This window comes from Monodelphis domestica, chromosome 6 (genome assembly GCF_027887165.1).
Source record: "Monodelphis domestica isolate mMonDom1 chromosome 6, mMonDom1.pri, whole genome shotgun sequence".
NCBI classification, from domain to species: domain Eukaryota; kingdom Metazoa; phylum Chordata; class Mammalia; order Didelphimorphia; family Didelphidae; genus Monodelphis; species Monodelphis domestica.
In genome coordinates, this window is record NC_077232.1 from 143,075,073 (window position 1) to 143,312,858 (window position 237,786).

Here is a 237,786-nt window from a genome sequence, read left to right on the forward strand (position 1 = left end):
AAATAAAGTAAAAGTTGTTTTCAATTACTCTGTTCCTCTTCTCTATAGGCTATAAGAGGCAGGCTTTTACATCTTTTTTTTTTTATCATTACCAGCTGGGCCATAGTAAATGGTGAAATGTAATTCAGCTTCACTCACAAAGCCTGAATTACAAAATAAAACACAATAAACTAGAGTGGTTCCTAGTTTATACACAATATCCACAGATTCTTTATGGTTCCGTGGACCGCTCGCTTCTGGTGAAGCCTATAGATGGACCCCTTCTCAAACTGCTTTTTTTAAACATTTAATTTTTATTTATTTTTTTCTCAATTACATGTCAACAAAAATTTTCAACATTCAATTTTTTTAAAATTTTGAGTTCCAAAATCTTTTCCTCCCTCTCTTTCCCCCTCCCTTTTCCTTGAGAATATTAAAAAACATAAGTTTACTAAGTTATAGTCAAGAAATTTTTTTTAAAAATTATTTGAACTCCATGTTAAGAACCTCTGGGCTAGATTACCATTTTGTTTTTCAGTTGTGGAAAACTTTGGGGTATTAAAGAGTAAACAAATTATAATCTATAGCTCAGTGTTTCCCATACAACACAGCTCCATTGTAAAACAAATTCCCATCATTCTAACTTTTGAGGGTCATTCTTGAAGTTGTAGACATCTATTGAACTCACCTGCCTCCTATACAAGTGTAACTGTTAAACAGTATATACACCAATACAGCAGATGATAAGGGATTTCCTTTCATATTATTATCCTAAGCCACAATCTATTAAGAAAGTTCATTTATAAAAGCATTCTAAAATAAATGAGGGAATTTATTCCTTAAATAAAAGTAGTTTAAAATTCTATAAGAATTTTTTTGGCAAGTATGGTAACTGAAATCTTCTCATGCACAAAACTGAATTTTGTCCTCTGAGTTACCATTAGATAGTTTGGAATAAAATGTTTACAATTCCATTAACATTGCCCTAAGAATTTTTATTAAGCTATTTAATAAAGCTAAAAGGAAAACCTAAGGTTCCTAAGATATTACTTAAGTATAATTAATCTGGAATAGTCAGTAAGTAAAAACACTTTGGTTTTTAAATCTTATAAAGAAAACAAATAATTGACAAAAATGTAAAGGCAAAAAAAAGCATGTGGCAGGATCTGATACTTTAAAAGCTACTTTTAGTGACTCATTCATAAGGCAAATCTAATAAAATTTGTTTTAAGGTCAATTTTACATCCCATATGAAATATACCTCCCTCTTTCCACCCACTGCCCCATGGCACATTCACCATTCCAACTTTACAGGGTAGTCTCCTGTGAGACATGCTGTACAATGACCGTGTTTTTCAAAGTATTTCAGACCATTTCCATTTTCTTGAATTATATTTTCTTGCTTCTCTATTTTCTGCTTCTTCAATTTCATCCCTTTTTGAACAGATGAAATTAAACCTTCCACGGACAGATATACAACACTGTTTGCCCCTGGGGGAAAGGGAAAAGAAAAAGGGTCATAGATAGTATAAAAAGTACAGAGTAGGACTAAAAAAAAATTTTTGTGCCCCATAAAGTAAAAGGTAAGATTTCATTTCACACACACACACACACACACAAATTCTCTAAGTCACAAATTATTGGGTAATAGCTTTTCAAAGGTCAAAGAAACTTGATTTAGTTTGAATACAGATAATTTCAGGAGACAACCACAGAGAACTAAACAAAATGGCAGCAGGTCGCATGCATTTTTCAATGCATGAAAAAAACAGCATGATGAGTTTGGGGAAAAGCTACCAATGGGCCAAAACACAGATAATGTGAAAAGAGGTAAATAAGGGTATAAACATATAGAAGAACTAAATTACAGAGGCTCATAAGACCAACATGAGGGAGAAGCTCTTGAAGGCAGAGAGCACCACAGATGAGCATGGAAGTCATGGTTCATTATCTGGGCAACAGTGTCTAAAGAAGGGAGAAGTCATAAGCAGACTCTGCAGCATTTACAGAAGTCCAAGGAAGAAAATGGAGTAGATGTGAGAAAATCTCCACAGAGAGGATCAGAAAACCCCTGGTTAGGGCAGGGGGAGGCAGCATTGTAAAGGGAAGGATTGATTCTGTGGAGAAGAAGGGGTGATGATGTTCTCCATAGAAATAGGGAAACAGGAGCACAGAAATAAGTTCTATCTTAGATAGGTCTGATCTGAAATGCTGGGTATTGAAATTGGGGCTGAGAAGTAAGAAATGTGGAAGGCAACCCCACTTTAAGTGGGATTATATCAGAGAGAAAAATTCAAGAGTTCCAGTTTAAAACCTCAACTTTTCACCTTGGCCTTTGACACAAACATTTTTTTCTCTAAAACAAACCTAGCTTACTGCCTTACAATTGATACTAAATAGCAATTCTAAAGCCAAAAAGCGGTGAGGGTTAAGTCACTGGGGTTGCGACATGCCCAGGATTGCACAGTTAAAAGTGTCTGAGGTTGGAGTTGAACCAAGGACTGTCAGTTCCAGACCTCGTTCTTTATTCATTGGGCTACCTAGCAGCCCTGACACAGTTTTTTAAAAATTCCATTACAATACATCTGATCCCTTTAAATTTTCAAAAATGAGGGGAGGGGAGAGGAAGGGAGGGGAGTGAAGAACAGCTCATTATCTGGAAGAGGCATGAAGGAGAGGATTTTGCAGGACAAGCCAGGCATGCAGACCAAGGTGAAAGACCTGTCTGTCAATCAAGGTGAAGATTCCAAACGGAATGTTCCCAGGAAGAGGCATTTGGAAGCTGGCCAGGGGGAGGAATTGATATTCTTTTTCTGACCAAGGGAGAAACCTCTTCTCTGGGTTCCTGACCAATAGAGACTGGCTTTTCCTGATCTAAGCAGAAAGAAACAGGGGGGAGGGGAAAAGGGGCAGGGAGGCATGGGTGGAAAGCTGGGAGGTAAAGGATGGCATTCAGAGAGGAAGAGGGTAGGAAATATCTTGATTTATTAGCTATTAGTGATCAATAGGCATCTCCAGAGTAATCCCCTCTAGCAGGATCTCTCATTATCTCTCATTTATCTCCATTATAACTAGGCAGCCTCAGATGTTCCCTAGTACCTCTCTAGTCACAGCAGCCAGAGTATATTCCAACCAGAAATAGTTCCTCACAGATTATCCATTTTATTACAATTATCAGTTTCCCTTATATTCTAGAAGAAAGCTCACTAAATCCTATTACCTCACCGCAAGCTCAGACCTAGAGACCAAAAAAGGGATGAGAGACCTGAGCCAGAACTCCAGGAGAACAAGGGGCTGCCTTTGTTCTGGGTTTCTGGTGTCCCAAGAGGGAGAGCCTCTCTTTCTGGAAATCCTGAGAGAGGCAGAGAGTGGCTGTAGGGAGCCCCACGTGGATGGGCCCCACACACAGGAGAGGCCAAGCTCCAGCACCAGTGGTGGCATTTGGCACTTTGCTGTTTTCACAAAGTATTGATATGACCATGGCGGCAAGCTCCATCCCAGTGGTTTGTAATGAGGCATTTCATAGGATGATACTCCCAATAAATTATGTATACATTAAAAGGTCTTTTAATGTACAATACACAGTATTGACTCCAAGATGGAAGATAAGGGTTTAAAAAAAAATAAGAGGAGGAAAAGGCCTTTGTACAAATCTCTAGAAAAGCTAAGGTAGAAGAGATCACATAATCTTGGGAGTGAGGGAGGAATTATGATACTAAATGGGGAAATATTATGAAATTATTGTAGAATATATCAAACAAACAACCTTTGAACTTCAAGAACCTGAATGAGAGACACTTCCCAGCTGTGTGACCCTGGGCAAGTCACTTAAGCCCCATTGCCTAGACCTTACAACTCTTCTGCTTTGAAACCAATAAACAGTATTGATTCTAAGACAGAAGTTATGGATTAAAAAAAAAAAGAACATTAATGAGATGAACCAATGCCATGCTGTGATTTAGTGCATGTTAGAGACATCTTGCAACAAACTCCCAATCACACAGTCTCTACATAGGCAACATGCCATATAACAAGCCACTACTGACAAGCTTAGAAGAAAATAAATCAAGCTAATGCTCATATCAATGGGAAAACTAGAAATATGAAAGTCTAACTGAAGTCAAAGTGGTACCAATATTTATAGCACTGTGGCACTGCCCATCTAGTACAAATATAAGGAAATTCTATCAGAGCTGGCTTAACAACATGTTAAAATGCTCAATCAAAAGGGTTGTCCCTGAAAATAGTATGGGAGAGATTAGTTTTAGATATACATCTCACACCTTACACCAAGATAAATTCAGAATGGATGAATGACTTAAATATAAAGAAGGAAACTATAAATAAATTAGGTGAACATAGAACAATATGCTTGTCAGATCTATGGGAAAGGAAAGATTTTGAAGACCAAGAGTTAGAAAAATATTACAAAATGTAAAGTAATTAATTTTGATTACATTGAATTAAGAGGTTTTATATAAACAAAACTAATGCAATCAAAATTAGAAGGGAAGCAACAAATTGGGAAAAAATATAACAAAAACCTCTGACAAAGGTCTAATTTCTCAAATTTATAAGGAGCTAAATCAATTTTACAAAAAAGCAAGCCATTCCCCAACTGATAAATGGGCAAGGGACATGAATAGGCAATTTTCAGATAAAGTAACTAAAAATATCAATAAGCACATGAAAAAGTGTTCTAAATCTCTTATAATTAGAGAAATGCAAATCAAAGCATCTCTGAGGTACCACCTCACACCTTGCAGATTGGCTAACATGACATGACAGCAAAGGAAAGTAATAAATGTTGGAGGGGGTATGGCAAAGTTGGGACATTAATGCATTGCTGGTGGAGCTGTGAATTGATCCAACCATTCTGGAAAGCAATTTGGAACTATGCCCAAAGGGCGCAAAAAGACTAAAAACTCCCCTTTTATCCAGCCATACCACTTTTGGGTTTATACCCCAAAGAGATCATAAGGAAAAAGATTTATACAAAAATATTTATAGTCACACTCTTTGTGCTATCACCTCAGAACCATATTTCACATTAAAGAATAAAATAGGACTGCTAGCAAAATGGACATATCCCATTAAAACGATTCAAATCTTGAACTATAATAATAAAAAATTAATTTGTAACATACTAATATAATTATAAAAATACTCAAAGCTAACAAAAAAACAATTCTTTTTCCTATATATTGAGAATGGGAAACAAGTTATTCAAGTAACTGAGTCAGCAAAAGTTACATACCCATAAACAGGATGTCAATAAGTAATTATTAAGGAGATTATGAAATATATTCACAGCTATAGACTAAATAGGTATGAAAGAGGGCAACCAGAGCAAAACTAAATATAGGGTCAATTGAGAAAAATTAGCAGCAGATGGTATAAAGATTTACAAATAATGGTGATGAATGTTTTTACATATGCACTGTGTAGTTCACAGATTAGCTATTCTTAAGGCTATTAAAAAAAATCAGTCCTCTCTGCATTGAGAAAGCTGATTCAAGTCAAGTGCTAAGTGACTAGGCTCATTTACAAATGGTTCAATTTCCACAGAGGATATATATTTATACATATGGCAAGTGACAGTTTCCTTGTGTACATTCTATAAACACATCAAATCATATTTTCCTTGATAAGTAACATGGATTTCTATGGTCTTTTGTAGAAAGATATTTATCCACTTATCTATAGGTAGATACCTATCTATATCATTCATATATTTGCATATATGTTCATATTCTTCACAAAGATCACCTGCCCATCATCAACAAAACTGAGGAAATGTAGAAGACAGTATGCAAAACCCTGAAGAGGCTTGTCCTGAAAGAAATCTTAACTAAAAAATCTGATCTATCAGTTAACCAATAAATATTTATTAAGCACCAACCATGTGCTCAGTACTGTGCTAAGCACTGATATAAAAAAAGAGGCAAAAGAGAGACCCCGCTTTCAAAGAGGAGTTTACAATCTAATGGATCATGCCAAGAATTTTCAATTTAAACAATACAAGAACTACTGCAACATGAAATCCATCTAAACCAGCCTTAGAAAGCACACAGAGGCTTAGCAGTTGAGTGACTTGCCCTTAGTCACACAGTTAATGTTAGAACAGGACTGAATCCTTTGTCTCCAGGTCTAGCAGTCTTTTCACTACATTGTCCCTCTAGAGCATTTCATTATATCCTAAAAAATAACCAAAAAATACAAACAGATGCCAGTGAAAGGCTTTGGATTCAACTAGTAGGGCAAGTTTAATTGGCCCATATGTAGTAGGAAAAGATCCCCTGCCCACAACAGAGTTATGAATTGAACTTCTAATTGATCCAGGGATTGACCAACTCCATATGGCTTATATGTAGTAGTGGCATTGATGCCAATCAATCAACAAGCATGTATTAAGCTCCAACAATAATAGCTAGTATTTACATAGCTTTAAGGTCTGCAAAGCACTTTAAAATTACTTCACTTTATCTGCACAACAATTCTAGGAAGCGAAGCGCTATTATTACCCCACTTTACAGATGAGGAATCTGAGGCCCAGGATGATCTGCCTGGGGTCCAAGGTTGGCAAATGTCTAAAGAGACCTGATACTTGGCCCCGAGCTATCTCTATTGCACAACATCTGTGTAAGTGGGTTGGGTAGAGTCTTATGGGTAAAAAGACAAAATAAAACAATCACTATTCTGACAGAACTTACATTACATAGGAGAATTCAAAATTAAGATTAAGTAGTTAAGAAGGAGTAAATCAGCAATGGCGGGGAAATCCAAAAAGGATTTCTGTATAGAAGGTAATATTTAATCTGTATTTTAAAGGAACAAGGGGCTCTCTAAGGAGGAGGTGATGCGAAAAGACTATGTGGCTATGGGAAAAGGGGAATACAAAGACACAAAAATGGAAGATGGAATGCAAGGAACAAATATTACTTTAAACAAGTAATGAAAATGTTCTTAACAGAAAATGCCAACGTTATATTTATGTGGTCTTTAAATTACAGGGCAGTACAACACAAAAAGCAACTAAATAAGGTTTCTGCTTCACTTTATAACCTTAGACAAATCACGACTTCTTTAAACTTCAGTTTTACCATATTCTTACGGAGGTTATTATTTGCAATATTTAAGTGTTTCATATTTCTTTTTAAATTCAAAGATATTTTATTTTCCCAATTACATGTAGTAACAATTTTCAACATGTTTTCAAAAATTATAAGATCCAAATCGTCTCCCTCCTACACATACATCCCCCTGCTTAAAGACAGTAAACAATTTGATCTGTTATACATGTAAAGCATTTCAGATTTGAAGAAAAACAGGTCTGTAAAAGGTGTATTTTAACTATGAAACATAATATAAATATAAGCCAATATTTTTATTAGTGATAATTACAAATAAAATTTAAATTAAATGCCCACCTATGTATTTTGCAAGATCATCAAATTCAGGTCTGTTGGCAATAAGCTCTTCTTTTGTAGGTATATTTATTCCCATATAGCATGGGAATCTGATTGGTGGTGAAGCTACTCGAATGTGAACCTTGGCAAGGAAATATTTAAAGAAGATAAAATTCTGGTTATTGAGAAAAGGTGAATATTACTTAATAAAAAATGTATTCTCCCAAACATTAAGAACAACAACTTTAGATCGACAGGGGAAAAGCCAATATTTTCTGCATTAACTCAAAGGCACTTTCTTTATCCTACAACATTAAGACTTCAAATTTTCCTGTTTTAAAGAACTACAGAGAAGAGCCTTAATCTTTACATGTAACAAATCTCATCTTCATTTTAGACCATTTAAACTAGTTCTGTCTTATTGGGAAATGGTCATTATTCTTCAAAAAAGAATTTCTCAAATTTTTCTTATCACTTGTTATACTGCCAAAAAACAAAGACATCTTTCTTTCTAGAGGTTGTGAGCAGACTTTTCCCCAACTACCATGAATTTATCAGAGCTCCTCTTAAAAGCTCTTTTCTGTAGGCCACCTGTTCTGGTCAGTTTTCACAGTATCCTTATTCTTCATGAGCTGCTGCTTTTATTGAAGCTTCAACTGATCTTTTCCAAAGATTAAATAATTCAAATTTCTTTATACTCCTAACAAACTTCTTCATACATCTGGTCCACAAAATGAAAAATTTCTTACCTCTTTTGCTCCCGATTCTTTGAGCAACTTAATTATGGGTGAGATGGTATTGCCTCTTACAATGGAATCATCTATTAGAACAATCCGTTTGCCTTTAAAATTATCAGAAAGGACTCCAAATTTTTTTGCCACGCCTAGCTGTCTTAATCGCATATTTGGCTGAATGAAGGTTCTTCCTACATACCGATTTTTACAAAGGACTTCTACATATGGAAGGCCACACTGTGTAAGAAGAGAAAAAATGCATGTATATCTATAAATACATAAAATGGATACACAGTCAGTATTATTAAAGTATTTTATATGTTGACATTTAAAATGATAAAATGTGTTTATAGCACACAAAACTTATTTTTGTTTTGGAATAAGTATTATGAAGCTTTGGCACTGCCTAAAAAAACTCTAAACCAGATAAGAGGGAGGAATTAAGAGAGGATAAACATATGAGAAAAATAATTTTGTTAATTATTATTATGGCTCTCTGAATAAGTATAGCAATTTAACAATTTTAGTTTGAGAATTTCCTGATGTTATGTCTAAACTGGCTTCTTCTTGACTTCTTCCCATTATTCCAGGTTCTGCCACCTGGGCAGCTAGCTAGATGGCCTAGAAGAGAGAGAGCTGGGCCTAGAGTCAGGACATCATAAGTTCAACTATGACTTCAGATATTAGCTCTGTAAATCTTGGTCAATCAATTCATCTGTCTCCTCAATTGTAAAATGAAGATGATGAATAATAACACCTACTTCACAGGGTGGCTATGAGGATCAAATGAGATGTTTGTAAGCACTTAGCTCAGTGTTTGGCACCCATTATGGTCTTCATATATGTTTGTTCTTTTTGCCTCAATCATCCCCCAAACCTGAAGCCCAACAAGAAACTGAATCCCTCCCTAACATGACAACCCTTCAGATATTTAGATACAACTCTCTCACACCACCCACCCCACTCCCCGCCCTCCCCGTTTCTTCTTCCTAGTTTAAATATTCCCAGTTCCTTCAACTAATTCTGATACAGCATAGACTAAATGCTACTCATCATGCTGGTACTTCACCTTTGGACACTGACTTATCAATATCTGACCAAACCATGGTGCCCACAACGGAACATCCTAAGACTAAAATGAGATCTGCTTAGGACACACTACAGTGAGACTCTCATCTTCCACAATCCTAAAAATTATGTCTCTTGTAATTTACAACTAAGAAAATATTAGCTTTTTTAAATGCCACCACACACTGATAACATATTAAGCTTTCAAGTCCACTAAAACAACCAAATCTTCATCATAATTCATTTCTAGTTGTTCTTCCCCAATCTTGTACTTGTGGTTTTTTGTACCAAAGTGTAAATTTGAATATCACTTTATGATATTCAGCACAAATATTCTACCCTGTCAAATCCTTTTCAACCCTATCTCTGGTATCCAAGGCGTTTTAGCTATCACTTCCAAACTTATGCAATTTGCAAATTTGAAGAGCATGTCATCTATGCTTTTATCTAAATCTTTAATTAAAAGACTTGATACCACAGAGTCAATAAGAGAAACTTATGGTACTCCACTACAATACTCCTACCACACTAATACCAAATTGACAATTAAAAGGGTTAATACCAGCTATAAGAAAAACTCAATAAAGAGAATATATAGCATTAGAAACACTGTATCTCTTTAAAATGACAGTCTACAGTAAGTTTGGCAAGTTTGTAATTACTTCTGGAATGAAAAACATTTCATAACCTCCTAAAAAAGCTAATGAGTAAATTAAGGTACCACCCTCACAAACCTCTCCTTCCCTAACTATCCCTAGAATGAAGTATCACTAGCTTAATTTATTCAACTACTACTAGAATCATTAATTAGATTAAAAAAAAAACCTAAGGAAAAATACCTTTCCTGCATAACCAAGTGCTGCTGGTGTGGCTGATTCAGGAACTGTGCTGACCAAATCAGCATCCACAGGGGCTTCAATTGCCAACTGCTGACCACAACGATGTCTAACTGTGTATACCATCTGACCTGATATGATTAAAAGAGAATTATTTATATTACCAATACTGCATGTATCTAATATGGATACTGAACATAATTTCTTATAATGTGTTATGAAAACTAAAGGAAAAATAAACCAGTTTTGGTACACTACTTAAATATAAAGTATCACATCTTTAATGAGAATGTTAAGATCCAAGGAATTCAAATCTTAGAATTAAATGAAAGGGAAAGACAAGGAGCTATGATTATTTTGGTAGCTAGGTGGTACAATGTATGGAGTTGTGAATTTTAGATTTTCTCCACCCTGCTTAGTCTTAGAATTCTAGCAACCAGGAATGTATACATCCCTACTTAAGGATTGATAGTTGGCCTATGACCAACATGTGCTAACAAGTGACAAATAAGAAACAACTGACAGACCCCCTGGGCTGTCCTAAGTCAAGCTTAAGCTACCAATGGTACATGTGAGGTGCAGTAAGTGATGTAAAGAATGGTCTATATAGTTTGTCACTTCCTCTCGCAGGTCTCTTGCTCTTGCTCTGGTATTGGGCTGTTTCAGTGTTGGGAGCTCGTGGCAGGGTTCTTAGAGTGCTTGGTGAGTAGTTTAGGCTGATTCCCCTTTTCATTTACCTCCTAAAGTGCTATCCCTAATTTTACCCTTAACAGAGTGTAGGCCTAAGTCAGAAAGATTCACCTTCCTGTCAGACTTATATGATTCTGGACAAGTCACTTAAGCATTTTTGCCTCAGTTTCCTCATCTGTAAAATGAGCTAGAGAAAGAAACTGCATATCACTCCAGAATCTTTGCTATAAGTAAACCCCCCCAAAACAGGGTCACAGAGTCAGACCTGACCTAAAAAAGGGCACAATTATTTTAAATTATAGGTTTAGACCATAGAATTTTCATCCTTTTATGAAATATCAAGCTACCACAATCTTTAAAATTCCACTTAGAGGGAACAGCTGGGTGGCTCACTGGATTGAGAGCCAGGCCTAGAGATGAGAGGTCCTGGCTTCAAATCTGGCCTCAGACATTTCCTAGCAGTGTGATCCTGAGCAAGTCACTTAACCCCCATTGCTTAGTCTATATTGCTCTTCTGCCTTGAAATCAATACACAGTATTGACTCCAAGGCAAAAGGTAAGAGTTAAAAAAAAAAACAACTCCACTGGGGTTGGAGCTAAAGTGACTTTTGAAACCTACTGATGTGAACTGGTATTGCCATTGTAAAAATAAACTGGGAACTATGCTCCAGAAGTCAACAAAGTGCCCTTTGATTCAGCAATACCACTTCTAGGCCTATGCCTCAAAGAGAAAGAGAATTTATTTATACCAAATTATTTACACCAGCTGTTTTTATAGTGACAAAGAAATGGAAACTAAGACAGTGACTGCTAATTGGGGAATGGACAAATAAATTATCAGTGTAATAGAATATTACTGTACTTAAGAAATGATTAAAGGGACATTTTCAGCAAAATTTGGTAAACTTCTTTAAAGTGAGAATACATAACAATTTATTCAATAAAAACTTTAGAAAGAAAACAACTTTATAAGACTTAAGAATTCTTACCAATACAATAATCAACAACAATTACAGAAGACAGGTGAAGAATGCTAACCACATCCTGATAGTGAGGTTGAACAAACTCAAGATGAAGAGGCAGAAAAGATGAGATAACAAATTTGGCTAAAGATTTCAACAACTTCTGCTGAAAAGAATAAGAAGACCTCTAATAAGATAACTATGTATCCTAAATTAAAATTGAAAGCACAATGTTTCTTGCCTTCAAATATACTATCCGGTCTTGCAAAATAAACATATTCAAAGATACAGAAAGCCACTGGATCTCCTCCAGACCTCGGTACAACATCAAGAGTTTGAACATTATGTCTGGATATTTTCACAATTTCTCCTGGTAAAACTTCACGATAATACCTTAGGGGGAAAAAAAGCAAAATTTTTGAAACAGTCCTAAATGCCAATACTCATTATTCTGAAAATTAACAACACATATCTACATTAGGATAGAATCACTAATACCAAAGTATTAACAGTACCTTTATTAAATTATATTTAACTACTCTAAATGTAAAAAGTACTTTGATTAACTTAATATTTAGGTTCCCCCTTCCCATTAGAATATAAGCTCAATGAGAATTGGGATTTTTGTAATTATATATCCTAGGCTTCCCACAGTGTCTGGCCTATAATAAATGCTTAAAAAAAGTTTGCTGATTGATGAAATCAAAGGGCAATGCTGGCAATGCAAAGATTAAGTATATTTTTTGTAGCAGTCCACACCTATCTATGGTCAAGGGAAATAGTTAAAATGTAAAGATTGTCTTAGGAGAGCGCATGCTCAGTCCTGTGCATGGCAAGTAAAGCCTTTGGACCCTTGATCCCAGCATCCGCCAGGTTTAGGCTCAAAATCAGGTTTCTTGTTTCTTTGTGCTCACATGGCTGAGACAAACCACACCTATACCTTGTCGTAATTTACAATTGAACCAATGGCAATCCATTGTGTAGTCATCAATATGTATTGTGTACATTTGCATCTCAATGAGAATAAATATGAGGGGCCATAGAAAGCCAGCTCTCTTTACCTTATCACCCCTCACCTGTCTCTGTCTTTCCTGGAGCTTGGCCTTTGGCCAAGCTCAACTTTAACTTCCTCCCTCTCTCTCTATCTCTCTCGGAAAGACCTTTTTTCCTTAATCTCCTATCCTCAAATGGTCCCTGCTTAGAGTACCAGCTCTAAGGGACTGGTGATTTCTTTCTTGATCTCCTCTCCTCAAGCCGGACTGATCCGTACCTGCAGCCCAGGCGGTAAGGGATCCTGGCTTTTCTTTCAGTTAAACTCCATGTTCATTGCTTACTCCCATATGTTGATTCGAAGCTACTTAACTGTTTCATGTCCTAGAGAAAGCTAAGTAGCTGAGCTTATTCTGTGGAGCTCGATTGTTAAATATTACGTGTGTGTCTGCCTGCTTCTTATCCATCTCCTTGGCTCCAACACTTCCCCCAAGGTCAACCTTCTATCTTTCCTTTCGTGGGAGGGCTGTGGGCCAGCCCCCCCCCCCACATTTTTTAACTGGTCTCCAAAAGGAAGGCCCTACCAGATAATCATCTGTTAAGTATTCTTAATTTATTTGTGAGGGATATTTTAAAAATTTTAAAGTGTATTTTAATCTAAATCAGATTGCTTACCATCTCAAAAAAGAATGAGGAGGAGAAGGGAGAGCAATATGTAAGGAACAGAATTTATAACTCAAAACATTAAAAAAAAATGTTAAAAATTGTTTTTACATGTAATTGGGGAAAAATAAAATATTTTAAATCATATTTTTAAAAGAACCTATATTGGGAACTAGGAATGTTTTATCATATTAAATTTTTTCCTAAAAATATTTTTATAAATAATTTTCAAATCGCAAGCTACCAAAAGCAACAAAAAAGCACTGAATTTGTACTCAGAATATTTGTGTTCAAATACTATCTTTGTTATTTAGAATTTCTAGGGTCCTGAGCAAATTATTCAACATCTTCTAGGCCTAGGTTTCCTTACCTTTAAAATGAGGGATTTGAACTATTTGACCTTTAATGTCCTTACAACTATAAACCTATGATCCCTAAAGTTCTCATTAGAAATTCAGTTATTATTTTAAAAACTAACATTTAATACATTATAAAGGACTTACACTGCGCCAATAGATAAAAAACTGCAGGATTCAGATGATACTACCCATCCTTCAGTTTCAGAATTATTTTTTCCTATAAAAGGAAAAAAGAAAAGTTATCTTTCCAAGTATAACAAAATTACATTTTAAAGACTATGACTAGTTAATTAATGTACAAACTAAATAATGTGTAATATTTTCATTTCCTTTATCTCTATTTTTATAGTTTCTTATTAGGTTAGGAACAGATGAAAAACTAAATGATCCTTGAGTTCCCTTCTAATACTATGATTTGATAGAATCAATCAACATTTGACAAGAAGAAAAGAAAACAATCACATGATATTTCAGAGCAGGAGAAATGCGACATTCAGAAGTGAAGATTTAGTTTTTCACTTCCTAATCAGAAATGGTAAATAACTACAAGGAAGAAATCCACAGAAGATTGACAGGAGGTGTCCAGGGACAGATATTATTATAAAATCTGTCTTGGTAGAATAAAATGGCATTCTTTACCTTCTAACACTTCAAGGTAACTGCTCTGGATTTCTTTTTTCAATTTTAGACAATTTCTCTTTATTTCACAGAATTTTACCTCTTCCATTTATATCAGATACAGGAATAAGACGTCCAATACACAGGGGACGATTTCCATAAGGATCTCTTACTGCATAAATAACATCTCTGTGCATAATAAGTAATGAATATGATGTTGGGGCTTCCTTCATTAAATTTTTAATCCTGAAATGAGAAAAATTTAAATTATCCATATTTGTAGTTATACCTACGTATATCTACATATGGAAACACATACACAAATAAATAGATCTCAATAACAGATAAATGTTGAAGCAATGTTTTTTAGTCCTATTGATGCATTTTACTTTTAACCTTACCTTGCTACCCAGTCAGGGCTGTCATCTTTTTCATGTGGAGGTGTATAGGCCAGCAACTGAGTAATCATTTCACTGTCAGAACCTGTTGACAATCCAACACCATGTCGCAGAAGCTATTTTAAAAAAGAGGATGAAGAAAAGAAGAAATGAACAATTAGCTAAAACTTTATGGTCTTTTGGGCTTTATGATATTTATGGGAGAACTAACATCAATGCAATATCATAAATTATTTAGAAATATTAACACTTCATTCAAATTTAACTATAGTCAGACTTTGGTCCCAAAGGGAATAGTACAAAATTGACCAGAAATTTTTACTGAGCAGCTTGCAGCCAGTTACAAGGGAATCAACTTATAAAATATAACTATTATTCCAAGAGGCTAATGACATAAACCTGGATTATATGAGAGAGGTATGAAATATTTTAATTGAATAGAATTGGGTTTCTAAATAAGTAGTGCGGAAATGCGGAAATGCATGTGTAGTGTAGCGAGGGAAGTTACAAAATGCAAAGAAGCTACAAAGTAACTGATTGACAGCCTTCAAGCCTCAGAATTCTCCAAGAGATGGCTGGGTGAGAGTTCCAAGCTGTTGAAAGGACAGGTTTCCAACTGTCTATCTGGAGCAGAAGGTCAAGCCTGAAGGGTGTGAATCTGGACAACTTCATCTTGTAAACTGTCTGCTTTCAATTAAGATCAAAAGGATTGAGAAGAAGATCCACATACATTCTGGTGGACAGAGTGATTTGGAGGAGTCTTTCTTTCTCTTTCCTGAAACATCTGAGGAATCAATAGCTGGATTCCTGTTACCTGACCCACCAAGGATTCTGTGTGTGAGATTCTGTGTTCCCTGTTAAGATTTATCCTTAGAAACCTTTAGTTGAGTTAGTTAGACAGGTTAGGAAATTAACTATAGTAGGTTAAATATCTTGGGGCAAATAGTCAGAGGCAAACCCTTTCCCCTTTTCCTTCCCCACCATCCCTTTCTTTGATATTAGACTCATTTATTTAAGTGTGTTATTCCCTTTTGTATAAACCTTTTCCCCTTTCCTATATTTCCCATAACAGTTTGGCAGGGCTAGAATAGGTTAAAACTTAGAAAATTAGGTTTATATAGGAAAAACAGTTAGAAAAGCCAAAGTCAGTTACAGGCTGGGAAGATTACATTTTGCTCTCAGCAGGTGGAACATTCCAAAGGTGGGGGCAATGGAACTCTGGAACTCTAATTGAACTGAGAGAGACATTTAAATTTTAAATCCCCTGGCACATGGACTAGGTGGTCATCTTAGAATTTTTTTTTTACTTTTCCTTTCTTTAATTGTGTATAGATACAAAGGGATCACAGTGGATTACAATACTAATTCTATTGTATATACTGGGTTAGTAATGAATGTAAACATGTCTGGGGACATATTAAAGGATTTTTTTGTTTGTACATTGGGAGTGTGTTGTATACATCCCATACACTGTTTTCATCCCGTTCCCTAAAGTGAGTTACATGTTTTTAGACTACCAATGGATGAAACCCCACATGTCATTGACTGTGCAAACTGTATTGTCCTATGCTCCCATATACTGTGTATTTGTATATGTATTGTGTACAAGTGTAGGGTTGTGTTATTTATTATTGGTAATGGGTTTAAGACTGCAATAGTATGGGTAGCAAAGGATTTAGATCTAAAGCAAATGGTAACATTGATGAAGCAACAACTGGACCAAATGGAAATATACATGAAAGACAAAAGGTTTATAAATAATGAATATAGGTTTGAGGTAAAAGAAAAAGATGGTACATCTAAAAATTTGAATAGACTGCAGAAGGAAGAGGTAGAAGGGTAGGTTACCTTATTCCCTCTGAGAAATCTCTCAGTGGTTTCTAGGGATGAGATCTTTCAAGTAAAAACGCATAAGAGATTTACACCGGAAGACTTAGAGTCCATAAAAAAGAGAACTCCTGCCTTTGTAGATGAACCAAATAAGGTAATCAAAGAAATGAAGAGAGTCATTGGTCTGTTTGATCCAGATTATCATTTTGCCCTACTAATGAAAGAACTTTTGACAAAAAGGGAAAGGAACAAGTTCATAGATGAAACGAGGCAGGATCCCTTATTAACCCCATGGCCACAAGATTACTGGGACAATGACATGAATAACAAGACACAATATTACAGGATGAAAGAAGCCAGACAAGCAACACTAGAGGTGAAGAGTAGATACACAAAAGCTTGAATGCATGGTCTAAGTTTGAGGGAATAAAATAAATGGCTAATGAAACACCTACTACATTCCTTGATTGCATTACTGAAGCAGCTGAAACATAACTGAACATGGATGTTCTGGAAGAGGGGCAATTACACATATAAAAAAGAATCTTTGTGAAAACTACAACCCCTAAAATAGAACTATTTAAAAAAAATAATTATCCAGATTAGGAAGAGATAGAACTAGAGGATATTAGAAGGAAGGTGACATACCTCTATACAGATGCTGAGGACAAATATGAGGAAAGGGATACAGTTATAGAAAATCTAAAAAGAAAATTGAAAGAAGCAGAGGCCAAAGCAAGAGACAGTGAGATTAAAGAAGTTAAGGAAGTAGCAGCATTAAGATCCATGAAACTTAATAACAACTATTACAAGCCTAGGGACAGATCAGGTCCCCAAAGGTGTTTTTTATGCAATAGGGTTGGCTATTTTGTCAGGGAATGCAGATACAGAGGTCAGTTTTCTAGACAACTGAACAGCAATGGAGAATATAACAATAATAATTGGAACAATAATAATAAAAATAATAACTGGAATAACTACTCAAGGAGGAATAATGGTGACATGTGTCAGAATGCTTGTTGTCAGGGAGCTCAAGCACCAGATCTAAACACTTTGCAGGACTGGGTTAAGTCTGGAGCAAAGCCTAAATATAGTCAGGTTGTTAAGGGTGATCAGAACAAAGGGCCTTGTTCCTTATGAAGGTTTACCCAGTGTTCTTCTGTATTTAAATCAAGGGAAATTGTATTGATATTAAATGAAAGTGAGTGTCATGGTAATAAGGTTAATGAAGATATAGATGATGTGATTGAATCAAAGGATAATGTAATTAGTGTTAATAATTGTAAGAAAAAAGAATATGGTAATGTAAAAGTAATAGATAATTTTAATGATTGTAAAATAATGTAAAAAAGTGAAGAATGTAAATTAGATAATGATAATATGATTGCAAATGAGAGCAATGATACCAAGGTGGAGAGTATAAGGACAAAGGAGATTAGTGTAAAAGCTGATGATGGTGTTAAAGATGTTAAATCCTGAGAATATCATGCAGTTCAAGCAGATGTAAACTTGGATGGACAGGAAATGATTAAGCTTTGTTCTGAGGTTACTGTGCTAGCACCAGTAATTGAAACATTTCCACCTCTAAACAGTATGGAACCATATGTGTCTGTTGCTATAGGAGTTTGGATTTATGATCTTCTGGTTTATACTGGAGCCAGTAAATCACTTTTGCAAAGTCTTCCTAAGAATTGTAGAGCGGTTGGTACAATGGAAGTTATAGGAGCTACTTTTAAACCAGAGAGAGTAGCAAAATTACAACCAAAAATATTACTTTAAGTCCTTTACCTATGGAGCATGCATTTCTTTGTATGTCAGACTGTCTCATGAATCTTTTAGGTAGGGATTTATTATGTAAATTACAGGCAACAATCCAATGTACTGATATTGGTGATGTATCATTACATCTACCAGAAGAATCTCTGAAAGCTTTTCCATTGCTGTTCTTGGATTCAGTCAGTGCAGAGAATGAGTTGAATTCCATCTATCCTATTCCCGAGGATACAACAGAATATTTATGGTCAAAGTCTTCCACAATGTAGGTCTATTTAAATTATCTACTCCTGTAAGGGGGAGGACTAAGGAAGGACCAGTTCCTTATGTACCTCAATATCCCTTAACTAAAGAAGCAATAGAGGGTATCAGACCAATCATTGAATCCCTAATCTAACAAGGGATCATAATACCTTGCTTCTCAGAATATAATACACCTATACTTCCAATCAAAAAGCCAAAGCTAGATCAAAATGGCAAAGTGGTATATAGATTCATATGGGATTTAAGAGCTGTAAATGATTATGTAATCAAAACACACCCCATTGTACCAAGTCCAGCTGATATAATTTCTTCCATTCCAAATCAGGCAAGATATTTCATCATGGTTGATTAATGCTCAGTGTTTTTCTCAATTCCAATCCATGAGGATTCTCAAAAGATCTTTGCTTTTACCCGGGGGAAAAAACCCATAGACGTGGACTCATCTTCAACAAGGATTCACGGACTCAATGAGCCAGTTTTCACAAATTTTAAATAGAGATCTAAAAACCATAACATTCAAAGAAAGTAAAATAGTGCATTTTGTGGATGATATTCTCTTTGTATCCCCAAATGCTAGTATGTGTCTCAGAGACAGCATTTTTGATAGAATTATATTTGAATTATAATTGATAGAATTATATAAGCCATAAAATCTCCAAGGCAAAATTACAGTGGGTTTTGCCTTGAGGGCAATATCTTGGATTTGTGTTATCAGAGGATTCCAGAAGTAGCACACAGAAAAGAATGGCAGACATCCAGAAGCTGAGTGCTCCTAAGTCCAAAAAGCAACTCAAAGCTGTTCTTGGAACAACTGGTTTCTGTATGCGATGGATACCTGGATATAGTGAATTAACAAAATGTTTAACAGACTTAACCAGGAATACAGAATCAGAACCTCTGAAACAAAAACTGAACATCTGCAAGCCTTAAGTAAGCTTAAAGAAGCCATTTTATCTGTTCTTGCTTTGGGTATCCCAGACTATACAAAATCATTCCAAATGTTTGTCAATGAAACTAAGGATATTGCATCTGGTGTACTGACACAGACTTTAGGACAAAGTTATCATCTAATTGGATGTTATAATTATGAGTTTGATCCAATAGCTGCTGGTAAAATTCCTTGTCTAAGGAGTGAAGCAGCTATAGCTGTGTTAGTCCAGAAATCAGCAGACTTAGTTTTGAGATATCCATTGACTGTATATTGTTCACATCAAATAGAAGCACTAATGAGGAAATTTCATACTCAAACTTATTCAGATCAATGAATATCTAAGTATGAAATTATTCTCCTAGGGAATGAGAACAAACAGTTAAAGAGGTATAGTGTATATTGAATCCAGTTACACTTCTTCCTGATTTGCCAAAGAATGGTGAACCATTACATGACTGTGTAGAAGTAGGAGATCTACTGGATATGCCTAGGATGGATTTAAAAGACACTCCAATTGAAAATAGACTTGATATTATTCACTGATGGATCTTCATATTTGTCTAATGGAATTAGAGATACAGGTACTGCAGTAGTCACAGAATTTGAGACACTGTGGTATGGCTCATTACCTAGTAACCTTAGTGCTCAAGGGACAGAGTTGGTAGCTATGAAGCAAGCATGTCTTCTAGCTGAGGGTAAAAGTGTAAATATTTATACACTCTCATTAGGCATTTTCTGTATGTCATGCTACAGGAGAGATCTGGAAACAACAAGGTTTTATTACTGCATCAGGAAAACCAGTTGCTCATACAGAAATAATAACTGAGTTGTTGGATGCAATCCTAAAACCTAAACAGCTTGCGGTGATCCACTGTAGAAGTCATACTAATGGCAGAGATTCAGTCTCTAAAGGAAATCATAGAGCTGATATAACTGCTAAATTTGCTGCCAGGAATGCTCCAGGGTATGTAATGAATTCATCAACTATTGATTCTGATGATCTAGAAAAAGCTTATGTACTCAGAAATTCAAAAGTGGAAGGAGAAATTTGGAGCAAGAAAAGAAAATGGAATATGCGTTGCAGATACTGGAAAGCCTCTGTTACTCAAAGATTTGTATACATATTTGTGTCAAGCCATCCATACAAGAGGTCATTTTGGTACTCAATCTGTACTAGACTCTGTAAAAAGGCAATGGGTAGCACCAGAATAAGTACTGTAGCAAATAAGATCTGTACAAGCTATTTTATTTGCCAAAAATTCAACTGAGGGGCATTCAGACAGAAAGGTTTAGGTGGTAGACCTTTAGCACATTGTCCATTTGAGAGTCTGCAAATTGATTACATCAGCATGCCCAAAGCTGGAAGATACCAGAATGCTTTGTAATATCACTGAATTCTCACCTGGGCTGAGATCGAGATGGAATATTTAACCTGATTGGAAAGGCTTCTGGGCCTCTCTTCTCTTCCTGTCTCCGCTGGCAAGCAGACGCGTCTCATGATGTGAGTGAAAATTAAATTGGGCCTCTCGGCCTACCTAGCACATGTGCTTTCTTATTCTGTATTTTCTTTAATCCTTAACCTTTAATAAACCTCATAAAAATATAATACTTCTTGCAGAGAGAAACTAATTTCTACCTGCCTCAGTTTAACCCCCCAAATTTAATCTTTACAGTGGGGAAAATCTGTGCTGAAATTCATCTAAAATGACCAGATATTCTTCCCATAACTTTGTTTTACCTACATATAAGACCAAGAGCAGATTTACATATATCATCCTATGAAATGCTCTTTGGACATGCTCCACTGCAGGCAAAAACTTGTAAGACACTCTATACTTCTCTCTTAGGAGGAGATTGTCAACTTGCTTCATACTTAAGTGCTTTACAACATCTTAAAGAACTACATGATATGGGAGTATTGATCCAATCTGGTCATTGGATTATTCTCTACATAATTTCAAATCAGGAGATAAGGTAGATGTCAGAAATTTTGCTAAAACAGCAACACAAGAGAGTTGGGCAAGTCCTTACAGAACTGTGTTAGTTTCTCCATCTTCAGTAAAAGTTTTAGGTAGAAATTCATGGTATCATTATTCATACATAAAATTAGCACATGGTATTAATAATGAAAATATATAAATTATTGAGGAAGAAAATGAAGAAGAGATTGTGGAAAGTGAGAATCATTAGTCAAATTGAGTCTGCAGTCTGAAAGATCAGTAAGGAGAGAACCATTCCAGTGGAAGAGGGCATTTGGATAGAAGAGGACAATGCAAATGAAGATGAGAATTCAGAAATTAATGGACTTTGTGAAAGACTGAAAAGACGTTGAGGAAATTTGCAATGAAGAGGATCAAGTAATTAATGGACTACTGTATTAAAATTCTGGGTAATGTACTAGTAACACAAAAACAACATAACATGTATTCATAAACATTCATAACTATATTTACTACCATAGAGTTGGAGAGGAAGGAATCTTCAATCCTGATGAGATAAAAAGAGAAGGGAAGTCTGAAAATTGAGTAAGTATATTACATGCAACAGTAACATAACACTAACATAACAGTAACACTGAAATAACAATAGCAAAACAATGTAACATAGCAAAAAATAACAAAAACATGAACATGGTTAAGTTACATTGATTTACTATTTGAATGAGTGAAACAATATATAGCTAGGGTACTAACAGTGTTATAATTAGCTATAAATTAGTTACTAACAAAAATAGTTACTTAGTTTAGTATAGAAATAAAGGTAGATTTTACAAATAGGGCTTTAGTTAGATAAGATTAAAATTTCAGAAAGATAATAGAAGGTAAGATATTAAACTATATTACAAAGGACAAAAGACATATAATATCACATATCACACAAAATTATAAATACAAATATATATGGTGTGTATAACAGGATCATAAAATTAACTGTATTCATGTGCAAAACATGTAACATGTGTGTAAGTGCAAGATATAGGTGTACAACATATATGTATGTTGTGTGTGTTTTGTATGTGCGTGTAGAGTTTATATAAATAGATCACTTGTTTAATTTTATCTTTTATTACATGTATTTGCATCAGTGAATTTAATGTTTTATTTTAATTTTCTTTGTAAAACTTAGGCAATGTTGTGTTTATTGTAATTTTCAAAAAAATTTTCTCTAATTTTGATGTTAATGCATTATAATAGTAGTAGGAAGATTAGTATTTATGAGTTTAATGTTTTGCATGAATGTGTTTATTTTTTGCTTTTCATGTTATTTGCTTGTTATGCTTTTGCATATGTTTGATCAGTGTTTGAAATCTGTAAGTTCGTTATTTAATTCCCTTTTTCCTTTCCTTGATTAAATCCCTAGAATAGGATAGTATTAGATAGGCTAAGATAGTCAAGTGTAGATTGTTTGTTATTTGGGGTAGATATTTTAGTTTAAGTAATATGTAAGTAAGTTAGTGTACAAATGCCAAAATAGTGTTTTCAACACAATTTAGGCTATGTGCAAAGGGAGGACTGTAGGAAGGGAAGTTACAAAGTACAAAGAAGCTACAAAGTAACTGATTGACAGCCCTCAAGCCTCAGAATTCTCCAAGAGTTGGCTGAGTGAGAGTTCCAAGCTGTTGAAGGGACAGGTTTCCAACTGTCTATCTGGAGCAGAAGGTCAAGCCTGAAGGGTGTGAATCTGAACTCTCTCTGGACAACCTCATCTTGTAAGCTGTCTGCTTTCAATTAAGATCAAAAGGATTCAGAAGAAGATCCACATACATTCTGGTGGACTGAGTGATTTGGAGGAGTCTTTCTCTCTCTTTCCTGGAACATATGAGGACTCTACAGCTGGATTCCTGTTTCCTGACCCACCAAGGATTCTGTGTGTGAGATTCTGGGTTCCCTGTTAGATTTATCCTTAGAAATCTTTAGTTGAGTTAGTTAGACAGGTTAATCTTAGGAAATTAACTATAGTAGGTTAAATATCTTGGGTCAAATAGAGACAAACCCTTTCCCTTTTTCCTTCACCATCATCCCTTTCTTTGTTAATAAACTCATTTCTTTAAGTATGTTATTCAAACCAAGAAATAATGTTTGAAATCAACCAAATTAAAAAAAATTTTTTTTAAGTATGTTATTCACTTTTGTATAAACCTTTCCTCCTTTCCCCCTGTTATTTCCCATAACAATAGTATAGCATTTTTAGGAACATTAGCATAGGCTAATTAGTACAGAAGACTTCCAGGGAGATGTGAGGCTTAAAAATAACTTGGTTCCTACCTTAAACCCATCAAAGATATAGAAAAAAAAATTTGTCCCTATAGGAGGGATTTTAGGAGGATGGGCACACAAAGTGCAGTGCTGAGTGAACAAACTCTGGTAGATGAATGTAATGGAATAGTATTGGGCCATGGGAGATTTAAAAAAATGAGAGACTACACAGGAAACTTGTGTAAAATGAGTAAAATCCAAAAACAATTTACTTAATGGCAACAATTAAAAAAAATTAAAAAACAACTGGGAAAGATGCTAGATCTCTGATCCAAGCTATGTATGATAATGACTTTGATAAAATGAAGATGATGCATGCTTCCTCACCTCTAAGGAGCAGTAAGGAGTCACAAAACAATACAGGGACACATGCTTAGACATGTTTGATATATTGATTTTTTACATGAGAGTGCTTCCTTTAGGATGTTGGCATTAGTGGGTAATGAGAAAGATACCCCCCCAAAAGGGGGGGGGGGCGCTTGATGCATCAACTCAACTTATTTTTAAATGCAGAAGGAAATAAGAGTGCAGGTAGGGACGAAAACCAAGAAATCAGTTACTGCTATTTTATTGAATGTGTAGGATTATAGCTTGAAGGGACATCTAAAAGCAATCTAAACTAACCTCCACATTTTATGATGAAGGAAAGTGAGACCTAAGGAGAAGTAGTTTGCCTAAGGTAAATATCTGAAACTACTATATTACTTCTTAGTCAGTGCTTTTCCACTGTACCAAAAGCAAACTTTATGTAACAGAAATTAAAATTTTCTTCTACAATACTCTTGTTCTTTGCCTACTAAAATGCACATGTTTCTTCACTGTTCAATTCACCAAAGTTTTTAATATACAAGAATTGCAAAGGACTCATGACATGATAGCACATGTATGTGACCTGTATCAAATTGTTTACACTCTTAGGGAGGGAGGAGGGGAAAGAAGAAGACATAATTTGGAACGCAAAATGTGAGAAAACTAATGTTAAAAATTGTTTCTATGTGTAATTAGGGCAGCAAGGATTACAGAATTTTTTTTAATGGGGCTTCAAACAGGAATGATTAAAACACACAGAATGGAAGAAATTATTCTAGACATTATGAGAACATGAATAAATAAGGTGCAGCCAGAGTAATGGCAGAGCCTGAGCTCTCACAAATTTCCATTCAAACAACTTTAATAACTCAAAATGAATTCTAAAGAGGCAGAACCAAAAAGAGGAAAGAGTCAAGCAATTTTCTAGCCAAGGCAACCTAGAAGGTCAACAAAGCTAAGAGTGTATCACTAGGGTAAGAGCAAAGTGAAGCACTGCCTAGTCATGACAAGCTTTGGAAATTCAAATACAAAGGGGCAACTGAACTGACAGCAGCAACTTCCAGAGTTCTTAGTCAGACTGTAAGGGGGCTGGACAAATGTCCATAAGGAGATAACCAGAGACCCTTTGCTGGCCCTGGGTGTAGGACTCAGTTGCATCCTCCATATACAATCTGAGTGCTAGTCTCAGGGTGAGAAACAGCACTAGCCCACCATTATGAAGCCACAGGAGAGCACTGACCTCCTGGATCACAATTCTGGAACAGAAAAGAATACTGGCAATTGCTCACAGACCAGAATACAGGTCAAGAGAGTAGTGATCATACCACCTTGGAAGAACTGAAAACTCATAGACTCTCAAAATTATCAGTGTAAACAGCAGCACAAAAAGCCCAAAACCTGGAAGAGTGTTCATTCCACCACAGAAGCAGAACCCAATTTTAACAAAGTTAAAAGTAAAGAAATAGGCTGAAAAAAAATGAATGACAACAACAAAAAACCCCTAACCAATAAAAATTACTATGGTGATAGGAAAGATCAAAACACAAACTGAGAAATGGACAACAATGTCAAAATTACTACAAGCAAAACAAAGAATTTCTGAAAAAACTCAAAAAGGAGTCTAAAATTCAAATAAAAGAACTAAAGGGAAAACTGGGCAAAGAAATGAGCATGATGCAAGAGAATCATTTAAAAAAGCCAATAACTTGGTAAAAGAAGCACAAAAAAATGGAAAAAGATATATAAAAATTCACTGATGAAAACAAGTCAAAAATAGAAATGGCTAAATAGAAAGGAGATACAAAAGCTTACTAAAGAAAATAAAGTCTTGAAAATATCAGCAGGTAACAAATGGAAACTAATGACTATGAAACATCAAGAAACAACAAAAATAAAGGAAAAAATAGAAGAAGATGTGAAATATTTCATTGGAAAAACAAATGACCTGGAAAATAGATAAAGGAGAGATAATTTAAGAATTACTGAACTAGCTAAAAACTATGATCAAAAACTGAGTCTAAACATCATTTTTCAAAAAATTAAGAAAACTGCCCTGATGTCATAGAACCAGAGGGCTCCAGAAGAAGTTCTCAAAATGAAAACTCCCAGAAATATAGCTAAATTCCAGAACACCTAAGTAAAAAAAAAATTTTTTTTTACACACACACACATATAACGAGTAGCCAAAAAGAAATAATTCAAATAATATAGAGCCACCATCAGTCTACCACAAGATTTTGGCAGCTTTTACAACATGAGATCAGAAGGTTTTCAATGGCATTCTGAAAGGCAAAGGAGTTAGGATTACAACCAAGAATCTCCTACCCAGCAAAACTGAGTATAATCCTTCAGGAGGAAAAAGTGGATATTGAATCAAATAGAGGAATTTTAAGCATTCATGAGGAAAAAAAACAGAGCTGAACAAAAAATACATATTTCACATACAAGACTCAAAAGAAACAAAAAAAGGTTACCAGAAAAATCTCAAGTGATTCAATAATATTAAGCAAAAGATAACTTAAACTCCTAAGAACTTTATCATTATTAGGACAAGTTAGGAGTCTACATAGAGAGCATAGGTGTGAGTATGATAGGATGATATCCAAAAATATAAAATTAAGAGGTGAGAAAGAGGGATGCACTAGAACAGTGATGGCAAACTTTTTAAGAGATGGAGTGCCAGGAGCCACCCCAACCCCCTAGACCAAGTGCCATGCCCCTCACCAGAGTCTGAGTGCCATGTCACACCCCACCACAGCCCTTATGCCAAACAGGGGAGGGAGAAAGAGCTCCCACTGGGCTGGTAGGCAGAGGGACGAGGATGTGAAAAATATCATCAGGCAAGGTGGAGAGAGGGAGGGGAGCAGCTCCACCCAAGTCTCTCTGCCTTTCTAGTAACAAACTCAAAGGAAGGGTGGCCCATGTGCCCACAGAGAGCACTCTGCCTGCCATCTTTGGCAGCCATGCTATAGGTTCACCATCACTGCACAAGAAAAAACAGAGGAAAGCAGAGGTATTATCACCCATAAAAGAGGCAAAGATATCAAAGGTAAGTTCAATATTTTTAAGCCTGAGTGATTAAGGGAAAGAGTGATAAAAGGTATAGCAATTAAAAGAAATAAGTCAACTGAAAATAGAAACTAGATTTGTCTTTAAACAGTTACACTCTGAAAATGTTTTTAAGTATAAAAAATTTTTTAAACATTTTAAAAATTAAAAAAAAAAAGAAAGAAAATGTTTAAGTGTGAGATTTGAGTTGGCACCATGGATCCAACAAATAATTCCCTAGCAAACAATGAAGATCTCATCCTGATATTTGGGTGAAAAGTTTGAACGAAAGATACAAATCTGGGTGCCATCTGTGTAGTGAGAATAGCCAAAATTTTAACAATAAATTTAGCAGTGAGTACATGAAGAAGGAGAGCAGAGAAACTAAGACTTGAGGGAGCCTCCAAGATTCTGTAATAATGACAAGGTACCAAAAGAAATTATCTTTCTTTTTACCTATGTTCTCAGGACACATGTCTTAACAGCCTAATAATGTTTTTTTATTTCTTAACTTTATATTTTATTTTCTACTTTATGCCCTGAGTATGGAAATTATATAGAGAGGGAAAGAAGAAAGTTGGTCAGGAGTCCTTCATATCCTAGAAAGTTCCTCTCTAATCATATGATCCAAATAAAGAACATTCCTCATCAAACTATCCTTAATATACACTAAGCATACTGGGTTATCTAATATTATGACAATACACTTTCCCAACTTAGTCATAAAAATCTACCATTAACTCCTCAGAAAAAAGCACTTAGAACTCTCACCTTTCTCCTCAGATGAACAGAGTTTATTAATTCTCCATTGTGTGCCACGGCAATCTTTCCATGGAGTGTTTCAACAACAAAGGGTTGACAATTCTCTAATTCACAGTTTCCAGTGGTAGCATACCTTGTGTGACCAATTCCAAGATTTGAAACATACAGCTTCTTCAAATTATCTTCAGTAAACACATGGTTTACGAGTCCCATTCCCTTATAAAATAAAAGTAAATTGATTAACCTAAAGGGAAACAGACTGTTAAGAGAGTTATTAATTCACACCAATGAGCATTTAAGTGTGATTTATTCACATTAATAACCCAAGGGACTGTGCTAGGGATAAAATGATAAAAACAAAAATAGTTCTTGACCTCCGTTAAGCAATAGGAAAAGTACTCAAGAGTGAAAAATCTCAATTCTAACTCAGCATTTTTTTATTTCTTATTCTTATTTTTGTTTGCCAAATATACTGAAAAAGTTGCTTGTTTTTTTAGTGGAACCCAAAAGGGCACTGAATACTGTTAAAAATTACTAGTTGAGCAAACTCTTAGTTTAAATAAAAGCCATATATTCTTCTCATAGTAAACCACAACTATCCCATGGATATTTTATAAATTAAAACTATTTTGATTATCTTTGCCCACTTCCAGAGAACAAGTTCTTGTACATCCATAGGCAAAAGTAAGTTCTATAGGAGGCAGCTAGATATAGTAGAAACAACAGTGCCAAATGGAGTCAAAGGAACTGAGAATTCTATCTCTGCTATTCACTCACCTATGTGACCTCAAACAAGTCATTAAACCTGTCTGGTCTTGAAGAAGTTTAAGGACAACCTCTAACTCCATCTATGATGCTAGATTCTGAGTGTTAACCAACTACTTGTCAAATAATTTATTATACAAAAACAATCAAAACTTTGCTATTAATAAAAGGACAGAAAATGCTCATCACACTTATGTATGAACTTGTATTTCCAGATAAGCAGATAAGAAATAGGGATCAAATTCTTAAGCTTCATATGGGTATGATTTCTTCCCCTTCCCACCCCACAACAATTAAGTAAGAAAGAATTGGACAACTGAAACATTAATAAACATTGAGTCTCTTTGAAGGAAATATAATAATTTAGGCTCTAATTCACTTTGGGCCTATGTAGCCAATGAAGGAGAATTCCTATGCCTAATAAATATTAATTTCTTAAAGGTCTACCTCCTCACTTTGAGGCAGATATGACAAAGCAGACCTTTACATTAAAAAAAATGGCACTAGTTCCCAAAATTATTGAGCACTTGCTGCTCCTATGAATATCAGTGCATAAAGATAAAAAGGAAATGGTAACATTAAAATCCCATCACTTCTTATTATATGCTTTTAAAGATATTTTTCTATAAACAGATAGTTGTGCTTTTAATAAAATTATGATCAACTTGTTTTTAAGGACAACCAGGCAACATAAACATGAAAGAGCATGACATTACCTTGTGTGTTCGAATTGTTGGCATTAAACCATATCCATCACTTGTTACAATCCCAGCACTCTCCTGTCCCCTGTGAACACAGAAAGGTATCACTTTCAAACTATCTACCTGATAAACATTGCTGAAGAACATAATTAGACTATATATATAAGATTTATACCACTTTACTGCCCTGCTCAAAAACCTTAAGGACTTTCTACTGCCTAAAAAATAGACTAGAGATGCCTTAAGCCCAGCCTGGTTCAGTTCCTTGAATCCAGGCTTATGTTTCCAACCTTATTTCATATCCATCTTCCTGTTCTATGCCTGCCAGCCCAACTTGATTAACTAGCTGTTATTTCCAAGTCTCCACCTGAAATTTCTCTTCTGTTTATATTTCTAGGGACTAAGTCTGTAATGTATACCAAATGTCCTTTAAAATCTCAATCTCTCTCTCTCTCTCTTTCTCTCTCTCTCTCTCTCTCTCTCTCTCTCTCTCTCTCTCTCTCTCTCTCTCTCTCTCTCTCTCTCTCTCTCTCTCTCTCTCTCTCTCTCTCTCTCTCTTCATTTTAAGCTAAGAACAAGTGTGTCACCTCTATTTTCCTAGAGCACTTTCTCTAAAATTCTCTTTGACCCTATTAGATTTCCCTATAAGTCATAGACAGCCATTCTGGAATCTCCCTGATACCCCGAGAGTCTAGTCTTTCATCTGTATTCTCAGTGCCCATATAAGGTCTGTAATTACACAATACCTTATACACAGTAGCATATTAAGAAATATTTATTGAACTGAAACCTAAAAGTGACAACAGAATAAGGTGACCATATAAAACCAAATTGCCTCTTCTGACTGTGTCAATTCAGTCTGACAGAAGGTTCAACTTACTGAAAAATTAAGTTGATTGATTAGCAATAAGATCTAAGTTTATTTTCCAAATATATATAAACCAATTATTTCTTGTTAAACATTACCTAATAAATATGTCCCACCAGCTTTTTAAGAACACATCAATATTTTTTTCTTTTTTTATATTTCCCACCAACTATCTTAAGCAACTGCTTCCTTAACTATAATTAATCTTAAAATTATCAACTGTACTTGCTATCATGGAATGGAGAATTTAAAGACTTGTGGCTTAAGATAGATGTGGGGTTGTGGATGAGTCATTTTATTGTCTATGACACTCAATTTCCTTCTAAATGTCAATACTGGGATAACATGGAATAGCCATGTATCACAATGGATAGAGAGCCAGGCCTGGAATCAGAAGACTCTGGATTCAAATCTGATCTCAAACACTTCCTAGTTGTGTAACCCTGGGCAAGTCACTTAACTCCCCTTGCCTAGCCTGTACCTCTTTTCTGCTTCAGAACTGATACTTAGTATTGATTCTAAGACAAGAAAGTATGAGTTAAAAATAAAGAATAAGAAAATATCTACACTATCTCACAGGGTTGTGAGAAACCATTTTATAAATTATACAGCACTATACAAATGCACATACTTATCCTTAGTGTGTCAATTACAGAAAATTAGTATGTTAAAGTCATTAGGTCAAACTGGTTATCACTGGCATCAGTAAAGCTGTCTTTTAGTTCACCTTTTATGGTTTTAATAAATTTTGGGGGGTAAAACTATAATTATTTAAGAAAAAATTAAAAAATGATTTCTTAAATGCTGAATTATGCTCTTCTTTTTAATAAAGTGTAGTTTACTATTCTTGCAGATACCCAGAAGACTAATGATCATTTTAGGTCTTCGTTCCTTTAATAACAAAGCCTGCTTATTTGGCAGTTTCTCAAGTTACACCCTTCAGGCAGCTTGAACCAGTTAAACTAGATCCTTTCAGTTCTGTGGAGCTTATTGACAACCAGTCGTCTGGTTTCCAAGGAAACAAAATCTTGGCTAGAAATAGTGAATCATTTCCAGGTCACTTTCAACATGGAGAGTGGAGCTGGGAAGCATTGGACTGAAGAGGAGGTTAAAGCTTTGCTAAGTATCTGGTCAGAAAAAAACATAAGGAAACAACTTTACGGAACACTAAGAAATAAAGGAATATTCATCTACATTGCCAAAAGGCTTCAGGAAAAAGGCATTTTCAGAGGCTGGAAACAGTGTCGGGCAAAGTATAAAAATCTGAAGTATGAATACAGGACAGTCAAATATGCCCACAACTCTGGAGATGTCTCTAAAACTATGAAGTTCTTTCATGAGCTGGATGTGATATTACAATATGAACCGGTCTCACAATTAACAGAAGATGAAGACAGCAGGTACCTGGCAACTGAGACCCAGCTGGACATAAATACAGCTCCAGGGAACACCAAAGGTAAAATATAAATAAATAAAAGTATTCTTCTTATGTTTTATTTCTAGTAATGAAATATTAGCATGAAAGGCCTTAAGTACATTAATACATGCATAACTTGGAAGCAAAAGTTTAAAAAAAACACCTAATTTATGCTCCAAATATAAAAAGCATCATTGCAAAAACAGCACAACTTCATTAAAATGACACTAACTACTAAGTGCCAAATGCTCCCTGAGTATTTGTTAGAAATGTCTATCATTTAAAATCTGGATTGAACCCTGAATTAGTCACAGCAATTTTTTCTAGCTTATCAAAAACCTACAAAAAATTACTAAATTATGTTTTTCTACAACTCAAAATTAGGCATTTATTTTCCAAAAAATATAAAGCATGAAGTTTCTGTTTGATCCCTAGTTTAATTATCTATAAAATTAGAGATGAGGTTACTCCTGATTTTAGATTTTTCTAGGGTCTTTTCCAACTGAAGTAATGCATTATTCTTATTTCTGCTCTAATTTAAGATTTTTATCTAACTGGACTTAAGTTCAGCAATAAAAACCAACCTGAAACTACATTATTCAAAATTAATTGTAAATTCCACTATTTATTATAATGCTGAAAATGACGGTGATTTAGAAATAACACACACACACAAAATAACAGGATAAAACGAAAAATATTTGTCTTGCAGTATCTGATATGCTGGCATATTATATCTCTCCCAATACAATATGACTTCCAGGGTCTGTTCAAGGCACATTTGTGTATAAGTACATTAACCATTAGCATCATGTTATGAGGAAGGTGGCAACATTTATAGAGTATTTGTTTTATTTATATATAATGTCTCTGTTGATATTGATAAATCAATATAGGTAGAGCTACAAGTGTAAAACTATATACCTTCCTTCCCATCCCTACATTTTTTAAAGTTTTTCATAACTCAACAATGTTCACTGCTTCAATTTCTGTGAAGATGAACAAAGTTTGATTCACATGAATGACATCTTCAAAACAATTGCATTTTTAAAGAAATCTTTTTTGACAAGGATATACTATTACTAAGCACCATCTTGTACCTCACACATTTGATTGCACAAGCCTTTCACAGGGCCACAGTTTGTTACTGTCAAAGGATATTTTCCCCTCTCCAAGTTTTTTTTCCTCTTTGCCACTATACTTCAATTAGATCCTAAGAACCTGAGAAAGAAGGGAAAAATAATAAAGGGTGGAGAAGAACTGGTGCTCTACAGAGGATATAGTCTTTCTATGAGGGGGAAAATGTGCCAAGGGTAGTATCACTAAGAAAATTATTTGGGACACTTAGATCAAATTAGTTTTTCAGCTTCCCACTGTTGGGAAACATTATGCCAGGGAGAAAGTTACCAAATTATACTTCATAAAATATATTTCTAAAAGGCTGCTTAACAGTACAGAATACTTGGTAATACTATTTTTACATTGTTAAATTAGAAAACTAACACTATTACCTAAATTAAATTCTATCTGCAATAAACATGACCATATTTTGCATTTCAGTTAGTAATCAAAAACAAAAAGGTAATTAACCATTTAAGTCTTCCACCATCCTATAATACCATTCCCAAATAGAAATGCCATTCAGTAGCTGTCTAATGTCATAAACAAATTTAGGTCACACCAAGTGATTACTGTTATTAAACAATTTTATCTCTACACTGCTATTATACTAAATTGGCAATGTTAGCTTCCTAACATGATATGGTCAATCATGTCAAACAGTCATTCAGTCATTTAATTTTTTTCCAGGAACCTAGCAGTGAAAATGCTTACTGAATAGTATCTGCAATATGGATATTATAATTTAAATATCTGGTGAAATAAATAAATGAAAATAAATGTCCCACTTTTAGGTTCTGAGATACACTGGCTAGTCACTTAACTTCTTTGCACCTCAGTAACTCTTAAGTTGCAGAGTTACTTATGATTTGCATTAACAGAAGGACTTCCTCACCAGTGTCCTCCATCAATGAAATCACAGGAACATTAAAAAAAAACAAAACACCAAATACCTCACAGCATTTATGATTCAACTTCAAATGCCAATTTAATGAAACCTCTAGAATTGTTGAGTCCTCAAAATCAAAGTTTTTCCTGAATTTTGCTTTGCTGATGGACTATCACCCAAAAAATTCGATACATCTGTACTTTATAAAAATCCAAAGGGCACTGAAAATAAAACCTTTGCAAAGTCTGATACACTACAAGACAATAAATAAATAAATAAATAAATGAATAAATAAATGAATAAATAAATGAATGAATGAATAAATAAATAATTTAAAAACAATTTTTTAAAAAAAGGATCTTTCCTTTGCACTGAAGGATACAATCATCAGAATGACACAAGTTAAAATTAAAACATTGATGGAAGGCAACTAATAAATTTCTCTATTAGATGTCAATAATTGATTACATTTAGTCAAATTTATTATACTATACTATTGCATTAGTAAAACATATGTTAAAAATGACAATAGCATATAGCAGCTATTAACTTAGCTCAAATCACAAAAAATCATCTAGTTTCATCACTATCTAGACACAGATATAATACATTCAAATGTACTAGCCTTTTTTACTCTTTGCTTATTGCCAAATGGAAATTTTGTTCTCCCTTCAGGTGAAATACCAGTTGCACTAGAAGATGATGAGGATATCTCAAGGGATCCTTTACTTTTTATTTCCCATATCAGACCAATGGAACTAGGTATAGTATGGTGGAACAAAACAAATACACACACACACACACACACACACACACACACACACAAAGTCCATGGGAAAGTGAGACAACTTAAGTCTAAAAATGGGATAAAGGTGCAGGAATTTCTAACCAGAAGTAGAGAACTCTTCTCTCTTTCCATTATTAAAGCTAAAAACTAGAAAGATCACCTTTTCTCTCCTTAGAACAAAGACTAAAGATATCTATGATGGTAATTCTGACCTACATTCTCTTTCCTTTACCTTGACCATAAAACAGGAAGCAGCATTCCAAAACAATTGATTCTTTAACTTTTATTAAATATTAATCATCTGGAATTGAAATCATTTTCAAATGACAATTCCTTTTTCAATAACTTTTTTAAGCCATTTTCTGAATAAGCAAGGCATAATTGTTTTAATGAGCAGAAGTAGGGAAGGAAAGGGGAAAAAGAAAACATTCATTTTTATAACCTTATAAAAGAAAGAACCTACATTTTTCCACATGGTAAAAACAAAAAAACAAACAAACAAACAAAAACAGGGTGTCAAATCCTTATGGAACTTCCATGGTTTTCCAAAGGTGTAAAAACCTCCAAGGAGAATGTCAGAAGAAATGGGTGGAGAATTGATTAGGTTGGATCACTTCTTTAAGCAATTATATAAACATTTTCCTGTAAGTAACATGTTGCAAAGATGTGTATTCATCTTCTCCAGAAAGGCAGTGAGTCTCGGTCATAAATGTTGGACATCATCTTCAAATGTGTTAATAAATTCAGACAGTGACATGATAAGGAACAGTTTTGCCAGTTAATGTTTTGCTTTCTCCTTATTGGGGGGTGGGATGTGTGATTAAGTTATTCTACATTCAAATAAGAATATTTTTCTTACAGAATTTCTCCCTCCTTCCCTTTGTTTATCCTACCTAATATAGGTAAACCAACTTCAATACTGGATTCTTCAAATAATCCAACATTTATTCCAAGTGTAGCAAATGAAGGAGGAAAACACTGGACTATAAACGAAGTCAGGGCTCTAATAGGCATTTGGTCAGAAAAAAACATTCAAAAACAACTAGAGGGAACCATGAGAAATAAAAGAATATTTGAACAAATTGCTGCCAGACTTCAAAAATTTGGTATAGACAGAGATTGGAAGCAGTGTAGAACAAAATATAAAAACTTGAAACATGAATACAAGATTGTAAAAAATTCTCAAGACTTGGGAACAACAAAAAGTATGAAATTTTTCGCTGAGTTGGATGCTATTCTGGGACATACTACAGAACAATCACAGAAACTAGAAAACGAAGGAAGACAAAGACCTATAAAACAGACAGATATAAAAATGGAAAAGGACAATATGGGTAAGTATTAAAGCATGTTAATATTTTGTTTTATGCAAAGTAAAAATCATGCAAGATGCATAAAAGAAACAGTGAAATAATTGGTTTTGTAAATAGTGTAATTCATCAAGGAAATCAGAACATAAGGAAGGTAAAATTGTTTTTGAAATGGAAAATCCCTTTAAGCCAGATGCTAGTATTTAAAGGTATCTGGCACAGTAGATTCATATTGAACAACTGAGAGGAAGATGTTCAACACACAGGAAAGAGTATCAATTGGTGCTGTTGCTATTGCTGCTGAAGAGAATAGAATTCCAGACTTTGCCATGATACAGTTGTGTGATTTATAAACAAATCACCTAATTTCTCTGAGATCAGCTTCCTCATTTATAAAACAATATACTCTAAAGAGATATTTTATTGTCCCTATTGACAGATAAGAACAGTGAGGTTCACAGGCTTAAATGACTTGCTCACTCAGTTTCTATTGGTACTGGTATAGGAATGTTGACCTAAGAAGATAAGTGTTCTTTCAGGTGTCTGTATCAAGACACTCACAGTGAGGTATGTATCATCTTTCAGTTCCATTCAGCATCAAAATTCTATGAATCTATGAGCTTAGGTCTAAACTGGGAAAAGTAGAAACTGAATGAAGGAGATATGAGAGAGAAATTTGGGAAACAATTTATTATGGGGTGAAAATAAAGAGATTGCAATTAGTTCTTGGAAAATTGGCATGCAGAAAGGGTCATCTCCCTATGCTTCAAAAGGCCTAGAGGAGTTGTAATACCTTTAAAAAACACCAATGAGTTTTGGATCAAATAGCATACAAATATAAGTAAGGCAGGCATTCTAACCATCCTTCTGATGGAGCTAATGAAGATGAAGAATGAAACATCTTTTGGACATCAACAATATGGGAATTTGTTTTACCTGATGACTCTATATACTTATTATTATAATTGATTTTCTTTTTTTTTCCTTTAAATTGGGGAAGTGGAAGGAATTTGTTAATTTTTTTAAAGATGACATGAAAGTTATTTTTAAAAATCTGTAAGGTGATGTCCCAACCCCTTCCAAGGGAACATTAACTGAAATAATTGTCAGCAATAATTACAATATTTGATATCAAACACACTCTAAAGGGAAAAAACGAGACTTTTAGAAAGCATTGTTCTTTAAGATATATAAACAATATATAAATATTATGTTTATATAGTAATTTCTGAAGATGTAGTTGAAGGTTCAATTAGCAACATATCTGAAGACCTAGGAGAAACAGCTGTAAAAGAAAATCATCATACAGGTAAATGAATTTTTTTTCCTTCAAGTATAAATTTGTCATATATTTTAAAAAACAAAACTCTAAAAGAAAAATTACAAGTAAGGTGTCACATTCATGTTGGATAATAAATCTAGTTCAATCTTCTCGTTTAACATATAAGGAAATTCTGAAGTCCAGAGACCTTTAAGTGGCTTGTTTAAAATTATATATACATGTGATGATTTGCAGGGGTAGAATTAGAACCTAGGTCACAGAGTACAAAATCATCTGTTCCCCCTCCCCCCCTTTCATAATGCTTCTAGAACTACAAATACATAAATGAAACAATATTAACAGCTTAGGTATCTATTTTAGAAATAATTTTTTGCAAATCTGTAGCAAGATCATTATTTTGTTATCAGAAGGTTTGGGTTCAAATCCCAGCACAATCACTTAACTTCATGTGGTCAAATCTCTTAACCTGGGGGGTCCCCAGAGGTAACATAATGGAAACTGGGCAGAGGGAAAGAAGGCAGAAAGACTAATAGAAAGAAATCAGGAGAGAATCATCAACTAAAAACAGCAGTATAGGAGAATTCATCAACAGGTTAAAGCTATCCATATTTTATAAAAAAAATTTACTATATCCACTAATCTAGTAAGAAAAAAAGTTTAATGATGTTCAACATATTCTTTCATAAAGCAGGAGCTCAACAGTTAAGCTATCAAGAACTGGTTTTTTTAATATTTTAAATATTTTTTATATACATTCATCAAATAAACTAATTAGACAGTTAAATCTCAACTATTTGGAAATTTCACCTAAGGAAATCCTTCATTCTCCAATAAATGTTAATAAAAGAATTACAAATGTACACTAAAAAGGGCTTAGAAACCATTTAATCCAACTCTCTCCATTTCACAGATAAGGAAAATAATCCCAGAGAGATTGTGTCTCACAAGATCTCATAGGTAGTGGCAGAATTAAGATCCTAGTCCACATAAATGAAATCTACTTTTACAGATTACCTTCCACTCAAAATTCAAGAGTGGAAAAATCAGGTAGTTGGTTAACATTTATATGCTATTGCTTTATAGCAATAACAGATTCTACTACACTTAGTTGTTTACAGTTTAACCCTCTATTAGACATATATAGCAGAATGGATTTTAAATTCCAATTTTACAAAAAAGAGCACAAAGGAGCATCCTACCTATTCACACCTTCTATATATCTTGCTTAGGCCTTTTTCGTCATAGGCCCCTTTGGAGCTCTTCTCAGAGTAATGTTTTTAAATGAAAAAAATATATAGGTTTAGAAAGGAAATTGACTATATTTAAAGTTACAAAATATACTTTTTTAAAAAGTTCTCCTAGCTAGTTGTGTTACCCTGGAAAGTTTCCTAACCCCCAACTGCCTAGCCCTTACTATTCGCCTTGGAACCAATATACAGTATTAATTCCAAGGCAAAAGGTAACCATTTAAAAAAAAAAAGTTCATGGAGCCCTTGCTCTATATGGTCACTTCATGTGATATTAAGATATTGTAAGGAAAGAAAAAAGGAGTGTCCTCTCCTGACAAATGGTACCAAGAGTATTGTTGTTTGTAAAACAACAACAAAGGTAGAAACCTCTCTTCCCAAATAGGAGGAAGGGTAAAGCACCCCAACTCCCCATGGCACTGCAGAGGTTCAATCTGGCATAGTGGATAAACAGCCTGCATTTGAGCCTAGAGGACCTGGATTAGATGCACATACTAGCTATAGATTATACAAATCACCTATGTTCTCAGTTCTAAGATTATAGGAAAAGGGGGAGGGATGCTGGATTTGAAATCATAGAATCTGAGTTCAAATATCATCTGACACTACCTCAATGACACTGGTCAAAACCTCCCTTGATATGGTTCCTAAGTTGCAAAACTAGAGGACTATACTAGATGACCTTGATGATCCCTTCTATTTATGGCCTAAATTCTAAGAAAATTATTCTGCACTAATAGAAGGAATTTCCGTAATAGAAATTTCTTATATCAATGAAACCACTGAAGTAAACAAAAAACAAAGAAAACTAGGTATAAACAAAAAGACATCTGTCTTGGGGTTATAAGAATAGCCTTAGTCTTAAAAAGGTTATTTACTCCAACATTACTGCTAGGAAGAGTTCTATGTTCTCTACTTATAAAATTGGTTTACAAAGGAATTCATCTACATCACGGACTTGTTCCTGCCTTATTCTCCTCCAGACTCACCTGGATTTGGCTCACCGCATGTGTGGCATTACTAACTACTGTCAACTATTACTATTCTTAATACTATTATTTTAATAAATAATGTAATAATAAATTCTTGTTTAGTTAGTGCTTCAACCAAACTCAACTACCTATTTACTCTAACTTCACCTTCCAACTTTCTTTCTCATGGTTTTGGTTCTAAAGTCTTGAGTTCCCTCCCTTTTATTAAATAGGTTTTTCAAAATTTAACACCTCTTATCAGTTTAGTAAGAAACACTAAGATATGGCAAGCAGAGGACACTAAAGTTCCAACCCTACTACATAACAATCAATGGACAAAAAAAAACTATCTTGTAAAATTTACTATTTATTTATATGAAATCAACTATCTTTTCTAGCATCATGGGACCAAAATAACAGTCAATAAATTAATTTGTTTTCATGCCAGAATGAAAATAATTTCATTTTCTTTAAAATTGAAGAATTTTTGCCTAAGTTCTGCTCCACATTAAGTTTTAAATGAAGTGACCATTATTTTAATAAAACATTATATTACATTTGGAATATCAAGGACTAATAATTAATTATATCATATAATCTGACAACACTGATTTTATTTTTACCTAGTTCAAGATCCAGATAAAGAAGTTGTAACAGTTGAAGACCCAAAAGTTTTACACATAAAAAGAGAAAGTTTAGACATGGGTAAGTTGAGAAATTTAATGACAGGCAAGAATTTTTAATGCTAAAAATCATTTTTTATTTTTTAAATTTTAATTTAGAATATTTTCTCATGGTTACATGATTCATTATCTCCCCCTCCCTCTGCTATTTCCTCCCTCTCTTGAAGCCAACAAGCAGTTCCACTGAGTTATACATGTATCATCATTCAAAACCCATTTCCATGTTATTCACATTTGTGATAGAATGATTCTTTCACATCAAAACCTTAAAAACCTATCGCACTACGTGATCAATCATATATTTTTCTTCTGCGTTTCTGCTCCCACAGTATCTCTGGATGTGGATAGAGTTCGTTCTCATAAATTCCTCTGGATTGTCCTGGGTCATTGAATTGCTGCTGGTAGAAAAGTCCTTTACATTTGACTGTGCCACAGTCTATCAGTCTCTGTGTACAGCATTCTCCTGGTTCTTCTCCTTTCGCTCTGCATCAATTCCTGGAGGTCATTCCAGTTCACATGGAATTCCTCCATTAGAAACAATTTTTTAAACAATTATCCAGAATCATATAAACTAATTTAATTTTTTCATCCTTGATTTCACCTGTTTCCAATCACTTTCCTCTCTTATATTCATAGGTAGGAGATAGTCTGCTCTTCTGTTCCTTCATTCTTACGCTGTATTAGAATTTCAGTAGTTCCTTCCTACTTGTTAATCAATGTATGCTCTTAACAGTGGAATTGCTCTGTTGCAGATTTTTTTTTCTTTTTACTTTTACTACATGTCAAGATTGTTCTAGAGAAAAGTTTCAGAAAGGAAGGGAATAAACATTTATACAGTGCCTATATTGCAGGCACTGTTCTAAGGGCTTTGCAAATCATATATCCAGGACTTTCCTCCTGAATGCATTTTTTTTAAATTTTCTATTTTTCCCAGCAGTTTTTGTTAAAGAGTGAGTTCTTAATACATAAGCTGCTTGGGCTTACCAAACATAAGATTGCTAAGGTCATTTAGCCCTGTATATTTTATGGACTTTTATATGAATGAAGCCATTGCCAAATTAACTATACTAATAGCACTTCTCAGAGTGAATCCATGCATGACTCGTGAGATAAGCTTTGAGGGTTAATCACTGATCATATATCTATGCTTTTACCCCAGGTGGATTTTGTGATGTATACAAAAATTTGTTTCACATCTAAATTCTTTATTACATTTATTACATTATATAGTTCCTCCCCTCAATACATGCTCCAATGTTCACATCTGATTTATCTTTGAATTCTCCTCACAACAAATGTATAAATAGCATTTCTTTACTTAATTCTCCCTTTCATACCTAGAGAAACCTGAAATATATGTTCTTTTCCATATTGTTCATTTATCCATTTTCTCCTCTATATGGGTCCCCTAGAATTAGCAATGAGTTGACTTTTTCTAACAAATAGTTTTTACAGAAGAGTGGGATGGAAAGCAAAGATGTCATCAAAGAGGGGAATTTTTAAAAAAATGAAATAAATGGTCACCAAAAATGAGCTAATCACATAGTGAAAGAAATGAGTAACTTATAAACAATCATTATATTATAATAATTATCAGAAGGGAGGCCTTCTTTTGCATAGGTGAACCCCCTATGGCAAATTTATTAGAGGACACGAACAAGTTTGTGATCTGAATCATTAGATCAAACACCTAAACTGATGAAAAAGTTAATCTGAAGTACTGAAATATCATTTCCAAATAATCACTTTTCCCATCATTTTTCATTTCCTTATCTACTGCTTCTACAGATCTCTTTAGTCATAGATTTTTGTTAACAAATTATTTCAGGTCTTTTTTCTCTTAGAAGTAAATGTTTCTGTTTTCAAAAAATCATCTATTTGCCAGGAATACAATTTAGAAATCTAATTTCCTTATTGAAGAGACTTCATGTTTGTTCGGTTTTGACTTTGTCTCATTGAGATAGTTACATTTGGGACATTGTTTGATTTATTGCTTTTCTTTGTTTTCTTTTAATTTAAAACCTATGATTGGGTTAATAATAATATACATTGAAGAATTGAGCCTTATTTGGTTTCAGAATGATATGAGACTGAGATTTCCCAAACTTTAGGTGTATTGTTGCTTTTTGTAGTGCTAGGTATAGGTTAAAGTGGGATTTCTGTCTTTTAGTGAAGTCTTCATGTTTGTTTGGATTTGACTTTGTTTCATCAAGATGGTTACATTTGGGACAAAGATTGAGATCTTGGTCCAATTTGTTTTCTATTAGTTTAAAACCTATGATTGAGGTTAATTTGAATATACATTGAGGAATCGAGTCTTATTCGGTTTCAGCATTATGTGGGACTGAGATTAGATTTCCCAAGCTTCAGGTATACATTGTAGGTATTTGTAGTGCAGGGAATGGATAAAGTGTGATTTATGTCTTTTATTGAAGTATCTTCATGTTTATTCAGATTGGACATTGTTTCATTGAGATAGTTCCATTTGGTACAGAGATTAAGTTCTTGGTCCTATTTGCTTTCTATTAGTTTAAAACCTATGATTGAGGTTAATTTGAATATACATTGAGGAATCGAGTCTTATTCGGTTTCAGCATTATGTGGGACTGAGATTTCCCAAGTTTTAGGTGTATTGTAGCTTTCTCTAGTGCTAGGGATATATTAAAGTGTGATTTCTGCCTTTAACTGAAGAGTGCTCATGTTTGTTTGGAATATGAGTTTGTCTTATTGAGATAGTTACATTTGGGAAAGAGATAGCGCGATTGCTCCAATTTGCTATCTATTAGATTAAAACCTGTGATTGAAGTTAATATTAATATACATTGACTAATTAGGTCTTATATTGGTTTTAGAATGATATGGGACTAAGATTTCTGTATATTCTGTCCAATATTAGTATTTTTTCTTTGTAGTTGTTTTAAGATCTCTTGCTAATCAGCCTGGGATCGTCCCTCTGGGCCTTGAGGCTCTAGAAGAGCATCTAAGGAAGGCAGGCAGACAAATGGGGAAAAATCTATCCTGCCAATCCCCAAAAAAGAGGGAGGTACATTGCTGGTGGAGTTGTGAATTGATCCAACCATTCTGGAGGGCAATTTGGAACTATGCTAAAAGACTATCTGCCCTTTGATCCAGTCATAGCACTGCTGTGTTTGTACCCCAAAGAGATAAAAAGGAAAAAGACATGTACAAGAATATTCATAGCTGTGCTCTTTGTGGTGGCAAAAAATTGGAAAATGAGAGGATGCCCTTCAATTGAGGAATGGCTAAACAAATTGTGGTATATGTTGGTGATGGAATACTATTGTGCTCAAAGGAATAACAAAGTGGAAGAATTCCATGGGAACTGGAATGACCTCCAAGAACTTATGCAGAGTGAAAGGAGCAGAACCAGGAGAACATTATACAGAGACTGATACACTGTAGTACAATCGAATGTAATGGACTTCTCCATTAGTGGCAATGCATTGATCCTGAACAACTTGGAGGAACCTACGAGAAAAACCACTATCCACATTCAGAGGAAAAACTGTAGGAGTAAAAACACCAAGAAAAACAACCGCTTGATTACATGGGTCGTGGGGGACACAGTTGGGAATGTAGACCCTAAATGAACATCCTAGTGTAAACACCAACAACATGGAAATAGGTTCTGATCAAGGACACATGTAAAACCCAGTGGAATTGCGCATCAGCTATAGGAAGGGGTTGGGGGAAGGGGGAAGAATGTGACTCTTGTTAATGTTCTAAATTGACTAAATAAATTTTTCAAAAATTAAAATAAAAAAAAAATTTTTTAAGGGAGGTAAGGGTAAATGGTCTTTAGAGTATTCATTAAGTCTTTATTGGAAGAGGGTAAAAAACCACACAATCTTCCCTTTTCCTAATTTCCCCAAGTTTTTCCCCCCTCCCTTTTTAGTCACAAAAGGAATTTGGGTAGTTACTTTTAGCAGAGCTGTCTTCACTGGCTTCTAATGATTCCCTTATCTCATAGAAAATTCTGGAACAAGTATTATTTTCCATCAGATTTTAACATCCTAGATGCCCTATTTTAAAAAAAAGGGAAATGAGGAGTTGAAAGCCAATCTACTTTTAAAGATATCATTTAATTTAGCACACTCTTTGAAGCAGAATATTTGGATTCTGAAAGGAAGAAATGAAATATCACGAATGTGAATAGTCATTGTTCATTGTTTTCTTGCAGATGAGGACTCCTTAAGTACTGCTTCAGAAGACCTGGGTGGCCCAGTAGAAACAGATGAAGTAAATGGGCCAGGTATAAGATCTGCTTTCATTAAATTATTAATAAGAACATTATCTTGACAATGGAAAAAGGAAGCATAAATCTAACAATTAATAAATATTTATTAAGGGCCTAACTGCCAGGTACTGTGCTAAGTGCTAACAATATAAAAAGAGACAAAGAGTACCTGCCATCAAGGAGCTAACAAAATAATAGAGGAGACATTAAAGAAAATAAACACACAGAGCAAGCTACATATAAATGTAAATATAAATAGGAAATAATTAATAAAGAGAAAGCACTAGAATTATGAGGTGTTAAAGGCTTCCTACAAAAGATAGGGTTCTGGTTGGGCCTTAAAGAAAGTCAGTAAGTCGATAGGTGGAGGAAGGAGGAAGAGCATTCCAAGTATAGGGGAGAGTCAGAAAAAATCTCCAAAGTCAGAAGACCTGTATCACTACATCATAGGGTTCATGTTTGGGAGTAATGTGTAAGAAGCCTCAAATGGTAGGAGGGGGCTAGGTTATAATGGGTTTTGAATGTCAAACAGCATTTTATATTTGATCCTGAAGGAAAGAGGAAGCCAATGGAGTTTATTCAGTAAGGGAATGGCCTACACTTTAGAAAAAATCACTTTATGGCTGAATAAAGAATGAATTACAGTAGGGAGAGGTTTGAGGCAGTTAGACCCAACCAACAGCAGGCTATTGCAATAATCAAGGCCTAAGGTGATGAAAGTGATAAGGTGATGATTATGCCACTACCAGAGTAGTGGCAATGTCAGGAGAGAAAGAAGAATATATAGGAAAGATGTTGTAGAGGTTGAAATCAATAGGCCCTGACAACAGTGTGGATGTGGAGGGTAAGAGATAGTGAGAATTCAAAAACAAAGCCTAAGTTGAGAATGAGAAACTGGGAGCATGGTGTCTTCTCTAGTAATAGGAAACAAAGGAGGCTGGGGGGAAGAGGTGATAATGACATTCGAACATGCAAGGGGTAGATAAATTCTCTATTGTCGTCAATTTCCAAAAATGTTTCCTTAATATACTCTAGCATAAGCAAAACCTTTCCAAAAGAATTATCTATTCTAGTTTCTAACCAGAATCAAGTAAGATGGGTTTTAACATTGTTCAGACCTTCTCTGGAACAAGAGAAGTGATTAGGTATTAAGAGTTTAAAAATGCTGAAACAAATGAAAAAAAAAAGTGTGATGCCAGAATTAAGCAGACCAAATGATAGGGAATAGAAGTAATTACTACAAATTAAAAATTTCCTAAAACCAAATACTAGAAATCTGACAGTTTTTTCTCAGCCTATTCAAATATGTGAGAAAAGTATAAGTCCTTGAAAACCTGGGAGAAATTATGAAAAACATTATGTTTAATATAATATAATGTGCTGATATATTAATTTATAGAATTAATGTTTTATTTTGTGTAAAAACATTTATAAGTAGCATGTAAAGGCAATAAAGTTCAATTAACTAAAACATGGAGGTAAAAAACACTTGGTCTTACTAGAGAACATAGATTTAGAGGTACAAAGAAATTTAGCATAATCCTATTCAATCTCAGATAAGTGACTGAATTATACAAAGTCTCACAGGTAATGAGCTGGGATTTAAACTCAGGAGTCCTAAAACAACGAATAAATTCTCTTTTTATTGAATCACATTTCTTCTCCGTGTCAAGAGAACACTCTAGTTGTATGTAAGAAAATGAATATAGGAAACTAATGAAAGTAAAAGGTTCCCCACCCCCATCCTTTCTGGTTATACCTTAAAAAGATTAGTGAGGGGAGAGGGAATAAATATTATTATCATCAGTAGGATAATATGATTATAGAAATAAAAGATATCTAGCTAATCCCAAAGGTTTCAATTAACAATAAAAACTAAAGAAAGCCCTCAATTCCAAATTGATATGGATGTCAAATTAATATGAACAATGAAGAAATACTTTTAAATAATTTATAAATATATATTTATTTCAATAATCTAATATACTTTAAATAATATATATTTAAATATAATATATGGTACTATCTTCTTAGTGTGAACTACATCATGAGAGAAACAAAAAAACATGAGAGACAGAAATGAAGTCAGAAGCAAAGACTAAACTCTCGGCCAAATTCTTCATCTGTAAAATAAAGGAGTTGAATTTGATGTTCTTTAAGGTACCCTACCACACTCAAGATTCTAGAGTTATAAATAAGCAAAATAGCAAAAAGGTCATTCAGATAAAATGGATAGTAAATGAATGTGTTTTTCTAGTTTTACACTGAAAAAATAAAATTTTTTTTGGATATCATAATGTACATGGTACCCTCAAATTTCTTTCTAGAAAATTAAAGGATTCTTATTCTCTGCCATATTTAAGTTTGTGATGGGTTAGAGATAGTTGATACCCAACAGGAAACCAGTGTGGTATGAAGTTATAGTGTCAGTCATGTGGACTTCAAGAAGTCTTGCTATTTATTTGCAATAATAACTCACACATATTTAACCTCTTGAGATTTATAAGGCACTTTATTCTTGCAAGGTAAATAGTATAGAGGATAACATTCCCATTTTTCAGATGAGGAAAATAGAGATAATACCCATAACAACTATCTCACAAGACTCCATAACAACTATCTCACAAGACTCCCTAAGGAGTAAGTAATATGATATAAAGCACATAGGAAACCATAAAGCAATATATAAAAGTTAGCAATTATAGATTCACAAAATCATAGAATTTCAGAGTTGGAAAGGAGTCTTAGTCATAGCCTTCCACACATCAGACAAATGGTTATCCAGCCTTTTTTTGAATAGCTCTTTGAAAATGCTCAAAGGTAAAAGGGAATCTACTACCTTTTGAGGCAGCCATATTCCATTTTTAGAAATGGACATTTTCCTCTTTACCATGCTTACATGATTCTTAATACCCTCTGAGGCCAAACAGAACAAGTTTAACCCCTTTGCCACCAGTTAAATCATAAACTACTTAAAAAATAGCTGACCATACTCTCTTCATTCCATTTTATTTCCATTGGCCAAGTCAGCCACTGTAAATGCCAAAACTGTAAGGATAATTTTAGTGTTTTAACTTAAAATCTAAGTAAGTGGTCGCCATGGGAAATTCCCAAATACGAAAATACCCAAGTCAGCTGGGATTTATGGAGATTTTAATTAATAAAGAAAGAAGGAATTAAGGGAAGGAGAGAGAGAGAGAGAGAGAGAGAGAGAGAGAGAGAGAGAGAGAGAGAGAGAGAGAGAGAGAGAGAGAGAATTAAAAAGAATTAATTTAAACTGCTCTGGCTCAGGCTGAGCCAAGCAGTAGAAAAAGGCCTAGGCCATTTGAGCCTAAGGGAGAGTGAGTCAGTCTTTATTACTCACCACAAGACTGTCTCCAAGCTGGGTTCTTTCACTCCCAACTGAAATTACTCTCCAAACTGAATTCAATTGTCTCCTGACTTTTTACCCCTTCCTTTTAAAGAAATTTTCACATCTACCAATCACAGTAGATGCTTTTGGAAAGTTCATTGTAATAGAACTTTATAAAAATTACAAAGCTAATTTTGGAATAGGTTCTTAGCAGTTAATGTATTCCAAAATACTGAGTTCATGGTTGAGTCATAATTTTAACCAATTCAAACTGCTTTAGAAATACCACTGAAACTAATTTGACCATGATTTAATCATGTCACAACAAAACAAAAATCTAGGTGCCTACAGTGCATACAGGAGCCATTACATAAGAGAAGACCTGTATATTGAGATGTATTTGTCTTTTTTTAACATGTTTTCAATCATTTATATTTCTTTGATATACAGATAATTACATCCCTTTGGAAGATGCTCATAATCACTTAAAGATCATCACAGTTAGTGATGCTGAGGCTGGAAAACACTGGTGTGACAATGAAGTCAGAGCACTAATACACATATGGTCAGATGAAAAAATTAGGCAAATGTTGGAAGGGGCAACAAGAAACAAAGAAATATTCAAGGAAATTGCTAGAAGACTACTGCAGTTTGGAATAGATCGAGACTGGAAGCAATGCCGTACAAAATATAAAAATTTAAAATATGAGTATCGAGTGCTACAAAAGAAGACTAATAACCTTGGGAGTAACCCTGGAAGGAAAATGAGGTTTTATGAAGAAATTGATTGCATCCTAAGACAACAGAATCTTGGAAAACACAGCTGGAAAAATAGCTCTAGTCTTATATCAGGTACTAAAATGTTGGTGACTAAACTCTTTGTTTTTTGTGTAACTACAATTTTGTTTTTAATCTTAGTAAGGAATAAATTAGACACAATTGTTATTTCATGTTCAAAAAATTTAATAATTAGTTCTTAAATTTAATTCATCTGAATCTATTTCAAATTCACCACTTAACCTTTCTCCTAGAGTTGTATGAAAATCACATCATTTTCATTTATTTTCCCTAACCCTCCTTTATTTCTAGTGGAAATATAAGAAATTAAATGACAAAACATAGGCAACAGGAAATGACAAAAACTCTTGGTCCATAAAGTAAATTAACTGTATTACACTAACTGTACAGTACAAACTGTACAATAAGATGTCAGGGTCTAATTCAAATACACTAACAGTAGAAACAAAATTTCAACTACCAGAGAAAGGAGGGGAAATGAAGGCTAACTAGTAGCAAACAAATTTTGGTTAGTATTTCCATGGTTTCACAATAATACTGAGTTTCTAATAGTATCTAATACCCTCAATGACTTATCTTACTTCATTTAAACAATTTACCCTAACACTTTCTAGGCTTTCCTCTTTAGGGTCCTACTTTAATTCCTACACCCATTTTTATGTCTATTAAGCAACTTCCCCCTTATTTCTTATCCCACTCATTGCAGAATACTACCATATACATCAATGTTGTGTGTATATTACACATATGCACACATACATCAAATGAGAAAATATTTTGCTACCCCTGGGCTTTCTGTAAAGATCACCCCAAAAAACCACTTTATGCTGATTTACATGTTAGAGTCACTCTACAAGCATTAGCTCAGCCTTCATTTGCAGTCATTGGAAAGTAAACTTGCTAGATAAAAGCATTCTGGATAGTCTGTCATAAAGCACTTATTTCTCTTCCCTTTCCCCACCCTGCTTTTCTTTTTAAAGAATCAGGTGAAGGTCATGTCATGACTGCAAGATCTTTGAACAAGAGAAAAGCATATGAAAATGGTAAGAGCTTTAGAAAGACTAAATTTTACATATGTTTTAGATTCAAATATAGCAATTTCCATGTTTTTGTTAAAATTGAGATATTTGAAAAATGAGACAATGTACTATTTCCAAACTTAGCATAAAGCAATTGGCACTGCTAAGAAATATTCATTAAGAATGAAGAGCAATGTTTGTAATAGGAACATTTTGAGGCTCAGAAGACAAATAATTTTCCATAAGATCATACTATCAACATCAACAGCCCTTGCACTACTTGAACAATACAGCAACAAACAAGGGTTCTGAACTTTGCTTGCTCACCTACAAGTTACATATTTCAGTGGATCTTGATTTCATTAACTTGGTTCATAGATTTGAAACAACTAAATTAATAGTAGCAATTCGCTTACATTGGGCTTTGTAAGTGTTTGGCAAATAAATACCCATAAAATAGATAGTGTTAGGATTAATCTTATTTTATAAATTAGGGGCCTGAAGTTGAAAGTTGAAATGACTCACCAAAGGTCAAACTACCATTAAACAGAATTACTATAGGCCAGAAATGTTCAAATCCAAAGGAATCAAACTGGAATTAAAATAAGATGATACTAGGATGATATAAAAATCATAGAGATCTGAAAAAAAAATTACAACTAAACAGCTTAAAGTCTACTAGGTTTACTAATTTTATAGAACTGGCACCATAAAGGAGTTCATGCTCAGAATAGCATAATATCAGGTGTAGTATACATTCTAGTCTTATAACATTTCTTCCTTTGGGAAAGGGGAGAGATCTACAGATTTTGAGAGCAGAAACCTCAGTCTGACTGAATATAACAGACAATGGTTGTATTATAACAAATGAGAATCCGATATTCAAAAGTGCAAATAGGATATGGAAAGTTATTTGTGAAAGGTCTTTTCCCCTGAAATTAGGATTATATTATTAGGAAATTATATAAAATACATCTAAGCCACTGTAGTACCCTGTATATCTCAGCTGTTCTCCAGTCAGTGGCCCTTTAAATAGAATATAGATAGTAAACTAAGAATAGTTTAACTTAAAATTATTTAAGTTTACTATACTTGTGGGGCTGTGTCGAGGAAGGGGGGAGTGGTAACTATGTGGCTCAGTGGATAGAGAGCCAAGCCTGGAGACAGGAGATCCTGGGTTCAAATCTGACCTCTGATACTTCCTAACTGTGTGACCCTGGGCAAGTCTCTTAACCCCCATTACCTAACCTTTACTGCTCTTTTGCCTTCAAACTGATATTCAGCATCAATTCTAAGGTAAGGGTTTTTAAAAAAAATAAATAATGAAGAAATTATTTTAATACTATCAAGAAGATATATAGAATGACTCAGCTTCACAAAACATCAAAGAGACAAAACAAACATGCAAAAAGCATGGCATGAGCCCCAGTTAAACCAAAGCATTACAAAAATATACATAATAAATTCAACCAAAAGAAAAAGAAAGCAGATAAAAATAGAATAGATTTTTAGTATGTTTTATAACTATCTGTTTTCTTCGTTGAAGACAATGAAATCACCACATTCTGAATCAAATATTTCATGTGCCATATAGGAATTAAGAAAAATATTTTCAAGATATCTGAAAGAGCATAAAGATACTAAATGACTGGGATATACTTACCAATTTGGGGTGTGTGACAGAAATCATAGAGCAGTGATGGCAAACCTTTTAGAGACCTTAGAGACTGAATGCCCAAACTGCAGCCCAATGAGGACAGGTCATGTAACAAATGTCTTCAGGCCTGTGTGGAAAGGGGGCAGCCCCCTGCTGCATGCTCCCACATGAGTGCCATAGGTTCACCAACACAGTCATAGAATATCATCGATACATAACATAGTACAGAAAGTGCTTAACAATTCCACTATTAGGTCTCTATGTCTCAAGAGGATTAAAGAAAGGGAAAAGACCCATTTGTACAAAAATAAGTATAGCAGCTATTTTTTGTAATAGTAGAGAACTAGAAATCAATGGGGTGCCCATCATTTGGAGAATAACTGAACAAATTATGGCATACTCTTGTGCAGTAAGAAATGACAGAAAAATCTAGAATTTTATGAATTAATCCACAGTTAAGTTAGCAGAATCTGAACTTAAATAACACTGTAAATAAATATAACTTTGAAAGACCTAAGAAATATGAGTAATGTAATAACTAACCATAATTACAGAAGACAGATAAGAATGTAATACATTTTAGAATATTTTGCTGTATTATATACATTGAAAATTTGGGGGTTTTATTTTTTCAGTGAGTGGGAAAAGATAGAGGATGAAAAAATACTATTGTAATTTTTAGAAAAATTAATTTTTGTGGATTTTTTTAAGGTGCTGAAAATTAGGAAGGCTTTGAATTAAAATCCTACTTATGACTAGCTATGTGACCATAACAAATCTCTCTGGTTAGAATGTAGACTCCCTGAGGTCAGGGAATGGTTTTTGCCCTTTATATACTCAGTACTTAGTGAAGTGCCTGGCACAAAATCCCCACTTAATAAATGCTTGCTGACTGACTAAATCTCAATTTCAGTTTCATCATCTATCAAATGGGGATAATTAGTTATATGTCTAGAGTACCTAAAAGGACTACAGTGAGACACAAAGAAGAATATATATATATATATATATATATATATATATATATATATATATATATATATAAAATGCCTACAAACTTTAAAGCATTATAAATCTTATTGAGCTCTTTAGTGTTATGATTTATTGTTGTTTAGGGAACTCCCAGCCAGAAATCTCTCTCCAAAAATCAAATCCACACTTGCTCTTAACCAGTCTTAGCCTCTTAATACAATCAATCCTCTAAGTGACTAGCTCAGTCAGTGTCAGAAATGGAACTACACCCAAGTGATGCTTCATGCTGCCTCTCAGCACGTTCATTTTAAAATGGCAATGACACCTATCTCATAGGGTTGTTGTGATTCAAAAAACCTTTAGTGTTTACTATTTGTATACCATTAGTACTCCCACAAAAGGAGATCAGGAAGTTATACTTAATAAACATGAGAGGAAACAATTTTTCACAAATTACATTTCCAATCAGACAATTTAAAGGCACAAAGAATGTATTTCCTATTTTTTTTTGTTATAACAAATTTTATGCTAAAACAACAAAATGTATCCTTAAATATGCCTACAAAGTGGTTTCTAAGAATGTTACAATCATGCATTTCCTCAAAAGTTACATCCAAAGAAGTAATTTTGTTTAAGAACTCTGATTATCAGGGGGCAGCTAGGTAGCTCAGTGGATTGAGAGCCAGGCCTAGAGATGGGAGGTCCTAGGTTCAAAGAACCCTGATTATCAGAGATAAACTAGGTGGTTCAGGGGGATTGAGAGCCAGGACTAGAGATGGAAGGTGCCAGGTTCAAATTTGACTAAGACACTTCCTAGCTGTGTGACCCTAGGCAAGTCATTTAGCCTTCATTTTCTAGTCTTTACCATTCTTCTGCCTTGGGCTCAATAAACAGTATTGATTCTAAGACACAAGATAAGGGTTTATTTAAAAAAAAAACCTGATAGTATCAATACTTCAGGGATCTAATTTTGTCATTATGGGTAATCCTCTACTATCAGAGATCACATTCTCTCTATAACTTGAGGGATGATCTTCAAGAGTCATTGTGGCCAAACACTGTCAGTGTCCCCCCGCCCCTTACAATCAAGCCCACAGAAGGTAAGACAGGTTGCCCTAAGGCATCTACTGTACCATTCATCTGTCCTGTAACTGAAGCTTTTTCAGTTTGGTATGATGTAGAAGAGTTTGCAGCCTGCTGGGGGCAATAGAAGCACCTCCACTCAAAAGGTAGATAAGAGGAGAACATTAACCAGAGTAATATCAAAAAAAGGCATAAAAAGACCACATGGGGAGCAAACCCAAGAGGTATTCCCTACAGAGGACAAGATTTGTCTCCCTGTCTTTGGATGACATGGTGTGGGATTCTGAACTTCAGAATATTGCAAAAGGCCTATTTTAAAAAAAGATACAAGCCCACACAAGATTTTTCAAACAATCCAAAGGGGGGAAACTAAATGGAAAATGGAGATAATTTATGCCATGCAGTTGGATGGCCAAATCATTGAGCTAATCAATCTATCAGTTCGTATAACTTGGTTATTCAGTGCAGATGGACAATAAAGCTGAGCCCAAAAGAAAATGGGAGAGTGAAAATAGGTAGGCTTGAATTTTGACAACTGTTCCAAGCTAAGTTTTGTTTGTTTTGGAGGGCCCTATATTTTAATAACAACCAGAATCATTTGAGATGAGTGTCTCATAATAGATTGAGAGGAGGAAGAGTAAGTTTTCTAACCATAAGCAAAAATCTCTTTAATGCCAGAATTCTTCCAGCAATACTATATATCTATGAAACACGGAACATTCCAATGTTCAAAGAATGAAAATTCTGAGTGACTTAAAAGGGCAATGGAGGTATAAGTAGGCTTTAACACATTAGCAATAATGACTTGCATGCAAGAAATGAAAGGATATTATTCAAAAAATGAACTAGTAGAAAATAAGAAGTCAATTCTGTAGCAAGTTTTGTAACTAAGAAATCTTAAAAGAACTATAGATCTATGAAACATTGGGTAAGTCCCTTGTGGATATTTATGGACAAAAGGTACCTGGAATATGAGATACCAACACTGATGACAAGAACCAATACTGAGTGGGGGAGAGATGAAAAACAACTGAACAATGACAACAAAAATTGAAATGTGTTTCTTTAATTTCAACTAGAATACACTGAGTTAAAAATGAGGTTTACCTCTAAGTCCTTCTAAGCTATTTCTTTATATAATGGGCTATATATCATAACATACTTGGAAGAATACAATTGTTTAATGAAGTAGCAGGATCATAATCCATAATACAGAATTACTCAACAATCATTCCAAAAGGCACATTTAATAAACCACATATCCATAACTCACTCAACTGCCTGGAGTCAAACTGGAAGGCAAAGGAGTAGGGAATCTTGAAAGATCCACCCAGGGATGTCTGTATCCCCAAAGAGACAAATCTCCTTGAAGCCAGAGGTAATAGATGAATATTTCTTTGAAATATCATGAACAAAAAGCAGCAATGACAGTCTGATGGGGGTGCTACCACTCCAAGGGTTCTTGGACCTTTCTGCCTGTTGGTAACAGGTAGTCAGCAGTTGTTGCTGGGATGATAAGGAAGGATAAGGAGGGCCCCTCTTTCATGAGGATTTCTCCCTTCTATAATAAGTCATTGGAACAAGACTGGGCAGAAGCACAAACCTCCTCCAATCTCTGTACTACCTTTTCTGCACTGATCAATATAAATATCAAGCCACCAAAGGTCTGGGTAGAAATTAAAATAAATATATCTTAATAAATTAAAAGAATCAGAAATAGCAAGCTTAAAAAATTTTAGAGTTAATAAGATTTAAGTATAACAAACAGCATTAAAATAGGTAGCCTCTAGAACCAAAAAAAAAAGTTAGAGATAACATGTTTAAGGAAAATAAATATTAAAAATTTGCCCTTATACATATAGACTATGATAGATATATAGGTGAAGCACATGATTAATCTTAAAGAGCTACATATAAATATTGGGACTTGGGTTTTTTTTGTCCAAACCATGGTTTAGGGAATTCCAGGTAAATAAGCTGTTTCTATCAATGCAGATCATTAACTGTACTATAGCTTATAAAGCTGTATATATTATAATACTGTTAGTAGGTCAATGAGAAGTTGACTTGTCTAGAGTCACATAGCTGGTATGTGGCACATATAGGATTTGAACTACAACTACTATTACTCTTCTTCCTCTCAATCTATTATGAGACACTCATCTCAAATGATTCTGGTTGTTATTAAAATATAGCGCCCGCCAAAACAAACAAAACTTTATCAGATCTACCCCATCTTCCCTCCTAATATAATGAAAGCAGGTTAGGGCATAAATATTTACTAACATCAGGAGAAATCATTCCATGAACATTTATCATGCCTAGATTCAAATCAGAACTCACGTTTAACAGCTGTGTATCCCTTGGAAAGCCAATTCTCTTCCCTAGGCTTCACCTACTAGTCTATAAAATTAGGAAATTGGACTAGATTAGTGGTGTTGGACTCAAATAAATTTACTTATTGACTCAGAAAAATAACAAATTAATATTACCTATATTATATGGTATTTTTATTTATTTGTTAAATGTTTCCCAATTACATTTGTCTGATTCAGGAGCACAGAGTTTTGCAGGCTTCAAGTGGCCAAGATTTGACACTTCTAGATGAGATGATCTCTAAGAACCCTTCCAATTCTAATATCCTATTAATCTAGATCTCAAACTGTCCTTCTGATAAATATACTATGTTCTGTCTCTAGAACTGGTCCCTCTCCCTCTAAAAAGGAGTGCTTCTGACACCACTATGCATCAATTCCACCAGAGTATAACAGAACAAAAAAATTCTACAGATAATCTCTGTAGACAGGAAACAAAGCAAGTTAGCCTGCCTCAGTCTGCCAACCAGGTAAGCTCCCTAATTTCATCACATGAAAGACTATTTTTGTGTACAATTAATTCATCAGACTACCAAATTTTTGTTAGTCCTCCTTTGATTGTTCATTACTTTTCAGACATTGGGAAGATTCACAGCCTAACAATATTGAGGTCTTATAACTGCACTGAAAGGTATAATTTCTAGAATGAATTAAGTTACCTACTTCAAGTATATCAAACCCTATCTGTAATACTATGTTTAGTTCTGGACACCTTATTTCAGGAAGGAGATTGACATTGATGCATCTGCATATGAGAGTGATCAGGACAGTAAAGAGTTCTAAGAACCATGTCATTTAAAGATCTACTGAAAGAACTGGAGATATTTAGAGAAAACTTACATGGGATGCCACAACTGTCTTCCTAGTTTAAGATCTAACATGGAGAAGACTAGATGGTTCATTTGGTCACAGAGGAGAGAATTATGAGAGCTAAGTAAAAATGTACAGGCAAATTTAGGTGTGGATTAAAGGAAGCATTCCTAACGCTTAGAATGATCTGCAAGGGAAGGGGATTTCTCTAGATGTAGGTTTCTCCTTCTCTCTTCAAGGAAATGCTGGATGATACTCATAGAGATGCTAAGGAGGAGGTTCCTGCAGAGGTAGATGGACTTTAAGTTCTTTCCAACTGAGAGTCTTTCATTGTGAATTGCATAATTTTAAAATTGCTGCTTAAAGATGGTGGGGGGGGGGGGTTAGGGGGGTGGAAGGTGGCTCAGGCCTAATATACTGAGTTGCTTATGGTACTTAAATACCTGTGCAATTGTTTCCGAATTGTAGTTCTCTAACCTGAGGAGCCAGGATAGTTGCAAACAGCTAAGAACTGCTCTATGTCCTGAGCAACAGAATTCTCTCTTCCCCAAGGAGAGGAGATTCTAAACTTCAGTAAGTAATAAATCAAACAACTTACTTAGCTACAGAATCTAAAACATTCTTATATGAAATAAATCTGTGAAATCTGATGATTCCTCACAAAGAATGAATCAGAAAACATTCAGTAAGTACCTATATGCCAAGCTTTATACCAGGAGCTGTGGAGACACATAGACAAAACTCAAAACATCTCCTGCCCTGAAAAGGAGGCTTAAATTTTATCAGGAGAGATTACATGTACCCACATAAACACAAAATAAATGCAAGGTAATTTGAGGGAAGAGGTGCTAACAAGTGCTAACTTCCACAAAGTCTTTATGGAGAAGATGGCATTCCTAAATGCTAAAACCAATAAGCCTCTAAAAAATGAGGCAGCATTTTATCTTGAAATATGTGTTCTATGGTATGTTTGGCAAAAAAAAAACTTGAAAGAGGAGGAAAATCTGTTTTGTTCACAAATCTCTTTGCATACCAGTATATAAGGTGATGTCCTATACCACTATCTAAAAAAATAAAACTCTGTCACATAAAAGGACACAACTTGTTATATTATAAAATGTTAGTCTCACACTTCATTTGACAGGAAGCCAAACTACCCAACAAATCTGCAAGTGGACAGAATGTCTGCTAAAAATAAGGGCCAATAAATGACCCTACCATGGATTAAGTAACCAAGAGCAAACTCCATTTGCTTTTATATGAAGTTTTTCTATTACTACTAGAAATTCTGGAGTTCTCCCTAAATATTGAGTTTTCAATTTTAGGGCAGAGTTCCTGAGCTCAGCTGCCTAGAACATGCCCAAAATAAGACAGAACCAAGCATATCACTAATGAAAGCTTTAATAAATCTGTCCTTGGTTCCTATATTTAGGAAGGAAATAAGTCAAACCTTTAAACTTTTTAACCACAGATAAACGAATAGACTAGTCAGGAAAACCTAATAGGACTTGTTTAACTCTACAGGAAGATATGTCTCTCTTCTAGCCCTTGCTCACATGTATGGGCCTCACTGGTAAAGTGAGTGGAGTGCTAAGAAAGGTCTGGCTTTCTGAATGTAGTCCCTTATTAGAACTAAGGGAGTTAAACTCTAGTCCAATCAGAATCAGTTCTCCAAAAGAGAGAACACCACTCCTCTTTATACCCTTGCTAGGTCAGGTTAACATCTTGTTTATGGCAGATTATAACCTTAACGGGCTTAGCAAGTTAATGGTTCCCTATTTTCACTGGGGAATTCATAAAGAGGCAACTTATTTCCATTAATTCATTTGTTCACCCCAGAAAAGGCTAGCCTCTGAAAACTGTTAATTTCTGACACAAGTCTCTGCTAACAAGTTTCCAACTTTTAAAATACAGTTGAATCTTGTTCTAGACTAGTATATAATGGAATCACATTTTTATTTCCTGTTGGTGTTGTAGCTAATCCTCCATTAGGCAAGGAGTTCTTTTCAATATAAAAACCAACAGCTGAATCTAAGGCTTTGTAATAAGTTGAATCTAGCCAAATTTTTTTCAATTTTTTTCTTAAAAGAGTTTTTAGAAACTCCAGAGGCACATTTATAAATCCAGTAATGAAGTGGAGGAAGAGGGAGTTAAAGGAAAGGAGCTATGCAACAGGTTTAACTTTTGTTTACCCATTTATAAAACACCAGGTTCAAAAGCAAAGCTTTTATTGTCTTTTCATGAAGCATTCTTGTTAACTGTCCAAAGTATTGAGTCTCCCTAAAGTGCTCTTATGAGCCAAACATAAGCAGTAGCCATAGGAACACTCTCCTAAAATGAATACTGGAGATCCATTTTTATAATTATGACAATAAGATTCAGTAAGTTTCCCCTCAATATAGCCAATTAATGCAAACTTGGAGAAAGTAAATAAAAAATAAAGCTTATAATTGAATCCCTTCTCTTCCTATATGACCATTTTTGAGGAAAAGAGAGGAATTTTAGCCAATTTTAGCCACAAAGCTAAAATTTACCAGCAAAATTAGAAATTCAAGGTCAACTCTTGGTCCTATGGTCAGAATGCAAAACTCAGGATAAGTCTGGCTTTTCCAGTAGGTGGCGAGCCTGATGGTAGATAGTATTATTCAATACTAACTTACAAAACTTACTGTACTATCACAGGACATAAGGTCAAGTGAGCTGTCTTATGATTACCACTAAATTAAAAGATAGTTAACTTCAGGTAGACAATTCAAGGATTAGTCAAAGATGGCATAATTCATACTCGATCTACTAAACTATGTAGGTGCCTTTCTGAAGGGTGGGGGTGAGGGGGTGGATCAGTTTGCTCAGTAACACAAAACAGAAAAACTCGACCTTTTTCCAAGAACCCCTAGTTCCCAAAACTGTTGACAGACAAAGTCAAAGGCAGAAACGAAAGACTAATCTGTTTTAAATTCATTTGTACGTGTAATATCAAGGTCCTATCTTTTCAAGTAAATTATTAATGTCATATTGCCTAAAATTTTAAATTGGCTTTTAATGGTAATCAATGCCTCATTCCTTCTAACTTAAAAGGAAAATCTATGTTAACAATTCTTATTATTTAGGATAAATCAGGTGGCAAGACAGGTATAAATAACATATAGCAAAGCACTTTGTTCAGCACAAGCCTGACTTAATAGTACAAATGTTAGCCTCCATTTTACACACACAAAAAACTGAAGCTTTGCGTCTCAGATAACTTGTGCAAAGATTAAGTGCTTTAGGAAGATTCAAATACAAGTTTCACTACAAGAGTTAAGTTAAGCATTTATTAAGCTCCTGTTATGTGCTAGGCTAAGCGCTGAAGCTACAGAGACTCAAAAATATACTTGCCATGCAAACAACGGAAGGTAAACAAGAGATCAATTTAGAGAAAATCGAGAGGAAAGGCACTAGACTAGCACTAATAGCTTCTCAGAGAAAGTGGGATTTTAGCTGGGACTTGAAAGAAACCAGGAGATGAGAAACTTTCCACTATTCCACGGTCTTTTCTCAATTGTTTTCAACCATAATTTCCTCCTATAACTTAAGAATAGAAATTTACCAAAATAGTAGGTAGATTATAAACTAATTTTTTACAGTTAATTCTAAGCATCTGATCAACAGCTAACATTTAAACCCAAGCACTTGATCGCTGCTCCTCTATTAAGTTACTCTTGTTTGGTAAAGTGCTTGGTTTGTCATCACATTTCTTTTCAAATCTCCAATTCCCAAATCCCATAATAACGGTGTTCCCCTGAATGTTGGTGTCCAAAGCTTCCGCCGGCTAGAACCCCAGTAAGCACACTTCTGGGTGCCTAGAGACCTGGGGTGCATTCAAATCCCACACGGCAGGATCACGAGAACAGCTCCAGAGGATTAGGGAGGGTAACCGATGCCCTAAAATCATGGGGAGGGTCAAGTTCAAGTGGCCAGGGTGCAAGCTCGGACCCCCAAAAGGAGCAAAGGAATCTGCAGCCTCGGTAACCAATATCCCGACTTGCAGAGCCCACTGAAGACCTCCCGCGCAGGGCTGGGGCTCCCCCTCAACCTCGCCTGGGGCTGGGGTACTCGAGCACGTGGTGGTCCACACTGCCCCAGTTTTGGGGCGTGGGAGAGGGACGATTTCGGTCATAGCACCCCAAACCCGGCCTCCAGACCCATGTATGCTTCCCTAGCCCAAGATGGGCCCCCACCCATCTTGGGTGTGCTTACCGGTGTTGAAGCCCCACGAGCCCCAGGGTGATCACATGGGGCACATCCAGCTGCGTGGGCCACTCTCCAGAGGAGATGCAGCCAAACACGCCGCACTCCTCCCGGATGCCGCTTTCCTCTAGCTCCATATCTTCACCAAAAAGCACGTGGACGTGTACGGGGCCGCGGTCCCGCGTGAACCCGCTGCCCCTCCTCTCGCCCGCTCAGCACGCTTCCTTAGCCCTCGGTCACTTCCCTCGCTCGCGTAGCTTCCTTCACTACAGCGGCGGCGCGTGGCACCCCCAGGCCCCTACCCAGCCCGAGCTTGAGGCGGTCAGCCCGCGTCAACTCCACCCGAGCCCGAGGCGTCTGTTTCTCTAGACTAGCGGGGCAGGAGGGAGGAGCCGAGGAGGAGGGGGTGGGGCGACCCAGACTCCTTTCCCTAGGGACCGCGCCGCAATTTCTTGGGGCTCAGCGGAGAAAGCGCAGAACTGCTCATTGACTTTAGCCTAAAGGCTCCCGCACAGGCCCCAGTCCTCCACACCTTTCCACCAAGCTCAGTACAAGTCCACACTAGAACTTCCCAGGACCTAAGGAGAGTGAGTGCGTGCGACTGTTAGAGGAGGAGGTGCCAAATCTTTCCGGAATAGAGACCTAAAGAGGAGAGGGACCAGAGGAGGCGAAGTGGATTGTAGGGGCCCCGAGGCTCAAATTCTGGACTGTGCGCGTGCGCGGCGGGAAGCCGCGGCTTATCATCCCGCCCCCTGAATCTCTCTGGGAGGGGGCAGGTCTCTTTTCTTGCCGCAGGGTGCGGGCCCGGGTTGGCGAGACAGCGGGGCGCGTGGTTGCTGGGGAGAAGCTTCCGCTGCCTAACCCCTCTGGTCAACCAACTATCCTGCTATCCCTAACATCCTTCTTCTTCTCTCCAGGTTTCTTCGGTCCTTACGTTATCTGCCGCCTCTCGCTGCACAGCCAAGGAAATGGCTACCGCAGAAGGTGAGCGATCCCTTCCAGGGCCACTTGCGCCCCGGCGCCGAACTCGGGAGAGCCTTGCACGCGGGCAGGGGTGCGCGAGGCCATCTTACGGCGAGGTTGGGGTAGAGGAAGGACCAGCGGCGTCCCGGGGACTCGCGGGATCCGCCGCAAACACGTGGTGAGGCCCTATCCCCACGGGGCTCGGCTTGAGACCGGGGATCTCAGCCACCCAAAGTGATATCTCTGATCCCAGCCACGCCGTAGGAAGAACAGGTTCCCGGCGCATCTCAAGTTTGCTGCGCCCGCGAAGAGTGCCGGCTCTTGGGGCAACAGCCATACAGTGCAAGCTATATACGGGTTGGTCTAGAAGCATTTCGGGGGGAGGAAGCCCCAGTGTTAACGGGGGATGGAAAGACAACTTCAGGAAACTTGGGGAGAGGGGAGAAGCGAAATTAGCCAGTGGACAGCTCCAAAAACTTTTCATCACAGTGAAGACTACCAGTGTCCCGATCAGTCTTGGGTTTTTTTTTGTTTTGTTTTGTTTTTACGTTATTTAGAACCAGGCCATTTTCTGAGAAGCCCAAGCATTCTCATATGGATGGTTTTGTTTCCCTTTTGTTTTGTGACCCATCAGTAAATCGAAGATCTAAAATTACTGAGTTATTTAGTGTGGAGATGAAACCCCACCTTTTCTGGGGCTCAGCTCTAACCTCTGGGATTACACTAATTAAGAAACACCGCTTTAGAAATTCAAATGCTACGTGTGTTTGTGTCTATCTTTGTGACACCTTGGAATTCGAAGTCGCCCAAAAATATTACCCAGAAACTCCTGCTGCATTGGTCTGTGTACCCCCAGGAACTTCAAAAAGTGGGGCTCAGGTTAGTTTATGAATTCTGGAAAGGGTCGAAAAAAGTTTACTATGGAAAAGCTACTCAGTTGCCAGAGGCAACAGAATCAATGTCACATTCTCAGGAGCTGAAGGGAATTAAATAATTTAACCAATTCTTGATTTATATCTTATAAAGGACTTTAAGGTTTTATTGAGCACTTTATACATACTCAACCATACATAGTCAATTCATCTCAACAATCAAGGAACCCTAGTTGGGAAGAGACTAGAGCATGAGAATTATACTTTACTAGTTCAAGTTTGGGGAAGGAAAAGAAAAATGCTGTAGTATACATCTGGGGTTCTAAAATTGTTAGGAATTAGATGAAACCTATGGACTCCTCAGAATGATGTTTGTAAATGCATAAAGTAAAATATACAGCACACAGTTAACAAATTTTTTAAAGTCCCAAGTAAATTGATTTTAACTTTAGAGAATGGCTGTAACCTGGAAAAAGAAAGTAGGATGGACTTGGAAGAAAGATAAAGATTAGAGAATGTTTTGGTCTAATCTTTGTCTTCTCAGTCAACCCTCCTGTACCTTTTTTCCTAAATCTATCTTGGTATCCCTTAATCTTATTACCACCAAAAGAAAAAGAGATGATGAGGTTAATTTCACCTTGGTACTTTGAGCTATTGTTCACTTGTACAACAGCAGCCTTTATGTTGACTTGAACTAGTTAGACAAGAGTAGTTTTCAATCATATAGGTCTAATGTCTCTGTAATAAAATTATCCAAGAGAAATTAGTCACAGAAAGAAAAGCTGAGTCACAGACAGATATAGATTTTTTAAAAGAAAGTAAAAAATATAACTCATATTGACATAAGTGCTAGACACGGGTTGGACATAGGCCTGCCTCAACCACTGCAAGCTACACTGTCCATGGACTAGTCCATGGAACAAACATTAAGTACCTAGTATGCCCCAGGCACTATGCTAAACTCTCTTGGTCTTCACCACTGCCCAGAGAGATAGATAACATTATTCCCATTTTACAGTTGAGGAAACCAGAGCCAAGTGAGGTTGATTTATTAAGGATCATCCAAAAGTGACAGCATAGATCTGAACGCAGGTCCTCCTGTCTGGAAGCACAGCCCTTGTATCTTATCCACTGTGCCTCCACCTGCATGGGGATGATGATGTATGCCTATAGTGCTTGCTGCACTAAGAGAATGAAATGACAATATATATAAAGTTCTCTCTAAACATTTTGGCACTGATTCATGGGCTCTTAAGAATAAAATAAGATAGAAACTGTAAAGTGCTTAGCACAAAGTACCTGACATAAAATATATATATATATATATATTTTTTTTTAACATATAAATGCTAGTAGCTATGTGCTTGTTGTAGACTCCTTTGATTTTTCCGGTGAAGCCCGTGGGCACAGTCTCAATATTTTTAAATTCACAAAGCAAAATTCATAGGATTACAAAAGAAACCAATTATAACAAAATAAATATATATTTTAAATTTTAAAACAATTTAGCAGAACTCCAGATTAAAATGCTCTAACTTATATTTAATAAGCAACCTTGTGTAGGCTTTCAAATTCCTCACTTGAAAAATGAGTTAATTGAGATTCAGGTAAGTTATGGTATTTATATAAAATCATAAAATTAGTAGTGGCTGGAACTAGAGCAGTTCTGTTGATTCTAGCCCAACACTTTCTGGATAACTAGTCATGTAGAATCTGAAGTTGTATTGGACCCTAGAGATGCTAAGAGATTTATGATATTTTTTGCTAAATAGATTGGAATGCTTACAATCTTTTAAGTTACCTTCCCCTCTGGAAGGTGCTGGAAAAACAAATAATTCTACTCTCTTATCTAGCACGAAGATATAGGATCCTTACCTTGTTCAAAAACTGTCCATGGCTCTTCAGTACCTATAATCTCAGCTAACATTTTTATTGAGTCTAAGACTTCCAAAGCATTTTACTTATATTATTCCATTTGATGTTCATAACTCTTCTGTGAGGTTGGTGCTACCAACAGCCTAATTTAAGCTAGTAAATATCTGAAGTAGACTTCTAACTTCCTGACTCCTAACTTGTCTGGTGACTCTCCCAATCTTATTCTGATCTCTCATGGTACTCTTTACCTCCCCCAACTTAAGGGAGTGATGGAATTGTGTCACCCAAATTGACTCCATGTTATGGCTCAATTTTAAATCTAAATCCTTGCCTTTCTATGCAGTTATGGATCTAATCCAGTTTAATTAACCCTGTGTGCTGGGAAGCCGACCTACCTCTGCCTGTTAAGGGCCCAAATCAGGAATCCCCAAACTATGGCCTGTGAGCCACATGCGGGGGGGGGGGGGGGGGGGGGGGGGGGGGGGGCCAAGGCCATTTATCCACACTTCTAGATGGGGCTCCTCTTTCATTGGTGGTGAGTGAGAGAAGCACTGTATGTGGTAGTGCACAGCATCACTCACCTACAGTACTACTTCCAGTGACATAATCCTTTGCATGGTGCCTTTTCTGAGAGTAACTGAATGTGAACGAGGTGCCGGGCAAAGGATTATGTGGCTGCACAGTGGAAGACGTCAGTATGGTGAGCAGTGATCTGGGGAGGTATGAATCTTAAAATTTCTCAGACTTGTGAATGTTAAAAATTCTCACTCTACTTTAGAACATTTGGTTAAGACCATTCCACATTTTAAACAATGAAGGTACTTGATCAGGAATGTGAGAACTCTAAAATCACTCCATCCATACTTAGGCATACCTTTAGGGGAAGATAAAGTTGTAAACTCCTTTACTCAACAATGGAAAGGTACCCAGCCCAATCTTAAAGTAAAGCTGAAACCCTTAAGCTAGGTCTATTACAATAGATCTGATACAAAAGGGTGCTAAGTACCTGTAAAGGTCAAATTAAGCACTAAAAGTTCAAGCAAACTTAACAAGAGGTGTGAGGTTTTAGTCTACCCAGAGAAGGTGATAACAAGGTGTGAATTAAGAATTAAGAAGAAAAAAAAAATAAGGTCAGTCCTGTGAAAATGCCTACTGTGATTAGTAGATGTGAAAACTTAGGGGAGGTCACAGAGGAGAAAATTCTCCTTAAAAGGAGGTCTCTCAGGCCTCTGAAAAAATTCAGCTATGGAGCTGAATTGGAGGCTGGTCTCTCTCTCTGTGGCTGAAATTAGTGCAGCTTTGGTAGCTGAGTTGGAGCTCAGACTAGTTGAAGTAGCTGGATCTCTCTGAACACTAGAATCTTGCTTGGGACAAATCTTGTGATGAATGGATTAAAGACTGACTGGTCTCTCTTAAAGCTCAGGATTGGTCTAGGCCCCTTTCCCATTATTTCCTCTTACTCTTTCCCTTTCTTTAATTTCTTCATTTGTATTAATTAAAATCTCCATAAAACCCAGCTGACTTGGGTATTTCATATTTGTGAATTTTTCCCATGGCGACCACTTTATTTTTAATATAAAATCAAGACACTAAAAATTATCTTTACCAGTGTGGCCACAACCTTACAGTTTGGCTATTTACACATTTTCTCGGTCACCGTTTATGGCAACCACTCTTTTAACTGTAACAGTTGGGATTCCATACTTTGTATACTGCTGCCTGGTGTAGTTGTGGCAGTGATGGGCCTGTGCAAGGTGTGACAGGCCCATCACAGTCAGTGCTGCAGCCTCCGCTATCTCAACAGCTGGGATACAGATTTGTTCATAGGTTTTTTAGAGTCCGACCCTCCAACCGACTGAGGGACAGTGAACTGGCCCTCTGTGTGAAAGGTTTGGGGACCCCTGGCTTAGGTAATACAGACCAGAAACCTAATGAGACCCAAAGATTGCAGCATGGAGTTTTCTCATAATCTTATATCTCTAGTAACCTATATGTCTTATACAAAAACTGGGTCCTACTGGTCAACCATTTACTGTTCCCTTATTATTTCAATTGAATTCAGACACTTATGGAGCAATAGGACATTTTTTCTGATTTCAGGGAATTGCACCTGTTTTCTCTCCCCCTTATTTTTTCCTCCAATTAGAAAGTAGATTACCTAATCTTGAATCCTGTTGTATAGACTGTTTTCTTTTGACCCATAAAGATTAAGACTCCCCCCAGTATTCAGAGTCCATGGAGAATATGAGGAGGCTTGGTCCTGATTTCTTATGTAATTAACATACATTGCTTAATAAATCAGTGTGTGCTGAGGTTTGAACCTTTGCTTTCCTCCATTATTTCAGATTTCAACCCCTTAAGAGGACAATGTCTGAAAAGACTTAAAATCTCAGACCTATTTTTAGATTATCAGATAAATCAAAACCAATTTCTTTGTCATCTTTCCCTATTCTTATTCTTCTATTCCATACTAAGGCAGAGCTGAGGAGTAACCCTTATCCTTGAGTTTCATTCAACAGTAGTTATATTTTCTTTGATCTTTGCTTGGCTTTCTCTTTGTCCTTCACAGGGTTCACTTTTGAGTCTTCTCTTTTCATGCTCCATCTGTCCTGTATGCAATGTGGACCCTTCTCACCTAAATTCTCTGAAAGTTCTAGTTGAGGTTGTGTCTTTTCCATCAGTAGCTCTGCTTGGCCTCCCCTCAGTCTCCTACCTCACCCAGAATGAACTGATTGCCAGAAATCTCTGCCCTCTGATTGGATGACTGGACAGTATTATTTATCCCCAGCACTTGGCTGTCACACAAGAGGTGTTTAATAAATGTTTATTGGTTTGGTGGGGCAAAGGCTAGAGCAGGAAAGGAACTAAGAATAGGACTTATATTTGTTATAGAGGTTTGCCCGTATATCCCCATTCCCAGTGAATTGCCAGTACATAAAAATCTAGCTAACTTTTCTTAGTCTGACAAATGGCAGGTAGAAAAGGAAATCAAAATAATTGCCTAATGCATATTGTGAACATGAAAGTGCTATAGATAAAATTAAGATGGAGGAGAAGGAAATACTGTTTAGATGGCAGTCAGATATATGGGGAAAGTGTTAATAGACTTTACATTGGTTAAGGAAAATTCCTATTTTAACCACTAGTCCTTGGCTGAAATCCATTGTCTAGAACCAGCAACTAAAATAGCCCTGCTTGCTCAGTGACTGGTTAGCAAATAAAAGTTACTATTAGTCCTGAGGATTTTAGGAGTAGAACAGTTTAAAAATGTATGCATCATACCCTACTTCATTGCAGAGGTAGATAGCGACAAATGTTGCCTGTTGTACGTGTTTTCAGACACTTTCTGATATGTTGATTTTCCTTTTTTAAACAAATCTTTTTCTTTTAAAAAAATGTTGTTTTTTAAATAGTTGTGTTACAGGAGGAGTCTAGCAGGGGAAAGGAAACTGGGAGGAAGTACAGTGTTGGGGAAAAAAAACAAGAAATAATTTTTTTAAAATGTCAATAAATGTATTATACAAATGTATTACCCTTCCACATCAAGAGACCATAGAGACTCAAGCTAAACTGTTCTGTGTAGATAAATTGGATAGGAAGTAAAAGAATATCTATATATACAAGAATATAGAACAAGAAAACAAAAGTTGGATATGCTTTTTTAGAGACTAGGGAACATTTTGAGATAAATTATAAAGACAAAAGACTGAAAAACTCTTATCAACACAGTAACCAACCATGATTCCAGAGAACTTAGGATGAAATGTACTACTGACTTTTTTTTTTAACATTATTTTATTTGGTCATTTCCAAACATTATTCATTGGAAACAAAGATCATTTTCTTTTCCTTCCCCCCCCCCCCCCCCACCTCTCCCATAGCCAACGTGTGATTCCACTGGGTATCACATGTGTCCTTGATTTGAACCCATTTCCGTGGTTGTTGGTATTTGTATTAGAGTGTTCATTTAGAGTCTCTACTCAGTCATATCCCCTCAACTCCTGTAGTCAAGCAGTTGCTTTTCATCTGTGTTGTACTACCGACTTTTTGACAGGTGATAGACTTATTTGTTTTTTTTTTCTTTTCACAATGCAGGGAGGTGGGCAAGTAGGAGAAAGAGAAGGTAAATTTTTGTGGGGGGGAGGGGTGTTAAAAGATGCTTTTTAAAAGGGTAGAAATCCGGAGGAGGAACCACATTCCAGGCATGAGAATAGCCTATACAAAAGCAAAAAGATGGAAAACAGAATAATTATTTATATTAAGTAAAGAATAAGTATAGAAGGATATTTCATTCTCTGCAACTTTGAATTTACCTGTATGGTTACAAGACTATAAATATGATTCACTATGAATTATGTTATTAAAGCTGCTTATTCTCATATATGAAAGTTACACAGAATGTTTCTATTTCCATAAAGAATGTATAAAATGGTGAGTAGGTAGATGGGTTGGTGGTCATTGTTATTTTCTTGACTGACTCTTTTGGTAATAATAGAGTGCTTGCATATTTTTTAGTCATGTCAGACTCTTCTGACACCATTTCAGATTTTCTTGGCAAAAATACTGAAATAGTTAGCCATTTCTTTCTCCAGTTCATTTTACAGATAAGAAACTAGGGTTAAGTGTCAAAGGTCACATAGTATCTGGGGCCAGATTTGGACTCAGAAAGATAGTCTTACTAGTGCCAGGCCTCTTATTAGCTGTACCATCTAGCTGCATATTTATACATAAAATACAACAGCTCTTGAGCTTGGTTATCTAATTGGGAACACAGTACAGAAATATAAATTGATAAATGGTTATTATAAAAACATGAGGTGGGAAGATTGAAACTTCATCTTTAAGGAAGTTTCCTAGAGTTGGTTGCTATAAAGTATGTGGTGATTAGCAGGAGAGACTTTCTGCATCTTTTTGTAATTTGGGATCATGTGATAAGAAATCACATGCTTGAAGGTTACCAACTGAGTTCAACAAATATTTACATGAAACTAGTTTTCCTGAAAAAAAATGATATGGGATAAATTTAATTTTTAAAATTAATCAACATAAAATTACTAGTCCTGGTGTTATTGATCTAGTAAACAAATCTGTTCCTTTAGTAGCATTTCTGCCACTTTCATACAAGTCCTGTTCTCTTCCAGTTGATGGTTAAATTGAATTTTTGATTATGTGCCAGAGCACATTCTTATAATCATTACCTTGTTGAGCTATCTGTAGAGTTGAATTGTTCAGAAGTTGTTCTAGTCCAGTAATTTGGCTTTAACGAAAACACAAACATTATAAAGTAGGATTTTATTATTCTTTCCTAGGGTCTCAAATTAAATAATTTAAGCAGCGCAGTCTAAATGAAAACAAAGTCTGGTGAGTCCTACCAACCCTAAAAGGCTTTAATTATTGGCACAGATATTGACCATGTTTCTCAAATGTACAAAGTAATCCGAATTTAGGGAAGTTTGTCTCTAAGAAGAATGGCTTTTTCATGATGAGTTTTAAAAAACAAATACCATCTGCTTAGGCACATAGAAATTCTGATAAGCCTCAACAGAGGGAGTACCTATATCAGAGAAAAGTCATCCTTTAAAGTATTCAGATAAATTTTTTAGTTCATGTTAGCTGCTGTAAGTTTACTGAAATAACTTTTGTTCTTTGCAACTTCCTATTTAAAAAAAAAAAGTCTTTGTAGTATTTACTATGTATATCATGTATGCTCCTAGGCCGCAATATATGTATCACGTCACCAAAATTTAGGAAACACATTTTTCTATTTAATGTAATCAAATATTCTCTCTTTTTTTTTTTTAACCCTTACCTTCCATCTTAGAATCAATACTATGTATTGGTTCCAAGGCAGGAGAGTGGTAAGGGGCTAAGCAATGGGGTTTAAGTGACTTGCCCAGGGTCACACAGCTGGGAAGTGTCTGAGGACAGATTTGAACCTAGGACCTCCCATCTCCAGGCCTGGCTCTCAATCCACTGAACCACCCAGCTATCCTCCTGTTCAAGTATTCTTAAACATTTCTGTTTTATTTCTCTAGTGATGAATATTGGTAAGAAACTCTATGAAGGTAAAACAAAAGAAGTCTATGAATTGTTGGATAGTCCTGGAAAAGTCCTCTTGCAGTCTAAAGACCAGATTACTGCAGGCAACGCAGCTAGAAAAAATCACTTGGAAGGAAAAGCTGCAATCTCAAACAAAATTACCAGCTGTATTTTCGAGTTGTTACAGGAAGCAGGTAAATTCCCCCTCCCAGCCCCTTATTTTTTTCTCTCTTTGTTTTTTCCAGTGTGGATATTAATCTCTTGAGTGACCTAGGATCTAATTGAAGAGGCCCTCTAGTATTCTTTGACTTGATGCAATCAATTCTAGCACTGTATGCAACTGAATGACCTCACCATTGAAATGCTGCTTCCATTTGTAATTAGTCCAAGACATCATCCATACCAGGAGTGAACATTTTTCTTGAGTTTATATATCCCATTTTATATCTTACTTGGTATTAATAAAAAGATCATTGAGGGGCAGCTGGGTAGCTCAGTGGATTGAGAGCCAGGCCTAAAGAACAAGAGAACCTATGTTCAAATCTGGCCTCAGACACGTCCTAGCTATGTGACCCTAGGCAAGTCACTTAACCACCATTGCCTAGCCCTTATCACTCTTCTGCCTGGGAACCAATACACAGTATTGATTCTAAGATGGAAGGTAAGAGTTTAAAACAAACAAAAAAAGATCATTGAACAAAGTTTTCTTTGAGCTTATATTGTGAAAACACATTAAAAATATATTAAAACCATTTTCAGTATTTCTAGAAATATTAAGAAACAATATTTCTTTAATCAAAAAAGCCCTTGCCACTCTCGCTATTTGAAGTTCAAGGACAAAAGACCTTTCTTTTGGAAACTGGTAGGGTGATAAAAATTTAATTCTAGAAACTATGTATTAATCCTATTTGTTATACTTTAAAATCTTAATAACTTTAAAATTTTCAATCTTGGTATTTTTTATTCTTTTAATGTATCAAAATATACTTATTTTAATTTCTGCTTAGACCTTTAGTTTATTGACCAGTGCAGGAAAGTAATACAATAACTTATGCACAAAAAGTGACAGAAATACATTTTGAGGAAATAAGTGATTTGAAAAAGAAGTTGTTTATTCATGTAAGCTATGAAATGCTGAGTGATTTTTTGGCTCTCCATTTCCTAGATTCCATTCAGACCACCACCTTCTTTTATGACATAACCTCAAATGAGTGATTAAATTCAAGGAAGTTGGGGAGGGTTGTTTGTTTTAGTTTTCACATAGGTTACATACAGCCTGGGATGCAGTTGAATCTTCTTTATTGAGTTTTATTGACTTGTCTTGAGTGGATGACAAATTATCCATCATCTAAATGCTGCATGTAAAAAGAGTTTTACCTCAGTAACCCATTCACACATTCCTCAAGGAAAAGTGATTTTTTAAAAAAATTCTTACCTTCTGTCTAGAATTAATGCTGTGTATCAGTTCTAAGGCAGAAGAGGCTTAAATGAGTTGCCCAGGGTCACACAGCAAGGAAGTGTCCGAGACCACATTGGCTAGGACCTCCCATCTGTAGTTCACTGAACTACCTAGCTGCTCCCCCAGAAGAGAGCTCTTTTAGAGCTTTACCTTCAGTGTACTCTCTTGTATAGACTAGGCTTAGAGCCCCCACATACCAGGGGGCTTTTGAAACCAGGCTTGACATTGTCTCTTCAGTGACCATTCTCATATCATCAGGTTCCCATGTTTTTACTGAGGACTTGTTCATTTGGTCATACTCTCATCCCCCTCACCTTATTTTTGGAAAATTGAGTATTTGTAGCTATATATAGGATTTGACAATTATTTAGCTTTGGCCCTTCATTCTAGCCTGTCAAAATGAATCAATAATAGAGCATTCATTAAGTGCTCCCTTACTATGCCAAGTGCTGGAGATGCAAGTCCCTTCCCTTAAGGAGTTTCCCTTCTAGAGGGGTAAGACAGTCTGGAAAGAGTGGGAGAAGGAGGCATCTGAAATGACTGGGAAATGAAAGGATAATTTGCCCTGGTTCCAGGCCATGAAATGTGAGGGTTTATCTATTAGATCAGATCATCCCCCTCAAAAATGGGTCCTCTGCAAATCTAGCTTATTCATCGGTCCACTATTTACCAGGCCCTGAAAGACTGAAACAATCCCTCATGTCAGAGATGCCGTCATTGTTCCTAGAAAGGACAGACCCCTTGGTAGGATTCTGTGGCTCCCTCCCCATTCCAGTGACTCCCAAACCAACCCCCTCATGTGTTGTCTTCCCCTCCTAGGAGAGAAGCTCCTTAAAAAGCAGAATGGTCTTTAATGGTCTTGGGTTTTGTGTTTATAAACCCCCAAGTTTCACACTGTTTCTCCATTTAGCAAATGTCTTTAATCCATGCATTCATCAAAATTATTCATTAAAAATACTAACAGAGGCACTAATCTTTGAGGCAATCCACTTGGCAGCTCAGTCCCAGATGACATCAGTGAATTAATAATGACTGTTCAAGATCTAGTCATTCAACTGGTTCCAAATCCACCTCGTGATGCTCTTAGCTAGCCCACTCCCTGCTAGCACCTTTTCCATGAGGATAGCAGGAAAGACTGTAAACGACTAAACAGGAAGCTGGGTGGCTCTGTGGATTGAAGGCCAGGCCTAGAGATGGAAGATGTCCTGGGTTCAAATCTGGCCTCAGACACTTCCTAGCTGTGTGACACTGGGCAAGTAACTGAACCCCTGTTGCCTAGCCCTTACCACTCTAATGCCATTCTGTTGTTGGACCCTTAAATGGCTCCTGGTAACTATAAATAATGTTTCCATAAAAATCTTTGAACAGGTGGTTCCTTTATTGTGTTTTTGATAACATTTCCAGGGTATTGCCCTTCCCTTTGCAAATGAGTACACAGAGGCCCAGAGAAGAGAGCTGATTTGTACAAATTCTCCCTCTGGTTTGCTCAGACCCCGCCAGACAGACAAAACTGCTTCTTCCCATCTTTGGAACATCACACACCTGCACTTTTTTAAAGTCCCCTTTTCTTTTTTATAAGAGAAAGCTCAATTCTGGGTAGCTGAGACAGAGCGAGCATCTCCAAAAGTGACAGCAAATAGAAAAAAACAAGGCATCCCTAACACTTGGTGGTTTTTTGTTTTGTTTTTAAACCCTTACCTTCTGACTTAGAATTGATTAAAAAAAAAAACATGTCTGTTGAAGGCCATCTTCTTAGATGCTTAATCCTTGAGTATGGGTGCAGACAGTATGGGTGCAATGACCTTGTTAAACTAAGTAGGGTGGAGAAATGTAGAGTTCCCAAGACTTGATTCTGTTAGACCAAGTATCTCCATTGTTACTAATCAGGAAATAGCTAAATCAGATCTTCTAAAGTATGGTCTGAGGAGGGTGGAGTAGTTTTAAAATTCACAATACCTTTGCCTCCTTCATAGAGAAAATATAAATTATAGTTGTAGTATCATAAGTATAGACTGCTAGGCAGGGTAGATATTGCAATTAGGCTTTGCCATTTTCCTTTGTTACAAGAGAAGAATTCTTTAGAGGTTGGAAGATTTGTTAGGCACTGACAATGATAAATTCATTAAAATATTTATAAAACATTACTAGTTATCGAGTTTTACTTAAGGACAATTTGTTTTTGGTTTAAACAAATATTCTTGGAATAAATGTCAACTAGAAGTCTGAAACTACTTTTTCTTTATTCCCAGGTATCAAAACTGCTTTCACCAAAAAATGTGGTGAGACAGCTTTTATTGCACCTCAGTGTGAAATGATTCCAATTGAATGGGTATGTAGAAGAATTGCAACTGGTTCTTTTCTTAAAAGAAATCCTGGTGTCAAAGAAGGATACAAGTTCTACCCACCTAAAGTAGAGTTGTTTTTCAAGGTAATTATTATCTTCTTTGCCCCTATAAAAAAGTCTGGTTTTTTTATAAACTTGTACTGAATTGAGTCAAAAAATTTTAATTTTACTTGCTTTGGATGGTATTAACAAGTTAATTTAAATTAAAAGTCTGTCATTGGTCAGAGTAATGCACATACAGCCAAAAGAAGGAAAAATGGCAACATTTCCATTACCTATTCTGGACAAAATTGATTTCATGGATGTCCTGGGAATTAGTTTTCTTTGAAATTTTCCATTTTTCTTTTATTTTAGCTTTTATATTGCCTCGTTATTGCCTTTTAATAAATGTTTGATTTTTTTCTAGAGGAATTATAGCCATTAATTTATAATATCATAACTGTAAATATCCATTTTCTGAGATGCTTAAAAACAAGGTTATCATGAAGGAGGTTGATTTAGTACTTGTGTAAATGCAGTCTATAAAGTTGTTGATTGTATTTCTCTTTAAATTTGTTAGGCCAAATGAAGCCTGGAGGGCTTGGAATCTCTTTGAAGTTGTCTAGGCTTCTGTGAAATTTTTTTTTGTTTGTTTTTGGAAATTTTATTTAATTCCATGGTTACAAGATTCATGTTCTTTCCCTTTCCTTCTCCCACCCCCTCCCATAGCTGATGCACAGTTCCACTGGGTTTCAGGTAAACTGTAGTTGTATTGCTTTCTGAAAATGTGGTTAATTAGCCCAAAGTACTTTGGTCCACCCTGCTGTTTGTGCATTACAGGTAAAAGCAAAAACACGTAGTTCAATTGAATTTAGTTTAATAAGTAGTTTATTAAGTCTTACTGGGTGCTGGGCCCTAATAATAGGCTCTTGGGACAGTTAAAAAGAATATATTTGGTGGTGACAGGGTGGTGGGTTAGAAGACCAAATAGAAGACAGTTTGTAAAATAGATAAATAAATACAAGATAATCTTTTTTTTTAGGTCAAAGAACACTAAAAACTGGAAGATCAGGAAAGGCTTTGTATAAGGTTGCACCTGAGCTAGGCCTTGAATGAAGGGAGCAGAGAACTTGAGGTCTGTACTGTAAAAATAATATGGCGAGTTTTAAAGAAATAAAATATTTAGATGGAAAAACTGTTCCAATAGAGGTTCAAAACTGTTCAAAATATTTAACTCGCCAATCAGGTTCAAACTGTTTGGATACTTTTGATAGATGTAATAAAAAGTATCCTCAGTGAAGAAGTAAAGCTCAAATGTGAACTTCCCTTCAGGGCCAGGTGCAAGGATGTTAAAGAGACTCTTATAACAATAAAATGTTTATTGAAATATATAAGGATAAATAAAGGATTTATAATTCTATGGTATTCTAAATCCACCCAAATACAATCCCTGGTTCTGCAAGGAACCACTTCTCCTGTGTTTCACAGGCTACACTATTCCTGATCTGACTAACCCAAATTTATACTATCTAAATAAAAACTATCACTATTATCCTTATAAATCTTAACTTCACCTTCAAATTATAAAATAGCAAAGGCTAGCTGGTTGAGTCTCAAGAAGAATCAAGTTAGGACTCTGAGTCTTCATAGACTCAGAGTCTAAATCAAAGACCAGGTTTTTCTTTGGTCTTCTCAGAGTTAAACAATCGATAAAAACCACACTAGATATTCAATAGTGTTTCCCAAGTTGGGAAAGGAAAACACTGAACTCCTTCAGGTCTATCCCTCAGACAGAGAGAGAGTAACTGACATAGAAAAATGGTTATAACTATCACATCTGAAATCAACATGCTCTCTCAGCTCTGATTCAAACTCCAGTTCTTTTCTCAAGCAGCCACTTTACTTCTTATCTCTAAACTAATAAAACAATACTTATTTTCTAATATCATACTTACAGTACAGACAGGAGGAGCAGGAATGTGTGCACAGCCTGACAAGCAGCGGGGATGGGGGGAAGCTGGGATCAAGGAATGGCAAACAGTCCCTAGAATGATAGGAAAGAAACCTGCAAAGGAAGGCTGGGGCCATCTTTAGAGCTGCTTTCAGGGTCATGGCAGGGACTCTGCATCGGGTGCTAGTAGCAGTGGAGGACCAGAGGAGTAGTGGGGTCATACCTGTGCTTTGGAGATGTTCTCAGGCAGCATATGGATGGATGGTGGATTGGTGATGGGGGAAGACAGGCTTTTGTCCTGATTCCCATGAGAGGGGAGAAAAGAATGCCTCTCTGGTGGCTGGGGGAGTACAGGGAGAATCCATGAGCCTCGGCAGATTGTTGAGATTTGTGTTGTGAGAGAATGAGTAGTGACATAACTGTTTTCTAATAGATATAACTTGTAGGTAACTGGGTTAACTTGTTAGAAAACAGTTATATCAGTAGTCAGGGATGATTCCAAAGTTTTGAATCTAGATGACCCCAAGCTTTTGTCTTGGCCTCTTTCCCTCCGTCCTGTTGCATTTGGTGACCTCCTTAGCTCCCATGAATTTTGGGATCATTTCTGTGCAAATGACTCAGATCTCCATCTCTAGCTGCCATCCCATAAGCAGCTTAAAACTCAGCACCTCTGGAACTGAACATTAGTCTCTTCAAACAAGTACTGTCAAGGGTACGACCAGTTAGCCAGCAGCGGCATGGGGTCAGCCTTGGTTCTTTACTCTCACCACCATATCCTATTTGTTATCAGGGCTTTCAGCTCTCCCTTCAAAATATCTCATTTATCTCCCCTGATACTGCCAGTATCCTAATGCAAGCTCTTAACTCCTTGACCCCTGGATTGTTGCAGTAAACTACTGGTTGGTCTCCCTGTTTCATCTCCACCCAAGAGTCTGATCCTATCACTCATCTGTTAAATAACTACAAAAGCCTCTGACAGTCAGAGCCCTTCATAACATCCTTCACTGACCTTTCTACCTTTCTCTTCAGTTTTCTCAAATTTTACACCCCTCATAGATTTTGTAATCTACTGATACAGGCCTTGTTCTTGGAGCAAGATATGCCATCTCCCACCTCCAGGCATGCCTCACATTCATGGAACCCTCAGCCCTCCTAATCTTGGTTTCTTGGCTTCCCAGACTTCCTTCTAAGTTTTAACGAAAGTCTTACCTTCTACAGGAAACTTCTTCTAGTCCCCATTAATTCCAGTGCCTTCTCTTTGGTGATAATTTCCAGTTTATCCTGTTCCTTGCTTCTTAGTACACAATTGTTTGCATATTGTCTCTCACATTAGACTATGAGTTCCTAGTAAAGCATTGTTTGTTTGTTTTTATTCCTGTACTTAGAGCACAATGCTTGACACATAATAGTAAATGCCTTTATAAATGTTTGTTGAACTGATGAAATGAAAAGATGGTGATACTCTCCATAGAAAGAAGGAAAGGAGGCGGAGCTAATGTAATAAAATTTACTGTCTAAGTTAGTCATATGTTTCATAAGGGGTGCTAACAGACTATTCATTTTTCAAACCTAACTTGTTTATTTTTAAATTCCTACAGAAAGCAGCATTAAAAAGTATAAATTTGGAAAAGATATAAATTTGTACTTTAAAAAAGTTAGCAAAAGGGAAAATAAATTATTTCTATATTGTAATTTAATTTTATATTCATTTAAAATTTTAGTAAATAAGAATTTTAAAGAATTAAGTCTTCCATCAGATTTTATTGAGATTTCAGGAAAATTCATATTTAAATCCTTCATAGATCTGTCCTTCATTCACAGGATGATGCCAACAATGATCCACAGTGGTCTGAAGAACAGCTTATTGCTGCAAAATGGTGTTTTGCTGGACTTAGCATAGGTCAGACTGAAGTGGATATCATGAGTCATTCCACACAGGCTATTTTTGAAATACTGGAAAAGTCCTGGTTGCCTCAGAACTGTACATTGGTTGACATGAAGGTAAAAACAAATGGAGATTTTAAATAAAATAAGTAATGAGAAATCATCTTTAGTTTTCCAAATGATTTCTCTCTTTTTCTCTATAGATTGAATTTGGTGTTGATGTAACTACAAAAGAAATTGTACTCGCTGATGTTATTGATAATGATTCCTGGAGACTCTGGCCATCTGGTGATCGAGCCCAACAGAAAGACAAACAGGTGGTGTTTGGGATTTTATCCTTTCTTAGAATCTTGTTAGGGGGAGATACAGTAGAAATAGAGAAACTAGTACAACCAAAAGAATAATTGGATTAAAATTTCTTGGTAGATGATAGTTTTTAATCTGAAAAATAAGTAATTTCATTCATAAATGAATGGTTTTGACAAATTCCTCTCTTTCTCTCCCCTCATGAACCTATACTGTAATTGCTTAACAAAAATATGTATGGAAATGTAAAAATTCAAATAAAAACAGCAAACTCCAGCTACATTGTTGGGGTTGTTCCTTCTGAAAAGTTAAGGAAGCTTTTCATGGGGGAAATGATACTAAACTTTCTGGATCTATATTTCTAGTCATACCGGGACCTTAAGGAAGTGACTCCTGAAGGCCTCCAGATGGTGAAGAGAAACTTTGAATGGGTTGCAGAAAGAGTGGAGGTACTTTTTTTAATATAATAGGCCACAAATTTTGTGTTTTCTTTCTACACGTTTCTCTTGGATTTTTAAAAAAATTCTCTTGAGAATTTTGAGGAACTTAGGGGAGGAGGTCTCCTAAAGTTTGACCTTTTTATATAAGCAATCTATGACTATCCATATGTCCTTTCTATAAGAAGATATCACCCATATGTCATGTGTTCTGATATACTTCCATGCCTTAGGAAGTACAATATACCAGAATTGATTACTGGCTTAAAATCTCAAAAGTATCTCAATTTATTGTTATGGTCAGTTTTCATTGTACCATCTTGACAGTGTAGAAACTATAAATTTTACAGATTGGTTTGGATTCCTAATGATCCTGAGATTTATCCTGGAAATTGCTTTTTTCTCCCCCATAAATTTATTTAGATAGCTTTCTTGACATTTGCTTCTGAATCTTAAAAATAGACTACCAAAAGATGAAAAAATTAATTGAATATTTTGTATACTTTAAATTATCACTCTTTAATGATTATGCTATTTTTATGAATACCTATTAGCTTGTATCCTATTATGCTCTCACATCCATAATTTTCTCTTTAGTTACTTCAGAAAGTAGAAAGTTCATGCAGAGTTGTTGTATTGATGGGCTCTACTTCTGACCTTGGTCATTGTGAAAAAATTAAAAAGGCTTGTGGAAACTATGGAATTCCCTGTGAACTCCGAGTAACATCTGCCCATAAAGGGCCAGATGAAACTCTAAAGATTAAAGCAGAATATGAAGGTAAACTTCAAATGACTTATTACATAAAACTACAAATTCTAAAGTAGTGTGCATATTATTCATCACTTTGTCATCAAATTACCTTTTCTACCAATAATGTTTAAGAGTTTTACTATTTTGTGCCGGACATACAAAGGTATGTGGTATATAGGGGGAATTTGGTGAACCTCTATAGCCATGTTGGCAAGCCTATTGCATATCTGCCCCAGGGGAGGGTTCCCCCACCCCTTCCCTGCCCAGCCCAAAGGAAGCGCTTCCTCCCCTGTCTAGGGTGGGGGGTTGGCTCATGTATAGCATGAGGTTGCCACTTGGGCACTCAGTCTCTAAAAGGTTTACCAGCACTGCTCTATAGTATTCTTAAAGTTAAGGTTTTCAAATTAAAGGACAAGAGTGAAGGTGGAATGTAAAGGGAAAGTATAAGTAAAATTGATATATGGATTAAGTAGAACATAGGCATTTCAGACTTTAAAAGGTCAGTGAAAAACCCTTCAGCTTTATTTTGTCATCTGTTTTAGCAAAACAGGCCCCACTTTATATTTTGACAACAGATGAAACATTATGTCTTAAATCCCCTCCCTTATTAGCCTTTTATGAAAGGCAAGCAAACTTTTTCAAGGAAGAAAGTGTAGGGAGTAAAGAGAGAGTGGGGATGCCTAGCTTATGAAGGAAATCCTTAAATACAGTGGGGCCCCAGGATATCTCCCAAGTATGCCCTGTATGACTGAAACTGCAGATATAAACGAACACCTGCTTGTTAACTAAATCACCAGAATGGGGGGCTGGGAGGGCTATAAGGGAGCACACCTCACAACTGCACTAGAAGCATCTTTACTTTTATGATCTGGGGCCATTATTCCAATAATTAAGAGCTTTCTTAAACAAAGGCACTGCAAGTTCTAAGGGGGATCCTTGAGAACAGTAGAGGAGTGTGGGTATGTAGATTAGATGTGAAAGTCCTCAGAGAAAGGCTTTGGAGGGCAAGATCCAGCAACCAGGAGAGTTAAGTTCCTTTCCAGAAGCTAGGGAAGTAGTCGGAATATCAGGCTTCAGGTGAAACCGTTTTTTTTTTTTTAATAATCTTTTTTCTAAATTGCTCCCTACAATCCTCAGGCAAGTCAAAACTTTGGGGGTTGGGCAAAGTCAGCTCTTAGTCAACAAGACAAAGGGAGATGAGTCACATCCTGGGCTGGCACATTTGACCATGTTACAACCTGTACTCCCTTGGTGAGCAATGTAAAATTTAGAAACCATTTCTTTTTTTATTTTCTGGGATTTTTCTTTTCTTTTTTTTCCCCTACCTATGGTTAAACCATGTAACTAGATTAACATACACTGAATCAGCAAATTGGGTGGGGAGGTAGTGCTCAGATGTGCACAACTGTATCTCCTTTGGGATAAATGTTTCCATTTTTTAAATTGCTTCCTGCCAAATAGAACCAATTTGGTATGATCAAATCCTCTTCTCAACTCAGCCATGATTTCTTCTAGAGGAATGTGTTCCTTGTGAATAGTTGTAGAAAACAAAAGAAGTTAAGGATTTAACTAGAGAATATCTGCAGAAAATTGTAAGAAGTTATAGACATAAATAATATCCAAGGTTACTAATACTTTTGACACAACTAAATCAGTTATCAAACTTGCCTTCAAGAAATATCCTTAGTCTCTGACAGTATTTCACCTATTAAATCTTCTCTCTGTTTGTATTTCACTGAAGTGAGCTACTCGATTCAAATGGTAGTATGTCCCTTGTGAACTAAGGATACATAAACCCTGAGCACCAGTGGTACCATGGCTAACAAATCTCCATGTTTCCCATAATATTAAAGATAGCTCAAATGTAATGAAAATTCAACCCTGAGGCATTGATACTTTGGAGTGGTTTCTGTGGAGCTTTTCTGTCTGTGATTGTGAGCTCTAATTTCATCTAGGCGATGGTGTTCCTACTGTATTTGTGGCTGTAGCTGGCAGGAGCAATGGTTTGGGACCTGTGATGTCTGGTAACACTGCATATCCAGTAGTCAACTGTCCTCCGCTTACACCTGATTGGGGAGCTCAAGATGTATGGTCCTCACTTCGAATGCCTAGTGGTAAGTACTTCAATTTTTATATTAGTCACTTTTAATTTTAAAAAGCAGATCTTGTTATTATATTAAGCATATCCTACCATTATGATATTCAGTCATTATTTGTTGACATAACTACTATTAAGTCTTTTTAAAATCACATTAAGGTCACAAAATTCATTTGTTTATAACATTTTAAAATAAGATTGGTAAAAACCAATTGTTGACAAAATCGTTAAGAACTAGAATTAATTAGGAATCTGTGAAAATTAGTTATGTGGTATGAACACATTAAGTAGAGTTGATTTACTAAGTAGATTATATAAAGATATCATTTACTTTTGAGACCTGAATTCTCCAACCCTGAAAGGATAAAGTCTTTCAGAATCTCAAGCTTTAGAAGGAACAGCAAGCCGTCTAGTACAATCCATATCTGCATGTTAATTCTTTCTTAAGACATTCCTGGAAGGTAGCCCAAATGATGTTGTACATTCTCTTCCAAGTCTGGAATTGCTTTCTACAATTCTCAAGCAAGTCAAAGCTTTGGGGGTTGGGCAAGGTGGTTTGTTTTTTGAAGAACAAGATTCCAGATTTGAGATTTCTACTAAGTATGGGAATTCTAGCTTTTAATACTATATAGTTAGACAAAATGATTCATCAAAATAACATTGAGGTTTCAAATGGCCAAGTTCTAGTCATCTTTGATATTTTTGTTACAACATTTAGTTTCTCTTAAGGCTAAAGCTAAACTTTACATACCTACCCTACCAAATTAAAGTAGATATGTCTCCCATATATCCTGCCATTGAAAAAGTTGGTGAGTTGTAAAATAGCCTATTATTTTAGTTCTATTGATAACATGGCTAATAGGAGATCTATATTAAATTTCTTTAGAGGAAAAAAGTAATTTCTGAGAAAAAAAAAACCTTTCAAGTTTCTCTGATGAAGGCCTCTTTTCTCAAATATATAGAGAACTGAGTCAAATTTATAATAATACAAGGCATTCCTCAGTTAATAAAGCATCAAAAGATATGAACAGGTAGTTTTCAGAAAAAGAAATCAAACTAAATAGTGATTTAGTAGAGAAAAGGAAATTAAAACAACTCTGAGGAACCACCTCATACCTATCAGACTAATATGACAAAAAAATGATAGATGCTGACCTGGGTATGGGGGAAAGCACTGTGGAGCAAGCAGAATGGGGACACTATGGCAAATTTTCCACCTGCACAATATACTTTATATGTAAAATAAAGATAGTATTTGCTCTACCTTCCCAAAGTTATTGTAAAAATGCTCTATATAAACTTTGCCACTTCAATGGGGAAAAAAAGAATGGAGACACTAATGCACTGTTGGTAGAGTTGAGAACCAATCCAATAACTCTGGAGAACCGTATCCAAAGGGCAATAAAACATATATTAGTTATTGGGTTATAGATAGCTCAGTTCTCTTGACTTATTTTTTTTAATATCCCTACAGGTCTTGGCTGTTCAACTATACTTTCTCCTGAGGGAGCAGCTCAGTTTGCAGCCCAGATATTTGGATTAAATAACCATTTGGTATGGGCTAAACTTCGAGGAAGCATATTAAACACCTGGGTTTCTTTGAAGCAAGCAGATAAGAAAATCAGAGAATGCAGTTTATAAGAAAATGCAATGCATTTTAAAGATTGGAAAACAAAAAATTCTAATTTAGCTACAAAGAATATTACAGATCAGGAGAGAGAAAAGATGATTATAAACAAATCATAGAAAACTACTAATAAAATTTCTTGGTTTTATATCTTAAGTTCACAGTGAGGGGTTGGGGAGAGAGAATGTGTGTGTGTTTTTTATCTTTAGTATGTACATTCCTTTATAGGAAAACTTTGTAATCCTGGCTGGAAAATGTTTTTATGATCCATTACCCAGTATTCACTTAATAGTTAGTCAGTCATGTTGGGTCTCAGAGATAAATGCAATTATTAATTTCCTACTTTAGAGCTAGCTCTCTAAAATTACTACCAGACAACCTGCAAACACCCTAAATTTAGAAGATTAAAACAGAGATATAGCTGGAAATAATAGTAAGAGCCATGATTTTTATCTCCTGTTTGCATTGTAGTCAATTAAAACCTCATGTTCATAATTCCATGTGTTTTCCAGTTACTTGCTTTGCCATGCATCTGTCATAGAAAACTTGATATAAGGGAATTGGAGAGGAATACAATTATATGATATGATATTTTCATTATATTTTTGGTTATATAGTTTTTCTAATGCATTTTACTTTAATTCTCCCTCACCCATTCCCCTTCATGATTTTTTTTTTCACTGCTGGCTTCAAAATTTTGCCATTTGCTTCAAAACCAATCACTAAGCATTTATTAAGCAATTACTATGTGCTATGCACATGGCCTAGGTGCTAGGGCTACAAAAATTTTTTTTTAACGGCCTTCCTCTCAAAAGGAGTTTTTATTCTATGAGGGAAGATATACACCTGGATAAGTTTATATAGAGTAACAGTATATTCACATTATAACAGTACAACATTTGGGCAAGTATAACTTTTCTTCTGTGGCTATTGTTGCCATCTATAGTTTACAATCTGGCCTATCTCCCACTCTAGGCCAATGATTTAACCTTCTGTTTTACTTAGGATATCGCCTTTCTATCCTACCCTATCCTTTCTGCTTTAAACTAACCCCCTCTCCCTGTAGGAAATCCTTTATGCCTCTTGGGAGGCTACTTTTCAGCATCTTCAATCTCTTTTCCCCTCTCTAGCTTCTGTCCCTCCACCAGAAGTCTTATTTTGGGGGGTCCTACACTTTAACCCAGATTGTGCCCCTGATAACATTCCTTCCTATTTCTCTTCTTCCTTTCTGAGCCAAATTTCTCAAGGGATTGAGCAGGGCATTGGGTTTTAAATTAAAGGGGACCTTAGAGATATTCCAGTTCATCCTCTGTTTTATCTGTATCTTTGTATGGTATTTGACCCTTTTTTAAAAATTTCCCTTTCTAGATAGCCTCCCTTTTATCTGCACCTCACCAAGAGTATCACCTTCTAGGGGGATAATACAGGCCACTGATCCCAAATTCCCCTTTATATGCCTTAGAAAAACTAAAGGTGTTTGACATCTGGCCAGATATGCCTTAGGCTTTCTTGCCTTTGTGTGTTTGCTATCTGTACATGCTCCTTATCTTGAATATCCTTCCTTCCCTACCCTGGGGCATACCTCCTCCAAGGCAAATCTGAAATTGCAGAGCTCTGCTGGGAACTACTCTTCCCATAGAACTTATCTTACTTTGCTTGATAGCATAATTACTGTGTATAATTCTGTCCTTATCTCCACACATAGATAAAGCTGGGTAAACATCAAGTGTCTTTTTATTGCTTTGAACCTAGTAGGCCTTTAATCACAGTTTAAGACTTTATGGGATAGTAGCCTGGGGTGAGGCTTCCAGTTCTAACATCACTATAGTGGAACTGTGACCATAGGGGACTCATGACTTCTTAGAGCCTCAGCTTCCTCATGAGAAATGACCCAAAGGGCTGAGAGGAAAGTGTTTTCCAAACTGTAAACTGCTATATAAATGTGATATTCACTTTGCAATCATTCTACTCTGATGTATTTCACTAGAAATGTCATTTTTTTCTCCAAAAGTATTGAGAGGTTTTCTAGACAAAAATCTTTTAGATCCTTTTAGAAAAAATAAATAGGGGAGATAGATTCATGGACAAACTGCACGATAAATATAATTTCGAAATTATATTGTAAATATTTTGAAAATGTCTCATCTGGATGAGATTCATGTAATTTGAGAATTGGCTATAACTCACTGTTATAGTGATCCTTGGCCCTACATGGATGATACTTGTCATATGTCCTCAGCAGCTTTATCCTTAAGGAAATCTGTTCAAATATCATTTCCTTTTCAGGTAGGTTGGGGATCACATAGTTTATAAATTTAATTTCACTGGTATCTTATTAGATAGAATTCTAGGCCTGAATTCAAATCCTGCCTCAGATATTATCTTGGTAGTACTCTCTTGGTAACTGAGGATGATGATTGTCTTTGTGCGTTTTCAACTATGGTGTATAGACGAGTGTGCACAAAGACACTTATGTGTGAATGAGATTTAAGTGGAAAAGTCCATGCACAGAGACAGTCCCACTTTCTCGGCATTGGAAACCTGGGTCCAATGGCACAAAAAATCATTACACCTGGAGACTTCCTCAACTGCATTGGATGGCCGTGTTGTCTTTTGTGCTCCAACACGCCCTCAGCACTCCACAGTGCTTTGCTGCATCGCCATCTCAGCTGTTGAACCTTTTTATTGGTTTCTTCCGCCTGTTTGGCCAAAGCAGTCTTCACATGCTGGGTGAGCAAAGCCCTGGTTCACCAGGGGTCGACGTTGACCCGATGGCTACCCTCACAAGGTTTAGCCGGCCTGTCAAAGCTGTTGCCCGGGGTGTGGCCGCTGCCGCATGCTAGCAGCTACTGGGAGCCACAAGTGAGAGCTGGGTGTCAGGTGGGGGTCAGAGGCTGGAGAGCTGCCCTAGGAGGGCATGACAAGCCCTCCATACCAGAGATACTACTCCTCCCTGAGCACCCCATACACCCCTATTATCTTGGACAAGTAACTTAATCTACCCTTGCCTCAGTTTCTTCAACTACAAAATGGATATAATAATAGTACCTACTTCCCACCTTTGTTGTGAGGATTAAAAATTATTTGTGAAGTGTTTACATGACATAATAGGCACTTAAATTCTTCCTCCCTTCCTTTCTGTTTTCCTCTCTTCTCTCCCACCTTTTTCATTCCTGCCTTCTTTTTCTAAGAAATGTTATTGTCAAAGAGCCCATCAACAAAAACATGCCAACTTTGTGTAAGTCACTATCAAAAGATTCACCCGTTCTTGCTGCCTAAAAAGGTTGCAGGATGTGACTTGTTTCTTCTAAAATGGAAACAATATTTCTAAGTTTGCTGGATATTGGAAATGACCTTAACCAAATCTTCACAGACCTAAATGAAGCACAAAGGAAACTAGCCCCAGACAGGGAAGGTAAATGCCATTCACTTGCATTTGATCTAAGAGATGCCACAACTGTGTCCCCTGGAAGTATAAATTATTCTAATGGAAAATAGGGGGCAGCTGGGTGTCTCAGTGGATTCAGAGGTCCTGGGTTCAAATTTGGCCTCAGACACTCCTAGATGTATGACTCTAGGCAAGTCACTTAACCCCCATTGCCTAGCCCTTATCACTATTCTTCCTTGGAACCAATACACATATGGATTCTAAGACAGAAGATAAGGGTTTAAAAAAAAAAAGAAAGAGGATATCCAAGAGAATCTGTCCCAAGGACTGCTTACCAGATACTGCATTTCCCCTCACAGACTTAAGATAGCAGCTCTGCCACTTGCTGGGTTTTTTATACACATAATAACTTAGGGAAACTAATTTAAATTATTTCACTGATTCCCAAGTGATTATGCTCTAAATCAGGAGTTCTTAACCTTTTTTGTGCTGTAGACCCCTTTAGCATTCTGCTAAAGCCCTCAATAAAACCATTTATCTTGAAATAATTTATCCTGGCATGAAGGCCGGCAGTATTAAGAAGCACAAGATGGTTTTTATATCTAATTTCTAAGTTACAGAAAGTCTGATTTGCTCAGATTTGAGTCAAAGGAATTCATGAGCTTTATCCTCAAAGTTCTTTTTTTCACTGCAACCTAAGCAGAGGGATATACAAATTAAATAATCAAGAAGGAAACAAACATTAAGGGCCTACTATGTTCCAGGCATTGTGCTAAATCCTTTGCAGATCTTAATCTTCACAATAATCCTGGGAGAAAGATGCTATTATGCCTTTTACAATTGAGGAAACTGAAGCAGACAGAGTAAGTGACTTGTCTGTTTAGGGTCCAGAAGCCAGTAAGTGTCTGAGACTGGATTTGACTCCAGGTCTAGAGTTCTATACACTGTGTGTCCCGGCTACCTCTAGAGAAGGAAAAACAAAGCTTTGGATTTTCATGTTGTCTTTTCCTCATCTGTGAGGGACTAGTTAACCCACTTTGACTTTTATTTTTCTTAGATTTCCTAATGTTTTTGCTGGCTAGTATCTAGTTTCCATTGCAGGCTTTTTAGTTTCACTTCCTTTAATTGGCTTTGGTCCAGTAGAACTGAAAATAAGGAGAGATAATTATGGATTGAATGATTACCTAAAATATTTATACAAATCTGCCATTATCTCTGCATGGAGCTACCATTTGGTATTATTGCAGGAACAACTGGTGCTATGTCAAAAATAATGAATAAATCACAATTGTTGCTTTGGGGTCCATTATCTTAAAAGCAAGGATTAGAATAAATGATCTTCAGTCAACTATTAAACTTTAACATTTTGCTTATTTAAGAGGACTAGAGTCTACTGTGGGGCTGAGAGGTCCTAGAGGAATACTAAGGACCTTTGGTCCTGGGAACTAGGAAACCTGTTCAGTCCCCTCCTGCCACTTTACTAGCTGTGATCTTGGACAGTACTTCATATAACAGTTCAGAATTGGACAAGGCCACAGAAAAATGGTCCCCTTCCCCCCAACTCCAAACTTTTGGACTTGGCAGGAAAGGCTTAATTCAACACAGCAATGGAGTCAGTAACTGAATTCTAACCATTTTGTGAAGCTCCCCACATGTTTCTATTATGCTTAATGACAGATGCAGTAACAATTTGGACAATGCAGTTGGATGTATCAAAGTTCTGTGTTTTCAAGCTATCACCATTCTATAGAAATACTGCTTTTAAGTAGTTTTGGTTTCTTAACAATGATTTGAAAACCTAAATATTAAGTGGCTTTATGTCAAACCTAAGATGGGAAAAGGAAGCAACTTATGTGTCACTAGCCTTAGGGCAAGAGTCCTTGACCTAGTGTCCATAGACTCCTAAATGATCTTTGAATTTGGCCAAGGGGAAAGAGCTCTATGTTTATTGTCACTAAACTCTAACCAAAATGTTAAGTAGCCTTCAGTTATTTAAGAACATTTGGGGGGAGGGGTTAAAAGAGTAATAGCATGGAGTAATATGATTTGTGTCTAGCCCTAGATCTAACTCTAACCTCAGTCTGTGCTTATCATCCTCTCTGAACTTAAGGTTCTTCATCTGTAAAATGGGACAAACTAAATTATCTCAGTCAAGATTTGACTTCTAAGTTTCCCTTGCTGAAAAAGCGATTTCTGAGAGAACAATCAATCTTAAACTTGCAGCAATTAGAAGTGTCTACAACAAGCCTTTTGCTTTCTGTCATCCTTAATCTAAAATGAGGATTCTTCTGGTAAAAATTTTTACACTAAAATTCCCACTGGCCAAAATACCTTGGTCTAACTTAGAATCATAAAATTTTAGAGCTAATCTAACCCACTCATTTTACATGAAGAAACTCAAAGGGCACAAAGTTGTCATTTCTGAAACCTATACTGGTAATACCCTTAAGCAAAGACTGTTGGTGAACCAGAATGGTTTTTACATTTTTAAATATAAAACTTAACACAAAAACTTTAAATATAAAACTTTTAAAATTGTAAAGATTAAAATTTAGGGGAGATGGGGAGACTGAGGCAGGTGAAGGCAGGTAGAAATTAGTTTCTCTCTGCAAGGAGTATTATATTTTTTTGAGGTTTATTAAAGGCTAAAGATTAAAGAATATACAAGTAAGAAACATGTGCCTAGGCCAGAGGCCTAGACAAAATAACCTCACATCACGCAAGAGATGAGCCTGCTCCAAAATGGAAGTCCAAAAAGAGCCAAGAGACCCTCAAAAGCCTTTGAATCAGCTTAAATACCTTCTCGATCTCGGCCCAGGTGAGATTACAAGGCATTCTGGGGAAGTGGAGCAAAGGCTCATGGGGATTGTAGTCCTGTATTGAGTCTATTTTTTACATTCCCCCCCTTTGATTGTTTGCAAAAAAATTAATTTTTTTTCCAAAGGATCATGAAAACATAATCAATTTAAAGATTACAATAATTTGAGGATAAGAGAAAGAAAAGAATAAAACCAATAATTACTGGACGCATTGACAGAAAGCCAGTTAGGGGGCAGTCCCCTTTGGCATGAAAGTATGCATGCAAATAAATGTTCGTTAACCACACCCAAAATTCATTTTTGTGCAGTTCGTGGTCTGGAGGCTTCTTCATGATGGCTTCTCCAACAGTTCAGTTTCTGAATTCAGGGAAGTAGCATCTTCTTTACCTAAAATTCTTCTCAAAAGGAATTTAAACTTTGCAATTTAAATAATGATATTTTTTTACATTCCCTCGTTAAGAGGGTGATATAAAAAAAAAGGGATCACTTAGGGATGCATGGCTGAGGTATGAGGTATATGAATCAATTGGCAAGAGATATTAAAAAGACATCAGAAAAATCAAAAGGAAAGAAAAATTTCTGGATGAAAATATAGACTATCAAAGTCTTATGTGTAAAAATTTCAAGTAGAAGAAAAATAAATCTATAACAGGTACTTCAATCAGGGCCCAATCAAAATGATCTAAGTAATGATGCATTTACCCAGTCATTGCCAGGACTACAGAAAGGTACCACACTATGAGAGGCAGAAAAGGGACCAGATTATAGAAGCCAAGTAGGAGCCAAGGTTTTGGGGATACTCGTCTATGAGTATCTTCAGGGTGAGTGTGGATACAAGGAAAGCCTATGTCTTAACACATGTTAAACATAGTAACCTCGAGTCTTCACACTAGGTTCAAGACCTTTGTATTGGCCTAGAAGTGCATCAATCCATCCTAGATTGGCCTTTCTTTGGCCCTATGAAATGGCTCTTGTGTGTATCTCTTGTCCTGGAATAAAACAGAATCATTAAGCAAAGTCCCATAATTTATTTAAATAATTAGTGGCATCATTTTTATAGTCACAAGCCTTTTAGGGCATGTATTAGCAAATGTATCTTAAACTTAAAAATCAAAAGGTTAAAGAAAATCTTAATACTGGTGACATGTGCTTCAAATATAAAAAGGAGAGAAAAAATAATAAAAAAACTGAAAAAGTATATTGCACATGCAAGAAATATATATTAATAAAAGAGCTTTTAAAAATTCAAAAATATAGCTTATAACCATTGACAGTTAAGAAAATATAAAATACAAGGCTTTCTCACCAAAAAATGAGATCCATTTCCTCTTTGTATCTGGCCATGATCACTGTGAGTAGAAGGCAAATGAATTGAACAAGGTTAACAATTTTTCATTTTTAAAAACAGTAGTACAAATATGTAGATATCAAAATCCCCAAAATTCTCAATAGCCCAATTAATTACAATAGCAAACAAACACACTTTCATATTTCATATAAGTTGCTGTATGACATTTTTTAAAACCTATGAATTGATGGACATTTGTCACAATTTTTACAAACATAGCAATCCTTCAACCTTGGTAATAAACATATTTTTTAAAACAAAGTAAAACTCATCTTGGGTTTAGAAGATAATCAATAAATCTATATATCATTCTGGTAGAAGTAAAATGGTGAGCTGAAGAGCATAAATAAAGGGGTGCTCCTTTTTCTTGGAGGCTTATATATAGGGATACAAATGCCCTGAGATTAACTGCCCAACTTCCATTCACATATTTAGAAATGCGGGAAGGTTGGGGGTTATAAAATGTATTTCACTTCAGCTACTGGAATGGGCCTTACATCGTGATAGGGGCAGGCAAAAATAACCAGATTGTTAAAAAAAATTCCAAAAATCACATTTAAAAAACCCTTAAAATCAAATCATTTGAGGTATTTAGCACATTAAAATTCCAAAGGTTGTTAATACAATTATAATCAGTTCTGAAGTCCATCTATCCTCAGCAAAATAGAAAAAAGGCTGTTTTTTTCATATATGGGCTTATTCACAATAATATTTGTTCAACACAATTATAGGGGGAAAACAACAGAATTTTAAAACTCAGTACATTCAAAATAAATTCAATCAACCTTCAGTTCAAGCAGAATAATATTGAATCCAGTAATATATGAACTTAAAATCACAAAGTTATATCTTAAACAAAACAATGCTATAGAATACAGAGATTTTTTTATAAACCATTGGAATCTGAAGTGCCTTAGAATATAGCCTTTAGTCTCTTCAAAGTTCCTTGGGTTTTTTTGTTTGTTTGTTTGTTTGTTTTTAATTATCCATTTAAATGTCTATTGTCCGAAGGTAGAGTAGTAAAGGCTAGGCTATGGGGTTCAAGGGATCCGTCCAGGGCCCCATAGCTGGGAAGCATGGGAGGCCAGATTTTAACTAGAGACCTCCTGTCTCTGGGCCTGGCTTCCAGTTCGCTGGGCCACCCATTTTCCTCCCCAAAGTTAAAGTTGAATCTTTGGGCTGAGTCTGCTCCCTGACAGGCAGGTAAAATCAATGAAATTGCCAGAAGAGTCAAAAATCCTTTTAAACAGCCCATTGCTTTTTAGGTTTCTGTTTGAAAAGTCTGTTTCTTCTCTCTAGTCTTTTCTGTCTTTCCCCTCTCTGATCCCCCTGTGGCCAATACCCCCAGCCACGTGGAGGCTTAGCCTAAGGGAAAATTGCCCGGTCTCTTTTCCCTCTCTTCTCTCCCCTCCACCCACGTGGCCAATACTGTTACCAGCTGGTCGAAATGAGTCCTCAGCAATCTGCTCCAAGGATCTGGGTGATGAGCCGGCTGGGTCGGAGGCCAGATGGGTGAGAGACAGACCACCAGGGTGGGTCGGGCTGGGAGCTGGAGCACAGCTCAGGCACCAGGTGAGAGGCCAGGAGCAGAAGCAGGAGCTGGAGAGGGCCGCAGGCAGGAGCTGATCAAGATGGTTTTCTAAAGAGCATCTCGGAGAACCTTGGCTTTAAAAAAAAATTCTCTAGGCTAAAAAAATTTTGAGAAGTTCTCATCCAATCTAGTGGTTGCCTTTTTATCCTTGGCAATTATACAAGCTTGTTTTAGAGCTATGAGTTCTGCTCCTTGAGCGCTAATGTTAGAAGGTAGTGAAGCTGACCATTCAGTGGCAAATTCTGAGACTCCAGTCTCAGCTCCAGTGTAACGTATGCCATCCCTCATAAAAGAGGAACCATCGGTAAATAAAATCAGATCTGCATTGTCTAAGGGAGTGTCCAAGAGATTATCTCGAGGCTTTTCTGCCATGGACACTAATGTTTCACAGTTATGTAATGGTTCTCCTGAAGTAGGTAAATCTGGAAGCAAGGTGGCAGGGTTAAGAGTTGAACATCGTTTCAAGGTAATATTTTCACTATTTAATAAGGTTATTTCATACCTTGTAATTCTCTGATCCGAGAATGCCTGTGTTCTATGTTTTATCAATAATGCTTCTATCTCATGTGGGCACATTATTGTTAATGGACATCCCAATACTAAATCAATGGTTTTTGTTACTAGTAAGGCTGTAGCAGCTACTCCTCTAAGGCATGGTGGTGCTCCTGCTGCTACTGCGTCTAGTTGGGCAGAATAATTGCGCCTAGCAAACATTGGTTTTGCTTTCTTTTCTTTTCTATTTCCTCTCTCACTATTCTAATTTCTCTTAGAAAATTGAATATTGTGTATATTTTTAGTTAGAAGTGAATTTAGAACTACAAAATGATCATGTTAAATGATCAATGGGGAGACTAGTCTCCTAATGATCATCAGGGGGGATTGTAAACCTTAAAATTTCTTAGACTTATAAATGTTGGAAATTTCACCATTGGGAAATTTCATACTTGAAAAATTTCCTATTGATAGTGGGAACTCTATTGGAATGTGAACCCCACTGGCATGGGAGGTTCCTCCTCCTCCCTTCTTAAGATTACTTTAGGACAGAAACCTTTTGCTGAACAATGGAAAGGGCTTTGACCTATGCTTAAGCATAGAACAGGAAGTTCTTTGAGTCATGATTGATTTTAGAATTGATACAATAGAGATACTTGGAATGACAGAACCAGGTCTTGGAAAATACAATTTCCACCCCACTCAGTCCCAACAGGATTTAGGAAGGGCTGCAGCAAAGGATCAAGATTTAATTATTTGAGAATATGACCTTCAACAGACATGTGCAAAGCCACAGACCTCTGGGCGGTCCTGGGTTAAGCTAGAGCCACCATTGGCACAGGGAAGTGGAGCAAAGGCTCATGGGGATTGTAGTCCTGTATTCGAGTCTATTTTTTACATTATGTAAAAAAAATTATTAGCTCAAGGGACATAAGCTAATAATTTTAGCCATTGTAAAGCACCAGCTTTACAATTTACCCAGATAATCCTGTCTTGAACTTCTCATTCCCTTGTAGCCATTGTAAAGCCAATCAATCATACTTCCCTGTCCTCAGTTCAACAGAAGGTATATATGTTCCCCAAATTCTATTGTGCTTCAGACGATGATCTAACACTGTGATCCTTCCAGGGATACATTCCCAGAGTCCCCAGGCCCTGTGTAGTCTTTTCCACTGGGCTCTGTGTTGCGGCCAGTTATTGAACCTATCCCTCTCCTGATTAAAGACTTGGCTTTTTCTGACTAATTTGATAGTTCTGTGTTTTTTCCAAGTTAATGGGTAAAGATCCCAGAATGTTTTATCATTTTGATTGCAAAACCATGTTCTAGATTCAACAGGCACTCTTTGGGGTACCCTTTTCCCTAGCCCTAGCCCTAGGAAGCATTACAAGAATAAATACAGGATATGAGATGCCCCAAAAGAAAGAAAATCCAATGGTTGCTTCCCTTAACACCTAAGAAGAACAGCTGTAACAAAAGACTGTGGCACTGAACAATCCACTTACTGTGAACTAAGGACCTGGGTCATCACTTGAACTCAATAGGATTCTGTGGCTAAAAACAAGCATTATTTCACCTTGCTGAATATAGTGTAGAAAGATCCTATGGTATTCAGTTGAAGAATGGTCCCAAGTTTCTCCTTTTGTCTCGGCAACCTGACCAAGTCACTTGGACTACTATGTTCCCATTAGATTTTTTTTTTTTTGGTATACTGAGATTTTCAGAGTTTTATTTGTAACTACTAGCTAGATAAAAAGCACACATATTGTGTCTGTTGTACAGTAAATACAATTGCAATTTTTTCTACTTAAATTCTTTATACAAAGTCATTGCCAATTAATATGGGCATTGATGGCATAGGGCTTAGAATAACCAAAAGGTATAAAAAACAAGTTTTCAGTCTTGCCCCAAGATACAAAAACTGAATTTCAAACAATGTCATAAAATACATGATTTAAACTGTTATACGAAAAGTCATACATCAAATCAAGTACAAAAATAGTTAAACTACCCATTATGAACAATTGTAATGTTTCCGTTATTCTGCATGGTATTTAACACGGATTTTAGCCATTTCCAAAATAGAAGTTATTCATTATTTAGTTTAAGTATCATCAGCGTAGCAGAACAGTGGGATAGTTAAGTGGAGTGATAATACTCCTTTTAGTGTTTTAAAATATACAAAAGTTTTCCCTGTGAATTAATGAAGGAAAGCAATTCCTGTCCCAGGCTTTTTAGTAACCAGACCCAATGCCCAGAAATTTAGAAAGATAAAACTACTATTCTTCAACAGGGCAGAGAAATACCTCTTCTCGATTGTTATATGTTATATGAGATGCAGGGCCATGTCTTCTGGTACAAAATAGCATCCATTTCTCTCTCCCCTCCAGACCGCACTTCTAATCTGGGTTCTGAAGGACAAAAGGGGAAATGCAAGAATTATAATACAATAATGCCCAATATTGCATCTTCATTTTCAAGTATATGTTTTCAAATAAAAGCATAAGTAGAGAAAATTATCACTGTCAACTGTATTTCTAGAAAACCCAAGTTTGCCCCTGACCCTTGGTTACTTGCTTTAAGGGAAGACCTTTATTTGGGAAATCATTTTTGGTGGTGAGTTTCCCAGAGACACTGTCCCCAGAGTCTCAGAGCTTTGACTCTTTGTGGTCTTTAGTGCTGGGTTCTGTGTGGTGACTAAATATTGAGGACTTGTCTCTTATTCTGAATAAAGATTTGGTTTTTCTGACTACTTTAGTAGTTCTGTGTTTTTCCAAGTTGACAGCACATAAGATGAAGCCCCAAAATGGCATTGCAAGTGTATATGAAACAAAAACCTACTGTTTGTTCACCCTACTCCCAAAGGGTATGTAAGTTGACTTAAACATAATAGAATTTGCATGCAAAATACCTTGACCTAGCAGACTTCTCAAACTGTTATCATCCATTTATAAAAAGACTTAGGGAGCAAATTTCCTTATTTCTACAAATCACACTACTAGGCAGATAAGCTAGAGAAATCAAAGCAGTAGTTTTGTAGGTTTTTAAAAATCTTTACCTTCTACTTAGCATTGGTACTATGCATCAGTAACAAGGCAGAAGAAGAGCAGTAATGACTAGGCAGTTGAGGTTAAATGATTTCCCCAAGGTCACATAGCTAGGAAATATCTCTGGTCAAATTTGAACTCAATTTCTTCTGTCTCCGGGCGTGACAATCCACTGAGCTACTTGGCTGTCCCTGGATAGTTCAGTGGATTGAGAGTCAGGCCTAGAGATAGGAGGTCCTAGGTTCAAATCTGGCCTCAGACACTTCCTAGCTGTGTAATCCTGGGCAAGTCACTCATCCCACATTGCCTAGCCCTTACCACTCTTCTGCCTTGGAACCAATATACAGTATATACAGTATTGATCCCAAGATGGAAGATAAGGGTTTTAAAAAATAATAATAAAAAGTAAAAATAAATAAGAATTTAACAGAAATCTCCCCTACCTTCTATCACATTGGGAAAGGGAAAAAAAAGAAAAATGAATTTCTTATAAGAAATATGCATGGAATGAGGTTAGGCAGAAGTGAGGGATGTTTGTTATCTGACTGGGGCTAGAGTAATGTTTTATGTCCCAAAGACAGGGGGTGACACAGTCTTTGGAAAGTGATAATGGTACACAAAAAGCAAGAATAGAAAATCAATAAAACAATTTTAAAAGAAAAATAAGGGATTTATACTATGGTGACCTCATTTTCAAAGAATCCTATTCCTAGCTCTCCCAGTGTTAGAACAAAGAACTCTCAATTAACCGTGAATCAGTGAATAGTCCCAGAAAAGACTCCTCTGCAGGAAGACTATGTTAGAAAGAAGACAATCAAATTTGAAAAACCAGAAACCCACTCCCAGTCCCCTTAGTCTCTGGCTATTGCAACTTTCCCAAGTTTTTGCGAACTCAAGAGACATAGTGTTTGTCCATTCCTTGTTTTCAGAGACTATTTAATCCCTCCTTTTCTGTATTTAAGCAGAAATCCTACTATGGAGATTCTGTGTGACTTCCCAGATTATATTCTGTCTGCCTTGTTCAAGTCAACAAATGGGGAAAATGTTTAAGGGGCTATATGAATATGTGCTACTATTACAAAATTAAGTAGTTGGATTAGATATTCTCCAAGATCTCTTATAGCTCCATAATTTTGAGTCTTTACTATATGAGTGGGGGAATTTCAACTTGGAAAAACAGAACCATTAAAGAAGTCAACAAGTCCAAATCTTTAATCAAGACAAGATAGTGCTCAATATTCAGCTACACAGAATCAAACCCTAAATATTACACAGGGCTAAAGGTCTGGGACTCTGGGAATAGTATCTCTGCGAAATTTACTGCCAAAGATGATTTCCCAAAGAATAATAGAACATAGAGGTTTTATATTCTTTTGGGGGAACTAAGGACAGGGAAAGTATGATTGATTGGCTTTATAATGGCTACAAAGAAATGAGAAGTTCAGAGCTGGATTATCAGGGAGAGACTGATGGTACTTTAATGTTTCTGTTGTTTTTCCAAGTTGATACTTCTTACTTTTTATACCACATTTACTTCTGGTAATGGTCTAACCTGCACCCATCCCCAATTTATCCTTGGAATCAGGAAATTTGATATCTTAAAAATTCAGATTCTTGCTTCCAACTCCCTGCCTCAAATCTCAATAGATAAAAATAATCAAAATTTTCCTATTTTTGATGACCTACTTAAAGAAATTCTGTATCCTTTGATTTATGCACAAAAAAATCTGTATTAAAAGCCAAGGCTGGTCTGACATAGCAGATAGACTGGTGGCCTTGGAGTCAGAAAAACCTGGTTTAAGTCTCTCTTCTACTTTTTGGTCTCAAAGCTCCAGGAAAATCTCTTTTTTTTTTAATTTAAAATTTTTTTTATTTAGGATATTTTCTCCTGGTTACATGATTCATAATCCCCCCTCTCCCATTCTCTCCTCCCCCTCCCAAAGCCAACAAGTAGTTCCACTGTGTTATAGATGTATCATTGTTCAAAACATATTTCTATGTTATTCATATTTGCAGTAGAGTGATCCTTTAACATCAAAACCCTAATCAGATCCCTATCACACTACGTGATCAAGCATATATTTTTCTGATGCATTTCTGTTTCCATAGTTCTTTCTCTGGATGTGAGTAGCATTCTTTCTCACAAGTTCCTCTGGATTGTCAATGGCATTGCTGCTGGTAGAAAAGTCTATTACATTCAATTGTCCAGGCAAATCTATTAAACAAGAAGTTGCAGATTTGGTGTCAATTTGCATTCAGAGGGGAAGTTCATTCCCCAGAGTTTCCTATACACATCCAGCCAGCCTAAAAGATATCCCCCCCAAATACCTTCCTGTCCTTCTATCACGATTCTGCAATAAGATCATACTTGAGACTTTCAGTAAATGACTCCATCAGAAGAACAGTTCTGATTCTGAATTTTAGAGCTGGAACAGTCTTATAGGTCCTGGTCTGATTCCTTTGCTTTACAAATTAGGTAACAGGCCCAGAAGAGACTTAACAAGACTAGAATCCAATGTTATAGTTACCAATTCTATGTTCTGTTGAAATTGTTCAGTTATGTCTGACTCTTGGGAGACCCTGTTGGGGGTTTTCTTGACAAAGATACTGGAATTTGACGTTTGCTTCTCCAGCTTACTTTATAGATGAGGAAACTGAGGGTAAACCTTAAAATTCCTTAGACTTATAAATGTTGCAAATTTCACCATTGGGAAATTTCATACTTGGAAAATTTCATACTGATAGTGGGAACTCTATTGGAATGTGAACCCCATTGGCAAGGGAGGTTCCTCCTCCTCCCTTCTTAAGATTACTTTAGGACAGAAATCTTTTGCTGACAATGGAAAGGGCTGCAGCATAGATCAAAATTTAATTATTCCAATCTCCACCCTACTCAGGGTAACAGGATTTAGGAAGGGCTGCAGCATAGATCAAAATTTAATTATTCCAATCTCCACCCTACTCAGGGTAACAGGATTTAGGAAGGGCTGCAGCAAAGGATCAAGATTTAATTATTTGAGAATATGACCTTCAACAGACATGTGCAATGCCACAGACCTCTGGACGGTCCTGGGTTAAGGTAGAGCCACCATTGGCACAGGGAAGACATGGACAGTGACTGGTAGATGTGAGAACTGAGGGGAGGGAACTTGGATGGTTTCCTTAAAGATAGTGGGGTCTGAAGACGGGTGGGGGGTTGGAGAGGTTTTGCTCTGAGAGGTTGTGCTCTGAGAAGCTTGCTCTGAAGGAAGCTGGAGGTGGAGGCCCCTGAGACTGTTTCTCCATTTTGGTCACGTGAGTGATAGGGACTGATCTCTTTTCTTTGCCTCAGCTATCTAAGGGCTTGGGCCTTTTGGCCCAGCCTAAACAGAAGGGGTATTTAAGCCCTATTCCCTTCTTTTTCCTTTCTCTCTCCCTCTCTTTCTCTATCTCTAATTCCTTTCTTCCTCCTGTTTGTAATTAAACTCCATAAAAGGTTGACTGCTGACTTGAGTTTTCATTTAGGAATTACATAGATGAATTCCTTGGCGACCTTAAATTAATATATATCAGTCTTTTAAAGTGATTTCCTTGTCACATGAGGCAAACAGGGTGAAGTGACTTGCCTAGGGTGACACAGCTGGTAAGTGTCTAAGACAATTTGATTTGAGAACTTCCTGACTCCAGATCCAGTATTCCATCCATGTCATCATAAAATTCTTTCTGAATAATTCTGTCCAGAAAAACCTGGATATTTACCAGCACCTTATCCTATCTCTTTCATTAGACAAGACTAGACGTTCCTCAAATCCTTGTGGAAAATTAATATTGAATTGTGAAATAATCTCTCTAGCCCCTCCAAGAATAGCCTGATTCTAAAGTCAGGCTAAAACAGTTTCTCTCTCTGGCTATGAAACTGGGTTGGATACTCCCCCCCCCTTTTTTTTTTTGTTTAGATCTTTGTTTAAAGGATTAAAAATGGGAGGTCTGAGCAGCCACCACTGAACCCTTAACCTTGATTAAGAGAATACTCCACAGCTACTTCGAAAGTACAGTGGTCCAGCTAAGTGGTGGGGAGGAAGGGGCTTGTTAGCATCCGTAAAATTTACTTCTTCCTGTGATGAAGTAATAAGGGAGGAGTTGGGGTTTCTAAATCTGTCTTAGTGACTTTACCAACCTGAGATGTTTTGGAGTGTCCAGAGAAGGGACTGAGAAGTAGGGTCACAAGGGGTATATATTAGCATGCCTGGGAAGTTCCAGGTCTCTCTCTCTCTCTTTTTTTTTTTTTGGTCACATGGACTCTTTTACCCAGCTCTTCCTTTTGCTGCCCTCTTTTTTGCTTTAGTCATGCTCTTTGACATTCATTTGGACTGTGGAAGGAGTCTACTGACTAATTTAGATTACCTTGGGAAGCTGATTAATAAATTAACTTAATCATTATAGCATCATGGCAGCACCTGTCTTCTTTTCTCTACGCATCTTCTACTTCTTGACAAAGGACTTGGTAGAGCTCAGGATAGGGCAATAATTGGTTTGCCTGTTCTAGAGGCCTCATTTGTACCTCCCTGACTGAATCACTCTGCTAAAGATAATTTCCTCCAGTATATGCTGAACTTCTCATATACTGCTTTTTGGACCTTCAAATTATTTTTCACCTGGAATACTTTTGTGTTCAAAGGAATAATGAAGTGGAGGAATTTCATGTGAACTAGAATGACCTCCAGGAACTGATGCAGAGTGAAAGTAGCAGAACCAGGAGAACATTGTACACAGAGACTGATACACTGTGGTACAATCGAAGGTAATGGACTTCTCCATTAGTGGCAATGACTGCATTGCCGGAGGGATCTACAAGAAAGAACAGTATCCACATTCAGAGGAAAAACTGTGGGAATATAAACACTGAAGAAAAACAATTGCTTGAATACATGGGTTGAAGGGATATGGTTGGGGATGTAGACTCTAAATGAACATTCTAATGCAAACACCAACAACATGGAAATAGGTTCTGATCAAGGACACATGTAATACCCAGTGGAATTGTGTGTGGGCTATGGGAAGGGTGGGTGGAGGGGAGGGAGGAATAGAATATGATTCTTGTAACCAAGGAATAATGTTTTAAATTGAGGAAATAAAGTTTAAAATAAATAAATGAAAATAAAACGCAAAAAAAAAATTCTTTTTCACCAAATTCAGGCAACCTACTGCTAATAAAGAGTATTGGATTTAGAATCTGGGGCTATTGGTTCATATATATCCTTGCTCCAGCACTTACTTCCTATAAGACCTCAGTAAGATTGCTTCATCTCTCTGGGCCTTAGTTTCCTCATGCATAGAAAGACTCAGTTTCCTCATGCATAGAAGGAATAGATGACCCTGTAGGTCTTTTACAGCTCTACATCTATGATCCTGTAATATGAGACTTAGACAGCAGGGGACTCAATACCTGTCAGTCATGGATATGATTAGCATTTGTTCATTTGTTCAAAGGAACTAAATGGACTTAGAATGTCTTCTAGAAGAATAGGACCTACAAAACAGAAGGGCACTTAATCAGGTAGGGGCAGTAGATCACTCTTCTTTTCACTAATGTCACTATTATCAATTTTTCAGCTGTTATTCAGCATGAGACCAGCCATAGCTTAGTAACTGCCGCATTTAACCAGTTAACTGAAATCATTTTTATATTATGAATAGAAATGAAATGTAGTAGGTATTTTATACAAATATAGGTGATTTTTTTTTAATAAGTGGGCATGAAAGGTGCTGGAATATTTAATGTTTTGATGATAACTCACCTCAGCAGAAGTCTTGGGTGATGTCTGGTTTCCAGAACAAGTTGGAAAGGAGGGGTAAAACACCTATTATGATGCCCTTGTAACAAATAGAGCCCAAGATCAGTCTCTGTAAGGAAGAGAATATCAGTGATTAACATAAGGCACAATAGTGTTAAAAAATAGAGCATTATTCTACCAAATTGGCTTAAGGGAGAGAGGAGGGAATTGGAGGAATAGTTCAGACCAGGAGAAGTGAAAACCAATAAATCAATGAGCAAGTAGATATTAATCAATCATTCTGTGTACAACACTATGCTAAGTATCTTCTTATATTATGGGGAAATTACGAGAAAAGCCTTCAAAGTTGCAATTAGATGTTTCTTGTTTTAATATATATATATATATATGTTTAATATATAATTTCAGAACTTCTGCTGAGAGGGAAGAGTATAGATTAGGGATGTTGTAAGTTACTCAAAGGGAGAAGAGAAGCTGAGGAACCATGTTACACCTATCAGATTGACCAATATGACAGTAAAGAAAAATTATAAATGTTGGAGGGGCTGTGGCAAAATTGTGACACATTGCTGGTGGGACAGATCCAACCATTTTGAAACTGTAACCAAAAGGCTATAAAAACAGTGCATACCCTTTGATCCAGTAATACCAACACTAGATTTATATTCCAAAGATATTTTTTAAAGCGGGAAAGGACCTGCCAGCACAAAAATATTGGTAGTTTTTCTTTTTGTGGTGGCAAAGAATTGGAAACTAAAGGGATGCCCCTCAATTGGGGAATGGTTGAACAAATTGTGGTATATGTTAATGATGGAATACTATTATGCTGTAAGGAATGATTGAACAGGATGAAATCAGAAAGAGCTAGAAAGACCTACATGAACTGATACAGAGTGAAAAAAGTAGAACCAGGGAAACATTGTACACAGTAACTGCAATATTGTGGAATGATCAAATGTGATACTTAGATACTCTCAGCAATACAGTGATCCAGAAAAATTCTGAGGGATTTAGGAAAATACTATCCACCTCCAGAAAAAGAACTGTTGGATTCAGAACACAGATGAAAGCTTATGGTTTTTCACTTATTTATTTGGGTATATGTTTTGATTTTATAAGATTATTCTTTTTTTTTTTAAACCCTTATCTTCCATCTTGGAGTCAGTGCTGTGTATTGACTCCAAGGCAGAAGAGTGGTAAGGGCTAGGCAATGGGGGTCAAGTGACTTGCCCAGGGTCATACAACTGGGAAGTGTCTGAGGTCATATTTGAACCTAAGACCTCCCGTCTCTAGGCCTGGCTCTCAATCCACTGAGCTACCCAGCTACCCCCTATAAGATTATTCTTGAATATAAATGAATATTAAAAATGAATGATAGGGAAATGTTTTGTGTGATAATACATGTATAACCCAGATTTAATTGATTGTCAACTCTGAGAGGGGGAAAAAAAGAAGGGAGACAATATGGATCATAAAACTTCAGAAAACATATGAAAATTTGTTAATACATGTAATTGGAAAAAAAAGAAATAAAGTAACCTGAAAAAAAGAGAAAGTTTTGAAGAGATACTTTGTGGATAGATGATTACCCAGTTGAGCTCTAACACAAAGTAACATGAATTTGTTGTAAATCGAGGCAACATGGTTGTATAACTGTTTTGAACAACATTCAGTTGCATTCACATAGGAGTGGCGAGGGTAGAGAATGCAGTATCACAGAATTGGAGTTTGTAAAAGCATGAGTGGTGACAGAATTGGGGGGAACAGGATTCAAGCTAAGTATAAAGATTACCTGTTTAACTCTATTGTGGAGGCTGTGAAGGGAAGAAAATTATCCCAGAGTAGGGGGATAGAATGGAAAAGTAGGGAGGAATAGAGTGACTTGGTCACAATGAGTATTCACTCCAACCAATGAAAAGGCAAGGCCTGCCAGCAGAACCCTGGATCAGGCAGGGTAGGGAATACTGGAAGATGGAAGAGTGCCGGCCATATAGTTGCGGCAGTAGTGATGAGAATGTGGCTGCCTGGCAAATAAACAGGGAAAAGGAGAGGAGAAAAGAGGGGCAAAAAGCAGAGGAATTAGAAAAGGATGAAGAGGAGGACTCTTACCTTACTTTGGAGGTTCTGGATGTGTTTAAGAAGCTTGTTGACATAAAATGTCCCTTCCTTGAAGGTCTTCATATTACTGAACTGAAAACAAAAAAACAGTTGCTATGTAGCCCCTCAATGTACCGTTTAACCATTCTGGAATGGTTGTTTGTGAGACTGTATCCACCCTCTGAAGAATTATTTGCCACTTTTAAGGACTATGAAGCTGAAGAGAAAATATTAGAACTGGTGAGACTAGGTCATGAATTGATGTTGTGTGGACCAGATGATCAGAATCTCATAAAAGGTTATAGCAATGTCAAAGAACAACTCTGTTTCTTTAAACAGTTACTGCATTTGGTCAGCAATCTGGATGCTGGACATGCCGACTTCTTCTCAAGTGCAGAGAACTTCCACAACTTAGTGATGAACAATGAGATGCTGCTACATAAGTTGTTCAGTTCAAATGTCCAGCAGATCTTAAACCCCAAACTCAGCGCTTTCCCTTTGGACATAGAGTGCCACTTTAAGATAAAGAAAAAAGTTAAGTCAAGCAAGAACAAGGTGAAAGAACTTTCTCAGAAATTGAATGAATTCACTGAAATGCTTGAGGAACTCAAAGAATATGCAGTCCTCCAAGTGAAAATGCCCAGCAAAGGCAGCAATAACTTAAGTCAGGCTTTCCGTGTAACTCTCTCTGATCTCCACCAGCTGATTGTTGCCTTTTTCCACGTCAATGAAATTGAATGGCGGGAACATAGTAACCGCCCAGCCCCTAATATCAACCCATGTGGCCCACAATTTCACTCTGTGTGTGAGATACTCACTCTCTACAATCAGGAGCTGAAAGCTGTCAGTGAAGTCATTAATACCTCTAAGAATGTAGAGAAAATTGTAAAAGGACAGAAACCAGAGAAAGTTTATGTGGCTAGAGAGAACTACATGACGACTTTGGCCTCAAAAATGGAAAAACTGAGACAAAAACACAAGCTCTTCCAAGATCCTCTACAGAAATCCAGTGAAAGCTAAGGCACCATTCCTTAGGGCTCAGCTGCTGCTCCTGGCGGAAAAGAGGCTTCCCAGAAGCTTCTGGAGAAGGAGATTTTCCAAGGTGCCATTAAAAGAAGATAAGTGTTGCTGACCAAAACCTCTTCCTCAGAAAAATGAGAGGCTAGTGTTGGGGAATCTAGTGTTCTTCTAAGCCATTTTCCTCTTTACTTCACTGGTAACCTTTTGATTATGAGTTTACAAACACAATTTAACATTTATTTGTCTTCTATTCTACATGATTTCATATCTTTACTTCCAAATTCTATTGTCTACTCCTTCAAGCCAAATAAATAAATAAACAAATAAAGTCTCCTTCTATATCTTCCCTAGGTCTTATTATGAATTTATAAAAATCTTAAGGGGTTTCCCATTGTCGGGGGAGTGGGAGAACAGTTTAGAAAGAGTGAGGCAAAAGTAAGAGACAAAAATATGAGAGATTATGATCTGGGAGCCAGTTATACAGCTCAGTAGATAGAGAGCCAGGCCTAGCCATGAGAAGTCCTGTGTTCAAGTCTGTCACTTCCTATCTGGGTGACCCTGGGCAAATCACAACTCCAACTGCCTAGCCTTTACTGTTCTTCTGCCCTAGAATAGACTAGTATCTTATCAATTCTAAGACAGAAGGTTAAGAGTTTTTTATTTGTTTGTTTTTTTAAAGAGAAAGATTAATGATCTGAGCAGGGAATTTGAGAGTTTGAGATCCAGGAAAAATAATTCTAGATAATGGTAAGAAGGATATGACCATCTCAGTATGTAGCTAAAGTCGAATGAGAATTTAGACCTTAGGAGTGCAGCTAGGTGGCTCAGTGGATATAGTGCCTGGCTTGGAGTCAGGAAGATTCATTTTTCCAAGTTCAAATTTGTCTCATATACTTACTGTGTGACCCTGTACAGTCACTTAACCCTATTTGTTTCAGTTTCCTCATCTGAAAAATGAGCTAGAGAAGGAAATGGCAAACCACTCCAGTATCTTTGCCTAGAAAACCTCAAATGGGGTCACAGTCAGACACAACTGAAACAACTGAACCCAAACCAAAAGTCGAAGTTGATGAACTGGTAGCCTAGAGTGTATGAGTGGGCAAATAGGAGAGCATTAGCTAAGGAAAAGAAGACTGAGGTTGACATAACTCCTTGAGAAAAGGAGAATCACTGGCTTCTGGGGTTAATCTAGGTTTCTATGAGTTCAAGATGGAAAGAATATCATGAGAAGAGGTCTAATACGGATAATCTGTTAACAGCAGAACACATGTTCCAAAGGATTGGAAAGGGGAGGTATAAGGACTGAAGTAGCTTGGGGATAAGGTGAACAGGAAATGTATCAGAGGGAAAAGAAATTTTTTACCTAGGTGGCCTTTAGCTCTAAATCACCTCTAGGGAAGAAAACTTGCTATTCATAACATAATAAACTGTCATAATTAGGAACTTCTATCTTAAGCCCTGCTTTTAATTTTGAGTGTAAACTGCTCTAAGTATCTTCTAATTCTGATGACTGATGATATAGCCTTAACCAATTCTATCTATCATTCAGTAGTTTCAGTTGTGTCCAACTATGTGACACCTCTTTTGGGGTTTTTTTGGCAAAGATACTGGAGTAGTTTGTGATTTCCTTTTCCAGCTCATATTAGAGATGAGAAAACTGAGGCAAACAAGGTCAAGTGACTTGCCCAGTATCACACAGCTAGTAAGTTTCTGAGACTAGATTTGAACTCACTAAGGTGTGCTTTTCTGACTTCAGGTCCAGCAATTCTATCCACTGTCTCTTATCCAAGAGCCTCCTCATGGGAAAAGCACTAAAGAAGAGGGAAGACCAAGTAAATCTGGAACCAATGTGTCAGGGTGAAAGGATGAGTGGATTTGTAATGTAACATAGGCTCTTTAGTGCTATTAAATTAGAGAATCATAAAATTCTATTTAACATTAATTACAATTTTACATGTTTGATTTACATCTTAAAAGTTTTAAAATTTGGTTACAAATGGAGCTATGGTTTGCTGAATTTAAGAGATCTACTCTTAATTTTCTCTGCAAATTTCTAATAGCTCAGGTGCAGAAGAAATCATTAAGATACTAGTATACTAAAGGAATGTAAATGTAATACTGCTACAAGACACAATTCTGTCTTGAGGATTTTTCAGTAATCAAACTCTAGCTCATCCTCCCACCAAGATTTTCTTTAAGGAACACAAATAGGCTGGGTTTTATTTCACCTATTTGAAAACAAAAAGATTCATCCATGAGTCTGTAGTCAATCCAACTAAATTTCCCCAACTGTCTTAAATAGACCCATTGTATGGGTCAGAAATGTAAGGGGTTAATATAAAAGGTTGGACTGGATTATTTAAGAGAAGGGTCACCAGGAATTTTAATCAAATTATTTTTAAAGGCAATTTATTTATTTATTATGTATTTATTATTTTGGTCCCAAAAGCTGGGATCTTTGGGTTTATCATAGACTATCTTGCTGAAGTCACTTACCCCAAGTCTATTCCACTGATCCTCCTTTCTGTCTCTTATCCAGTACCATATTGTTTTTATTTTTAAACTATATTTTATTTGATCATTTCCAAACATTATTCATTGGAGACAAAGATCATTTTCTTCACCCCCCCCCCTTCACCTCTCCCATAGCTGACGCGCGATTCCACTGGGTATCACATGTGTTCTTAATTCGAACCCATTTCCATGTTGTTGGTATTTGCATTAGAGTGTTCATTTAGAGTCTCTCCTCAGACATGTCCCCTCAATCCCTGTAGTCAAGCAGTTGCTTTTCCTCGGTGTTTTTACTGCCACAGTTTGTCCTCTGCTTGTGGATAGTGTTTTTCTCCTAGATCCCTGCAGATTGTTCAGGGATCTAGGAGAACAATGAACATTGTTCATTGCATTGACACTAATGGAGAAGTCCATTACGTTTGATTGTACCACAATGTATCAGTCTCTGTGTACAATGTTTTCCTGGTTCTGCTCCTCTCACTCTGCATCATTTCCTGGAGGTTGTTCCAGTCTCCATGGAATTCCTCTACTTTATTATTCCTTTTAGCACAATAGTATTCCATCACCAATATACACCACAATTTGTTCAGCCATTCCTCAATTGAAGGGCATCCCCTCATTTTCCAATTTTTGGCCACCACAAAGAGCGCAGCTATGAATATTCGTGTACAAGTCTTTTTCCTTATTATCTCTTTGGGGTACAAACCCAGCAGTGCTATGACTGGATCAAAGGGCAGTCTTTTATCGCCCTTTGGGCATAGTTCCAAATTGCCCTCCAGAATGATTAGATCAATTCACAACTCCACCAACAATGAATTAATGTCCCTACTTTGCCACATCCCCTCCAGCATTCACTACTTTCCTCTGCTGTCATGTTAGCCAATCTGCTAGGTGTGAGGTGATACCTCAGAGTTGTTTTGATTTGCATCTCTCTGATTATAAGAGATTTAGGACACTTTTTCATGTGCTTATTAAGAGTTTTGATTTCTTTATCTGAAAACTGCCTATTCATGTCCCTTGCCCATTTTTCAATTGGAGAATGGCTTGATTTTTTGTACAATTGATTTAGCTCTTTGTAAATTTGAGTAATTAAATCTTTGTCAGAGGTTTTTATGAAGATTGTTTCCCAATTTGTTGCTTCCCTTCTGATTTTGGTTACATTGGTTTTGTTTGTACAAAAACTTTTTAATTTGATGTAGTCCAAATTATTTATTTTACATTTTGTGACTCTTTCTAAGTCTTGCTTGGTTTTGAAGTCTTTCCCTTCCCAAAGATCTAACATGTATACTATTCTGTGTTTGCCTAATTTTCTTATAGTTTCCTTCTTTATGTTCAAGTCATTCACCCATTTTGAATTAATCTTGGTGTAGGGTGCGAGGTGTTCATCCAAACCTAATCTCTCTCACACTGTCTTCCAATTTTCCCAGCAGTTTTTATTGAATAGTGGATTTTTGTCCCAAAAATTGGGATCTTTGGGTTTATCATATACTGTCTTGCTAAGGTCACTTGCCCCAAATCTATTCCACTGATCCTCCTTTCTGTCTCTTAGCCAGTACCAAATTGTTTTGCTGACCACTGCTTTATAGTATAGTTTGAAATCTGGTACTGCAAGGCCACCTTCCTTCACATTTTTTTTTCACTATTTCCCAGGATATCCTTGATCTTTTGTTCTTCCAAATGAACTTTGTTACTTTTTTTTCTAATTCAGTAAAAAAGTTTTTTTGGTAGTTCAATGGGTATGGTACTAAATAAGTAAATAAGTTTGAGTAGGATGGTCATTTTTATTATGTTAGCTTGTCCTACCCATGAGCAGTTAATGATTTTCCAATTGTTTAAATCTAGTTTTAATTGTGTGGAAAGTGTTTTATAGTTGAGTTCATATAGTTTCTGTGTTTGTCTGGACAGATAGATTCCTAAGTATTTTATATTGTCTAGGATGGTTTTAAATGGAATTTCTCTTTCTAATTCTTGCTGCTGAGATGTGTTGGAGATATATAGAAATGCTGATGACTTATGTGGGTTTATTTTGTATCTTGCAACTTTGCTAAAGTTGTTGATTCTCTAGGATTCTTTAAGTAGACCATCATATCATCCGAAAAGAATGATAGCTTGGTCTCCTCATTGCCAATTTTAATACCTTCAATTTCTTTTTCTTCTCTACTTGCTATGACTAGTGTTTCTAGTACAATGTTAAAATAATAGCAGTGATAATGGGCATCCTTGTTTCGCTCCTGATCTTATTGGGAATGCATCTAGTTTATCCCCATTGCAGATCATGTTGGCTGATTGTTTTAGATAAATACTGTTCATAATTTTTAGGAAAGGCCCTTCTATTCCCATACTTTTTAGTGTTTTCAATAAGAATGGGTGTTGTATTTTGTCAAAGGCTCTTTCTGCATCTATTGAGATAATCATGTGATTTTTATTGGTTTCCTTGTTGATATGGTCAATTAGGTGGATGGTTTTCCTAATATTGAACCATCCTTGCATTCCTGGTAAAAATCCCACCTGATCATAGTGAATAACCCTTGTGATGACTTGCTGGAATCTTTTTGCTAGTATCCTATTTAAGATTTTTGCATCTATGTTCATTAAGGAGATTGGTCTATAGTTTTCTTTTTCTGTTTTTGACCTGCCTAGCTTTGGAATCAGTACCATATTTGTGTCATAAAAGGAATTTGGTAGAACTCCCTCTTTGCTTATTATATCAATTAGTTTGTATAGTATTGAGATTAGCTGCTCTTGGAAGTTTGATAGAATTCACTTGTGAATCCATCAGGTCCTGGGGATTTTTTCTTAGGGAGTTCTTTGATGGCTTATTTCTTTTCCTGATATGGGGTTGTTTAGAATTCTATTTCTTCTTCTGTTAATCTAGGCAATTTATATTTTTGTAAATATTCATCCATATCACCTAGATTGGCAAATTTATTGCCATATAATTGGGCAAAATAGTTTTTAATGATTGTCTTAATTTCCTCTTCATTGGAGGTGAGGTCTCCCTTTTCATCTATGATATTGTTAATTTGGTTTTCTTCTTTCCTTTTTTTTATTAGATTGACTAGTACTTTGTCTATTTTGTTTTTTTTCCTCCAAAATACCAGCTACTAGTCTTATTTATTAGTTCAGTAGTTTCATGGCTTATTAAGTAGGGTAGTTCAGTAAGTGAGAGAATCCTACATGACGCTGGAATCCTGAGTCGAGTCTTTTATTGCACTGTCTATAGACTGGTATAAATTTTGAAGCATGAGCCAAAGCTTATAAGAAGAGATCACCACTTTTGGGGGAGTGCCAGATAGTGGGAACTAGGGAGAGGTATCAAGTCAGATAAATGAACTATCATTTGAGTGTGTATCCCCAGGCCCTGCATGTCAGGAGGGTGCCTCCAATAAAAGGGTTATACATATCTAATCCTATGAATCGATTCTTACTTAATGCCATGAGTATGAGTTGGCATAGGCCTACCTACCTCACTATTCTGTTCAAGAAGCTTCGAGAGTTCCCTTTTTCTATCTAGATAAAATAAAAACTCTTCAGTTTGGCATTAAAAGTCTTTTACAGTGTGACTCCAGCCTACTTTTCCAATTTTACATTACTCCTTTTCACACATTATATTCTAGTCTAACCTGCCTTCTTGGTTCTGATATAGTATCCTTTCTCCTACCTTTCATCAGGTTGTTCCACATGCCTGGAATGCACTTAACCTCCAATTGTTAGACTTCTCAGTTTCATTAGAGTTTCACATCAGGTGTCATTTCCTACTTGAAACTTTTCCTGATCCCCAAAGTTCTTTGTGTACTTTCTTTACTAGTGTGTTCCAAATTTTACAGATGAGGAACACGGGGGGGGGGGGGGGGGGGGGTTTAATGATTTGCCCCCCAGCTAAATGTCACCCAGCTAGCTGTTTGAGGTAAGATTTGATTTCAGATCTTCCTGAATCCAGGCTATAAGGTCCTCAAGGAAAGAGAGTATTTCACTTTTATTTTGTACCCCTAGCACCTAGAACATTGACTACATAGAGGTTATTTAATAAAAGTTTGCTGAATTGAATTCCATTCCCCCAATATCCTCTGAATTTTCTGAAATATTGAACTTGTATTTAAAAAAAGAGCATTTTAATATCTAAAGAGCAAAACAAAATTTTATATGAAGCAATGAATGTCTCAAATTGTTTGCTTTTTGCAAAAAAATTATATAATAAATTCTATAGATGACTTAAAAAACTTATCTGAGCTTTCTTCTCAGTTCTCTTTTGTGCATTAAAAAAAGTTTCACCGACCTTGGGGAGAGAATTAGTATTGCTAATGATTCCATCCCAAACCCCTTTAACCCACTTAAAAAATAAAACCTTTGTTACAACTAAACAAAACCAGGGAAAACAAATCTACCCAGTAGACATGTACAAACATCTTGGCTCTGCTTACTTCACTCTGCATCAGTTCATCCTCTCTAAGATTCCTCAAAATAATCTTTTGTAATTTCTTACAATAACATTTCATTGTATTCATTTATCAAATTTGTTGAGCTATTCTCCAACTAAAGAATCTAGTTCTGGTCTTTTTTTTAAATTCCCCCTTCAAGATTTGGAAGTTTGTTCTGCTTTCAAGTATTCCCATTCCGGATTTAGCTTTTCTCTTAATCATGCGCTCTCCCTCATATTTGAGTCCTTCCATGTTGAGAGTGATATAGTTCTTCACCAAATTTTAAATGTGTGTGTGTTTATACAACTTTCCTTTGTATAGTTCAGATAAGAGTAAGGTTCATTTGATGCTTTCTACTCCCACTCTTTTCTCCATAATTTTATACTTATTCTCTCACACACTCATTATGAGAAATTATAAGTTCTACCCCTTCTTTGTTAGTGTATTCCTTTTTACTATACCCACCCCCCAAATCTTTAGAATAAAACCAAACTACCTTAGGGTCTTGTTTTTCTTAATTAACTCCTTCAGTACCCTCTGAAGACATTTAGGTTCTGAAGGTATATGTTTATTCTCCCCTGCCTTCCAAATGCTCAAATAAATTGACCTTTCTAGGATTCTCTGTCCTTTTCCATTTCTAGTTCAAAATTCCCATTCAGCTCTGGTCTTTTCATCAGAAATGTGTGAAAGTCCTCTATTCTATTAAAGATCTATTTTCCTTCTGTAGGATCATACTATTTTCCAGGAGAAATTACTTTTAGTTATAAGCCTATTCACTTTTGGAATATTAGATGCCAAGATGCGCTTTATAGCAAAAGCTTCGAGGTCATATATGATCCTGACTAAAGTTTCTTGGTACTTGGATCAGATTCTTTCTAGGTGCTTCTGTAATTTTTTTCTTTAATGTAGTGGTTCTAGATTTCGATTGTGATGTTGCTGGGACTTTGGGGAGTTGCTTTCACTGGGTGATATACTTAAAAACATTTTTTTAAACCCTTACCTTCGGTCTTAAAATCAAGACTGGGTATTGGTTTTAAGACAGAAGAATGGTAAGGGTTAGGCAATAGGGGTTAAGTGACTTGCCCAGGGTCACACAGCTGGGAAGTGTCTGAGGTCACATTTGAACCCAGGACCTCCAGTCTCTGGATCTGGTTCTCAATCCACTGAGCCACCCAGCTATCCCTAACATATTCTTTTTATTTTTATTATGCCCTCTGGTTCCAATAGATCTGGGCAGTTCTCATTTATGATACCTTGAAATAGAGAGTTCAGGTTTTTTTCTTAATAATGGTTTTCAAGATATCCAATGTTTCTTTAAATTATTTCTCCTTAACCTTGTTTTTTAAATATTGGATATTTTTTATTCTTTCTCCCAATCTTTTTACTTATATTTTTTGCTTTCAAATGGAGTGTTGAGGAGGATGGCCTATGACAGATATGTGCTAGCAAATGACAAATCAGAAACTGACAGATCCCCTGTGTAGCATCCCAAGCATATTCACATCTATGAAATATAAATGACTGTATGATTACTGTGTCTCCAAGCATAAGGTTATACCAATGAGGTTTGTGAATGTAACCTTGAACTGGCCATGTGGCCCTTGGCTAAGACAAACTCATTAACATGCTCCGACTCAATTCCCCCGGAAAGCCCGGTTTGCAATCTACACGCCCAAAGGTGTTCCCTCTACCTTGCCACCCAATCTTAATTGTCTATACTTTGTGATGTGGTTACTACGTCCTTGGGAGTACCGCCCAAGCAGGACAGGAATAAATTCAGAGGCAATCCCATGAATTTCCTCTTGACCTTTCTCCCTTTCATGGAGCTCCACTGGGCTCCACAATGACTCTCTCTCTCTCTCCTCTTGACCTTCTCCTGTCCCGAGGCTGTAACCATCTCGGCCTGCATTTCCTACCTTAATCTCCTCCTCCACCTCGTGTTCCTTTGTACTCATACTCTCCTATCAAAGGGAGTATCATAGGGATTGCCTGCCCTATCCAACCACTGACTTGTCCTTGTCTTTCATTTCCACCCTGGTTCTCGGTTCCTACCTCTCCTCGGGTCCCATCACAAAGGTAAGCCCCTTCCCTTGTGGGACCCTGCTGGTCAGGGAAGTCCATTAAGGAAAACCCCACACCCCTGGGCTGTCCAAAGTCAAGCTTAAGCTACCATTTCTACATGTGAGACCTAGGAAGTGATTTTTTAAAAAGTCTATATATTAGCGTCACTTTATCTTGCCAGTCTCTCTTTGACGGCGGAGGCATTGAGCTCTGGGTCTCTCTCTGGTTTTCTCAGAGATGTGGCTCTGGCTCTTTGTGCTGGGTGGCATTTTGGTGTTTTGGTGTCTTGGCATGGGTCAGGTGAAGGTCTTCTTCCCTGAGCTCTCTCGGAGAGTAGGCTGATTCCTTTTTTTCTTCCTTTACCTTCCAAAAACACTATCCTCTTAGGAAGCTGAGCTAGTTTTTTATCTTCTGAGGGGGCCTCATACCTGAGTTCTCTGAACTCCCCTTGGTTTAGGCTAGGCCCAAGAAATCTTATACCCCTTTCCCTCTCTCTTCTTCTAAATTCCTTCCCTCTATATTGATTAAACCACCATAAAATTTTTAAAAAACTGACTTGAGTATTTTTATTGGGATTGAATTAAATCCTTGGCGACCATTAGTATAATATATTAGTCAAAATCCCTAAATTTACCCCTTACAACTGGAAGGGGGAAATTAAGAAATAGAGGAAGAAAAATAATCAGAACCTAAGGAAGTATTTTAAATTGCCTCTTAGACAAATGAAGAATAACGGAGCAAATTGGGGAATATGACTGAAGGAATATTTTTGCACTGTAAGAAATGACTAAAGACCTGATTTCTAGGTAAATCTTGTATAATTATATGAAATGAGGAAGACTGAAATAAGAAGAATCAGAACAGTTTATAACAGAGCAGAAACATTGTACCAAAAAACAAGGAGAGATTTAGGAACTCTGATTAATGCAGTGACCAACAATGTCTTGAGAACATCTATGATGTAGGATGCTACTACCTATTTGCTGATAAGAGAAATGATGTGTTTTAAGGTTCAGAGAAGGTTTTAAGTTTTTAAGGTTTTAAGTTCATTTTACAAATGACTACTGTGCAGATTTATTTTGCTTGATTATGCTTATTTCATTTCTTTTCTTTTTCATAGTTTCTAATGGGAAAAGGAGTAAGCTATAATAATGGGGTGGGGAAGCATATATTGTAACATTTTTTAAAATACACAGAAATGAACAGAAGTTCAGAAGGAAAACTAAAACAGGGCAGTTTTGAAAAGTAACAAAAAAAAATTTTTTTTTAAGCAAATGGTAGGACTGCTAGATTGCTCAGTGGGTAGAACACCAGGTCTGGAAATGGGAGATCCTGGGTTCAAATCTGACCTCAGACTCTCACTAGCTGTGTGACCCTGGGCAAGTCACTTAACTCTACTTGCCCAGCCTTTACTATTGATTCTAAGACAGAAGGTAAGAGTTAAAAACAAAAACAAAACCAATGTTAAGAAATGGAGATTCAGAGTTTCATCAGAAACTTTTTTTGTGGTTTGCTATGTCTATGGAAATACCTTCTTTGCTGTTTTTCAGAATAAAATCTTTTTTTTTTAAATCTGGTTTTATTGCTTATTGCCTGTGTGACATTGGACAAGTCACAACTTCTCCAAGTCTAAATTTTGAAATTCAGATTACCTGTAAGGGCCCTTATTCTCTGTAAATGATATGCTACTATATTTAGTGTTGCCTGTAGGGTACAAATTGATGTTTTAGGATCTTGGGTCCTAAATTTGGGAGGGATCAGATAGCTAGCTGTTTATACAGATAGCAATAAAACCATATTTCTTAAAAAGTTTTTTTTCTTCTGAAAAACACCATGATATACTAGAAAAAGTGTGGATTTATAGTTAGAAAACTACACCTAGGTCTAATCTTTATAATTTGGCTAATTTCTATACTATTTTATCTCATCTTCCTTTTTTGTTAACTAGTTTTATTCTTTTTTTAGAAAATTAATTTAAAAATATTTTTCCATGTTTACATAATTCATTTTCTTTCTCTCTCTGCCTCCCAGAGCCAAGAAGCAATTTCACTGGGTTGTACAAATGTTATCACTTGATACCTATTTCCATAGTATCCATTTTTGCCAGAGCTATTTTTTAAAGCCTAAATTCCAAATCACATACTCATATATATATGTGATAAGTGATAAATCATGTTTTGCTCTCTCAATGTGGGTAGCATTTTTTCCCACAAGTCCTTCAGGAGGCTTGTTGCATTGCTGCTAGTTCAGCTTCCTTTTTTTGTAAAAAAGAGCAGGCTAGGCTAGATTATCTAACAGGCCCTTTCCTGATCTAAATGCATACTATGATTCTTTGAATTGCTCAATTGACTCATGCAGCCAAGATGAGAAATGTCATACTTCTAGTAACTGTTAACACATATATATACCGTCCCGCCCAACCCCCCAACTTACTGAATTGAGATATTTCTACAGGTCCAGTCAGCACTTACCTCCCTCTACTCTTCAAAGCCAAAGAGGTAACCGCCTACAGAAGAGAGTGAGCTGCTCCTGGAGCCAGGAAGAAGTGGTTTCAAGTCTTGCCCTTTATACACACTAGCTCTTCCTCCCACACAACTCTAAGGCTGTAAATTACAGAACAGGTACAAATATATTGATAAAGGGAGTTTCCCTTATTTGGGATTCCCTACACTAACGAAACACATTTTTTCCTTTACAGTTCTATTTATGTTGTTAGTGATAAAGATGTATATGTTTTGTATATATATACACACACACACATATATATATATAGCAGGCATATATATGTATATATACATTATGTTTCTGGACTTGAAATGGAATTCTCATCCTCCTGCTTCCAACATTCCCATTTTAACAACAACAACAAAAATAACTCCATCCATTCAATTTTCCCTTTCCCAAACCTCTCTAAATGTTATGCCAGCAAGTCAAAAATGAAATGCTATGGGATAAAGAGTTAAAACTATCTAGACGGTCTTGGAGATAGTCTTTGAAGAGCTGTAGTTCTTTAAGTTCTACCATAAACAAAACAACTCTTCAAAGTAACTGGTATAGGGGGGCAGTTGGGTGTCTCAGTGGATTGAGAGCCAGGCCTAGAGGCAGGACGTCCTAGGTTCAAATCTGGCCTCAGACACTTCCCAGATGTGTGATTCTGGACAAGTCCCTTGACCCCCATTGCCTAGCCCTTACCACTCTTCTGCCTTGGAGCCAATACACAGTACTGACTCCAAGACAGAAGGTAAGGGTTTAAAAAAAAAAAGTAACAAGTATACAACACCTGGGCTGTATGTCTGATGGATAAAGCCCTCTCCTAACTCTATACACACACTAATTGGACTCCATGTACTTTTGTGACAGCTATTGTTTTTGCCTCCTTGGTTGCCCTCTGTTTTTCTTCTAATCTAATTTTGTCTTTATAAACATTTTGTTTTTTTGGTTGGGGAATTGGGCAGGCCCCTCAGTGAGAGGCAGCCAGCTTATTTTCCCATTGAAAGCATATCCACAGCCTCTATCATTGTAAGGAGCACAGAGTTTGTTACTTCAATCATATCCAGTATCCTTTGGAATGATAAAAGAATTTTTAGAGAGCAAGGATCTCAATCTGCAGTCTGTGGAGTTTTAATAAAATATTTTGACAGCTACTTTTATCCTTTTTTATCCTAAGACAATCCTAGGAGCGGTTTTGACAATCAGGGTTAGGTGACTTGCTCTGGATCACACAGCTAGTTTTAGGTCATATCTGAACCCAACTCTTCTTGATTCCTGGCCCAGCTCTCTATCCACTATGCTACCTAGCTGCCCCAATAGCTATTTTAATGTTACTGGTTTCTTTTGGAATCCTACATATTTTACTATATTAATTTTAAAATATGATTCTGAGAAGGTTTCACCAGACTGCCACAGAAAGGATAAAGAACCTCTGCTTTCAAAGTTTGCAGCATAGGCCAGAATAGAAGGGCAGCCTTGGCTCAAGGACCTTTCCATCCAGGCGGTTTTCCCTACGGGCTGAACTAGTCGAGCCGGGAATGATTTGGAGTGGGTTCGGGTAGGGGATGTAAAGGATGCTTCCTCTGCTCGGATCTCTTACCACATTCTGTCACCCCTGGAAGAAAGTTTTTAAGGGCATGAAAGAGGGTGGTGCATCCCTCCTCGAGAAAGGACGCAATGAGCCCGGTTGTTCTTAGCAACGGCCCGGGGTTACTTCCTGTTCCCGCCTCTCCCCACTCCCTTGCCAGAATCCGTTTCCGGAACCAGAGGTCGTCCCCGCCCACCTCCGCGTTTCCTCCAAAATGGCGAGCGGCGGCGGCGGGGGGGCGTCGGTTGCTGCCCTCTGGAGCGAAGTGAATCGTAACGGCCAGAATGGAGACTTCACGCGCGCCCTCAAGACCGTGGACAAGAGTGAGTGCCGCGCCGCTCGCGGTCGTCCTGTCGGCACGTGCTGCCCTGGCCCCGGGAGACCCTCGCCGCCGTGGGGAGACGTGGCCTCTCTTTCCGGCGCGCGCCCGGCAGGAGGGGAGGGGAGGAGGGAGGCGGAGACTGCGGAGAGACCCCGGCCGCTAACTCTCTAGCCAGCTTGCGCGATCGGTGCTAGGTGCTAAGCTGGGCCTCTTGGCCAGGGAGAAGACCCACTTTCAGGCAGCAGCTGCGTTCCCGCGCTGGGCACGGTCCGCAGTGAACCGCCCCACCCCAGGCTGACTTGGGTTCCTCTACCCCTTAGAGTAGAGCCACGTGTACTTTGCCTCTCTTCCATCACCCGGGCCCAGAGGAATCTGGGGAGGGGGGAGCATTTAAAGGACCCGCAGCCTCAATTCTTTTCTCCCGAGAAATTGCCTTCTCACCTGGCTCCTCCCTCCCTCTCTTTCCTCTGGAGATTCGGGTTTTCTATCTCGGGGAGTCCGCTCCAGGAACTTTGCGGGGGGCTGTCAGCTGGCCGAACTGCCAGTTCTGTATTTACTAATCACAAATGCAATCGTTTCCTTTTATGTAGGTCTTGAGGGTTGTTTGAAGCACGTTTGTAAGAGTCTTATTAAACCCATTTCACATGTGAGAAATAAGTCACTTAAAAGCACTTGTCAGTTTGACACAGTTGACAGGCTGGTACCACCTCAGACTCCCAGTCCAGCCTTTTCCCATTATGTCAGGCAGTTATTCGGAACTCGCTGTCCAGCTGGAGAGTATTTTGTAAACAAGTTCATGTTGGAGGGATTTGGAGAGCTGAGAGGAATAAAGAACTGAGCTGTTTGTTTTTAATGTGTTCTAATCAGGCTTAGTGATTTCAAATTGTATTCCATGGTAAAAGTTTTCAAATACTTATTCTATATCTTTATTTTTAAAATCTTAAGTCATATCTAATACCAATACTGTCATTTTTACTATCTAAATTTATATTACATATAACAACTTCTTACAACTAAGCATAAAAATAAAAGCGTTAATTCACAGTGCATAAATTCATTTCCCTTTCCTTTAAACTTTTAATCTAAATTCCCATTCCATTAAACTTAATGCTTAATGATTTTCATCTAGTAATAAAATTTTGCTCAAAATTCTGTAAGTATTAAGTATTAAAATTGAGATTTGAATTCTCTGCAAATCCAGTGCTCTTTCCACTGTACCTCTCTTTAATGAGCTTTAATGTCATAATGTGATGCATTCCTTATGTTATGTCTAAGCTTCACAGAAAATGCTACTTGGAAGTAGATGTTTGGATTCTTTGATAAATGGGAATGAAGGAGGTATATATGTTAGTAGTACAATAGCAGTATTAGTATTACATAACATCTTTTCTATAAACTAGGTATCCTGGAGGCATCTCAATCTCATGGTCAAAACTACTAATTCTCCCTCCTCCCCTACTCATCCCTAATCCACCCTTCTTTTGAATTTCCCTATTTTTCTTTAGGCATCACTATCCTTCTAGTCACCTGGGTTTGTAGCTTTGGGAAATCTTTGTCTCACTACTCCTCGTTACCTATTTTATTTCTAGAACGTTTCTTAAATTCATCCATCTGTTTCCTTACCTCCATTTTATACCACATCCACCTTACTTATGCTCTTATTACTTCTCAAATTAACTACTGTGATAACTTTCTACTTCATCTCTGTGCAAATCTCTCTCCTCTCAATTCCAATGGGATTTGAGGCAGCTGGGTTTCTGAGTAGGTAGCCTGGAGTTAGGGACACCTGGGTTTAAATCCAGCCTTAGTCACTAATTTAGCCATGTGGTCAAGTTATTTAACTTCTATTTTCCACAGTTTCCTCAACTGTAAAATGTAAGTGACATCACATACCTATAAGGGTTGTTATTAGGATCAAAAGAAATAGTATTTGTAAAGTGCTTAATACAGTGTCTGGCACATAGACCTGTATAAATGCCTATTCTCTTCTGCCTTCTAATCCTCCCCATAGCTATCAAAATGATATTCTTCAAAGGCAAGTCTGACAATGTTGTACCCTTGGTTAGTAACTTATAGTGGTTCCCTGTAATCACTAGGAACAAATACAGATACCTCTCTGGCTTTCAAAGCCCTTTACACATACCTTCCGAGTACCATTCCAGGCTTATTGTATAGTAATCCCTCTTCATATATTTTTCAGTTCCATCATTTTAGTTGCCTTTGTTTCAGCATGATAAAATGTTCTTCCAATATTTTGTCTGTTCCCTATCCCTGGAATTTTCCTCACTTCAACCTATTAAAATCTCTTGATTCTTTAAGCATCATTTCTCTATATAAGACCTTTCATGATAAGAGCTGTTAGACACCCCCCACCACTATCCCCAAATTACCTTGTATTTTTCATGTATATAACTTAGGAGTACATTGTATTCCATTTCAAATATAATTTTCACTAGGGCAGAAACTGTTTTGATTTTGCTTTATATCTTCGAAGTCTTGAGCATAGAGGTACTCATATTTTCTTAATTGTTTTGCAAGGTAAATTTGTGTGAACAACTTTTGCTCAACTATATTAAGATGAAAATTAATGATCTTATATATATGCAAAGCACTTTGGGTTATTTCAGACGAGGAAAGTAACCATTAATTTTAATTGTTAGCATCTCTAATTTGGTTTAAATTAATGGGAATTAGATTTTTGGGTAATTATGAGACTATGAAAGCAGGGGATGAATACAAATGTTTTTGGTTGCATTTTAATCCTATTTTTTTTTAATGCAATGACTTATTTCCCAGACTCTGGCATCTGTTACCTTTCCTTATAACAAATAAAAAGTAAAATCAACCTGAGTTGTATGCAGTAGTCTGTATTCATAGTTCACCACTATTCACCCAAGAGGAGTGAACTGTTTTATCATTGTCCCTCTGAAACCAAGATTGGTCATTCATGCAATGTTTTAAAAGAGAGGGTTTTTTTTTTTTTTAACCTATTTGCATCACAGGAAATTAGCTATCTAGCTATCTTTATTTTCTTGATCAGTGAAAATTATGGTGGTCTTTAGATTGAAGGATTAAGAGTTCTACATAATGACAACAATTCTACAGCAAGTCTCCATGATTCTCCTAAGGTTAGTTATTGGTACTGATGTCATACCTTTGTTATATCAAACTATCCATTTGGGCTTTTTTCTTTCAAGTTGTCTTTTTTCAGGATCCTATGATAATGAGAATGAAAGTAAAGCCCTGAATGGCTTTTTGATGAAATTACTAGCGAAATAAATTATGAATTTTTTTTTTAATTTTTGTGCAAGTGTATACTTGTTTGGTCCAAGTGTACCCAACAAGGCAAAGTCGCAAGAAGGAAAGTTTGGAGAACTACTAGAATAGTTTTAACTTTTAATTGCATATATATTTAAATCCTTACCATCTGTCTTATAATTGATATGAAATATCTGTTCCAAGGCAGAAGAACAGTAAGGGGTAGCCATTTGGAGTTACATGACTGAATCACACAGCATGGAAATGTCTGGGACCAGATTTGACCCCAGGACCTCCTGTTTCGAGAACTGGCTCTCTATTCTCTGAATCACCTAACTTCCACTTCTTTGCTTATATTCTTGTAAAAAAAAAAATTGTTTTTGACCCAGGATAAGTGAATTTTGGTGTCTTGAGGAAAAACCTATTGGGTAAATTTCTCTCATTTGTTACTTAACTTTGCAGGTTAAAAATGAAGAAAAGTCATTTTTTCGTTGACTGTACTGAATGATTCCCGACTGAAAGGAGGAGGGGAACTCTATCAACCACACTCAGTATTAGAAAGGAAAAGCACAAGAGATAATGGAGCTAAAAAAATTCTCTTTATTTAGTATTACAGATCAGCAAGGATGATATAACTGCGCTGCATTGTAAAGTGGTGTGCCTTATCCAAAATGGTAATTTCAAGGAAGCTTTGAGTGTCATCAATTCTCACACCAAAGTGTTGACTGGGTAAGTGACTCAGGCTTAATGATATTGGAAGTTCTGAGTGAACCATCAGTTTCAAGATAGAAATATTTTTGCATATTGATTTCTAGCTTCCACTGATTTGTAGTATAATTTATTCCCTGTACCCACTCACCCAAATTGTGCTTCTGAAAATAGAGGGGTCAGAATTCTAAAAAATCTGTATTACATTTGACAGTCTTAACAAAAACTGCTAAGAAAGTAATTTGGCCTCCTCTTCCACTCCTGTTCTCTAGTCTCCTTGCTGCCTTTAAGAAACTGAAGAAGACAGCGCTGGGCTTTTTTTGGTTTGGATTTTGTTTTTTGGTGGTTTTATGTGGGGCACATAAGGGATGATGAAAGTCCTCAAAGGACATTCAAGGTTTGGGATAAACTATTATATAAAAATAAAGAGATGATTTTATTGGTCTGTAATTTAATTGATACTATGAACTTATGGCAGGCAAGAAACTTCTCTTGACCAGTGCAGAGTGGGAGCTTTTCTGTGAATTAGCATCTTAATAGGTTCCATGGGGCACTTACTTAGCCACACAAGTAATGTATTTTCAGGTGATTTTCTCAATTCCCAGAACAGATCTCTAACTACCAGATCTCATTACTTTTTAGAGAGAAGGGCAAAGGTTATAAAATAAGTTTATGGAGAAAAATATGCTAATATTATTTAAGTACAAGTTTAAATTGTGTATTGGGATCTCCTTTGAATGTTGAAATAATTTCTTTCAGTACTATGCCAAACTGTTCAGGTGATTTTCACCATCATCTCATTGGTTTTTTTTTTTGACCATTTTAATAATAGAAGAGATAGTCCTTTAATTTTGTTGAAGTTATTTTTTTCCATTCTTTCCTTGTCCCTTTCCCTCATCTTTTTCTCCTCCTCAATCCAACATTCCAAAGATGCACAAGTCTATAAGGAATTTGGAGCAGTGGGCATGTTGATTATGTCTACAATTAAAAAATATTTTTAACTACAGTTAGAAGTATATGTCCTTTTAAATTTAAAAGGATACTATTTTTCATCATTTGACTGTGTTGAATGTGAAATAAGTTTGTATAGGAAGTTTTAGCTAGCTGAAATCAGGATAATATTAGAAGCATTGTAGCACAGTAACATGTCTTGACTTAGGGAGTCCTGGAACCTGGGTGTGAATCTCAGCTTTATCCCTCCTTGGCTATCTGACCTTAGGGAAGTTGTTTAACCTCTCTGGTCTCAGTCTCCTCATTGTAAATGAGGGGGGGGGTAGATTAACCTCTGGAGTTCCTTCTAGTTCTAAATCTAAGATCATATGATATTTTGTAATAGAAGCTAATACAAAGAAACATGTTTCCTTTTATTTTAAGAAAAACCTGTTTTTCTTAAGATTTATTGTTGTAATCCTCAGAAAACTTTGTTGTTTTAATATAGGTACAGTTTGCAGACTATACATATTGACAGTATTTCTCTGATTTTTGTGTACTTGTGTACAATAAATGAATTGCCTAATTACATGTTCTTATTGTCTTTTCATAGTTCCATTCATTTTTTTCTTGCTTATGGTTGATTGTTAACTTTTTTTAGCTTAAAAGAAAAAAAGGGTTTTTAGAATTTTTTAAAATTTAAAACATACAATAAAAATACAGTGATCCCTCACTTATTGTGGGAGTTACATTCCAGAGACCCTCGCTATAGGTGAAAATCCTTGAAATGGTGGTGTTATATTTATTTATATTTTAAGGCTTTAATATCCCTTCCCACTCTCCTATAAACTTTTTCTACACACTAAATACCCTATACTCACTAAGCCAGTCAGCACCGAGGATACAGAACACAGCACTATGGTTGGTCGCCTTTCATTTCATCAACCCACAATGTGCCGCAATAAAGAATTAGATAATATATTTTTTTAAAACCTGTGATACAGTGAAGCTGAGATAAGTGAACTATGATATAGGGAGGAATGACTTTAATTCTTTTTATTGTCTTTGGAGCAAGGAAAACTTGGTATCCTGCTGATTGATAATTTCCTTTATGAAATTAAATAAGTGTAGTATATCTAATAGATTTGTTTCAGATGGGCATAGGAATGTCTTAAGAGGCTAGATGTCATTTCACTATTTCCCTTAATCATATGCTGATTGGTTGCTTTTGCAGTGATTCTGTTTCATTTGAGAAGGCATACTGTGAATACAGGCTGAATCGAATTGAGAATGCCTTGAAAACAATAGAAAGTGCCAGCCATCAGACTGACAAACTAAAGGAACTTTATGGACAAGTGGTAATTACTATTTTAAAATACCTTTTGATGATCCAATTTCTGTCTTTAGTAGGAACCAGGAATGAGAACTCTAGCCAACTCTGATTGCCCAAGAAATAGACTGCCAAGTCTGCTCTTTGAGATTTAGTTAAGTTTATTCATCCTTAGCTAGGATAGATCTGGTAGACTTAACTAGTCTTCACAAAAACAGCTGAATAGTATGTTGTATGAACATGCATAAGCTACTTGAATATTGTACACAATACTGTATAGTCCTCCTAAGGGAAATTAGTGATGAAAAGATAAAAAAAACTGTTAAGAGGAAAAAGGGGAAAAGAAGGGAAAGGGGGAGTTGGAAACTGTTTGGGGAAAAAAAGCTGAGGAGATATATGGTTAAAATTTGAAAATAAGAACAATGAAATTTGAAATGAAGTTTAAAATAAAAACACTGATCACCAAATCTTTGCTTCTTTAGGCTTCATATACCACCTATTTCCAAATAGATTAATATCTCATGTAAAAAATAGTTAAGGATAAAATAGAACATTCTTTGAAGCTTAAAAGACATACATTTAGAACAAATAAATCCTACAAATACTTTATATAGAAGTTTGTGAACTTAAGAATTTGTTAACCCCATGAGGAGGTAGTATAAGCTAAAAATATAAATAACATCTGAAAAGATTTAGTTAAGTTCATGGGAAATACCCCAGTAATGTGGAACCTTTCCTGATTTCCGCAGCTGAAAACAATCTCTTCAGATTTTCCTGTAGTTCTCTTGCTGAGATATATTTTTTCCCCTTATCTTATTCTTTGTCATAGTTACCTATACACATAATGCTAACTCCCATTACATTATAAAGTCTTTGAGGATAGAGATTGGGTTGTGATTGCTGGCATCTAGCAAAATATTTTGCATAGAGAAGGTGCTTGTATATAGAAAGGTGTTTGCAGGATTAAATTACAGATTGTATATCCTTCATCTTTCGATGTTAATATTGTGAAGGATAAAAGTTGCTTTTCTCTAACATGTTTGACTTTCATGGGATAAGCTTGATCTTATGTGCCAATTTTTAGTTTCTTTGTAAAACATTCTTATGAAGTTAGTGGAAATTGTAAATGCTATTTGCATGCACTGGGAAATTTGTTTTAGTCAGAAAATTGATGGCTAAAAGAAAAAGCAAAATGGAAAGGATAAAAAGCAAGATGGAAAAAAAAAGATTGAAAGCAGGGCAAATAAGTCTCATTAGAAAGGACTACTACTTTTGTTAAGTCTGATAGTTTTAATTAGTGAAGGCTTAGCAGGCCTTTTGTATGGAAGTCTTGTTCTATAATTTTATTTGCTTAATGACTTAGGAGCATATGATAAGACTTTCTTGACCTTTTCCACAAACTTTTCCTCCAACTTTAGAAAAGAAGATAATGAAAATTATTTGAATCATAATTAAGTGATTTACTTAGATGGCATATCATGCCTTAAAAGGAAGATATGAGGGCAGCTGGGTGACTCAGTGGATTGAGAGCCAGACTCAGAGACAGGAGGTCCTGGGTTCTTTAATGGTTCAATTGGGATTTTGACTAAATAAGAGAGTTATAAAAAAGTAGTCACTAATTACTATCCCTTAAGTCAGGAAAATTATTAGCAGCTTTTAACAATTAAGGATAAGTTTAATGGGAATATTAGTAAAAAGAGGGAAATGTGGAAGGAAAAGAGGTAAAAAAAAGACTGCCTACCCCTACCCTAAATGCTGATCTGGTGAAATGAAACTCGCTCCCCAACAAGAGTTTCAGTCTCCACCTGGGAATCCTAGTCACTCACTAGCAAGCTGGGCAGGATCCAGGCAAGGTCCCAATGCAGAAAAACCCTCTTGTGCTAAACTCACCAAGGCAACAGTGAATCCAACAAGAAACTCCCACACTTCAAGAAGCTCCAAAGTTGAAAGTCGAAGTCTAAAAGCCCCAAGGAGCTGTCCTCCAAAGAAGTCCAAAGGAGCAGAGACTCCAAAGAACTCCAAAGGAGAAGTTCCTTGCATAGGAAGTTTAGGACTCTTTATAGTCCTTTTTCTATGTCACTTCCTATCTCTTCCCCACCTTATGGGAACTAATCGCAGTATTTCAGTTTGCTTAGCACTGCCCAGGGGTGGGGCATTGGCCTCTGGAATTGTCACCCCCTCTAGCAAGTGATTTGTGAACTCTCATACTTAGTGACTGGTAAGGTACTAAGTAGGAAAACTTAAGTTTTTGATTAACTTCAAAGTTGCTGATTGATAGACAAAAGAGAGTTTGATTCACTCTTCACAGTTCAAATCTGGCCTCAGACACTTCCTAGCTGTGTGACCCTGGGCAAGTCACTTGACCCCCATTGCCTGGCCCTTCCCACTCTTCTGCCTTAGAAGGAATGCACAGTATTGATTCTAAGATGGAAGGTAAGGGTTTTAAAAAAAAGATGAATTTATAATATTGAAAAGTTGTAAACATTTGTTGAAAATTGCATTGCATAAACTGCTTGAATATTGTACACAATATTGTTCAGTCCTCCTAAAGGAAATTAGTGATGAAAAGATTTAAAACTGCTAAGAGGAAAAAGGGGAAAAGAAGGGAAAGGGGTAGGTGGAAACTATTTACAAAGAAAGAAAATGTCCAAGGGTAAGGTAAGGTGGCACAGTGAATAGAGTCAGGAGGATCTGGGTTCAAATTTGAACCTAGACACTTCCCAGCTGTGTGTCCCTGGGCAAGATACTTAACCCCATTTGCCTAACCCTTGCTTAAAATGGATACTAAATAGAAGGTAAGGGTTTAAAAAAAAATTTAAGTAGAAGAAAATGTCTTAAGAGAGTAAACTACTGACCATTCTTTGTGAACTGAAATTTTCCTTTTTTTAGAACTCTAAGAAGGTATTAGTTTACAAATACCACCAATGTGTATACTTGACTAACATCATGTTTTGTTTACTGTCTTTCTCTTCAGTTGTATAGGTTGGAACGTTATGATGACTGCTTAGCTGTATACCGAGATCTCATCCGAAATTCTCAAGATGATTATGAAGAAGAAAGGAAAACAAACCTTTCAGCAGTGGTTGCTGCCCAAAGTAACTGGGAAAGAGTAGTACCAGTGAGTTTCCTAATATACTTAATAAGCCATGAAATCATGTTTTGTTCTAGTAATTGACTTGGTAATTTGCTCCATGACAGGAAAACTTAGGCCTTCAGGAAGGTACTTATGAACTATGCTACAATACTGCATGTGCACTAATTGGACAAGGCCAGTTGAATGAGGCACTGAAAATCCTACGAAGAGCAGAAGGTAAAAAGGTTCTTAGAATTATATATAATTTAACAGTTGTACAACTGTGCAAAATGCCTGTCAAAAAAAAATATGAGCTTTGTGCATTTCTACCTGGAATTTAATGTTGAAGAATGGGGATTGAATTTCTAGTCTGAGGGTACCATATATATTAAGTGCCCAAAAAAAGAGATTTCTCTTTTCTTTTGTACAGTAACATGAATCTGTGAACACATTTATATGATGAAAAAATGTATTCATCTTATAGAAGAGAAGACTTAGAACTTAATAATTATCTTCTAACATTGGCAAGATTGACTTGTAGAAGAGAAATTACCCTTATTCCCAAAGCTCCAAGCTTCAGAGGACCAAACTAAGAATAATGGGTGCAAGTTTTGGGGAAGCATTACTGATATGGAGAAGGAAATCATGTTTTGTTTTTTTTAAACCCTTGCCTTCCATCTTAGAATTAATACTAAGTATTGGTTCCAAGACAGAAGAGAGGTAAGGGCTAGGCATTTGGGGTTAATGACTTGCCCAGGGTCACACAGCTAGAAAGTTTCTATGGACAGATGTGAACCTAGGATTTCCTGTCTCCAGATCTGGCTTGTCGTCTACTGCCCCAGAGATAATGTTCTGATAGCTGTATTTGAAAATGGAGTGGTCTGCTTCTTAGGTTGTAGACAATGAAGGATACCATAAATGACCATTTACTGAGGATGTTGTAAGATGGATTTATACTTAATTAGATTACATTATCTTTTAAGTTCCTTCTGGAAATATACTCTCATGTGTAGGGCAGTATGGTATAAAGTGCTGACTGAAGAGTGGAAAATCTTTGTTCAAAATTCCATCTCTGATATATGCTTGCTGTATATCCATGGGACAATTCATATAACCTCTTAATAACTGGGCATCTCTTTAAAAGTTACAGATGTTGACCTACATTAGTGGCAGAATTTTCCATGTCAGTTAACCAGAAATCTAGACACACATCCCCAACCCCAAATTAAAAAATGATTTTTAATATGGTTCCTTGCCAAACTTACTATTTATCCTATTCCCTGAGGCATCCCACTTAGACTCATATCAATACTTCCAAATCATTTTAATGCTAGCAGACTTCCTTTTTGTTTTGGACAAATTCTAGGAGATGTCTGATCTTGAGAACTAAACAGATATCAACATTAACAACATCTCAGCCTATTTAATATTTTCATAAATATTAATATTCACAAAGTTGATTCTGTGTACCTTTTAAATTCTTGGCAAGGATAAGAAATAGAATATTTGATTAGAAAATGCTTGGTTCCTTTAAAAAATCTAGTATGAATAATATACTGTCATCTTGGGATTCCTGAAACACTCATGCCTTTTCTTTTTTTTGACATATTTTTCCCCACAGTAAACATAAATTTTAGATGGCTGAGAACTTAGTAGGTGGAGGAACTAAAGAGAAGAATGATGGACAGAGGTAGAAATAGCATGTCCTATAGATTTGACAGGTAGTTAGAGTAAAGGAGAAGACTAAATATTCATAAGATGCAATTCAGTGAAACTGGTAAGCAGAAGAAAGAGACAAGAGAGTTGGAATTAATCAGATTGTAATAGTTGTCTATAATGTATTTGATATTCTCAGTAAATCTTGATTTGGCAAGATTATTAAAAAATCTTTACTCCTAAAATCCTCTTCAAGGACTTTATACCCAGCTATGTGAAATATAGAGAAGATTTAGCCCTAAGTAATTATCTTAAACATTTTATTTCCTATAGATCTTTGCCGTCAATCTCTCTCAGAAGACTCTGTAAGTATGCCATTGTTGCTACATCATATTTTAGGCATTTGGGATCCAATAAATGTTAAGATTTAGCAATTTATTGACTTTCTGAAGTATGTGATGGCTTACTGATTGAATTAATTAAATTATTGAAGTTCTGTATGCATTCATCAGTAAGTGTGAATTGAAAGTTGGGTAAAATTGAAACTTGGGTAACTTCAATTTTTTTTTGAGAAAAATATGTTCTCTTATATTTAATATATGCCTAATAAAAGCCATACGAGAACTTTATACATCTCTACTTTTGCTCCTGTTTTTTATATGACAAACTAAGTATTCTGAGTTTTCCTTACAAAGGTTTTCTTTGTTTTCTCTTTAAATTTACTACTTTCAACCCATATAATCATTTCAACCTGGGTATTATAATGAATCATTGAGTTATAGAACTTGAAAGGGATGTTAGAGGCCAACTTATAAAATTCATTCCTCAGTAAATATCTTTTTTTTTTTTTGGTGACACTCCAGAAATGGTCATACAGACTTTGCTTGAAGATTTCCTGTGAGGAACAATTCATTACCTCCCGAGGCAGCCCATTTTAGTCTTGGGACTGTGTCCTTTTTATGTATGTTATTTCAGTTTAAAACCCTATCATATTTTCTTACCTAGGATGTGACTGAGGAAGACATACAAGCAGAACTAGCAATCATTCATGGTCAGATGGCATATATTCTCCAACTTCAGGGTCATACAGAAGAGGCATTGCAGCTTTATAATCAAATAATCAAATTGAAGTAAGGGATTTATGAAAGTGGCATGTTGTATTCTTTCATGAGAACTTGGTTTATTTTTAATGGCTTTCGCATTTTAACTGTCATTTGTTTTCTACAGGCCAACAGATGTGGGATTGCTTGCTGTAATTGCAAATAACATCATTACAATTAATAAGGTATGGAAAGATCTAAATTTTTTGACAAAGCCATCATTATCTCTATACTGTCTAGGAATTTCTAGGAATTCTCTTTCTAATAGCAAACAAGAAAAATTTTATTAGATCAGAATCAAAGGGTAATTGTTCTGGTACTCAATTTTATGTTATTGTGAAAATTAAGCTTCCTTTGAGAAGAAAATTCAGATTATGGCTCAAAGGTTTAAGATTCTTTTCCTTTCATTTTAAGTAAACTATGTAAAAATATTTGTTTTGTGCATGAATTGGTTAGATTCCTCTCTCCGTCTTAGGTATTTTTGCAGTCTATTTTTAGACTTTTTATTTGAGGAAGGTTATAGTTTCAGGAGCGTGTGTGGTGCTATTTTTTCTCCATGAGTGTATGTGGATACATCTCCCTCCCTCTGCAAATAATTGAAGAGGTGATATATCATCAGTGTTGGTATACTTCATTGATTTCAGTGCAGCTACAACTTATATGTTGTTCATGATTTAGATAATCAAAATGTTTCATTATCTAATTAGCCAGACTTCTTACGAATCATTTGAGACTGATCTCTGCCTGATAGATACACAGCTTGTCGAGTTTATACACATAGTTGTTAAATTTAAATTTAATTTTTTTATTTTAATAATAAATTTCCACATACGTTTTCTGAAGTTACATGATCCAAATTGTCTCCTTCCCCCCACCAGAGCTGGCAAGCATTTCAATCTGGATTATACATATTATATATACATATACATACATGAAACAACTTTGTTTTAGAACTCTCCAAAGTACTATTGAAAGCAAATTCCCTTAATCTGAACAGAGTTTATTGAGATGGAGGGGAAAGAGAGGAGGACCTTGCTAAATACTGAATAATATTTTTTAAAACCCTGCTATAATTTTATATAAATAGCTCTTAGTTCATTTGAATATCCCTTCAAGTTCTATGTATCTTGCACTGTGCAAACAGTCAGAAAACATTAAACTATGTAGGGTTGATTTTTAAGTACAATATGGATTTGGAGAAGGGAGAAATCATTACAGGTTTGAAACAGTTAAAAAAGACTTCATGGAAAGAAATGAAATTTGAACAGGGATTTATATAGGTGAAGGGGAAAAGAGACATTCTGGAAGCCATTTGAGTGCACAAGGTGGGAATGAGCATATCATGTTAAGAAAAGGGAGGTTGACAGGATCAGCTGAGTAGCTCAGTGGATTGAGAGCCAGGCCTAGAGATGGGAGGTCCTAGGTTCAAATCTGGCCTCAGACGCTTCCTAGCTGTGTGACCCTAGGCAAGTCACTTAACCTCCATTGCCTAGCCCTTACCACTCTTCTGACTTGGAACCAGTACACAATATTGATTCTAAGACAGAAGGTTAGGGTTTAAAGAAAAGAAAAGGGAGATTGAACTGACCAGATTATAGAAGACAGTGAAAGGCAGGGATAGAAGTATTTATATTGATTTATGATTTATATTTATAATTAAGAAATGCTTAATAACTCCAACTTTTTATTTCAAGGTCCTATAGATAAATGGTGTTTGTAACCTAAATGGTGTTAATAAGCTAGATCTAGTGGTGTCTAGTTGCTGAGTCTTCTAAAACAGTCAAACTAGAAGCCTTAAGAGACTAAAAAATTGGAAGACTACATGTCATTAATTCTTATGGATTTTTTTTTTAAATAGGACCAAAATGTTTTTGATTCCAAGAAAAAAGTAAAACTAACTAATGCAGATGGAGTAGAGCACAAGCTTTCCAAGAAACAGCTGCAGGCCATAGAATTTAACAAAGCTTTACTTGCAATGTATACAAACCAGGTAGGTTATATTCTAAGTGTTGTTAAGAAAATGCAGCATGCCACTTCTCTTTTTTATTATTTATTTAATTTTTTTTGTTAAGATTATTTAGGCCATAGCTGTTCAAATCTATTTGTGTTATTTTTTTAACTTCATGAAACTACATACCATTTTATTTCTATCTTGACTAAATATCAATATATCTAAGATATATGATCTGTTTATTGTATAATTTCATAATTTCTACAACAATGATGGTGAACCTTTTAGGGGAGTGCCAGGCCTCTGCCCCCCACCCTACTCACTGGACTGAGTGCCATGCCCATGTGGGCCTCCCCCCACCAAGTGTCAGGTTCCCCCCTATCTACTCCCCTTACTCCACACAGGGAAGGGAGAAAATGCCAGGCAGAAGAAAGGGTGAAGTGAAGAATGTCCTCAGCAAGTGTAGAGATGGGAAGGGAGTAGCAGGACCTCTCCACTTCCCTCCAGCTTTGCCTCCTGTGTGCTCCTGTTGGGCAGAGGGGCAGGGGATGTGAAAAAATGTCAGGCATGATGGAGAGGGGGAAGGGGAGGGGAAGTAGCTCTGCCCAAGTCCATCTGCCTTTCTAATAGTGGACTCTGATGGTGGATGGGGCAGCTTCATGCCCACATAGCACTCTGTGTACCATAGGTTCACCATCACTGCCCTAGAATATGCAAGAGGCATGAGTTTTTAGAAGGCAAGAATAACATTCATAACTTGTTAATTTTGATAAATTCTCTTCCATTGTTCTGTGTCTAATCATTCTCCGTTTTCATTTTAGTTCTATAGATATATAGACAGTGAATTATTAATGTAAATATGATCGATGATCTTAACTTTCCCTATTCCTAAGATTCACATTAAATTCTAATTTAACTTTGGAGTGTAGAATTCAGATTTTATAAGTTATTTTCCTTTGGAGCTGACTGAATGATTTCTTAAATTTTTAAGTAGTAATTATCATGTTGAGTTTAAAATATTTAGATAAGGTAGTTTTTTAAAAGCAGATCCTTATACAAAATGTGACTAAACTAATGAGATTTTATTATAAATGTGCTAAACATCCAAATACATATTTACTTACTTGAAAAACATCACTGTTGAAAGCTAGACATCTATTGAAAAGAATATTGACATTCAGATAATTTTTTGGCACCCTTTTTTGACTTTGTCTTTATACCTGTGACATATTTCTTGGTATTAAGTTTCCATTCTTTGAGGATAGGTTTGACTTTATGAATCTGTGGGAAATTATGAACAAGCATATCCTATGAATAAAAGGATTGTTCATGTTGCTATTAGTAATTTTTTGGTCCAAAAAGGAATTCAACTATAAGGTGAGGTGTTTTTCTTTTGTGATTCATAAATTTATTATGAAGACAGTTTCATAAGATGACTATACATTTTTTCATTGAATATACATTTACTAAATTACTATGTGCTATGAAATACGAGGGATGGGGAGGGAGAATACAATGACATTTTAAAAAATCCTAATTGTTTTCCTTTGTAGTACTCCTAAGGCATCATTATGAAGGAGAAAATTTTTTATTCAGAGATTCAAATTCTGGTTTACATGTTATGGCCAATCTTATTATTTTATAGTCACATTTGTATTATGTTTACTAAATTGTACTTGTGAAATACAGCTTATTCTCAAGGATAAAATAAGTGTAAGATTCTAACAACCCTTCCAGTTCTAATTTCTGTGACTGAAGTAGTAGCAAGAATTGATATTTCTCTAATGCAAACAGCAACAATGTGCAGAACAGTTTTACTCTTGGTGGATTACCCTACAAGATCCTATTCAGATCCCCAAAGCTTTGAGAAGAGCAGCTGAAGAGTAGTGAATAATAAATAGTATATTCATGAAGGCAAAATAACATATACTTTTGAATTGTTTGGGGGAGGGAAACATATAACACAATGAATTAAATGCTTTTAGTGCTAAACTTACTCTATGTAATTAAAATAAAATTGCTGTATCTTATTTCACCTGCTTTTATCTCTTTTTATTCATTATGATTGTTAAAATTTACTTATTTACATGAAAAAATGTAATCTTATCTACCTAGGCAGATCAGTGCCGTAAAATATCAACCAGCTTACAGTCCCAAAGCCCTGAGCATCTCTTGCCTGTGTTAATCCAAGCTGCACAGCTCTGCCGAGAAAAGCAACACGCAAAGGCAATAGACCTCCTTCAGGTGATTGAATATTTTATTTTAAAATGAGGCCCCAGAGAGTTGTAACCCATTGGGTCATTTTCATCATGATTCAACGGCTATTAAAACTTGTATAGAGAAAAGATGGTAAGGGATATGGGATAAGGGATATGATTTGGTAAATCATAATTTTCTTTTAGTTCATTTTAAGATTATACCATTATTAGATTGTGTTTTCCTTCTGGAATTCTTTCTGGTACAGACACATTGAGTGCCTTACCTCATTTAGAGATTTATTTTATATTAGTTCCAAATTGTTTTCATCAGGACATGCTATCTGTGCTATCAGGAATGATCAAACAGGCCATGGAATACTACCCTTTCTTCCACATCTGATTTCTAGATTATTCTTAGCCCAGATTTATGAGTTTTTGAAGCTAAACTCTGGCTTCAGATTTTACCGATAATTTATTTGTTTGGAATTGGGTGAAGGGCAAGCAAAAACCAACTCCAATTATTGGAAGAATGTGCCTCAAATTTATTTGTTACATTGTGTGAAATAACAGAAATATTTTCCAGGAAACCTGGTATTTTTGAGCTTTATCCAGAGAGTAAAAGTATAAGGTATAAGAATTGAAGTAATAGTGTCTATACCTTTTTTAAATGCACTTATTCAGAACCATAATATTCATAATAATCAACTTTCTATATTTGTAAAGCATGATAAACTAGTCAGCATTCATGTAAGCCTTACATTGTAAGGCTTCAAGTTTTACAAAGTACTTAACATCTGATATCTCAACCCTATGAGTTAGGTACTTTAGTTGCTATTCTCATTTTAGAAATAGGAAAGCTAAGGCTCAGAGGTTGAGGATTTGCCCACAGACACATAGCTAAATGTTGGAGGTGGGATTTGAAATCATGTCTTTGCAGGCTCCAAATCCAACTGTCTTTCTAATATGTTTCTGTTGTTTCTCAATTTCCACAGCATACCTTTGTGCAGAAATGTGTTGAGATGATTATACTTAAACTTATTATTAAGAGCTGTTTAAAAGGTTATTTGAAAGATCAAGAGGTGAATTAAATAAAATGTATGTAAGTCTCTATTTTTTTCTTCCAAAACTACTTAGGAATTTTCGGAACAGCATCCAGCCAGTGCAGCAGAAATTAAAATGACCATGGCTCAGCTGAAAATTGCTCAAGGTACAGATATGGTTAATAGTTTGGGAATGTTATTTTGTTTTTAATGGGATGAGGGATAATTTTGAGTAATCCTGAAATAATTTTGGCTTCACATGAGGTAGAATGTGGGAAGAACCATTTTGGAATCCAAGAATTTTAGCACTGAATTGATCTTTTGGTGAGATCTTTATAGGTCTCTTCTCAAACTACTTATTTAGCATCTTTATAATCTTTACTTTGGAGAAAAATATTAAACTTTATTTTTAACCCTTACCTTCTGTCTTAGAATCAATACTAAGTATCAGTTCAAAGGCAGAAGAATGATAAGGGTTAGGCAGTTGGGATTAAATTACTTGCTTACAGTCAGGCAGATGGGAAATATGAGGCCAGATTTGAACCTAGGATCTCCCTGCTCCAGCCTCGTGCTCTAGCCACTGAACTGCCTAGCTTTCCAGAACTGTCTTGATAGTTTAAAAGTTGAAGGTAAAAGTATGCTTATACAATTATAGTACTGAAAATAATTTTGAAATCATTTAGGTTCATTCTCTCATGTAACAGATGAGGAACCTGAGCCCTAGAATTTGCCCAGGATTAGCATAGTTAGTAACTTAAACCCAGGTCTCTCCCTCAGCTGTCCCTTCCTCAAATTGTGAAACATAGTTTAAGGCTGTTAACTACAAAACTACAGAAAAGGCTGTTAAGTAGATTTTCTGTGTATATGTTTTGTTTACATATTTGAATAATTATTTGTCAAATAGTAGAATTGGATATATTTAGAAAAGGAAACTTGCTTTCTGAGTTTGTTTCATGGAACCATTTCATGGTTCATTTTTCACTCTACTGATCACTCTCAAATCCTCTTGTCTGACCCTAACCTCTCTATGCTAACTTCTAATCTCCTTAAACTACTTATTTAACATCTTACTTAAAAGGGATATTCTTAAGTCTTTTTACCCAAAGAAACAAATAATCCAATATTTATACACTTGTAAACAAAGAATTGTTGGAGAAGTATTATCTTTTGTACTTTTTTTTTTGAGAAACTAGTAAACTGGAAATTAAAGGATTAAGTTAATGTAAATCATTGACTTTAATTTCCTTGCTGTGGATACAAAAGGAAGAAGGGGGAAAAAATAAAGTAAAATTCTTATGTTATAATTTTTCATAAAATACTGTTTCTGTTTTATCCTTCAGGTAATATTACCAAAGCCTGTCTAATCTTGAGAAGTATAGGAGAGTTAAAGCATAAACCAGGCATGGTGAGTTATAACTAACATATACAAGATGGAAAAAGGACATGATATAGGAGTTTATTGGTGATTGGCCTTGTTTATTTTATATTGCTGAAGAATTGACCCAGAGCACTATAATTTCAGCTCAGGGCATTTTTATTTCCAGTATAAGAGTAGAGCCCAGCCAATAGATACATTGAGTGCTATGGCCAAATTCTTTATCAGAGTGAGTTCAAAGAGACAGTTTTTGATATTCTGAAAATATATATATTTAAATCAAATGAAGGTGATATAAAATTATTGGGAGATGGAGTTATAGATTTAGGAAATTGTGGAGGCATGGAGTAATACTCAGCATCTAAATGACATTGCTTTATATTCATGTACCACAATCACTAATCAGTGATGGTGACACCTTTTGAAGATGGAGTGCCATGCCTGCCTTTTCTCCCCACTCCCCCTTCCCCTCCAAACCTTGTGTCCTGCCCCTTCCCACCACCCAGTGCTAGGTACACCCCACCCTTCCCACACAGGGAAAGGAGGAAATGCTCCCATTGGGCTGCTAGGGGGGGGTGAAGTGAGGAATGTCCTCAGTGAGTATAGAGAGGGGGAGGAGAATGCCTCAAGTGTTTTTCTCCCCTCCAGCTCTGTTGCTTGTGAGCCACCTACCTTCCCCCTTGTGCACTCCCATTGGGTGGCTGGGCAGAGGGGTGGGGGATGTGAAAAAATGTCATCGGCCTTTGGAGAGGGAGAAGGGAGCAGCTCCACTCAAGTTCCTCTGCCTTTCTAGTAAAGCTCTTTCTAGCTCTGGTGGGAGTGGGGGTGGGGGCTGTGGTGGCTGGGAGGAGTTCCCACAGAGAGTGCTCTGCATGCCATCTTTGGTACCCATGACATTGTTTGCCATCACTGCTCTAGATAGTGGATATCTACTTTGTTCCTAGTGGTTTGCCTTTCACAAAGTTTTTCTTTAAGAATTTTGGTGTATATAGAGCCTTTCTTTTTGTCATTGACCTCCTTAGGATATATATTTAGAAGTAGAATCCTGGGTCAAAGGGTATGGATATTTTAATCACTTTATTTTCGTAATTTGAACTTACTTTTCAGAAAGTTCTACCACTTTACAGTTTCACCCACAGTGCATTAGTATTGCTGTGAAAGATAGAATATTAATAAATAATTTATAGAGCAAATGCTTTCAGTTGCCTGCCTAGAAGCTTCAAAGCTTCTATAAGAAAATTCCACACATTCTCTCAGTGTAGTAATGTCTAGTACTACCTATGGTCTTTTGCAGTAGTCAGAAACTTTTGAGGAACAACAAAATGAGACAGCCTTGGAATCCTGATTCTATAATATTTGGCTTAAGTTATGAAACCATGTGTCCAGGTGTAATTTCTTGATAGCTAGGACAGTTTAATGATATTTGGTTTAACTATTTTCATTAGCTTATTATTAATGCTGGTTTAAATGGAATGTTTATGTTGACCTTGACTTTAAAAAGTATACCTACATCTATGACAGTGTTGCTATCTGAGGGGTTGTCATTAGGTTGTCATAGTGTTTTATGAGTTGGAAATTGCATTTTTGCAACTCTATGCCTTATTTTAATCAACAAATTGTGACTTACTTGGGAATAAAAAATTTTTTCTGTTATTTTATCTTGTTGAATTAGAAGAAATAGATTATGGCCAATATTTGTACAATATACAAATTTCATTGAGATTTCAATTATTTAGGATAATAATTCAATTAATTTCTACAAAGTACCAATGTTTTATTTTTCAATAAATAGGAAGTCAAATGGGGACCCACTCAGAAATAAAATTCTAAATTTCCACCCTATCACAAATTCTTGAAAATCAGAAGACTTTACCAAATACTTCGGGAGTCATTTCCCCAGATAGAAATTTGTCATGAAATGTAATACTTGGCTGGCTTTTATGCTTTATAAAGAGGATGGACAGTTAAAAGGCCTGGTCCTTGTAGCTAGGAATGTAATTATCAGCACACTTTAGACCTGTGCTTGTAAGTAAACTGCATCTTGGCTTCCTTGGAATAAGAGATTCCCTGGAGCTGACCTACAATAAATAATAGAATGTCTGTAATGCAAGAAGAATTATATGTGTGTGTGTGTGTGTGTGTGTGTGTGTGTGTATGTATATATGTGTGTGTATATATATATGTATATATATATATGAATATGAAATAGAGATCATTATCCATGCCTGAGTATACAGTCTTCATGAGTTATGACTGAAATATTTTGCTCCCTGAGAACTAGTTTTCTAGTGAGGGCAAGTCCTTGGGTTTCAGTTATTGGAAGAAAGGCCTTTCCTCAAAACTTCTAGCTTTCCTACCACAGAAACATAGCCATGGCAATATTAACTCGTGTTATAGTATTGAATTTGGAGGTTCCCAAATCCCCTTCCTTAAAATAGCCTTGCAAGGTAGATATTGTCAGCATTATCCCAATTTTACAAATAAGGATAATAATGTCTGGGGAAGTTGTGTGTGTGTTTTTTTTATTGCCACAAAGCTAGTAAGTGCTGATTTTAAATGACTAATCACTGTAGAAATAAAAACTTGCTTATGTTTTAGTTGAGTGGTGTAATAAATATTTAAACATATAATTTTACTATTTGTAGGACACTCAACAGTTTTAAAAAATTTCCTCACAATTCTTTCTTTTGGGAAGAAAGTACTTTAGTTAGCTCCTAATATAGTATTATGATACACATGAAATAGTCAGCTTACTCTGGTTTCTTTGTCAACAACTATCTCCTCCTTAATGTTCTTGATTTTAGAAAATTCATGATTAATTTTATTGTAGATTAATTTTAATTTATGTATAGGTATCTGCATTAGTAACAATGTACAGTCATGAAGAAGATATCGATAGTGCCATTGAGGTTTTTACACAAGCTATCCAGTGGTACCAAAATCACCAGGTGAGTAAATTTCATTGGGAATTTTTTATAATTATAAACTTTAAATTGTATAATTTAAAGGATTTAACTAGAAGATTTCTGAGGTCATTGACAATTCTAGACTGGTGAACCCTTTTTTCCCTGAATTTTATTTGAATTTTTCAAGTTAGTAAACAGGTAAAATTCCTCTCTTTCCCCAAGTAGTAGCACCATTCAAGAAGCTTAAAAAGTGATTTTTTTTTAATGACATAGTTTACTTATAAATAATACTACTTTCTCCCTCCTTTCTTGGGTTATTAATTAGCTCTTTTTGCAGAGTAGGACTGCTTCCATTAAGGCAAGTAAATTTGTATAAAAATACTATATTCAGTATTTGTAATGACAAAAAAATACAGTCAAACTCTGAACAGTGATTTGGGGATGTTTTGCCAATAGTGTTTTTAGATGTCTTGTTTTCTAGGGTTCTAGTTTTGAAATCTTAAGTTATTTGTGAAAACAAAACCCCAAAACACAGTCAGATAAAGCTATTGTCAATTTTGCCCGTGGGGGAAGGGGGGGCCAATTATTGTATCACATCACATCCTTAAACAAAAAGAATCAATAGTCAATTAAGCATGAAGAGAGGCAGTGCAACATAGTGAATAGAGAGTTGGTCCTGGAGCCAAGTAGTCCTTGATTTAAGGCCCTCCTCCAATGGGGACATTCTTGTGGCCATGGGCAAGTTCCTAAAATCTCAGCTCCCCATGACAGTTCTCAAGATTAAAGGGCTGTTGGTAAGGTATTGTAGAGGATGTTTTTTCTTCCAGGTTTTTTTTTTTTAAGAATATATGCCTAGTGTTAAAATTTTTCTGATTTGGACTGAATATTTAATTTGTGGTCACCAGGGATTTAATTTCTAAATCCCAAAATGAATTACTTAAGTAAATGGAATTTTCTAGTAGTTTAATTTTACAATAGAGGGAAGATATTAAGGAAGAGAGAAAAGGGGAGAAAGAAAGCTCTGGCTTCCTCAGAGCTCAGGTAGAAATTCTAAGCCCCAGTCAGGGGAAAGGAGTCTCAAGATGATGGGCCTTTACATGATTGGAATCAGGGGAAGGCTACAGACAGCATTTGCAGCTGTGTTTTATGCTGTCCCTCAAATGTAACATTTTTGAAGAAAGCAATCTTGATACTACATTATTACTTCAAAAACTACAGAGAGGGGGCATCTGGGTAGCTCAGTGGATTGAGCCAGGCCTAGAGATGGGAGGTGCTAGGTTCAAATCTGGCCTCAGATACTTCTCAGCTGTGTGACCCTGGGCAAGTCACTTGACCCCCATTGCCTCGCCTTTACCACTCTTCTGCCTTGGAACCAATACACAGTATTGATTCTAAGATGAAAGGTAAGGGTTTAAAAAAAAAAAAGTACAGGGAGGTCATTTTGTCATTTTTGGGTCACGAATGTTTAGACTTCCTTTTCCACCTACGTCATTATCCATCCCATAGATCATGTAGATATTAATTCACTATCTCAAAAGATCTTTGATGGTCTCCTTAACATAGCAGATCATTTGCATGAGTTGTTATGTCCATAGTGTTGTCTTTGCCTAGGCTTCCAGTCATGAGCTTCTTCCAGTTCAGCTAGGTTGGCATGAACTACAATATGTTGGTAGGTCTATACTTGCTTTCTCTCTAAATGAGGCATCAGATTTAGTGGAGGGTTCTGATAAATACGTACTGAGTAAAAAATGGTGCAAATGGAGACCACATTGTCCTCTAAAAGGTCAGTTCTGCCAGGACTATTCCATTTAATTTCAATAACAGATTTTAGTTTGATTTTAATATGAACTGTCTTCAACTTATAAACTCTCAAAAAACCCTGTTACTTAGGAATGTCAAGGAGACTTGGAGCTCCTGACCTTTACATTGAAGGGAATTCATGGGACCTTCTCTTTACCCTCAAAAATGTTGAGATGGCCCAAAGCATAGAATCCAGGGTTTAGAGTCAAGAAGATTTGAATTCATGTCTGGCCTCAAGACATTTAACTAGTATGACACTTGGCAACTCACTATTTCTGTTTGCCTCAGTTTCCTCAACTATCATAAGGGGATAATAATATCAACTAATTCCCTGACTAATGAGATACTATTTATAAAGCAATCAGCATAGTACTTGGCATATTCCCTTCCTCTTCCCATACCTGAAGGCCAAAGAGAGAAACAGAAAAGGTCTGTGTTCCTAGACTTTAGTCCTGACAGTAGAATTGGAATGAGTTTATACATAAAAACAATAGAAGTAGTAGTTTCTTCAGCCTTTTTAGTAATGTAGTTCAGTTATATAATAGCTTTACTTTTTGTGTTGGGTGGAGGGGTTATTTTGGTAACCTAACCTTTGTGGAACACTATTTTTATGGAAAAATGGACTCAATTTCAAACAGTATCTTTAAAAGTGAATAGAATATCCACAAGCGGAGGATAAACTGTGGGAGTAAAAACACTGAGGAAAAGAAACTGCTTGACTACAGGGGTGGAGGGGATATGACTGAGGAGAGACTCTAAATGAACACTCTCATGCAAATACCAACAACACGGAAATAGGTTCGAATCAAGAACACGTGATACCCAGTGGAATCATGCGTCGGCTATGGGAGAGGTGGTGGTAGGGGAGTGGGAAGGAAAAGAAAATGATCTTTGTTTCCAATGAATAATGTTTGGAAATGACCAAATAAAATAATGTTTAAAAAAAAAAGAAGTGAATAGAATACAACTTATTTTTTAAGTTGGATATTGCTTTTATTCTCTTGCTGAGTTTATAGTTTCATTTTTCTATTGTTTAAATGTTCAAATAATTGAGGTCTTCAATGAAAGCTAAGATAGAGGAATTAATGAAAAAACAAACTTCTGTGAGTCCAAACAGTTGTCACTTAAATTTTGCTTAACATTTTCCTTTTTTAATGTCCTTGTAGCCAAAGTCTTCTGTTCATTTGTCCTTGATAAGAGAAGCTGCCAACTTCAAACTCAAATATGGCAGGAAGAAGGATGCAATTAGTGACCTGGAGCAACTATGGAAGTAAATTCTTATGGGTAGAAGGGTGGACATCTAAATTGCTTTGCCATCATTTTACATCCATGGACTTTTGCTGTTATTAATATTATTATTTGCCTTCTTCATCTGACACATGGGCTTTCTTAAGAGATGCTTTTGATTAATTCATACATTTGAAATTTTTGTTTTTAACTTTTTCAATTTTCTCTTAGGCAAAACCCAAAAGATGTCCACACTTTGGCACAGCTTATCTCTGCTTATTCTCTGGTAGATCCCGAGAAAGCAAAAGTGTATCCTTTTTTTTTTTCTGGTCAGATCTGAATCAATACATCTGATCAAATCCATTACCTTCAATCTGTATTTTGTAAGATTGGTGGGTGTTTTAGAATGCTGTATTCATTATACAGTGCTGTTAGGATTCTAATGTGCTTATGAGCTGAAGAAGAGATACAGCCCTTCTCCTATGCTACATTAATAAATACGTTGCATAAATGTGTCTGATAATTTGCTGATGATATTATATTCTTTAAATTTCTATTCTATTTGAAATTTAAGGACTTTATTTGCTAATGCCAAAAATGAGACTGTCTTATGTTAATTTTGTTTTCCTGAACATTTACTCTCATCACAGTCTTAGTAAACACTTACCCTCATCAGATAGTATGTCTCTGAAAGTAGATGTAGAAGCACTTGAAAATTCCCACGGTGCTACATACATTCGGAAGAAAGGGGGGAAGCTTACTGGAGAGAACCCACTGAAAGAACAAGGGTAATGATTTTCATTGTTAATACTTATAAAGACCTTTTTAAAAACACCAGTAAATAACAAAAAATGTGTGGTATTTCAAAACCATGATGGGGTAAAATGGGGAGTTAGATGATTCTTATGGTATGAAATTTTTTTCCCTTTCTGTTAACTTGTAGAATAATTCAGGTATTGATGATTAATCAAAATAACTACTTTTTTGCAGCCTTGATATTCCATAAATAGTATAATAAGCAAAACAATTTGGAGATCATTTGATACTTTTTAGTCTTTCAGTTTTCCTTGGAATCTTAAAATATTTTCCATCACAACTTAAAGGTACAATCAATGAGATTTAGTGGCTGACATTATACCATTCTCATTTAATTTTCTTCCCTTTTAATTTTTTTTTCTTGTCAGGGAGACCACAATTTTACATCCTAGATCAAGAGCTCTAAAATCTCATTAGTAAAGTTCAAGTCAGATTTTGTTGGGATTTTTCTGATGCTTCTTTTTCATAGTTTTTAAGTGTGTGTGTGTGTGTGTGTGTGTGTGTGTGTATACATTCACTTTCTAATACTTTACCATCCCAATTTAAAAATCTGTTGTATAGTAGCTTTTAAGCTCTTTTTTATAACTCGCACCATAAATGTTTCTGTAGGAATATCAGGAATTATACCCAAGTCTTAGCCTAGTGTAGTGTTGTACCAAATTGTTGTATTTGGTATCAGATCTGAATTTGAATCTGATCAGCTATTTATAGTGTGAAGTTTTCTGGACAATACATTTCTTACCTGTAAAATTAGGGAGTTGGTCTAAATGATTTCTGAAATTTCTTTTAGCTCTTAAGTTTCTCATCCTTTAATATTTTGTCTTTATGATCAATTTTGGAATGGAAACTCTGAATCAAAGCAGGTTCCTTCTTCCATTTTCTAGTTTCATTTGATGTTTTATGAAACTTTATTAACCTGATAAAATGAATTTCTGGCAAGAAATACCTGGAGGTATATTGGTACTTTGGGCTGGGAGCTAAGAGATCTGACTTTTAGTTTCTTCTCTGAGAATAACTAGTTCTGTGACTTTGGATGAGTCACTTAATTTCTCTGGGTTTATTTCCTCATACCAACTACAAGGATTAGACCTGATTATCTTTAAGGTTCATTTAAACTCTAATAATTATACTCTACCTGTTTATTCAATAAATGTTCTTTGTTTATGAATATTTAAACCTCCTGAAGTGATCACTTAGTTTTGTTATCCCTCATAACTGGTGTTTATTAGCTTCTCTTATTGGTTTTGAAATGTTTATTTAATCTCTTTTACCCTTCAAAATGGGCTGTCTTCCTCACATTTGAAGATGTTTAATTTCTTTTTCTGTATTATTGTCAAGCATAGCAGGTTACATAGTAGAAAAACCAATAGATTTGGAATCAGAGAAATTGGGTTCAAATTCAAGTCCTGACTTAAAATGTTGCTTAACTGAGTCTTTTCTTTGCTCGTAAATTTGAGGTGCTAGGTTCAATTATGTCATATCCTCTGAGCCTGTTTCTTCTGTTTTTAGTTTTGTCTCTTTAGATTTTAATTTTTATGGTGTGTAAGATCTTATGTTTGAGAATGTGTGTGAAATATTTTCTAAATAAAAATATTTACAAGTGGTCATTTCTTCTGTTCTTTAAAGTGTGGTCTTTGTGCCATGCATGCAAATATTGATAATTTTGTTAATTTTTTACTTACTTCACTAGGTCATAAGTTTTACAGGGTAAACTCCATAGTTTGTTTTTTGTTTCTCAAAAATCTTGCAAACAATAAGTACTCCATAAATATTTGATGTTTTTGTTGTTTTTCTAGGCAAGGAGACATAAAGAAAAAGAAGAAGAAAAAGAAAGGTAAATTCATTTTATATATTCCAGTCAATTTCCATTAGATAAAACTTAAGGGTTTTTTTCCCCATCTTTTTGTAAAAACCCTCTGGAAAATAATATTGTTTTTCCTTTTATTTTCTTATAACTAGAACTGTGTTTTTTCATGCTTTACTATATATTTTTCATCTAAGTTTGCTCTGTGATATTTACAGATCCCATTCTTATATTTTTTGAGTAGAAATAAGTATTCTTCAGATCGTGGGTGAAGTTGTGGCCTGGCAAAACTGAGTTGACTGAACTTAGTACGAGATGTACTGTTAATTAAGATACTCATTTCTTCCCCCATAATAAATGCAGATCACAAAAATGACTTGCTCATACTATCATATGTATTTAAAGCTCTGGTTGTACTTAAATTCTTATGTGTGTATATATCATGAAAAAAAAAGAAATGAAACTCATAAAAATTATCACTTGAAAGAAGGCTGACACTAAATATTGACTCATTTAATTAGGTTTTTTTAGTTAGAAAATATCCTCAAACTAAGAATTTTTATAAAGATCAGTCATAGAATTTTAGAGCTAAAAGGGATGTTATCAGCTTTTTAGTCTAACCTATACATGAAGAATATTTTGTTGTATAATATACTTAGCAAAATGAGTTTTATGGCTTAATTTTTTATTAGGTCTATTTAATGATTGCTACTCCTTTTTTTTTTTTAATTCTTACCTTTGATCTTAGAATCAATAGTGAATATCAGTTCCAAGGCAGAAGAGCAATAAAGGCTAGGTAATGGAGGTTAAGTGATTTGACCAAGGTCACCACTGTAAGGGGTAAAAGGGGTTATGTTTTAAAAGGGTTGGATTTTATATTTTAAGAGTGTGGTCACCTGGAATTTAATTAATTCCAAAGAGATTTTATTTACAATTTATTTACAAAATGTAGAAAGAGTGAAGCAAGATATCAGAGAGAGGATAAGGTAAGATCTCTAGCCTGACCACTAAGTAATTTACTCATGTTTCCCTCCGGGCAGGGAGAATTAGTTTCAGAAGACCTCAGCAAAGCTGAGGAACTGGAAAGTTTCTCAAGAGGATAGGTCTTTCCTGAGGCCAGTCTCTTCAGAGAAAAGCCAGCAGTTAAGCGTCAGTTTTTTCACTCACCATATGTCAGTCTAATCAGCAGATTCTTCCCCTCTTCACCAGCCTCAGCTCGAAAGCATGAAGATTTGCCTCCTGTCTCCACTTCCAAAAATGAAAAACTGTCCTCTCACAGGAAGTGACAGCCCCTTTTAAAGACATTTTCTCTTATGTCACTTCCTGTGACTTCCCCTAATTTTACATCTACCAATCATAGTTGACATTCTGCTCTAGGACTGCCCAGAAGGCAATCAGTCGATTACGATTCGTCACCCACTATTGCACATGTGGGTCATAGACCTCCCACTTCATGTTTTAAGTGGAATATTTGCACTTTTGGTGATTAGATCTAAATGGGCAGATCTTCATAGTTAACTTTTAAGTACTGTGTTCTAAAAATAGACAGGGCTTACAATTTAATCTTCACGATCAGGGGAGAGTTAAGTATTTTCATTGTTATAATTGGGGGGGGGGGGTGTTAAATTTAATCTTCACATCACACACCTAGGCTTGAGGCTGGATTTGGACCCAGGACCTCCTTTCCAGGTCTGGCTCTAACCATTAGGCAACATAGCTGGCTTTTCCCTTGCTCTTTTTACTTCCACTGAAGCATAATAGATTCTGCTTTAGCACTTTATTTTTACTCTGTGTGACTCACTGTTTCAGATGTTTCTTATAAACAAATATTATTGGATTATGGTTTTAAATCCATTTTACTGTCTTTTGTTTTGCTTGTGAGTTCATCCCATTCACAGTCACAGTTGTAATTAATAACTGAATATTTCCTTTCATCCAGTGTCCTCCCCCTCACACCCCTCCTCAAAAGTCTGTTTTGCTTTTGAGCACTTCCTCCCTTAATCCGCCCTCCCTTCTACCCGCTTCCTCCCATTATTTTCCCCTATTATTTCCCTGTAGTAAGGTAGATTTTTATATCAAATTGAATCTGTATATTATTCCTTCTTTGAGCCAGGTCCGATGAGAATAACATACAAGCATTGCATGCCATTTCCCCCCACACCCCATTTCCCTTTCTGCTGTAAAAGCTTTTATTTACTGTGTACCTCTTTTATTTGAGATAATTTCCCCCATTTTTCCTTCTCCCAGTGTATCCTTATTTTCATCCCTTAATTTTCTTTTTTTGGATATCATCCCATCATAGTCGGCTCACACCCCTGCCTGCTGCCTATGTTGACTCTTTCTAACTGTTGTAAGTTCTTCCCTTTAATCTTATTGAATCTCTTTTGGAAAAACAAATGTCTCCCTCTGAACTTTTTTTAGCAGTGCTGCTCCAAAATTGATTCAAGGCATCATTTTAAAGTCATATGGAGGAAATGTTGGAAAAATCAACCTGGATCCTGGCCTATATGCTACCATCTTGGTTTTTATTTCTATTATCTCCTTATTCTTAGAAGTTTCACATCTTATTAACTTTTTTGATTGCCATATTACACACTAGCTTTTTATTACACTTTCAGTCTAGTAATTCCTCCAGATCTTTTCCAGACTAGTTATTAACTATGCCTTCCTAACATGTACTTGTAAAATATTTTTTGTTATCTCTATAGAATTTCATCTTATTAGATGCATCCTAATAAATGTCAACCATCTCTTAGTGCTAAAGTCCATTTGGATCCTGATTCTCTCATTTAATATGTCATCTCTCCCTCTTTGCCACATGTCCTTTGCATATTAAGTAAATTACTATGCCTGTGTTTATAAATAGAAGAACCAAGCATGAATACCTAGAATACTTCACTGTAGACCTTAGAGGGTCACAGATTAGATCTGGAAGGGAATTCAAATCATTTAGATTATAGTACCTTCATAAGTGTAACTGCAGTCCAGAGGTAATTGACTTAGTAAAAGCTACATTGGTTGCAGGTATCAGAGCTGAGATGCAAGTCCATGGCCTTGGATACTGCTTTAGTGTTTTTTCCATGGGACATTCTGACATCTGACTGACTATAATTAATGCCTACTCTTTCAGTCTGGCCATTTACCCAGTTTTGGATGGACCTACTTATTTACATCTACATTTTTCCATCCTTTCTATAAAGATAGACTGAGAAAAAGATGCTTAGCTAAAATTTTGATACCTATATCATTATACTGATTACCAGCTGAATAACCCAGTCAGAAAAGGAAACAAGCTTAACCTGGCTTGATGTTTTTTCTGGCTCTTTGTGATTACTTCTTCAAGATCGAGGATTTTTCACCTGTGGTTCATGAACTTTTTTTTGTTTGTTTTAAACCCTTATCTTCTGTTATAGAATTAATACTAAGTATTGGTTCCAAGGCAGAAGAGCAATAAGGGTTAGATAATTGGGGTTAGGTGATTGGCCCCAGGATCCACAGCTATGAAATGTCTGAGGCCAGATTTAAATCCAGAACCTTCTGTTTCCAGACCTGGCTACCTATTTTCTGAGCCACTTACTTACCCCTATGAACTTGTTTTTAAAAATACTTTCATAACTGTATTCCAATAGGACTGGTTTTCTTTATAAACTTGGATTTTAGTTTTTATTTATTATTCATTTAAAATTTATTTATTAATTTAAATTTATTTTTATTTTTATTTAATAAATTTAAATTTATTCATTTTATTATTATTAAAATTATTATTAAAAATTATTAAAGTGTCCATGGCACAAAAAAAGTTAAGAATCTCTGCTCTAGATGCTCCCTATCCACTGTTCACTCACTATCTCTTTCCTGATTTGTTCTAGAATTTCCCCAAGAATTGAAGTGAAGCTCACTGGCTTATAGTTTGCATATTTGCATACTTTTTGTCTTTTTGCTCTTTCTGAAAATCAGAATATATACCCTTATCCAAGCTGGCAAAATTTTTCCTGTTTTTTTTCATAATCTTTGAGCTGTCACATCCCAACAGCTTTTCTAGTATCCAGTTCATCTGGATCAAATGACTTGAATTCATCAAGGACACTTAGGTGTACTCTTACTATCCTTCTTAATTATTTCTAGTATCAACTTCCTATTAGAAATATTTAAAAAGAAGAAAAATAAAAATCTAATAGCTCAGGATTCTTTCCCTTATCAGTTGTTGTTGCCGCATCTACTCCAAGCTATAGCTCTGTCCATTCATTGATCTTTTGCTTTCTCCTAACTGGCAAAATACCAATTAACAAAAGTCTCCTTTTTGTTGTTTGTAGTTTCCCTATTTGGCTTCTGCCCACTCTGAGCTTGAACACTCCTGACAATTTTTACATGATGGTATCTTGTTTTTGTTCCTCCTATTACCTATCCTTGCTTCTATCATCTTGTTCACATTTATTGAGGATCTAAATGGGTTGATGATTTCTCTGAGCATCCATATTGGTCTCGTTTTCCCTCCTTATAGAATTGTTTGTGTCTTCAAAATTGTATTAAATCATTCCATCTCTCTTGAGCTGATTTCTTTTTGTTTTGAACCTGTTGAGATCTATTCTCCCCAGTGTGCTTGTTACCTACTTTGCTTGACTTTCTTTTTCTCTGTCATGGTTGCTTTTCTCTAAGCTTCTCATCATTTCTACCAATTTTTCACTGTTCATTAGATTCATAACCATAACTGAATTTCCCTTTATTGGTTTTGAAGGATGAAATTATCATTAAGGCAAGTCAAGAAGTTATTAGTTGTACTACTATTTTTGCCAGAGAGAGAGCTCTAGCAGGTGCCAGAAAATCAAAATTCTGTACCCCACCCAATTCTATTCTGTCTGTGCTGAGCCCATGTTTTCTTTCACAAAATTCCTCTTCTGTGTTCGGCATATTGTGTCATAATTGTTTCCATTTCTCCCTCTATTGACTTTCATCCAAATGTCCATTTTCCACAGGAAGCTACCCTTTAAAGTACATACATGTACTTTCTTAATATATATTATCATATCTCTATCCCCACTTCCCTTTTCAATTCTCTCCTTTACTTTTTCTGTTTCTTTTGAATTACGAATACACATTCTAGGGCCATATTCTAGGAATGGAATTTGAGAGATAATGTCACATTTTCTTCTTCCTTGTGTTAGGACCTATAGTTGGATCTCTTAGCTTGTTGCCTAAATTTTGATGCATTTGTGTAGTGACATTTTTAGCCTTAGGTTTTACTGTTGGTTCCCTTCCTGTATTTTTTTTTCCTGTGAAATTGTAGATTTCCCAACTGTTATTCTCCTTAGAGCTATTTTCTATATTAGCTGCTTGGTAGTTCTAAATAAGCAGTTTTCTCTCTCCTGAACTCTTTACATATATTGGTAAAACATTTAGCAAGAACATGCTAACCATTCTTTGTGAGATGTACTCTATATCTGTATAGCATTCTCTCCGTCCTGCATTTTTAGCTACAGTGTTAAACTGTCAGATAGTAAACTTGATTTAAAAAAATAAACAAATCCCCCAAACTGTTTTTCTGAATGGCCATCATTGGGTATAATCTCCACTGACACTCTTTTCTGATACCTTAATTTGTATAGAATGCACGTGTTTCACAAATACTATGCTAGTGATAATTTCTGCCATTTTGGAAAGACTTTGAATATGTTCTTTACCAATGGACCAGCTGAGGATCAAGTCTAGTTGTGTTTTCATTAGGTTAGCTAGCTGAGGGTGGTATTATTTGACCATAGTAACCAATGAAGGCATAAAGGATATGGATCATTGGTATATGAAGTTAATATCAGAAATAAGGAGATGTTCAACTCCTAAGTAATTCTAAACTGGTTTGCTAATCATCCCTATTCAAGAAAAGATGGAAAAAATTAACATTATTTAATTTTTTGCTGAAATTTAATTCTTATTACAGTCTTGAGCGTGTATGAGTGCAATAAATATTTGATTTAATTGAGTTTATTCACTAAGCATTTATTAAGTCACCTGCAATGTGCCAAGTACTTTGCTAGGTTCTGGAGATAGCAAGACAAAATGAAAACCTGTTACCATCTTCATGGAGCTTTCTCCAAGATGCTAGGACTTGTTTTGCTAGGAATATTTGCATAGATAAGTAAGTGTATGATAATGTGAGAGGGGAGAAAGTATTAATTCTGGAGATCAGGAAAGACTTCCTCTAGGAGATAGTGTGCTGAGTTTTTTTTGTTTTTATTTTTATTTTTTATAACCCTTACCTTCCCACTTAGAGTCAATACTGTATATTGGCTCCAAGTCAGAAGAGCGGTAAGGGCTAGGCAATGGAAGTTAAGTGACTTGCCCAGGGTCACACAGCTGGGATGTATCTTGGTTAGGATTTGAACCCAGGACCTCCTGTCTCTAGGCCTGACTCTCAATCCACTTAGCCACCCAGCTGCCCCCAGCACCTGAGTCTTGAAAGACACAAGTACTTATACTAGTTAAAGATAAATAGAAAGTGCATTCTAGGCACATCCCTAGGGGGCTTATTCACAGAGATCAAGGAGGGAGGTGGAATGCTAACTTTGAGAAATAGCCAATTGACTAGTTTGACTGAAATATGTTGGAATATGTAGAGGAGAATTATGGGAATTTGTTTGGAAAGGTAAGCTGGAGCCAGACTGACTTTTAAATACCAACTTGATGAATTTCTGTTTTGTCTTAGAGACAATATTATACAGTCACATTATGGTGCAGTCTGATGGAAGTAGTAGGTATTAGTAATCCAATTATTTGGAATTTTGCAACATTTTCCAGCTTTTACTCAATAATTGCTTATGGCTTGATTCTCCCCTCCTTGAGTTTTGGCTTTATTTCAGAACTTGTGTGTCTGTGAACATAATAATTTTATTGAATGTATTTAAAATCATAAATATAGACTCTTTCATTATTAATTCTTCTTAAACAGGGAAACTACCTAAGAATTATGATCCTAAAGTTACCCCAGATCCAGAGCGATGGCTTCCAATGCGAGAACGTTCTTACTACAGGGGAAGAAAGAAGGGTAAAAAGAAGGATTTGATAGGGAAAGGGACACAAGGAACAGCTTCATCAGCATCATCTGAATTGTAAGTGATAATTATTTTCTCTGTGCTATCAATCTCAAAAGCCTTATCAGTTTACTGCTTGAAGGGTATTTAATGCTTTATGTTGTCACTGGCCCTCAAACATTTTTATCACAAACACTGATTGATTAAAAAAAATCAAGCACATTCCACCTAATATGTATATATTTACTTATTTATAAGTTACCAAAATGTCCTACTGTACTAACTACATGTTTAAAAATTATACAAAAATATAAATTATACAAGGATAAGATAAAGATGAAAAATATTTAATCTATGAGTTAATAGGGTAGCCACTGGAATTTATTGAGCAGGGTTTCACTGTCAGATTCTTGTTTAGGAAGAATTTTGGCTGCTGTGTGCTGTGATTTAGGGGAGAGACTCAGTCAGGAAATCCAGTAAAGAGCCTATTGGCAGTAGTTCAGTCAAGAGGTGATAAAAACATGACCTCTCATGTTGCCTCTATGCATACAGAAAAGGAAAGGGAGACCCAAGATGTACTGGAGGTAAACTTTGAAGACTTGGCAGTTGATTGGATACAGAGATACAGAGAATAAGGGATCACAGGTAACTCAATTAGAGAAGCTGATTGAGTGTAAGGAGGCTAGTGCTTTTGGTACTAATAGGAAAGTTCAGAAGAAGAATGACAAAAGATTCTGTAATGGGATCTGTGGTGAAGGGCACATCATCTATCTCTGCCTCCTGTGTGCCTGACTAACTGCCTCAAAATGAAAATGGGAGAAGTGAGACTCCCAAAAGTCACTGTGACCAAGTGGACAGCCTGCCCTTGGAGAAGTTCTTGCCAAAGCCATAGATGATCTGAGATGCAGAGGGTGGTCATATACTTGGGATAACGAGACATTTCCCCAGAGGGGACTTTCCCAGTGATTCTTTTATATGTGGATCACTAGGGGAGCAATTAGATTATAACTGCTCTGCATGGCTTAAACAAGTTCTGAAGGGGGCAGTTTGGGACATTACACAGCTGAGTAAGAGGTGGAGAGAGGAGAGTTGGAGGCATGTCTTATGGATGCCCTCTGCAGAAATAGATGTAGCCCATTTGCCCCTCCTCTTCAACTAGTTGAGCCCTGTGGAGTCTGGCTGCAATCCCCATTTTGGAAAACATTGTTTTATATAAAGCTTTTACCACTTAACAGGTCTTTCACTTACATTATCATAGACAATAACTCTGTAATGTCAATACATTACATTATTAATACATTATTGATAATAAGTAATGGTCTCTATAATGTTAGTATTCCTCACATTTTTTCTAATAAGGAAAATAAATCTCAAACACCTTGTGGCTAGTGACAGAGAAAGGAGTGTTCCCAGACAGAGCACTACTGTTGTCTCAGCTGGATGACCAGTACTGGCCTCATGGACTTAGGAAGCCTGGTTCTATATGCTGCCTAATCTTCAGTTTGCCTTTTTTTCCTCATCACTGCCAATTTTCTCATCACTGAAGTGGTTGGTAAAAACTCCAGACTTGAACTCTTTTGTGCTTTTAGGAATTATGTAACTTACAGTCTTACAAAATTTCAAATTTATTGCATAGTTTTGTTCTAGACTAATATAACCTCTTGATTAATCTAATTACTGCATAGTGAATACTTAAATTTTTGTTTATAATGTTCTCCAAATTAAAATTATCTCTAATTGAAGGAAAAATGGTTTTGTTTATTTCCCAAAGAAATGGCAATCTTCTATTTTACTTTGTTTTTTAAAAAATTCTTCTGTCTTAGGATTGATACAGCTATCAGTTCCAAGGCAGAAGAGTAGTAAGGACTAGGCAACTGGGGTTAAGTGACTTACCCTGGGTCACGCAACTAAGGAGTGCCTTGAGGTCAGATTTTAACTAGGCCCTCCCATCTTCAGGTTTGGTGGCACTCTATTCATGAGTCTCCTAGCTGCCTCTTGAATCCCTTATTTTAATAAAGTTAATGATGAAAGAGCTCGGTTCTTTTTTGGTTGTTCTATGGTTGTTCTATCTACATAGACACATTTCCTCCAAAAATACATATTGCAACCCTACACACTGCATACCTGCCCTTTCTTTGAGACTTTTGTTTATTTCTTTCTGTAAGTCTACCACCAGGGGTTAGAGACCTCACTCACTTCCTCTTGACATAATGAGTTTAGTTAAATGTAAATAATGACTGTGTTTAAAGTTAGAAGTTTATTGCTTAATGGAATTTTATAAGAAGCTCATATTTCAGGAAAGTTGTAAGGGTCTAGAAATTAACTTTTTATTTGCTTTTCCTTTGTCAAATAAATTAATTAAAAAGTCTTATCTCTGGGCTATTGCAGGGATGCTAGTAAAACTGTGTCTAGTCCACCTACTTCCCCTCGGCCTGGGAGTGCTTCAGCTGTATCTGCCTCAACAAGTAACATAATACCACCACGACACCAGAAGCCTGCAGGGGCCCCTGCCACAAAGAAGAAGCAGCAACAGAAAAAGAAGAAAGGGGGGAAAGGAGGCTGGTGATTTAGACAGTCATGTCACAGTCCATTTTTTAAACTCTCCACTGTAAGGCACCAGGAACATAATAAAGGTCGAACAGCAACAAGCACAGGGCTTTTTTATTCCCCTCTGAAATTGACTTGAGTTTGAAATTCTCTAAGTTTTTTGTGCTCTCCGCGTCCAGGAGACACAAGCGTCATGTCCTTCAGCTCCCTGCTGGCCCAACCCCTCTCCTCTTCATGCCCCGTACCTTTGTGCAGAATGAGAGAACGCAGAGCCATTGAGTATTTGCTGTTCCCTGCCCTTCCCAACTTCACAAATAAGGCATCTTCTCCAAGTTCTGTCTGGCTTGGGTTCAAACTGGACATTTCTTACACTAGTTCCAGCTGATTCTGAAGACCCACTTGTAGTGTTCACTTTCCATTTAATAAAGCATGATTTACTAGCATAAGAGGCTGAAAATGGAGTTTTCCAAGTACCTTAGCTACTTGCGTGGAAGTGTCACTCCATGAAAAGGATATCTGGACTGTCCCTGGTTTCTTCACAGCTAAGTGACTACAGGACATTTTTTTCTGCAATTGTAGTCACTTTCCTTTGTTACATAATGTTAGGGGAGTAGGTGGTTCACACTAAGTTATTATTTTTAGAAATATGCAGCCTTTCTGTGTCTCAGATACAGTGACATACTGTATTGACCTAGCGTACTCAGCTCACAAAAGAAATGGACATATCAGTACGGTGAGAGGTTTACTCCTGTCAAGCACTCTGGCAAAAGAATTGGTTTCAACCTGTTTTATACAGAAAGAGGTACCCAACTAGGTACATGGGCCTTTTTTTTTAATATCCTAAAAGTTGTTGAGAGAGAATTCACACAGCAGCTCAGTATTAGCAGGGGCAGTGTTGAGACCTACCTAGGAATTGTGTGCCGGTGATAGGTGCTATCCTTCAAGTAAGCAGCTACAACTTTCTAGTTGTGGGTTTCCAATACTCGCATCCCCCACAGACTCATGAAGTATTCTCTTATCCTGAGCTTGCTATTTGAAAGCATTGTCTATGCCTTTCCAGCTCCCAAGCACTGTGTCTAAACAAAAAAGTTCTTTCTTGTTCAGTTGTTTAGCAGGATGTGCGTAGGGATGCTGCTGCTTCTTTATATCCTGGAAACATTCCCTTGTGATTACTTTTCTTCATCCTTGTTAATAAAATAAGGCTACCCTGAAGTCCCAACTTTGCTACTCAAACTTCTTCACCAGACTTTTTCAGGACTTTGCTTGTTACGGAGTGAGAGAAACATAGGGAAAACTTCTTGGCATTTCCTTTTGAGATTTTAAAAGAGGAGTTAGTAATGGTGATGTACACTTGAGACATTTTGGACTCAGCCAGAATGGTGTTATTTCTGTTATGAGTAACAAACATTTATTTCTTCTGAGTACGTCATATATGTTACAGAAATAATTATTAGCAAATGTACTTACTAGGCCTGTTTGTAGTTCTCTGGTAAAGGCTAATCATTTGTTAGCTTAAGTAAGCCATAAAATCTTGGTAAGATCTCTTTCTGTGAAAATTTTGACCAAGGTATATCCCACACATATTCGTGAAATTCAGGCAAACTTCATAGTTGTCATTATTGCTGGGCATAGCCTGCCATAAGCTGACCTCAGTTTAAACAAATGATTATAATTAACAGTTAGAAGTGTTAATAGGACTCTAATTTTGCTAATAATTGTTCCCCGTTGTGAACAGGGCTTTTGCCAGTGACACATTTTGTATAAAATTGTGACTGTATGTATGTGTGTCTGTATACATACATATATATATATATATATTTAAAATGAATGTGGATTTTTCAGTTCACTGTGACATTTTAAAATAAAACATTCGAGCAGTGACTGTGAATGAGAATGTCCCAAGGGTCAGGATTTTCATGGAGGACTTGAGAACATTGAAAGTTGGGTTCCTTTTATTTCATTCCATTTCAGGATGAATTTTTTTAAGAAATGTCCTCTCCTTGCACTCACCAAAATCTTAATTACAGACTGCTATCCTGAGAGGCCACATAGTTTAAACTTTTGGAACCTCACCATGATTTTTTAATCTATTCTAGCCTTTAGAAATATGCATGTGGGCCTGTAATCCCTTCTAACAGAGTTTTGGGAACACCTGTGGCTTGATTAGAAGAGCAGCTAGAATTGGAGTGGAGGCCTGAGTTCTGATTTGAGTTCCTGGATTACTTAACCCTGTGACCTCAGAGCCTGTTTTCCTACCTCATTGATAAAATGGGGTTTAAAATGCTTGCACTTCCTACCTCACAGGGCTGTTGTGAGGATCAAATGAGAAAACGAATGTAAAGTACTTTGTTAACTGTAAAAGGCTATATATAAAATGCTGGTTATTATTATTGACCAAGAGGTGATTAATAAACATTTGCAAAGGAGGTGGATTTTTTCAGCAAGCCTTAGTAGTGATTTTATACGGCCTATTTGGAAGACTTTGTTATATTAACCTGCATTTTTATCCACTTATTCTTTAATCTTTCTCACACCATGATTGCCTCAAAATCCTACGGGATTTATTTGTCTAAAATGAAAGTTTCCTGGGTAGCAAAAGGATAAAGCATCAATCTGATGGAGGCAAGGCTGGTGCAGCTTTATATGTAAACCATTAGGTAGGAGTAGAGACGGATTTACTCCCTTCAGTGGAAGCAGTTTTAAAATAAGCATTGCTTGGTTTTTCTGATCTGGTTTGGCCATGCAATGTACAATAAGGATTCTTAACAAGAACAGATTTGTCCAGATCTGGGCTCCCAAACTTGGGCCCTTGATTTATAGGGCTGAGGAATCCAAGGCAAAAAAGGAGGGATCGGATTTGATGACCGCAGTGGTCATCTCTAAATCGTCCTGGCTGCTGTAAAATACTGTGTGACTCAAGTTAGCAAGCTTCTTGACTTGCTAACTAGAAGCGGCTCTGTTTATGTTGCTTAAGAAAAGGAAGCTAGATTTTCCTTTCAAACTGGCAAATTGAGGAGCGGGTGCTTTGGGCTGAAGCCTCATGGCTGGTATTTATTAAGTTCTGGATTTTTTTGCCCCTGGGCAAGCTGAATGGGCTTGGAAGAGGTCAGCCACTGTAGACCAAACGGGGCGGGCTCAGCTGACAGCTGGGTTTGCCGGAGGGTGGACCCTTGGGACAGTCCCTGCCCCGCTAGCTGTGCATGCGCCCCTGGGGAGAACAGAGGGCGGGACTGCGGGAGCTCAGAGCTCCCACCTCCCTCCCAAGGCAGGAGGCTCCCTTAGATCCTCTCGCCCTTAGGCTCTGCTCTGTCGCTGGCGCTCTTGTCACTAAGTCCGGCTCGTACTCGTCGGCGCGGCAGCGGCGTGAATAGCCTCCGTGGCCAGGGCCTATGGCCGGCCGTGGCGTGAGGATGGTGGGGCTTGCGGCCGCGGCAGCAGCGATGACAGCGGGAGTGTTCTATGCCGTGTGGAGCTACGTGTCCTCCCCACGCACCGCTCCCGAGCCAGAGTTGCCCGGAACACATCAGGGAGAGCCTCGGACTGCTTCTCCTCCGCAAATGGGGAGGAAAGAGAAAAAAGAAGTGCTTGTGGTGGGGGGAAAGAAGGACGAGAGTAGCACCTCGGTTGTTCCAACCCAGAAGCAGTCACAGGTAGGGGGTCGGAGGAGGCGGGAGGTGGACTCCTCCCTTGCGGGCCGTAGGACCAGGGCTAAGCAAAAGAAGGCCGGGGGGGGGGGGGGGGGGGCGGCTGAGGGGAGGGGGGAGGGGCGTGTTGTGGTGAAGGATGCTCTGTGGCTCGCTGGGCCCCGCCGACTCGACCTGCTGCGTGACGGTATCTGTTATTTAGCATTCTGACTCTTGGGGTCACCGCAGCAGTTGTTTACCGATTACAAGCGGCTGTCCAAAAGTCAACTTTTCGCTGAATGGAGCGATCTCAGAGGGTCGGTGTTGCTTGAGGCAGAATTGCTTTCATCTCTGGATCTGGGAAGAGCTTGGCCTCCGGGAGGTGTTTGCTGTTCGAAAGCAATGAACAGTTTCAGCTCTGTTAGGTGGCTATCCATCTGGGGATTAGATTTTTCTAGCATTGTCATGTGCACAACAGGCCGCTAGAGGACGCAGTGAATAGACCTCGGTCACTTAGGAGCTGCGGGACTCTGGACGAGCCACTTACACCTGTTTGTCTTGGTTTCCTCATCGGTAAAATGAACCGAGAAGGAAATAGCGAACCACTGCAGCCGCTTGGCCAAGAAATTCCCAAGTGAAGTCGGGAAGGGTTTGACTGATCGAAACGACTCAACAACCCTGTGCGCTACACATTTGTGAGTCTTTGGAAAGAACATGGAAGTTTACATGGGGAAGTAAATTGGCACCATTTTTATTTAATAGATCATTATCAAGAAGAGAAGGTATTTCAATATTCTCAGAAATACCAATGAAGAGGCATATATATTCTTTTGCACTTCTTTGAATATGCAGGGTGTCCCAAAAGTCTGAGTGCAGTTTTAAGTTTAGAGTTTAAAGTTATTTCAGCTTAAAAGCACCAAGCCCTTTGGATCGCCCTGTATTACCTGATACAAGTAGGTATGGAAACAAAATCACAGTTTAAGACTCTTAAACATGTGTCACCAAGAGGTCGTGGACTTAAATGAGGATTAGCTGAATGAAATCTGAAAAGCAGTTTGACTTTTATTGGCATCTGTAAACCCCCTTTTTCCAGGGTTGGGTTTATTGGGCAGAATAAGTTGGAGAAGATTGAATTGCTCGCCAGCTCCAGGAGTGGGGAGGGATGGAGGAAGCGAGACAATTTGGATCATATAACTTCGGGAAATTTATGTGGAAATTTATTACATGTAATTGGCAAAAAAAGAAAAAGAAAAAAGAAAATGAAAGGGAAAGGGAAAGGGAAAGAAAAAAAAGAATAAATTGGAGTCATAGGAGGGGAGAAATGAGATAGCAATGCTATTCAATTGATAGGTATGAACCCTCTAAGGTGTAGAAGGCCACATTCTTGTCATCCACTGAGTATTTAAAAAATGCAACTTGACAAGGTGGTTTGGCCCCACCAAAGGCTTCAGAGACTGTTTTTATTGGTAGAGGAGAGAGAAGGCAAACTTGAAGCAAAAGAACAAGATGCCCTTTTCTCTTTCCCTCTTCCTACACTCCACTCTGCCAGATAATTGGAAAGAGATCTAGCAAGCAATTAAAGTCTCTTTAAAGAAGGGATTTTAAACCTGGGATCTGTAAATTTTTTAAAAAATCTTAACTATATTTTAATATAAGTGGTTTCCTTAGTAACCCTATGTATTCTTTTCCCCGCTACATATTTTTTTTACATTTTGTTTTGTTTCCATTTTAAAACATCTGAGAAACGGTTCATAGATTTCACCAGACTGGCAAAGGGGGCCATGACATTAAAAAAAAAATGGTTGAGAACCTGCCTTCAAGGGAGAAAGCCCAAAATGGAGCATAACAAACTAGAGAAAGTTTGGGCAATATCCTTATTTGGAGTAAATGAAAAGTAAGAAATTCTGGATTATCCTGAGAATAAAAAATAATAGGCTTTATTAGTTCTGATCCTCAATATAATGTCTTTATTAATATTTTATTTCTTATATCATCATCATTTTTCCAAGTATCCCTCCTCCATCTGATATCTTCTTTTTATTTTAAAGAAAAATATCAGCACAACTGATTGAAAAAATCTGAAAACACACATAATTGATAACATTTCTGAGCCTCCCACATTCACAAAGAGATAGTGTGGGGTTATCCTCAGCTATCTCTTTATTCTACTTGATCTTTAGAATTTTGTTATATGTATTTTTTGGCACACAGATGATTGTAGTTACTAAATATATATTGCTTCTTGACTCTGCTTTTACTTCATTCTCCATTAGTTCATGTCAATCTTTCCAAGTTTCTCTGTACTCATCACATCCATTTCTTATAAACAATAATATTCAATCTTACATACCAAAATTTTTTTAGCTATTCCCTAATTTTAGGGCATCTACTTTGTTTCTAATTATTCACTATCACCCCCCAAAAAAAACCCCACTATAAATATTTTACTATCTATTAGACTTTCTTCTTATGGATGACCTCCTTCTGGCATAAACCCAGAAATGGAGTCTCTGGGTCAAAGTATATGGACATTTTCATCACTTCATTTACATAATTTCAGATTTATTTCCAAAATGCTGTGCCATTCCACAGCTCTACTAACAATATATTATTGTGCCTTTCTTTCCACAATTCCTCCAATATTAACTATTGCATTTTTGGTCATTTTTGCCAATTTGCAATGAGAGTTGTTTTGATGTGCACATTTCTTTTATTAGTGATTTGTAGCATTCTTTTATGTGGTTGTGAAAACTTGCAGTTCTTTTGAGAAATATGTATTCAGATTAATATGGAAAGCTGTTTTACATGATTGCACATGTAAAATTTCTATGAGATTGCTTACTCAAGGGGGATGGAGTAGGATTGGGGGAGAAGAGAAAGAATTCTAGGTTCAATATTCTTTGGAAAATATTGGAAACTGTTTTTACATGTAATGGGGGGGTTAAATTAAAAAATAGAGAAATATATATTCATATCCTGTTGGGAAATTATTATTAGTCTCATTCATTCATTTCTTGTTTCTAAATCTTGGATACCAAACGTTTATCAGAGAACTTTAATACAAAGATTATTTTTCCCCCATTGAACCACTTCCCTTCTTATCCTAAGTATATTAATTTTGTCTCTGCAGAAGCTTTTCAGTTTCATGTGATCAGTTATACTATCTTTTGTAATTGCCTCCCTCTCATGTAGTTTAGATCTCCTCTCTATAGTTAGGAGAGGTGTATGATCTGCTTCTCTTTTTAGTATGATCTTTAGTATTAAGATCACATATCCATTTAGAATGCTTTGTGGAGTGTGGTTTAAGGTTCTGGTCTAAACCTAATTACTACCAAACTGCTTTCTTGATTTCCCAAGGGCTTTTTATCAAATAAAGAGGTTTCCCCCCCATAAGTAATTTATGTTTTTCACTTTAACAAACATAGGTTTATTGAGTTCCATCATTTCCAATTCTCTTTTGTCTATTCTGTTCATTGATCTCTCTCTTTCTCTCTCTCTCTCGCAATCTCTCTCTCAATACCAGACAGCTTTGATGACTGATTCTTTATAATATAGTTTAATGTCTGGGAAGAAGCACTATTCATCTCTACTTTTTTATCATTTACCTTGAAATTCTAAATTATTTATTTTTCCAAATGAATTGTTATTACTTTCATAAGGTTCTATAAATTATCCCCTTGGTAATTTGATTAATATATTAAAATGATACTTAATTTTTGTATTATTGTTGTTTTATTATATTGGGATGGCCTAGCTATCACAATATTCTTACGCATTTTTTATTTGAGTCAATTCAGGTCTTTTTGTATGCTTTCGAAGGTCAATCTCCAGAGATTTTATGCATTTTATAGTTATTTGGAATGGGATTTCCCTGTCTAGTATTGCCTCTTGAGTTTTGTTATTATATAGAAATCACAATGATTTTTGAGGGTTTATTTTATAGACTAAAAATTGTTAAAGTTAACTGTTTCCCATCATTGCATTCCTGGTATAAATCCCACTTGGTCATAATGAATGCTGTGGTCTTTAATAACATTTTATTTAAAATTTGGGATCAATATTAATGATATTGGGATATAGTTTTCCTAATGTGTTTTATTTTTCCTTGATTTAAGAATTAGGATTATATTTGACTCATAAAAGGATTCTGATAAGGTGCTTTCTTTTTAATTTTTGAGAATAATTTGTGAAGCATAGATACTAATTCTTCTTTAAAAGTCTTATAGAATTCTCCTATGAATCTCTCAGGACCAGGAGTTTTTTCCTTTGGTAGTTCCATTATGTTAGATCTATTCCCTATTCCCTTTTCTAAGATTGGGTAATTTAAGATCTCATCTGTTTTATTTAGATTCTGAATATTTTATATTTTTCAAAGATATTCTTTTGTTTTCAGTTTTGTTAGCTGAATATTGAATAATAGCTGAATATATTGAATAATAGCTGAATATATTATATTCAGATATCTTTTATTTCTTCTAGTTTTGTAGTGAATTTACTTTGCTAATTTGCTATTTTATTTTCTGATCTCTCAATCAGATTATCTAAATTTTTCAATTTTTTATTAGTTTTTTAAAAAAACTACCTGTTCATTTTATTTATTATTTCAATGAAGGGTTTTTTTGTTTCCAATTTTTCTTTTACCTCCAATTGCTAATATCTCTTCATTTATGCTTATTTTAGATTTATTTGTTGGCTTTCTAATTTTTAAGTGAAGATTCAATTCATTGACCTTTTTTTCTATTATTGTTAATATGATTTCCCCATTGAAGATTGCTTTAGCTGCATCTCAGAAATTTTGCTATGTTGTTTCATCATTTTCACTCTTTTATATAATTATTAATTTTTTGTGATTTATTCTTTGACTCATTCATTATTTAAGATTACTTTATTAAATCTCCATTTGGGTCTATATCTTTTGTTGGGTTCCCTGAACCAATTATTATTTTTATTGCTTTATGATCTCTAAAAGATGTATCAACTATTTTCACCTTGTTACCTTTGTTTGCAACATCTCTGCTTCCTAGTACATATCAATTTTTGTTAAAGTTCTGTGAGGTAATGAGAAATTTGCATATTTTTGGTAGTCCCCTTTAGTAAATACCATAAATAAATACCATAGTTCTCTAGCAAATTGTTCCGTTCCATATTTATCCTTTTGTTTATATTTTTGTTAGTTTTATCCAGAATTGAGAGGAATGTTGAAATTTCCTGAAACTATTGTGTTATTGTCTGTCTTCTTGTAGCTCAGATGTTTACTTTATTTCATATCAAGGTATTTTGAGTGAATAAATTTATTATTGATAATGGTTTATCGTCTGTGGTTCCTTTCAGCATAATGTAGTTCCCTCGTTTATCCCTTTAAATATTTGAGTTTTTAAATATTTAAATGCCTTTCCTCCCTCTCCTCACTTATTTTTTACTATTTTCCCTTGGTGTTTTGCTCATTAGATCCTTTTTCTGTCCTGCATCTGATTGGATACTTCTTACCCTCTTTTCCCCCCTCTCTCTTAGTAAAGTAGGTTCCTCCTTCCTCTTCTTTCCATAAGGAGGGAAAATGATTCCCCTTTGGTCCCGTTTATTATTTTTTTAAAATAACATTTTTGTACCTCTTTCCAGAGAGGGTTTCTCTCACTTTCTTCATCATCTATACTTTCTTTCTGTCTAATTTAGACCTTCATTCTCTGATTCGTGATACCTATAATTATCTAGTCTTTTTCTCTTTATTCCTTATATAATCAAAACTTACAAGGTGTACTTTCTGGGCTCTTCCCTCTTGGCAATTTTTGCCACACTGTGTTAAAAAACTTGCCCAGTGGGTCCTCTTTTCTATTGTGCCAATTCTTGCAGCTCTCAAAGAGAACACTGCTTTATAAGTCCCTCCCCTCATACCCTGATTATGTAGCCCACTATGGATCTCTCCTCTCCTCTGGTTATCTTTCCCCCCCATTTGCCTCAAGGTCTCTTCCATAGAATGATGCTTTCCTAAATTCCCCTAGGAGCCAATCACTCCTAGGAGTTCCAACTCCTCTGGTCCCAAGATAGGACAAGTGATCTTTTCAATCATGAAATCCTCTGCCCACATCCAGTCCAACATCTTCATCTCCCTTCATAAAACATCTCTCTTTAATGTACCTATATAGGAACATTCATCAATGGAACCCCCTCCTAAAACAAGGTTTCCTTCTTTCCTCTCTCCACTTTTTAATCCTATTTGCTTTCTCCTCACTCATTCTCCCATGGTCTTTTCTCTACCTGGGACCACAGGGCATCAACTTCCCCTTGTTACTCAATTTGACCCAGGTACCACACTCATTTCCTTTGCTTCCTCTTCTCCTCCCCTTTCGTGTACCTGCCCATTAGTCCCACAAAAAAAAACATTGTCTTACCTGTAGACAGTGTCTCCGGGTTCTGCCCATAATAACCCTTGGCCATCTTGTCACTGTTATCTCCACCAGACTTAGACCCTCATCCCATCTCATTGTGCACATTAAAAAAAACAAAACACAGGATTTTCTATCTTAGTAACAACTCTAAGACAGGACAGAAGGGCAAGGGCTTGGCAAATGAGGGTAAGTGACTTGCCTAGGATAACACAACCAGGAAGTGTCTGAGGCCAGATTTGAAACCAATAAGCTTGGCTTTCCATCTATTGAGCCACCTACATGCACTCCCCTTGTATAATTTATTTATTTATTTTAAGCCCTTATCTTCCATCTTGGAATCAATACTGTGTATTAGTTCCAAGGCAGAGGAGTGGTAAGGGCTAGGCAATGGGGGTTAAGTAACTTGCCCAGAGTCACAAGCTAGGAAGTGTCTGAGGTCAGATTTGAACCCAGGACCTCCAATCTCTGGGCCTGACTCTCATTCCACTGAGTTACCCAGCTTCCCCCACTTTGTATAATTTAAAAAGAATTACTGGTCTCTGTATTCACTCTGTTGCTCTTATGCTCTTGGCTCCTATATTCCCACTTCCTGCATTCCTTTTGTTCACTTTCTGACTCTCTCTCTTTTAATGATGGTTTTCCTGGAGGCTGTATCTTAAATGTTTGGTAGTCCCACTCAGCTATGTGCCCCAGCTAACTTTTGAGTGGACAGAACTGCCCCTGGCTAGATGCTAAACCCTTCCTCAGGGCTGGAAGACTGGCACCCAGCCCCATTCCTGGTGCTCTGTGTTGGTGTCCTGTCCCCCTCTCTCTGTCCCTCAGTTCTATGGCTCACCACCAGTGGTCCATGCAGACTTCTGCAGTTGGAGCCTCCAAGAGTCTAGGAGGAGGAATGTGTGATGTTAGACTATCTGAGCCCAGATACCATCTTAATCCTTCCCCTCTGGCTGTCTGGTTCTGCCCCTAGAGTAGTACCAGAGTCCAGTCATTGCCCCAGCAAACTTCCCTGGCTTGGAGCCACAATTCACAGCTTTCTGTGAAAGAGGAGTGGGTGTGGTCTTCGGTCTTTGGGTCCCCTGGTGCAGCCATATTGCCAGTAGTGCCGGACATTGGAGACAGGATCGGGGTAGGTGTTAATTCGTGGTTTTTTTAACCTTCTTTTGGATTCTGAGTGTCCTAGACCATGGAGATAGTGGACGTTGCTTTCTCTTTGGCACATAATTTCTGTTTTAGAGAGGTCTGAGAGGTTGTGAGGAACAGAGAAGACATCTAGTACTTCATTTTATCCCCAGATGGTAACATATCTCCAAATACATCAGCTCCTTTATAATTGTGGTTTTTCAGATCATGTCAGAATTGGGATTTTCTTGGCAAAGATTCTGGAGTGGTTTGCCATTTCCTTCACTGATTCGTTTTACAGATAAGAAAACGGAGGCAAATCAGGTTAAATGACTTGCTGATCACAACAACTAAGTCCAGGGAGGCTGGATTTGAACTCAGGTCTTCCTGACTCCAGACCCTGAGCTTGAGACACCTAGCTTCCCTTTATAATTAGATAGGGTCACACTAAAATTTGAAAGCTTCAGTGCCTCCTTATTACCTCTAGCCTTTAAAGTCCTTTCCAATCTGGCCCCAGCCTACCTGACCCCACCTTTTGGAAACTGCTCCCCCTCTCAAACTCTACACTCCAGACAAATCAGCCTGCTCGCTATTCCCCATCGGCACAATTCCATTTAGCTTCTCCATCCTTTTGCCCCGGCTTTCCCTCCTGCCTGGAAGCCCTCCCTCTTCCCCTCCATCTTGGAATCCCCGGCTTCCTCCCAAGTTTAGCTCCCGAGCCCCCTCCTGCGCCAGGGCCTCCCAGAAATCACCTTCTCCCCCTACGTCCACATTTTGCCTTTAGTTGTACATATCCACGGTGTTCCCCAAATCCGACGTAAGCAGCCGGAAGGCAGCGATTGCCGGTGGTCGCTTCAGTCTCATCGACTAAACAGAAGGTCCCTTGCTGCCCAGGGGAGCACAGACGTCACCTAAGACTCATTTTCTGTTTCACAGGACAAAGTCCCAAATAAGCAAGTCCTCGTGCTGGGCTTGGATGGAGCAGGAAAGACCAGCGTCCTTCACACCCTCACCACCAACAAAGTCCAGCATAGCAGCGCTCCCACGCAGGGCTTCAATGCAGTTTGCATCCACACTGGCGACGTGCAAGTGGAGTTCCTGGAGAGTAAGCCATCGTTAAGCCCCACCCACACCTACTCTACGGGACTAGCACCCCAGTCTCCACCCCATCAATACACTCTTTGGGGATTTTGTTCTGAGATATGGCAAGAGACCCATAAAGGCAACTCAACTTTGGCAATCAACGGCGGGAGATTCTGAGCTGTGGGGGGCGCTGTGGGGGCAGAGGGACGGGGAGGAATTCACAAGAGGAGATTTGTGGAGGGAGAGTTCAGAGAGAGCCCCTGGCAACAGGTTTGTCCATGGAGAATGGAGGAAGAAGAGTTGAGGAGAATTCTCAGGTTTCAGACCTGATTGGTTTGAAAAGGAAAGATGGGGGAAGTTCAGAAGAAGCAGAAGAAGTGGGGTGGTTCCCCCCCCCAAAAAAAAAACTTTATTTTTTTAGAAAATTGTTTTCATGGTTACATGATTCATGTTCTCTCCCTCCCCTCTTCCCGGAGCTAATAATTCCACTGGGTTACACATGTATTATCACTCACAACTATTTCCATATTATTTATTGTTGTAATAGTGCAATCTTAAAACCCAAACTCCCCATCCTATACCCATATAAACACGTGATCAAGCATATGTTTTTCTTCTGCATTTCTGCTCCCACAGTTCTTTCTCAGGATGTGGATAGCATTCTTTGTCATAAGTCCCTTAGAATTGTCCTGGATCATTCATTGCATTGCTGCTAGTAGAGAAGTCCATTACACTCGATTGTACCACAATGTATCAGTCTCTGTGTACAATGTTCTCCTGGTTCTGCTCCTCTCGCTCTGCATCACTTCCTGGAGGTCGTTCCAGTTTCCATGGAATTCCTCCACTTTACTATTCCTTTTAGCACAATAGTATTCCATCACCAACAGACACCACAATTTGTTCAGCCATTCCCCAATTGAAGGGCATCCCCTCATTTTCCAATTTTTTTTTTTGCCACCACAAAGAGCGCAGCTATGAATATTTTTATACAAACATTTTTCATCATTAAAGAGCCTGTTGAGAAGGGAAGATAATTGGTTTTATAGATGTTGGATTTGAGATGCTAATGAGGAGCCAGAGTGAACACTTCTAACAGAAAGCTAGTGATCAGAAGGACCCCTGCTCATCGAAGCACTTCACTCTGCCTGGTCTCTGGCATCAGAGGGGGTCTGGATAGCTGTAGAGACCCAGGAGTTGTCTGCAGGGCTATGATCACTGGCCTCATGAGAAGAGAGAAGAGGGCTCAGGACAGAGTTTTGGGGATAGGCTACCCACAGGGATCTTCATTTGTAAAAGATAGTAACACCTAAAGGACATATCTCATGGGATTTTTAGGATCAAATGAAATGATGCATATCAACTCTTTTGCAAACCTAAAGGTCAGGTTTATATCTTCAGATGATTGAGAGAGAATAAAGTACCCACTATGTGCTGGGAGTTATACTAAGCGATTTATAAATAGCATCTCATTTAATCCTGACGACAACCCTGTGTCAAATTAGGATCCCCATTTTATAGATAGGAAAAACAAAACTGACATAGGTTAAGTGACTTATTTTTTCTATTTTATTAAAAAAATTTTCACGTTTACATGGTTCATTTTCTTTTCCTCCCGTTTTCTGTCTCCCCTCCCAGAGCGGACAAGCAGTTCCACTGGGTTGTACAAATATTGTCACTCGATACCTAAGGTTAATTAACTTTTTTACATTTTAATTTTTAAATATTTTTCCATGCTTACATGATTTATTTTCTTTCCTTCCCCTCTTCCCTCCCCACTTCGAGATCCAACAAGTAATTCCCCTGGGTTGGGGTTACTTGAACTATGAGGGTCATACAGCCAGTGAGTGTCTGAGCCTGGACTTGATCTCAGGTCTATATGACTCTAGGTCCAGCCCTCTATCCACTGAGCCACTTGGCTTAACAGTACCAAGACCTGACATGTATATAGCATAGTAAAGCTTATAAAGGGCAGCTGGATGGTGTATTAGATAGAATGCTGATTGTGGAGTCAGGAAGACTCCTCTACCTGAGTTCAAATCTGGCCTCAGCACTTCTTAGCTGTGCGTCCCTGGGCAAGTCACTCAGTCCTGTTTGCCTCAGTTTCTTCATATGTAAAGTGAGCTGGAGAAGGAAATTGCAATCCATTCTAGTATCTTTGCTAAGAAACCCCAAAAGGAGTCAAAAGTGAAATGATTGAAGAACAGTAACAAAAGTTTTTAAAGTGGTTTATATATTATCTCAGTTAAATCACACAAAAACCTTGTGAGATATTGCAGGCATTAGTTTTCTCATTCTACATGAGTGAAACTTGGGCTCTAAAAGTTGCCAGTGGTTTGACCCTGACTTGTCCAAGCTCAAACAACTATCAGAGGACCAATTTGAACCCAGAGTATTCTGGCTCTAGGCTCATCAATCTATCCATTATATGCCATGCTGCCTCTCCAACTTCTATTTTACTAACTCGTGTCCTAAATGGTTTTTACTCCTTTGTTCAGTCATTTTTAGTCATGCCCAACTTTTTGTGAGCCCATTTGGGGTTTTCTTGGTAGAGATACCAGAATGGTTTGCCATTTTCTTCTCCAGATCGTTTGACAGATGAGGAAACTGAGGCAAACAGGGAAAATGAATTGCTCAGGGTCACCTACCTAGTAAGTGTCTGAAGCTTGACTTGAACTCAGAAAGATGAATCTTCCTGATTTCAGGCCTGGTGCCAGGTACACTGCGCCCACCTACCTACCTGCCTTTTTAAACATTTAGAACCAGAAATTCTCAACTCAGCAAAGTAGGAAGGCAAAAATAGAACATGATTTCTTCAAAAGGAAAAACAACAAAAATGGAATAAAATTTAGCGAGTGAAATGCTTTACATCAGAATAACTGATTCTTCGATGGGTCAGGACAAATGAGCTATGTTCCAGGAGACAATCTTTCCTGTCCTTCGAGGCGAGATGACTCTCTGGGTCTCCTTTGAGCCAAACACAATCTGGGAGACAATGACGGCAACATGACTCCTGTGTATGTGACACTTTATGGCTTACGAAGCACTTTCCCACATGATCTAGTCACGGCACAAGTATGACCCCACAGCTGGGTGTTCTACATCAATTATTCCTCTGAGCTTCACACGTGTGTGTTTCTACCACAATCCAGGTATCTCTGCCTCCATGTCACATCCACACGAGACCAAAGACATTTTTTCCCTTTTCTTCCTCTAATCAGGTTTCTACTTTTGATTTCACTGTGAGCTCTTTCTGGGGGGATTAAAGAGACATGGGGAAAGACCCACTGGGGGAAGCATTCAGGGAAAAGGATCGGAAGAATATGAGCTCCCTGAAGGCAGAGGATGGTTCATTTTTAGTTTTGTAGCCTGGTGCCAGGCACAGTGCTAATCAATAGTAATTATTAATCATTGCTTTTTGAATTGATAAATTTTGGAAACATTACTTTAACATTTAATTAAAAAATTTTTGTGTGTTATCTAGGGGGGGGGGGAAAGCCTTCTGGAATCATGTATTTAAGGTTTATTGATTAGACTTCCCTCCACTGTTCTCTGCAGTTGGTGGCAGTGAGCCTTTCCGTTCTTATTGGAAGATGTATCTCTCCAAGGTGCTGGTCTTAATCTTTGTGGTGGATTCAGCAGATCACAGAAGATTACCTGATGCCAAGCAGCATCTTCATCAATTGATCCAAAAAGACCCAGCCCTTCCTCTAGTCGTTTTTGCAAATAAACAGGTAAAAAAAAAACCCTACATGAATGCCTCCCACTAAGTGGTGGGATTTTTTAAAACATAGAAACAATTTTTCCCTAACTTTTCAAATAATTAATTTTAGGCTCTGCTTTCAGGATTAGAAATGGAAAACAGATTTAGCTCTTTTTTCCTACTTGGGCCCAGTGGACAGAATTAGGCTCATTGGGAAGAAGCTAAAATGAGACAAATTTAGGCTTTAAGTAAGGAAAAACTTCTTAATAATTAGAATTATCTGAAATAATTAGATAATAGAATAATTAGAATTATCTGAAAGTGGAATGAGATGCTTCTGAGGAGGTGGTAAGCTCCTTTGCACTGTAGACTTATGGCAAAGCACAGTGATTTTCACATGGTAAACACTAAGGAAATTCTTTATTTACTCACAGGGTATCACTCTCTGTGTACAATGTTCTCCTGGTTCTGCTCCTTTCACTCTGCATCAATTCCTGGAGGTAACAACAGTTCCTCAGTGGAAAATCCAGCTCTCTCTCTTTTTTTTTAAACAACTGGAATCAACGAGATCTTGGTTACTACCAATAAAGAAAAAGCACAAACTATGGAGGACTCCCCCCAAACTCTTTATCTGTTAGACAGATTCTTTACTGGTTACTTTTTAGCTTCCATTAATTTTTTCAAGGTTGTTCTCTATACTGCAAACAGCAAACACTTTAGGTTTCCATTTTATTAACAATACAAGATACGGCATGTACCAACTTGTCCTTTTCAGAGAAGCCAGAACCATGGCTAAAAGCACAAAAGACCAGATCAGAAAGCCAAAGTGAGGTTTTGCCAAGTTTTTTCTTCTTTTTTTTAACCAAATCTGAGGATGAATGAAAGTGTTCCAGGTCAGAGTCATAAATCTCTAAATCCCAGGCTTTATCTCTATTCTTTCTGTTTCCTTTATCTTTTCCAGTTTTATCCTGTAGAGAAATCAATAGGCAGAGACTACCTCCCACAGAAAGGACAAAGTAAAAGAATATCCTCCTATTGTTATCACAGAATTTTTGAGAATCATATCCCCATCAACCCATATGATCAAGCAGTTGTTTTCTTATGTGTTTCTACTCCCACAATTTTTCCTCTGAATGTGGATAGTGTTCTTACTTGTAAATTCCTCCCAGTTGTTCAGGATCACTGCATTGCCACTAATGGAGAAGTCCATTACCTTCGATTGTGCCACAGTGTATCAGTCTCTGTGTACAGTGTTTTCCTGGTTCTGCTCCTTTCGCTCTGCATCACTTCCTGGAGGTTGTTCCAGTCTCCATGGAATTCCTCCACTTTATTATTCCTTTTAGCACAATAGTATTCCATCACCAACATATACCACAATTTGTTCAGCCATTCTCCAATTGAAGGGCATCCCCTCATTTCCCAATTTTTTTGCCACCACAAAGAGCGCAGCTATGAATATTCTTGTACATGTCTTTTTCCTTATTATCTCTTTGGGGTACAAACCCAGCAGTTTGGAGATAGGTTAGTTCAAAGCTAAGAGGTGAAATCCAACCCCCAAAGCAATTCTCCTCAGGGAAATGTATGGTTAAAAAAATTACCTGAACCCCGCCTTTGAGAGTTCATTGATGAGAATGGTCCTTGGGGTCAGGTCTAAAACTCCAACTCCTGCCTGACTCACCCACTGTCTAGATAAATGTGATAATGAGAAACAGAGGCACAAAAGGTCTAAACTCAATCTAGTTATTGGCAAGGCTGGCAGTTAACTAATAAATAGTAATAAATGGTTCCTCAGTACCCAAAGACCTCTCATAAAATCAAAGCAGCTTTTAAATACAGTTTAATAGTTACATAAGGTCCCTTGATGCAGACTTAACTAAGATGGTGATTGATTCTTAGTTATGCTCTCTGGCAAAAAGGGTCTTCAGTGATCATAACAACAGGAAAACACAAAGTCAGTGAACATTCTCCAGAACTGCATCAATCTGCTCTAAAGGCTCTTCCAGAGTCGATGGTAAAAGCAGAATGCTAGGAAAACATCCAGTGAATCATCCTTCATCTTTCTTTCTTCTGCAAGTGCCCTGCGTGCCTTACTTATGGGGATGCTCTGAATCTAAGCTGTAAAACTTGGTTACAATGGATAATGCTATGATGAATAAAACTCATTAATCAGGAATCAGTTTCACATAATTTCACATGGAGGCATGGAACTTGCTGCTGATCTAACAACACGTAGAACCTAGAGAACTTGGAGGAACGGCTAGTAGGACTGTCTCTAGATATCACGTCTCAAAGTCAACTTTTGCCAGGTGATTTTGGAAAGTTATCAGATCCCAAGACTTTCATGAATTTCCAAACAGCTGTCCTAAAGACTGACACTGGGCTTTTGAATGCAGTCACTAGAAGACAGTTAATAAAATTGTTGGGAACATATTAGTGCTTAGCTTGTTAATGGATAATTCCTAGACATTCTTTTCTTTATAGAATTCCCCATTGGAATAAAGCCTCCACAAACAGCAAAAAGAAGAATCTATGATTTTAGCTGTTATTTTTGCCATGAAAATGTTAAAGCTTCAAAGACTGACAAAAAAACCAGAATAACTGAGTATATATGTATATATATATATTTGTTTTCCTCCCTAGAATCATAGAGTTTTATACCTGAAAGTAATGGAGCTTGGAGATAATCTAGTCCAAAAACCAATGCCTGGAAAAATATTCATGCTCCCACCAACATACAAAGTAATCATTTTTTTTTCTTTTTGTTTTCTGGGCCCAGGATCTTGAAGATGCATATTGTATCACAGACATTCATGAGGCTTTGGGATTATCTGAGATTGGAGATGATAGAAAGCTGTTCCTTTTTGGAACCCACATAACCAAGAATGGCTCAGACATCCCTTCCAGCATGCAGGATGCACGAGAACTGATTACACAGCTGGTCTTGGAAGCTCAGTGAGCAGTGCTCTCTAAAGTGTCTGTTGGTCCTTATAACTCAAGAATGTCGTGTTGCAAGCTTGAAGCCAAAAAGGTTTTTATTTTTAAATAGAAGACAAACCTTATCCTATTTTCTTCTCAGTACATGGAACTTAGATGAATAAGATGTTAATTTATTTAAAGCATCTATTTTATTTAGATACTGACATATACTATGAATTTATATTTTTGAAACTATGTTTTTAGAAACCTTGGGTTTTTGTTCAGCAGAATTAAAACATAAGTGAAAAAATGAATTTTCTGCCTATTTGAGAAGTACTTCAGGAATCTACAATTTTGTGGGCTGCATTGCACCATCTAACTTAAAAGACAGTTTTTAAAGTGTTGACATGTCCAAAAATTGAATTGCCTGTGGTCAGCCTGGTGATGAGTCCCTTTTGCATCCTGCTGAATCACTGGACCTTTACTTAAAGCTTTTCCAGCTGGGTGGGATTTGCCTGACTTTGCCCTCTATTGGTAGAACTTTCAAGAATCCAGCATCACCTCAATGCCATGAATGGGGCATCATAATAAAATTTTAATGAAATAAATTTTAAAGTAATAATGAAGAGAAAATAGTACCAAGCAAGTAAAATAGAAAAATGAACATGAATCTTTTTTAGGTTTATTTTTTTTTAGCTAACAAGCATTTTTCTCTCCCTCTACTCCCCACAACCCATTATAAAAAACAGAACCCTTGTAACAATTTTTTTTTAATTTTGAAAAGTTTATGTAATTAATTTAGAATATTTTTCCATGATTACAAGATTCCTATTCTTTCCTGCCCCTCTTCCCCTTATCCCTCCCTTCCATAGCTGACTCACAATTCCACTGGGTTTTACATATGTCATTGATCAAGACCCATTTCCATATTATTGATATTTGCACTAGGGTGATCACTTAGAGTCTGTATTCCCAATCCCTTGTAACAAATATAATCAAACAAAACAAATTTTCAATTTGTTCATGTCCCAAAATTAAACGTTCTCTGAGTTAAGAGTTTGAAATTTAAAAGAAATAATTTGTAAGATGGAGATGGATAAGAAAAAGTATGGAATTTATTTTGCAATTTTATTTTCAATTTTCATATCTTCCCTTTTATATTACATTTGTTGTTGGCTTTGTTTAGAAAACACTGCAAGAAAATATATTATGAGATTGATCATCTACACAAACAATTGTATAAAATCAAGCCTTTAACCTTAGTTGCTTGTCTGACTACTATTTCCCCCCTTTCTTTTACAGATTTGAAAAGTGATTTATGACTCTTAACATGGAGATACTGATACAGAATTTTTCCTTCTATAATTTGAGACCTGTGGTAGAACATGAAATCCAAAGATAATGAAAACAGTTAAATCCTCTCAACTTTAGATTATATCCTTCTCCTGTTTTCCCTTTTTTAGTTTTATTCAATGTTTTATTGATGCTTTTTGGTTTTTACATATCATTTGCTACTTCCATCTACAGTAACCTTTCCTTTGTAACAAGGAAATAGTTAAGCAAAACCAACCCACCCAATGACCATGTCTGATAATAGCCTACATTTTCTTTTTTCCCCTTGTTTTAGCTTCAAATATTTATGGAGGAGGGGGGTATTTTTAATTATTACTACTATTTTTTTAGTTATTACTAAATTGAATTTTTGGTCATGTCATTGCTTGTATGTTTCCATGAGTGCCATCTGGGATTTCTAGAAGGGCCAACCATAGAAAGCTGGATGCATATTATATATTCTCCCTTAAGGCAGAGTTAAGATGTAAGGAACCAATCCTACCTCCTAAGATAGAGGTTACTTTCATGGCACGTTTTCTTAACAGTTAGAGACTAAAGAGCAGACCCAAGAAATGGGAGGCTTGATAACTAGAAGAATAACTGTGGCTGAACTGATGTGGTGTATGTGTGTACCAGTGGAGTCTTTGGACAATGAGTTTCACAGCTCCCCCCCACTCCAAAGAGTGGCATTCTCCATCTACACTCAGTATTCCAGACTGCCAGAGTGAAGACTGTATAAATAAACTTGTGCTTGCCGTGAAATCCATTCCATCTGTAGAACTCTCTAGTACTCCGAGATCTCTCCATCCCAGAGCCTCAAACCCTGCCCATAAAACAAATGGAGCTCAGAAGAAATGGACAGGATTTTCTTGAAGGAGCAGCTTTGCTAAAATGTTTCCCTCCTCTCCTCCCTGCCCCCTCCCATAGCCAATGAGCCATTTTATCCACTTGTTATGTAGAATTCTAACTTAGAAAGCATAGATTGAGAACAAGAAAACCATGGCAAAGAGACGTGTGACTCCAAAATTCCAATTCACAAAAAAGGGACACTGAGGCAGATTCCAAAGTTTCAGTTTATTAAGGAAACTGATGAAACCTAAGAAATTGGATCTAAAGCTCACCTTTGTAGTAAAAGACTGCTTGAAGGAAAAAAAAATTCTTTTATAGTGTTTGAGGGAATTCTAAAAATAGAATGGATACTAAGAATAGAATTCTTCCATTGGCCAATTCCAGAAGGTGCAAGCAGATTGAGGTTAGGTCACAAGATTTGTAGGGGGCACTGATTATGCCAACTATAGGGTGGCATACTTCCCAGAGAACACTGAGGGGTCCATGCCAACTTGGTTACTAATGGGTTTAGATTTTCTTAGGATTAATTAGGTTCACTGAGTTCACTGAGGGAGCTTACAAGAGGCTAGTTTTCAGGGGCAGCAGGACAAAATAACATGGTAGATTTGATCATCACCAACTCCAGGCCAGCTCAGACATTACATAAAAACAGAATAAAGAAGGCATGCAAATAGGGGTTAAGTGACTTTGTCCAGGGTCACATGGCTAGGAAGTGTTTGATACAAGATTTGAACCCAGGATCCTCCTGGCTCTAGGTCTGGCTCTCAATCCACTGAGCTACCTAGCTACCCCCCAATATCCATTTAGAAATTTCATCTTGGATCTCAGATGTTCCATGTTCCCTGGAAACATTTTATCTTGGGACATTCTGGGATAGTTCTCTTTTTTAGTATATATGCTTCTCTGGTTCCAAGTTTTGTAGAATCTTCTTGGATGTTCCTTAAAATCCTTTACAAAACAGATCTTAGCACAAATTAGTACAGCCTCTCAAATTTTACTTTATCCACTTAATTTCAACTCTTTTAGGAGGATTAGATGCTATTATAGGATCAAATTCTACATATGAAAACATAGATGACAATATTCTTTGCAGGTAGATGCTTCCAATCTCTAGATGCAATGATTCTAGAAATAAATTTACTTCCAAGAGAGACTGACTTTACTCCAACTGTAACAAAAGACTTGGAAAGGAATGTGTGGAGCCACTTAAATAATTCATTCCCAATTAGAACATGTTCAGTTATTAACTATATCCAAATGGAATAGATTTTACACAAACATTACTCTCCACTAAGAAGACTTATAATGAAATTCTATTCCTTAAAATGAAACAGAAAAGGTTTCTGACTTTAACCTTACAAATGAATAGATAGTTATTCCCATAGCCTTCTCAAAGAATGAGATATTTCAGAGACTTAATTTTATACAAGACTATATAACGATTAGCAAGCAGATGACAAGCCCGAAGACTAATCCCACTGGTTGTTTGGGACATCGAATAACTATACATTCAGATCAGAAACAGTAAGATCTTACATACTTACATCGTGCTCACATCTTCATTGGCTTCTTGCTCTGTTTACAATCAGTTTTCTCCCTCCCAGCAAACAAAACTAAAGACGGGGATTTCTAACTTCTCATTCAAGTTTCTCCCCCAATTGCCTCACTTTCCTCTCAGTTCCTGATTTCAGGATTCGGTTGCCCTATTTTCAAAACATATCTTTTTTCATGGAACAGCACCATTTATACTAAACTTTCAGTGACGTTAGTAGAATGATAATTAACTAGAATCTCTACAGGAAAAATATAGTCTAACTAAATAGATGGTTGTTTTTTTATTTTTATTTAGAATATTTTTCCATGGTTACATGATTCATGACCCCCCCCTTTTTGGCTCCCCCCTCCCAAAGCTGAAAAGCAATTCCACTGGGTTATACAAGTATCATTGTTCAAAACCCATTTCCATGTTATTCATATTTGCAGTAAAGTGATCCTTTAACATAAAAATCCCAATCACCTCCCTATCACACTACATGATCAATCATATATTTTTCTAATGCATCTCTGGTTCCACAGTTCTTCCTCTCAATGTGGATAATGTTCTTTCTCGAGTCCCTCAGAATTGTCCTGGATCACTGCATTGCCACTAATGGAGAAGTCCATTACATTCGATTATACCACAGTGTGTCAGTCTCTGTGTGCAATGTTTTCCTGGTTCTGCTCCTTTCGCTCTGCATCACTTCCTGGAGGTCGTTCCAGTCTCCATGGAATTCCTCCACTTTATTATTCCTTTTAGCACAATAGTATTCCATCACCAACAGATACCACAGTTTGTTCAGCCATTCTCCAATTGATGGGCATCCCCTCGTTTTCCAATTTTTTTGCCACCACAAAGAGCGCAGCTATGAATATTCTTGTACAAGTCTTTTTCCTTATTGTCTCTTTGGGGTACAAACACAGCAGTGCTATGGCTGGACTAAAGGGCAGACAGTCTTTTAGGGCCCTTTGGGCATAGTTCCAAAATGCCCTCTTGAATGAAGATATTGGGTTTTTTAAGTGGATTAGGTACATCTAGCAAAGACAAAGGTGCAAATGGCCCAACAAAAGAAATAATTACTGTCTCACTTGTAGCATGCTCTGCCTTGCATTAAAGGAAAAATTAATTAAGGGTCAGAAGTGTGTTAATAAAATGACAAATCCAACACCCAGAGAGAGTCCTATAGCCTTGGCATGATGGAGTTTTACAATGATTCAAAATCCACTCATTTTTAGATGAAGAAACAATTTCCTGTGATGGCCCTGAAAAATTTCCCACATAAGTATGCTGTTGTCCCTTGCTGTATGGGGTTCCTCTACCTCAGCTTCACAGTATTGCTGGTTAAAAAAAAAAAAAACATAACCTATACCAAGGAGTTACACTTATCATAGCACATGATTGGCTGATGGAATTAAAGGCGACAACCACAGCGCTGTGTTCTGTATTCTTGGCGCTGATTGGCTCAGTGACTGTTGGGTAATAAGAGCGTGGGAAAGGTTTATAGGAGAGTGGGAAGGATATAGAAAGCATATATATATATATATATATATATATATATATATATATATATATATATATATATATATAAAACATAATGCCACTACTGCACGGATTTTCATGGAGGGGGTCTCTGGAATGGAACTCCCCCATAGGCGAGGGATCACAGTAATTGGTCCAAGAAAATATTCCTGCCTCAGATCTAAAGTTCAACCACCAAACAATTCCTGTCTTATGACTGATGCTTTGGATACTGTCAGAGGTTTTCAGTCTTTTTCTTATACCTAAACAGAAAAAGCCTCCAGCATTCTTTGGGGCACAAGTACATATATGAGAGAGTTTTAAAAAATCTGTTCTGCAATGACTTCTTCACCATCACCATCATCCATTTCTTGCTTTCTCCTAAATTCAGGGCTAATTTCCTCTTTGTGGTTAAGTCTTATAGCATTCAAATCACATGTATGTTACAAGTCACCATTTACATTGCAAGCCACCTTTTGGGGTGCGGGTAGATATTTATCACCCCACTAGGCAATGATAGAAAAAAGTTTTTGAGCTTATAGGAGGGTGATTTTTGTACATTTTGCACTTATAGGAAAGTGTCCAAAAAGCAGCATTTCATAAATTGGAAAAATATGTAGCATAATATGTACATATCATATAGTATAATATATGTAACATGTATATGCAGTATGTGGATAGTGTAATCTATTTAATTCCCTCCTTGGTCTGCTATGGGGATAAAACAAGTCAAAAGGGAGAATGTCAGGCCATTTCAAAGGCTATGTTTCCAACAAGACTCAGGCTCCTTAGTTATAGGCTCAGCTTGGCCAGCACTCTGAGGATGGAATGGGGAGTGGAACTTAAGATTAGAATACACTTGAGAATGTGCAGAACTTGTGACATGAGACCCTCTCTCAGAGTCAGGGTAGGTGAGCCAGAGTAGGCACAATTGCTTTGAGAGGAATTTTAGTAACAAGGGAAGTTGTGATTTTAGAATTAGGGAATGCTTCAAGCCAATGACTTGCCTTGGCACATTAATAAAAGTCTACCTGTAAGTGTCCAAAAAGAATGTAAGCTAAAGGGCAGCAACCAAAATTTAAGACCCCAAAATGCATGCTGATTTAAAGTCTGGTGAGTTAGATCAGTGGCTGTTATGTGAACTACCATTCAGGGGATGCCTGGAGCAACCCATCCTTGTTTAATTGAATCTGTTATCTCTTGTTTGTCACAATGATCCCCTTAGGAACAAAAAAGGGCATACCTGGTAATAGAAACTCCAGGAGAAGAGCAGCTTGCCTTCCTCAGTCACTTAGACCCCAGAGTCCTGTTTAGCCTTGTCTTGTTGTTGCCACTTCTCCACTGCAGCATCATTGTAGGGAACAAATGCCATTGTTTGATACAGGAATGGCCAGAGAGGAGGGAGTGGCCAGCACTGAGATGAATCAGGTGCACAGAGTCAGTATAAATGAGAGCCCTCTTGTCAGCAGGAAGGTGACAGGCTTGGTTGGAGGGCAATGAAGGTGCCCAAACTGTGCAATGGTTAAAGACCACAAGAAAGCCCAGTGTAGATAGGTAGGTCTGGGAGGAGTGTTGCAAGAGTAGAACAACATTTTAAACTGATTTTCTCTTTCCCTAGCAAGTCTTGATCAGAAAAAGGCTTGGATACAGTGGTGTAGCAATAGACTCTTGACTTCATGGAGACACTATACCACTAGGGAACTTTATAGAACAAAATCACATGCTTTCTCCACTAAGAAGGTGGTGGCTGCTACTGCCCAAAGGCAATGTAGAGCACCTGGGGCTACACTATACAATTGAGCTGAACAAAAAGCCACAGGACACAGTGTGGTCCCTAATGGTTGAATTGGGACCCATAAAGCCACCCCTCCCTCTTTGCTTATGTACCAAAAGAATGAAAGGTTTATGGTCATCTGGAAGTCCTAGGTCAGGAGAAGACAATAATGCTTCTTTAAGGTTACTGAGGGCAGCAAGTAATCTTGTTCAGGATCGAGCTGCAGAGGTTCAGCAACCTGATCTTTAGTCAAAGCAATGAGAGGCATAATTTCCCCCCAAAATGGAGTCCACTAGTGACAATATCCTGCTGCTCCAAAGATGGCATGTATCTGCTTCTTGGGCTCAGGTGGGCACCACTGAACCTTTGATCTAGAGATCTTATGGCATCTTCTTTGAAGAAGTAGATGGTTGCTCTCTTCCTGACAAATTCCAACTTTAAGCAATGCTAGCAAGAAATCCTTATCATATAGGACGAGTGCAAAGTCCTTAAAAACAATTGAAGCTAGGTTCTGCTGTTAAATTTGGGAGAACAAGGTTGGATTCTTGTCACACCCTTGAAAGAAATAGGTGCATGCCTACTTATGATTATTCCAGGTAAAAGCAAACAGGTATTGAGAATTGGGATGAATGGGATAATTATACAAATTTACAGCCTAAATCTCTTATAATAAGCAGATTGCCTCACAAGGAGTAGAAAAAAAATTGTAGCAAGGTTAGGTGTTATGGTGTGTCCAGGTGTGAACATAAGAATGAATAATACTTAAATCACATACAAAGCAATAAACAGATCTACCATCATGTCCCAAGTCTAATATAGTAAAATATACAAGTTTTCCAGGTAATAAAATTACTCTAGTAGCCTACTCCCAATATCCTTTTAATATTCATTTGAGTTTCAGATGTCTCAAGTGATTCATGTGCTTCTCATGGCCCTAATTTGGAATGGGTCTCAGTTGGGTATAGTTTTGAAGGTGGGTTTTCATACAATGATGATCACTTGCAGAGGTTCCTAAATATTTCTGCTATAACCCTTTTTCTAAAACATCTTGAGAAGTAATTAATTGAAATGATGAATAAATTATAAAACATCAAACCACAAACCTAGACTTGAAACTTCAAGGAACATGAGGTCTTCATAAAAATAGATTAATATATATTTTATGAAAGTCATATATATTGTTGCTTTTTGAAATTGTGTATTTCATTTAATTTTTAAAATTTCAAAAAATTTCACATTAATGTTCATTCATCTTTAGCTATCTTTATGTAACTCTGATTCCACTTCATCTAAATCTCATTCCACTTCAGGACCTTGCAGGAGGATATTGTGATTTTATTAGCATAATGAAAGGATGTAGTAGTATCAATCCCCTATAGACCTTATCAACTGTAGGCACATACATAAAAATACTGAATTTAAAAAATTTGATGGTACTTCAAAGGAATAGGAAATAAAAAAAAAAGATTTTTCCAAGATTGCAATTTCCAATAATACTAGATGTTAATTTAAGGAATTCAATGAGCTCTACTGAATATAGGGGAATGTGAGCTATAAACCTTTTGTGTCTAGACTTTACCTGGCCTCATTTTTCTCTCATTCCCCATAAATTATCCCTGTTGCCTTTTCTGTTGAGATAACTTCAAAATGCTATGCGTTTTCCAGAATTACTATCAATAAGGTTATTTGGGATAAGACTCACTTTAAGTAGGAAAGTTTCTTTTCTCTGTAAACTCAGAATTTTATTTTTTGTTAAATAAAACTTTAGATGTAAAACTCATGCTCTATTATTTGTAATCCATATGATGATTTTAAATTTGATTCCTAACTATAATATTACTATAATAGCATGTAAATAATCCGTGATAGAACTCACTCCTTCTAGCATTGGCTAAATTTCTATATTTCCCTATTTTTGGTTGGGAGAGGTCCTGATAATATCTTAAGACCTAGTTCAAGTAGAAAGTTCAAAGGGACTTCACAGACAAGGATCTTCTAAAAGGATGTTGCCACCCTCTTCTAACAGTGAGTTATTGTTATTATTGCTATTTTTCAATTTAAAGCAAAAGATGCCTTATTAAACATTGACCGTTTGTAAATAGCTTAACCCCGTTTTTTCAACATTTTATATAGTGTTTACTACTTGTATTTTAAGAGTTTCAGAGCCTGCCTTCTCTAGTGCCTTACAATATTTAGATTTTGATTTTTCAGTTATTAGTCTCACTTTCTGACTTCACAGGGAATTTATAAATAATAAGACTGAAATATTTTCCCTTGAGGTTAACTTAGAGGAAAATGACCCATTGAATATTTAATAGTTCTTAAATAATTTTATCTCTTATTACAGCTCTATTTGGGGAGGGTCCTCAATTGTTATTGTGGTAGTTCAATCCTTTTAGTCATGTCTGACTTGCAGTGATCCCATTCTTAGTTTTCTTTGCAAAGATACTAGAGTAGTTTGCAATTTCCTTCTGTAGCTCTTTCTAAAATAAGCAAACTGAGGCAAACAGAGTTAAGTGACTTGCCCAGGGTCACCTAGCTAGGAAGTATCTGAGGTCATATTTGAGTCCAGGTCCTGTGTACTGAGCCACTTTAACTGCCCTCCTCAAGTGGATTTTGACTAACACCCTTCCTAACTGCCCCTTAATATTATGTTTTATTGTTTAATATATTTTATTTTCCCCTGGCAGAAGGTAACAATTTTCAACATATGTTTTCCAAAATTATAAGATCCAAATTGTCTCCTTTCTCCTGTCTCCCCCAATACTGGAGATGGTAAACAATTTGATTTGGATTATACATGTACTATCATCTAAAACATATCTCCATATTGGTCATTGTTATAAGAGAATATTCATATAAAACCAAGACCCCTTGATCTGCATTGACTCTCAGTTTTTTCTCTGGAGTTGGATAGCATTCTTTGTCATAAGTCTTTCAGAATTGTCCCAGATCATTGCATTGCTGAGACTAGCCAAGTTTTCATAGTTGATCATCGTACAATATTGCTGTTACTGTGTACAGTGTTCTCCTGGTTCTGCTCATTTCACTCTGCATCAGTTCATGCAGTTCTTTCCAGTTCTTCTTCAATCTTGTTCTTCATTCCTTACATCACAATAGTATTCCATCACCATCATATACCACAATTTGTTCAGTCATTCTCCAATTAATGGACACTCCCTCAATTTCTAATTTTTTGCCACCACAAAAAGAGCTTCTGTAAATATTTTTGTACTAGTAGGTCCTTTCCCCTTTAAAAAATCTCTTTGGGATTCAGACCTAGTATTAGCAAATCAAAGGGTAGACACAATTTTATAGCCCTTTGTACATAGTTCCAAATTGCCCTCCAGAATGGTGAGATCAGTTTACAACTTTGCCAACACTATCTTGCCACATCCCCTCCAACATTTATCATTTTCCTTTACTGTCATATTGGCCAATCTGAGAAATGTCAGGTGGTACCTAAGAATTGTTTTAATTTGCATTTCTCTAATCAAAAGTAATTTAGAATCACATGATTATTTATAGTATTGATTTCTTCATCTGAAAATGCTGGTTCATATTCTTTGACCATTTATCAATTGGGGAATGATGTATTTTTATAAATTTGACTCAGTTCTGATTATATTTAAGAAATGAGACCATTGTCAGAAATTTGTTGTAAATGTTTTCTTCCCAGTTTGTTGTTTACCTTCTAATCTTGGTTTCCTTGGCTTTGTTTATACAAAACCTTTTAATATAATAAAAATTATTCATTTTATGTTTCATAATGTTCTCTGTCTCTTGTTTGGTCATAAATTCTTCCCTTCTCCATAGTTCTAAAAGGCAAACTATTCCAAGCTCCCCTAATTTGCTAATACAATCATTTTATGTCTAAATCATTGACCTTTTCTTGGTATAGAGTGTAAGATACTGGTCTATACCTAGTTTCTGCCATGCTGTTTTTTGCTTGTTTTTTTTTTTTTTTGTCAAATAGTGAGTGAGCTCTTATCCCAAAGGCTGGGATCTTTGGGCTTATCAAACACTATATTGCTAAGGTCATTTACTTCTGTGTTTTGTGTCTCCCATCTACTCAATTGATTTACCATTCTATTTCTTAGCCAGCACCATATTGTTTTGATGATTACTGCTTTATATATTCATTATTTTATTATTCTTTTTTAAATTAATGCATTACCAGTTTAAGATCTGGTTCTGCTAGGCCATCTTCTGTCACTCTTTTTTTCCACTAATCCCTTAATATTCTTGACCTTTCATTTTTCCAGATGAACTTTGTATTATTTTTTCTACTTCTATAAAATAATTTTTGTTAGTTTGATATGGCACTGAATAAGTAAATTAATTTAGGTAGAATAGCCATTTTTATTATATTAACTTAGCCTGCCTGAGAGCAATTAATATTTTTCAATTGTTTATTTGTTTGAAAAGTATTTTGTAATTGTGTTCATATAATTCCTGTGTTTGTCTTGGCAAGTAGACTACCAGGTATTTTAAAATGTCTAGAGTTATTTTAAATGGAATTCTCTTTCTATCTCTTGCTGCTGAACTTTGTTGGTAATATGTGAAAATATTGATGATTTATGTAGATTTGTTTTATATCCTGCAACTCTGCTAAAACTATTTATTTCAATTACATTTTAGTTGATTCTCTGAATATACCATCATATCATCTGCATCTCATTGCCTACTTTAATTCTTTCAATTTCTTTTCCTTCTCCAATTGCTACAGTTAGCATTTCTAGCACAATATTAAATAATAGAGGTAACAATGGACATCCTTGCTTCACTCCTGATCTTATTGGGAATGCATCTAGTTTATCCCCATTGCAGATGATGTTTGATGATGGTTTTAGATATATACTGTTTATTATTTTTAGGAACGACCCTTCTATTCCTATGCTTTCTAGTGTTTTTAATAGGAATGGGTGTTGTATTTTATCAAAGGCTTTTTCTGCGTCTATTGAGATAATCATGTGGTTCTTGTTGGCTTGCTTTTTGATGTGGTCAATTATGTGGATGGTTTTCCTAATATTGAACCAGCCCTGCATCCCTGGTATGAATCCTACTTGATCATGGTGAATGACTCTTCTGATCACTTGCTGGAGTCTTTTTGCTCGTATCCTATTTAAGGTTTTTGCATCTATATTCATTAGGGAGATTGGTCTATAGTTTTCTTTCTCTGTTTTTGACCTGCCTGGTTTTGGAATCAGTACCATGTTTGTGTCATAAAAGGAATTTGGTTGAATTCCCTCTTTGCTTATTATGTCAAATAGTTTGTATAGTATTGGGATTAACTCCTCTGTCTTAATGATTGCCTACAGACTTACTCTTAATTCTAGTCAATTTTCTGGTACAATTTAGTATATGTTTATAAATATTCCAGTTCTTTTGAGGCTTTTTCTTGGGGGGGGATTTGAAACTAATTACCATCATATAATTTTCATAAGTAATAATCAATAAACCAAAATACAACTCAGTCGGCACAATTTCAAAGTTTTCAGGTCCCTCCTAGTTCCTCATTGTAAAGTGTCATACATCTTCTCAAAGTTAAATTTTATGCTAGAGAACTACCTATACACCTATTTCACAAAGGAGTTTATTTTGGCAATGACCAGGGGGATTGATCAGGTGCAGGGATGCCACAAATACTGGCAGCCCGAGGAGTCTCTACTACTCTTTATTACTACCTAATTATGGATTCTAAATCAAACATTTGACAACTTTCTTCACATTTTAATTGTTTTCTTAAAGTTTGTGGCATCTTTCTGTAAGTATGTTATTAAGTTATTATATTTTTTAAGGGTTTTAGGTTTGCTTCTCAAAAAGTAGAAGTTTCCTACTGATTGTAGGTGAATAGAAATCCTTATTACACTGATTTAATTTTTATATTCAACCAAATCAACAATAGTTGTGTGATTACTAATTTTAACAAAAACTGCCAGGATTTCAAGTTTCAGCAACCATTGTTATTCATCGATTTATGCTATTGTACTTAAACAATCTCTTCAGGTTTTTAAAAAAGATTTATAGTCTTGATATAGCCTTCCTTAATGGCTTTATGCCACTTTCAGCAGATCATTATCTTTGTGATTTATAAAATGTACTTTATTGTCATATGGCCAACTACGATTTGTATTAGAAGTATTAATTTGTAGCCCAGTGAAAGTATCTGCCTTTATTAAAAGCATTAACAGGAATATTGATTAGAGCTAACTCTAATCTCTCTATTACTAAAAAATGATATCTGATGGAGTTTATAATTTTCTGATGCTCAAAGATGTAACCTTTTTACTTCTTTTCAAATCACCGAAAGGCTAAATTCATTCCTTCTGGGTTTTTGCCTTTACAATTTTATTGGAAAATATTAACTTTCACTTACTTTTTAGTTGCTTCCTGGTTCTGAAGCAAAGTTTTTGTTGTTGTTTTTGTTTGTTTGTTTGTTTTTTAAATCTCTAGGTTCACTTTGGGATTCACCTTCTGTCTTATAGCCACAGTGTTGGACCAATAATAGGGCTTGCTTAGTGTCCTCAGGTTGATCGTTTAAAAGCAGTAAGCAACAGAAGGGCAAGTAAATTCCAGCTTGACTTGCTTTTATATAATTCTTTGGGAAATGAGGGTGCTCTAAAATTTCCTTTTTATGCCTTATAATAAAGGAAGCACACTTCCACCTTGCAATAATCTGTCATTGCTCTTAAGTCCAGTTTTTAAAATATATCTTTTAAAGAATTTTCACTCGACAATAAAGTCAAAGTCATTTCCATAGAAAGGTATACAAAGACTTCAGACTCAGGGACTAACAAAGTATCTTGGAATTGTTTGAAATAAAACAGTACTTAAAATCTCAAACCATTTAAAAATTCCTCTTATAAAGTAAATTGGTGGATCTGGCCATTTTTATTTTCATTAAGCTTTTCAAAGTTTTATTTCTAAACAGTCTCTATAAACTGGTATCCTAAAAACTCATCAAAGTACTCATAAAAAAGATGATTTAGACATTTTCAGTAGAGGAATTAATGATTCTTTCCCACAAATTTAGTTTCTAATTAGTTTATGTGTCAGCGGTCCCAAAAATCTATTACTGTTTTGCTCTTGTGGTTTGGTGAGGTTATCACAGAACCTTTGGTTTTTGTTCTCGTTTTTTCTTTAATCACTTTCAAAAAGATGTCCCTTTTCATGACAATAAGAGCACTCTTGCATTTCACACTTTTTTTTTTTTTTGAGAACTGAAAGGGCCTGTGACCTGAACATGGGTTAGAATGGTTTGGGTTTTTGGCTTGGGTCTCTCTTTCCTGCCAGTCTCTATGTCTCTTCCTTCATAAAAATACTGTGCTATAGTCTTTGGCTCACCTATATTCTTTTTATGCCATCCAGGACAGTTCTTTTTGAAGTTGATCCTTGACAGAGATCAACTGAAAAATTCAGCTTTAATAATACTTGCATCCTGGATATTATAGGATCTAACACATGGAAAAACTGTTTCTATTAAGGCAATTCTTTCTCCTGGGGAGAACAAAATTTCTAAAAGTCAGTTGCATCTCTCACCAGGTGGGATTACAACTTTTAAATATGGCCTGAAATTGAGCTCTAACAAGTATAAGCTCTTTAGCAAATTCATAGATATATTTTCTTCAAATGGAGAGGTCAGAGGGGCTGAAAGAGTGATGTCTTCTCACGAGAGTTAGGACCCTCTGTCCAGCCCAGTAATCTTTTCTCCAAGAGGGAACATGCCAGCAGGCTGCTCCTCATTTGTAGTAGTGGCAGAAGGAAGAAAGTAAGACTTGTGAGGAAAATAAGCCAATAAAGCAGGATAAAGAGTGAAGGATTGGTTGGCAAATGAGGGGCTTACCTCAGATAGAATTTCCAGCAATGCCAATAATTCATTTGATCTACATCAGGGATTGGAGACTGATCAATAAAAAGCCTTAACTTCCTAAATGTAGAATAATTAAAAACTCCAAATACTGGCCAAAACAAATCATCTGAGTTCTTAGCAATTTCAGACCAAGTCTTACATAGCCAAATCGCTCTTTAAAATTTTATTTATTTAATTAATTAATTTAGAATAATTTTCCATGATTACAGGATTCATGTTCTTTCCCTCCCCTCCTCCTATTCTCCTTTCCATAGCCAATGAGCAATTCCACAGGGTTTTACATGAGTCATTGATCATGACCTATTTCCATATTAATATTTGCACTAGAGTGATCATTTAGAGTCTACATCCCCATTCATGTCCCCATCAACCCATGTGATTAAGCAATTGTTTTTCTTTTATGTTTCTGCTCCCACAGTTCTTTCTCTGGATGTAGATAGCATTCTTTCTCATAAGTCCCTCAGAATTGTCCTGGATCATTGCATTGCTGCTGGTAGAGAAGTCCATTACATTGAATTAGACCACAGTGTATCAGTCTCTGTGTACAATGTTTTTCTGGTTCTGCTCCTTTCACTCTGCATCACTTCCTGGAGGTCATTCCAGTTTGCATGGAATTCTTCCACTTTATTATTCCTTTGAGCACAATAGTATTCCATCACCAACATATATCACAATTTGTTCAACCATTCTCCAATCGAAGGGCATCCCCTCATTTTCCAATTTTTTGCTACCATGAAGAGCTCAGCTACGAATATTTTTGTACAAGTCTTTTTTCCTTATGATCTCCTTGGGTAAACAAAGGCAGACAGTCTTTTAAATCCTTTTGGGCATAGTTCCAAATTTCAAATGGCTCTTTTCTTTGTCATCCCTGGCTGGATAGAGAGGTTACCCTGCTCCCATGACTTAAGAAATTTACCTTAGGTGATCCTGTAGGAATGCTCCCACTTGACCCCATTATATCCCTTCCTAGGTGTCTCTAGTGAAGTAAAGTATCTTTTTCCTGGAACTCTAAAAGAATTTCTCTAAGAATACTCTTGCTAGGGATTCCAGAAGCCTCTGAGAAGTTTCAATAAAGCCCTAATGTGAGTCCTTTCCTACAGTTAACACTCAATTAGTCAGAGACTTGTTTAAGCTCTAATTTCCTGAAAATTTTCAGATTGGGTAATTCAGCCTAATTAGTATAGTATTGGTCTAGTTCTCAAAGTTCTGTCTAAATAGAAGAGGTATTACTTCTCTTCCAAGAGAGATTCTCTCAGTTGTAACAGAGCTCTTTCTTTGTCTAAACAGAGCAATTCTGCTTGCACTAGTTTTCCCCCTGGTTGTCTAAGGGTTTGTGTTCTGCATGAAACAAAAATTTTTCTCCTAGCTTTAGCGGCTCTTCCATTTAAAAGATGCCAGAGCTGCTTTAGGAGATTTAATTTTTGGTGCTCTGGAAATTCTCAGTAAAGCCCCCAAACCTCATTTGGAATGATATCTGGGGCTTCAGAGGTTAGAAGTCCTTGCTGAGGAGTCATAGAGTTCAAATTCCTTTGGTCTTTGTTCCCCACCATAGTCCTGCTGACCTAATGTATATGGTAACTACTATCCCTTGTGGCCAGATCAGTTTCGCAAATGGCAGAGATAATCCAGACATTTGAATCACAAGTTCTGGCTCATTAGCTCATGGATCTGAAGAAGTTAAAACAAGCAGTTTTAACAGATGACTCTGAGAGCTCAAGGTGATCCATTTAGGCTGCCACCAACCTTAATTTCTGAGCACATTGATTTATAGATCTCTGGAGATACCAAAGGGGGACACAGGCTTTCTTCTGAGTCTAATTTAATTAATCTGTTGCATTCTCAATTTTTCTCCTCTATAACCAGCATCAGATTGTTTTAGTCCTTTTTTTTACTTTATAGTATAGCTGGAGATGCAGTAGTGCTAGATTCTCTTCATTTGTACTTGCTTTCATTGTAGCCCTTGAAATTTTTGACTTTAGATAAATTTTGTTCTTGCTTTGCCTGGATCCAAAAAACACCCTCTTAGGAGTTTGATTGGTATGGCACTAAATCTGTACACAGATATCTCTAACAAAATGATACCATTATAAAGGAAACTGTTATAACTTACTTAATATACATAGTTAAATTTTTTTAAACACACACTTTCTATAGCTTCCCGAACCCACGAGAAGCTACAAGGTAGGAAGATAGAAAAAGGATAGAAGTTTTGGATACCGCGAAGGATGTGTTGGAGCCAAGTTCAAGATGTCAGAAATGAGTCAGAGATCAGGTCTTATTAATATCATAGAGCCGCAGCCAAGCCCCAATCATTGGACATCTCTGAAAGGCCTATTCCCCTCCAAAGATCCCAATTTAACACCTCACTGGTCAGAGGATGATATAGCTCAGCTAGGAGAATGAATTTAGAGAATAATAGGAGGAATTAGAGAGTATTAGGTATTAGCATTGGAAAAGAAAGAGACACCTGGCCAAAGGCCAGGTTTCAGGTAGAGATAGAGAGGAGAGAGAAAGGTGGAAAGACAGTGTTAAGCAATCCTGTCAGATCTCTGAGAGAAGGATCCAGATGGCTGTGGGCTCCCTTTTTATATGCAAATGTTCTCAATACATATTGATAAGTTACATAGTGTATTGCCATTGGATAATTGCAAATTACGACAAGGTGAAGGTGGGGTTTTATCCCAGGTGAGTAAGACAAAGGGGAAGCAAGGTTTCGCGCCCTAACCTTAGCCATGCTGGGAACAGAGTTCATTGCCATGCGCAGAATGGCCATGTGCCCACACATAATCCTTGCCTCTTCATTATACATATGAGCTGGACTGCTACATTCTTCTTAAAGAAAGAAGAAAAGAAAAAAATCTCATACACCTTTAAATGTTCACAGTTTTTTTTTTACCAGTTTGTCATTTTTTCTAATTTGAAAATTCACTTGGCTATGCACCTAAAACCTTTCTACCTAAAAAATCGAATACAGAAATAATCATTTTAATTTGGAAATAGCTGCCAATCCCTTTTCTAAGTCAGATTAGGCACCCCTTTGAAAAGGGAAGTTAAAAGGCCATAAATTTAGAAATAAATGTAAACTCACCACCTCCAGTTTGGACAGGCTTCCCATCAGTTGGAGAACTTGGGTGGATAAGATCAAGGAGAGTCTATCCTTCCAGGGCCATCTTCCTCAGAGAGTCAGTGAAAATTCCATTGGGGATTCCTTGGGAAGGACAGCCTAAACGGGCCTGAGGTCTGCACCTTGAATACCACCAGAGTCACCAAGAATGTGACCCCTAAATTCCAATCTGCAACAAAGGGACACTGAAGCAATCTTTAGGTTTTAATTTATTAGGGAAACCAGTGATTCCCTAAGAAATTAAATCCAAGACTTACCTGAACTTGATGAGGAAATTCTTTTAGTATTTGAAGGAGTTCTAAAAACAGAATGAAGTGGCACAATTCTTCCATTGGTCAGTTCCAGAAAAGGGAAGCATACATGACTGGTCAAGAATTGGAAATGGAACTTTCATATTTTGGCAACATTTGGCCAAAGGAGACGCTCTACAGCACCAAAGTTAGGCAGAGACCAGGTAATGGGACTCTGGGACTTTCCACAAGCACATATACAATGTAACGAACATTAAGCACAACAGAAAAAGATGAAACTTTGGGGATTCTGGAACATAGAAGCTCTCAGAGCACAATCATAGGAGTGGGATTTGGGGGTAGTACAGCAAGTCTCTATCTCTACCACAGGACAATACTGGCCTAAACAACAAAATATAATTCTATTTATTATAAATCTACCTTCTAAATCAACTAAAAGCAATGTTATCATTAATACATAGTGGATTAATTCATTTTAACCTACATATCTTTCCTAAGGCATCACTCATACCCATTAATCACAATGAACTGAGTAAATAAGTATTGACATATTTGACTAGAGATAGCAAAATGATCTTTACAGATACATTAAGAGTCTTCTTGAACGTAACGTCCTTTGAGAGACAAACATTTCTCAATTTCTTTCCTCTTTGTCTTATTTTTTAAAAACCTTCATAGTCCCAACTTTTAGCAAACTCATCACTCTGCCACAAAATCATGCCACCGCAGGATGGACTGAACCATTACTCCTCAGTATTTAGCAGGAAACCAGCTGAAATCAAGCACAGTTTGGGGAAGCCTTGAGCACTGGATTTGGAGTCAAATGCTTTGGTTTTGAATCCATAACTTCAAGATAACTCTCCTCTGTAAACTGAGGCAATAACCCTACAGAATTTAGGTCTCGGATCTTCCTTTTTTTCTCCACAAGGGGAAGCAAATATACTGGAACACTGAAACCTCTAGAGACCTGTCTCTTTTTCCCAGAACAATAAAATAAATGAGAGATAATATACCTTTAAAAATCAAGATAATATTTATTAAACAAGGACATACATGCACACGGGAGCAAACTGGTAATACCAAAAAGCACTCAAAGTACAGCTGGCCCTTGGAGAAGGGAGGTAGGAAAGGGGCTGGAAGGAGTCACTATAGGGAGAGATCTGGGGTGGTATGGGAAGAGAGTTCTCAGAAAAGGGGCAATGGATTCCCTGGTGTAAGGGGAAACAAAAACATCTCCTGTATGTAGTTTTAGCATAAGACAGAAAAATTTGAATATGACGTGACTCAGTCTCAAGGTTTCAGCAGTACAATAACCCATTGAGTCTTAGGGCCAGATGTCCTATAGTTGAGGTCAAGTGGTAAACTCCATCAAAGATAGAGAGTCTGGGATCAGGGGTAGAAGCTCTGGAACCAGAGATACCACATCTGGAAGCAGACATGTTTACACAAAAGGACAAAGACTTTTGGCTAACTTATCCTGAAGAGACTGTGAGAAGTGATATGGAGTGAGCCAGCGGCAGGTAAAAACCAAACTCAGTCTAGTGTCCAGGCTAAGAGATCTGATTTCCAAGGTTATCTTAGCCAGGCTGTAATCTTATCTTCTCTGACCCTTATCTTCCTCTTAGAATCAATACTGCATTTTGCTTCCAAAGAGAAAGATCAGTTAGAGCTAGGCAAAGAGGAGGGAGAGGTGGGGTAAGTGACTTGCCTTGCTCACATAGCTAGGAAGGATCTGAGTTCACATCTGAACCCAGGATCTCCCATCTCCAGATCTGGCTCTCAATCCACTGAGCTACCTAGCTTTCCCTGAGGCTGTAATTTTCAAAAACAGTTGGTTACTTCAAGTTATTCTGGATCCTAAAGACAATTAGTTTCTTCAAATCACTCTGAGTCCCAGTTAAATAATCATTCTTCTGTATTTTCATCACACATAGGACACCTCTAGCACATCAAAACAGCATATCAAAATCATCAAAGATAATTTACATACATCATCTGTTGAATAAGAGGTACTTTACTAGATTCTAATAGTCAACATTTATATAGTGCTTCTAAGGTTTGCAAAACTCACATTTGCTCCTCAAAGTAGATACTACAGGTTTTATTCATGTTTTGCAGATGAAGGAATTTATGCTTCGAGGGGTTAAATAACTTGCCTTGCTTGGTGATAGGATAATGAGACAAGTAATAAAGAACCTACTATGTGTCAGCCATTAGGTTAACTGCTGGGGATACAATGGAAAGTAACATTATTGTCCTGTCCAAAATTCAAATTCTCAAAGGAAAGCTATCATGTAGGTATACATAAGATATAGAGAGTAGAGGGACAGGGCAACAGAGAGATTAAGGACTATGAAAGACCTGCAGAAGGTGAGATTTGAGCTGAGAATTGAAGGAAGCTAAGAGGTAGAGGTGAGGAGGATTGGCATTCCAGGCATGGGAGATAGCCAGTGCAAAGGTGGGGAGTTGGGGAAACGGAGTGTCATATTCTTGCAAGTAGGTTAATGTACCTGCATTGCAGAGTTTGTGTAGGGAGTAAAATACAAGAAAGCTGGAAAAGTAGGAAGAGGTCAGGTTTTGAAGGGCTGTAAATATTTTTCTTCAATTTATTTTAAAATATTTTTCCATGTTTACATGATTCTTGTTCTCTCCCTCCCTTCTTCCCTACTCACTTCCAGAGCTGATAAGCAATTCCACATCTTATTACACAAAACTTATTTTGATATTATTCATTTTTATAAAGGTCTTTTAAAACCAAAAGCCCAAATCATATACCTGTACAAACAATTGATAAATCATATGTTTTTCTTCTACAGTTCCACTCTCTGGATGTGGATAGTATTCTTTCTCATAAGTCCCTCGGGATTGTCCTGGATCATTGTTATTAGTAACAAAGTCCATTACATTTGACTGTGCTACATATGTCACTTTCTGTGTACAATGTTCTCCTTGTTCTGGTCATTTCGCTCTGAGTCAATTCATGGAGGTTTTCCCAGTTTTTATAGAAATCCAGCAGTTCATCATTTCTTAAACCACAATTTTCAGTCATTCCCCAATTGATGAACACTCTCATTTCCCAATTTTTTTGCCACCACAAAGAGTGAGGCTATGAATATTTTTGTACAATCATTTTTTATTATTTCTTTGGGATATAAACCCTAGGAGTGGCATGGCTGGGCCAAAGGGCATTCATTCTTTTAAAACCCTTTGGGCAAAATTCCAAGTTGCCTTCCAGAATGGTTGGGTCAATTCACAGCTCCACCAGTAATATATTAGTGTCCCAATTTTGAAGGGCTGTAAATATTAAAAGACATTATTGTGATCCTGGAGATAACAGGGAGACATTGGAATTTATTGAGTTAAATGGGAGGGAGAGAGAAGAATGGTCAGATCTTCCCTTTAGGAAAATCATTTTGACAGCAGAGTGGAGGATGAGTGGGAGTTAAGAGAGAAATGAAGCAGGGAGACTAGTTAGAAGGGTATTGCAGTAGTCCAAATGAGAGGTAATACGAGTTGATAGAAAAGAGGATATAGGAGACATATCATGAAAACAGAATTGGTAGGATTTGGCAGTATGGAGGATAAATGCATGTGAGGAGTCAAGGATGACCATCCTGAGTGCTTTTAAGGATAATGGTACCCTTAATAGGTATAGGGAATATAGAGGAGATAGTGGGGGATGATAACTGAGTGATGTGTGAAGAGAGGTAAGGGAAAGAGGGGACTACTGATGAATGGACTCAATTTTTTCATTGAAGTTTGAAGGGAGAGGTCCTCATCTGAGAGGCTGGTGGGAAGGGACCAGGTAACAGGCATGAGGACAAGGAAAAGTTTTGGAATATAAACACTTTAGTTAAGGTCTGGTATTGGTTGGAGAGATGTGAAAGGATTGCTTTGCTTCAGTGAGGACCCAGTTGAAATTATGCAACATAACTTTGTTGTGAACCCAGTTAACTTGGTTTCTTGATTTTGTCTAGCTCCGTTGTAGCAACGTGAATATGAGTAATGATGATAGGTGTAATCCAAGACTGAGATTTGGCAAGTCATGATTGGTGATAGGACAATAGGACAATGGAATTGAGAGAAGAAGATAGAGTTCACGTTTTTCATCAGTCAACTATCTAGAGATGCGGACAAAAGAGGATTTGGCTTCTAGTCATAGTAACCCAAAGCAGAGACTTTCTGTGTTGCCCTGAGGAAAGTGGAAAGAGCACTGGATTTGGAGTCAGAGAACTTGGCTTCATATCTCAGTTCTGCTACTTAACTATCTGGGTGATCTTGGGAAAATTACAACCTATCTGGAGCTCAGTTTTCTCATCTGTAAAATGAAAGGGCTTTATTACTCTCTAAGGTATCTTCTGGCACTAAATTGATGATATTATGATTCTATGGATATAGGTTCCTTTTTTTGCACAATCTTTCCAGGGCTTCTGGATCCGTGAAGCTTGGTATTGCATGCCTTAGAGACCCTGACAGATGATGACTAGTAATAGGTTACAGAGGGATAATCTGAAGTTACACTCAGTGCCTCAAGATGAGTGGGGGTGAGACAAATCCAGAAAATCCTTGAACATGTGGAACAGCCATTTTGATTTCAAATTTCTCCATTCTTAGAACTCTCACACAGACCCTCTCATACATTTGGTACCTTGAGGTTTATACTTTCTGGTAGAAGTTAAGTTCCACTCCAAGTAGACTTACTATATTCATTAGATGGTGTAGAGGTGATTTTTTATGAATATGTTTAATTAGATAGAGGCAGCCTCATGTCATGAAAGGAGCACCAGATTGGAACCCAGAAGACCTGAGCTTGAATCCTGGATCTGATATTTACTTCCTTTATTATCTTGAGGGAATTACTGAGAATATCTGGGATTCAGGTACCTCACTTTATAAAACAAAGGGATTTGGACTAGATGATTTAACAAAAAAAAATTACAACATTTGCCTTCTATCTTAGAATTGGTTCCAAGGAAGATAGACAGTAAGGGCTAGCCAACTGGGGCTGTGATTTGCTTAGGGCAGGGGTCCCTAAACTACGACCTGTGGGCCACATGGGGCCCCCTGAGGCCATTTATCTGGCCCCCACCACACTTCTGGAAGGGGCACCTCTTTCATTGGTGGTCAGTGAGAGGAGTATTGTATGTGGTGGCACCACAAAGCACGGCATTGCTCACATACAGTACTACTTCTGGTGATATAATCCTTTGCATGACTCCTTTTTCTGAGAGTAACTGAACAAGAACGAGGAGCCATGCAAAGGATTATGTGGCTGCACAATGGAAGACGTCAGCATGGTGAGTGGTGATCTGGGGGAGGGGATTCTGCACTGTGTATACTGCTACCTGGTATGGTGATGGCAGTGATGGGTCTGTGCAAGGAGTGACAGGTCCATCACAGCCAGCACTGCAGCCTCCGCTATCCCAACAGCAGTATACAGATTTGTTCATAGCTTTTTTTTTTAGGGTCCGGCCCTCCAATGGTCTGAGGGACAGTGAACTGGCCCTCTGTGTAAACATTTTGGGAACCCCAGACCTAGGGAGATACAGCTAGGAAGTGTTTGAGGCCAGATTTGAAACCAGGACTTCCCATTTCCAGGCTTCATTCTCTATCTATTGAGCTGCCTTGCTGCCTGTAGACGAGATGATTTTTAAGATCTTTTCCAGTCCTATGATCTGATGACATAGCTGGTAAGTGTCAGAGGAAGGATTCAAACTCAACTATATCCCTGCTCCTCTAACACTTTTTTAAATACACTGCTCTCCCTCACTGTTATACCCAATGTATGTTTTATGGAGCAATGTGGTGTAGTAGTTAGAAAATGGACTTTGAAATCCAGATCTCTGCCTCTGATTCTTACTGGGTGTGTAACCCTTGGCGAATTACTTAACCCTTCACTTGAGGCAACAGAATAAGACTTTAAGTTACAGAGAAGGTGGCAACCATGCTGGCAAAGGGTGTTCCTAGCCTAGGAGTTTCCTCTTCCCATGAAACCATAGGTGTTTATCCCCCATATGCCCTCATTCAGCTCCCATCCCCATACATAGTGATTGTTGTATATTTTTGTCTTTGTATCCCCAGGGTTTAGCACAGTGTCAGAAGTTAATTAATTTTTGTTGATTGGTTATGTGTCATATTTTCCCTAGTTGAATACCAAGATCCTTTGCAGCTGTAAATCCTATGATATTGATGTGGGAGAATCACATCCAAGTTTGTAGCAGGGTCTTGCCCCAAGAATGGGAGACTCAAACTCCGTTCAATCCAGAAGCAAGACAAGAATTTTATTTGAAGAAGAAGAGGTCTTTGTTTTGCCTCATGGCCTAATAGCAGGTGGAATAATCTGGGGGCTAATCAGGTAGCCATAGGGCTGATGGATAATCAGAGATGCTAGTAGAGTAGCCTCTTTGGAGCTGATAGTATGGAGTAACAGTTCTGCGGGAGAGTGGCAACTTCCATATCCTGAGGCTCAGGGTTGGCATATTTGTTAGGATCTGGTGGCTTAACACCTCCCTTTCCAAACTCATGTTTTAGGATTTGTTGCCATAGGGAATAAGGAGCATTCTCAAGACTAGGGGATTCTTCTAGAATGCCAGAGTCCCCAGTGCAGGTTCCACGTTCCCCCATTGTCTACCTTGTCATCATTCGTCAACATGGGAGAGGTCTCCCTGCCCTTCTAGAATGAGAACATGGGGGGGGGGTTGTGACACAATGGAGGACCACTAATAGGTAATTATTTCTAAGGACATTATAAGTAATTAATAGAACAGATTAGGCACAAAGCTGATGCCCAGTATAGAATATTCCAGATCCAGTACACAGAGTGGGAAACTGAACAAGCTGCAATTCATGTTTGGCTAATGCTGAAACTACAGATTTTGTAGTTGATGTTTATCTAGTGCTAACTAGGGAGAAATGCAAGATTTCAGAGTATGAGGATCCGTTCCTATTACTAACCCTTACTGCCCACTGTCAGCCCACATCAATATGAGCCAACCACATGAATATAGCCAACTGGAAAGACCTCTGTGATTGCAGAACCTAGGTTCAAAGTCTGACTGCAGGACTTTAGATAAATCATTCATTTTCTTTAGCTGTGAAATGAAAGGAAGTTATTTTAGATACCTTCTAAGGTCCTTCCCAGTTCTACACTAAGGTACATTAGATACTGGCAGCTAAGTGGTATGGATAGTCACAAACAGTGGTATGGATAGTCACTCTGAGTCAGACAGACCTGAGTTCAAATTTTGCCTCAGCCATTTAGAAGGAAAATCATGCAGCCTCGGTGTCCTCATCTGTAAAATGCGAATAATAATGGCATCCAGAGATTACACATGTAAAGCATTTTGCAAACCTTAAAGTGCTACATAAATGTTAGTCATTGTCGTACAGTTTGTGGAGTGGTAGAACATCGAGGATAGGGTGCTGGGCTTTGGAGTCAGGAAGATCAGTCTTCCTGAATTCAGATCCAGCCACAGACACTTCCTAGCTGTGTGACCCAGGGCAAGTCACTTAACCTCGTTTGTCTCAGTGCCATTTTTGTAAAATGAGCTGCAGAAGAAATGGCAAGCCTTTCCAGTATCTTTGCCAAGAAAACCGCGAATGGGATCACAAAGAGTCAGATACGACTGAACACAAAGTAAGGGTATGCTAGACGCTACTGCAACGGTAAGTTAGACCCGGCACCCTCTGCTCAGTCACCGCCTCTGCAGCCCAGGAAATGCAGCGTCACACCCTAGTGCTCCCACAGCAACGATTAGCACGAGAAAAGGCTGCCAGCTTCCCGGAGGAGCCACGGAGTACCTAGCCGATCGCCAAGCCCGTGCTCACTTCTACAGTTCTCCCCTTGTGCTAGAGACTCGGGCTTCATCTGTGCAACCCTGAAGTCTTGGAGGGGAAAAGAAGTTCCAAGGGCGGAGCGAGCTCAGTTTGGGGTAGTAGGGTCAGAGGAGAGGCCTGAACGCGTGCACACACACACACAACACACACACACACACACACACACACACACACACACACACACACGAGTGTGTGGGTTCCCTTGGCAACCTGACAACAGTAGTACCAAGGAGAGCGCGATCCAGGGCTCGGGAAACACCAGACACATCAGCAGCACCCACCACCCCGGCGGCCCTGGCAGAAAGAGCGGCTGCTGCCACCCGTGGCGGAGACAGTGCCTCGGAACAGCTAGAATCTCCAGGAATGCATGGAATGCATACCAGTACGGTTTTGTTCAGTTTATAAGTTTAAAGTTAGCAACTATGATACGTGGCTGGTGCAGGCCGGGCAGGTTGGGGCGGTCTGGGCAGCTGCGTCCCATTGGCTGAACGAGGAGACTGAGGGTGCTGTGTGTGTGTGTGTGTGTGTGTGTGTGTGTGTGTGTGTGTGTGTGTGTGTGGCGTCCCTCATCAAAGACCTCTCTGCGATCCCAGGGATGTATTTGGAGGATGTAGAACACTTGCTTCGAGACAAGTGGGAGAGTAGGAAAAGCACGGGCTGGTGGGTTGGCTTCCGGAGGATTGGGGTTCCATTGCCGGCCCTGCCATTGACTATTTGTGAGGCTTTAACTTAACCTCATATAGACTTAGTTTCCTCCTCTATAAAATGATAGGGCTAGACTAAGAGGCCTTCGAGGTCTTGAATCTTGGTAGAGTGCTCCAGGAACTCCACTTTATCTTGCTAGAAAGTTGAGACCCTGGTTGTAGACGCTGATTTATTTTTTCTTCATTCCCAGCCTTGCAAACTGTCTTATTAACTAAAAAGGCAATCTGCTGACATGTTAGTCTTTTGTTCATTTCCTCCTGGCTTCTTTCTTCTGTGTAACACAATCTCTCTGGAGGTCAAGTTACAAGAGTTCTACAGTTTCACCTTTTACTTGTTGAGAAATTACTACTATCTGTTTTCTTACCTAGATCCAGTTCTGTGCCTGGCTAACTTGGTTGGAATAGTTAATAGAGGTTGTGCTTTGTTGTTTTTGTTGTTCAGTTGAGTCTGACTCTGTCATTGCATTTTGGGGTTTCCTTGGCAAAGATACTGGAATGGTTTGCCATTTCCTTCTCCCAATCATTTGACAGATAAAGAACAGAGGCAGATAGAGTTAAGTGACTCGTCTGAAGTAGTATTTGAACTCATCTTCCTGACTCCATCCCCACCCAGCACATTATCCACTGGTGCTCCCTAGCTGCCCATAGAGGTTGTGATCAATCCTAATATAGTCCAATTAGTTTAGTTTGCTCTGTATCTCAAACAATTCTCCTCCTCCTCTTCCTCCTCCTTCTTCCTCCTCCTTTTTTCCCCACCTAGATGCCCCCAAACTTTTTAATTTTTAATGATTGCCTTTTGTTTTTGTTACATTCATTATTTCTCTCCCCCTTTAAAAAGAAGAAAAAATAGTTCAGTAAAAATAACCAACATACCAACAGTACATGCAATGTTTTGCACTCATGGTCTTTCACATATACAGTGAAGGTAGGGATGCACCTTAAACTTCTGTTATGAGTTGAGGAAGAAGGAGTGTTGAAGGTGAAGGACATTCAGATAAGAGAGTGCAATTGAGCCAGTGAAAATTCTGGGTTTTGCTACTGCTATTAAATACATCATATAATAAATAGTTGTATGTGTACACTATCCCTGATCTATGGTTGTAGGACTCTCCAGAAAACATAACAATATCTCATTTAATAGTTGCTAAATAGTAAGGAATAGACCAGGTCATATTAATTACTAGTTATAATGCTAGGAATTAATTTCAGACATTGGGAAAAAGAAAAATCAGAAGTCTGAGAGAGAATTATAGGAACCCATGGAACTAATTATATACCAACTCAGACTATGGCCAATTCAAGGATCAGAGTGTCTAGATCTGATAAGCATTCTCTGGGGAAAGTCAGTTCAGCTATTCTCCCTAAAGCAGAGTCACTGAGGTCTAGCCTCAACACTCTTGATAATTAAAGTTAAGAAGTAAAAAATTGCTTAAGATATCATTCTATGAAAAGCTTGAGAGAAAACTAAGCAAAGCAAGAAAAAACATTGACTGTCATTTAAAAAAAAGCCAACAAATGCCAACAATCTTTGCATGTTATAATGAATAAGATACACATTAAAATAAGCATCTGACACCCCCAAATACACACATGCACACACACACATATAAATATACACACAAATACACACACAGACTGAGGCAGAGAGTGCATGTTCTACTGACTAGGTGAATGGCATTAACCCCATCTACAAAAGTATGAACTTGGGTAAAAGATCAGTTGATAAATATATTGAGCATCTCCTGTGTAAAATAAACCATAGTTGGATGCTGTGGTACAAATAAATAGGTTCAGAGATTTAAACATGGAAAAGACCTCAGAGGCTATTTAGTTCAACTTCTTCATTTAATAAAGGAGGAAACTCAAGTGCAGGGATTAAATGACTCAACCAAGGTAGGACAGATAATTAAAGTGTTGGAAACCTTTTTCCATTGTTTCATGCTGCCTTTAAGACCAGATTTCTCCCTTTATGTATCTTATAATCTAAAGGGAGAGAAAAGATACATACATATAAAAATACATATAGTATATATATATGAAATATGCTCAAATACATGACATACATATGAAATGTATTTAAATGAATAATATGGATAATTATTATATGAGTTATAAGGAGGAAGAAAATCAAGCAAGTGGAACTTAATGCCATTCAAGTTTTTGAGTCTTTATCTTGTACTTGCCTTCCTTGGCAATCATGATGTGGAAATGATTCTGGATTCTTGAGAGTTATGCTAAGTGAAAGACCAGTTCTAGGAAGAAAGTCCTACCAAGTTGAAAAGGCCTCAAGTATAGATCAATGTATTTGTCAGTTGTCTGAGGACTGGGCCAGCTAAGTTCATAGAGATTTCTCTTTAGTTTGGCTTGACTCGATTAAAATATGATAAAGAGAAACTGAGTGGCCTCAGATGCTTCCTAGCTGTGTGACCCTGGGCAAGTCACTTAATCCCAGTTGCCTATCCCCTTACCACTCTTTTGCCTTGGAACTAATACTTGGTATCAATTCTAAAATGGAAGTTAAGGGTTAAAAAAAAGTATATTTCACCATTAATGGCAATAATGATATTGGCTTTCTAACTACCTTTTTAGAAAAGATTTGTGGGAAATGTTATGAATAACTGAAACAGCATAAGGCAAAGTTGGTTAAAGTACCTAATTGGAGTATTTTAAGAGCAAGAATAAAGTTTTATTTAATCTTCATATCTCCTACATTGACTAATTTTTTAGTTTTTTTAATTTTTTTAATTTTAAATTAAAATTAGTTTTTAAAAAAGTTTTAATTTTTTTAATTTTTAAAAATTAGTTTTAAAAAAAGTTAAAATTTTTAAAATTTTAACCATACTTTTTGATTGTTATACAAGTGAAATCAGATTATAATGAACATTAGGGGAATTTTTGAAGATGAAAATACCTAGGGGAAACCTAGGGGAAACTTTTTTTTGTGCAGCCTGGCAATGCGGTAGGCATTTCAAAAATGTTTCTTTTGAATCAAATTAAATTGAATAGGGAAAGGGTGTGAAAGGGGCAGTTAAATCTTTAGTTTTGATAACAGTATACATATGACTTCTATAGGCATTTAGAGGAGCTATCTTCCATTTAATTTCATACCTTTTCGGCTACCTAATATGCTATGAGTCCTCTTAAAGAGTGTATATATGTATATGTGTATATATGTATATACATATATATGTATATATATACATATATATGTATAGAAGCAGTTAGCTCAGCTCCAACCCTGGAGTGGTTCAAATCTGGCTTCAGACACTTCCTGGCTATGTGACTCTGGGCAAGTCACTTAATCCCAATTGCTTAACCCTTACCATTCTGTCTTAGAATCAATAGTTAGTAATTAATCTGACAGAAGGTAAATGTTATTTTTTAAATTACATATTGTTTTGGGGGGAAAGGAGGAAAGGACAGTGGATAAGAGCAGTACAAGACAAATGGATCATACCCTTCCTTAAGGATAAATTCTGATGCTGGATATAATACTTTTTGAAATAATTGTTATTTTAATGTGGCAAAATGTAAAGGAGTTGAGAAATAACATTTGAAAAGTAGCAGGTCAAGACCAAACTTTTCTTTATTTAAAATGGGGTGAGTGTTCCATCTGTTATTCCAGTAGATGGCAACCTTCTCAATCAAATGGCAGAGTGGGAACCCACATGCAGTCCATTTGTAGAATAGAATCAAGTTTGATTGGCATTTTAAATGTTTAAATTTTAAAGAAATTATTTTAGTGACTTATGGCTGAGTCACTTTTATTTTTTATTTTTATCTTTATTTTATTTTAATAACAAATTTACACATAAGCTTTCCAAAGTTATGTGATTCATGTTGTCTCTTTCCCTTCTTCCCTCCCCACTCCTGGAGGTGACAAGCAATTCAATCTGGAGCTTACTTATATTATCACTCAAAACCTGTTTCCATATTATTTATTTTTATAAGTGAAAAATCTTATAAAACCAAAACCCCAAATGAGTCACTTTTAATAGAAATATATGTTACTAAACATCAAGTTTAAAAACTATTTGAATGTATATTATTTATAATAGTCTAGAAGCCCAATTAACTGGAAATTTTAATGTTTTCCCTGGAATTCTTAGCAGCCAAGGATCATTTTGTTGGAGTTTCAGTTTGAGAAAATATTTGACATAATAGCTACTGTTTTTGGCATAGGAAGGCTCTTGATTCTTCTTTCTCCAAATCTGTTAACCCAGTTCTGCTTTCACTTTCCTCTCTTAGTCTTTATCCTGGGGTCAGCTAAATCAATAGAGTTCCTTTCCCTCCTTCACCTTTAAGTCTCTTACTCCCTTGACCTTTTGCCTTTTTGGCCCTGCTGACCTTCAGGGCTGGCTAACTTCTACTTTCCTCCCTGACTACTGCTGATACCTTTAGTACTCTCTCTGCTTTCCATTAAGCTATCGTTTGGTTTCTCTCCCCAGCTTTATTGAATGCCTAAAAGAATAATCCTTGATACTTCTACTTTCTTGTCACTACTCACTCCTTAATCTTATGTAATCTTGCATTCATCCCTACTACTGTGCTGAAGGGCTCTTGCCACAGTCATTAAGTACCTCCATATCTCCAAGTCTAGTTGTCTCCCCATCCTCCTTGAACCCTTTTGTGGTGTTGAACACTGTGGACCACCCCTTTCTATTTAACTGCCACAACATGGTACTCTTCTACTTTTCTTACCTCTCTGGATATTACTATTTGTTTTATTGGCTGCTTTTCTTCCAAATTATTAAAGGTCAATATTACTCAAGGTTCTGTTCTAGGTCTTTTTTTCTCCTCTAAAATTCTCTCCTTTAGTCATCTTATCCTCTTTTTGATGGCTTCAATTATCACCTCTATATAGAAGATTCACTACTCTATATACCTATTTCCAACCTTTCTCTCAGACCTCCAGTTCACTTTTCTTAATTATCTATGAGATATATGTCCTAATAACATGTTAAACTCTTCATGTTTAAAATTGGATTTACCCTAAAACAATATATATGGAGTGAGAGGACGTGGTACTTAATCTTGGCTTTGCTGCTCACTGCTTGTATGACCTTAAGTAAATTACTTCCCTACATCTCAATTTCCTTATCTGTAAAATGATGAGATTAGTCTGGATGTTTTCTTAGGTCCATCCAAGATGCAAATTCTTTGATTCTATTATCAGAGACCTAAAGTTGGAGGGACTTCCGAAGTCATTGAGCATAATCTTGTTTTATAAATGCAGTGCTATCCTAAACTCTATCCATCCTCTAATCTCTGTTTTTGCTAGTGGTACTGCCATCTCCTTAGGCACATAGACTTGATCTGTTAGTAAATCTTTCACTCATCCCTTTTCCTCAGCTGTTTCCAAATCTTGTTGTTCTTCCCTCTGCAATGTCTGTTGCATCTAGTTCTTTTTCAACTCCTACTGCCATCTTTTCTTTGCTCTCTCTGTCTGGGTGATCTTTCCTGCTCTCCTGACTTCCATTATCCAAAATCAGGACTCCATCTCTTCTCAGCTAAACTATTATAATTGGTATTCCTTTTTCTAATGTCTCTTTCCATATCTTTTACCCTGTTGCCTAAGTGGTCTTCCTAACACATGGCTAAGATTATGCTCCACTAGCATTGGCACAATAACAACTATACTGTATGATGTTTATCTGTGAAAATTTGGCTACTCTCAGCAATGCATTGATTTGGGACAATCCTGAAAGACTAATGACAGAGAAAGCGATCCACCTCTAGAAAAGAAACTGTTGGAGTCATTTTTCACATCAGTGTATTTTTGGTTTTATTTGGGGTTTTGGTTATGTAAGAATTTGCTCTTAAAACTGATGAATATGGAAGTGTATTTTGCATGACAATAAAAATAAAATTTTAAAAAGATTATGCTCCACTTCTCAATCCCTTAGGTAGCTCTTGATTATTTAATAAAATATAAACTCCTTGACCTGGCATTTAAAATCTTCCTGTATAGACTTACCTTAATTGAATCTTTTTCATATAGATTCATATAAATTGATTAGATTCCACAATGTAATCAAACTTGATTGCCATCTATTTTCTTTTTTTCTTCTTTTTTTTTAATCCTTACCTTCCTTCTTAGAATCAATACTGTACACAGTATTGGTTCCAAGGCAGAAGAGTGGCAAGAGCTAGGCAATGGGGGTCAAGTGACTTGCCCAGGGTCACACAGCTGGGAAGTGTCTGAGGTCAGATTTGAAGGACCTCCTATCTCTAGGCCTGGCTCTCAATCCACTGAGCCACCCAGCTGCCCCCTGCCCTCTTTTTTTTTTCAGTTTCATTCTTACCTTTATAGTTTTAGTGCTATGGTTTCTGTCTTCCCCCCAGCTTGTAAAAAATTCCACTCCTCGCTTTCCGGGATCTAATGAAGTTTCTCCCTTCTTTCAAGGCCCACCTCATAAAGTCTGACCAAATGTACCAAATATGCCCTGTGAAAGTGATCTTTCTCCTCAAATTTCCCACACCATTTTGCCTAGATCTTTCCTTTGCCCTTATCTTTTGATGTTGTTGTTGTTGATTCATTTTTTCCAATCATGTCTGACTCCTCATGACCCCATTTGGAGTTTTCTTGGCAAAGATACTGGAGTGGTTTGCCATTTCCTACTCCAGATCATTTTACAGATGAGGAACTAAGGCAAACAGGGTCAAGTGATATCCCTATGATCATACAGTGAGTAAGTGATTGAGGCTGGTCTTGATGTCAGGTCTGGTGTTTTATCCACTGCACTATGTAGCTGTTCCAACCTTATCTTACTTTCCTTTAAATTATAATTATTTCTATATGTGGACTTCCAAATTTCTCATTAGGTTTCTTAAATTTTTTTTAAATTTTCAATCAACAAACATCTATATTTTCTTCTTCCTATCTTCCTCCCTTTGATTAAAAAAAAAAAATCTTTGTAAGAAATATGCATAGTCAACCAAAACAAATGTCTTCTTTGGCCATGGCCAGAGTATATGTCTCATTCCACATCTTGAGTTTATGCTCTGTCTCTCCATCTACCTCTCTGGAATTGTGTTTTGTCACCATATTGATCAGAGATCTCAGGCAATGATAGATCAACAGTGTTGTTGTTATTATAAAAATTGTTCTTCAGTTTCTGTTCATTTCATTCTTCATTAGTTCATGCAAATCTTCCCAGGTTTTGTGGAAAGCATCCCTTTCTTTATTTCTTAGGGCACAATAATATTCTGCTACATTTATATATATAACATAGTAACAATATTCTGTTACATTTATAGAACATAGTTTGATTAGGTATTCCATGATTCCTGGACAGTCTCTAAGCTTCTAGTTCTTTTTCATTATGAAAAAGTTGCTATCAATATTTTTGCATCGATGGGTTCTTTTCCCCTTAAAAAAATCTCTTTGGGATAAGGCCTAGTAGAAGTATCACTTGGGTTAAAGGGTTACAGTTTGGTGGCTTTGGTGACAAATTTCCAGTTGCTTTCTAGAATGGCTGTATAATTCTCAGTTCCACTAATATTGTATAGATGTTTCCCACAGTTCCTCTAAATTAGTTATTTTCCTGTCTTTGCCAGTCTGATAGGTGTGGGGTAAAACCTCAGAATTGCTTTAATGTATATTTCTCTAATTATTAATCATTTGGAGCATCTTTTTTCCATAAGGCTGTTCATAGGTTGGATTTCTTTCTTTGAAACTGCCTGTTCTTATCCTTTGACCATCATTTCCCTCCATTAGATTTTAAGTTTCTTGAGAGCAGGGTCTATGTCATATTTATCCTCATTCTCCTAGAGGATAGTGCAAAGTCTTACAGATAGAATTCATTTAAAATACTTTTTACATTGAATTAAAGGAATGAAGACTTTTTTAAAACTATTATAAAAAATGTGCCTTATGAAACACGCATCTTAAGACAAACTACATGCTAATGTCAGAAAGATTTTATCAAAGACAAGATCAATAAACACAGTTTGGAAATTACAATTCTATTCACCTTTCTGCTGTAAGCTTTTATAATTTATGTTCTATCTTCATTAATTCCATCAGTACTTATTAAAAAATAAAAGTATATAGGAATTTCAACAAATGTTTTAATTTTAAAGATTTTGTTTTCCTTAGTAGCAACATAGGATCATAGACTTTCAAGTGCTTGAAACCATCAGTCAACAACAATGACCTCATTTAAATTCACTTATTGTCCTTCAGAACAGAATTATAATCATGATTCTAATTTATTAATTATAATGATTTTTCAGCTTTGGACACTGATAACTGATGTTGGTTGCTTATGCAGAGTGTCAAAAGCCCCATTCTTTAAAAAAGGAAAAATTATATAGACAAGAAAATTATGTGAGAAGACAATGGGTGAACATTTTAGTCATATTGGCTATTTTTTCTCACCTTCTAGGAGAATTCTGCATTTAGAGATGGAAAAATAAGCATTATAAATATCTAAAATAAGATGTAGATAAAAAATGCTATAACTTTCACAACTTGACAACTGACTAAACACAAATGGAAGTGAGATCTTATCCTATTATTTTTTACTTTCTCACAGTTATGGAATTTGAGTCCCAGTAACCAGAAATCAAATACATCTACCTTTTCCTTACTTAGCTTGCTTAATAGCCTGTCAGGCAGAAATTGTTTTCCACTGTGTTTTATATTATGTGTTGGTTTTTTAGAGAAATAGTTTCTTAGAACTGATAGAATTAGAATTGTGTAGGGTGGCAAAACATCCAGATATGGTCCCACTGTAAGGAGAGGTTACTAACTGTGATGCTGAAGAAACAGGAGGTCTATACTAGCTTGATAGTAGTTGTTTTTCTTTTTAACCCTTACCTTCTGTCTTAGAATCAATATGGTGTATTGGTTCCAAGAGCAATAAGGACTAGGCAGTGGGGGGTTAAGTGTCTTGTCCAGGGCCACACAGCTAGAAACTATCTGAGATCATATTTGAACTCAGGACCGTCCATCTCTAGACCTGGCTCTTAATTCGGTGAGCCACCTAGCTTCTCCCATAAATACGTTTTATTGGGGGAGTTTACTTATGAGACTAGTCATGGACAGCAGCAGGACAATGATAGATCTCCTTATCACACTTAAGTCTAGTCAGATGTTATATAGGGACAGAAAAAGGAAGTTCAAAAGATGGCCCATGGTCACATGCAAGCTATCCTATGGAATGGAGCTGTTTTTCTGTTTATAATAACTGGGATATCTGAGGTCATGTTCCCACACTCTTGGTCCCATATTGATTTTCTTATTTAATCTCTACCTGAAGTGTGGAATCTATTGACATCAATTAAAGTGACCCCTCTGAAGAAATAGCTTAGTAAACAATGTTCCTGAAGGGAGTGAAAGTCCTTATGAGATTTTTAGGGCTGCCTGGGATCTCAAGGAAAAGAATGTCTTTCAAGATCTGTCCCCACAAATAATAATGTGGTGGAATGAATAATGGCTTATTATGGGAATGAATATATAGGATTTAAAATTATGTTTCCAGAATATTCCAGCTGTATACAACATTTATCTGATGGAATTTGGGAACTTCAGTCCTAAGGCAGGAGATTGAGAAGTGTGTAATTAGAATTTTGTACCCCAGGACTCTGTTTCTCAGAATCCCACTTTCATCCTCACTTTATGTCCTTACTTTTGGAGATAACGTTTCTGTAACCCCTCACCCTCTTTGTTCCTTTCTTGCTAACCCGGTTGGGAAAACTTCTCTTTACTGGTGTTTACTCTTGTCTTTTTATTTCCTCTACTTTAAGTGATTATTAATAAATCTTATAAAATATAATACTTGGAGTTATTGGATATTTATTTTAATCTTACAGGAGAGAGAATAAACATTTTTATAGTGCCTTCAATGTGCTAGGAACTTTGCACACACTCATTTGTCCTGTGATAGTTACTGTTATTATTCCCATTTTTCAGTTGAGGAAACCAAGACAAACAGGGTAAGTGCCTTGCCTATGATCATATAACAAGTGTGTGTGAGGCTAGATTTACACTCAAGTCTTTCTAGCCCTAGGGTCAGCACTCTATTCACTGTGCTACCTAGGTGCTTCAAGGCTGCCACATTACAAAGGATTTGCAACTGGAGACGGAAGGAGTTCTGTTGATTCTTATTAGAGCTTTAGGAGCAAAAATGTAATCTATTGATATGCATTCAATGATTTAATGTTTGTATCTTTTTTCTAAGTAACTGAAGAGGCAAGCATAATCTAATCTTTGCCAAGAAAATGCCACTTTCTGCTTTTTAGCATTTGTCTGATCTCCTAATCCTCACCTCTGGTCTAAATTTTTATTTATTCTATGGTAGTTGGTTTTAAAAAAAATACCAACTGCATAGGAATTCTTGCATGTAGTAAAAGCAGATAACAAGAGAGAATAAACACTTCTCCCTCTTCTCACTCAAAATTAGAGAATATTTTTTATTTCTGATCATTTTAACTCTTGACTATTACAGTTCAAAGAAAAACATTCCCCCATTTTGTTACCTAAAATTATTATATTAACAGTGGAATAGGAGCATTATCCTGTACAATCTTGGTTTAGGTAGACATGAAAAGGAGCAAAAATATAATAAGGCTATTAAGGTGAAATGTAGGGCAGTGCTGGAATTGCACTATGGTTTTCTTTGATGATGATTGAGTGCATGTTATTATAAGAATAGAACTTCAGTGATTGAATTGGAATTCTATTTTTTTCTCCTTTTCAAAAATTTGTTCTGTTTCTTCATGGAATATTGTTTCATGTAGATGACTTAATATACTCATTTACCAAGCAGTAAAACCTTATTCCAGGTGACTGTGAGTTTTAAAACACAATCCTCAAACTCTAACAAATGGATGAGAAAAAAATCAATAGTATATTAATAACAAAATTGACTGAATGCAATTTGTGAGTGACCTGCTAAAAGGAAAATGTGATGGTTATCTTTTTTTAATCCTTACCTTCTGTCTTAGAACCAATACAATGTAGGTTCTAATGCAGAAGAGTGATAAGAGTTAGGCAGTGGGGGTTAAGTAACTTGTCCAGGGTCACACATCAAGGAAGTGTTTGAGGCCAGATTTGAACTGAGGACTTCCTGTCTCTAGCCACCTAGCTGTCACCATGATGGTTATTTTATTTTATTTGATCATTTCCAAACATTATTCATTGGAAACAAAGATCATTTTCTTTTCTTCCCTTCCCCCCCCCCCCCCACCGCCTCTCCCATAGCCGAAGCGCGATTTCACTGGGTATCACATGTGTTCTTGACTCGAACCCATTTCCCTGTTGTTGGAATTTGCATTGTAGTGTTCATTTAGAGTCTCTCCTCAGTCATATCCCCTCCAACCCTGTAGTCAAGCAGTTGCTTTTCATCGGTGTTTTTACTCCCACAGTTTATCCTCTGCTTGTGGATAGTGTTTTATAGATCCCTGCAGATTGTTCAAGGTCACTGCATTGACACCAATGGAGAAGTCCATTACCTTCGATTGTACCACAGTGTATCAGTCTCTGTGTACAATGTTTTCCTGGTTCTGCTCCTTTTGCTCTGGTTATTTTTTTAAATTTTATTATCATGCAAAACATATTTCCATATTGGTCACTGTTGTAAGAGCAAAGTCATACGTAACCCAAACCCCCAAATAAAACCATAAATATACTGATGTGAAAGATTTCTCCAACAGTTCTTCCTGTGGAGGTGGATAGCCTTCCCCATCATAAGTCTTTCAAGATTGTCCTAAATCATTGCATTGCTGAGAGTAGCCAAGTTTTCATAGGTAATCATTGTGCAATATTGCTGTTATTGTGTACAATGCTCTCCCAGTTCTGCTTATTTTGCTTTGTATCAGTTCCTGCAGATCTTTCTAGCTTTTTCTGAAGTCATCTTGCTTATAATTTCTTATAGTACAATAGTATTCTATCACCAACATGTAACACAATTTGTTTAGTCTTTTCCCAATTGATGGACATTCCCTCAATTTCTAATTTTTTTGTCATTACAAAAAGAGCTGCTATAAACATTTTTGTACAAACAGATCTTTCCCCCTTTTTTGATATCTCTTTGGAAAACAGACCCCCCAGAAGTGGTATTACCAGATCAAAGGATACACACAGTTTTATAGTCCTGTAGGCATAGTTTCAAATTGCCCTCAAGAATGGTTGGATCAATTCATAACTCTACTAACAATGCATCAGTATCCCAATTTTGCCAGATCCCCTCCAACATTAACCACTTTCCTTTACTGCCATATTGGCCAATCTGATAGGTATGAGGTGGCACTTCAGTGTTTTTTTAATTTGCATTTCTCTCTCTAATCAAGAGTAATTTAGAAAATTTTTTCATATGATTATTGATGGCTTTTATTTCTTCATCTGAAAATTGCTTGTTTATATCCTTTGACTGTTTGTCAACTGGGTAATGGCTTGTGTTCTTATAAATTTGGCTTAGTTCTCTAATCTACTCTATTGATCTACTATTCTATTTCTTAACTAGTACCAAATTGTTTTGATGATTGTTGCTTTATAGTATAGTTTGAGATCTGATACTGCTAGACTATCTTCCTTCACATTTTTTCCTTACTTCCCTTGATGTTCTTGACCTTTTGTTCTTCCAAATGAATTTTATTATCTTTTCTAGGTCTACAAAATAATAATTTGGGAGTTTGATTAGCATGGCACTGAATAAATAGATTAATTTAGATAGAACTGCCATTTTATTATATTATCTAACCCTATCCATGAGCAATTATTTTTTCCAATTGTTTTGCTTTAATTTCTTCTTCATGGGTAGTCAGTTCACCATTTTCATTTTGATATTGATAATTTGATTTTTTGCTTTTTTTAATCAAATTAATTGATGCTCTATTTTATTTGTTTTTCATAAAACTAACTTCTAGTTCTCCTACTTTCTATTTTATTAATTTCTTCTTTAATTTTTAGGCTTTCCAAATTAATCTTTAAATGAGGATTTTTCATTTGTTCTTATTCTAGTTTTTTTTTAGTTGCATGCCCAATTGATTGATCTTCACTTTTTCTATTTTATTTATCTAAGCATTTAGAGATAGAAATTTTCCCCTAAGTACTATTTGGCTGTATCCCATAAATTTTGATATTATGTTTCCTCATTGTCATTCTCATTAACAAAATTATTCATTTTTTCTATAATTTGTTCTTTGACCCATCCATTTTTTAGCATTAGGTTACTTAGTTTCCAAATAATTTTTTATTTGACTTCCCATGGAGCTTTATTGAGTATACTTTTTATTGTGTTATGATCTGAAAAGGATGTACTTATTGTTTCTGCTTTTCTGCATTTGACTGTGAAGTTCTTAATGCTGTAATACATGGTCAGTTTTGTGTAGGAGCTTTGTACTGCTGGAAAAAAGGTATATTCCTTTCTTTTCCCATTCAATTCTCTACAAAAATCTATCCATTCTAAATTTTCTAAGATTTCAATCACTTCCTTTATTTCTTTCTTGTTTATTTTTTGCTTTGACTTAGCTAAATCTGAAATGGGGAAGCTGAAGGCCCCCCCCCACTAGTATAGCTTTATTGTTTGTTCATTTTGAAGTTCATATTGAAGTTCATTTAATTTCTCCTTTAAAAATCTAGAGGCTGTGCCTCTAGGTACATATATGTTCAGCACTGATATTACTTCATTGTTTATAGTACCTTTTATCAAAATGAAATTTCCTTCCTTATCTCTTTTAATCAGATTTATTTTTGCTTTAGCTTTGTCTAAGATCATGATTTCTAATTCTGTTTTTTTTACTTCAGATGATACACAATAAATTTTCTTTCAGCCCCTTACCTTTACTCTTTATGTATTACCCTGCCTCAAATGTGTTTCTTGTAAACAACATACAATAGGATTCTGGTTTTTAATCCACTCTTCTATCTATGTCCATTTTATGGGTGAGTTTATCCTATTCACATTCACAGTTATGATTACCAACTGTGCATTGCTCTTCATCTTAGTTTCACCTTTTGATCCTGCTCTTTTTCCTTTCACTCTGTCCTTCCTCACAGTATTTTATTTTTCATTTATTCATTTACAAATTTTCACATAAGTTTTTTGGAATTATATGATCCAATTGCTTCCATTCCTTCCTTCCTTCCCCACTCAAACAATCTGATTTGAGTTATCCATATATTATCATGTAAAATATATTTCCATTTTGTTCATTTTTGTAAGAAAATAATATAACTCCCCTCCCTCCAAACAAGCTAAAGTGAAAAAATAGTGTGCTTTGTTCTGCGTTCTGATTCCAATAGTTTTTTCTCTGGAGGTGGATAGCATTCTTTATCATAAGTCCCTCAGAATTGTCCAACATTAGCATGATTTTTAATCTAAAGTTTTCCTTTTCCTTTTGCAGGATGTCGTCCCAATGCAAAATCAGAGACAAGGTAAGGCCATAGATAAAACAGCTACTACCCTCACTGATCATATGGGTATCTCTAGCCTGCCAGGATTTAGCATGGAAAGAGGAGAACTTAGTTTAAATAGGGCATTTGGAACAGTGAGCTCTACCATGTTAGTGAACCCTGGGAGTTTTATCTTAGAAACTTTCAGGGAGATAAAGAGAGTGGATGAGTTTCTGAGGTAGATCATAGACTGATTCAGAAGTCATTAGTGCTTATTCTGTGCCAGACACTGTGCTGTGTATAGGAACACACAGAAAAGTAAAGACAGTTTCTGTCCTGAAAGAGCATACTTTCTTTAAAAAACAAACAAACAACTTTATATTCTATCTTAGAATCAAACTTGTGCATTGGTTCCAAGGCAGAAGAGTGGTAAGGGCTAGCGGTTAAGTGACTTGTCCAAGGTCACACAGCTAGGCAAAACTTGAACCCAGTACCTCCCATTTCTATGGCTGGCATATCTATGAGCCACTTAGCTTCTTCCAAGAGCACATATTTTAATGAGGGAGACACTATGGAAATAACTCAGTACCTACAAGTTGTATAAAGAGTAGGTGGGATGTTATCTGAGAGGAAAGCACTAGTAATAGGGGGACCTGGAAAAGCCTTTTGAAACAGGATATTCAAGTTGTCTTGAAGGTAGCTAGAGAAACTAAGAGGCATATGTAAGAGTGGGAAGTATTCTGGGCATTGAGGGCAGGCTAAACAAAGGTGAAGAGTCAGGAGATAAGAGTGTCTTGTATGAGGAACTGTAAGTAGCTAGATCATAGAATGCATGGAGGAGACATAAAGTGTAAAAAGACTGACTGTAAAGGGGAGGGGCATCCAGGTAGTTCAGTGGATAGAGAGCCTAACCTAAGGATGGGAGGTCCTGGGTTCAAATCTGACCCCAGACATTTCCTAGCTATGTGATTCTAGGCAAGTTATTTAACCCCCATCTACCTTGCAACCAATACACAGTATTAATTATAAGACAGAAGGTAAGGGTTTTAAAAAACAAACAAACTGAAAAGGTAGAAAGGATCCAGGTGGCAGCGATGGTAGACTAACTATCCAGACATTTGCTGGGAGTTTTACTCTAGTTAAAGCAAAGCATCTATTTATTATATGTCTAGCTTGATTTAGCAAGACATTTGACAAAAGTCTATTCTTATGGATGAGATAGACAACTATAGCACAGTTAGTTGGTTTCATAACTAGTAGCATAGAAAAATTCAGAGAATCCTGATTAATGAATTGATGTTAAAGCTCAAAGAGAGGTCTAAAGAGACATTCCACAGAACTCTGAACCTCATTCTGCTCAACATTTGTATTACTGACTTGGAAAAGGTCATTTATGGCATCCTTATCAGATTTTTGAAGAATGTAAAATGCAGAAGAATAGCTATTTTGATGGGAAAAATTTTAATGTGTAATAGATTTGAACAGTGATGGTGAACCTATGGCATGGGTACCAAAAATGGCACACAAAGCACTCTCTGTGGACATGTGGCTACCACCCCGCCTAGTTCATTACTAGAAAGGCAGAGGGACTTGGGTCAAGATGCTCCCCTTCCCCTCTCCATGAGTCTGAGGACACTCCTCACTTCACCCACCCCTCTGCCCAGCAGCCCAGTGGGAGCACACAGGGGGCAAGGGAGGGTGGCACATGAGTGGCAGAACTGGAAGGGCATTCTCCCCCTCTCTACACTCACTGAGGACATCCCTCACTTCACCGACCCTTTCACCTAGCAGCCCATTGGGAACTCTTTCTCCTTCCCCTGGAGGGGCAGGGTGCACCCAATGCTTACTGGGGGGAGGAGCACTGTGTGCCATCTTGAGGATGGGTGGGATGGGGGCAGAGCCTGACACTCTGTCTCTAAAAGGTTTGCCATTGCTGGACTAGAACAATGGACTGAACTTAGGGTAGAAGTTAATAGATTAAAATGTAAAATCCTGCACCTAGGTTTAAAAAGTTGTTGTATAGCCTTAAATGGGGAAAATTTGGTTAGGCATGGTACATATTTTTCTTAAAAGAGTATATCTTACAGTGACCTTTGATAATTAATTTAACTTCTCTGGATCTTATTTTCATGTAAGAGGATGGAGCTGGACTTGTTTATCTTTAAGGCCTCTCCCAGGTCCACATCCTAGGGCTGATTTGTTTGAAGGGAAGAGAAGGAAACAAAGATTTAAATAAAGGTGGTAGACTAGATTGGGCTGTAGGCTGGCTGTAGTTTGAAAATCTCTGGTTTAATAGATTGGATTTATGAAATTCCTCCACAGCTTGCCATATCCCATGACCAGCTGGCCCATGGGGCAGTTTGATCCCACCTTTTGAATGGAGCCCTAATCAAATAGTGACAGTCTCTAGCTGTAGCCACCTTGTTAGAGGGATGTCGTGAGGAGGACTAGGGCATTAGATATGGGATACTTAATATTTGTGTGTCATTGGGTAAGTTACTTAACCTCTCTGGGTCTCAGTTTTATGATATAATGAACTACATCATTTAAAATATATTCAAAGGTACCTTTACTCAAGATTCTATGACCTTACAAAGTTCCTGATAATTCTAAGATTTTGTTATTCTTCCCTTTGCCAACAGAAAGTCCTCCTCCTTAAGAAAATGAGGGTAGGAAGAAAGAAAGTGAAGAAAGGGGGCAACAAGGTAGTACAGTGGTTAGAGCATCAATACCAGGGTTGGAAGAACCTGGGTTCAAATCTTGTTGCATGACCCTGGGCAGGTCACTTGACCCCAATTACCTAGCTCTTACCATTCTTCTGCCTTAGAATAAATAGCCAGAAGGTAAAGGTTTTTTAAAAACTAAAGAAAGAATAAGGGAAGGAAAAGAAGGACAAAAGGGGAGAAAAGAAGTTAGAGATATGGCAGGACTCCTCTAACAGTATCTCCTGATGTATTAGTGTGTATGGGCTTTATATGTATTCATACCTACCTGCCCCCTGATTGTTTTTTAATAAATAGAATGGACTGTATCTTGGCAGGTTTTCAAATGGGTAACTTCATGTGTAGGGATTTGGTAGAGGGGATTTTTCTTTGATTATTGATTGGATGAGCTGACTTCTAAGGCCCCTTCCAACTTAGAGATCCTTACTGTGATTCAGTCTAGATTTGACTTTGGGGAAAACAGCTCATTCTTTCCATTTTCTACCTCATAGGAGCCTTGCTTTGACTTACACATGTTCAGTGTTCCAAAATAGTGGTGAAAAAAAAAAGTGTAAGTAGGGAAGGGCTGTTAAATGAAGAAGAACATTCTGACTGAATGAGAGAATTATTTAGAATGCCCCACCCCCTCAGATCTAGAAATATCCCCAAAGCAATTAGCCTGTAACAAGGCTAAAGATTTCAGACATTTTCCCAGCTATAGATAAACAACAAAAAGCTAACCTTTTTAAAAGGCTCAGGGTCATGTATTTGTAATTTCATAATCTGTGCACAAGAAGAAAAACCCTACAGTAGGCTGTTTTTCTTCCCTAAAGGGATAATGGATAATCTTAAAAAAAAAACAAAAAACCTTGTGAGGTAATGCAATTACTAGGAGAAAGCAAGCAAGCAAATGTTCCAGATGATTATCTTTATTATACTCAGCCTGACATAATGCATGATCATTGAGTGAGAAGAGGAAAGACATTAATTAAGCCTCTGCAAAGAAGCTAAACAGACATTAATGAGGTGACTTCAAATTAAAATAACTTAATTTAAACATCTTTTTGTGATAAACCATGAGACTGTGAAAGTATAAAATGTAATGTTTTCTTTTTAAATGGTACCTTTTTATTTTAAAATGTTAAAAAAAATATATGCTGATACTTAAGAAAAATCACCTAGGGAAAGATCTTTGATGAAATGGTAATTGATGCAATCATAGGTGAACTTCATTGCAAAGATTAGGATGGAGTTTTTTTTTGTTTCTTTGATGTAGTTCATCTGGGAATCTGTTTTGCTGGACTATGTGTATTAATTATTTGAGTTTTCTTTTTTTAAATTGTTCAATTTAAGTAAAATAAATAAGAACAGATTGGCATATAATCAAACATTTTTTTTTCATGAACTAGTTTCTTACCTGATCTTCCATGAACTCCTCCTCTCCTCTAGGGAATTATATGGCCCCAGAATACATGATACATTGGGCCTGGCACAGTATTGTATTTTAAAGGATTTTAAATGATGTAGGTTAATTAGATCATAAAAGTGAGACCCAGAGAGGTTAAGCGACTTACCCAATGTCACACGAGTATTAAATATCCTGTCTAGCTCATAACCTAATGCCCTAGTCTTCTTCATGATATCCTTCTAACAATATGGCAGGCATATTCAGCAAGGCGGTCTAGTGGATAGAGCCCTGGACTTGAAGTCAGAAAGATCCCAATTCAAGTCCAGCCCCAGATACTGATAACTTCAAACAACTGTATATGCTAGGCAAGGAATTTAATCTCATCTGCCTCCATTTCTTCATCTAAAAAAAGAGGATAAACAGCATCTCCCTTGTGGGGTTATGATGAAGACGAAATGGGATACTTGTAAAGCACGTTGCAAGCTTTAAATCCTCCTCCTCCTCCTCCTCCTCCTCCCCCTGAGGATGTAGGAATACTCTTTAGAGAGTCATGTGCTCACCCTGTCCCCTCTCACTCACACATGGGCTCGTGCACGCAGTCACCCATCTCGATGAAAGAACTGGACCAATTTCATTTTATACATGTATTGTGAACAAGTTAATCCATGGCGAGACGGGAAATGGTTGAAATCTCTTCCCCATTTTTTGTATGCCTCCTCTAGGGGTTTAATAATCCCTCCCTAGCTCACTGCCCTCATGTTTCTTCTTCCGTCTAGAACTTAATGTTGTGAAATAGGACTGTCCTTAGGCATAGCTGGAGTAAGTGGTCATTGACAAGGCATGCTTTGAAGTTACACCCAAATGGTACCCTGCCCCAAAGTACCCATCACTGCTAACTGGTCACAGATCCAAAGCCCCTGCTTCAAAACTGCCCCGTCTGAGGGGAGGGAGCTCCGGATGACTGTGGGGAAACAGGATGGAAGTAGGTACCTAGTATCGGGCCAAATGATGCCAAAAGACAGTGGGAGGTAAAAAGGGGATGAGGAGGGAATGGTGCTGCTCAAAGGAAGCTCAGACGTCTGTGAAGAAACACTTCTTATGTAAAGTAATAGGGAGTCAACATGGTTTCAGTGGACACTAGAAGTTTTCGAGCCCGAGGTTCGAATATAGACTTTGCCACCCACTCTTTGTGTGACTGCCAGCAAGTTTTTAGACCTTTCCTGTGCCTTGGCTCCTCATCTGTAAAATGAGGGAGTTGGATGAAGTGACCTCCAAGAATCCTTCCATCCCCAAACTTATGATTCTGCAGCACTTCAGAGTTTTGCCCTGGGTCGTCCATGTTGCCCTGCTTCCCCTCTGGTGAAATTTAATCATTCCTGCTACCATTACTTTAATATCCAAGATGTGGTATATCTAATCTGTGAATACATTTTCTTTAAAATAAGAAAGACCAAAAAGGCTTATTTAAACAGACAAAAAATGTGCATTTTAATTGGAACCTTCTGGAGATAACATTCCTGCTTTGTTGTTTTGATCAGCTGATAGCTCTACCAGTAGAACTTTCGGATCCAGACCAGGGGGACTTTTTTGGAATGGTTATAGTTTGTGGAGTGTCTTTTGCTGTCAGGACTTGAGAACTACAACCCATCCAATATAATTAAATATTTTTAAATTGTCTCCATAAATTAATCAGTTTTGCCTTATTCAAAGTTCTTTTTGTGGAGATAAGAAACTGGGAACATTCAATAAGGAATGGTTGAACAAATTATGGCATATGAATATAAATGAATACTATTATGCTATAAGAAATTGATGAAAGAGATGGTTTCAAAGAAATCTAGCTAGACTTGTATGAGTTGATTCAGAGTAAATAAGCAAAGCCAAGATAATAATTTATTCATCAACATTATAAAGGTAAACAACTTTAAAGGACTTAAGTCCTTTATTGATTATTGATTATTATATATTGATCATTATTATATGCATTTGACTGTGCATATTTATTACAAAGATTTTGTTTTTTATTTGAAGGGAGGAGTTAGGAAAGAGAAAAAATAGATTTTTCTGAATTGAAAAAATAGAATTAATTTGGATATATATTATATATATATATATATATTTATTTGTTTTCTTTTCATTTTCTAGAAAACCAGTAAGAGATCTTTCTACACCTAAAAAAGTATGGGGGCTCCCAGATAGGTATGCTTATACATTCTTGTTCGTTGCATTTATTTCTACTATCTATAAAGGCAAATGCCCTTTCACCCGCATATCACCACTATACTATCCATCCATTTGTTTGCTTACCTGACATTTCTGAATCTAAATCAGTATCTTCAGTCAGTGGAACTCACCTATATTCAACCCATACATTCAATCCCAGGGATTTTCACTATGCTCCCCTATAATGTCTGCAGCCATCCCCAAGTACTTTTGCACCTTGAATTTTGGTCTCTGCCTATACTTGGCGCTTCTGTGCTGTTAGAAAGATGTACTTCTTCCACACAGCTATACTTCTGTCACTACTTAGCCACTGCCATTTCTCAGTAGTTATGCCCTTTTCCTTTTATAAGCCATTAGTAAACTTCAGATTTTATCTAAATAATTTATTTTTATATCTCCTTCTTCTAATATATTCCTTTTCCTTCCTGTTTCCAAAAAGCCACCCTTAAGAACAAAGAATTAAAAAAAGAGGAAAAAAATTAGCAAAAGCAGCCAAGTCTAACATTCTTTTTGTTAGTATTCTACACCCATTGTTTTCTACAAGAGAGGGAGACATATTGTCATCTCTCATTATTGAAGCCAAGTTCAATCATTAACATTTCACAGTGTTCAGGTTGGTTTGTTTTGTTGCTGTTCCTTATGTATACATTGTTATAATCATTGTATATATTGTTTTCTTGACTCCACTATTTACCTGGCCAACTATTGAGTGATTACTAAAATCTTGTCCAGCTGTCTGAATCTGATATTTTGTGATATCAATGGTATTACCTTATTCTCAGATTTCTTGGCTTCTAAGTTCAAGATCATTATAAAAATTTTAAAACCTTACATTCTGTCTTAGAATCAATACTCAGTATCTTTTCCAAGGCAGAAGAATGGTAAGAGTTAGGCAACTGGGGTTAGTTGACTTGCCCAGAGTCACACAGCTAAGAAGTATCTGAGGCAAGATTTGAATCCAGGACCTCCTGTCTTTAGGTCTGGCTCTCACTCCACTAAGCCACCTAGCTGCTTCCCTCGTTCATCTTTTAGTAACCATCATCATAGTCTAGGACCTCATCACCTTATATAGAACTACCATAGTAACTCCATAATTGAACTCTCTGCCTTCTCACTTTACTGATCTACCTGTTATTAATTGGCATTATTATCTTCCTCAACTGTCTTTTTTTAAATCAAGTTATTTCCTACTCCTGAGAATGCCAGATAAATGAATCATTTCTATATTATTTTATCAAATTCACACACTTCTGAGAAGCCTTCAAGATCTTCCCAGTTTATCACACCCAGAGGAAAGACCCAGGCTTCAGGTCTCAGAGGATCTGAGTTCATATTCTGCCTCTGTTACTACCCTTCTGGTTATAGGCAAATTAATCTCTCTTTCGGATTCTGTTTCCTTTTCTAGATGGTCTCAGGGATCCCTTCTTATTCTAAATTATAATCATATGGTCCCATCTAACATTTAGCTATATTTCTAAATGATTTTTTTTTATCCCAGTAGGAAAAGAATATGTAGGTTGCTTATACCTTTGTTCAATATAAGATTTCTTCCCTCTTTTTTGTCAGTTCCTCACTCCTTACACCTGGCTCCAAACATTTTCTCAGTGAGTGTTTCTTTGTTGTTGTTGTTGAAAATTTTATTTAATGATTTATTTTAGAATATTTTTCCATGGTAACAAGATTCATGTTCTTTCCCTCCCTTCCTCCTGCCCGTAGCTGATGAACAATTCCACTGAGTTTTACATGTGTCATTGATCAAAACCTATTAGTGAGTGTTTCTTGATTAATCTCAAGTCAGTTCTTTAATTTTTCATCTCTTTATGATCTCCTTCACTATTCATTTCAATCACTTGATTGTTGTTTTTGTATTTTTTATTATTTCTTCATGATTGTATGTTAAAATTCTGAGTTATATTATATACCCCTTAAAGGCAGAGACTGGGTTTTTTACTATTTTATATTCAACTCTTAGTTTTCTTTTAAAAAAATTCTAGTTTTAAATTTTATTTATTTTCAGCATTCTTTTCTTTTTTAAATTTCGAATTCCAGATTATCTTCTTCCCACCCCTGAAAAGGCAAGCAATATGAAAACAACTAATTACACATGTGAAAATACATTTCCATATTAGTCACATATTTTTTAAAAGCAAGAAAAATAAAGTGAGAATATTTTGCTTCAGTTTGCATTCAAGAGTTTATCAGTTCTCTCTCTGGTTACCTCTAGTTACACCTTATAATATAATTCTAATTCTAATTGGAAATTACATATCTGGTACAAGGTTTATAACATTTAGTAAAACCTGATAATTGTTATTGATAGAAATATTCTCTCTCTTTCCTTAGTTTAAACCTAAATGAATTGTAGATTATCCTTTTAAAATATATATATATAATGGGGGGCAGCTGGGTGGCTCAGTAAATTGACGGCTAAGCCTAGAGGTGGGAAGTCCTGGGTTCAAATATGGCCTCAGACACTTCCTAGCTACGTGACCTTGGGCGAGTCACTTAACCCCCATTGCCTAGCCCTTACCATTCTTCTGCCTTGGAACCAAAACACAGTACTGATTCTAAAATGGAAGGAAAGGGTTTAAAAATATATGATGATAAAAATGTTTTTTTTTTACATTTTTCTATTTTTTCTAAATTCTTTTTTGCATCATATATCAAGAAACAGGATTAAATATGTACTTAATTCATCTTTATAAATATTCTCTTTCTCAACAACTATATTTATAAAGCACTTATATGTAGACATTTTAAAGAAAGGGGCAAATTGGCATACATGGAGGTATCTGCGTATAATTTCTAAGGTAAGGGTATTTATTTCATAATGGTTAACATAATCTTTTGTTTTTCTCTTTTTAACAGAAGATTGATTTGGGGAAATCAAGTACCTATCAGACCTTTAACCTTGTGTGCGTTGTCTGCAAAACAAACAAAGAGAATTGACCAACTTGCAGAGCCCAAGAAGGTTAACAAATGCTATGTACCTAACAGGTTTGGCTCATGTACTATTTGTTTGTGTCATTACAAGAGCACAGAGCACATGAACAGAGCCCAGCCAGAGACAGTGTGACTAGTCTTAATGTTCTAAGGATGAGGGTGGCGTCTGGTCTCCAGTCTAATGACAGTAAAACCTCTTTACCAGCAGCCTTTATACATTGCCTCCTACATAGTACAGGAAATGTTTGTAAGTATTTGTTGCCTAAGTTAGGAGATAAGACACACTGGCTGTCTATTTCATTTTTGAGGCAATTGTTATATTTTGGGGAACACAATTAGGCATGTAACATATACCATCTCTTTTTTTGTGTCTTTATCAACAAGCACTTATTAAGCTACAAAGAAAAGGGATTGTTTAAAAAAACTGCAAACTTCTCTTATTTACAATTTTTTAAATTAAGTTTGGGACAGTGAGGTGGCTCAATGGACAAGAGCACTGGGCTTGGAAATTCAAAAACCCATCTTCAAATCTGGCCTCAGACACTTAACTAGCTAGGTGACCCTGGGCAAGTCACTTAACACTATTAGGCTCAGTTTCCTTATCTGTAAAATGAGCTGGAGAAGGAAATGGCAAAACACTCAAGTATCTTTGCCAAGAAAACCCCAAAATGGGTCACAAAGAGTTGAACAGACTTGAAACTACTATTGAACAACAAAATCTATTGTTTAAGAACGTGGTAAGAAAATTGTTCTACTCTTTCCCCCTTTCTCCCCATTTTTTCTGTGCATGTGAAATGTTTGATTGATGCTCTTTTAAGATTTCTATTGTGTCCATTAACCCATCCTTCCTCTTAGTAGAAGCCCTCCTTTGAAACAAATATACATAGTCAAGCAAAACAAATCAGTACATTAATGATGTGTGAGAATTTATGTTTGATTCTGTACCTCTGATCTATCCCTCTCTGCCAAGACCCAGAAGGTGTTTTCATCATCAGTCTTTTGAAGTCATAATTGGATGCTATTATGATCAGAATTCTAAAGTCTGTCAAAATTGTTTCCCTTCATATTACTTTTGTGGTCATCCCATAAGTGTTTTCCTTGCTCTACTATTTCATTCTTCATTAATTCATACATATCTTTCCATATTTCTCTTAATTTGTCCTTTTCATTCATCCTTATAGTGCTAAAAAAATCCATTCAATTTGTATATCACAATCTGTTTAGCTATCCCCAATTGATGGAATAAAGAAAGTATTCATTACTTTCATTATTCATTACATGTCTGAAGCACTGTGCTAAGTGGGAAATATAAACAGATGAGAATAAAAATAAAAAGTCAGGTGGTCCCCATTTTCAAAGAGCTCACATTCTAATGGGAGAGAATAAATAAAAGTCAAATGGAAAAGTCCCATGGTCCTTAGGGTGCTATAGCAAAGCAGACACTAATGCCTCTTCTTTTCCCCTCCAGTCATTCTAATTCCTTTTAAAATTGTTTCTTTTATTTAAAAATTAATTTAAAATATTTTTCCATGTTTACATGATTCATTTTCTTTCCCTCCTCTCTTTCTGCCCTCCTCTCAAAGCTGACAAACAAGTCCATTGGGTTATACAAATGTTATCACTTGATACCTATCTCCATATTATTCATTTTTGGTACAGAGCAATTTTTTAAAAGCCTAAACACCAAATCACATCCCCACATATACATGTGATAAATGATAAGTCATATATTTGGCTTTTGCATTTCTGCTCCCATAGTTCTTTCTCTCAATGTGGATAGCATTCTTTTACGTAAGTCCTTCAAGAGTGTCCTGGCTTGTTGCCCTGCTACTAGTAGCAAAGTCCATTACATTGTATTGTTCCACAGTGTTTTACTTTATGTGTCCGATGTCCTCCTGGTTCTCTCCTTTCACTCTGCATCAATTCCTGGAGGTCGTTCCAGTTCACATGGAATTTCTCCAGTTCATCATTCCTTTTAGCACAATAGTTTTCCATTGTGGTAAAGGTATGGAGAGATATAATATTAATATAATATTACATAATATAATATAATCACCATCAGATACCACAATTTGTTCAGCCATTCCCCAATCAAGGGACACTCCTTTATTTTCCAATTTTTTGCTGCTACAAAGAGTGCAAATGCTGCTTCTTTAATGTTGTTTCTCTTGATAAAATTACTTTGGTTTCTGAGGTCAAACAATTTGACAATACAAAACCTTACTGACAAGAATTTCTTTTGCTGGGTCTTGTCTAAATATGACTATAATATCTGAAGAAACAGTTGTCAGGTTATGTATTCAGAGGCATTTCTTCCCAGTATGCTCTCTGTGGCCACTGAATATAACTTAACCATTTCCATGGCTTTTGCATTTAAAGTCCTGAGCTGTCTCCATTGGAGTCTGAGGGGACATGGTGGTCAAGGTGGTTTGATTTGCCTGGCATATGCTGCTCCCTCCCTTTCTCTTAGGGTGCCATGCTGCTTCACCTCACAGGCTTGCCTCCCCTGCGGAGCCACAGTTGATGGACACCTGTTTTATTTCCAGTTCTTTGCTAAAGCTGAAAGTGCTATTATAAATATTTTTGTACATATAAGCCCTTTCCAACTCTTGGACTTTCTTGAGGCACAAATTTAAGAGAGTTTTATATAGTTTAGTGAATCTTTGTATACAATTTTAAATTGTTTCACGGAATAGTTTCTACCAATTCACAGCACTATCAACTGTGCATTTATATGTTTGTCTTTCCCATAACCCCTGCAAAAATCACTGTTTTTCTCTGTTGTCATCATTGCCAGACTGATAGGTATGATGGTAGAATCTCAGAGTCACTTTACTAGTCATTATTTTTTCATATGATTCTATATAGCATTTCTTCATGTGAGAATTGCCTGTTCATATCCTTTGACCAATTATCTATTAGAAGAAATTTTTCTTTTTCTTTTTCTTACATTTTTATATTAATTTTTATATATTGTGACAAGCAGACCTTCATCAGAGATATTTTTTATGAATATTTTTCCAATTAATTATTTCCCTTCTGATTCTAAATGCATTTATTTTGCTTATATAGGAACTTTTCAATTTTATATAAAGTTCTCCGTTTTAGCTTCTGTAATCTTCTCTATTCTTTGTATAAATAAGAATTCCTTCCTACCTATAGCTATGAATGGTATCTTCTTTTTGTATTCTAATTTTTTATTAAATGATTTTATATTTCGACTATATAGCCATTGGAGTTTATTTTGGTATATGGCATAAGATGTTGGTCTTAACCTAATTTCTCTAGAGTTCTTCCTAATATTTCTGGTAGTTTTGTCAGTTTGGGAGTTTTGCTCTACAAATTGGCATTCTTGAGTTAATTGACCATGATTATAATATGTTTATTGCTTCTGAGTCTAATTTAATTAATCTGTTGCATTCTCAATTTTTCTCCTCTATAACCAGCATCAGATTGTTTTAGTCCTTTTTTTAACTTTATAGTATAGCTGGAGATGCAGTAGTGCTAGATTCTCTTCATATGTACTTGCTTTCATTGTAGCCCTTGAAATTTTTGACTTTAGATAAATTTTGTTCTTGCTTTGCCTGGATCCAAAAAACACCCTCTTAGGAGTTTGATTGGTAAGGAACTAAATCTGTACACAGATATCTCTAACAAAATGATACCATTATAAAGGAAACTGTTATAACTTACTTAATATATATAGTTAAATTTTTTTAAACACACACTTTCTATAGCTTCCCAAACTCACAAGAAGCTACAAGGTAGGAAGATAGAAAAAGGATAGAAGTTTTGGATACTGCGAAGGGCATGTTGGAGCCGAGTTCAAGATGTCAGAAATGAGTCAGAGATCAGGTCTTATTAATATCATAAAGCCGCAGCCAAGCCCCAATCATTGGATGTCACTGAAAGGCCAATTCCCGTCCAAAGATCCCAATTTAACACTTCACTGGTCAGAGGATGCTATAGCTCAGCTAGGAGAATGAATAGAGGATAATAGGAGGAATTAGAGAGTACTAGGTATTAGCATTGGAAAAGAAAGAGACACCTGGTCGAAGACCAGGTTTTAGGTAGAGATAGAGAGGAAAGAGAAAGGTAGAAAGACAGTGCTCAGCAATTCTGAGATCTTGTCCAAGAGAGAGATCGAGATGGCTGCGGCTCCCTTTTTAATCTCTTTGATACACAAATGTACTCAATACATATTGATAAGTTACATAGTGTATTGCCATTGGATAATTGCAAATTATGACAAGGTGAAGGTGGGGTTTTATCCCAGGTGAGTAAGACAAAGGGGAAGCAAGGTTTCATGCCCTAACTCTAGCCACGCTGGAAACAGAGTTCATTGCCATGCGCAGAATGGCCATGTGCCCACACATAATCCTTGCCTCTTAATTATACATATGGGCTGGACTGCTACACTTTCTGTCTTAGTTAAACTCTAAATAAGAAAAGCAAGGGTTATGCAATTAGGGTTAAGTAACTTGCCCAAGATCATATAGCTAGGAAATGTTTGAGGAACAGATTTGAACTTAGGACCTTTCGTCTCCAGGTCTCTACTGAGTCACCTAGTGCTCCAGATCCCTCTATAATTTTTAAATTTTTTCCAGATTTCATGTCGATATAATTTTTTAATAATTTTCTGACATTTTGCAACCTATGTTCTCTCCTTTCCTCCCATCCATTCCCACTCCCCAAGGTAATATGATATAAATTATACATATACATACAATATATGTTTCCATGTTTGCCATTTCTTGAAGCAAGACACATATTGCTTACACTAAAGACAAATTCATGAAGGAACTAAAGTGAAGAATGGTATGTTTCAATTTGCATTCAAACTCTGCTGGTTCCTTCCATAGCAGCAGATATCCTTTTTTGTCATGAGTCCATTAGAGTTGTCCTGGATCCTTGCCTTCTTGATAGTAAAGTCATTCACAGTTGATTGCTGAAGGGGGAGACAGGGATTAATATATTTACTTAATTATAGACTTTGATGCTTCCAGTAGAATAAAAATTAGCTGCTGTTGTCAAGGGCGACATTTCGTATTACTTGTTTTTTTTATTAAACTTATTTCAAAAGGTAATTTTTTTGCTAAAGACATAGGTGATCAGAAAAAGAAAGAGACTAGTTATCTAGCAGAGGAAAGGATAACAAATTTAGAGTTTATGAGAGGACACGGATGAGTGTTACATAGACTAAGAGGGCATGGATGCATCTTTTGAGATCACTTATTCATTGTAGTTTTGAAGAATGTCAAAAGATTAAATTATCTTCAAGATTTGTTATTTAATCATTAGCAGTTATTTTACATAGCATTAGATCCATACCTATGTGTGGGCCTATTTCCATTTTTCCCTTGATGCAAAGTTCAGGGAAGGTCCAGGTATTTAGAAATCTAGAGCCATTTCACCATAAACAAGGAACAAATGATCAGAGAAAATCCCAAGAATAATGTTGCCTATAAGGCAAGAAAAAGAAAGCCCTTTCTGAGTCAGTCCAACTGAGCACAGCTCTTATTTGTCAAATGATGCCTTTGTTTAGTCTGGAGGAAGAAGCATCATTTCATTATAAACTTTTCCTCTTTATAAGAATAGTCCCTGCTGAAGTTCTGTTCCTGGGATTCGTCACGGCATCTACTTTGGAGGAAGGAATGGAAGGGAAAAAGGGCCATGATTGGAGAGGTAGGCATGAAGACAATGGGACTATAATTATTTTTTCATAGATTAATTTTCATGATCTTTAAACTGATTATTATTCTTTATATTTTTCCATGAATTACTACTCAATGGAATAAAGGAGATTTATTAGGTCCATGGAAGAAAGATTAATACTAGAAAATAAACTGGTGGGGAATTAGGTATGTAAGAGAGTATAGATGCAGAGAATCCACCATGGGGAATTGCAGAGCCACTGAATCTGAGTAAGAAGAGTCATTAGTTTACTTTAGACTGTAGTTATTGTTTTTTATTTCTTTTTTTTTGAGTCAGAATAATTGGAGTTGAGAGGGGTGGGGAGAAAAAAGTGAAAGAGAGAGAGAAACAGAAAAGAGAAAGAGAGACAGAGAGAGAGAGAGAGAGAAAGAGAGAGAGAGAGAGAGAGAGAGAGAGAGAAAGAAAGAGAGAGAGAGAGTAGAGAGAGAGAGAGAAAGAGAGAAGTTCATTTTAAATGTTTCAGAGTGTAATTATTTTGTTCTTTAGTGGACACCCTTTTTTTAGAAATAGTTTTCTGTTTCTGGGGATACTTTTTTTAACATTATTTTATTTCTGGGGATACTTTTTACTACTTAAACTCTTGTCTGCTTTTTAGGTCAGTTGTATTCTGCAGTCCCTTTGAGAGAGAAAGAATGAAGTTGAAACTAATCTAAAAAACTTTATTTTTGCTTTGGAGACTTATTAACCTCAATGTATACTTGTGGAAGGAAGAATTTTTCTAAGGAAAATGCATTTTGAAACACATTGATCATTTTCAGGGGCCATGTTAGCCATCTCCACTTTAGAAAAATAGGCAATTTGCAAGTTTTTGAAGATCTGAGGATGTTCTTTATTTTTTTTCCCAAAAAGTATTTTGAGTTCTTGAATCAGTTCCTTTCTAAATTGCTTTGTAAATTTCAATGTAAATGTGAACTATTATTCATGTTGTGTCAATGAGGAGTCTTATTTGTGGAATTCTTTGTAAAATTCTTTACTTACTTTAGATACCTAAAATTGTTCTTTCTTATTTGTTATAGGCCAGAATTTTTATGGAAAGTGGGGAGGTATGAACCGATCTTTGCTCTCGCCCTTCCCCCTCCTACCATACCAACCTGGAACTTTTACAAAAATTTATCCCTTTATTCCACCACTCCCCAATTGATTGATTGATTTGGGAACTACCTGGGGGGAGGGGCTTTGGGCAAGAAGAGTATAGTTTTTGAGATCCACACCTTGGAAATCACCTTGCTTTTAACCACAGCTAAACTGCTTTTAACCACTACCAGCAGCTCCCAGTACTTCTTCATCAGTTCTTATTTGCTTTTTTTTTTGGACTTCTTTTTAACCATCTTGAAAACTGCCTCTACTGAAAGCACTGGAATATGATTTAAATAAAAGATTGTTTATATCCTCTGGTTCTGACCACTTGATTGCACCAGATGCAGGGTAATGACTCCAATAACATTTAAAAAATTATTTGTTCATTCAAAGGGTCTTAATTTTTGACTATGCTTCAAGCCTTGTATGAGACACTGTAGGTATGTCTACACGGTCTGTAAACACAAACAAGATTTGTGACACAATCCTTGCCTTTAAGGAGTTCTTCCTTTCTCTGTGGGCTAAAGGAACTCCTTAAGGACAAGGAAATTAAAAGAAGGATTCTTAAGGTACAGATTGATGGATAGAGTGTGAGGTGGATTGGACTAGATGGAGTCTTCAACCCTGAAATTCTTTGATTCTGTAGAGGAAGAATCTGACCTGCTCTTGGAAGCATATGAAAAGTCAAAATGAAAGGTGTTCTACTAGGCAGGAAAAATGCTCCTGAGATGAACTGAGGAAGCATTTTCAGGAGCAAATATGACAACCTGACTGAGGTAGGGGATTTGTGGTGGCCACACTTGGTGAGATCCTTTCTAAGATGTTCTTTTCTCTTTGTAACCTTACTCTGGTCAGCCCCTCCTAGCCCGGCCTAGATGGAACTCTCCTCTAGACTACCATAGCACACTGTCATTTTTGCTTATTTGACATCTGATTGCAGGTCTGAGCAACTGAAGGCATTTTTATCTCAGGCAGGGACCAGCCTTCTTTTTCATTTGGTAGTTTTTCCTCCCTCTCCCCCTGCATCCTTGATACAATTGCAAACAATTGAAATTTATTTTGTTTGCCTTCTACTTCCATTTCTAAATTTCTGTCACTTCAATCCATCAATCAAAAAGCATTTATTAATTACCTGCCGTGTGCCAAGTGATGGGGATACAAAGACAAAAACAAAAGTCTCTACTCTCAAAGAGATTGCATGCATGCAGATAAATATTTATATGCAAAGCATATGCCAAATCAATACAAGATACTTTTTAGAGAGCAGTTACCAGAAGCTGAGAGTTTCAAGAAAGGCTCCATGGAGAAGGAATATTTGAATCAAGTCTGAAGGAAACAAGATCGTGAGAGATGGAGGTGAAGAGGGAGTGCATTCTTTTTTTAAAGTTTATTTAATTAATTAATTTAGAATATTTTTCCATGGTTACATGATTCATGTTCTTTCCCTCCCCTCCTCCCACCCCCTCTCTTGTAGCTTACGAGCAATTCCGCCAGGCTTTACATGAATCATTGATCAAGACCTATTTCCATGTTATTAATATTTGCAATAGAGTAATCGTTTATAGAGTCTACATTCCCAATCATATCCCCATCGACCCATGTATTGAAGCAGTTGTTTTTCTTCTGCATTTCTACTCCCATAGTTCTTTCTCTGGATGTGGATAGTGCTCTTTCTCATGAGTCCCTCAGAATTGTCCTGGATCATTGCATTGCTGCTAGTAGAGAAGTCTATTTTATTCAATTGTGCCACAGCATATCTGTAAGAGGGAGTGCATTCTAAGCATGGAGAATATTCAAGGCAAAAAGCCTGGAGTCTGGAGATGGAGTGTCATGGGTGAGGAAGAGTAAAAAGCATAGTCTGGATAGACTGTGGAGGGAGGTGATGAAATGGTTTGTCATAATAAGATGGAGGCTGATTGTATAGGACTGTAAATACCCCAGAGGATTTTGTATTTTATCCTCAAGGCCACAGGTAACCATTGAGGTTTTTTGAGAGAGCTGACATGGTTAGATCTGCACGTCAGGAAAATCACTTTGGCAGCTACATGGAGGACAGATGAGAGAAGGGAGAGACTTGAAGTAGAGACCAGTCAGGAAACCACTAGGATGGTCTAAGTAAGAAGTGATTAGAGTTTGATAAGTTCCAGTCCAATGATGAAGGTAACCCAAAGTCCTCTACTTGCACACCCACCCTAACGCACCCCAGCCTTCACACTTACTCCTCACTCCAACACTGCAATTCCCATTTCTCCAATGATAAGCTGGGCTTTGCCACTAGCCCTCCATATAAAGCATCTATTTCAACCAGGTGGGTCTAGTTACTGAGCATTCTCTACTCATTCTTACTTCAGGTCAATTCTTCATCTCCTTTCTTCCCCTCTGTCCGCTGAGTGTTAGGAATTCAACAAGCTGATTTTTTCATTACAGTATCTTACACTAAGGTTGTTAGCTCTCTCGGTCATTCTGTGCATTTTTCCCCCAAAGATTTGGGACTTAAGCAACTTTTAAAAGTATTAATGGCCATTAAGCTCTGCGTTACTTCAAATCGTTTTTGCCTTTTTTGTTAATTTTCATTTAAACATTTTTACGTAATCTTTTTTTGTGTGTGTTGACTACCATTGTATTCTGCTCTGGTTATCTTCTTCCATTATTTCCCATAAATATTTCCAGGTAGTAACACAATCCATATAGTCATCATTTCTCCACAGTTATATAGAATTTCATCACATCACTTTATTAAACTATAGTTTGTCCTGTTGGGACTGAATGATTTCCAGGGTTCTGATATTATAATTCCCATAATTTGTAGTGATACTGTGAATATTTCAAAGTACAAATGATATTTCTTCTGCTTATTTCTGTTAGATATATCTCCCCAAATGGGCCAACAGAACTAGCACTATTATTGGAGGCCTTGTTACATGTGGCCAGATTGTTTTTCAGAAAGACTGAATTGAATTATAGCATTACTAGCTAAGCAGGTCTAATTCCCTGTGACTTGAACAATGTTTATCTTTCGATTTTACATGTATTTTCACCAGTTTCACTAGTGAATGATGATAGTTTAAAGCTATTTTAACTTACATTTCTCAGGTTGTCAGGAATGTTGTGTGTTTTTTCACCTGATATCTTCCTGTCTACTCTGATGCTTCCTTAGGGAATGGAGGTGATAGCGCATTCTCAAAGTTTATGGCAGTGGAGTATAAGCTCTGATAATTCTCACCAGGTTCAAAGGTTTGGAAAAGAACTGCAATCAAAGGACAAGCTTAGTTAAATTAAAAAAGATTCCTCACCAGAAAATTGGCTGCTGAATGATAAATTTGGGGGCCATAGTAGCTCACAAAAGACAGTATACGAAGACATATAAATCTTCTGCAATGTTAAAGCCCCAAAGATTTACTATCTGTGTTTCTTTTTCTGTAAACTGCCTATTAATATTTCCTTTATTAATTAGAATATGTCTATGTGTTTATGTACACACAGACACAGGGATGTGTTGGTAAATGTTTAACAACTAGCTGCCCTGGGGAAAAATTGTGTATATGACACATATTGTATACTTATTTTACAATACTGCATTATTAACGGGGGTTTTCCCATTACTGTCTTAAGTCTAGACAGTCATCAAAATAAATCAAACCTTGATTTGTAGTATTTGGCAATTCTGAGGTATAAAAAGTGATGTAGTGGTTACAGTACAGAACTTGGGGTCAGGAGGATATGAGTTCAAATCCAGCCTCAGATATTTATTAGCTGTGTAACCCTGAGTAAGTTATTTAATCTCTGTTTGCCTCAGTTTCCTCACCTGTGAAATGAGGATAATAATATCTACCTCTCAGAGCTGTTGTGAGGATCAAGTGATATAATAATTTGTAAAGCTCTTATATAAGTGCTATATAAACATTAGTTATTTTTATTATTATTAATCTGGAAATGATAAAAGGAAATAAGGAGCAGACTGATACTCCCTCTGGCCACTGTGACAGGGGCATAAGAGAAGGAGACTGAGCTGAAAAGGATTGCCGGGGATTCCAAAGCTTCTAGAGAGAACTAGGTTTCTGTGAGCACCATAAAATAGAAAGAATATGACAAAAAGTTCTAGAATGAAGGGGAGCTTATGATAGAGACTGTATTCTAAAGCACAGATCATCAAGGAAGACAGAGAAAGAAATGGATCATAAAAAGGTAGGCTTGAAATGAAATGAAAACCTTAGAAATAAATACAGGTTGTGACTGGAGTATCACCTCTGTAGATGACATTTTTGAATAACGGGGAGAAGGGGAGTCAGATGTAGCATTTTGCCTACCATAGTCTGACAGAGAAGCAGTGTAAGGGGGGAGCCGGGGCTCTAAGGTGGAAGGGAATTCTAGTTGAGCACCTGAGGCAGTCAGAAAATGCCTAGAGATCGGAGGCTGAACTCACCTTGGTGCCATGGAAGTGGGAGAGGCACATCCAGAAGTAACCCCTTATGGAAGTCCATGGAAGCCGCTGGCTCTTTAGTATCTAGTGTCCTTAACCTGAGAAGGGCTATTTTATCTCTCAATCTGGTCCTAATTTATTTCCTGGTTAGCCATCGGTATGACCTAGAGTCCCCCTCAAGGCGTTGGCAAGTGGGTTCACCCCCCCCCCCTCCCTTAAGTTAATTTTGTGATTTTAAAAGAGGTCCTTTTTTAACTCAGAGAAATAGCTAATTAATATGTTGAGGGCATTTCTTCCTGAGCAGAGGGATCTTTGCAGGTCCTGAGTTCATGATCTGCTTCTTCCCTATCACCATCACCTTTTCCCTCAAAAGACTTGAAATCAGTCTAGGCTTTCCCCGCCTAAAAAGTTGTCATCGAGGCACGTAGCTTTCCAGATTATGGGGTGCATTTTCTGGGTGGGGAATGAGTTTAAAGCAATGGCTACAATGACTGGATATTTTCGACAGCACAATCGTCGGTGCCGAAATAGAGGTAACTTGAGGAGAAGACATAGGAAGAAGCGCAGTCACCGCCATAGGCGTCATGGAGATGAGCGCCTGGACTCCGCGTCTGCTTTATCCGGGAGCCTTCTTGTTTCACAAAGTCTAGCTCAGAACGCCGCCTTCTTGGAACGGCCCGTAGAAAGGCGACGAAAAACTTTAAAGACCCGACGTCGTCTTGACCCAACTGCATCACTGCGGAGGAAGAGAAAGAAAGCAAAAAAGCATCCTCTAAGATGTCGTCAACGACGACGACGAAAGCGACGTGACAAACGGAAGATAGTACTACTGGCCTGGGAAGGGGCCCCACAGGAGGACTTGAAGAAATGGTGCCACACCCAGAAAAGCCAACTTAAGAAAGCCCAACCGAAGACCGAGGAGGGACAAACATGGGGAAAGCTCGGGTAGGTAAACCAGGCACCCAAAGGGAGGGGTAGCAAAGCGCAAAGCAATTCCAGGCAGCCTGGACTAAAGGGAACTGTGGGAGTGGGGTATCAATGAATGCAGGAAAAAAAAAAAAGATGGCCTGTGTGCTCAGAGGAAGATGGAGAGCCTTTTGGGAGAGTAGGAGTAGAGGTTAGAAATCTTGAGGGGAAATTATATACATTTGGAGAGATTTTGGAGAAGTACTTCTGGAGACCCAAAGAGAGTGCATAGGCAGGGATGTGCTGATAAATGTTTAACAACTTCCTCTCATATATCTCACATACATATATATGTGTATACATATATATATGCAAAAAGCATGGATATACTACTCTAAAACAACTGATTTTCTTTCCCTAAAGAGCCACAAATTAAATACAAGTATATCTTTGTATTCTATTTGTATTTCTTCTTGATTATATATATATATATATATATATATATATATATATATATATTGGAGGGCACACTGAAATTTGATTTCCATTGTTAACATTGTTTCTATTAATACTTTATAAAGTCAAAATAATCAACAAAACAGTAAAACAAGTCCTGATTTGTAGCATTTGCCAATTTACAAGGTCTAAATGCTCACACTGAAAATTTAAGTATTGGTTTGTCTGTATTTGTCATGCCATTTTGAATGGGAGAAACAGACTAGGACAGTGTACTATGGGACTATCTATCAGCTGACTAGGCATGGAAGGATGCTGTGTAGTACATTGGGGAAAGCCCATACCTTTGGTGATAGCCCCTCTCATATGGGGTCAAAGCATAAGGCATGGATATATTACTCTGAAACATGCTGATTTTCTCCTGCTAAAGAACCACACCTCATCCAGTGAAGAGTGTGGAAATTAAAAGAAATTACCATAGAGATAAGCAAATTTATATTACAACAAAAATTTCCTCTTGAAATTTAAGTATTTATTGGATTATTTGGGGGAAATGGAATGCTCAATATAAATCCCTGCAAGGTCCTTAACTTTTTACTCTGTATCCAGAAATACTGTATCTACATTGATGAAAAAATTTAGAACTATGAATAAGTTTTCAAAATACTATTGTGGATGTTTCCTAAATTTAAATATAATTTCCAACACATGATTGGAAAATATCTATTTATTAATTACTTGACCAGTTTTCAAAAGTAATTCTCATTTTGTTTTTATAGCTAAATATTTCTAAATATGAATGGATAATAAACCTAAATTAAAAAATAAATCTAAATAAGGGCTTTGAAGTCTTTGCTATTCACTAGCCCCTTGATTTTAGGCAATTCAATTAAATTCTATGTTTTTTCATGTTCTCATGTATAAAATGTGAAAAATAATCCTTTCAGTGAAATTGTGAGGAACGTACTTTGTAAACTTTCCTTCTATAACCCAATATTCTACTATATCTCCAATCTCATTGGCATAGGTACTCCCAACAGTGATGCAGATTACAACTCATTTATACCTGCCCAGCCTGTGCAATACTTGTCCATGACTTCACAGAAATTAATCACAGGCCGTTTTCCTTGAGTTCTGTGTTGGAGGCTTTCCTCATGTTCTGACAGTGCCAGAACTATAACAAAACATGTGAGCTCTCCATTGGTTTTTCC

The 237,786-nt window shown here is 36.6% G+C and overlaps 6 protein-coding genes and 1 long non-coding RNA gene across 18 annotated transcripts in view; 5 read left to right on the forward strand and 2 right to left on the reverse strand.

Moving 5' to 3' along the window:
- Positions 1-273: 273 nt before the first annotated feature.
- Positions 274-60,613, reverse strand: PPAT (phosphoribosyl pyrophosphate amidotransferase). The gene is made up of 11 exons (XM_016423235.2): positions 60,482-60,613; positions 29,361-29,430; positions 27,889-28,095; positions 14,710-14,822; positions 14,409-14,554; positions 13,835-13,907; positions 11,920-12,071; positions 10,030-10,157; positions 8,138-8,359; positions 7,410-7,530; positions 274-1,470 (listed from the first exon to the last, which is right to left on the reverse strand). Exons 1-11 carry the CDS (start codon positions 60,607-60,609, stop codon positions 1,274-1,276), a joined length of 1,557 nt encoding a protein of 518 aa, XP_016278721.1. The 5' UTR covers positions 60,610-60,613; the 3' UTR covers positions 274-1,273.
- PAICS (phosphoribosylaminoimidazole carboxylase and phosphoribosylaminoimidazolesuccinocarboxamide synthase) lies at positions 31,267-83,552 on the forward strand. Of its 5 annotated transcripts, XM_056802653.1 has the most exons (18): positions 31,267-31,669; positions 34,314-34,400; positions 35,328-35,759; positions 36,958-37,044; positions 39,863-39,940; positions 44,120-44,191; positions 47,979-48,380; positions 49,307-49,369; positions 55,757-55,902; positions 61,390-61,456; positions 70,218-70,415; positions 73,930-74,108; positions 77,776-77,955; positions 78,042-78,155; positions 78,510-78,593; positions 79,179-79,359; positions 81,288-81,446; positions 82,905-83,552. In XM_056802653.1, the coding sequence occupies exons 1-18, from the start codon at positions 31,282-31,284 to the stop codon at positions 83,069-83,071; spliced, it is 3,084 nt and encodes a 1,027-aa protein (XP_056658631.1). In that variant the 5' UTR covers positions 31,267-31,281; the 3' UTR covers positions 83,072-83,552. The 5 variants fall into 5 exon arrangements, with proteins under 5 accessions (XP_056658631.1, XP_056658632.1, XP_056658633.1 ...); XM_056802654.1 differs by lacking the exon at positions 70,218-70,415; XM_056802655.1 differs by lacking the exons at positions 31,267-31,669; positions 34,314-34,400; positions 35,328-35,759; ... (4 more) ...; positions 49,307-49,369; positions 55,757-55,902 and adding an exon at positions 60,932-61,059.
- A 4,596-nt stretch (positions 83,553-88,148) lies between these two features.
- On the reverse strand, positions 88,149-118,030 carry LOC103094409 (uncharacterized). Of its 2 annotated transcripts, none has more exons than XR_008912875.1 (4): positions 117,896-118,030; positions 116,093-116,224; positions 101,518-101,623; positions 88,149-95,104 (listed from the first exon to the last, which is right to left on the reverse strand). It is a non-coding gene; the product is annotated as an uncharacterized LOC103094409 (long non-coding RNA). The 2 variants fall into 2 exon arrangements; XR_468936.2 differs by lacking the exon at positions 117,896-118,030 and adding an exon at positions 117,712-117,856 and having other exon boundaries at positions 89,064-95,104.
- On the forward strand, positions 101,911-107,140 carry LOC103094240 (HAUS augmin-like complex subunit 7). The gene has a single exon (XM_016423233.2). The coding sequence runs from the start codon at positions 103,426-103,428 to the stop codon at positions 104,629-104,631; it is 1,206 nt and encodes a 401-aa protein (XP_016278719.2). The 5' UTR covers positions 101,911-103,425; the 3' UTR covers positions 104,632-107,140.
- Positions 117,891-154,863, forward strand: SRP72 (signal recognition particle 72). The gene is made up of 19 exons (XM_056802658.1): positions 117,891-118,022; positions 121,888-122,008; positions 124,152-124,275; positions 127,222-127,365; positions 127,446-127,557; positions 129,310-129,341; positions 129,982-130,106; positions 130,204-130,261; positions 131,935-132,066; positions 134,143-134,271; positions 135,360-135,432; positions 136,606-136,670; positions 139,493-139,588; positions 142,513-142,616; positions 142,805-142,882; positions 143,224-143,361; positions 145,186-145,223; positions 152,134-152,293; positions 154,604-154,863. Exons 1-19 carry the CDS (start codon positions 117,914-117,916, stop codon positions 154,779-154,781), a joined length of 2,016 nt encoding a protein of 671 aa, XP_056658636.1. The 5' UTR covers positions 117,891-117,913; the 3' UTR covers positions 154,782-154,863.
- Positions 154,864-157,904: 3,041 nt separating this feature from the next.
- Positions 157,905-175,684, forward strand: ARL9 (ADP ribosylation factor like GTPase 9). Of its 3 annotated transcripts, XR_468934.3 has the most exons (6): positions 157,919-158,412; positions 166,824-166,992; positions 170,526-170,701; positions 173,447-173,698; positions 174,889-174,996; positions 175,464-175,684. XR_468934.3 is itself a non-coding variant. In XM_007496409.3 (4 exons), exons 1-4 carry the CDS (start codon positions 158,152-158,154, stop codon positions 173,624-173,626), a joined length of 786 nt encoding a protein of 261 aa, XP_007496471.1. In that variant the 5' UTR covers positions 157,905-158,151; the 3' UTR covers positions 173,627-175,684. The 3 variants fall into 3 exon arrangements, 1 of the variants encoding a protein (XP_007496471.1); XR_001622977.2 differs by having other exon boundaries at positions 174,889-175,684; XM_007496409.3 differs by having other exon boundaries at positions 157,905-158,412; positions 173,447-175,684.
- Positions 175,685-180,270: 4,586 nt separating this feature from the next.
- Positions 180,271-237,786, forward strand: part of SPMAP2L (sperm microtubule associated protein 2 like) — a 75,973-nt gene continuing 18,457 nt past the window's right edge. Inside the window, exons 1-7 of one of the 5 annotated variants that reach the window (XM_056802663.1) lie at positions 180,271-180,376; positions 182,523-182,621; positions 214,737-214,767; positions 220,981-221,034; positions 223,927-224,029; positions 229,600-229,686; positions 235,722-236,158. In XM_056802663.1, the coding sequence (XP_056658641.1) occupies positions 182,600-182,621; positions 214,737-214,767; positions 220,981-221,034; positions 223,927-224,029; positions 229,600-229,686; positions 235,722-236,158 (734 nt within the window). In that variant the 5' untranslated portion in view covers positions 180,271-180,376; positions 182,523-182,599. Of the gene's footprint in view, positions 180,377-182,522; positions 182,622-200,028; positions 200,063-214,736; positions 214,768-220,980; positions 221,035-223,926; positions 224,030-229,599; positions 229,687-234,853; positions 234,979-235,721; positions 236,159-237,786 lie in introns of those variants that run through there. The other 4 variants (XM_056802660.1, XM_056802661.1, XM_007496408.2 and 1 more) reach the window with 4 other exon arrangements.

What these genes read in the sequence shown, in the direction of transcription:
- PAICS (XM_056802653.1), top strand. Translation starts at nt 31,282, where the DNA reads ATGGAGAGTGGAGCTGGGAAGCATTGGACTGAAGAGGAGGTTAAAGCT. An exon ending in GGAAATGGCTACCGCAGAAG is followed by an intron (nt 61,457 to 70,217) that starts GTGAGCGATCCC and finishes TTATTTCTCTAG; the next exon opens with TGATGAATATTGGTAAGAAA. An exon ending in AAGTAGAGTTGTTTTTCAAG is followed by an intron (nt 74,109 to 77,775) that starts GTAATTATTATC and finishes CTTCATTCACAG; the next exon opens with GATGATGCCAACAATGATCC.
- LOC103094240 (XM_016423233.2), top strand. Translation starts at nt 103,426, where the DNA reads ATGAAAAGGCAAGGCCTGCCAGCAGAACCCTGGATCAGGCAGGGTAGG.
- SRP72 (XM_056802658.1), top strand. Translation starts at nt 117,914, where the DNA reads ATGGCGAGCGGCGGCGGCGGGGGGGCGTCGGTTGCTGCCCTCTGGAGC. An exon ending in CACACCAAAGTGTTGACTGG is followed by an intron (nt 122,009 to 124,151) that starts GTAAGTGACTCA and finishes TTGCTTTTGCAG; the next exon opens with TGATTCTGTTTCATTTGAGA. An exon ending in AATCCTACGAAGAGCAGAAG is followed by an intron (nt 127,558 to 129,309) that starts GTAAAAAGGTTC and finishes TATTTCCTATAG; the next exon opens with ATCTTTGCCGTCAATCTCTC.
- ARL9 (XM_007496409.3), top strand. Translation starts at nt 158,152, where the DNA reads ATGGCCGGCCGTGGCGTGAGGATGGTGGGGCTTGCGGCCGCGGCAGCA. An exon ending in GCAAGTGGAGTTCCTGGAGA is followed by an intron (nt 166,993 to 170,525) that starts GTAAGCCATCGT and finishes TGTTCTCTGCAG; the next exon opens with TTGGTGGCAGTGAGCCTTTC. An exon ending in TCGTTTTTGCAAATAAACAG is followed by an intron (nt 170,702 to 173,446) that starts GTAAAAAAAAAA and finishes TTCTGGGCCCAG; the next exon opens with GATCTTGAAGATGCATATTG.
- PPAT (XM_016423235.2), bottom strand. Translation starts at nt 60,609, where the DNA reads ATGGAGCTAGAGGAAAGCGGCATCCGGGAGGAGTGCGGCGTGTTTGGC. An exon ending in AGCCCTGACTGGGTAGCAAG is followed by an intron (nt 14,555 to 14,709) that starts GTAAGGTTAAAA and finishes TTCTCATTTCAG; the next exon opens with GATTAAAAATTTAATGAAGG. An exon ending in ACCGGATAGTATATTTGAAG is followed by an intron (nt 10,158 to 11,919) that starts GCAAGAAACATT and finishes TAATCATATCAG; the next exon opens with GTCAGATGGTATACACAGTT.